Source organism: Stegostoma tigrinum, chromosome 34 (genome assembly GCF_030684315.1).
Source record: "Stegostoma tigrinum isolate sSteTig4 chromosome 34, sSteTig4.hap1, whole genome shotgun sequence".
NCBI lineage: Eukaryota > Metazoa > Chordata > Chondrichthyes > Orectolobiformes > Stegostomatidae > Stegostoma > Stegostoma tigrinum.
This window is the reverse complement of record NC_081387.1, coordinates 20,767,325-21,055,682: the sequence shown is the minus strand read 5'-3', so window position 1 is coordinate 21,055,682 and position 288,358 is coordinate 20,767,325. Positions and strand designations below refer to the sequence as shown.

Below are 288,358 nucleotides of genomic sequence, written 5' to 3'. Positions count from 1 at the left end.
AAGGTGCGGTCTACAATTTCCCATCTGCTGACTCCGCGTTTCAAGAAAGATTCTTTTCCCGCTCACTGCATTTCAAGGTGAACAGCCATTGACTGCATCATTCCTGCATTTTGAAAATCCAATGTCCTATGCACAAGTCAGGACGCCTCAACGCCGCACTCTTTCTAAGTCTCGGAATGCCAGATGTATCCTGACAGTGTCGCAGGTGATCCGGTCTTGCTCCTGAGCTGCCCTGACACACCGCGTTTCATTCCCGTGCAGTGACAGACACAACGAATGCTTCGTGAATTTCTTGCAAAGAAATGAAAGCATTTTTCGAGCACTTCCAGTAATGACTGTTTTCCGGTTGTCTATTTCTTTTCAGTTTGCGGTAATTTGGGAAGATCGGATCGTGTAAATATTGGCACCTTACCATTTACAAAACTGTTCAGGAGCAAGACTAGAACAAGCGGGTAGGATAATGGATGTAGTGTACGTAGACTTTAGTAAGCTTTTAGACATAGTCTCGCATAGGAGACTGGAACAAATGGCTCAGCCCGTCTCATCTTTCATGGAAGGTGGGCATCATTAGGAAGGTCAATATTCGTTGCCTTCCTCTAGTATAGTTTGTAGTTCTGAAAGGATTTGATAGAGTGGATACAGAATTGATTCAACTTGCCAGAGAGAGCATAACTATAGACCATTAATATAAGACCCTATAACTTAAAAGTAGATTTAAAGGAATATAAGAGAAAGGAATGGCCAGTTACAATGAAAGTTTGAGATGACAAATGTGACAGCAGACTTGATTGAAGTATAATAGTGGCAGATACTGGTCATATCAAACAGAGGGTCTTTAAGAAGAATACTAAATGAAGAAAGTGAGAAGGAAAGGGGGACATAAATAACTTCAGAGATTAAGTACCTGGGCAATTGAAGACACCATCGTAAACAGTAGAATGATTAAAATCATGGATGCTCAGGTGACCAGAAGTATGAGTGTGGGTATCTTAGATAATTGTGGTATTGAAATGTTATTTTATTTAGGAGCTTATGTAGCACAGCAATGATCAAGGTAGAAAGTGAGGTTTGACTAACAATGCAGACAGGAATGCCCCATCTTCAGTGCTATGTACATACACTATGGGAAATGTGACTGGGAACTGTCACGTTCCATAATTTTATCTCCAATGTGTAAATATTGCTACTAGAATGGGCTTGTAACATTTACAACCCCTTCTAGCCTCAGAGCTGATTACATCTCAGACTGAAGCTGTGCCCACATGAACCACCATTAGGTTATAGCAGAAGAAGTATTTAACATCACAATCATAGCAAGACACTAAATTTATTTTAACTTTTCTTCCAGCTTCAGCCTCTCTGACTCTGGTCCTGAATCTCTGGCTCATCCTGTCTGAGGACCGGACCAGCATGAAGCTCGGAAACAGGTGACACTCGCAAACACCGTGGAGCGGTTTGGTCACGTTCCATGTGCTTGGAGTAAAGGGGGTTCACTCCAGGGAGATATTACTGGCACTTCCCCTTCATGGACACCCCTTACTTGGAAGATGAAACCCCAGAAGATCAGGATTTTCCTGCACTACGAGAGTGAGCTGGGGTCATTTTACAATGCAGACATGTCCCATCTCCACACTTACATCCACACTTTCACTGAGAAGATCTTTCCCATCTTCAATCCAGGATGGTCTTTTGGCAAGAAAAACTCAGGACCACTAACAATTCTATGAGCTAAAAGTCATGAACAGTGAAGTGTCCCTTTCCTTTAATTCTTCTGGTGGTAACAAATCCAGTCACTGATTCTCTTTGCTGTTTGGTGTCTATGAAGGAGCCTTCATTTTTTTTTTGGTTTTGCTTTATCGCTGCTTTATCTAACAGAAACAGCCCGAACTTCTGATTTGCTTTCCCCCTAGTGCCTGAATAAAGAACTTTTAAAAACTGACCCTATTTGCTCATGATGGGTGTGCAAAAGATATTCCCAGTTTCTGGTGCATTATGTCTGTGTATGAGAAATTTCCAGACACTGGTCTGGAAAAAAAGTCCTGTATCTGATTCTCTGTGCTCCCACTTATTTTTACGATAAGCAGTTTTGTTTCATTCTCTGAACAGAATCCAACTGAAACTTGAAACATTGCCCAACAACAGGTTTCAGTCGCCAGTAATCTACCATTCCCAAGTAGCTCTTTTAAAGCTCTTTATGAGTTTTGAGAAGATTTGTAGCTCAGGTTGAGGTTCTGGATGTGAGTTTGCTCGCTGAGCTGGAAGGTTCGTTTTCAGACGTTTCGTCACCATTCTAGGTAACATCATCAGTGAGCCTCCGACGAAGCTCTTTATGAGGTCACAACCAAAACTATTGTTTTCATTTTTAAAAAAACTGAGATGCTAGAATTCAGAAATAAAAACAGAAATTACTAGAAAAGTTCTGGAGGTCTGGCAGCATCAGTGGAGAGAAAGCAGAGTTAACATTTCAGATCCAGTGACCCTTCAGGATACTGAAAAAGGGTGAGTTGAAAATCTTAGTCGCTGGCTTTCTCTGGCTCTGGTGGTGGTAACAAGTTCTGAATTTAGGCAGTTTGCATAAGGATTTCAATAAATATGATTCAAATTTTGACTTTCCTTATGTGTAGAGTTTTAAGCTTGTATGATGTGTGATGCTGTGCAACTGAGAGCTTATGATCAATTTCAATTTCAGTGTACATTTTGGCATTCTTTTCATCTGAGCATTGTGTGTGTGTGTGTGTGTGTGTGTGTGTGTGTGTGTGTGTGTGTGTGTGTGTTTGTGTGTTGGTGTGTGTGTGTGTTTGTGTGTGAGTGAGAGAGAGAGAGAGAGAGACCAAGGTGCCACAGAGACATATACATACAAATATGTGACCTTCACAACATAGTTACAAAGAAGAATCATTGGAATCGAAATATTTACTCAGTTTCTCACCCCACAGATGCTGCCAAACCAACTGTGTTTTTCTACCACTGTTTATTTTTATTTCAGATCTTCAGTATCCCCAGAATTTTGTTTTCATAAGTGATCCCAGAAAGGATACAGATAGTGTAGATCAACAAAACATGTGCTGAATCTGAGAGGGGGAGAGTGGTCTAACAATGAAAATCTGCTTATTAGCCTTTTCTTGTTCGCATACTGTCTGCTTGACCATCACTCTTAAAGTCAGCTTAAATGTGTTTTTAAGTTAGAGTAATGAACTACCTTCAGGGATTTCAGATTCACCTCTCAGTATTCTAACAGGTTTTGCTTATTCCTTCATCTTGTTTGTTCCCCCCCTAGAAACAGCCCCTCACACTTATCCAGATTGAATTCTATTTGTCACATTTCAGCTCACTGATTTCTTTCTGTAGTCTCCAGCTTTCTTCCTCACTGTCAGCTAAACAACCAATGTTTACATGACCTGAAAATTTGATAATCATGCCCCTTACTTTGACATCTAAACCAATGCTATATTTCACAAATAGAAAGCAATGCAGTGCTGAGCTTTGTTCACTGGAAACAACCTCCCATTCACAGAATAACCTGACAAACAGTGCCCTTCGTTTGCTGTCACTGAACCAGTTTTGGGTCCAGTATATCACTGCCCATTGACCGTGGGTGTTTATTTTTATATCTAATCTTCCATTGGAGCCTTATCAAAGCCTCACTAAAATCTGTGCTGACTACACAGATATGTTACCCTTATCAACTCTCCTTGTTAGATTCACACAAAAGGTTAATCAAGTTGCTTGGACGTGACCTTTCTTCATGAAGTCTATGCTGACATTAATGTTTGCCTTTTGAAAACACAATTTACAGCATCACTCAAATTTCTTTCCAATAATTAATCCACCATCAAAGTCATGTTAGTTGGGTTGTAATGATCAATGTTATTCACAGACTTTTTTTCTTGCATCTGCCTATCAGATCATTTCAAAACTTATAATGATTTCTATCAGATCATTTGTTAGCCTTCTTTTACATGGTAAACAGAGCTTCAGTCCATTTTTTACAATTAGTCACTCAGACTTCTGAATCTGTTTTATATCTGCATCTATGGATACACTTTGTAGACAATGGATATTAAAATTCCGCACAGTTTCCCAAGTGCTCTCTATCCAATGTTCTCTACAAGTTAAATGTTACTGTATTACTTTTCAATTTTAATCATATTAATGTGTATCCTGGTGTTTTATTTGCTACTTTGTTAGTGGGATACATCAATCTTGTTCTATAATTTTAGGTGCTATGGAATGTGCTTTCTCTCTCATTCCTTTAATGCCATACATTCATATACCACACACAACATATCCACCTTTTGGCAAAATAGAAATCTACAGCATTTATTCCAACATTTCATTTGTTTACTCCTAGCTTATGACCTCCCTCAACTCTGAACAAAGAAGAACAAAGAACAAATAAAATTACAGCACAGGAACAGGCCCTTCAGCCCTCCAAGCCTGCACCGATCCAGATCCTCTATCTAAACCTGTTACCTATTGTCCAAGGATCTGTATCCCTCTGTTCCCTGCCCATTCATGTATCTGTCTAGATACTTCTTAAATGACACTATCATGCCCGCCTCTACCACCACTGCTGGAAATGCGTTCCAGGCACCCACCACCCTCTATGTAAAGAACTTCCCATGCACATCTCCCTTAAACTTTTCCCCTCTCACCTTGAAATCATGACACCGAGTAATGGAGTCCCCACTGTGGGAAAAAAGCTTCTTGCTATCCACCCTGTCTATACCTCTCATGATTTTGTAGACCTCAATCAGATACCCCCTCAACCTTCGACTTTGTATTGTCTATAATCCTAATGTACTTAACCTCTCATCATAGCCAGCACCCTCCATGCCAACATCTCCTTGAACCTGCTCTGCACCCTCTCCACATCCTTTTGGTAATGTGTGACCAGAACTGTATGCACTATTCCAAATGCGATCAAACCAAAGTCCTATACAACTGCAACATGTTCTGCCAAATCTTGTACTCAATAGCCCATCCGATGAATGAAAGCATGCTGTATGCTGCCTTGACCACTCTATCAAACTGCGTTGCCACCTTCAGGGTACAATGGACCTTATACCCAGATCTCTCTGGCATCAATTTTCCCCAGGGCTTTTCCATTTACTGTATAGTTCGATCTTGAATTGGATCTTCCAAAATGCATCACCTCACATTTGCCTGGATTGAACTCCATCTGCCATTTCTCTGCAGACTCTCCAATCTATCTGTATTCTACTGCATTTTCCAACAGTCCCTTTCACTATCTGCTACTCCGCCAATCTTACTGTCATCTGCAAACTTGCTAATCAGACCATCTATACCTTCCTTCAGAACATTTATGTATATCACAACAACAGTGGTCCCAATACGGATCCATGTGGAACACCACTGATCACAGTTCTCCATTTTGAGAAACTACCTTCCACGACAACTCTGTTTCCTGTTACCCAGCCAGTTCTCTACCCATCTAGTTTGTACACCCTGGACCCTGTGCGACTTCACTTTCTCCATCAGCCTACCAGGGGGAACCTCATTAAATGCCTTACTGAAGTCCATGTATATGACATCTACAGCCCTTCCCTCATCCATCAACTTTGTCACTTCCTCAAAAAATTCTATCAAGTTGGTCAGACATGACCTTCCCTGCATAAACCATGCTGCCTATCACTAATAAGCCCATTTTCTTTCAAATGTAAAGAGATCCTATCCCTCAGTATCTTTCCCAGCAGATTCCCCACCACTGGTGTCAGGTTGTTACAACTCTGGTTAACAACTCTGGTTGTTCAGATCCACACCATTGCGTGCAGATGGAGTAAGTTTGTTTCAATGCCAGGTTCAGAGATATATCCTCATAAACACTTTATTGTGCTATAGATCCAGCTGTTGTTCTTGTTGAACCTCCTTCAAATCAACCTTATCCAACAAAATCTTAGGCATGCCTTTCAATGTACCGAGGGATAGGGGGCAAAGTGGGTGCAAATTGAATCGAAGTCTAGGTTAACCTTTATCTAAATGGAACAGACTTGAAGGGCTGAATGGCCACTCCTGCTTTTAGTGGTCAAATATACTAAATGTTATGTTTTGGTAGTATTAAAACCTATAAATTTGCAGGTTCTTTTGCTGGCCAATTATTGAGTTGATTGATAAGATATGTAGAAGCTGAACAGGCCATTCAGCTGACTAGGTCTATTCTGCCACTCAATGAGATCACAGCTGATCTGATAATACTCTGATGATGCACTGTCTGATTTTTCCCCCATAATCCTTGATACCCTTACTGACTAAAATTCTGTCTTATCTCAGCCTAGAATATGCTATTGACATCTCTCTGCTGGAAGGAATTCCACAATGCAATTGCTCACTGCATGGAGAAATACCTCATCATCTCTGGCTTAAATGCTTGAACCCTTTATTCAGAGATTATACTGTCTAGTGCTAGACACTCCCATAAGGGGAAGTAGCCATTCCACATCTACCCTGTTAATCCTTTAAGAATTTGTGTGTTTCAATAAGACTCCCTCTCATTTTTTCTGAATTCCAATGAGTACAGGACCACCCTACTCAACATCTCCTCATTAGATAGTCATTCTATACTGGTATCAGCCAAGTGAGCCTTCTCTGACTGCCTTCAGCACTAATATATCTTTCCTTAGATAAATAGCTCAAAACTGTTCACAGTATTCCAACCATGGCCTGACTAGTTCCTTGCATAGTTTTAGCAAGACCTCTGCACTTTTATAAAGTATTCCATTTGAAATAGATGGCAAAATTCTATATGCTTTCGCTATTAATTGCTGGACTTGGTGCCAGTTTTTTTTTGTAAATTAGGACAAGGACTCTGAAAATTCCTCTGTTCCATAGCATTCTGTTGTCTTTCTCTATTTAATTCATATTCAGCTCTCCTATCTCAGCCTTGAAATGTAATTTACCACCAAGCCTCTACAACCCACTATGGTTAAAAAAAACCCTGCAGATTCACCATTCTCTAAGAAAATAAATTCTTCTTCATCTCTGTCCCACATCTGTGACCCCTTATTCTGAGATTATGCCCTCTGTTCATAGACTCTCATACAAGGGGGAAAGAACAATTCTGTATCGACATTGACAAGTACTCCATGTATCTCATGTTTCAATGAGGTTTCTCTCATTTTTTCTGAACCTACTTGTTTTCTGCTCATAAGCCAATCCCTCCATATTTGCTATCAGCCTAATGAGACTTCTATGAACTGTCTCCAATGCTGATATAACTTTCCCCAATAAAAGAGGTAAAACTGTTCACAGTAGCCCAGTCTTGGTCTGAGTAGTAATAGAGTAATGGAGCAGTACAGCATGGAAACAGGCCCTCATTAATTCTAAATTAATCTAGTCCCATTTTCCAGCATTAGCTCATATCCTTCTAAACCCTTCCTATTCATATGTCCATCCAAATGCCTCTTAATTGTTGTAGTTATGTCTTATGAAGCTTGCTTAGCCTATTACTGAACACGTATGCTAGCTTTTTGTGATTTATGTTAAGGTGTCTCAAATCTTTCTGTTCTGTAGCTTTCTACAGACTTTCTCCATTTAAATAATACTCAGCTCCTTTATTTCCCCTGCCAACGTACATATCCTCTCATTTTCCCACATTATATTCCATCTCTCAAGTTTGTCCATTTGCTTAAGCTGTCTAGATGATGCAACAGACAGTAGAATAGCCAATAAATAATAATGCATGAAGCAGGACATTTTATTTAATGAAGATTGTATGGCTACAGAAACCCGAGTCTGATCAAGCAAAAAGAAATCAGATGCCTTTTTTTGTTTCTTCTCCAAAGTCTTCAGCATCTTAGGTGAGCCTTGATTCAAAGTATTTTGTGTTGCTAACATACTGTGCATATTGAAACAGCAAGGGACTGTTCAGGGTGTTCATCAATATTCCCCATGGCTTTAAGATAATAAAATGTGAGGCTGGATGAACACAGCAGGCCAAGCAGCATCTCAGGAGCACAAAAGCTGACGTTTCGGGCCTGGACCCTTCATCAGAGAGGGGGAATGGGGTGAGGGTTCTGGAATAAATAGGGAGAGAGGGGGAGGCGGACCGAAGATGGAGAGAAAAGAAGATAGGTGGAGAGAGTATAGGTGGGGAGATAGGGAGGGGATAGGTCAGTCCAGGGAAGACGGACAGGTCAAGGAGGTGGGATGAGGTTAGTAGGTAGATGGGGGTGCGGCTTGGGGTGGGAGGAAGGGATGGGTTGGAGGAGGAACAGGTTAGGGAGGCAGAGACAGGTTGGACTGGTTTTGGGATGCAGTGGGTGGAGGGGAAGAGCTGGGCTGGTTGTGTGGTGCAGTGGGGGGAGGGGACGAACTGGGCTGGTTTAGGGATGCGGTGGGGGAAGGGGAGATTTTGAAGCTGGTGAAGTCCACATTGATACCATTGGGCTGCAGGGTTCCCAGGCGGAATATGAGTTGCTGTTCCTGCAACCTTCGGGTGGCATCATTGTGGCAGTGCAGGAGGCCCATGATGGACATGTCATCTAAAGAATGGGAGGGGGAGTGGAAATGGTTTGCGACTGGGAGGTGCAGTTGTTTGTTGCGAACTGAGCGGAGGTGTTCTGCAAAGCGGTCCCCAAGCCTCCGCTTGGTTTCCCCAATGTAGAGGAAGCCGCACCGGGTACAGTGGATGCAGTATACCACATTGGCAGATGTGCAGGTGAACCTCTGCTTAATGTGGAATGTCATCTTGGGGCCTGGGATAGGGGTGAGGGAGGAGGTGTGGGGGCAAGTGTAGCATTTCCTGCGGTTGCAGGGGAAGGTGCCGCGTGTGGTGGGGTTGGAGGGCAGTGTGGAGCGAACAAGGGAGTCACGGAGAGAGTGGTCTCTCCGGAAAGCAGACAAGGGTGGGGATGGAAAAATGTCTTGGGTGGTGGGGTCGGATTGTGGATGGCGGAAATGTCGGCGGATGATGCGTTGTATCCGGAGGTTGGTGGGCTGGTGTGTGAGAACGAGGGGGATCCTCTTTGGGCAGTTGTGGTGGGGGCGGGGTGTGAGGGATGTGTTGTGGGAAATACGGGAGACGCAGTCAAGGGCGTTCTCGATCACTGTGGGGGGAAAGTTGCGGTCCTTGAAGAACTTGGACATCTGGGATGTGCGGGAGTGGAATGTCTTATCGTGGGAGCAGATGCGGCGGAGGCGGAGGAATTGGGAATAGGGGATGGAATTTTTGCAGGAGGGTGGGTGGGAGGACGTGTATTCTAGATAGCTGTGGGAGTCGGTGGGCTTGAAATGGACATCAGTTACAAGCTGGTTGCCTGAAATGGAGACTGAGAGATCCAGGAAGGTGAGGGATGTGTTGGAGATGGCTCAGGTGAACTGAAGGTTGGGGTGGAAGGTGTTGGTGAAGTAGATGAACTGTTCGAGCTCCTCTGGGGAGCAAGAGGCGGCGCCGATACAGTCATCAATGTACCGGAGGAAGAGGTGGGGTTTGGGGCCTGTGTAGGTGCGGAAGAGGGACTGTTCCACGTAACCTACAAAGAGGCAGGCATAGCTGGGGCCCATGCGGGTGCCCATGGACTTCCCCATGGCCTTGTTTTGTTAAAAGCAGTTTATTCATTTAAACGTGTGGGTGCAGAATTCTTATTTTTTGAACGTCTATGCACAAACTGCCCATGTGGTGGACTTTTGGCTCTCTGTGCAGTTTAGTAGGAGCATTGCTGCTCCCTCATAATGGAGGAGATTGTGGTGTAGTGGCAGCCTTACCAGACTAGCAACCCAGAGGTCCAAGCCAAATTTCTGGAGAGCTGGGTTTATGTGATAGCTGATGAAATTTCAATTAATGCATCTAGAATTCAAAATTTGTCTCGGTAATCATGATCATGATAACCATAGTCAATTGTTTTAAAAGCCCATCTCGTTCACTTCCACACTTCTGGAACAAATCTGTTATCCTTACTTGTCTTACCACTTTTTCCTAATTCACACATAGGATTTTGGCATCACTAGCTGGGAAAGCACTTTTGCCCATCCCTGGCTGACTTTGGGAAGGTAGTGATAAGCTGCATTCTTGAATGGCTAGTCTGTTTGGTGAAGGCCCAGCCACAGTGCCATTAATGGATGGAGTTTCAACATTTGAACCAGTGACACTGAAGGAACAGCAATAGATTTCTAAACTTGGATGGTGAGGTGCTTGGAGGAGAAATTGCAGGTGGTGTGGGAAGTGTTTAGGAAGCATGGATAAATTTCTCTAATGCATCTTGAGTATGGGCACATTGCTACTAAAGACCTTCAGTGGTGGAGTGAGTGAATGTTTGTAGATGCAGTGCCAATTAAGTGTCTGCTTTGTTCTGGGTGGTTTAACTCTTCTTGAGTGTTGTTGGAACTTATTCAGGCAAATAGGAAGTATTCCATCAAATTCCTGACTTGTGCCCTTGTCAATTTGAGGAGTCAGGTGTTAAGCAACTCACTACAGGTTTCCTAGTCTCTGACCTGTTCTTATATCCATGAGGGTAGAGTGCTGTAGAAATGCAGGTCAAATTCATGTAATCTTTATTATTCTAAAGTTATTTAGAAGATAGAACCTGACTTTTTCTTATTTTACAGGTAAATGTAAGGCATTGCATTCCAGGTCCAATTTGATTGGTCAAACTACTAGAGAGAAAGCAAAACACACTTATTCATCCACTATTATTAAAATACAGTAAAAGAAAGAAGGAATTGGAATAACTTAACTCTATTGGAAAATTTAACAGAACAATAACTATCAGTAATTAACTGTTCCAATACAGCAACATTCCGTAAACGCATCCTTGGCAAAAGGCAAATTCGGAAAATGGATTGTCTCACATGCAGTTCTCCAATTCAAGAGGAAAGAACATCAAAAGACAATTCTGTGAGGGAGAGAGAACGCCAGCTTTCAGCTATAGCAAAGCGAGATTTGGCAGGTTGTTAGCACCTCCAGCAGCTTTTGCTACGAAAGAAGTAAAAATTCTGGTTTTGTGGGTGGGAGCTTGACTGCACCCATTCAGACTGCTTCTATTGTTCCAACTTAAAAAAATACCCAAAGCTTCACACAGAGATAGAAAGAACTGCCGAGGCTGGAGCCAGGGATAGCACAGTGTGGAGCTGGAGGAACGCAACAGGCCAGCTGACATTTCTGAAGAAGGGTCCCGGCCTTCTTTTAGAGAAAGATTGGGCAGCAGGTGACCAGCAGTCTCTAGGAAGATAAAACAACGTGTGAAGCCTTGGATAACACAATGTGGAGCTGGAGGAACACAGCAGGCCAGACAACATGAGAGGAGCAAGAAAGCTGATGTTTCAGGCCGGGACCCTTCTTCAGAAATGTCAGCTGGCCTGTTGCGTTCCTCCAGCTCTACATTGTGTTATCCAAGGCTTCACACGTTCTTTTATCTTCCTAGAGACTGCTGGCCACCTGCTGCCCAATCTTTCTCTAAAAGAAACCAAGACAAAACACATTTCTTAAAGCCACAGTACAGTCACATTACTTAACAAATTTCTTTGAGTTAGACTCACAAAGTGGCTATCCTCACCCACAACATACTATTTCAGTTTTAAGGAGCCCACAAGCACAATTTAATATCTGTTCAACCTGAAACATTAACTCTGCTTTCTCTGCACAGATGCTGCCAGACCAGTTGAATTTTTCTAGCAGTTTATGTTTTTGCATCCTCTGAAAAGACACCAAGACACTCAGTTCAATCACAGTATGGGGTGACAAACAGGTGGTGGTCTTGCCTGAGGCAGCCAATTGCAGAAAGTAGGAAAACAAAAAGGGGACTTGGGACTACAAGCATTTGCCTCCCGTCGGTAGCAGGCAAACATTTTTGTATGAGAACAAAGTGTGAAGCTGGATGAACACAGCAGGCCAAGCAGCATCTGTGCTCCTGAGATGCTGCTTGGCCTGCTGTGTTCATCCAGCTCCACACTTTGTTATCTTGGATTCTCCAGCATCTGCAGTTCCCATTATCACTGAAACATTTTTGTATGGATTTTTAAAAAATTATACCATCCATAGATCTATTTTCTCTAATGCAAATGTTGGATATCTGAAAACAAAGCAGGGAGGGTGAGAGAGATAACGGGAACTGCAGATGCTGGAGAATCCAAGATAACAAAATGTGAGGCTGGATGAACACAACAGGCCAAACAACATCTCAGGAGCACAAAAGCTGACGTTTCAGGCCTAGACCCTTGATCAGAAAAGGGGGATGGAGAGAGGATTCTGAAATAAATAGGGAGAGAGGGGGAGGCGGACTGAAGATGGATAGATGAGAAGATAGGTGGAGAGGAGAGTATGGGTGGGGAGGTGGGGAGGGGTTAGGTCAGTCTGGGGATGATGGACAGGCCAAGGGGGCAGGATGGGGTTAGTAGTTAGGAAATGGAGTTGCGGCTTGAGGTGGGAGGAGGGGATAGGTGAGAGGAAGAACAGGTTAGGGAGGCGGGGACGAGCTGGGCTGGTTTTGGGATGCAGTGGGGGGAGGGGAGATTTTGAAGCTGGTGAAATCCACATTGATACCATTGGGCTGCAGGGTTCCCAAGCGGAATATGAGTTGCTGTTCCTGCAACCTGTGGGTGGCATCATTGTAGCACTGCAGGAGGCCCATGATGGACATGTCGTCTGAGGAATGGGAGGGGGAGTTAAAATGGTTCACAACTGGGAGGTGCAGTTGTTTATTGCGAACCGAGTGGAGGTGTTCTGCAAAGCAGTCCCCAAGCCTCCGCTTGGTTTCCCCAATGTAGAGGAAGCCAAACCGGGTACAGTGGATGCAGTATACCACTTGGCAGGTGAACATCTGCCTGATGTGGAAAGTCAACTTGGGGCCGGGGATGGGGGTGAGGGAGATGGTGTGGGGCAGGTGTAGCACTTCCTGCGGTTGCAGGAGAAAGTGCTGGGTGTGGTGGGGTTGGAGGGGAGTGTGGAGTGGAGATAGTGGTCTCTCCGGAAGGCAGACAAGGGTGAGGATGGAAAAATGTCTTGGTTGGTGGGGTCGGATTGTAAATGGCAGAAGTGTCGGAGGATGATGTGTTGTATCCGGAGGTTGGTGGGGTAGTATGTGAGGACTAGGGGGATTCTTTTTTGGCGGTTATTGTGATGATGGGGTGTGAGGGATGAGGTGTGGGAAATGTGGGAGACACGATCAACGGCATTCTCCACCACTGCTGGAGGGGTGGGGGGGGTGGAAGTTGCAGCCCTTGAAGAACTTGGACATCTGGGATGTGCGGGAGTGGAATGTCTTATCGTGGGAGCAGATGCGGCGGAGGCGGAGGAATTGGGAATAGGGGATGGAATTTTTGCAGGAGGGTGGGTGGGAGGAGGTGTATTCTAGGTAGCTGTGGGAGTCGGTGGGCTTGAAATGGACATCAGTTACAAGCTGGTTGCCTGAGATGGAGACTGAGAGGTCCAGGAAGGTGAGGGATGTGCTGGAGATGGCCCAGGTGAACTGAAGGTTGGGGTGGAAGGTGTTGGTGAAATGGATGAACTGTTTGAGCTCCTCTGGGGAGCAAGAGGTAGCGCCGATACAGTCATCAATGTACCGGAGGAAGAGGTAGGGTTTGGGGCCTGTGTAGGTGCGGAAGAGGGACTGTTCCACGTAGCCTACAAAGAGGCAGGCATAGCTTGGGCCCATGCGGGTGCCCATGGCCACCCCCTTAGTCTGTAGGAAGTGGGAGGAATCTAAAGAGAAGCTGTTGAGGATGAGGACGAGTTCGGCTAGGTGGACGAGGGAGTCGGTGGAGGGGGACTGGTTGAGCCTGTGGGACAGGAAGAAGTGGAGGGCCTTTAGGTCATCTGTATGGAGAATGCAGGTGTATAGGGACTGAACATCCATGGTGAAAATGAGGTGTTGGGGACCAGGGAATTGGAAGTTCTGGAGGCGGTGGAGGGCATGGGTGGTGTCATGGACATAGGTAGGGAGTTCCTGGACCAAGGGGGAGAAAATGGAGTCCAGGTAGGTGGAGATGAGTTTGGTGGGGCAGGGCACATTGGCTGAATGGTTAGCATTCTTGTCTCACAGTGCAAAGAACCAGGGTTTGATCACAGCCTCGGGCGGCTTTCTGTGTGGAGTTTGCACTTTCTCCCCGTGTCTGCGCGGGTTCTGGTCTTATCCCGCCATACCAGTGCAGGTTAGGTAGATTCGCAATTATATCGCGTTCTGAGATGTGTAGACTATGTGGATTAGTTATAGGGATAGAGCAGGGGGTGTGTCTGGGTGAGATGCTCTTCGGAGGGTCGGCGTGGACTCGAAGGGCCGAATGGCCTGCTTCTACACCGCAGGTGTTCTCTGGAAACTGATGGCATGCGTGGAGAGAAAAGAAGATTTCTGACGAAAAGCCATGAACGCGAAACGTATTTTCCTCCGAATGCCTTTTGTTTTTCATATAATTTTCCTTGGGGGAATTCGCTTTTTCTCCAGGGTTTCGATAATTCGCAACCAACCCCCACTCCGCATCCCCGAGGAGAAGAGCCAGCCGGTTGTCCTAATGAGCCACGAAAGTGAAACCGACCGGGAAGCAGAAACTTGCTGAAGATATGGCGGACAGAAAGGAGGCTGAAAATTGGACAGAGGAGGCAGTTTGCTCCATTTGTCTGGATTTCTTCACCGACCCGGTCTCACTGGAGTGTGGGCACAACTTCTGCCGCTCCTGTATCACCCAGAATTGCGAAATCAAGGAGATAAACTCCTGCCCGGAATGTCGACAGGAATTCTCGGAAAGAAACCTCCGAGCCAGCTGGGCCTTAGCGAATCTAGCCGAGAAAGCCAGAAATCTGAAACTGGAGTCGAAGCAGAAGGATAAGAAATTTCATTGCGGGAAACATCGGGAAGAACTGAAGCTGTTCTGTGAAACTGACAAGAAACTGATTTGCTTCATTTGTCGAGATTCGCGGGAACACAAATCTCATGAGTTCCTACCGATAGACGAGGCTGCGGAGATGTATAAGGTAAAAAGGAAGCAATTTGGAGGGTTTCACTTCTGGTTTGTTGCATAATTTTCTTTTTGTCCAAAGCTCTGATTTTTCAATTTGACTCCTCGTTCCAGGATCAGCTGAAGCCACACTTAGAATCGGCGACAAGTCGAAAACTCGCGGTTCAGTACACCGAACGGCGGCAGAAGCGGCTCTTGTCTAAATTTAAGGTGAGGGCTCGCCCATGTGCGGATTTTCAGGGATCCTCTTGCTTTTTTCTCATGGCGGGACGTTAACAATACTTCTCATTTTATTCTGTAGGAACAGGCGAGCAGTCTGCAGACCCACATCATATCCGAGTTCGCCAAAATGCACCAGATTCTCACTGAGAAAGAGCGGCGTTTACTCAGAGATCTCAAAGAGGAGGAGGAGAGGATTATACAAACAATGAAAAAAAATCTCAGTGGGATCCAACAGGAGTTAGATAGCGTTGAACGAGAACTATCAAAGTTGCAGAGTCAGCTGAAGGAACATGACCCACTCAAGTTCCTGAAGGTTAAAAAAATGGTTTTACTGAAGGAAATCCACATTTCAAACGTTGACAACGTTTTCAAAAACCATCACAGCGAAAACTGGAGGAGCAACATCTCATCTTCAAACTAGGCACTTTGAAACCTTCTGGGCTCAATATTGAGTTTAACACCTTCAAATTGTGAGCCCATTCTTCCCTTTCCTCTAGCTTTACCAGTTACATTCTCTGTCACCATGTTTTCTCTCCCCACCCCAGGTCTGTTCTTTCCAGTCTGGCAGTTAGACACACCCAAATCCTGGATTTTTTACATTCTGATCATTTAACTTGAACTATCAATATCTTTTCTCCCCCAGTACTCCAATCTCCCCTGCCCCACCATAACATAAATGGTGCTCCCTCCACACTCCTGGTCTGATAAAGAGTCATATAGACTCGAAATGTTAACCTGCGTTCTCTCCATGGAATCATGCCTGGCTCGCTGTGATCTCCTGCACTTTTTGTTACCATACACGAGATGGCTTCACACTGCCTGATGGCCTTTGGTAAAGCTCAATGAATAACTTGCTTCTCTTGGTCTATACAATAGGTCTAAAAAAAATTTCTACGCAACTGCTGCGCCTTGGGAGAGATATTCAGTTAGGCCCGCATCTTGTTCTCTCCTTGCAAATGTACGCCCTTCAAAAATATATTTTCTCTCCACACATGCTGGTAGACCCACTGAGATTTTCCAGTGATTTCTATTTTTATTTCAAAAATGAGTATACAATTAACTTTAGGAATTAGAACTCTGATTACCGCCAGCTCTTCAGCAATGCATTGCAGCCCAAAACAACTTCTGCTTTAACAAAAGCAAATATTCTTCACATTGCTTTCATTTCTTTTGTGAATAAACTTAAAAACTTATTAGAAATGTTAATAGCAAAGAATGAGACACTTAGCTTTCTCTGGTGCCTGTGTCAGTGGATAAACAAACTACCAACAGCCTCATCCCATTTCCCACCAGAGATGCACATCCATGTGCCATTTACAGGAGTTGAGAATTTATGCCACGACAGATTCTTGACCGGTCTAGGAATCAAGGGTTATGGGGAAATGAAGAAACTGGACATGAGGAATGTCAACCTGCCATGATTCAATGGCAGAGCAGTCTTGAGGAATCACACAACCTCCTCCTGTTTCCATTTCTTATAGTCTATCTCCTTTCTAATCTCTATCAATCACTTTAAATCTATGCCAACTAATCTTGTCATAGAGTCATACAGCATGGAAACAGACTTTCGGTTCAACTAGTCCACACTGACCATGCTCCCAAACCAAACTAATCCAACTTGCCTGCATTTGGCCCACATTCCTCCAAATCTTTTCTATTCAAGTACTTATCCAAATGTCTTTTAAATGTTGCTACTGTATCTGCATCCACCACTTCCTTTGGCAGTTCATTTCACATACAAACCACTTTCTGTAAAAAAAAAAGCCCTTCATATGCTTTTTGAATCGTTCTCCTCTCATCTTAAAAATATGTCCCCTAGTTTTGAACTCCTAGGGAAAAGACCCTTGGTTATTCACCTTATCTATGTCCCTCATGATTTTATGAATTTCAATAAAGGTCACCCCTCAACCTCCCACCCTGTCTGTTCAGGTAGATAGGTTCTGCTCATTCACTCCCTCACCTCAGTTAAGATGCTCTTCAACCTGCTTTGTTACAAGGAAAGCCACTGCAACCTGTTCAATTTTTCCCTCATGGGTACAATTTTTTCAGTCCTGGCACCATTCTCAAATCTCCTTTGCACCTTCTCTAAGTAATTTTAAATCCTTTCTGTAAGGAAGTAACCAGAACTACACACAGTACTCAAGTTATGACCTAACTTAAGTGTCTCTGATGAAGGGTCACTGAAACATTTACTTTGTTTTATAGCTTGCCGCTGCCTGGCTTGCTAAGTATTTCCAGCATTTTCAATTTTTGCTAGCTTAAATTTGTGCCAAGCTCTCTCACATGATGCAGTCATTGTAGGCAATAAAGTGGTCTATATTTATATAATACCTTAAGTAACAAGGCACCTAAAACATTTCACAATGACATTATAAAAAAAGTTGTGGCATCCAACCACGTAAGAAATTATAACCAAAAGTTTGGACAAGGGACAGTGTTTACTGAGGATCCTCAATGAGCAAAGTGAGGTATGGACAAAAACGTTTTGGCAGGGAATTCAGGCATTAAGGACTGCCAACTGAAAGCACAGCCAAGTCTGATGGGGTGAGTAAAATCAGGGATGGTCAAATAGTCAGAAATGGCAAAAAAAACAGATATCTTGGAAAGTTCAGTTGACCCTCAGGCTGACAATTCAGTTGCCAAGGAGTAAGGCCCTGGAGAGATTTGAAAACAAAGACGAAACTTCTTAAATTGATGCATTGCTGTACTGTGTAAGTCTGTGAGCCCAGGAATGGTGCTTAAAGAGACACAGGAAGTGGAGTTTTGAAAGACCTGCAAGTTTATGGAAGTTAGAAGTTGGAAGGTCAGCTAGCAGTATATTAGAAATATTAAAATTTAGAGGTAACAAAGGCATGGATGAGATCTGTAAGTTAGTTAAGAATGTCTTTTCTTTCATATGCTGATGAGAATGCTGGAAAAACTCAGCAGGTCAGGCAAATCTTTGTGTCAAATCGCTAGGTACTGAAATCCAGGGTGAATGAAGTGTGCTGATACTAAGATCAGGTGATTACCTAAAAGCACCACTAAACAACACAGGGAGATGAACAGATTTAACTTCTAAAAGTTTCTGTCTCCAACACATTTAACTAGGCCAATTCTGCGTTTTGCCAGGTGTGTTAACTGACGTTGCAGGAAAAATCGGTCTCAAAATTACAGCATTAAAATGAGGCAATGCATTGCTAATAGAAATAACAAATTCTCATTAATGAATAATAACTGCCTCATTTTCAGTGTTATCTTTGAAAATATACAATATGAGTCTGTGTCAATTAGAAATTTTCCAGAGTAAAATGTTGTCTAACGTTCATTTTATTCTTGACTGATCTGTACAGTCACTTAACAGAGACAAAATATTGATTGGTAATATGTTGGCTGTACCACTAACATTTGATTATCTTCTTAGACGTGTGATTCTCCCATATTTCAAGAGGAGATTTCAAGGGACAAAGGGTATGTGTTCCCTGCCTTTCCAATGAATTTAATTTGGTAATGTCTAAAAGCTGCAATGGTTACACTGAACACTTTATATTCACAGAATTCATGCTCAGGTTGATGCAAAGTCAGTGATACCAGCCTCAGTGTCACTGGGAAGATTCAAAGGGCCTCTACAGTATACCATGTGGAAAGAAATGATAGGGAGTATTCACCCAGGTAACGAGATTCCAGTTTTTCTATTTGAACCCTGCAAAGCTCTTGCAATGAGAATAGAGCAATGTAACATTGCATTTTCCATGTTTTGCACCTAATGGTTAAGTGTTGATGATGAGGGTTGTGAGGCTGGTAATGTGTATATAGACTTCCAAATTCCTTTGTCAAAATATAACATAATAATGCTGTTGGCAAAACTGACAGACTTTAAGATTGAAAGGAAGGAGCAGGATGGATGCAAAGCCAGGAAGTGGTGAAGATGACTCTGATTTAGATGCTGCTCCGGGTAAGTGAATAGAAGCCAAAGATTAAAGTTTTACATCCTGTGTATAAATCATCAGCTATCTTAATTTGAGAATTATTTCTCTTTGAGGGTTGTGACTTTCTTCCATTGGTCTTCATGTGCCTGAACAGGCTAATTCTCAATCCACTGAACTTTGAGCACATGTAGGACAGCCCAGGAGGTAGTGAGATCCAGATTTCAGGATTTGCTTCCTTTACTTCTCTGATCTGGCTCATTGTTATGATGTTGGGAGTTAATCCTGACACAATGTGATGGACAACTTGTCAGCATTCTGAATGATAAAGAAAGAGAATGTAACAATTCTGTAGCATGTTACCCCAATGTGCAACCCCTTCGTTTTGACGCTTTGCTCTACAGAGCACAAGAAATCAGAATCTGCAGCCACGTTCATGACCTGCCATCAAGTAACAGCTTGTACATAGCTCTTCTAACATCCCAAGGTTCTTCACAACAGCCTAATAAAGCTAAATTTGGAATCAAGGATGATAAGACAATATTAAGGGACATGAGATAACACAGCATTGAGCTGGAGGAACACAGCAGGCCAGGCAGAACCAGAGGAGTAGGAAAGTTGACATTTCAGGTTGGGATCTTTCTTCAGATGTGAGTAAGGTTAGTCAAAAAAGTAGGTTTTAAGAACATGTCAGAGGTAGAGAGGCTGGTTCATGAAGATATTTCCAGGGCATCAATCTCAGGAAGCTGAAGACATGACCACGAATGGTGGGAAGGTTTTTAAAAACTACTTAAGTGTATCACTGCCAGCTTCTGCAATGCATCTTGTAAATCTTACACGCTAATGCCTGGTTACAGCAGAACTTCAGAGCTTAGCTCTGATCTCTTGGTCGCGGGATCGCTTAATGCTGCCTATTCCAGGCTGTTTTTGCAGATTGTCATGCACATAGTCTTGTGTTGTAGCTTTACCAGGTTGACAATTCATTTTTAGGTAAGCTTGGTCCAAGCATATCTTCCTACACTCTTTAATGAGCTAAATTTGGCCTCTTGAGCTGATGGTAATGGTACAATGGATATACCAAGCCTTGAAGTTATAGATTTTGGTTGAATACAAATCTACTGCTGTTGATAGTCAATATCACCACGTGGATGCCCAGGTTTGAAATGTTGGGTCTGTTTGAAGTCAGTCCAATTTAACACAATGGTAGTTCTACACAACATGAAAGAGAGTATTCTGAATGTAAAGTCAGCATTTCAACAAGGACTACACAATTCTGGGAAAGGTCACTTGACCCAAAATGTTAACTCTGACCTCTCTCCACAGATGCTACCAGACCTGCTGAGCTTTTCTAGCAATTCTGTTTTTGTTAGGATTATGTAATGGTCACTTGTACTAATGTTATCACACACAGATGTATCTGCAATAGGTAGATTGGTGGAGATGAGGTCAAGTAGACCTTTTCCTTTTGTTCCCTCCCTACTTGGCCCAGACTCCAGCTCAGTCAGTAGTGGTGCTACCAAGCCCCTTTTCGTGATGCACATTGAAGTTCCCTACACAGAATATATTCTGTTCCCTTTGTCATTCTCTTTGCTTCCTCCAAGTGGTGTTGAAAGCAGAGTACTGATTCAGTAGTCAAAAGTTTGGTGGGTGGGCGAGGTTCGTTGAGAGTCGATAATCATCAGAATGTTTCCTCGCCCCGTTTGACATAATGTCATCACCCTTCTTGAGGTCCAGAATCAATGTTGAGAATTCATATCAACTGCATTCCAACATTATGCTACTGTTATATAACCTCTGATGGGTCCGTCCTTCCAATGGAACAGGACATAGCCAGGAACAATTGTGTTGTTTGTGACATTGCCTACAAGGCATGATGCTGTGAGTATGACTGTGTCAGGTTGTAGTTTGATTTGTCTTTGGGACAGCCGTCCCCAGTTTTGGTACAAACATCCAGATGATCGTATGGAGGAATCTGCAATATCAAAGGGTTGTGTTTAAAATTGTTATTTCCAGCACCTAGGTCAATGTTGAGTGGCCCATTTGGTTTTATTCCTTCGTTAGACTTTGCAGTAAATTTGATACAACTGAAGAGCTTACTGGGTCATTTCAGGGGGCATTCAAGAGACAACCACAATGCATGATCTGGTGTCACATGTAGGCCAGACCAGATAAGGATGGCAGGTTTCCTTCCCTCAAGGATATCAGAACACCAGTGAGTTTTTACGACAATCAACAGTAGTTACATAATTGTCATGATCTTCATTTTAAATTTAGATACATACAGAATTCCAATTTCACAATATGCTATGGTGGATTTTAAATTCATGTCCCCACAACTTTAGCCTGGGATTCTCAAATACTAGTCCAGGAACATCAAAGAAGCATTTTATCTTGAAGACTTGTAAAGCTGAAGGAGATTACAGAGATAAAGACGGGCAATGTCTTGGATTTTCTTGAATATACGGAGGATATTTTAACACCATGTAAATTTTACATGAGGGTGGGATGTTTTAAATCAATTGGAGTTTTACTACCACATTGCAAATAATGGTAGCACTGAATATATTATTTCCTTCCAGTTCCAGCATCGCTGACTCTGGATCCAAAAACTGCGCATCCCCAACTCATTCTGTCTGAGGACTGGACCAGTGTGAGGCTCGGAAATAAACAGCAGCCGCTCCATAACACTCCACAGAGGTTTGATTCTTGGGCCTTTGTCCTGGGATTGGAGGGATTTACATCAGGGAGACATTACTGGGAGGTGCAGGTGGGCAATAAGACTGAATGGGGTCTGGGAGTGGCTCGAGAGTCTGCTCAAAGGAAAGGGGAAATCGACCCTAAACCTGAGACTGGATACTGGACAATGGGGCTAGGAAATGAAAATGACTATTTTGCAAGTACCTCTCCCACATGGACCACCCTTAAGCCTAATGGGAAACCCCAGAAGGTTGGGGTTTACCTGGACTATGAGGGTGGACAGGTGTCATTTTACAATGCAGACAATATGTCCCATCTCCACACTTTCACCCATACTTTCACAGAGAGAATCTTTCCCATTTTTGATCCAGGATGGAACTTTAGCAGAAAAAATTCAGGAGCTTTAAAAATTATCCGGATTGCAGATCACTACTAGTTAGTTAGTTTCTATTATTTTGCCTCTGGTTTCAGAAGGGAGTGATAAGCTGTTTTGCTAAACCATTGCCCTTCTGTGGTTAGGTACACCCACACTGCTTATCAGGGTGTTCCAGGATTTTGACTCAGCACAGAGTCTTTGAGGTGTGACCTCACCAGGGGCCTGCATAGTTATCATAAGAGATTGGTACACATATTCTAATTCCTCTGTAACAAAAGCTAATGCCAGATTAGACAGTAAATATCAAGGAGAGCATAAAGAGGTTGGGTGAGTGAATAATATGGCAATGGCATACAATGTAGCAAAGCATATTATCCATCATTGCCACACAAAATGGATACCTATGAAATGATTGCATTTAGAGGAACTTGAGTGCTGGTATGAATCACAGAAAGTTAACCAAAAATTAGGAAAACAATTTTTTTTAATACATTCTGAAGCTCACCACCTTCTTCAAGCCGGATTAGGGATGGGCAATAAACGCTGACTTGCCAGCAATGCACATGAATGAATGCCCAAGTTACATAGATGGACAATGTCACACCAAGAGGCCTTTATATCAAAACATTAACATTTTTAATACATTTTGATAATGAAGATAAATTGTAAAACTAACACAGATAAAAAATTGTCTAGCACATTTGCCAATTCTAGGAGTGTCCCAAATTTCCATTACACTATTATTTCTAAACACTTTCAACTATATGGTCTAAAATTAGACCCCATATTCAACAGAAATGGTTTCTATCTAGCCTTTTTGTAGTCCTTATTTTGTAGGAGATCTTATGGTGGATCTCTGACCAGAAATTTCAGGTACAATTGCAATTATTAAAAACCATGGACACGCTCCTCATCAAGATGTAGCAGTTTCCAGGGTAGGGTCTAAACATGTTTTTGTATAATGGCTGTATCAAGACTTGCCTCTTACATTTCCTCAAAATCCAGAAATAAAAACCAATAATCTATTAGCCTTTCTGGCTATTTTTCAGATGGACTCGTGGCTTTTAAATGATCTGTGCATCTTGACCTCTAATCGTCTTTGAACCTCACTGATTCTAGCTGCTCTCCATTTACCAAGTACCCTGTTCTACCCCTTTCAGTTTCAAAATAGATGACCTCACATTTATCCACACTGAAATCTACTTGTCAGCTTTGCCATTCACTTGGTCTATCAAAATTTCTTTGCAATTTGATACTTCTGCCGAAACTGTTTACAATGCCAGCTATCTTAGATTTGTAATCACCAAATTTGGAAATATGGCTTTCCATTGCAACTGTGTCATTAATAAACTGGGCTATTAATTGAGGCTTCAACCTAGGACAGTACTAATGACATTCTGCAAATTAGAAACACCAGATCATGGTATTTAATCTCAGTCCCCTGCTGTTAAACCAGGTCAGTAATTAACATGTTTTAACTTTTGCTAATTATCTATTATCTTTGACTTTATCAAATAACTCATCTTCTGAAAGCCCATAAAACTTTCTGCAACATTTCCTTGCCCTTCAGTTTACTCACCTCTTCAAATACTGGAACACAAAATGACCTACCACATCAAATCCATGCTCAACCTCTGTGTGCAGCTGAAATCTTTGAGGTGTTCAGTTTCCATAACCCTAACTCTAGTAGAGAATATATCCAGTTACTGCCATCAAAATCAGCACATTGAAAGGGACTATATAATGAAGGGTTGATAAGCATCTTTCTTATTCATTAATGTCATGGTCAAAACAACAATTAGTGAGTTGAAGTTACCTTGTTAATTAGACATTTATCTTGAAGACAAGTTAAATTTTGTCCACATTTTGTAAAGATTGAAATATGTACGTCAGAGTAAAGTGCTCTGATTCAGGGATTGTGATGTTTAATCAGCTTTAATAATATTGGGTAATGCTAATTTACATTTATAGCACTATTTTCTGTATGAATTGATGTTTAGACTTATGATGGTGTTAGATAAAGCATCTGTAATATATCAATAAATGAATCATCCTGGATTTGTGTGTCACAGACATTATATTTATAAAACTGGAGTTAACTGATTAATCTATTCACTTAATCATGGATCATATGGTTTACGCAATTGCTAATGTACTTCAACTGGCTCCCGTGGTATGTGCCACATACCAGCTAGTATCAACTTACTCGCAGATGGCAAACTTTCAACCAGTACTTGAGATGAAAACAAGGTTAAAAATGAAACTGCACCAATAAGTTCTTCAGCCACTGCCTGATTACTAAGACGTGTGATTAGTATGGGACTGCAGCAGTGAGATAAAGGCCAAGTTAGTTACTGAACCAAATTTCTAATCGTAGGCAAAGTGGAAATTCACTGCGAAGGGTGTTTAGGTGTTTTAACTGAAGCGTTCTGCAAGAAGTAAACACTCCAGAGCAAGAAATAAGTGGGAAATGAAAAATGACATATGACATGGATTAAGAGGCCAATTTTCAGTAATACCTGTTGCAGATTGATAGCACAAACCACAGTTTGAAACAATTGAACAGAAAAAATGTTGTTTGGTGAGTAGGATTGGTTAATATTTCCAGGGTTTCAAATAAAAGTGAGGTCTTCAGTCTGCAGTGTTTTTCTTCTTTCTTTTCTAACCAACAAACATTTCTAGCCACTAAATATTAGATTGATGCCAGGCATTTTCTTTAATCCTTAGTTTACAAAAACAATATCAATACAGTGGACAATCTCAAGCAATTAATTTCTAAGATAAATCAAATTCAGTATAGTGATGGCAAGGTCTGCTGCAACATGTAGAAGCAGCTAGATAGCGTCGTATTTCAAAGCAGACACATTTATAGTAAGGATCCCTTTGAAATCTTTCCCCTCTCACCTTAAACCTATGCCATCTAGTTTTGTACACCTCCACCCCAGGAACAGACCTGGCTATTCAACCTATCAATGCCCCTCATCATTTTATAAACTCTATAAGATCACCCTTTAGCCTCCGGCTCTCCAGGAAAAGTAGATGCAGCCTATTCAGCCCCTCCATATTGCTCAAACCCTCCAACCCTGGCAACATCCTTTTAAATCTTTTCGAAACCCTTTCAAGTTTCACAACATTCTTCCTACAGTGGGTACTAAAGGTTGGTTTATGATCATAGAACATAGAACACTACAGCTCAGTACAGGTCCTTCGGCCCTTGATGTTGCGCCAACCTGTGAAACCAAACTGAAGCCCATCTAACCTACACTATTCCATTATTATCCATATGTTTATCCAATGACCATTTAAATGCCCATAAACTTGGCGAGTCTACTACTGTTGCAGGCAGGGCATTCCATGCCCTTACTACTCTGAGTAAAGAACCTACCTCTGACATATGTCCCATATCTATCACCCCTCAATTTAAAGCTATGACCCCTCGTGCTAGCCATCTCCATCCAACGAAAAAGGCTCTCACTGTCCACCCTATCTAATCCTCTGATCATCTTGTATGTCTCTATTAGGTCACCTCTCAACATTCTTCTCTCTAACGAAAACAGCCTCAAGTCCCTCAGCCTTTCCTCGTAAGACCTTCCCTCCATTTCAGTCAACATCCCGGTGAATCTCCTCTGCACCCCTTTCCAATGCTTCCACATCCTTCAGATAATGCGGCGACCAGAACTGTACACAATACTCCAAGTGCAGCCACACCAGAGTTTTGTACAGCTGCAACATGACCTCATGGCTCCAAAACTCAATCTCTCTACCAATAAAATCTAACACACTGTACGCCTTCTTCACAACCCTATCAACCTGGGTGGCAACTTTCAGGGATCTATGTACATGGACACCAAGGTCTCTCTGCTCATCCACACTACCAAGAATCTTACCATTAGCTCAGTACTCTGTATTCCTGTTACTCCCTCCAAAGTGAATCACCTCACACTTTTCTGCATTGAACTCCATTTGCCACCTCTCACTGCATCTCTGCAGCATCCTTCCACACTATCCACAACTCCACTGACTTTAGTGCCATCTGCAAATTTACTAACCCATCCTTCTACGATCTCATCCAGGTCATTCATAAAAATGACAAAACAGCAGTGGCCCCAAAACAGATCCTTGTGGTACACCACTAGTAACTGAACTCCAGGATGAACATTTCCCATCAACCACCACCCTCTGTTTTCTTCCAACTGGTCAATTTCTGATCCAAACCGCCAAATCACTCTTAATCCCATGACTGTGTTTTATGCAATAGCCTACCATGGGGAACCTTATCAAACACTTTACAGAAATCCATATACACCACATCAACGGCTTTACCCTCATCTACCTGTTTGGTCACCTTCTCAAAGAACTCAATACGGTTTGTGAGGCATGACCTACTCTTCACAAAACCGTGTTGACTATCCCTAATCAGATTATTAATCCTATCTCGTACAATCTAGCGTACTCGACCTATAGTGTTTCCAATCAATATTTGGAAAAATTATCATAGACAGAAAGATGTGACTGCAACTAAGACTGGTACAATGATCCAGGGAGCCTTAGCTCTTACAAATGTCCACTGGTTACAAGGCTGTTGCAAGCTCTGCTGAGAAAACAGGGGACTGTAGGGTTGAAGACCAAACTGACCAGAGCAACTTGACACAAAGAGCCATTCAAGTGCAGGAAAGAACTAAAAGTGTACTTGTGGCGCAGAACAGTACAATTAGAGTTAATGGGAACTGCAGATGCTGGAGAATTCCAAGATAATAAAATGTGAGACTGGATGAACACAGCAGGCCAAGCAGCATCTCAGGAGCACAAAAGCTGATGTTTCGGGCCTAGACCCTTCATCAGAGAGGGGGATGGGGAGAGGGAACTGGAATAAATAGGGAGAGAGGGGGAGGCGGACCGAAGATGGAGAGTAAAGAAGATAGGTGGAGAGAGTGTAGGTGGGGAGGTAGGGAGGGGATAGGTCAGTCCAGGGAAGACGGACAGGTCAAGGAGGTGGGATGAGGTTAGTAGGTAGCTGGGGGTGCGGCTTGGGGTGGGAGGAAGGGATGGGTGAGAGGAAGAACCGGTTAGGGAGGCAGAGACAGGTTGGACTGGTTTTGGGATGCAGTGGGTGGGGGGGGAAGAGCTGGGCTGGTTGTGTGGTGCAGTGGGGGGAGGGACGAACTGGGCTGGTTTAGGGATGCAGTAGGGGAAGGGGAGATTTTGAAACTGGTGAAGTCCACATTGATACCATATGGCTGCAGGGTTCCCAGGCGGAATATGAGTTGCTGTTCCTGCAACCTTCGGGTGGCATCATTGTGGCAGTGCAGGAGGCCCATGATGGACATGTCATCTCGAGAATGGGAGGGGGAGTGGAAATGGTTTGCGACTGGGAGGTGCAGTTGTTTGTTGCGAACTGAGCGGAGGTGTTCTGCAAAGCGGTCCCCAAGCCTCCGCTTGGTTTCCCCAATGTAGAGGAAGCCGCACCGGGTACAGTGGATGCAGTATACCACATTCGCAGATGTGCAGGTGAACCTCTGCTTAATGTGGAATGTCATCTTGGGGCCTGGGATGGGGGTGAGGGAGGAGGTGTGGGGACAAGTGTAGCATTTCCTGCGGTTGCAGGGGAAGGTGCCGGGTGTGGTGGGGTTGGAGGGCAATGTGGAGCGAACAAGGGAGTCACGGAGAGAGTGGTCTCTCCGGAAAGCAGACAGGGGAGGGGATGGAAAAATGTCTTGGGTGGTGGGGTCGGATTGTAAATGGCGGAAGTGTCGGCAGATAATGCGTTGTATCCGGAGGTTGGTAGGGTGGTGTGTGAGAACGAGGGGGATCCTCTTGGGGCGGTTGTGGCGGGGGCGGGGTGTGAGGGATGTGTTGCGGGAAATATGGGAGACGCGGTCAAGGGCGTTCTCGATCACTGTGGGGGGAAAGTTGCGGTCCTTAAAGAACTTGGACATCTGGGATGTGCGGGAGTGGAATGTCTTATCGTGGGAGCAGATGCGGCGGAGGCGGAGGAATTGGGAATAGGGGATGGAATTTTTGCAGGAGGGTGGGTGGGAGGAGGTGTATTCTAGGTAGCTGTGGGAGTCGGTGGGCTTGAAATGGACATCAGTTACAAGCTGGTTGCCTGAGATGGAGACTGAGAGGTCCAGGAAGGTGAGGGATGTGCTGGAGATGGCTCAGGTGAACTGAAGGTTGGGGTGGAAGGCGTTGGTGAAGTGGATGAACTATTCGAGCTCCTCTGGGGAGCAAGAGGCGGCGCCGATACAGTCATCAATGTACCGGAGGAAGAGGTGGGGTTTGGGGCCTGTGTAGGTGCGGAAGAGGGACTGTTCCACGTAACCTACAAAGAGGCAGGCATAGCTGGGGCCCATGCGGGTGCCCATGGCCACCCCATTAGTCTGTAGGAAGTGGGAGGAGTCAAAAGAGAAGTTGTTGAGTGTGAGGACGAGTTCAGCTAGGCGGATGAGAGTGTCGATGGAGGGGGACTGGTCGGGCCTGCGGGACAGGAAGAAGCGGAGGGCCTTGAGGCCATCTCCATGCGGAATGCAGGTGTACAGGGACTGGACGTCCATGGTGAATATGAGGTGTTGGGGGCCAGGGAATTGGAAGTCCTGGAGGAGGTGGAGGGCGTGGGTGGTGTCATGGACGTAGGTGGGGAGTTCCTGGACCAAAGGGGAGAAAATGGAGTCCAGATAGGTGGAGATGAGTTCGGTGGGGCAGGAGCAGGCTGAGACGATGGGTCGACCAGGGCAGGCAGGTTTGTGGATTTTGGGAAGGAGATAGAAACGGGCCGTGCAGGGTTGGGGAACAATGAGGTTGGAGGCTGTGGGTGGGAGGTCCCCTGAGGTGATGAGGTCGTGAATGGTGTTGGAGATGATGGTTTGGTGCTCGGGTGTGGGGTCATGATCGAGGAGGCGGTAGGAGGTGGTGTCGGAGAGTTGGCGTCTGGCCTCGGCGATGTAGAGGTCAGTGCGCCATACTACCACTGCGCCACCCTTGTCTGCGGGTTTGATGGTGAGGTTGGGGTTGGAGCGAAGGGAGCGGAGGGCTGCCCGTTCTGCGGGGGAGAGGTTGGAATGGGTGAGAGGGGTGGAGAGGTTGAGGCGGTTAATGTCTCGACGGCAGTTGGAGATGAAGAGGTCGAGGGAGGGTAGGAGGCCTGGGGGTGGTGTCCAGGAGGAGGACTTGTGTTGGAAGCGGGTGAAGGGGTCAGTGGACTCCATTTTCTCCCCTTTGGTCCAGGAACTCCCCACCTACGTCCGTGACACCACCCACGCCCTCCACATCCTCCAGGACTTCCAATTCCCTGGCCCCCAACACCTCATATTCACCATGGACGTCCAGTCCCTGTACACCTGCATTCCGCATGGAGATGGCCTCAAGGCCCTCCGCTTCTTCCTGTCCCGCAGGCCCGACCAGTCCCCCTCCACCGACACTCTCATCCGCCTAGCTGAACTCATCCTCACACTCAACAACTTCTCTTTTGACTCCTCCCACTTCCTACAGACTAAGGGGGTGGCCATGGGCACCCGCATGGGCCCCAGCTATGCCTGCCTCTTTGTAGGTTACGTGGAACAGTCCCTCTTCCGCACCTACACAGGCCCCAAACCCCACCTCTTCCTCCGGTACATTGATGACTGTATCGGCGCCGCCTCTTGCTCCCCAGAGGAGCTCGAACAGTTCATCCACTTCACCAACACCTTCCACCCCAACCTTCAGTTCACCTGGGCCATCTCCAGCACATCCCTCACCTTCCTGGACCTCTCAGTCTCCATCTCAGGCAACCAGCTTGTAACTGATGTCCATTTCAAGCCCACCGACTCCCACAGCTACCTCGAATACACCTCCTCCCACCCACCCTCCTGCAAAAATTCCATCCCCTATTCCCAATTCCTCCGCCTCCGCCGCATCTGCTCCCACGATAAGACATTCCACTCCCGCACATCCCAGATGTCCAAGTTCTTTAAGGACCGCAACTTTCCCCCCACAGTGATCGAGAACGCCCTTGACCGCGACTCCCATATTTCCCGCAACACATCCCTCACACCCCGCCCTCGCCACAACCGCCCCAAGAGGATCCCCCTCGTTCTCACACACCACCCTACCAACCTCCGGATACAACGCATTATCTGCCGACACTTCCGCCATTTACAATCCGACCCCACCACCCAAGACATTTTTCCATCCCCTCCCCTGTCTGCTTTCCGGAGAGACCACTCTCTCTGTGACTCCCTTGTTCGCTCCACACTGCCCTCCAACCCCACCACACCCGGCACCTTCCCCTGCAACCGCAGGAAATGCTACACTTGTCCCCACACCTCCTCCCTCACCCCCATCCCAGGCCCCAAGATGACATTCCACATTAAGCAGAGGTTCACCTGCACATCTGCCAATTTGCTATACTGCATCCACTGTACCCGGTGTGGCTTCCTCTACATTGGGGAAACCAAGCGGAGGCTTGGGGACCGCTTTGCAGAACACCTCCGCTCAGTTCGCAACAAACAACTGCACCTCCCAGTCGCAAACCATTTCCACTCCCCCTCCCATTCTCTAGATGACATGTCCATCATGGGCCTCCTGCACTGCCACAATGATGCCACCCGAAGGTTGCAGGAACAGCAACTCATATTCCGCCTGGGAACCCTGCAGCCATATGGTATCAATGTGGACTTCACCAGTTTCAAAATCTCCCCTTCCCCTACTGCATCCCTAAACCAGCCCAGTTCATCCCCTCCCCCCACTGCACCACACAACCAGCGCAGCTCTTCCGCCCCACCCACTGCATCCCAAAACCAGTCCAACCTGTCTCTGCCTCCCTAACCGGTTCTTCCTCTCACCCATCCCTTCCTCCCACCCCAAGCCGCACCCCCAGCTACCTACTAACCTCATCCCACCTCCTTGACCTGTCCGTCTTCCCTGGACTGACCTATCCCCTCCCTACCTCCCCACCTACACTCTCTCCACCTATCTTCTTTACTCTCCATCTTCGGTCCGCCTCCCCCTCTCTCCCTATTTATTCCAGTTCCCTCTCCCCATCCCCCTCTCTGATGAAGGGTCTAGGCCCAAAACGTCAGCTTTTGTGCTCCTGAGATGCTGCTTGGCCTGCTGTGTTCATCCAGCCTCACATTTTATTATCTCAGTACATTTAGAGTGATAGGTACTGTTCTCTACTGTTAATCATGTGGAGGTGATGGTGTTGAACTGAGGTGGACATGGTCAGAAATCACACGACACCAGGTTTAGTCCAACAGGTTTATTGTAAAACACAAGCTGAGGCTCCAAAATCTTGTGTTTTCAAATAAGCCTGTTGCTCTATAACCTGATGTCATGTGATCCCTGAATCTACTGCGAATGGCAGCTATGAGTGGGGGTTCCAAAGGTTACATTGCCTGCCTAAGTGCACAACTTTTGGGTGGGGGTGGTGGGAAATCTTATAGTAATCGCCCACATTTGTACCATTTACATTGGGAAGGCGAAAAAGGAGGCTCTGCTGAAAAACTTCGAATAACTAACTAAATTAAAAAGCAGAATCTTTAAAGTAATAATCTCTGGATCACTTGGTGGAATGGTTTTCCATTCCACAGGCACCAGCACTGGGGTAAAGGCGCTGTTCTGGTGAATGGGCCTCATTTGAGCTGTGCTGGAGACCAGCGTCCTGGCAAATCAAGTATCAGGGTTGTAGAGAAAGCATTAAACTAATTGAGAGGGGTCGGGTTGTTGGAAGACAGGAAATGTAGGCTTACAAATCAAAACAATATGGTAGCATCAGAGGGTAGCTATTTGGACAACAACATCCAGAATGGGGCTGGAAGAGACAGTGTACAAAAACAGGAAAAAGCAAATATGATCCAAAGGGAAAAGAAAGGTAAAAAGGCAAAGTTAATGGCTCTTTACCTCAATGCATTTAGTGTTTTGAACAAACTAGATAAAGTAATGGCACGAATATAGGTTAATAGATATGATCTTATGTTTACAAGGAAATCAAAGCAGGGAACTAATTTTTAGAAGTATATATTATTTAAAAAGGACAGGAAGGAAGTAAAGAGTGTGGTGGGGTAGCATTGATGATAGGGCATGAAATAAGTATGATAGCAAGAAATGATCATTTATCAGAAGATGTACCCCATATGGGTACAGACAGAAGATAAGAGGAAAGGTGACACTGGCAGGTGTAGTCTCTAGGCCCCTCCCAACAGGAGCTACAGGCTAGATGAGAACAAATCAGGAGATAATAAACGCATATAACAAAGGCAGTACATTAATCATGGGTGACTTCAAATTTCATGCAGATTCGGATAGTCAGATTGACAGAGGAAGCCATGAGGAAGAATTTTGAGTGCATTGTCCTCAAATAATGTGTTATGGATCCAATCAGGAATTAGACTCTGGTGATGAGTAATGAGGCAGGTTTAACAAATATGCTGGATATCCAAAACAGAAATTGCTGGAAAATCTCAGCAGATCTGACAGCATCAGGAGAGAGAAAGCTTTGGGCCCACTCATACTTAAAAAGAAGTAGTGTCAGAGATAGCGGATATTCTGTTAATAATGACATTCTGGAAAGGTCACAGAGGGTTAGAAAACTGAAAAATAAAGACCTTTAGTTAATAAAGCAAAGAGACAAAGAAAAGTAACTATAGGACAGTTGGCTTAATGTCCATTATTCAGAAAATGTTAGCGTCTATTACAAAGGATGCAAGCACAAAGCATTTAGAAATACATAATATGATTAAATAGAGTCAACATAGCTTCACATGGGGAAATCAAGTCTATAACTAGAATTCTTTCAGGGGATAATGATTAAGATAGATAAAGGGAGCAGTGGTTATAACATTTGGATTGGCTGGAGGTATTTGATAAGGTACCACACAATGGGCTACTTAAGAGCCCATGGTATTATGGAGGTAGTATATTAACAAAGGTACAGAATTGGCTCCCTGAAAGGTGGCATACAGTTGGGGTAAGGGGTGCATTTTCAGGATGACAACCTGTAACTAAAGACTTGCAATAGGGTTCAGCGCAGGGGCCATAATTATTTACAATGTACATTAATGACTTGGTTAGGGAAAGCAAATGTACTATAGCCAAGTTTGTAGATGACACAACAGTCTGAAGAGAAATACAAAAAATGTCAAATGGGCAAAAACTTGGCAGATGGAAAATTGTGGGAAAATGTGAAGTTACACATTTTGGCAAAGAAAGAGGAGCTGAGTAATATTTAAATGAAGAAAAACTGTAAAAATCTACAGAACAGAGGAATTTGTACATTATCATCCACGCATCACAAAAAGCTAGCATCCAAGTTCTCAAGTAATAGGAAAGGAAAATGGAATGTCAGACTTCATTTTGAAGGGAAGAGTATGAAATTTAAGAGGTTTAGCAAATGCTATACAAGACACTAGTCAAACCATAGCTGGAGCAGTTTTTGCCCCCTTCACGAAGGAAAGTTCTACTGACATTGGAAGCAGATCAGAGAAGGTTTGACAAGCTGATCCCAAGTATGGAGGAACTGTTAGGAGGTGAAGTTGGGCCTGTACTCACTGAAATTTAGAAGAATGATTGGGACCTTATTGAAACACACAAGATTCTTCAAGGATTCGACAGGGTAGATGTGAAAAGGTTGTTTCTCCTTATGAGACAGTGTAGGACCAGAGGACATAACCTCAGAATAAGGAATCACACGTAGAAAAAAATTCAGCCTTGTCTTTATCTTCAGTCAAGGATACTGAATATATGGAATTCTTTATAATAGAAGACTGTCAGGGATGGGTCATTATGTATATTCAAGGCTGAGATAAGACTAATTTTTAATCAGTAAATGAATCAAGTGTGAAAAAAACAGTGGACTTGAGGATTGTCAAAACTGCATGATCTCATTCAATGCCAGCACGGATTTGATAGCCTACTTCTGCTCTCACATCTTATAAGCTTGCCTTTTTGCAGGTCTATTGTTCTAATCTTTTCTTAGTCTATCCCTTGCATCACACACAGTTGCAGTTTGAGGCAGTGAGTTTTTACATACCAGTCATTTTACAGTTGCATCTTCAGCATTTACATGGTTAATTTCTAACTTGTCCAAGCATATTTGGCACATCTCTCCACCTGTGCTGAGGATGTTCACCTAATATCTACTTCTTGCAATTCTTTCTGGCAGATTTGAGTGTATTTAGTGAGACCGGCTTTCCTGACCCCTCCCTAGCTGTGCTTAAGGTTGTGGTGAAGAATTGTTTTCTTGAACTGCTTTGCAGTGTAGCTGTTTGAACAATGCTACTGTGAACTATCATCTCTACAACTAATTTTCATTTTCTCAATTTGCTTCCTGAAAACACCTGACATATTTCAAGCCTATTCCTGCGTTGCTGACTGTTTTGTACAGCAAGCCTTAAATTTTCCACACACTGTGCTGATGAAAATATAGGTGGCTGGGCCACTGGACTATAAACAGAACATCCAAGCCTGATAGCATAGCAGTGACTTAATACTGCATACCTTTTTATTCAAGGACCTTTTTAGACTTGGGGAGGCAAAAGGTATAGCTCTCATAGCCTTGTGATGCTTCCTTGTCTTACTGCAGGTACAATTTCATCAAACATCAAATCCTACCTATTTTCTCCAATGATTGGGGTGAATGTTGAATCTCTTATCCATAACTTTCATATAGACCCTCCGCACAACTCTGGCTCCATGTGATCACTTTCTACAGCTTCTATGTGATGATTCTTTTATTGTTCTGCTGTAACATTTGTAACTCATTTGTTTATGTGAAGTTAGGAGAAATGTTCGTCATATTCAATCATTTTTCATCCACCTTCACTGAAGAAGAGTGATGAAATTGACAATATCACAGTAACAAAAAGACAGTAATGCAATTGGATAGTTGGAAAATAGATAAAGAGGCGGCTTGTTAAAAGGTCAGAGCTAAGATGGTGTGAAATGCAATACCTGAAAGAGGGGGTAATCGTTGTAAGCAGATTCAATTAAATATATTTTTAAAAGGGATAAAGACTTAAAAAGGGGATATGACATGGGGGGGCTTGCACATCGGATTTAATTGTGCAACATTTTATGTTGTTATGGCTTGAACAGTAACATGCCAAGATATGAGAATTCTGATCAGTCTTCTGGAATATATATATGAAATAGCTGGCCAACTAAAGGTTTCCATCACTAGATGGTGTTGCACCAAAAAGAATAATATTTCAATGTTGTAAGCAACCATGTGCAAAACTCTCACCTGGTTTACAACAGAATCACAGTGTACAATAGCTGCTGACTTGGCTATAATGCTGACAAGAATATGCTCAGTTTGATGACAAAGGTAATTAACTACCTGACAAGACCCCTGTGATCTAAAAGTTCCAGATATTCACAAACAGCTGGGACTCAGAGAGCCAACTCCCTAGGTAGAGTGACAGGGTCAACCTGAATGAGCATATTCTCCAATAGACAAGTAGGTCAAGCAAACTTGTTTTGGCGAGTGCTTTCAGATAACATATACAGCTAGGATATGTTTCACGATCTAAGCAAAAATTTGCCTCAAAGCACACTCAATCACTATTCAGTTGACATCACAATGTTGCAAGTTTAACTCTTGTACTTTATTAACAAGAAATATTCTGATCTATCTGGATTAACATTCATCCACGAAACACCCAACTTTATGGAGATCAATGCACAGGAAATTTAGCAGTTCATTTAAGAGTTTATATTCTACATAAAGGGTACCATAATCTAAAATCCATGTTTTCACATAATTGGAAGCCAGGATCTTGGCAACGTGCAAATTTCGCTCAGACCACAATTAAATTCTGGCAAACTTCAGCAATTACTTAGTGAGTTAATGCAGTCTGCAATGAATGACAGTTCCAGTTAGCAACTCAACCTCATTACAATTCTTCAGGTATCTAGTCTTCCCACAATCAAATCATGACTGATGACATTCATTGTATTCAAAATTATCTGGGTGCATAATAATGAACGTGTTTCAAAGATGCAAAATCAGCTGTCTGGATCTTGTGAAAAAATTCCACTGCATTATAATCCAAAGTATAATACAATAATGAAATACCTGCTGTACATTTTTTTTAGTCAAAAACATGACATTTTCCTGTGGTCAAGTGCTATTCTGACAATGAAACAGAATGTTTTTCTTTCCAATGTATCCTGATGTGTACGTTCTCAGATGAACAGCTTACTCATTGCTTTGCCCATTTTTTCATTTTGAGCCTTGACCTGTTCATTAAGAACTCTAAGTTGCCTTGCAGCAGCAGTGTTTCCCGGTTCGAATTTCAGCACTTGCTTCAAATCACTTTTCGCTTTCTCAAACTCATTAATGGCAGCATAGGCCTGACCCCTTCGGTACAGGCATTTCACAGAGTCTGGCTCAATCTCCAGTGCCTTTGAGCAGTTGTGGATGACATTTCTGTACTGCTTCTGTTTTATCTGACAGGCTGCCAGGTTCGAGTATAAGGTCTTTCTAGCCTGGTCGTACTCCTTGGTTTTCTCAGGAGGCACATCATATTTCAGAGTCACCAGCAGCTTCAGTGATTTTGCATAACATTGTACAGCTCCAAAGAGATTCCCACTTTTAAAATGCTCAGTGGCTTTGCCTTTGTGATGCATAGCCATGTGCCATTTTTCCTCAAATCCCATTTCCCAGGAGTCCTGCTGCAGACTGAACTCCTCCAGCTTCACAAACAATCTCAGTCCTTCTCTGCAGTCTGTGAATGTATTCATCAAGTCTGGAGCAGGGATTACCTCACATTGCTCTCCCAAAAGCATCGTCTCAATACATTTCTCAATCAATTCTACAAACTGCGTATCACTTTCGCCAAGAATCAGCTCAACTGACTCATTGATCCTATTTTGGAAATGGGTCCCTGCATCAAAATGGCTGGAGGGTTTTACTTCTACATAAACACGACACTTTGAACCTTCTTTGGGCTTGTCGAGGCCACTACCTCTCTGTAGAATTTTCTTCACAAAGGAACCATCAGGGCATGACCAAGTGCAGAGGTCAGGATTAGTCTGTTCTTCAGTGGGAGCATTTTCTGGTCTATCACTGTGCGCAGTCGCCACCAAGGTCTCATTCAATTGACTTGCTGCCATTTTTTCACAATTTAAATTATTCCTCCCATCTTACCATTTGTATTTTGAATGAATTTGACAGTACTGATGGCTCCCAAGTCCCATATAGAAATCAACACACTCATGAATGACCGTGGTTTGCTTCTGAAAAATAAAACATCAACAATTACAAGGTGAGCATTTAAAAAAAGTTCACAACCTTTCTTGATGGTGCTGCCTCCTGTTGATGGGTTTTCCAAAAAGGTACCAGAAGTCACGCACACTGCAACAGTTTAAGAAGGTAGCTCACCACCACCTCATGAACGCCAATTATGGATGCGCAATAAATGCTGACCTTGTCAGTGATGTTAACATCCTATAAATAAATAAGAAAATAAAATCCAAGCAACCACTCTTGATGCTCTAAATGGGGTGGTACAGTGGTTCAGTGGTTAGCACTGCAGCCTCACAGCACCAGGGACCCAGGTTCGATTCTAGCCTCAGACAACTGTGTGTGGAGTTTGCACGTTCTCCCTGTGTCTGCATGGGTTTCCTCCCACAGTCCAAAGAAGTGCAGGCTAGGTGGATTGGCCATACTAAATTGCCCATAGGTGTTCAGGGGTGTGGGTGGGTTATAGGGGGATGGGTCTGGGTGGGATTCTTCGAAGAGTGGTGTGGACTTGTTGGGCTAAAGGGCCTGTTTCCACACTGTAGGGAATCTAATCTAATCCAAATGTAGTTTTAAGCATGAGCGCCAACATGGATTTTACCAGGGACATCAAAATGTCTGATGCGTGGCAGTAAAGTGCTGCAGTGTTCCATCAAAACCCTATGCAAACTGGAGGACCAGCATCTCATTTTCTGCTTAGAAAGTTGACAGCCATGAGGACACAACATTGAATTCAATAACTTCCGAGTATTAAAGTGGCCGGTATCTACTTTGATAACACCCTCATCCCATATGTATTTTGACAGCATGGTCTTTTTCTGAGAACTGACCTTTTTTAAAATATTCACACCTATCAATGTCATCTATTTTGCATATATATCTCTCATTTACTATCATTAACAGTTCCTTTGCCTCTCTCTCTGGGCACTTCACTGTCTTTTCCATTCACTCCTCTTTCCCTTGTCAGCAACATACATTATTCTTCATTACTTCTAAAGAAGAAATATTGGAAATGAAATGCTAACTCTGTTTTTCTCTCCTCAGATGCCACCAGACCTGAGTTTCTCCTGAATCTTCTGTTTTATTTGAATCTTCAGCATCTGCAATATTTTGTCTGTGTTTGTCTCACAACCTTTTCAACAATGTCTCCGGCTAACAATCAAGAGTTGGAACCCTGGTTGTCCTTACATTTCTTCAAGGAAAATAGCCATTGCAGCAGCAGCAAATTTTACGGCAACAAAAGTAAACTAAACAACACAACACCACACCATGAAGTGCATGAATAGTCAGAATGTTAAATGAAGAGTCGCAGACTTGAAATGTAAACTCCATTTCATTACCCACAGATGTTAACCGACTTGTGAATATTTCCAGCATTTTCTGCTTTTATGCCTAGCATTCTTGGTATTTCACTTTTGTAACCAGCGTACATGATTGATTCCATATCAGAGGATAACAGGCAGTCGTGATACCCAGCATTCATTCGGAAATGACTGCTTTCTTTTACTGTCAGCACCATTTCAGCAGAAAGAAAAGGAACAACCAATCTTTGGCCTCAATTTGTGTTGGAGTACAAATACGTTGATTTTAAAAGGATGAAATAATGTCTTCTTTTACTTCATGCCTGCAATTACTAACATGGATTGGTTATTTTCTTTCCTAATGAAGTTGTAGATTGGTGGCCTATATTAAACATTGGAAGATTGACCTTGTTATGGACTTTAGAAGTTTTCAAATCTACTTTCAAATCTGAACTGTAACTTTACTATCTATTTCTTGATTTTTGTTTGGCTTGTAAAACATTGTCCTCTTGCACCACGTCAGCATCTTAAACACAATGAACTATTTAGCGATTTAGCTCATGTTTCTAATTATTCCTTTTATTCATTTACAGATCATAAGTTCTGAGTGTAACTCCTGAATGGAAATAAGATCAAATAACTCCCTTATTTCTTAATCTCTATTCATTAGTTGGCAGTTTGGATAATACTAAAAGAAGCTCATTCACATTTTAAATGCTTCAGCCTGCTCTTTGTGAATTCTTAACAAGAATCAGCTTCTGGCTATTTCACTCTTATATCAATTGCAAATAACCAAAATCTGTGCAAAAGCAGTGGGATAGCAATTGTATGAGTGTATCAAATATGCTATTTTAAGGGGGGGGGGGGGGGGGGGGGGGGTAGGCAGTGAATATAATGTTTGTTATCTTGGAGACTGGGATTCAATTCCCTGACATGAGGTGGTACTTTTTATGTGAATCTTACCTCAGCATAACCTCTTGAGTCAGGGGGTCTTGAGTTCAAGTATGATTAATCCTTTGAATCACTCTTGTCTACATGCTGGTGGTTTTGCCCAGTCCCCAGGAGTCTTCAAGCTGAGTTTTGTAATGTCATTACAGCATAAGAAATAGGAAAAGGAACTGGTCACTCAGCCATTTAACCTGCTTCACCATTTAACTAGCTCATGATTAATCTGTTTGTTGCTTTAACATTACGTTCTTCTTTACCACCACCAGTTACCCTAAAACCTTTGATTTCTTTGCCAATCAAAAATCTGTCCAACTCAACCTTAAATATATTTAATAACCCAGCTTCCAGTGCTCTCTGGTGTTCTAAAGGCTAAGGACATTTCAACTTTCGGTACAAAAATCCACATTTCCCAAACATATAAAATAATCAGAGGGTTAGATAGGGTGGATAGGGAGAGCCTTTTTCCTAGGATGGTGACGGTGAGCACAAGGGGGCATAGCTTTAAATTGAGGGGTGAAAGATATAGGACAGATGTCAGAGGTAGTTTCTTTACTCAGAAAGTAGTAAGGGAATGGAATGCTTTGCCTGCAACGGTAGTAGATTCGCCAACTTTAGGTACATTTAAGGCGTCATTGGATAAGCATATGGACGTACATGGAATAGTGTAGGTTAGATGGGCTTGAGATCGGTATGACAGGTCGGCACAACATCGAGGGCCAAAGGGCCTGTACTGTGCTGTTATGTTCTGTGTAATACAGACTTAAGAGCAATTGTAAGAAGAGATGGGGATGTTGGGGGTGGGAAATGAGCAAATGTATTTCAATGTGGCAGGACAAAATGAGAGTATTGACTCAAAATATCTGTATTTTTGTTATGCTAACTTTTAAAAAGCTCTGATTAGACAACAAGAATATTGCGTCCATCTGCTTACTTAACTTTGCTAATAGTGACAGGGTTCTTGTAAGAGTGCAAGCAAGATTCCTAGAATCAATCCAAAAATGAAGGATTTTAGCTACAAGATCGGGTGATCAGCTGTTTATTGTGAATTGGATCGTGGGAGCAGGAGATGAGTCTGGGAAAGGGAGATAGGAAAGAAACTTAAGAAAGACGCTGGATCAGGACAAGTACTGGGAAGCAGTATTAAAACAATTTGGCCAGGCAAGCCAGTGGGAGATAAAGATACAGGCAAAGGCAGCTGATCAGAAGGTATGTATGCATCAAATCTAACAGGTCGAGAAGACCACAAGCCCCGGCTAAGCAGTTACAGCTTAATCTTGTTCAAGACCAGAAACTTGATGCTTATGAACGTGATGGGTTAGGGGGAGGTGATTAATACTTTCAAATGAGTTTGGAAAAGCATTTGGGAGAAATAAATATGTAGGGTTATATGAACAGAACAGAAAAATATGACTGACGACAGAGTTAGCATGGTCTCCACAAGCCAAATGATTTTTTTTTTGGGCTGTTATATTTTGCATCTGACTCCTGTTGTGATCCTGCTGTCAGAAAAAAATGTTCACAGTTTTATACACGAAGTCCAGCTCACTAATGAGAATGGTCAGTAATGTAATAAATATTTATGAGAAGCTATTTCAATATCTACAAGTGATTGAGGCTGGAACTGCTGAATGGCAGAATACCCATTGAACAGAATTGTATTCAGCACATGACGCCATGAAATAAGTTCAATGACATGCTTCAATTTGAGTGTAATCCTATCAAACATCACATTGGCTCTGGCAAGAAAATTTCTAATGCTGTGAAAATGGCACTGTCAGAACACCCTGTACACTTGCTCACTTCGCATTATGCAGGTAAAGCTGAGCTTTTCAGCAAATGCTACTTTAAGCACAAGCTACAGTTAAGAGAAACAGCTGTATACAGAATTGAAACTTTGAAAATTTTCAGCACAGGTGGTGGTAATTTGGTTGTTTGTGCCAGCCAACAGAAAGCTATCCAAACCATTTAACTTTCTAACTCTTTTCCCTGACACTCCGTCACAATTCTGGGCTGTACATTCCATACCCTATCTACTCATCATGTGTGAAAGCTGCTTTCTTAAAGCTCATATCACATTTGCTCCTTTTGCAAAATCACTTTACTTCAATGCCCTCTCATTTTTGTTCCTTTTTTGAGCGGGAACAGTTTCTTCTGCCCATTCTATCCAGGCTACTCAATTTTGAAAACTTCTACCAAATCTCCTGTCAGCCTTGTTCACTCCAAAAATAAGTCACAATGTTTTCAATCTATCCTCATAGCTAAAGTTCTTCATTCCTGGAACCATTCCTGTAAATTGCTTCGGCACTCTTAGCAATACCATAAGACCATAAGACATAGGAGGGCAGAAATTAGGCCTTTCAGCCCATCCAGTCTGCTCTACTATTCAATTATGGCTGACAAGTTTCTTAAACCCTGACAAGTTTCTTAAACCCTATTCTCCTGCTTTCTCCCCAGATCTTTTGATCCCCTTGACCATCAAGAACCGATCTGTCTTCAATGCATTCCTATCCTTTCTACAATACAGCATCCATAACTGTTTGCATACTTTAGCTGAGGTTGAATAAGTATCTTATACAAGTTCAACATTGCTTTTTGCTCTCAAACTCTACACCCCTACAACTAAAGCCAAGGAGACTGTGTGCTTTATGAACTGTTCTCTCCGCTTGTCCTGCCACTTTTTGATCTGCACACCCATATCCCTCAGCTCCTGCACCTCTTTAGATTGATAACTATGATCTAACATGCCTTTCAAAGATTTTCCTAACAAAATGTATGACACTTTTCTGCATTGAATCTCATCAACCATATCTTCGCCCACTCCACCAACATGTCTACATGCTGTTAGTGTTCTACACTATACTCTTCACAGTTTACAATTCTTCAAATTTTGGGCCACTGCAAACTTTGACTTTGTCCCTGCGCACCAAAGCCTAGTCTGCCATTCAAACTAGTTATGTTTCAGAAGTACCAATTCAAAAACCAGCTAAATATTCATATGCTTGCAAAGTGGAATAAAACTATTGATACTTACATAAGTGATAATGAGGGATTGGATTTGTTACTCCTCACGTGATCCACAAATTCACATCCAGGGCAATATACTTGTTCCGAGCAAGTATTTAGCTGCCAAAGCCAATGTAACAGATCAGGAGAATGCAGAAACTCTTAGAAATACATGTTTACATTCATCTAAACAAACAAATAACATTTAGAAGCAATTCACAGGTCATTAAGCATAGTTTTAATTCTTACTTTTAATTAAAAAAATAAAATAAAACTAAAACAGTTACCTTAACAGATTATGCTTTTCACCCTTAAAGATATTTCTCAAGCCCCGATATATTGGTCATCTGTAACATAACTGCCTATTTTGTATAAACAATCCACCTAATAACACCACTTCTTTCCCTACTGGAAATAAACCCATCCCTCCCCCTTCAGGAAACAAAACCCATCTCTGTTTCCTTAGCAAAGTCCATCTCTATCTTCAGTAATAAACTCGCTGTTCAGTTATACTACCTTCCTCCTCAGCAAATATCATACCTCAGTAATAACCACACATCTCGCTCCCTCCTCAGTAATAACTCCACATGTCTCCCCTAATAAAAAGAAATCACAGCATCCCTTATATAACAAGGTGTAGAGCTGCATGAACACAGGAGCCCAAGCAGCAGAGGAGCAGGAAGGCTGACGTTTCGGGCCTCACAGGCCTTCCTGCTCCTCTGATGCTGCTTGGTCTGCTGTGCTTATGCAGCTCTACATCTTGTTATCTCAGATTCTCCAGCATCCGCACTCCTACTATCTCTCACTGCATCCCTACCGTGTGCAAAGAAGTCATTCGGCCCATCGAGTCTGAGCCAGCCCTCCAAGACCATCTCCACCCAATACCCATAACCCTGCATTTCGTGTGGCTAATCCACTTTACCTGCACATCCCTGGGCAGTACGAGGCAATTTTTAGCATGGTCCATCCACCTCACCTGAACATCTTTGGACTGTGGGAGGAAATCCACACAGTCGAAGGGAAGACGTGTAAATCTCCACGCAGACAGTCGCCCAAGGCTCGCAATCGAAACCGAGTCCCCGACGCTGCGAGGCAGCCGTGCAAGCCGCTGACCCACAGTGCCACCCTTAAAATGCCTACGCCGTCAGCAAAAAGATCCTCCTCCCAGCTCCCTGCCCTCAGTATCCAGGCTGTGGGAAGCGTCCATGTGCGGCTTTCTTTCCGCGCCGTACCCAGGTCGCCGGGATGTGCCAGCGGATCATATTCCGGTGAAACCCTCCCCCACACCTCCCGGCGCGCGTGGAGCCGGACAAATGACGGTTCGAGATTCAAAGTCAACCCTCCATCACGAGCTCCCCTTCACCGGTCACCAACCATCAACGGATGCCGACATCCAGGGGTTCGTCGACGTCACTTCCTTAACGACGGGCCGTCGGTTGCCGCGACTACAGTTTTTCCGCCCCCTCCCGGCGGACACACTTCATCGTCACCATGACTGACTTGCCAGTCAGGATTACAACCGAGCAACGAACGGACTCCAGCTCGGGTCTGAAGCAAAGGGAAGGGGCAGCAGTCAAGTTGAAGTGTTGGTCCTGGTGCCAGCTGTGCCCCCGCGTGCCTGCCGCTCGCGGATGGCCTCAGGCGGGCGGCGGGCACAGCCCGGAAAGGGAGGGTAGCTGCCGCGCCGAGCGACCCCCTCCGCCTCGTCCCGCCTGGACCTCTTAGCGGGCGCGTTGGTCAGAGCCAGGCCCGTGGACGTGTGGTTATCTGGCCTGCCCACTCCCTCCGCATCAGGGCCATGTGGACTCAAATCGGGAGTGCGGGGGCCTGAAGTGCAGCCGGGAACTCAGTAGCTACCCCTTCCAATGGCACACCAAAGGAGAGAGAAACGCTGAGGAGGAAGGAGCTCAAGATGTGACGAATCAACTCTCCACACAGCAGCCCTGAAAAATCTGAAGGCAACTGTTCACTTCCCGCATTGTCAACAGGGAGCTTTTGATGTTGCAAAGACACTCGCTGTTATGTTTCAGCGCTGACAAAGATAATATCACGTTTCAACTTATGACTTTACCACGGTCGTGATTTTTGTTTGCATATTTCTTCAGACAGTAAGGACATAGAGAATACTGAAACGTGGAAAAAGATACTGTACATTCAGTCACTTTGGACCGTTGCTGCAGAAGCTGGAAATCTGAAATAAAGGCAGCAAACGAGACAATCACTTAGCAGATCTCGGCAGAATCAATACAGAGATAAACAGAATTAATTTTTCAGGGTGTGACTTTTTATGCCAGAAGATCTTTCTAGGTTGTACTGAAGACTTCATCCAGTTATTTGTATGTAAATCAAATGATGCAAGACTCACTGCCTGTAAGGTGGTAAAGGCAGAAATCCTCATTTCATTTAAGAAGTATCTAATAGTACACTTGCAACATCAAGGTATGCAAGGCTATGGGCCAAGTGCTGGAAAATGAGATTAGAATACTTAGGTAGTTGTTTTTGCCCAGAGCAGACTTGATGGACCAAAGCGTCTTTTTCCATGCTGTAGACCTCTATGACTGTATAGCTGCAGTCTGCCAGAGACTGTACATTCAATTGTCTAAAATTACTTTACATCCAATAAAGTATTCATGACGTGTAAACTTTTGTGCAATATAGAGAAATGCAATATTTAATTTGTCCAAAAACAGAAATGAAATAACGAAAAAGGGTCTAGGCCCGAAACGTCAGCCTTCCTGTTCCTCTGATGCTGCTTGGCCTGCTGTGTTCATCAGCTCTACACCTTGTTATCTCAGATTCTCCAGCATCTGCAGTTCTTACTATCTCTGAGATATTGATTTTTTTAGTTTTTTTCTTTTTTAAAATTTTTATATTTTCTTGGAATGTGGAGTTCGCTGGCTGAGCCAACAATTATTGCCAATTCTTAGCTGGTCTTGAGAAACTGCTTTTTAGAACTGCTGCGGTCCGTTTGGTGTTGGTGCTTCAGAAATGATGGTGATTTAGAAATAAGTGTTAGCCAGCAAGCCATGGAAATTTTTCTGCTTTTCTTCTTGAAATTGAGATTTTTTTGAATCAAATTCTGAAGGCAAATATTGTCTCTGTTTATAAACTCCCTTTTAAAGACACCACCTCCAAAACTGCAATGCTCCCTCAGCTGTGTGAGTGTTATGTGTTATGTGACACATACGATGCTCAAGGTGTTCAGTTTATTTTCAGGAACACTGTCTACTGACTTTCTTGACCTAGTCCATTCCAATTTGCTATATGTGCTTCTATTCAGCAATAAAAGAGCTGCTGTTATTTTCATTCAAAATGATCAAGATAATCCTTTCATAGCATATTGGTGTCATTGGCTAGATGAGCATTTATTATCCTTCCCTACTTGCCCTTGAGAAGATGGTAGTGAGCAGCCTTCTTGAATCACTGTAGTCCATGGGCTGTCTGTTTACTCACAGTGCTGGTAGTAATGGAGATCCAGGATTTAGGTCCAGTCAGAAGGAGAAGATGTTGTTACAGTCACTGCATGATGTCACTTTCAAAATGTAAGTGCTAAAGGGCCACTGGGGACATGATGCACCTCCCAGGAACAGGAAAAAAGGATGTCTCGTTTGAGGGAATTAATGCATGGGTAGCTGATTAGAAGTAAACCTTCCAACTGAACAACTTGTTTTGGTGACGGACAGCTTTTGACATTATGGTCGGTCAACACGTGCATTTCAGCTTTATCAAAATAACAATTTAATTCTAATCCCGTTAATTAATCTAGAAAATTAATCTAAAGAAAAAGAAATCAATCATTAACTCAATCCATGTCAATAGAGAAGAGCTTTACAATCCCTAACCAAAAGTGCATTCAGCAAGCAGTAATTAAATGTGGCTTTTCTCTTCACAATCTTCTTGTCCAAACCCTAACTTACGTTTACTATTTATATTCCAGGAAGGTGTCCACCCCAACCTTAGTCAGTCACCAACTGTTTCCTCATTCAGAGATTATGAGAGGGAAGGGCACTCCAGATTCACAGAATGATGTCTCTTGTTTGGCTATGATCTAAGTGCTCTTGTAATATCTAGGAAGAGAAATGTGCCTGTCTGAATCTTAAATGATAGATTATGTGTTCCCAGATACAGTAGAACAAAATGGAAATGTACAATAGATACACAAGGCTCAGAGTCGCTTGCCTATGGCCTGAACCCTAGATTCACAGATGACCCCTTTATGTACCCCTAGAACTCATCAATACAGGATGCAATGTAACAGACCATGCACTGCAACAGCACAAAGGAGAGGCAGTGCCCTGCAGTTATATCCTGGCCGAGCAAGCCTGATGCCCAGGCTAGTGGTCTGGTGATCTGAGTTTAAACTCATCATGGCAGTTGATGAGAATTAAATTCACTAAAAATCTGGAATTACTAAGCTGAACAAATGGTGACCATATAACCAGTTGACGATTGTTAAAAAAAATCTAATGTCCCTCAGGGAAGGAAATCTGCAGTTCTTACCCGGTCTGTCCTACACATGACACTAGATTATTATTAACTAGGCTCTGGCTCAATCTTGATAAACAGTAAAGGATTGTTACCTCGTGCTTAATAACTACTAAATCACATAGTCTCACAAAAAAAAGTATGATCATAACGTAACAGTAAGTACACAATACTAATAGTTACATAGACTTAGCACTTATGACTGTCTCTGCAAAACTGCTTAAAGACTGGAAACAACTGTCTAACTCCTCCCAGAAATTATCCTGCTGGGCAGAGCTTATCTCATGTTGTTAAATAATCCTTTAAGGTACTCACTGCCCTTTAAAATTTCCACCTGAATCAAACCAACCTGGGTCAAAGTTTGGCATGTAATCTTTGGACTTGATGTTGTGATCTGAAATCTTTGGTGTTGGAACTGGGCACCGATACCTCTGGACCATTATGATATGTAGATCTATGCACACTGATAGACTAGTGATAGAAAGTCCTGCTGTATTAACAACATAAAAGTTTTCAGGTGTCTGCACTGAGGTGAGATTTAAAATGGAAAATGCCAATACATATATGTCGGATCCATTATAAACAATTAGTTTATCATATATGGACTGTACCACACTGTGCCAGTGTTGTGACTACATTTCACCTAAGCAGCATTAAGGATAGATGTTTGCACTTCCACAGGTCTTTGAAATGTAGCTCATGTTGTTCATTCCTTTCAGTGTATGTATGCAAGTAAAGCGTTCAGATTTTCTAACAGCATCTATGTATCAAACTGAATGTACGTAATGCATACCTGGAGTTTGCAAGCTGTTACCTCCTGGATTTTGTTAGCATGCTTGAGTAGCATTGATAGATATTTGAAAACATCTTTGACATTGTTTCTTGGTTGGCTCTGCTTTGTGTGCTGCTATGGAGCATTATGTTGCACTTTTTTCCCATAAACTTGTCCTTCTTGCATACTGCAACCTAATGTACTCTTTTAGAACATAGTATATGTCATGAAATGCTCAATTCTGTTTTGGTGGCTGAGACAACCCATGGTTTGGACATTTTGCTGCTCATGTTGACAGCTACAGTAGTATTTGTAGAGTCAAGTACCTGTAGATATTAACAAAGTGTGGACCTGGATGAACACAGCAGGCCAAGCAGCATCTCAGGAGCACAAAAGCTGACGTTTCAGGCCCGGACCCTTCATCCGCCTCGACCACCTCAACCTCTCCACCCCTCTCACCCACACCAACCTCTCCCCTGCAGAACGGGCAGCCCTCCGCTCCAACCTCAACCTCACCATCAAACCTGCAGACAAGGGTGGCGCAGCGGTAGTATGATGCACCGACCTCTACATCGCCAAAGCCAAACGCCAACTCTCCGACACCTCCTCCTACCGCCCCCTTGATCATGACCCCACCCCGAGCACCAAACCATCATCTCCAACACCATCCATGACCTCATCACCTCAGGGGACCTCCCACCCACAGATTCCAACCTCATTGTTCCCCAACCCCACACAGCCCCTTTCTATCTCCTTCCCAAAATCCACAAACCTGCCTGCCCTGGTCGACCCATTGTCTCAGCCTGTTCCTGCCCCACCGAACTCATCTCCACCTATCTGGACTCAATTTTCTCCCCCTTTGGTCCAGGAACTCCCTACCTATGTCCGTGACGTGACCCATGCCCTCCACCTCCTCCAGGACTTCCAATTCCCTGGCCCCCAACACCTCATTTTCACCATGGACGTCCAGTCCCTATACACCTGTATTCCTCATGCAGATGGCCTCAAGGCCCTCTGCTTCTTCCTGTCCCGCAGGCCTGACCAATCCCCCTCCACCGACACCCTCATTAAAAAGAAAGGATGAAGGGTCTGGGCCTGAAACATCAGCTTTTGTGCTCCTGAGATGCTGCTTGGCCTGCTATGTTCATCCAGTTCCACACTTTGTTATCTTGGATTCTCCAGCATCTGCAGTTCCCATTATCACTTACCTGTAGATGTTGTTGTCTTGCTATAATTGCTTCATATTTGCCATTCTTTGAGCAGTGTATCAATGATATAATCTTTAGTTTTGTCCAAAGTGTGTTTTGGAAAGACTTGATGGGTGTTGAGACAATAATCATTTCCATTAGCATTTCAGCAAAATCACTTCACTGAAATCACATTCTCTATCTTTGCATTGACATTTGGCTATGAATTGGCCCATATTTTCACCTGCTTGTTAGTGGTACGACATAAACTCAAGGCTATGAATCCTGAATTTGACTCTGACCTTAGGGTGATCTCAGGGGCTTGAAAATATTTCGGTAGAGTTTTGTGATTGTCACTTACGATATAGAACATTTAATTATTTTAAATTCTTTGTTCTTTGAAGTGGTAAGTTATATGACAGCCTGTTTCTAATTGTCTGTAATCTGCTGATCCACAAAGTGAAGATTCATTCTTTACGAAACTGGAATTCAGACAGAATGCTGCTGGAATGCCATGGTCAGATGTAGGCTTTACATCATTGCAATGTGTTTTTGTGTTCTTTTAAGTTCCAAATAAACATCTGTGTTGCAGTGCAAAGGTTCTTTTATCCTTGTATTTGTTGGTTTCTCTCTTTTTTTGTCTTCCTATTGCTTTAGGTTTCTGCTTTAACAATTGCAGACTTATGTCAATAGATGGCGTTCACACCCAAAGAAAGACAGGTAGTCACGTTTGAGAAGATTAAATGGTGGACCCAAAAGACTATACAGGTAGGAACGGAAATAAGTCACTGAGACCTCTGAGTCTGTTCTGTCATTGAATGAGGTTATGGCTGATCTAACAATCCTCAACTCCACATTCCTGCCTTTTCCCATAATGCTTGTTTTCTTACTGATTAAAATTCTGTCTATCTCAGTCTTGAATGTCCTTGACAACCAACCTCAGCAGTCCTCTGCTGTAAAAAAAATCCACAGATTCACTACCTGCTGAGAGGGAATTCCTCCACACATCCGTCCTAACTGGTTAAATCCTTACTCTGAGGTTATGCCTTCTGCTCCTACAGTCTTCCATGAGTGGAAACAGCCTTTCCACACCTACCTTGTCAAATTCCTGAGGAATCTTCTATGTTTCATGATCACCGTTCATTTGTCAAAACTCCATTGAGTGCAGTTCCGACCTACTCAACTAGTACCCACTATAGTTTTAGCAAAACTTCCCAATTTTGATACTCCATTATTTTTGAAATAATGGCTAGCATTTCATTTATTTTTCCTATGATCTGCATTTTGTACCAGCTTTTTGTGATTTATTCATGAAGACTCCCAAATCGATCGGTGCTGCAGCTTTACGCAATCTATCTCTATTTAATAGAGGAGCTGCTCTATTCTTCCTGCTAAAGTACACAACCTCTCATTTTCCCGCATTAATATTCTAACTGCTAAGTTTTTTTTTCCCGCTCCCTTAACCTGTCCAAATCTCTCTGTAGACTCTTTGTGCAATCCTCACCATTTTCCTTCGCACCCATTTTGTGTCATCCGCAAACTTGACAATAATACCTTAACATCCCTCATCCAAATCATTTTCTGTACATCCCACCTAGAAACCGATATCCATTTCCAGCCCACTGACTCCCACAGCTACCTGGAATGCACCTCCTCCCACCCACCTTCCTGCAAAAACCACAGCCCAGCTCATCCCTGCCTCCTAAACCTGTTCTTCCTCTCACCTACCTCCTCCTCCCACCTCAAGCCACGCCTCCATTTCCTACCTACTAACCTCATCCCACTCCCTTGAATTGTCCCTCCTTCCCGGACTGACCTATCCCCTCCCTACCTCCCCACCTACACTCCCCTCTACTGGTTCCATCCCCGTCCCTTTAACTTGTCTGTCTCCTCTCCACCTATCTTCTCCTCTATCCATCTTTGATCTGCCTCCCCCTCTCTCCCTATTTATTTCCCCCTCCCCCTTTTCTGATGAAGGGCCTGGCCTGAAATGCCAGCTTTTGTGCTGCTTGGCCTGCTGTGTTCATGCAGCTCCACACTTTGTTATCCCAGTCCATCCAATCTTGCTTCATAGCTGAAATCTCCTATACCAGGCAACATCCTGGTAACCTTTACAGTACCCTCTCCAAAGCATCCACATCCTTCTGGTAATGTGGTGACCAGAACTGTATGCAATATTCCAAGTGTGGCCTAACTAGAACATGGAACATAGAACTGTACAGTGCAGGGAAGGGCCCTTCATGACGTCAAATTAAACTAATCCCTTCTGCCTGCCATGGGTCAATATCCCTCCATTCCTTGCATATTCATGTGCTTATTTAAAAGTCTCTTCAATGTCCTATTGTATCTGCCTCTACCACCACCTCTGTGTAAAAAACTTGCCCTTCAAGTCTCCTTTGAACTTTCCCCCTCTAACCTTAAATCCACACCCCTTAATAGAAGACACTTAAGCTCTGGGAAAAAAATTCTGACTGTTAACCCAATCTATGCATCTCATAATTTTGTAGACCTATCAAGTTTCCCCTCAGCCTCTGCCATTCAAAAGAAAACTTGCCTCTCCTTATAGCTCATATGCAATATTCTAAGTGTGGCCTAATCAAAGTCTTATAAAGCTACCACATGATACCCTCACTCTTGTACCCAATAAAAACAAGCATGCCACATGCCTTTTTTATCCCCCTATCTACTTGCGTTGCTACTTTCAGGGAGCGATGGAGTTCAACTCCAAGATCCTTCAGTACATCAGTGCCACTCAAAGTCCTGCCATTAATGGTATACCTTTCTTTAACAATTGATCTCCCAAAATGCAGCACCTCATACTTACACAGATTAAACTTCCATAAGTTCTAAGCCGAAGCTCTATTAAGCTGCAGCATAACTTTCTATCCTTGTACTCAATTCGCTTTCCAAGGATGCCATAGGCCTTTTTACCATATCTACCTGAGCTGCCACCTTCAGTGATCTGCGGAACTGTACACTCAGGGTCTTTTGCATATCAATACTCCTAAAGCTTCTGCCATTCTTCATCTTGCCATATCCTCTGACAATCCTCTTCACTATCCGCAACTCCACCAATCCTTGTAGCATTCACAAACTTATTAATTAGACCAGCTACGGTTTCCTCCAAATCATTTGTGTCGATCATGAATGGCAGAATTCGCAACTGATCCCAGTGGAACCCCAATAGTCACAGCTCTCCATTTCAAAAAGCATCTTGCACAGCTATCCTCTGTCCCCATGACTAAGCCAGTTCTATATCCATCTTGCCAGCTCATTCCTGACACCATGGGGCTTCTCCTTTTGTACCAGTCTGCCATGAGGGACCTTGTCAAAGGTTTTACAGAAATCCATGCAGACAACATCAACTGCTTTTTTGTCATCAATCATCTTCATCACCTCCTCAAAAAACTCTATCAAGTTAGTGAGGCATAACCTTCCCAGCGCAAAACGGTCCTGCTTATCGCTAATCTGGCCATTTCCTTCTAAATGTTTATAGATCTTGTGCCTGAAAATCTTTTCCAATAATTTCCCTTCCACTAACGTAAGGCATCACAGGCCTGTAATTTCCTGGATTATCTCTGTTACCCTTTTCAAGCAATGGGACATTAGCTATACTCCAGTCATTTGGGACCTCACCTGTAGTCAATGAGGATACTAAGATGTCTGCCAATGATTTAGCAATTTGTTCTCTTGCATTCCTTAATATTCTGAAGGCCACAGAGGCTGAACTGCACCCCCGACAGTGCCAAGTAGATTTCAGCATTGTGTTCAAAAACTGAGACTGTCAACAATTGTATGATGCATCCTGCTCTCATCTGTTGGTATCAATTGGGCTCTATCTGTCTTATAGCACCCAATGCATGTGAGCTCTGTCAAGGACAATGTTTCCAAAGTTCTCATCCTCCTTCTCTGAACACTGCCCCACTTTGACCAGTTCCAGAATCCCATGCATCACCTCTTTGCTGCTCGATTTGTGCAGAGCACATCACATCACATGATGCAGCATACCCTGTCAGAACTATACTTGAGGAACCCCAACCCCCAAGACAGAACAAGCAGCAGATCTGTATCTTAAGAGGCCCTATCATCTGCTCCAATACATCCCTGGTTGAGGCATTGGCAACGTTGTAACTATGTTCCACATCAGTCGAGGTTGTGCAACAATTTAATGAACGATGGTCGCAGTTGGTAGCCCCTATCTCCCAGTGACCAGCCTCATAAGTCCCCTGGATCCTCAAACACAACAGGTATATGAGAGTGCTCAACCTCAGTTTGGCAGTTGCTGGGGTAGTGGGTACATGCAGGCAAAGTGATCATCACTATGATAATAGGCTCAGCTGCCCCCATCCCCTCCAGCCTTGACTCCTACATCTCCCCGCCTCAAGAGAATTTCTACCACAAGTGCTTTGACAATAGTAAACATGCTGGAATAATTTCAAGCTGATAGAATTAGTGGAAGCACAACACTGCTCCTCCTTTCAGCATTTAAGGCTCGGTAGATACTTCTGCTCTTATCGGAAGAGGAAGTTCCTCCTCAGTGAGGTGCCAAAAATCTGATCCCATGAAAGAGTCAACATAAGCCCACTCTGACTGAGCCACTGTGACTAGCCATTTATTATCAATATATTGCCTCACACTGTGCTTTCCCCTTTTACAAAGCACTTAACCATTTTGCACATAGCTGTGTTCAAACGCGAACTGCATACCATGACAAGTGTCCCTGTATTTAACAGTATGGTTTTGTAATTTACGAACCTTCTGTGCATATAGTCAACATCTCAAATGGCCCACATGCTTTTGTCATTGTAGTTTCCAATACCTCAAAGCTACACCATGGGTACATACTAATAGAAGGAGACCATTTAGCTCCTTGAGCCTGTTCTGACACTAGATGAGACCATGTCTGGCTTTCAACCTGACTCCATATAATCACTTCTTCCCCTTTCTTTTAACACCTTTAGATGATAAAAAGTATAAATCTCAGTTGTAATAATAAACACTGCTCCATTGTCATTTGGAAAAGAGATTTTCAAACATCTGCCACTGTTTTTGTGTAGAAGAGTTACCTTGTTTCAATGCTAAAAGGTCTACCTCTTATTTTTAAACTGGCCCAGATTCCCACATGAGCAGAATTAGTTTCTAGCTCTATCCCACCTGTTCAGCCTGATAACTTAAAAGCTTTGATCAAATCACCCCTACCCTTTAATTTAAATTCCACTGAATACAGCCCCATTCCAGTTATTTAACTTCCTCTGGTAGCTTAATCCTTGAAGATATCCATTTCAGAATTGCTTCTGGTCCAATTCTGACGAATCACAACAGAATCACAAATCATGAAAATGCTATTGCACAAAAGGTAAAAACGTAATCTCCATCTGAAATGTTAACTTTGTTTCTCTCCATTGCTATTGCCCCTGCAGCTGAGTGTTTCCAATGATTTTTGGATTTGTTTTTACATCCAGCATCTACAGTATTCCATTTTCTATCTTTTTTTATCTAGCTCAAGGAAATGGCAACACCTTAATGACCACATTCATGTACATTGTCCGAGGTGATTCATTAAATTGTGATAAGAGTTTGATGTAATCGAGACCTATAGAAATGAAATGATTCCATTGATTATAGTTCTAGTGTGTCTTGAAACTGATCTTACATCACTTGTTACCAGAGCAACCCCGACATAAACAACTGGAAGTCAGAAAAAGCATCAGAGGAATAGGAAAGCTGACATTTCGAGCCTACACCTTTCTTCAGAACTAATATTCCTAATATCTCTGGAAGCCAGAGAAAGTTCTCATAGAATAGAATCTCTATAATGTGGGAACAAGCCCAACAAATCCACACTGACCCTCAGAGCATCCTACCCAGATCCATCTCGCATTACCCACCTAATCTACACGTACCTGAAAACTACACGCAATTTAGCATGATCAATCCACTTAGTCTGCACACCTTTGGACTGTGGGAGGAAACTGGAGCCAACACTTGCAGGCACAGGAAGAATGTGCAGACTCCACACAGACAGTCGCCCAAGGCTGGAGTCGAAACTGGGCCCCTGGCACTGTGAAGCAGTAATGCTAGCCTTTGAACCACCGTGCAGCCCACAGGAAGGTGAAACTCCTTTGAGCCAGAATTGGACTGGCAACCTAAAGATGACAGATTTGCAATACATTGCAGTCCGCTGCTCTACCAGCTAACCTTTATGAACTTTGTTGGAAAACTCTTGACTCTGACTCCCATCGCTTCCTCTATCTTTGCCACAAGTAACCAATATCTCAGGGATCAATCCATGGGTAGTCAACACACACACACCTGTTTGTACAGACCAGCCTCCCCACATACACACACTCTGAAGGCACATCTCCAAACCATCTACAATATGCATTGCACCGACATCTTTCATTGCAATCCAGTTGTTAGAACAAATTGTCTTAGGGACTGGCATCCACTTCATGATTTGGATCAGACTTGTTTGCTTTCTGACTGCTAATTCACATTGCGTCTGCACGGATACTCACAGCATCCTGCCTTGCTTTTTAACACTTTCCCCTCTTCAGCCAGAATTAAATGCTCACTATACTACAATATAAGTCAGGCAGCTTGTCTTGCTTGCAGCAGTCATCAGTCAAGAGGTGGACACCCTTCAGTCAACAAGGTACCATCACAACAGTCAAGGACACGCCTTCAATACCAGCCCAGTGACTTGGGTACTGTAAGTCAACCACCTACAGTGATCAGGGTCAAAGTTTCCATGCTTCTACTGTTAGGATGCAGGCCACAGTTAACCCTGTAGATCTAGTGCAACCTGTCCTGGAATTCGTGGGATGTCGGTCAGGGAGTTGTACACTGATCTTGTCAGTCATTTGTCTTGGCTGCCCATCCAAGTCTGTCAAGAAAATGGACCAAGGTCCATTCTGGTGCTCTGTCAGCTAAAGCACAAGGTTGTGGGAAAACTGTTATCCAGGGCCACTGCTATGGGGAACTCAGTTGTGGAGATTCTAGTGAGCAGGCTGGGATGTAGGGATATAACATATGCAAAGGGCGTGGTGACTCAGCAAATAAGGGGGAAGACAATAGTGCTTGGAAGAGAAAAGGGTAATGCTGGAGGGATTTGTTGCCAGTTAACAACTGTCTGACATCAATGAATGTCAGTGCCCTACTATATTTGGCACGTAAACTCGATATGTCTGACCCTGCTGGCATAAAGTAGGGAAATGAACATTTAGATGGATGTCTTGGCTAGGAACAAGATGGCTTTTAAGACCAATACATTGATGCCCTAGGCATTGACAAGGAGAGCTGTCAAGAAGGGAATGTGACCATATTTTACCTTCAGTTCACAAAACTGCTGATTGGAGTTAGATGTAGAATGTAGAATGAAGTTAGTTTTGAATGATTAAGAAATAGGTTACATCAGTGTAAGAGCTTTAGTTGAAAGCTCCAAATCAGAGGCTTTTGGTTAACATTTTGAAAGGGTTATTTGAAGCTGAAACGTCTAAGATCTTATGTTCTTGATCAAGGAAGAGGACATCAAACTCACAAGAATTTGGTCTAACATATAGGTTTGAGAGAGACGGGTGTTTGACCATTGGTGTTGGGTTAGGTGGGATTGAATTTTTACTGTGTTTTGAAATTTTTCAAATTGAGTTTCATGTAAGTAACTTAATATCTTATTTTATTTTAATTTCTTTTGCATAATAAACTTCTGTTTTATTGATAAAACCAAATATGAAGAATGTTACAGTGAAAGACCAACTTGTTTAAATTTTTTAAAAATCTGTCAAGACAATTTCAGTCTGAATAGTCCAGTAATAACAACAGCTGGGAATGTAATGGCATTCACAATAAAGTGTCACCTATACCATCTGTGTGCTTTAAAGGTTCTCCTTTTTTCTTTCCTTTCCATTATGTCAAAGTGTAGTCCTGGGGTCTGCAGCTGGAGTGATGGAACCCTGTCCTGCAGTAGAGAGAGACAGTCGGCGTGAGAGTTATGGTCAGTTTTGGTCTTCTTCCCAGGCTTACTATCAATGATCCATTTGTCTAGCTAAAATTGTGATCAGAGATAATGGGAACTGCAGATGCTGGAGAATCCAAGATAACAAAGTGTGGAGCTGGATGAACACAGCAGGCCAAGCAGCATCTTTGGAGCACAAAAGTCAACTTTTGTGCTCCTAAGATGCTGGTTGGCCTGCTGTGTTCATTCAGCTCCACACTTTGTTATTTTTGTCTAGCTAGGTTTCTTTTTATCCCAAAAGGCTCCATCCCCATCTATCTGCTCACTCCTTTAACAAACATGCCTCCCACATCCCCTGCATTCAGCATGAAAATATCATCTTTTCCTAGTTACTATCCGTTCTGAAGAAGGGTCACTGGACTCATAAAATTAACTCTGCTTTCTCTCTAGATGCTGCCAGACCTGCTGAGTTTCTCCAGCAATTTCTGTTTTTGGTCCATCATCCTGCTGTTGCCCTGTTGTTAGTACTGAGCACCAATGCTGGGACAATGGAATAAAGCTCCAAGCATTTATCCAGCAGATACAGATTGTACTGGATGTGGCTTCCAAAGGCAGCTGCCAACTTGACCATGAAAGCCAAAGGCAGCAGGACACAAATGGCAGTGGAACTATCCTGTAGACTTTGTGTTAGCTTTCCCATTATCTCCAAGAAACCTCACTGCTGCTCCTGTGTCTGCTTTTACATTTCTGTAAAGTTCTGACACCAGGATTTCCTCTGTTATCTGCAACTGAGCAGGACCCTGGCCTCTGGCAGTTCTCTGAGTGCCAGTGGCTTGGAGAATTTTTTTCCCTCATGCAGCTATGGAGAAGTGGCATGAGGGTCCAGTCTGTGAATGAGTACAGTTCTGCTGCTGCTGATTGTTTACATTTACTTACAGATACCCAGTTTTTGAGTTGCTCGATCTGTTTAAAATCTGTCCATTTACCATGGACTTACAACACAATTTTGGGTATCCTAACTGGAAGATAGTACTTTTTCTCCACAATGACCGCTCTGTGGTCACTCGAACCTGTCATTATTGGATGCATATGCAGCAGGTAGATTGGTGAAGGTGGGATCAAGTTTGTTCATCTTTCCTGTTGATTCCTTCACCATTCACGGCAGAACTAGCTGTGTCCTTTAGGATTCGGCCAGCTCAGTCAGAAGTCATTGTTGATAACGGACATTGAAATCTCCCTACCTGGCATATGTTCTGTGTCCTTGCTACCCTCAGCACTTCTTCCAAGTGGTGTTCATCACGGAGGGACACTGATTCAGCAGCTGAGGAGGAGGCGTGCATGGTGGATAGCAATTTGCAGGAAATATCCTTTCCCATATTTGACCTGATGCCGTGAGACTCCATGGGGTTCAGAGTCAATTTTGAGGACTCCAAGAGCAACTCCTTACCAAATATATATCACCATGCTGCCACCTCTGCTGGATCTGCCTTGAGTACTGGCAGTGGTGTTGTCTAGGATACTGCATGTAAGGTATGATTCTGTGAGTATGAGTACATCAGGCTGTTGCTCAACTTGTCTGTGGAATAGCTGTCTATTTGGCACGTCTGGCACAAGCCCCCAGATGTTGGGAAGGAGGACATTTCAGGGTCAACCAGGCAGTGTTTGCCATTTTTATTTTTGCTGTCTCAATTGAAGCCAAGAGATCAATTCCTTTCTAAACACTTTATTGGAGTTTGATACAAATGAGTTGTTTGCTCAGCCACTTCAAAGGGCCGTTAAGAGTCAACCACTTTGATGGAAACACATGTAGGCCAAACCAGGTAAAGGTAGCAGATTTCCTTCCCAAAAGCACATTAGTGAAACAGATCAATTGTTATGACAATCAACAATAGTTACAGGTAGATTTTTCATTCCAGATATTAATTTAATCAAGGTGTGCAGTGGACCTTTCATTTTCATTCCGTATGTTAAGCAAACTTACATTTTTCAACATATTTTAGTTGCTTAAATATTCATAATTGTGCAATCTGTTCGTTATTTTATTGTTTTGATTATTTGTTGCATTTGAACTGTATCAGCAATTTGACAGATCACAATGCTTTCTCAGAGAACAAAATATCCACATATCTACATTCACGTCCTTTCATCCATCGTACAGCCATCCATTCTTCCATCCATCAGTCCTTAACATGAGCTACCAACCTATTTACCATTTCAGCTTGATCCTTCTGTTCCATTTCCTGTGACAATCTTTGGCTCATTGCATTGACCAAAAGAGGTGAACAAGCATGAATCACACACTCTATTATTAGCAGAAGCTAAACAGCTCAATAGCACTGGAGGTACGAGGATGAATATTTTTATGCCACGCTGGTGATAATGGCCTTGAATGTGATGTACCCCAGATGATGAATGAGTTCAAAAGGAATTTTGCCACTTTTGGGAGCAATGAATGTACAGGGCTACAGGGATGGGCGAGGGAATGGGACTAATTGGATTGCTATAAAGGGATCGAGCATAGATTTAATGGACTGAATGGCCTCTTCTGATTCTGTAGTGACTCTAAGATACACGCTGGTGTCTTAAACAATAAAGCACCCTGCAAATGAACAATTTTTACCCAGCTGAACAATTTTAGCTACATTACAGATCCACATGCCTTCTATGCCTTAAAAAAAGAAAGAAGTAATCAGAAGAGATTAAATCAAATGTTAATCCTAATTATATCTGTATTTAAGAAAACTATACATTGCAGTCCACGGGAATGACTAAAGCAGTTCCATTATATTTGAGCCCTAGAGGCAATGAAGCATGATGTAGACTAAATCAGACACAAGGGAGTATTATTCTCTTTACGGTAACCTGAAAGTAAACAGAATTAGAGTCATGCTGAAATGGTGCTTGGAAATACTTGGCACAATAGAATACCAATCAGCCTTACAAGAAAATCTACTCTGTTCATTAAAAAGGTATTTCCATGGCATCACATTCATTACATTGCTGATGAATGCAGCTGATTAAATTCTAAAACAGGACATTCTGGTGCTCATTTAATTTTATAGAAGTAGCATATACAATTACATTTTTGTTCATTCATTCATGGGATATAGCAATTGCTGACAAGGATAGCAAATATTGCCGATCCCTAATGACCTTTGACTTAGCGAGTTGTATCAGTCCGCACTGCTGTTAAAGGAGTTCCAGGATTTTGAATCAATAGCGATGAAGGGATAAATATTATATTTCCAAGTTAGGATTGTGTGTTGCTTAGAGGGGGACCCTGCAGATGCTGTGATCTAAGGCTGCCTTTATAGAAACATAGAAACTTCAAAGATAGAAACAGGAGGAAACCATTCAGCCCTTCGAGTCTGCTCTGCCATTCATCACAATCATAGCTGATTGTCTAACTCAATAGCCTAATCCTACTTTGTCTCCATAACCTTTGATCCCATTCACCCCAAGTGCTTTATCTAGCTGCCTCTTGAATACATTCAATGTTTTTGCATCAACTACTTCCTGTGGTAATGAATTCCACAGGCTCACCACTTTTTGGTGAACAAATATCTCATCTGTGTCCTAAATGGTCTACCCCAAATCCTCAGACTGTGACCCCTGATTCTGGACACACCCACATCCTCCTTGCATCTAACCTGTCAAGTCTGTTAGAACTTAAGTCTCTTAGAGACCCATCTCATTTAGGGGCGGCACGGTGGCTCAGTGGTTAGCACTGCAGCCTCACAGCACCAGGGACCCAGGTTTAATTTCAGCCTCAGGCGACTGTCTGTGTGGAGTTTGCACATTCTCCCTGAGTCTGTGTGGGTTTCCTTCGGGTGCTCCAGTTTTCCCCCACAGTTCAAAGATGCATAGGCTAGGTGGATCAGTCATGCTAAATTGCCCATAGTGTTCAGGGGTGTGTGGGTTATAGGGGGATGGGTCTGGGTGGGATGCTTCAAGGACTGGTGTGGACTTGTTGGGCCGAAGGGCCTGTTTCCACTCTGTAGGGAATCTAATCTAACTTGCCTGAACTCTAGCGAAAGCAATCCTAACCTAGTCAATCTCTCCTCATACGTTTGTCTATCCTCCTAGGTGAGAGATTATGAATTTCTGAAGTGCTATTAAAGAAATTTTGTAAACTTACTGGACCCTAGGGTGTAGATGGTGCAAACTGTCGCTACTGTGCATCTTGCGTAATGTAGTGAATAATTCAAACAGGATGTGTTGTCCCAGATGGTGTGGAGTTTCTTGAGTGTTGTTGATACTGCAGTCACCCAACTCAACATTCCATCACATTCCTGACCTTGGTCTTGTAGAACATAAGAAATAGGAGCAGGAATCAGCCATTCAGCCCATCAAACTGATCCAGTACTAATAAAATCATGCATAGTCTGATTTTGGCTGTAAACCCACTTTCCTGTCTGTTACACTATACCACATGATTCCTTTGTTAATCAAAACTCTAACTCATCCTCTAATATATTCAATGATGTAAACTCCAAAAAGCTCTAAGAGAAGAAATTCTTCCTAATTACTGTCCTAAATGGCAGATCTACTATTTTGAAATTGTGCCCCCAGTTCTAGATTCCACTATTCAGGGGAACATCTCAGCATCTGCAGCTAGAAAGCAGGCAGACTGTATAGAATCAGGAGGTAAGTTATTCAAGGAAGAATTGTCAGTCTTGGACCCGCTGTTGTTACTGTAGCAGTTACATGGGTGGCCCAGTTAATTGCCAATCTATAGAGATTGATTGATTAATTTATTATCATGTGTTCCTAAGTGCAGTGAAAAGCATTGTTTACAAGCAATACATACAAGTCATAGTGTTAGGGAAATGGAGCTGGAGCTGGATGAACTACGGATCATTCGGGAGGCAGAGGGGGTAATTGAGAGGAGTTATCGTGAGTTGGTCACTCCTAAGGCTCAGGACAAGGATAGATGGGTTACAGTTAGGGGGAGGAAAGGGGACAGACAGACAGTGCAGAGATCCCCTGTGGACATTCCCCTCAGCAATAAGTATACCGTTTTGGATACTGCTGGGGGGGATGACCTACCAGAGGAAAGCCATAGTAGTCAGTTCTCTGGCACTGAGCCTGACACTGTGGCAAAGAAGGGAAGGGGGCAGAATAGAAAAGTACTCGTGGTAGGGGACTCGATAGTTAGGGGAATCGACAGGAGATTTTGTGGTCAGGGTCGGGATTCCCGGAAGGTATGTTGCCTCCCTGGTGCGAGGGTCTGGGACGTCTCCGATCGGGTGTATAAGGTTCTAAAAGGGGAGGGCGAACAGCCAGAAATCGTGTTACATATTGGCACTAATGATATAGCCAGAAAAAGGATTGAGGATATAAAAAGTGATTTCAGGGAGTTAGGATGGAAGCTGCAAAGCAGGACGAACAGAGTAGTGTTCTCTAGTTTACTACCGGTGCCACGAGATAGCGAGGCAAGGAACAGGGAGCGGGCGCAGCTTAACACGTGGCTACGCAGCTGGTGTAGGAGGGAGGGCTTCAGATATGTAGATAATTGGGATGCCTTCTGGGGAAGGTGGGACCTGTACAAGAAGGACGGGTTGCATCTGAACTGGAAGGGGACCAATGTCCTGGGTGGAAGGTTTGCTCGAGTAGTTCGAGAGGGTTTAAACTAGTATGGCAGGTGGGTGGGAACCTGAGCTGTATACCGGAGGAGAGGGTTGATGCAGGTGAGGCAGTAGCAAGAGGTAGACCAGCTAGTGGGAAGGAACCAAAGGATTGGTTAAAGTATGTTTGCTTTAACGCAAGGAGTATCAGGAATAAAAGTGATGAACTTAGAGCATGGATCAGTACCTGGTGCTATGATGTTGTGGCCATAACAGAGACATGGGTTTCTCAGGAGCAGGAATGGTTGCTGGATGTTCCAGGGTTTAGAACATTTAAAAAAAATAGTGAGGGGGGATAAAGAGGAGGGGGTGTAGCACTACTAATCAGAGAGGGTACCACAGCTACAGAAGCTTCCATTGTCGAGGAAGATCTGCCTATTGAGTCAGTGTGGGTGGAAATTAGGAACAGCAAGGGAGTAGTCACCTCGTTAGGGGTTTACTACAGGCCCCCCAACAGCAGCAGGGAGATTGAAGAAAGCATAGGTCGGCAGATTTTGGAAAAGTATGGACGTAGTAGGGTTGTTGTAATTGGTGACTTTAACTTTCCCAATATTGATTGGAACCTCCTTCGAGCAGAAGATTTAAATGGAGCTGTTTTTGTAAGGTGTGTTCAGGAGGGTTTCCTAACTCAGTACGTTGACAGGCCGACGAGGGGAGAGGCCATTCTAGACTTGGTGCTCGGAAACGAGCTGGGGCAGGTATCAGATCTTGTGGTGGGAGAGCATTTTGGTGATAGTTATGGAGAAGGAGAGGATTAGGCAAAATGGGAGGATATTTAATTGGGGAAGAGGAAACTATGATGCGATTAGACATGAGTCAGGAAGCATGGACTGGGAGCAATTGTTCCATGGTAAAGGCACTATAGACATGTGGAGACTGTTTAAGGAACAGTTGTTGCGAGTGATGAATAAATATGTCCCTCTGAGACAGGCAAGAAGGGGTAAGATAAAGGAACATTGGAGGACGAGAGCGGTGGAGCTTCTCGTCAAAAGGAAGAAGGTAGCTTACATAAGGTGGAGGAAGCTAGGGTCAAGCTCAGCTCTAGAGGATTACAGGCAGGCGAGGAAGGAGCTCAAAAATGGTCTGAGGAGAGCCAGGAGGGGTCACGAGAAAGGCTTGGCCAAACGGATTAGGGAGAACACAAAGGCATTTTACACTAATGTGAGGAATAAGAGAATGGTCAAAGAAAGAGTAGGGCGGATCAGGGATAGCATAGGGAACTTGTGTGTGGAGTCTGAGGAGGTAGGGGAAGCCCTAAATGAGTTTTTTGCTTCTGTCTTTACGAAAGAAACAAACTTTGTAGTAAATGAAACCTTTGAAGAGCAGGTGTGCATGCTGGAATGGATAGAGATAGAAGAAGCTGATGTGCTGAAAATTTTGTCAAACATTAAGATTGACAAGTCGCCAGGCCCAGACCAGATTTGTCCTCAGCTGCTCTGGGAAACGAGAAATGGAATTGCTTTGCCACTTGCGAAGATCTTTGCATCCTCGCTCTCCACTGCAGTCGTACCTGAGGACTGGAGAGAGGCAAATGTAATTCCTCTCTTCAAGAAAGGAAATAGGGAAATCCCTGGCAATTACAGACCAGTAAGTCTCATGTCTGTGGTCTGCAAGGTGTTAGAAAGGATTCTGAGGGATAGGATTTATGACCATTTGGAAGAGCATGGCTTGATTAAATGCAGTCAGCACGGCTTTGTGAGGGGCAGGTCATGCCTCACAAACCTTATCGAGTTCTTTGAGGATGTGACTAGAAAAGTTGATGAGGTCGAGCTGTGGATGTGGTGTATATGGACTTCAGCAAGGCATTTGATAAGGTTCCCCATGGTAGGCTCATTCAGAAGGTCAGGAGGAATGGGATACAGGGGAACTTAGCTGTCTGGATACGGAATTGGCTGGCCATCAGAAGACAGCGAGTGGTAGTAGAAGGAAAATATTCTGCCTGGAAGTCAGTGGTGAGTGGTGTTCCACAGGGCTCTGTCCTTGGGCCTCTACTGTTTGTAATTTTTATTAATGACTTGGATGAGGGGATTGAAGAATGGGTCAGCAAGTTTGCAGACGACACGAAGGTTGGAGCTGTCATTGACAGTATAGAGGGCTGTTGTAGGCTGCAGCGGGACATTGACAGGATGCAGAGATGGGCTGAGAGGTGGCAGATGGAGTTCAACCTGGATAAGTGCGAGGTGATGCATTTTGGAAGGTCGAATTTGAAAGTTGAGTACAGGATTAAGGATAGGATTCTTGGCAGTGTGGAGGAACAGAGGGATCTTGGTATGCAGATACATAGATCCCTTAAAATGGCCACCCAAGTGGACAGGGTTGTTCAGAAAGCGTATGGTCTTTTGGCTTTCATTAGCAGGGGGATTGAGTTTAAGAGTCGTGAGATCTTGTTGCAGCTCCATAAAACTTTGGTTAGACCACACTTGGAATACTGTGTCCAGTTCTGGTCGCCCTATTATAGGAAAGATGTGGATGCTTTGGAGAGGGTTCAGAGGAGGTTTACCAGGATGCTGCCTGGATTGGAGGCCTTATCTTATGAGGAGAGGTTGACTGAGCTCGGACTTTTTTCATTGGAGAAAAGGAGGAGGAGAGGGGATCTAATTGAGGCATACACGATAATTAGAGGCATAGGTAGAGTTGATAGCCAGAGACTATTTCCCAGGGCAGAGATGGTTATCACGAGGTGTCATAGTTTTAAGCTGGTTGGAGGAAAGTATAGAGGGGATGTCAGAGGTGGGTTCTTTACACAGAGAGTTGTGAGAGCATGGAATGCGTTGCCAGCAGCAGTTGTGGAAGCAAGGTCATTGGGGACATTTAAGAGACTGCTGGACATGCATATGGTCACAGAAATTTGAGGATGCATACATGAGGATCAATGGTCGGCTCAACATCGTGGGCTGAAGGGCCTGTTCTGTGCTGTACTGTTCTATGTTCTATGTTCTATGTTCTAAAGATGTACAGATCAAAACAACTTAGACAGAGGTACAGGTTACACTGCACAGGGCATATTCTAGGCCAGATCATGTTAGCAAGATCTATCATTATTTGAGGCAAGAGAGTCCATTCAATAGTCTAAACGTGGCTAGGAAGAAGCCATTCCTGAACCTGCTTGTGCGTGTGTTCAGGCTTCTGTATCTTCTGTCTAACAGAAGATGTCGTAGGAGAGGTGTGATGGGTCTTTGATGATATTGGTAGCCTTTCTGCATCAGCAAGCCATGTAAATGGAGTCCGAGGGTGGATGGTTGGCTTCTGTGGTGGTCTGGACTATGCCCACCTCCTTCTGTAGTTTCTTACAGTCCTGGGCAGAACAGTTGCCGTACCAGGCCAGTGCACCGCCCAAAGAGGATCCCCCTCGTCCTCACACACCACCCCACCAACCTCCGGATACAACGCATCATCCTCTGACACTTCCGCCATCTACAATCCGACCCCACCACCCAAGACATTTTTCCATCCCCACCCTTGTCTGCTTTCCGGAGAGACCACTCTCTCTGTGACTCCCTTGTTCGCTCCACACTGCCCTCCAACCCCACCATACACGGCACCTTCCCCTGCAACAGCAGGAAGTGCTACACTTGCCCCCACACCTCCTCCCTCACCCCTATCCCAGGCCCCAAGATGACTTTGCATTTTAAGCAGAGGTTCACCTGCACATCTGCCAATGTGGTATACTGCATCCGCTGTACCCGGTGTGGCTTCCTCTACATTGGGGAAATCAAGCGGAGGCTTGGGGAGCGCTTTGCAGAACACCTCTGCTTGGTTCACAATAAACAACTGCACCTCCCAGTCGTGAACCATTTCAACTCCCCCTCCCATTCTTTAGATGACATGTCCATCATGGGCCTCCTACAGTGCCACAATGATGCCACCTGAAGGTTGCAGGAACAGCAACTCATATTCCGCTTGGGAAGCCTGCTGCCCAATGGTATCAATGTGGACTTCACCAGCTTCAAAATCTCCCCTTCCCCCACCGCATCCCAAAACCGGCCCATTTCGTCCCCTCCCCCCACTGCATCACACAACCAGCCCAGCTCATCCCCTCCCCCCACTGCATCCCAAAACCAGCCCAGCCTGTCTCTGCCTCCCTAACGTGTTCTTCCTCTCACCCATCCCTTCCTCCCACCCCAAGCCGCACCTCCATTTCCTACCTACTAACCTCATCCCACCTCCTTGACCTGTCCGTCTTCCCTGGACTAACCTATCCCCTTCCTACCTTCCCACCTATACTCTCCTCTCCACCTATCTTCTTTTCTCTCCATCTTCGGTCCGCCTCCCCCTCTTTCCCTATTTATTCCAGAACACTCACCCCATCCCCCTCTCTGATGAATGGTCTAGGCCCGAAACGTCAGCTTTTGTGCTCCTGAGATGCTGCTTGGCCTGCTGTGTTCATCCAGCCTCACACTTTATTATCTTGCACCCAGACAGTATGCTTTCAATGGTGCATCTGTAGAAGTTGATGAGGTTCCTTATGGACAAGCCCAATTTCCTGAGCCACTTGAGGAAGAAGAGATATTGTTGTGCCTTCTTAACTGTTGCATCTATATGGCCAGTCCAGAACAGGTTGTTGGTTATCATCGCTCTGAGGAACCTGGTGCCTCACCCTCTTAATCTCAGTTCCCTTGATGTAGATGGGGCATGTTCTCCTCCTTTCTTTCCAAAGTCAATGATCAATTCTTTAGTTTTTCCAAGATTGAGAGAGATTTTGCTTACATGCACTAAGTCACTAAGCCCTCTATCTCCCTTCTGTATTTTGATTCGTTTTTCGATATCTGTCCTACCACAGAGGGTGTCATCAGCGAACTTGTAGATGGTATTTGTTTAGAATTTGGCAACACGGTCATGAGTGTACAGGGAGTGCAATAGCGGCTGAGGATCCATCCTTGAGGTCCCTATTGTTGAGTGTTATTGGTAGGAGGTGCAGTTACTCATCTTTGCTGATTGCAGTCTACAGGTCAGAAAGCTGAGGGTCCAGTTGCAGAGGACCATGGTCACAGGGTTTTGACATCAGTCTGGAGGGGATAATGGTGTTGAAGGTCAATGAGCACGAGTCTGACATAAGTGTCTTTGTCATCCAGATATTCTAGTGATGAGTGCAGGGCTAAGGATAATGGCATCTGCTGTAGACCGGTTACATTGGTAGGCAAATTGTAGGAGATCGAGGCAGACTAGGAGACTGGAGTTAATATGGGCCATGACCAGCCTCTCGAAGCCCTTCATGATAATTGACACCTACATGTGACTTTGGGAGATGTGGGGGCAGTTGTTCAGTGATTGTAATGCATTTGGGCACAGAGGAGAGTGGGAGAGATGGTTAGATTCATTCTAGCTAGAGATGGTCATTGCCTGGCAATTCAGTGGCACAGATGTTTTTTGTCACATATCGGCCCAGGAATGAATATTGTCCAGGTGTTTTTATGCATAGCAACATGGATTACTTCAGTGTCTGAAGAAAATCAAGAGTTGCAGAAGAAGTGCAGCACTATGGCACACCACTTGGCACAACTGATTTCTGTTGGCATTGGCTGCACACAGACTGATTCCTGAGATTAAGGGACTGTCTTTTGAAGAGCGATGATGCAGATGTGACTTTTGGAAAAGTAAGAATCAACGTCACCAAAATATATACAAGTGTTTGAGATGTTGAACAGGTAAGAGCCAAGAGGCTGTTTCCCTGGCTGGAGAGTCTCGACTAGAAAATGTTGTTTCCAACTACAGTTTAGCCGTTTAGATGATGTGAGATTTCTTCATCAAGCAAGTTAGAATTCTCTACCTTAGAGCCTGTTGGATCTCACCCTAGTGATTGTATTTCTCATTACAGGGGATTGATAGCTTTTTTCAGATGGTAAGAAAATCAGGGAATGTAGTGATCGGGAGGAAAAGTGGAGTTGAGTTCAAAGATCAGCCATGAGCTTACTGAAGGGGTCATATAGGCTTATTCTGCTGGTGTTTCTCACGTCCCCTTCTCCTCCACTTTGTTTATCCATGTACCCTATCTCAACATCTTCTCATGATTGCAACTTAATGAATGCTAGCCAGTCAGAGATCAGAACATTTTCAAGATCTGTCCCCAGTTTCACTACATCACTTCCTCAAAAGCCCAACAGTGAGAACAACAGTATATATTTTATCAGGAACAATCTTATGCCACCCAAAAATTACCCCTGATTAGTTTTGTCCCCTGAAACATTAGCTCTGTGACTCTCTCTATGGAAGCTGAGCATTTTCCATCCCTAGTCCACACGTCTGGCATCTCCTGCAATTTGCTTTTCATAGAATCATAGAACCCCTACAGTGTGGAAGCAGGCCATTTGGCCCATTGAGTCCACACTGACCCTCTGAAGAGAATCCCACCCAGACACAGACACAGCCCCCTACACTATCCCTGTAACCCTGCACCTACCAAGGCCAATCCATCTAGCATGCACATCTTTGGACTGTGGGAGGAAACTCGAGCCGCCAGAGAAAGCCCACTCAGACACACAGAGAATGTGCAAACTCTACACAGACAGCCACCTGTGCATAGAATCGAGCCTGAATCCCTGGGACTGTGAGGCAGCAGATGTAACCACTGACCCACCGTCCTACGCATGGTGTGTGTCAGTCGACTAATGAAACCTACTGTCCAGCAGCTCCTCCCTCCAAAACATACAAATAGAAGGGGGTGGTAAAGTCAGACAGAAGGCCCCTATGAGTGCACTCTAGGGGACTTACCTCCTGGACATAGCTCAAACTGCACACCCACCTTGAATTTATACTTCGTAAACCCTCTTCCGGCTAGCCAGTGTGTAATGCTCAATACTGTTCTGAGGACAGGTCACTCGACCAGTCTGATGTTCTGGAGGTATGGGCTGAAATCCCATTATGGCAGATGGTGAAATTTAAGCTTAATAAAATCTGAAATAAAGAGCTGGCCTCGCTGGTTCACTAACGTCCCTATTAAGAACAAAAAACAAAGTTGCTGAAAAAGCTCAGCAGGTCTGGCAGCATCCGTGAAGGAAAAAAAGTTAATGTTTCGGGTCCGGTGACCCTTCCTAAGAACTTCCTCCAGGTCTGAGGAAGGGTCACCGGACCCGAAACATTAACTCTTGTTTTTTTTCCTTCACAGATGCTGCCAGACCTGACGAGTTTTTCGAGAAACTTTTGTGTTTGTTCCTGATTTACAACATCCTCAGGCTTTTCGTTTTTTTAACGACCCTATCTGGTCTGGCCTGCATATGACTCCAGACTTAAGGCAACGTAGCTAACCCATAAATGCCCTCTGGGCAATTAGGAATGGGCAATAAAAGACGGTCCCAGCCCAGCGATGCTACATCCTGGGAATAAAACAAAACAGAAACGTGGATGAAAATCTTGAAGGCACAAAGATGAATGCTCATCCAGAGGGATTCCATCTCAGCGATTAAGGAAAGTCTCATTCAGTCCCTCCCCAATGCCTCATTAACTAGGTGAAGCTCCCACTCTGCAGCTGAGGCCTGGCAAGGAAGTCACAAGTTCTATCCCAGCTGGAGAGCGAGAGAGGCTAAGTGTTGAAAATAGATTATCTACTCCATCACCCGCACTCCCATCTCCCCGCCCCAACTCCTTCCGATGCAAGAAATGAGAAGCAGGTAGGTGCCTCAACATTTGACTCACAATGAAAGCAGCAGGGACAGGGGATTGTCCGGCACTGGGACAATGCAGGTACAGAGTCCCCTCAGCGGTACTTAGTCAAGCAAGAAAAGGATTGTTGTGGTCAAAGCTGCGCCTCGCCAAATTGCCCCAGTGACCGAAAAGATTTCGGAAACCGACGTTTGGGTACCACACTGTTTCAGTCAATGAGTCGAAACGTGGAGGGAAACTGTCACTGAATCTCTCCAGCGGCGCAAAGCGGTGTGTTAAGAGGAAATCAGGAGTGGGGGCAGTCTCTCACACTTGAGAGCCCGCTCTTCCTACACTCCCTACACCTCACTCCGGAAAGAGATATCGAATTCTCTGAAGACGGACACTTCATACCTCGAAGACAAAAGGGTGTTGGAGGTGCAGGGGAGGTTCAACGACTCGTGTGCCGAGAGGCGGTGCAGACCTGTTTACTGTACCTCACAACTGAAGAGATCGCCTCCGGCTTAAAAAAAAACAAGCAAATCAATGCTGTGTGTATGTGGGAACCAAAATAGAATTGGTTTTTTTTAGCGATCAGTGGCACGTATCATCGAAAAAAATGCTGGTAAGCTGGGATACGGTGTGGGTGGGGAGGGGGGGGGGGTGCGGGGCTGTAAATACACCTCCCGTCTCTTTGCACTCCCTTAAGAAATGATGTATCAGGTGTAATCTTTGCTGAGGTGCAAATGTGTCCCACAATGCGATTGCTGCGTTGCACGGTTGTCTAGATCACCAGCCGCATCGAATGGGGAATGATTTCCCCGAATCCCTCCTCAGGAGAGTCATGGTGATACAACTGTGTCGGTGAGATGCAACTTTAGATGAAGGGTGAAGTTGGGCTGACTTCACTTGAGTTGTGTTGTTGAGGGTGGGCTGTTGGGGAAGGAGGGGTGATGTGAATGTGGCTGGCGAGAAGTAATCTGCCAGCCTGTAATTTAATCACGCGGTTCAGTCCCTTTCACACAATGGCGTACCTCCAGAGAAACCTACAAACAGGTGACTGGCATTCTGCGTTACCAGTATAGCTGAGGGACAAAAACAGAAATTGCCGGGAAAGCTTAGCACGCCTGGCAGCATCTGCGCAGAGAAATCAGAATTAAAGTTTCGAGTCGAGTGACCCTCCCTCAGTACATCGAGGAACTCAGAGAACTGCAGATGCTGGAGAATCTGAGATAACAAGGTGTGGAGCTGGATGAACACTGCAGGCCAAGCAGCATCAGAGGGGCAGGAAGGCTGATGTTTCGGGCCTAGACCCTTCTTCAGAATTTTTTTTTCTTTTTTTTCAAAATGTGTTCATCCAGCTCTACAACTTGTTATCACAGCGAGGGACTCAAATGATTGGGATCATTGTACAATGGCTAGCAGGAAGAGTGTTTATGAGACGTAAATTCAAGATCGGTGCGCAGTTTGGAATATGTCTAGGAGGTGAGTGGCTTTGAGTCCCCTCAGGCTAGAAACCAATGAAGACGATTGTAAGCAGTCGAACGGATGCTCAAGTAATGGGATCTGGGTGAACTATCCCGATGTTTTGCTGGATTTCAGGAAACGAGTGAAATGCGATTGAGATATTCGACCCAATGGATTTTTGACCTTAGGCTTAAGTGATAACAGTTTGTGATGCAACGGTCGTGTCACTGAACTGGTACTCCATCAGTCTGCGCTATTCACTAAAATCCTTGAGGGAAGAAAATATGTCGTTTTATGCAATCCATAAAAACATAGAAGCAGAAATAGGCCCTTCAGCCCATCATGGCTCCTCCACCAGTCAATGAGATAATAGCTGATGTGAAAACCCTCAACTCCCTCTCCTGCTCCCTCACCCTTGGTTCTCTAACTGAATAAAAATCTCAGCTTTGACAACCCAAACTCTATGGCCTTCTGCGGTAAATAGTTCCACAGGTTCATAACCATCTGAGAGAAGATAGTTCTCCTCATTTCAGCCTTATGATGGTAATTGCCTTGCTCTGAGATTATACCCTCTGGTCCTAGGCTCTTCTGCAAGAGGAAACAAATTTTCTGCATCTATTTTACCAAGCTCTCTAAGAATCTATTATGTTCCATGGAGGTCACCTCTCATTCTTCATTATTCCAAAGAGGACACGCCCAATCTATGCAACCTCTTCTCATAAACTTGTCCCTCCTTACCTTGTGTCAGCCTCGTGAAACTTCCCTGGAGTGCTTCCAATGACAGGATACCTTTCCTTACTGTTTGCAGTATTCCAGCTGCAGTCTGATGAGTTTGTAATTGTACAATTTGAGCAAAACTGCCCTAGTTTTATAGTCCATTCATAGAGTCATAGAACTATACAGTACAGAAACAGACCCTTCAGACCGACTTGTCCGTGCCAACCAGATATCCTAAACTGATCCTGTCCCATTTGTCAGCATTTGGCCCATATCTCTCTAAACCCTTCCTATTCATGTATCCATCCAGATATCTTTTAACATTGTAATTGTTTCCATCTCCACCACCTCCTCTGACAACTCATTCCATACATGCACCACCCTCTGCATGAAAAGGTTGCCCCTCAGGTCCCTTTTAACTCTTTCCCCTCTCACATTAAACCCATACCCTCTATTTTTGGACACTCTTATCCTTGGAGACCTTGGCTATTCTTCCTATCCATGCCCCTCATGATTTTATAAACCCCTGTAAGGTCACTACTCAGCCTACAGTGCTGCAAGAAAGAAAAGACATAACCTATTTCAATCATTTGAAATAAAGGCCAATGTTTCATTTACTTTCCCACTGAATGTGAATATTAGCTGTCTGTGATTAACAAAATCCCTCTGTTCTGTAGCCTTCTGCAGTCTTTCTCCATTTAAATGATATTCAGCTCTTCTATTCTTCCTGCCAAAGGACAGCACATGACTCTAAATGCAGAGCAATGGGACTGATTCTTAAACGGCCTCTAAAATGGCTGAGCAAGGCACTCAAATATATCAAATTGTAACAGTATGAACAGTGACATTTCAAGAACATGGGTCATCATTACCACCTCAGTGGCAGCAAGTTATCAGTGCTGCTCACATCCCATGAATGAACACAAAAATAAAAGTAAAGAGTTGTTCAAAAGGAACGTGCAAACTAATGAATCTGTCACACATTACACACATTGAAATGGAAAAGTTATTTTCTGTCATCACGACTCACTCTCCGTCATGTATAATGTAAGGAGAAGTAGGAGGAGAGAGGATGTAAAGGAGAGTTACCATGCTACCTGGGCTGGAGGGTCTGAGCTATGAGGAAAAATTCATTGCACTGTGTTGTTTTTCTTGGAGCAATGAAGGATGAGAGGTAACCTGATAGTGATGTATAAGATTATGAGGGATATAGATAGGGTGGATTAGAAGGCACTTATTCCATTGGTAGAGAGCACTGTAGGTAAAGGTGATAGATTTAAGAAGCAGAAAGCTAAGAGGAAAGTTGAGGTGCAATTCTTTCACCAAGAGGCTACTTGTTGCCTGAAAGTGTCGTGGAATCAGAAATTATCATTACATTGATGCAGTTTTTTAATATTCACCTGTTTTCCATAACTATCAAGGCAATGGGTCACAAGCTGGAATAAAGGGAATAGTGTAATCAGATCTTTGTTGACTAATGGAGGCATAATAGGCTGAGTGGCTTCCTTCTGTGCTGACAGTATCTATAAGGAAACTATTCAGCCTCTTGAGCCTGCTCCACCATTCAATAAGATGATGGCTGATCTGTTTGTAGTTACAATTCAGCATTTCAATCTGTCTCCTTAATTGCCTTACCAAACATGAATTCATCCAGCTGTACAATCAAAGAATCCCTACCATGTGGAAAGAGGCCATTTGGCCCATGAAGTCAGCATGGATCCTCCAAAGAGAATCCCATCAGACCCTAGCCCCTACCTTATCTGCATAACCCTGCATTCCCTATGGCTATGTCACCTAGAGTGCACATCCCTGAATGCAACAGGGCGACATAACATGGTCTATCCACTAAACGTTCACAACTTTGGACTGTGGGAGGAAACCAGAGCAGTCACACGAAACCCACACAGGCATGAGGAGAACATGCAAACTCCACACAGACAGTCACCCGAGGGTGGAATCAAACCTGGGTTCCTGGCACTATGAGGCAGCAGTGCTATGCTCTGAGCCACTATGCCACCCTAAAAAAATTTAATACGTGCCTCATTCTTAAAAATATTCAATGACTCCACCTTCACTCCCTTCTGAGGCAGAGCATTCTAAAGTCATAGAACCATCAATGAGAGAAAGAAAAGTTCTCATCTCTGTCCTGATAGAGAAACCCTTAAATTGAAACAATGACCTCTAGTTTTGGACTCATCCACAAGAGGAAACATCCATTCTACTTCCAATTCTCACGACCATTTACTTCAATCAAATCATTCCCCACTCATCTAACTTCCAGTGGAAACAAGCCCAGTGTGTCCAGTATAATAAAATGTGAGGCTGGATGAACACAGCAGGCCAAGCAGCATCGCAGGAGCACAAAAGCTGACGTTTCGGGCCTAGACCCTTCATCAGAGAGGGGGATGGGGGGAGGGAACTGGAATAAATAGGGAGAGAGGGGGAGGCGGACCGAAGATGGAGAGTAAAGAAGATAGGTGGAGAGGGTGTAGGTGGGGAGGTAGGGAGGGGATAGGTCAGTCCAGGGAAGACGGACAGGTCAAGGAGGTGGGATGAGGTTAGTAGGTAGCTGGGGGTGCGGCTTGGGGTGGGAGGAAGGGATGGGTGAGAGGAAGAACCGGTTAGGGAGGCAGAGACAGGTTGGACTGGTTTTGGGATGCAGTGGGTGGGGGGGAAGAGCTGGGCTGGTTGTGTGGTGCAGTGGGGGGAGGGGATGAACTGGGCTGGTTTAGGGATGCAGTGGGGGAAGGGGAGATTTTGAAACTGGTGAAGTCCACATTGATACCATATGGCTGCAGGGTGGAAGGCTGAAATGTGGACTGTAGTCCCTTGGGGATGATCTGGTTCCGTAGGCAGGTGCTGAGAAAGGTGATGTGGCTGTGGTACCTGGTTTGCTTCAGGACATGGTCGAGCAGTTTCAAGGCCGAAGAGATTACAAGAGAGTTGCAATGGGAGAGAGATTTCCTGAGGTTGATCTGGAGGGAGGAGGGTAACTTCTTCAGGTTGGGCATCCCTGGAAGAGGCTTCGCAGTGAGGTTAAAATAGTATCAGAGATAATGGGAACTGCAGATGCTGGAGATTCCAAGATAATAAAATGTGAGGCTGGATGAACACAGCAGGCCAAGCAGCATCTCAGGAGCACAAAAGCTGACGTTTCGGGCCTAGACCCTTCATCAGAGAGGGGGATGGGGGGAGGGAACTGGAATAAATAGGGAGAGAGGGGGAGGCGGACCGAAGATGGAGAGTAAAGAAGATAGGTGGAGAGGGTGTAGGTGGGGAGGTAGGGAGGGGATAGGTCAGTCCAGGGAAGACGGACAGGTCAAGGAGGTGGGATGAGGTTAGTAGGTAGCTGGGGGTGCGGCTTGGGGTGGGAGGAAGGGATGGGTGAGAGGAAGAACCGGTTAGGGAGGCAGAGACAGGTTGGACTGGTTTTGGGATGCAGTGGGTGGGGGGGGAAGAGCTGGGCTGGTTGTGTGGTGCAGTGGGGGGAGGGGATGAACTGGGCTGGTTTAGGGATGCAGTGGGGGAAGGGGAGATTTTGAAACTGGTGAAGTCCACATTGATACCATATGGCTGCAGGGTGGAAGGCTGAAATGTGGACTGTAGTCCCTTGGGGGTGATCTGGTTCCGTAGGCAGGTGCTGAGAAAGGTGATGTGGCTGTGGTACCTGGTTTGCTTCAGGACATGGTCGAGCAGTTTCAAGGCCGAAGAGATTACAAGAGAGTTGCAATGGGAGAGAGATTCCCTGAGGTTGGTCCGGAGGGAGGAGGGTAACTTCTTCAGGTTGGGCATCCCTGGAAGAGGCTTCGCAGTGAGGTTAAAATAGTATCAGAGATAATGGGAACTGCAGATGCTGGAGATTCCAAGATAATAAAATGTGAGGCTGGATGAACACAGCAGGCCAAGCAGCATCTCAGGAGCACAAAAGCTAACGTTTCGGGCCTAGACCCTTCATCAGAGAGGGGGATGGGGGGAGGGAACTGGAATAAATAGGGAGAGAGGGGGAGGCGGACCGAAGATGGAGAGTAAAGAAGATAGGTGGAGAGGGTGTAGGTGGGGAGGTAGGGAGGGGATAGGTCAGTCCAGGGAAGACGGACAGGTCAGGGAGGTGGGATGAGGTTAGTAGGTAGCTGGGGGTGCGGCTTGGGGTGGGAGGAAGGGATGGGTGAGAGGAAGAACCGGTTAGGGAGGCAGAGACAGGTTGGACTGGTTTTGGGATGCAGTGGGTGGGGGGGAAGAGCTGGGCTGGTTGTGTGGTGCAGTGGGGGGAGGGGATGAACTGGGCTGGTTTAGGGATGCAGTGGGGGAAGGGGAGATTTTGAAACTGGTGAAGTCCACATTGATACCATATGGCTGCAGGGTGGAAGGCTGAAATGTGGACTGTAGTCCCTTGGGGATGATCTGGTTCCGTAGGCAGGTGCTGAGAAAGGTGATGTGGCTGTGGTACCTGGTTTGCTTCAGGACATGGTCGAGCAGTTTCAAGGCCGAAGAGATTACAAGAGAGTTGCAATGGGAGAGAGATTCCCTGAGGTTGGTCCGGAGGGAGGAGGGTAACTTCTTCAGGTTGGGCATCCCTGGAAGAGGCTTCGCAGTGAGGTTAAAATAGTATCAGAGATAATGGGAACTGCAGATGCTGGAGATTCCAAGATAATAAAATGTGAGGCTGGATGAACACAGCAGGCCAAGCAGCATCTCAGGAGCACAAAAGCTGACGTTTCGGGCCTAGACCCTTCATCAGAGAGGGGGATGGGGGGAGGGAACTGGAATAAATAGGGAGAGAGGGGGAGGCGGACCGAAGATGGAGAGTAAAGAAGATAGGTGGAGAGGGTGTAGGTGGGGAGGTAGGGAGGGGATAGGTCAGTCCAGGGAAGACGGACAGGTCAGGGAGGTGGGATGAGGTTAGTAGGTAGCTGGGGGTGCGGCTTGGGGTGGGAGGAAGGGATGGGTGAGAGGAAGAACCGGTTAGGGAGGCAGAGACAGGTTGGACTGGTTTTGGGATGCAGTGGGTGGGGGGGAAGAGCTGGGCTGGTTGTGTGGTGCAGTGGGGGGAGGGGATGAACTGGGCTGGTTTAGGGATGCAGTGGGGGAAGGGGAGATTTTGAAACTGGTGAAGTCCACATTGATACCATATGGCTGCAGGGTGGAAGGCTGAAATGTGGACTGTAGTCCCTTGGGGATGATCTGGTTCCGTAGGCAGGTGCTGAGAAAGGTGATGTGGCTGTGGTACCTGGTTTGCTTCAGGACATGGTCGAGCAGTTTCAAGGCCGAAGAGATTACAAGAGAGTTGCAATGGGAGAGAGATTTCCTGAGGTTGATCTGGAGGGAGGAGGGTAACTTCTTCAGGTTGGGCATCCCTGGAAGAGGCTTCGCAGTGAGGTTAAAATAGTATCAGAGATAATGGGAACTGCAGATGCTGGAGATTCCAAGATAATAAAATGTGAGGCTGGATGAACACAGCAGGCCAAGCAGCATCTCAGGAGCACAAAAGCTGACGTTTCGGGCCTAGACCCTTCATCAGAGAGGGGGATGGGGGGAGGGAACTGGAATAAATAGGGAGAGAGGGGGAGGCGGACCGAAGATGGAGAGTAAAGAAGATAGGTGGAGAGGGTGTAGGTGGGGAGGTAGGGAGGGGATAGGTCAGTCCAGGGAAGACGGACAGGTCAAGGAGGTGGGATGAGGTTAGTAGGTAGCTGGGGGTGCAGCTTGGGGTGGGAGGAAGGGATGGGTGAGAGGAAGAACCGGTTAGGGAGGCAGAGACAGGTTGGACTGGTTTTGGGATGCAGTGGGTGGGGGGGAAGAGCTGGGCTGGTTGTGTGGTGCAGTGGGGGGAGGGGATGAACTGGGCTGGTTTAGGGATGCAGTGGGGGAAGGGGAGATTTTGAAACTGGTGAAGTCCACATTGATACCATATGGCTGCAGGGTGGAAGGCTGAAATGTGGACTGTAGTCCCTTGGGGATGATCTGGTTCCGTAGGCAGGTGCTGAGAAAGGTGATGTGGCTGTGGTACCTGGTTTGCTTCAGGACATGGTCGAGCAGTTTCAAGGCCGAAGAGATTACAAGAGAGTTGCAATGGGAGAGAGATTCCCTGAGGTTGGTCCAGTGTGTCCAGTCTTGCCTTGTAAGACAACTCACTCAACCAGGCATCAACCTAGTGAACTTTCTCTGTACATCCTCTAATGCATCCAAAGGCTAATTCAATTTAATTCCTTCCTTAAACAGAGTTCTCTAAAAGGTTCACTGGAATTGAAACATTGACTCTGCTTTCTGTTCACAGATGCTGCCAGACCTGCTAACTTTCTCCATTAATTTCTGTTTTTGATCTGGATCTTCAGCATTCACAGTTTTTTGTTTTATTACAAAGTATTCAAGGAGGAACTTTTCAAGTGATCAATCAAGTCCTGCTAGGGCCTCAAATTTGTTACAATTTACATCAATGACTTAGATGAGGGGAGAAAAGGCGTGGCAGCTAAATTTGCAGATGAAACCAAAATTGGCATGCATGTATGTTGTAAGAGGATGTGAGGAAGTTGCAGACCAAATATGGATAGATTGATTGAGTGGGCAAAAATGTGGCAGTTGCAGGATAATGCGTGAAGATGTGAAGTTGTTCATTTTGGCAGGAAGAACAGAAAGCCAGAAAATGATTTCAACAGACAATGACTGCAGAATTCCAAGGGACACAGGGTTATAGAGATAACACAGTGTGGAGCTGAAGGAACACAGCTGCCAGGCATCAGAGGAGCAGGAATGTTGATATTTTTGGTCAAGACCCATTTCTGAAGAAGGGTCCCAACCCAAAAAGTCAACTTTCCTGTTCTTCTGATGCTGCCTGGCCTGTTGTGTTCCTCCAGCTCCAGACTGTGTTATCTCTATGCCCCTGTGTCCCTTGGAATTCTGCAATCATTCTCTATTGAAATAATTTTCTGGCTTTTTATTCTTCCTGCCAAAATGAACAACTTCACATCTTCACACATTATCCTACAACTGCCACATTTGCCCACTCAATCAATCTATCCATATTTGGTCTGCAACTTCCTCACATCCTCTTACAATGTACATGCATGACAATTTTCGTGTCATCTGCAAATTTAGCTACCATGCCTCTTCTCCCCTCATCTAAGTCATTGATGTAAACGACTGGGAGGTGTTGTCATTTATCGTGAACTGAGCATAGGAGCTCCACAAAGCAGTCTCCAAGCCTCCGCTTGGTCTCCCTGCTGTAGAGGAGGCCACATCGGGAACAGCAGATACAATAGACCATATTAACGGATGTGCAGGTGAATATCTGTTTAATGTGGAGGGTTTTTTGGGGCCTGGGATGGATGTGAGGGTTGATGTGTATGGGCAGGTGTAGCACCTCCTGCGGTTGCAGGGGCAAGTGCTGGGCGTGGTGAGGCTATTGGGGAGTGTGGAGCGGACGAGGGAGTCGCAGATGAGCAGTCTGGAAGTCAGATAAAACGATAGACCACATTAGCGGATGTGCAGGTGAACATTAGCTTCAATAGACCACATTAGCAGATGTGCAGACGATAGACTATATTAGTGGATGCGCAGTCCCAGTCGCGAAGCACTTCGCCTCCCCCTCCCACTTGCTGGATGACATGTTCATCCTGGGCCTCTTCCAGTGTCACAATGATGCCACCCAGAAACTGGAGGAACAGCACCTCATATTCCGCCCTGGAACCCTACAACCCGATGGTCTCAATGTGGACTTTACAAGCTTCAAAGTCTCCCCACTCCTGACCTCATCCCAAGATCAACTCCCCCTCTCCGCCTCATCCACGCCTCCTTGATCTGCCTGTCTTCCCTCCCAACTATCCACCCCTCCATCCTCACTGACCAACCACCATCCCAACTTTCTACCTACACTCACCTTCACTAGCTTCGTCCCTGCCTCCTTGACCTGTCCGTCTTCCCTCCCACCTATCTGCTCCACTATGCACTTTCAATCACTGCACCTTTTCTCTAAGTATTTCAGAGCCCCCTTCCCCTCCCCCATTTCTGAAGAAGGATCCAGACCCGAAACGTCAGCTTTTCTGCTCCTCTGATGCTGCCTGGCCTGCTGTGTTCCTCCAGCTCCACAACTTGTTACCTCAGACTCCAGCATCGATAGTTCCTACCATTCCAGAGTTTTCAAATCTTCTATAGGCATATAAATAATAAAAGAATAGCATAAGAAGTGCTGCCAATTAGTGACAAAAGGGGCATTTACACTTGTAGGCAGGCACCACAGTTTTAAATGAATACTTTGCATTTGTTTTTATCAAGACATTTGCAGCTGCTAGCTTAGTTAACTGGACAGCTGGTGAGTGATGATAACAGCGCGGGTTCAGTTCCTGCACTGATTGAATCAACCACAAAGTCTCACCTGCTCAACATCACCACTTACTTGAAAGGTGTGGTGATCTTCTGGTTAAACCATCAACCACCATCTCTCCCTGATGACAGAGCAGTGCTCTGGCCCTCTGGGACTATGAAGAGATTACTTGAAAGAGGATGTAATTGGAATATTTGCCAAGTTTAAAATTGATATGGAGGAGAATTTGCAACTTAAAAGTTGTTTAGAATCCAGGACAAGAAGATAATCATTCAAAAGTACTGAGAGAAGTTTGAGATAAATTTGTGAAGGTGCTGACTGTCTTTCTTAAACACAATGGGATTGTCAAAGAACAGGAAAATTCTCTAGTTATAAACAATAATTCAGGATAAAATTAATCATTTTTTGTTGAGGTTTTTGAAGACATGACAAAGAAGATTGATGAAGACGGAGTGGTAGATATTGTCTGTATAGACTTCACTGAGGTGTTTAACAGGATTCTGCATGGCAGACTGGTTAGATCACATGGAATCCAGGGGAGCTAGCCAACTGGATACAAATTTGACCTTAAGGAAGGAGACAGAGGATGTGGTAGAGGGTTGCTTTGCAGATTGGAGATGGGTGACCAGCAGTGCACCACAAGGATTGATGCTCAGGCCACTGCTTTTTGTCATTTGTATGAATAATTGGATGTGAATATAGGAGGTGTGGATTGCAAGTTTGCAGATGACACTAAAATTGGTGGTGTAGTGGACAGCAAAGAAGGTTATCTCAGCACAAAGGATCTTGATCAGGTGGACCAATGGGCCAAGGAGTGGCAGATAGAGTTTAGTTGAGATAAATGTGAGGTGTTGCACTTTGGTAAGACAAACCAAGGCAGGAGATATACACATGATGGTAGGGCCCTGGGGAGAGTAGCTAAACAAAGAGACCAAGGGTGCAGGTGCATACTTCTTAAAGGTAGAGGTTCACGTAGACAGGGTGGTGAAGAATGCATTTAGCATGCTTGCCTTTATTGATTGGTACATTATATATAGAAGTTGGGATGTCTCGTGCAGCTATAGAAGATATTGATGACGTCACTTTGAGAATACTGTGTTCAATTCAGGTCTCCCTGCCAAAGGAAGGATGTTGTTAAATTAGAAAGGGTACAGAAAAGGTTTAAAAGAAGGTTGCTGGTTTTGGAGGGTTTGAGCTGTAGGGAGATGCTGAATAGGCCGGGGCTTTTGTTCCCTAGAGCATTGGAGGCTGAGATGTGACCTTAAAGCGGTTTATAAAATCATGAGGTGCACGGACAGGGTGAATAGCCAAGGTGTTTTTCCTTGGCCAGGGGAATCCAAAACTAGAGGGCATAGGTTTAAGAGGGGAAAGGCATATAAAGGACCAGAGGGGTAGCTTTCTCACACAGATGGTGGTGTGTGCATGGGACCAGCTGCCAGAGGAACTGGAAGAGGCAGGTACAATTATAACATTTAAAAGACATCTGGATGGGTTCACAAATAGGAAGGGTTTAGGGAGACATGGGCCAAACACTGACAAATGGAACTAGACCATTTTAGGATATTTGGTCAGCACAGGCAAGTTGGACTGATGTATAACACTATGACTCTATGACTCTATTTGGGCAAGTGCAGATCATTAAGGACAGCCAATTTGAGTTTATTAAAGACAAATCGTTTTTAATTGACTTGCTTGGCTTTTTTGATGAGATAATGTGATGAGGGTGATGCTATAGGCGTACAAGAACTATCATGAGGCATTTGATAAAATGCCACACAACAGACATGTAAGAAATTTTGGGGCTCATTGAATAAATGGATTAGATAGGGGCTCTTGTAGTGCAGATGTAGAGTCCATACTCCTGGACCAAAAGGCCTAGATTCAATTCCACACATAGCTGTGGAGATGTGTAATAACATCTCCGAACAGGTTGCTTAGAAAAATAGCTTAAATAAAAACTAAATGGAGCAGCTTCCCCCTCGAGTTCCATTTTGATTTAGGCCATTCACGCTGTCTATACCCCCTCACTTCTGATAGATTGCAATGTCCATAATTGGCTTAATGGGTGATTGCTGGTGGTGGTTGCAGTGATTGGAACAAAGACAGCCGGGCAGATCTCATAGAATATGATTGGTCTGGCTAATCTGGTCCAATCAGAGAACCCTGGCTGACAGATATAAACAGGAGTGTCAGGGGTTCCTCTGAATTGAGGAGCAGGCTTTGTCATAGCTTGGTCAGTGTTGCATCCAATGCATGTGTAAATAAAGGATGACTTGGTGATGGGATACAGGCCTTTAAGGAGATATTTCACTGGTTATTAGTTTACAAAAACAAAATTAGAGTCACGGTGATTTTGGTGGTGGGAAAGTCACTCACTTGTGCATAATATCATTTCCACATACAATGCAAAAATAATAGGAATAGCAGGATACAAAATTGGCTGCATCGTGGAACATCAAATGAATGGTGAATGATCTGTTTCCTTGACTGCAGAAAGGTCTCGAGTGGAGCACTCTGGGGGTTGGTGTTCAGATCCTGCTTACTGATATGATAGTTACTTTGCACAGGGACTAATTTTGACTTTTTGCAGATAACATGAAACTTAGATGCATTGTGAACGTTTGCCAGGATGGCGTAGAATTTCAAAGAAAGGACAGTTTGCTTGCACAGGTGGACAAGAGGCAGATGCAATTTAGAGAGAAGTGTGAAGTAATTAATTTTGTAAAGGAAAATGCCGAAAAACAACATAAAAGGAAACAATGCTAAAGTGGGTACAGAAGCAGTGATAACAGGATGTACATGTACATATATCATTGAACGTTGCAGGATAGGCTGCGAGAGCTGTGAATAAAACATAGAACATCCTGGGCTTTGTTAATACAGTCACAGCAAACAAAAACATAGATATTTATGTTATACATGCATAAAACAATAAATGATTCACCCAAAATGCGAGTATACATCTTGTTCTGTGCAACATCAATTGGTAAGGTTTGAGGGTATTAGAGAAGGAAGAGAAAAGATTCACAAGAAAGGTTCCAGAGGTGGGGAACTTCAGTTAAACAGAAAGATTGAAGAGGTCATAATTGTTCTCCTTAAACAAGAGAAAGTTGAAGGGAGATCTGATAGACATATTCAAAATCATGAGAGATCTTGCAGGATAAAACTGGAGAAACTGTTTCTTTTAGCAGAAGGATTGAGAACCGAAGAACACAATTTAAAATAACTGCCAAAGAAGCAATGGCAACATGAGGAAAAGTTTTCTCACACAGTGAGTAGTGGGGATCAAAGGTACACTACCTGAGAATGCGGCAGAGCCACGGTCAACTGAGGCTTTAAAATGGGATTTACATCATTATCTGAAAAGTTAGAGCTTCCAGGGCGTCAGGATAAAAACAGGGTGTGGCATAAGAGGAATTGTATCTTCAGAGAGCCAACACAGGCACAATGTGCTGAATGGCCTCTTTGACATCTAGAGTTGTAATATGGGATTACTTCCTTTGTCACGTGCTAATGAAGCTAAGAATAGGCAGATAGTTTAGTTAAATGTCTTGCTAAGGAGCTGGTCTAAGAAGGAGGTCTTCAGGTACATGAATCATTGAATAAATTCTGGAGCAGCTGGGAACACTGCAAGAAGGGCATGTTGCACCTAAACTGGAGGGGCATCAATATCCTGGCAGGGATGTTCACTAGTATCAGTCAGAAGAGTTTAAACTAGTGTGGTAGGGGAGTGGGAACCAGAGCATTGGGTCAGCAAGTAAAATGACCTGGGGGAAGTCAAAGATTAAGGCTGGTAAGGCTAAGAGGAAGAACAGATAAGGAGAGATTATTGAACAGAGCAAGGCTGGTGGCTGAGGTGTATTTGCTTTATTGTAAAGAATATGACACGTATGGAAGTTGAACTTAGAACTTGGATTAGTACATATAACTATGATGTTGTAGCTATTACAGAGAGAGGGACAAGAGTGGCATAAATTCCCTCTTTGTCCTTGAGCGGACCTACTCTTTCCCTAGCAATCCCCCTGCTCCTTATTTATGTACAAAATACCTTGGGATTTTTCTTAATCTTGTTACATCAGGCGAGATAGAGAGGGATGTAAAAGACATGGGAGAGTTGCATCACTGATAAGGGAGAATATCACAGTTTTACTAAGGGAGGACAACTTGGCGGCTTCATCTAGCAAGGCCATACGCGTAGATCTCAGGAAATAAAAAGGGTGCAACAACTTTGATGGGATTGTACAACAGGCCTCCCAACAGCCAGCAGGTGATAAAGGAACAAATATTTGGGCAGTTGATGAAAAAGACGAATAAACAACAGGGTTGTTGTGGTGGGTGATTTTAATTTCCCCTACGTTGACCATGACTCCCTTAGTGTCTGTGGCTTGGATGGGAGGGGAGTTTGTTAGGTGTGCTGAGGATGTTTCTTTTGAAATAATATGTAGATAGTCCAACTGGGGAAGGGGTCATACCAGATCGCGTACTGGGGAATGAGCCTGGCCAGGTAATTGGCATTGACAGTGGGGGAGAATTTTGGTAACAGTGACCACAATTCTGTAAGTTTTAAGTTACTTAAAGATCAGGACAAGAGTAAGCCACAGGTGGAAGTATTAAATTGGATCCACAATTTTAGACAAAAACTCGGGAATGTAGATTGGGAACAGCTGTTTGAGGGTAAATCCACATCTGACTTACACGAATCTTCTAAAGACCAATTGATTAGCATTGAGGACCAGCATGTTTCTGTGAAAATCATGGATAAGGATGGCAAAATTCAGGAACCTTGGATGACAAGAGAAATTGAGAGCTTAGCCAAAAGGAAAAAGGAGACATATGTAAGGTTTGGGTAACTGAAGATAGACAAAGCCCTCCAAGAATATAAAGACAACAGGAAGGAACTCCAACAAGGAATTTAGAAGGCTAAAAGTGGCCATAAAATCTTTGGCAAACAAAATTAAGGAAAATCTCAAAGTATTTTGTACATAAATAAGGAGCAGGAGGATTGCTAGGGAAAGGGTAGATCCTCTGAAGGACAAAGGGGGAATTTATATGTAGAGTCAGATGATGTGGGTGAGGTCCTTAATGACTATTTTGCATTGGTATTCACAAAGGAGAGGGACATGATGGGTGGTGAGTCTCGGGAGGGGTATGTTGATGTAAAATAAAAAAGGAGGAAGTGTTGGCTGTATTGAAAAGTATTAGCATAGACAAGTACCCAGGACCTGATGATATCTATCCCAGAATGATGAGGGAGGCAGATGAGGAAGTTGCTGGGGCCTTGTGTGAAATCTTTGTATTCTCTTCAGACACATCACATGAGAGATCTCAGAGGACTGGAGAATAGCTAACGTTGTTGTTTGGTTTAAGTAGAGCAATAGAGATAATCCAGGAAATTACTGGCTGATGAGCCTTATATCAGTGGTAGGAAAATTATTGGAGAAGATTCTTAGGGATAGGGATTATTCACGTTTGGAAAGATATGGACTAGCATCAGTTTAAGTGGGGAAAGTCATGTCTCACAAACTTCATTAAGTGTTTGGAGGAAGTGACTAAGATGATCAATGAGGGCAGCACGGCAAATGTTTCACAAGGCTTTGACAAGGTCCCTCATGACAGGCTGATAGAAAAAGTGACATCACATGGGATCCACAGTGAGCTGTTAAGATGGATACAGAACTGGTTTAGTCATAGGAGACAGAGAGTAGCTACGGAAGGATGTTACTCAGGTTGGAAATCTGTGACCCGTGGTGTCCTAAGGGGATCAGTTTTGGGACCCTTGTTGTTTGTAACACATATACAAATGACTTGGAAGAGAAATAGGTGGCCAGATTAGTACATTTCTAGAAGGCACAAAGACTGCGGGAGCTGTGGATTATGAGGAGGATTGCCAGAGGATACAGCAGGATATAGATAGGCTAGAGACTTGGGCGGAGAAATAGCTGATGGAGTTTAGTCTGAAAAAATGTGAGGTGAAGCATGTAGGGAGATATGATGTACGAGGGAAGTAAATAGCAGGACCGTTAATAGCATTAACATACATAAGGATCTAGGTGTACAATCTTTAGATCCCTGAAAGTGGCAACACAAGTGGATAAAGTGGTCAAGGAGGCAAATGGCATGCTTGCTTTCATTGGTCAGGGCATAGGGTATACAAATTAGCAAGTCATGTTGCAATTGTATAGAACTTAAAATAGGCAACATTTGGTATATTGCGTATCGTTCTGGTTACCTCCCACCAGGATGATGTGGAGGCTTTGGAAAATAGACAGAAATGGTTTACCAAGGCATTACCTTTGTTTTCACTTGAATGTTGAAGGATGTGGAGGTGACCTGATAGAAGTTTACAAAATTATGAGCGGCATGGATAGAATGGATAATCAGTCTTTTACCCCAAGTGGAAATGTCAATTACTAGGGGACATAGATTTAAGGTAAAAGGGGGTAAGTTTAAAGGAGATGTGAAAGGCACGTTTTACACAGAGGGTTGTAAATGCCTGGAATATGCTGCCAGAGGAGGTGGATGCAATAACAACACTTAAGAGGCATCTTGACTGATATATGAGTAGGCAGGGAATAGAGGGATATGGCCAGTGAATAGGCAAAAGGTTTTCAGTTTAGAGAAATGTCCTGTATCAGTGCGGTCTTTGTGGAATGAAGGGCATGTTCCTGTGCGGCACTGTTCTTTCTTCTTTCTTTGTTCTTGTGCATGGGTAATCATTCTTTGGTAATAAATAGGGCATTTGTTACAATGAGGAAGGCAGCAAAAATGAAAAGACAGATATTCCTCGGGAAGCTAAAAAGAACAATGCGGAAGGTAACTATAATTCAAGAGGGACCAACATAACATGTCATTTATAAAAGGCACTTCTGGGAAATTATAAGCATTTGTGGTGTGCATAGCATCACAATGTTGTGTCTTAGCCAACATTTATTGCACAACCATCATCACTAAAGAAATATGCATTATCCGATCATTGCCAATTGCTGTTTGAGGGAACTTTCATGATACAAAGTGGGGCATTCTTGCAGCAGCAATGAAAACTTTACAGTATTTCATTGTCTCAATTGTGATTCAGGGCAATCGTTTCCTATATTCTTTTTTGGTATGTGGGCAACATTGACAATGGTGGCATTGGTTGCCCATCCCCAAGTACCCTTGAACTGACCCACTTGCCAGGTTACTTCAGAAGATAATTCTGAAACAACCATACTGCTGTGGGTCTGGAGTTATACATAGCGTGACCTGTTAAGATGAAATATTTCCTTTCCTAAAGGATGCTGGTGAACTAGATGGGTTCCGATGACAAACAATAATAATTTCATGTTCATCATTACAGCGACTATCTTTCGATTTCAAATTTATTTCTTTATTTTATCCAATACGAATTTAAATTGCATCTGATCTTTTGGTGGGATTTGAATTCATGTTCTTAGAACATTAGAGAGGGCCTCTGGATTATTAATCCAGTGATATGACCATCATATCACCATCTCCCCACTTGAAGTCAATAAAGCCACAACATATAGGAGTGAGTCTTTATTTCCAAAACAAAACTACCCTAGTCCTTCCTATATTTTACAATGCATACGTTGTCCTATTTCAGGAAGTTGTCTATTCAAAACTGTTTGATTATGTCTCTGGAAAATTCAGATTCTTGCCTTGATATTTTATCTGACATTTTCACCTCATTTTCAAGAATTTATCCTCAGCCTCTTTATTTTAAAAGAAAATCTGTCCTTGGGAAAGTGTTAGAGCCTATTATAAAGCAAGTAACAGAAGAGTGTTTAGAAATACATAATATGACTATGCAGAGTCAGCTTACTTCATGTAGGAGAAATCATGCATGTTAAACTTATTACAACTTTTTGAGAAGGTAACCATCAGTATAGATAAAAGGGAAGCAGTAGGCTCACTATATTTGTATTTCCAAATAGTGTTTTTTTAGGGTGACGCACATTAATAAGATAACAGAGATAATGGGAACTGCAGATGCTGGAGACTCCAAGATAATAAAATGTGAGGCTGGATGAACACAGCAGGCCAAGCAGCATCCCAGGAGCACAAAAGCTGACGTTTCGGGCCTAGACCCTTCATCTGATGAAGGGTCTAGGCCCGAAACGTCAGCTTTTGTGCTCCTGGGATGCTGCTTGGCCTGCTGTGTTCATCCAGCCTCACATTTTATTAATAAGATAACAGTTGGGGTGCAGTATATTAGCAGAGAAAGAGGATTTACCAACTGATAGAAGTCAGAGAATTGGGATAAGAGGGGTACTTTCAGAATTGAAACTGTAACAATAGGAGTGCCACAGGAATCAGTGCTGGGGTCACAGTTATTTCCAGTATGTTAATGACTTGGATGAGGGAAGTGAATTTCTACAGCCAAGTTTGTGAATGACACAAAAATAGGTGGGAAAGCAAGTGGTGAGGATGACACAAAGAGTCCGCAGTGGGCTACAGACAGGTTAAGTGAATGGGCAAAAGATGTGGCATGGCAAAATGTGAGATTATGCACTTTGACAAGGTAGATAGAGGAACTGAAAATGATTAAAATGGAGAAAGGTGATAGAAGGTTGCAGCACTGAGGGATTGGGAACCCTTATTATTATATCACAGAAAACTAGAATACAAGTTCGGCAGGTAACAGCACCCTGCTCCTCTGATGCTGCTTGGCCTGCTGTGTTCATCCAGCTCTACACCTTGTTATCTTGTATAGAATGTTAGTCTTTATTTCAAAAGGAATGGAGTATAAAAGTAAGGAAGTCTTGCTAAGACAATGCAAGGCACTAGTTAAACTACAAAGGAGGATCAGAAATTGCCGGAGAAACTCAGCAAGTCTGGCAGCATCTGTGGGGAGAAAATATAGTTAATGTTTCAAGTCTGGTGACACTCCATTAGAACTTCTTCAAAACAGAAATACTGGGATTGGAGACAGTATAGAGAAGGCTCACAAAGATAATCCCAGATATGGATGGATTTTCTTACAATGAGAGGTTGAGTAGTTGGGTCTGTACTCATTGGCACTTAGAAGAACAAGAGGTGAACTTATTGACACATATAAGATTCTTAGGGTTTAATAGGGTAGATGCGTAGAGATTGCTTCCCCTTGTGGGAAAGTCTAGGACCATAGGGCACAATCTCAGAGTAAGGGGTCAACCATTGAACACAGAGATGAGGAGGAATTTATTCTCTGTAAATGTAATGAATCTGAGGAATACTTTACTGCAGAGGACAGTGTCTGTGTAGGTTTTCTTCAGGTGGTCTGGTTTCCTCCAACAGTCCAAAGATGCATAAGTTAGGTGGATAGGCCATGATAAATTGCCCATTCTGTGCCAGGATGTGCAGGCTAAGCGGATTAGCCATGGGAAATTTAGGGTTGGGGGCTGGTTCTAGGTGGGCTGCTGTTCAGAAGGTCAGTGTGGACTTGATAGACTGAATGGTCTGCTTCCACACTGTAGCAATTATTTGAAGCATAGTGAAGAAGGTGAGATGGACAGATTTTTCATTAGTATTGGAAGCAAAGGATATGGGCAAAAGCAGGACAGAGGAATTGTAGAATATTAGATCCGCTCACTGATTGGTAGAGCAGATTCGACGGACTGAATGGTCTATTTCTGCTCCTATTTTTGATCTTAAACTGAGGAGGATAATGAAAATTGACCCTCTGACCAAGGTAAAGCCGTTGCAAAAATGGTCGATAAACACTGTTAATTATGAATGAATCCACTTCAGCTACAAACTGTACTTAAACTAAACATTTTTCTACTTCCAGGTCCGGTTGGATAGCAAACAAATGCTCTTTATTGCTCTGACATGCGCAGCACTCCTGTCTCTGATGTATATTTCTTTTAATTCGCCCAACTTAAAGTAAGTAACATTTGGACCATATTACTTTTTGTGGTTTTTTTGTGTAAACATGACATTGAATAGCGGCCCAGGTCAGATCAACAATCATACAAGTAGTGAACAGCACTGGAACATGGTAAATTCACAAGAGGAGAAAAAGCTTCAGTCCATGCTCAAACAGAGGTCAAACTTACAAAGGGAAATCCAATAATTAATTTAGAGGATATGGGAGAAGTTTGTTTTGGGCAGTGAGGCGTGTGGATTAAACATACACCTTAATTTGCAGAGAAAATAAGACTGATGATAACATACTGTAATCTACAGTGAGATCGGGACAGGACATTCAACTCAATTCACAATAATTTTGTGATCAGAGACAATGGGAACTGCAGATGCTGGAGAATCTGAGATAACAAAGCGTGGAGCTGGATGAACACAGCAGGCCAAGCAGCATCTTAGGAGCACAAAAGCTGACGTTTCGGGCCTACACCCTTCAACCCTAAGATGCTGCTTGGCCTGCTGTGTTCATCCAGCTCCACACTTTGTTATCTCACAATAATTTTGTGACAGGTAACACTCACTTCATTTAAATAATTCTGTGACTCACCTCATCTACAGTCAGTCTGGGCCAGATAACACTCACCTCACCTACAGTGAGACTGGGCCAGGCACCTCACACCTCATTGAGAGTGAGACTGGGTCGGGTAACACACACCCCATCTAGAGTAAGACTGTGAAAGGTAACACACACCTCATCTACAGTGAGACTGTGACAGGTCGCACACACCTCATCTACAGTGAGACTGTGACAGGTCGCACACACCTCATCTACAGTGAGACTGTGACAGGTCGCACACACCTCATCTACAGTGAGACTGTGACAGGTTGCATACACCTCATCTACAGTGAGACTGTGACAGGTCGCACACACCTCATCTACAGTGAGACTGTGACAGGTCGCACACACCTCATCTACAGTGAGACTGTGACAGGTCGCACACACCTCATCTACAGTGAAACTGTGACAGCTCACACACACCTCATCTACAGTGGGACTGGGCCAGTCAACAGTCGCCTCATTCACCTTGAGTCTGTGACAGGTAACACACACTCAGTAGGCATTGGAGCTGGAAATAAATACCTGAGTCATAGTGAGACTGAGACCGATAATACACATGAAAGTCTGCATTAAACCAGGAACAAGAAATACTCGTTTCAGTCCACTGTGAGATTGGACTAAGTAAGCCTCATCTCATATGATCAAACCCGGACAGATAAGACTCGCCTCAGTCCACAGTGAGACTGGGACAAGAAATTCAGGTTCTCCAATCTTCTACATTGGCTTGTCCTCTTCTGCCAGATTGCACTATTATTGCCATCATAAATGACAGAAATCTAGATCCTAACTGAACTTGAAGACAATGTACGGTTCTCAGGAATGTTATTACTCTCAGTCTGCTCCCAATAGTTTATTCTCTATCTGTTACATGTATTCTGAGTTTCAAGCACTTCCATTAACCCTACCCTTGATAGTTCCTGTCAGATTTCAGTGTGTTTATTCAATCACACACTTTCTTTATCTCATCACCTTTTGTCTTCTCACAACCCTTAGAATGCAGGTTGTCAATCAGGAACCACGGTTTATATGGAGCAAAAATGATCACTTTACAACACATGAAGATTGGTTCAATGCTAGGTATGTAATGGTCTCTATTCCTTATTTACTGCCTACTTTCAAACTGTGCCCACCTACAGCATGTGTTTATTCTGGATTTAGCCCATCTGTGAAACACTTTGGTATATTGTAAGTTCATGAAAAGTGACAATATAAATGCAAGTCAAACTGTCTCTTCCTCTGCACTGAAATCCGTCCTCAAATTGCATCAGTTTTACTGGCAGTGAAGATTGGATCTTTCTATAACTGCTTTATGCAGGAATGCCAAATTCAAAATCCATTCCAAGAATGACACCTATTCATTAGAAATCTTATGAGAAATATATACAACTCATTTAGCAATGAAATCCCAGGCTAATAAAGTTGAGGTCTACGTTGGCCTGATCAATAGGTATGGATTTTAAAGCAAATAAATGCGAGACTTTGCATTTTGATAAGATCAAGCTGGGACAGGAGAAATGGTGTGGCCCTGGGTAGTGATGTTAAACAGAGAGATCTAAGGGTGCAAATACATTGTTCCTGGAAAGTGGTGTCATAGGTGGACAAGGTGGTGAAGAAGGCATTTGGCACGCTTATCAGTCAGAGCATTGTGTACAGGAGTTGGAACGTCTTGTTACAGCTGTACAAGACATTGGTAAGGCTACTTTTAGGGTACAACATGCAATTCTGGTTGTGCTGCGATAGGAAGGATGTTATTAAAGTGGAAAGGGTGGAAAATCGATTTACAAGGACAGAGGGTTGCAGTTCTGAGGAGAGGCTAAATAGACTGGGACTTGTTTCCCTTGAGCATCGGCTGCTGATGGGTGACCTTATAGAGGCTTATAAAATCATGACGGGCTTCGGTAAGGTGAATAGCTAAAGTCATTCCCCCGCGTAGGTGGAGGCCAAAACTAGAGGGCATAGTTGAGAGTGGGAAGTTTTAAAAGGGACCTGAGGGCAACTTTTTCACACTCAGTGTGGTGCATATATGAAACAAGCTGCCAGAAGAATTGATAAAGATGGGTACAATTACGGTATTTAAAAGAAGTTTGGACACGTACATAAATAGGAAAGGATTAGAGGGGAATGAGCCAAACACAGGCAGATGGGACCAGTTCAGTTTAGGAAGCCTGGCTGGCATGGACCAGTTGGGCCAAAAGGCCTGTTTCTGTGGTGTATGCTTCTATTACTCTATATGTGTTAGTTAGCATCACGGAACACATGGCCATTGTCACAATCAATAAAAACTGAAAAAACTAGGGATGCAGTATATCAGAAACAAGCCTGAGACACAGATGTTGGCCAGGGAACAAGGTGGTGTGTTAAAATGGCAGACAACTGGAAGCTCAGGGTGTTTTTTTGCAGATGGACATTTGCCATTATCACAGATAATGGGAACTGCAGTTGCTGGAGAATCTGAGATAACAAATTGTGAAGCTGGATGAACGCAGCAGGCCAAGCAGCATCTCAGGAGCACAAAAGCTGACGTTTTGGGCCTTGACACTTCATCAGAGTCTCTGGTGAAGGGTTTAGGCCCGAAACGTCAGCTTTTGTGCTCCTGACGTGCTGCTTGGCCTGCTGTGTTCATCCAGCTTCACACTTTGTTATCTCTGCCATTATCACTCTACTGTGTATCAGATATGCAGAAATTCACCTCTACTACCTTGTCAAAGACATTTGAGGATAAGCAACAAATGCTGAATTGGCCAGCAATGTTCACAATTCCATGAAGGACTACACGAAAAATGCTGGTAGCCGTGTTCCCCATTCTACAGCAAAATGCTTAACTGGCTGTAAAGTGCTTTGAGTTGTCAAAAGTCCTGGAAATCATTTTATTACATACATCGAACGCGCACACAAAAAACAGGCCACTTTCTATAGAAACCTCCTCCAAGTTTTATGATCTGGATCTACTGTAATTATCTACTGCATTCTTTCTCTTCTGTCTGTCTCGCTTCTTCTTAATTGCATCTACACTGGTCACTTAAGTAGGTAGCAAGTTCCACATTATCATCGCTCTTTGGGTAAACAAATTCTTCTGAATTTCCAATTAGGTTTACTGGTGACCATTTTGCATTGATGGCCTCTATCTCCCTACAAGAAGAAACATTCTTCTATAACATTCTATAACAAAAACTTTTGGTCATATGAAACAGCTTTATGATGTCACCCTTCAGTCTCCTTTTTCAAGAAATAATAGACACAGCCTGGCAATTCTTTCTCCTGTTTCTCCATATCCTTTCTATAATATGGTAACCAGATCTGTTCATAAAACTCTAAGTGTGATCTTACCAACATTCATTTTCAAAAGACTTAACATGACATCCCTACTTTTGCAGTAGCTGACTCTAGAAGTAAAGCTTAGTGTTTTGCCATGACCTTGCTAATATATGGTCCAAGTACTGATGATCAACGTGGTTGTATTTTGAGATCAAATAATCAAGTGGCTAAAGATTTGGGGAGTGAAACAAACATAATAAGATCTGATGGGTTGCAATCTAGAATTTTAAAGGAACTAGCTACTGAGATGGTGGCTGCAGTGTAGCAATCTTCCAAATGTCATTAAATTCTGGAAAAGTCCCAGAGAACTGGAAAACTGCCTATGTAACGCCCTTATTAAAAACGGGAGGGAGGGAAAAGAAACACTATAGCCTAGTCAGCTTTACATCTATTATTTTGAAAAATGTTGCCATTATAAAAGATGTAATAACAGAACGTTCAGAAATGAACAACATAATCAAGTGGGGTCAGTATGGCTTTATGAAGGGGAAATCATGCTGACAAATTAGCTTGAGTTCTTTGAGAAAATAACAAGCAGGGAAGATGGAGGGGTGCCAAAAGGCATAATATATTTAGATTTCCAAAAGAAATTGAATATGGTAATATATATATAAAAATCGCTTTGAGATGAGTAAATTCTCATGGTTAGAGGATTGGCTGAAGAATAAAAAAAGGAAGCATTTTCAGGATGGCAACCTGTAACTAATGGAACACCATAGGGATCACTGCTGGGGACATCATTATTTACTATATATTCAACACTTGAATGATGGAAGAAAATGGCCTAAATTTAAGCTTGCTGATTACACAAAAACAGATAGGAAGGCAAGTAGTGAGGATGACATGAAGACTTTATGCAGGGATAGGAGCAGGTTGAGTTAGTGAGTGAAAACTTGGCAGATGAAGTGTAATTTCAGAAAATGTGAGGTTATGCACTTTGGCTGGAAAAATAAATGAGTTGAGTATTATTTAAATAGAGAAAGATTGCAGAAATCAATATTTGCAGGAATAGGGAGTTCTTTTCCATGAACCACGAAAAGCTAGCGTCCAGTTTCTACACTTAAGAACAAAGGCAAATGCACTGTTGCTTTTATTTCAAAGGGAGTGGGAGTAAACATTGGAAGGTCTTACTAAAACTATACAGGGCATTAATCAGACAACACTCAGAATACTGTGAACAGTTCTGATGCCTTTACTTAAGTAAAAATGTACAAGCAGTGGAAGCAATCCAGAGAAGTTTCAGTAGGATGTTTGTGGGTATGGAGAGACTTTCCTATTGGGAGAGGTTGGGTAAGTTGGGCTTGTAGTCATTGGAATTTACAGATTTAATGATAGGACACCCTGTTGCAACATTTAAGATTCTTAGGGGAATGGACATGATAGATATGGAAATAAAATGTGAGGCTGGATGAACACAGCAGGCCAAGCAGCATCTCAGGAGCACAAAAGCTGACGTTTCGGGCCTAGACCCTTCATCAGAGAGGGGGATGGGGAGAGGGAACTGGAATAAATAGGGAGAGAGGGGGAGGCGGACCCAAGACGGAGAGCAAAGAAGACAAGTGGAGAGAGTATAGGTGAGGAGGCAGGCAGGGGACAGGTCAGTCCAGGGAAGATGGACAGGTCAAGGAGGTGGGATGAGGTTAGTAGGTAGCTGGGGGTGCGGCCTGGGGTGGGAGGAAGGGACAGGCGAGAGGAAGAATCGGCCAGGGAGGCAGAGACAGGCCGGACTGGTTTTGGGATGCAGTGGGTGGGGGGGAAGAGCTGGGCTGGTTGTGTGGTGCAGTGGGGGGAGGGGACGAACCAGGCCGGTCCAGGGACGCAGCAGGGGAAGGGGAGACCCCGAAACTGGTGAAGTCCACATCGACACCATATGGCTGCAGGGTTCCCAGACGGAACATGAGTTGCTGTTCCTGCAACCCTCGGGTGGCATCACTGTGGCAGTGCAGGAGGCCCACGATGGACACGTCATCCAGAGAATGGCTTGGGGACCGCTTTGCAGAGCACCTCCGCTCAGTTCGCGGCAAGCAGCTGCGCCTCCCAGTCGCGGACCATTTCCGCTCCCCCTCCCATTCTCTGGATGACGTGTCCATCGTGGGCCTCCTGCACTGCCACAGTGATGCCACCCGAGGGTTGCAGGAACAGCAACTCATGTTCCGCCTGGGAACCCTGCAGCCATATGGTGTCGATGTGGACTTCACCAGTTTCGGGGTCTCCCCTTCCCCTGCTGCGTCCCTGGACCGGCCTGGTTCGTCCCCTCCCCCCACTGCACCACACAACCAGCCCAGCTCTTCCCCCCCACCCACTGCATCCCAAAACCAGTCCGGCCTGTCTCTGCCTCCCTGGCCGGTTCTTCCTCTCACCCGTCCCTTCCTCCCACCCCAGGCCGCACCCCCAGCTACCTACTAACCTCATCCCACCTCCTTGACCTGTCCGTCTTCCCTGGACTGACCTGTCCCCTGCCTGCCTCCCCACCTATACTCTCTCCACTTGTCTTCTTTGCTCTCCGTCTTGGGTCCGCCTCCCCCTCCCTCCCTATTTATTCCAGTTCCGTCTCCCCATCCCCCTCTCTGATGAAGGGTCTAGGCCCGAAACGTCAGCTTTTGTGCTCCTGAGATGCTGCTTGGCCTGCTGTGTTCATCCAGCCTCACATTTTATTATCTTGGAATTCTCCAGCATCTGCAGTTCCCATTATCTCTCATAGATATGGAAAGATTGTTTACTCATGCGGGAGAGTTGAGGACCAGAGTTTGTAATCTCAGAGTGAGAAGTTGCCATTTAAATTGGAGATGAGGAGGAATTTCTTCTCTCACAGGATACTGAACCTTTGGAATTCTTTATGGCAGAGGACTTTCAAGACTGGGTCATTAAATATATTCAAGGCTGAGGTAGGCAGATTAGTTTCGTTCAATAAGGGGATCAAGAGTTACAGGGAAAAGGCAAGACAGTGAAGTTGAGGATTATCAGATCCCATATGATCTCATTGAATGGTTGAAAAGACTCAATGGGTCGAATGGCTTACTTCTGTTAAGAGTCATGGAGTCAGAATCATAGAGCAAAGAAACAGATCCTTCAGTCCAACTCATCCATGCTGATCAATGTTTTCAAACTAAACTAGACCCACTGCCTGCATTTGGCCCACATCCCTCTAAACCTTTCTTATTCTTGTACCAGTCTAAAAGTCATCTAAAAAATGTTGTAACTGTATCTGCATCTACTCCTTCCTCTTCATTCCACGCACGAACCACCCTCTGTGTGAAAACGTTGCCCCTCAGATCCCTTTTAAATCTTTCTCCTCTCACCTTAAAAATATGCTCCCTCTTTTTGAACTCGCCTACCCTCAGGAAACGATCTTTGCTATTCATCTTATCTATGTCTCTCATGATTTTAAAAACCTCTGTAAGGTCACACCTCAACCTCCTACGCTCCAGCAGAAAAGGTCGCAGTCTATGTAGCCTCTCCTTATAACTCAAAACCTCCAATTCTTGCAACAACATTGTAAATCTTTTCTGAATCCTCTTAAATTTAATAATATCCTTCCTATAACAGGAAACCCAGAACTGTATGTGGGCCTCACCAACAACTGCAACATGACGTCCCAACTCCTATACACAATGGTCTGAGCAATCATGGCCAGTATGCTCAACACCTTCCAAACCAACCAGTGTATCTGTGAAGCAACATCCTTCATTTCACCCCCCCTGTTCGACAACAGTCCCCAGTGCCCTCTATTAACTGTATTGCCCCTGCATTTTATCATCTTACCAAAATGCAGCATCTCACACTTATCCAAATTAAGTTCTGCCACGTCAGCCCATTAGCCCAATTGATCAAAATTCCCTTGTAATCTTAGATAACCTTCTCCACTGTACCACCAATTTTGGTGTCATCTGCAAACCATGCTAACCATGCTCCCAAATTGTCTATTTAAAAGATAAACAACAGTGGACCCAGAAACTTACGGTCTTATGGTTAGTTACATCACTGCCCCTCTACAATTTGATGCAATCTTTAAATTGAGAAGTTGCGTTTTTGATTTCAAAGTACAAATCATTCAGGTAAATTGTGAACAGCAACGGTTCCAGAGCTGATCCTTGTGAAGCATCTCAACTCTTTTGACTCTGAATAACTATCCTTCACTCCCACGCTCTGCCTTCTGAGTTAAAATCAGCTGCTAACCACATTCTTCCACATGTCGCCTTAGTCACAGTCACAGATCTCATTTGTTAGTCTCATTTGGAATTGAAGGTCTTTTAGAAATCCAGATGAATTACATTTACTTCCACAAAAAAAAGTAGATAAAGTTGTTCAAACAGGACTTTCCTTTTTGAAATCCAAGCTGACAATTATTATTACACTTCTCCTTTCGAGATGTTCTTTTATTGTCTCCTTTGGGAAGGATTCCATTACTTCCCTACCGGTTATATGAAACTTACTGGTCCATGTTCTGTCACCTTTTGTTAATATTTCATGACATTTGCTATCACCAACCATCTGTTCCTGCACCTATATCCAAAGCATTGTTAGATATGAGCAGTAATGCCTTTATTATCACTTTTCTAGGTTCTACATAAAAATATATGGAATCAATCTACCTGGAACAGGACTTTATCCTCATTGAGTTGTTTAGTTTATTTCATACACCTTCCTTTATCTTAAATTCACTTATCTCATTTCTCATTTTATCACTCAATATTATCTTCAAAAATATTATATCTGCCTGATTAAAAATGGAAGAAAATAATTATTTGATACTTCTGCCACCTCTTTGTTGTATCTATGGAATAATGTGTCTCTCCCTTATGATCCTATTCCCATCACATACTTCCATTTTTCATGACATACTAGAGAAAAAATTCAATATATTACTAAAGAGATTGAATTTAATTGTTTCTATTTGCCTTCCTAATGCTGTTTTCTTTTAGTGGATCATAGAATCTCTACAGTGTGGAAATAGGCCATTTGGCCCAACAAGTCCACACTAACTCTTCAAAGATCATCCCACCCAGGTTCAACCCCGAACCTATTCTTGTAATCCTGAATTTCCCATGGCCAATCCACATCTTTGGCCTGATCAGGTTTTCGTTATCTAATATTATCTTAAAGCATATTATGTTATGGCCACTATTGTTTAAATGATCTTCAGCTTATATTCATACCTGCTTCAGTCATAAGAACTAGGAGCAGGAGTAGGCCATCTGGCCCCTCGAGCGTGCCCTGCCATTTAATAAGATCATGGCTGATCTTTGAGACTCAGTTCCACCTACCCTGCCCACTCACCATAACCCTTAATTCCTTTACTGTTCAAAAATTTATCTTAGCCTTGCCTTAAAAACTTTCAGTAAGGTAACTTAAACCACTTCACTGGGCAGGGAATTCCAAAGATTCACCACCCTTTGGGTGAAGAAGTTCCTCCTGACCTCAGTTCTACATATTTTGAGGCGATGCCCTCTAGTTCTAGATTCACCTGCTAGTGGAAACAACCTCCCTGCCTCCACCTTATCTATTCCCTTCATAATCTTACATGTTTCTATAAGATCTCCCCTCATTCTTCTGAATTCCAATGAGTATAATCCCAGTCTATTCAGTCTCTCATCATATTCCAACCCTCTCAACTCTGGAATCAACCGAGTGAATCTCCCCTGCACTCCCTCCAGTGCCAGTATATGTCTTCTCAAGTAAGGAGACCAAAACTGCACACAGTACTCCAGGTGCAGCCTCACCAGGACCCTATACAGCTGCGGCATAGACTCCCTGTTATTAAACGCCATCCCTCGAGAAATGGCAGACAAAATTCCATTTGCCTTTTTAATTACCTGCTGCACCTGCAATCCCACCTTCAGCGATTCATGCCAAGTCCCTTTGCACAGCAGTGTGCTGCAATTTTTTTACCATTTAAAACATAGTCCATTTTGCTGTTATTCTTACCAAAATGGATGACCTCACACTTATCAACATTGTACTCCATCTGCCAGACCTTCGCCCACTCACTTGGACTATCTATATCTCACAGTAGACTTTGTGTCTTCTGCACACTTTGCTCTACCACTCACCTTAGTGTCATCTGCAAATTTTGACACACCACACTTAGTCCCCAACTCCAAATCATCGCTGTAAATTGTAAACAATTGAGGTCCTAACACTGATCCCTGAGGCACACCACTAGCCACTGACTGCCAATCAGAAAAACGCCCATTTACCCATACTATTTGCTTTCTACTTGTCAACCAATTCTCTATCCATGCCAATACATTACCTGTAACACCATACAACTTTGTCTTATGTAGCAGCCTTTGGTATGGCACCTTGTCAAATGCCTTCTGGAAATCCAGATACACCATATCCACAGGTTCCCCATTGTCCACGATGCAAGTAATGTCCTCAAGGAATTTCACCATTCATCATTACCAGATTCAGTAACAAATCTTCCTTTGTTGGTGTTTTTAAATATTGGTTTTGAAAGAAATATTGCACATTTTGGAGAAATTCCATTTCCTAATTCTCTTTACCTACCTCTTCTATTCAATTGATATCTGGGTAATTGAAATGCCCCATGGAATTGTTATTCGATATTGGATTGTGCCCTAATTTGTCTGCACATTTCTGCCTCCAGTTCATCTTATATTCCCTCACAAGTGGAAGCATTGTCCATGCCTCTGGATTGGTAGTCTAGTGACATTACCACTATACTACTATTCCAGCATCTACTTCTGATAATCATCACAGAAAGCAGCCATATTTAAGAGCAGACAGATTCTAAACCATAATAGTTCACAATTTCTTTGATGCAATTTTAAAGATATGCTCATGGCATGACTTATTTTGAGAAGATGGGCACATCACTGACCCTCACCGCGAACCTTTCTTTGGAATATGTTAGTACCTGGGTTTAAACCATTGGAGGGGGTTAAAAGAAAATATCTTGCGATGAGGACTCCTTGTTGACTATGGCTGTTAACATCTTTGTTCTGTTTGAAGTGCTGTTACCGATCAGCAGACAAAGACCTCATGGGGTGCTCCTATTATGTGGGAAGGGACCTTTAACCCAGTGGAACGTGATGAATTCTACATTCAGAAGAAGGTGGTGATTGGCCTGACAGTTTTTGCAATTGGACGGTAAGGTAGAAAGACTAGCTGTCAGATTTGCATTTCTGATACCCTCTAACTTGTTTAATTAATCGACTAATTTAATATTGATCCAATGTGAAAACTCACCTCACAGATTCATCTCCGACCCGTATCCAAATATCTATCCCAAATTAATTCCACTGCCCCATTGTTTCCCAAGAACCCTGATCAGTGTGAAGTCAATCCTACTGTGCCCTCCCCCATTTCCCACAGCTCTAAATTAGTCCCACTGCTCTCCTATTGCCCAGTAACCTTGTCTCAATCCTCACTTAATTCTGCAGCCGCCATATTCCCCACAACCCTGTGCCAATCCCAAATTAATCCTATTGCCCTGTAGTCCCCATAGTAAGAATCCCAAACTAATCTCACAATTATGTCCTCTCCCCATAGTCATCGAGTCATAGAGTTATACAGCATGGAAAAGTAATGCACCAGTCCACTGCCCTGCTCTCTCGAGATCCTTGTATGATGATTCCTAACTCTTATGAACAAACAAATAAAATGAATTCCAGTGCTACCCTAATCCCTACACATATCCTAATCCTGCAAATATTCACCTAGTTGACTTCTTGATAGGTGAAATGACCTCTCCCACACAGTTCATGCTCACCCATGGAAAAAAATTTGACCTCTGGTCATTCCAAATGACAATTTGAAATTGACTACTTTCTGTCAATGTCAATGAAGCAGGATAAAAAATGTAGCTTTTAGAGGGACCTTTAGGATTGGAAGAATTTTTGACCTTTGTTGTCCTCCCCATCAGATACGTTGACAGGTATCTGAAGGATTTCTTGGAGTCGGCAGAACAGCACTTCATGACAGGATTCCAGGTGACCTACTATGTGATGGTAGACAATGACAGCAAAGTCCCTGCCTTGAAGGTGTCTCCGGGACGGACCATGAACGTGATCAACGTTCCCAAACATTCTCGCTGGCAGGACATCAGCATGATGCGGATGCAGCAAATCAACGACCTTATCCAGGATAAGATCCGTTTCGAGGTCACCTACCTATTCTGCTTTGATGTCGACCAGGTCTTTGTGGGGCGCTTTGGGACGGAAGCTTTGGCAGACTCGATCGCTCAGATCCACTCTGCATTCCTTACTGCCAGCCGCAACCAATTCACCTACGAGCGTAGACCGAACTCAGCGGCTTACATTGCATCAGATGAGGGAGATTTCTATTATCACGCTGCTGTTTTCGGAGGCACACCTGACACGATTCTCAACCTGACTAGGAGCTGCCTCGATGGGATCATCAGAGACAAAAGCAGAGGTGTCGAGGCGATCTGGCATGACGAGAGCCACTTGAACCGTTACTTTCTGGATCACAAACCTGCCAAGCTCTTATCTCCTGAGTATTGCTGGGATCGAAGGCCAGCCAAATATATCAGGTATGTCAGGATGAAATGGATGCCCAAGGACTATAAGAAATTACGTGACAATTGAATGGGAGAGGAGTCTCCTAAACATTTCCTGTTGCTGGGTTATCACCATTTGACTGGGACTGTCTCTTGTCAATCATCAAAGCCGAACAGCAACATAATTTCACATCTTTGAATGAAACAATTCCAGACAAGAATTATGCAGTCTTTAATGCTGATAACAGGGGAAGGGCTGACAGTTTGGGGCCAATTTTTCTATTCAGGAATTTTACGAGTGGAACTAACCTCAGTCATTTCATCTGGGGAGATGAATGTACTTACTCCGACTGTCGCTCAATCAGTTACTCCAATATTGCGCTCAGCATGTGTGTCTGAGGAGCAGCCTCTTTCCCTCAGTGTTGTAAACAGTCTTCTCCTCATCACAAACCTCCTCCCCCCACCACCCAAAAGTAATCCCTCTCAATTACCAAGAAAAAAATGTGGTCAAGCAATCCTGAAGTGGATTCTGGTAAGATGATTAAAAGAGACAGCATTCAAGATTTCAGAAGATGAATTAGAAATTTGTTACAGTGAAGATAATTAGAATGAAGACTCTATTTCATGAACCATATTTGAAGCATAATCCATAACTTCTTTTAAAATTAATCGGTTGGTTTGTTGAAAAGATAATTATTGACAATTGTGGGGAAACAAGCAAAGTAATCAAATTAGGCTTGATTTGTACTGAAAGGTGTGTAAGCTTTAAACATGTTTGCTTTTAAATCAGGACGAGCTTTTCTGTATTATTGCCAGGAGTTTTAAATAAAAATTAATTGTGCCTTTCGATGATCTGAAACCGGTCATGGTAGTGGACTTCACCGATCTAAGTTTTTGCAAAGCTTATACATAATTATATCCTCCCTGCTTTCTGTCAAAATGCAATGCTAATTGTGAAGACATACAGCTTGAAGGGCTTTTTCTTTCTATTCAGTGTCAGGATATAATTTGAACGGATACTTACCAGCTGCATTTCTTCACAGTGACAAATGGCAATCAGTGAATCACAAATAGTGAGCAACAGGTTTACATTGCGCAAGTCACCCATTTTATGGCTGTCCAGGTGAATCAATTCTTTCTTGGTTTTCTGTAAATTTCAAGTGATCACAGTGTCCAGATTTGTGCCAAAGCAGTGGTCATGCCGTACAGACCGTTGCCAAGACCCTAACTTAATGGCCAGTCCTAATTGATTGATTTGATTTATTGTCACACGTACCTAAATACAGAGAAAAACTTTGTGAGCAGTACAGACAGATCATAGTAAGCAAGGACATACAGATCATAGGATGAAAAGATTAGGGCAGACTGAGGCGTGCAGGTTACACTGCACAGGACATGCGGGAAGCCAGAACAACAGTAACAAGATCAACATTATTTGAAGTTACAGAGTCTATTCATCAGTCTAATAATGGCAGAGAAGTTGTTCTTTAACTTGCTGGCACATGTGTTCAAGCTTCTGTATCTTCTGCCTGATGGCAGAGGTTTTGGGAAAGCATTACTGGGATGGGATGAGTCTTCGATGATGTTGGTAGTCTTTCCACAGCAAGGAGACATGTGAATGGTGTCCATGGATGGGAACTTAGTTTCCCTGATGGTCTGGGTTGTGCAAACAACCATCTGTAGCATCTTACAGCCCTGGGCAGATTGCGCTCAGCTCTTTTTCAAAAGAAGCAAGCAAACCTAGCAAGCAAAGGGGTGACAACGCTTAGCAATGCCACTTCATGGCAGCAGGGACCTGGGGTCCAATTCCACCCTTGGTGACTCTATGTGTGGAGCTCGAATGTTCTCCCTGTGTCTGCTTGGGTTTCCTCCAGATGCTCTGATTTCCTCTCATAGTCCAAAGATGTGCAGGTTAGGTGGATTGGCCAGGCTAAATTGCCCATAGTGTCCAGAGTGTGCAGGCTAGATGGATTAGCCATGGGAAACGCAGGGACAGGGTCAGCGAATGGGCTGGGGTAGGATGCTCTTCAGAGGGTCAGTGTAGTTGATGGGCCAAAGGGCCTGTTTCCATGCTGTAGGGATTCTATGAACCTCTGACTAGACTTTGAGTATGCTGGTAAGTCAACTACACGGGCTGCCCAACACCACAAAAACAAAGAGCATAGATATCACTGGGTCTAAGTCAACACTACTAGTAAATCACTGCTTTTAACAAAAAGGTTTTTTCCTATCTACACTCGTCATAATTATATTTATTTCAATCATGACCCTCTCAGTCTCCTACCCTCTAATTAAAACACCTCCAGTTACAGGCTATTAATAAACTACATCTAGTAATTATTCAGATCAGCAATGCAAGTTATCCAGAATTATTTGGTGAAGGATCATTTTGGAGAAAAACATTAATTTGGAGTGTCGAGAGAGGAGATGTAAGCATAAATGTAGCAGAGGATTGGACACTGATAAAGCCATATTTTAAAAGTCTGAAGGGCAGCAGTATCTCACACATTTTGGGAAGGTAAATAATAAAGCAGGCATACAGTAGATCAGTGAGAAACACACAGGGAAGCAATAATATATGAATTATGCGTGTATTGTACTGAGAAGGGGTAAGATTCCGAATACAGGGTACTAACTATCTTGGCTATAACCAACCATAAGACCATAAGACATAGGAGTGGAAGTAAGGCCATTCAGCCCATTGAGGCCACTCCGCCATTTCATCATGGCTGATGGGCAATTCAACTCCACTTCCCTGCACTCTCCCGGTGGCCCTTGATTCCTTGTGAGATCAAGAATTTATCAATCTCTGCCTAGAAGACATTTAATGTCCTGGCCTCTACTACGCTCCGTGGCAATGAATTCCACAGGCCCAACACTCTCTGGCTGAAGAAATGTCTCATTTCCGTTTTAATTTTACCCCCTCTAATTCTAAGGCTGTGCCCACGGGTCCTAGTCTCCCCACCTAACGGAAACAATGTCCCAGCGTCCACTCTTTCTAAGCCATACATTATCTTGTAAGTTTCTATGAGATCTCCCCTCAACCTTCTAAACTCTAATGAATACAATCCCATGATCCTCAGCCGTTCATCGTATGTTAAACCTACCATTCTAGGGATCATCCGTGTTAATCTCCGCTGGACACGCTCCAGGACCAGTATGTCCTTCCTGAGGTGTGGGGCCCAAAATTGGACATAGTATTCTAAATGGGGCCTAACTAGAGCTTTATAAAGCCTCAGAAGCACATCGCTGCTTTTATATTCCAACCCTCTTGAGATAAACGACAACATTACATTCGCATTCTTAATCACGGACTCTACCTGCAAGTTAACCTTTAGAGAATCCTGGACCAACCCTCCCAGATCCCTTTGTACTTCTGCTTTGCAAATTTTCTCACCATTTAGAAAATAGTCCATGCCTGTATTCTTTTTTCCCAAAGTGCAAAACCTCACATTTACTCACATTGAATTTCATCAGCCATTTCCTGGACCACTCTCCTAAACTGTCTAAATCTTTCTGCAGCTTCCCCACCTCCTCAGTACTACCTGCCGGTCCACCTATCTTCATATCATCAGCAAACTTTGCCAGAATGCCCCCAGTCCCTTCATCCAGATCATTAAAATATAAAGTGAACAGCTGCGGCCCCAACATTGAACCTTGCTGGACACCACTTGTCACTGGTTGCCATTCCGAAAAAGAGCCTTTTATCCCAACTCTCTGCCTTCTGTCAGACAGCCAATCCTCAATCCAAGCCAGTAGCTCACCTCGAACACCATGGGCCCTCACCTTACTCAGCAGCCTCCTGTGAGGCACCTTATCAGAGGCCTTTTGGAAGTCTAGATGGATAACATCCACTGGGTTTCCATGGTCTAACCTACTTGTTACCTCTTCAAAGAATTCTAACAGGTTTGGCTGGCACGATCTCCCCTTACTAAATCCATGCTGACTTGTTCTAATCTGACCCTGCAGTTGAAACATTAATGGGCTCGCAAAACAAATGACAGCAGTCAATTACTAAACACATTCAGATATCAGCAGCATAGGCACTGAAAGTGATGCCAAGATCCCACCTACATTAGCCCAATGTAAATACGCCAATAAAGTTTAAAAAATCTTGTAGCTCCTTGGGAACTTTGGCTTCATCTTACCGAAGCCCATCAGCAATTCAACATACTTGTGAATCCCTGATTTGAGTATTGGTACCTATATCGCAAGTGAACTCCATGTAAGGGATTATTATATGCTGCATTAACAGAGTCTGAACTGGATTTTCAGTGTGATCTTTGTGCTCCTCTAATTCTAACCTCTTTCACATCCCTGATTTTCATATTTTCACCATTGCTTACCATGTGCCTTCAGCTGGAAACTTTTAACACTTTGACATTTGTACCAGCCACCGGGCAAGTTTGATCTGTACCAGTTCTCAATGCTGTGCAATCATGTTTGGGATGTAAGTGTCACGAGCCAAGGCCTTGCACTTATTGTCCAACCCTAAGTACATTTGGGAACACTGTAGCGGGATGTTTTCCTGAACTGCTTTAGCCCTTATAGTGTTGATACATCCCAGTACAGTTAGGGAGCTCAAGGTGTTTGATCCAGGAACAGTAAGGGAACAGCGATATCGTTCCAAGTCAGTTGGCTGTGTGGCTTGAAGGAAACTTGCGGATCGCAGTATTCTCATGTGTATGTTACCATGTAGGATGGAGTATGTCGTAGGCATGAAAATTGCTGTCCAAGGTAGAGCGACAAGTTGCTGAAGTACATCTTGTACATGGTACACACTAGTGGTGGAGGGAATAACTATTTCATATTTTGGGAAGGTCCCAATCAAGAGGGATTGCATTGTCCTACACAGCGGCAAGATGCTCAAACGTTAACAGAGCTGCACACATCCAGATAAGCATTAATATTGCCAGCTCAGAGTTTATCCACAGTGGTCATTCCTAAAGCTCAGTTAAAGAGCATCCATAATGCCACTACGGAAAATAGATGCAAAATTGTTGCTTTACCCACAGGGCCCTTACACCACAAACTACACAATCAAGTAGAATATTCAAAGTTATTTTAATAAAAACAAATGATGCGATATTTACAATTGGATTTTTTTTAGGAACTTAAAGCATTCCAAGCAAGGTCCCAAATTTGTAAATGGTTACTTCGTTTTGTGACAATGGCCCTGTTACGTACTGTACGTTTCTTCTGCCAACACAAAGATTAATGGGCGCCTGATGGAATATCTGCCAGTTTTGGTTAAGGGTCGGGGTAAGGATGCTGGCAGGGTATGGAGATAGGAGGGGGCAGTGTGAAACACACAGAATGAGGCTCGATCCCAACCTCCTTCAGCCTCAAGTTCAATCAGACCAGCCTCACCCTCCCAAAGACAAAATTCTTCTTCTCAACCTATACTGGATTGCAGTGATACAGCCAATGCAGTATGTGCCGAGGATGGGATACTAGTTTGCTAGCTGGGCCCCTGAACTAGTCTCATCGTTGCATGCCCCCTCTCGCTACTGAAAAGTATTCTTTCCGAACATTGGTACACCAATTCAGTGAGAAAATGAGTTTCGCACACAAAGCTGCATGAACTCTCAGAATGACTAGCCACAAGAATGGTGGAATCAAACTACCTGAGGAGTAAAAGTCTGCGCATGTGGTCATACAGTTTGACATTTGGATCACCCATTCACCTACTAAAACCACATCTGAAACTCATCCCCTACCTTGACGTGCTCCCTGTATTTACTATCCAGTCATATTTTGCAGGATTCGTAGGCATTAATGCTGCTAGCTCCCCACACTCCTGGCACAGGTGCCACCAACACCAGAACACTCACAGGAAGAACATGCTAGTCCTGGAGGGGGTGCAGCACAAATTCCCCGATTCAACCAATAATTTAACCCCTGTTGGGATCTAGCTATGAGGACAGGTATCCATACGGTTGGACTTGATGACAGAAAATAAAGGAAAGGTTGGCACTGGTGGAATCTCTAAAATACAATTCTCAAAGATGATACCACGACTGAAAGATTAAACTCATCAGGAGAGGCTAAAAGGCGCTCAAAAAGAGCTCATTCCCAATGGCCAAGGTCGACGAACAAGGAGAGGATCGGTAAGCACAAAGAACATTTCCCATACTTGTTAAAGTTGGACTGTAGTGGGTGACAGTGGAACTGACTGGTCAATCAGAGCTGGTCGGGTTTTCAGAAGCGAGGCAGCACTATCCTGCTCTCAAGTCAGATGAAGAAAGAGGATGAAACACGGAGACTGGACATGCAAAGATTGACTCTTAGCATTTGCTACTAGTGTATTTGCTTAGAAAGAGATACGCTGCAAAACATTTTCATCTTACACTCATCAGGCCAGACACAAGAATGCCACATTTTAAAGGGAACAGCAATGTAAATTGCATGAGAAAAGGGTATGAGAAAAACAAACCCTGATTGAGGCGTAGCCATTCAGAATGCACCAGGGAACAGTTACCTTCCAAGCTTCTGTTTAAATTCAATAAAAGCAAGTTCACCCTGTTTGCTTGAGGCATTGCTATTGGAAAGCAGCAGGGAGTCATCGTCTGTCATTGTGTGGTTTAACTGAAATTCCAGTGGCTGATCAGATTTTACTTTGCCTGTAGAAGACAGGGCCTGCTCATGAATCTTTGTAGCTTCTGGCAAGCATTAGTGAGTCACATTGAAAATCTGATTTACATAAACTCAGCACAGGCTGATCAAGTACTCTGGTCTGTATTCTGCCTGTTGTGAGCAGGCTAAATGGGAGTTTGTTATAATCCGTTATTGTTGGGACATATACTACACTTTTTGAACATGCACATTAAGTAGGCCAGATCTCCCAACCGCTGTTGATTGTGTCAAACAACATGTTTTTTCAGCCATTTACTAAAAAGAAGTCCTGACCACACTTAACCAACTGCACCCCCCCGACCCATGCTTGCAAAACTCAGAACACAATATGCAACATTAGGTATTATTCAATGGTAGCATGCCACTTTTTTTGAAGAAACATAAATGTACTGAGAACAGCATTAAGAAGTAACTTAAGATCTTCAGTTGCGTTTACAATTCATTGCACTTGCTTGAAGCTACATATGTTCATAACCAAGTTCCTAACCTCTGCAAACAGAACAAAACAGGTGAGGTTCTGTGTGTTTTTCAATTAAATTAAAGCACGTGGAACAACACTTGCTGGAAGCGTTCCCCATGGCAATGCCTTGACCAATCAGAATTGGCTTGTTTTCATGAAATTTAAAGAAAAACTTGGGGGATAGTCATTCCTGGTGTATTCTCCATAGCAATGCCTGAACCATTCAGAATCAACTGGACAATCTATCAGTATCTTGTTGATTCAGTATAAATTGTTTGTCCTTTGAAACATGGCATTCTAGTATGATTGTCCTGATGAGGGCAAGACAAAAATCTTCAACAGCATTTCTGTTTTCAGCAACACTACTCAAGTTCTGTGCCATATTTAAATGTGACTTTCTTTAAAATATTTTTTGCATAATATTAGCAAAGGTTGGGGCCATACGTAAATAGGGGAGGTGGGTGAGCCGCTTTCTCCCAAGAGATATGGCTTGGAGTTGTTCATTCTTTTCACATTTCTTCTGCTGGGTGCATTCTCCCCATGTTATCTCAGGAAATCCTCATTGTACACCACCTGGCTACGTTTGTCACGGTGTGAACCTTTGGCACTGTTCTGGACCGCTGTGAAAAAAACGAAATGCTTCTGTTAGAGTAGGGTGATTGGGTGATTATCATTTCCATTCTGTCACCACGAACATCCCCAACCCATAACACACTCCAACCCCACTAACTACATTGGCTCCCTGCCTTTCCTGAAGGCCTGTATGCCCCTAAAGCTTAGCTTGGTCCAGTGCTTTCACTCTTGAGACAGAGGAGCATAACAGGCATTCAATTCCCACTAAGGGACACGAGGGTATAATCCAGGTGGTTTAGGCTCAGTGTTGCATTACCAAACGCGCTACTGCTTTTGACCAGCTTTGCTCAACAGAAATGGTTCACCAGCCCAACAGTGATTTTGCCAAATACATTAATTTTCCACATGCTCACATGATACATGTAAATGTAATTCACAGGTGTATACATTTCTTGAACAAGCATCCACTGCCATTCATTGATCAGGGCATTAATACATTCATGTCAATAATAAACAAACAGTCACATTCTGCTCTTTACCTCAGCACATAACAAAAAACATACAGGTTAAACTGCATATCCTCAAGACTACAATGATGTTGTGATTAGGATCCTAATGACAGCTTCTATTGCTCAATTAAATATTTGCATTTGGCCACATCTAAATTCCGTAACGAATGCTGAGGAGTGCTAAACCTACAGATCATATTTCTTTTTGACAGAATGTTGCCTTGAGCAGTTCTGTCTACCTGCCCAAATGGGTTTCTCACATCTAACTGCTTATTTTACCACAGATCAGGTGGGACGGGCAGGGGAGCACAATCTCTCAGGAGCATGGCCCTGTCAAGCCCTAAAGGACATTGCTACTAGGCCGCAACAGGAGGTGAAGGAAATAGCCAGGCCTCACCCTTAACAATCTGTCTGCTGCAGATCTATCTGTCCACAGCAGTATAAGTAAGAGTGATCAATGCACAGGTCTGGTAGGGACAAAGTCCCAACTTCAGACTGAGGAAGCTCTTCACAGTGTTGAAAGGCACTACCACCACACTAAACGGGGTGGGACGGATTTCAAACAGATCTAGCATCTCAAAACTAGGCATCCATGAGGCATTGTGAGTAAATTGACAAGAGCAGAATTGTATTCAAGAGTAATCTATAATTTCAAGGCTCAGCATATGCTCTACCATTACTATCGAGCGTGGAGATTAACTTTATTTCAATAGCGAGTGCAGAAGTGCAAGCAGGAGCAGCACCGTGGATACCCAAATTTGACCAGCCAATAGTGAAGCTATAATACAGGACTAATTATGTGTCAAACAGCACAGACAGGAAATAACAGACAAGTCGAAGTGAGTATGCAACTAATGGATCAGGCCTCAATTCTGCAGTTTGCCACATCCATCTGAAAAAATACACTGCAGAAAGAGACTCCACAAAGATATGCATCTTCAATACTGAGGGTGCTCAGTACACCGGTGCAAAAGATAAGTCGGAGGGACATGTAACAACCTTCAGTTGAAGTGTCAAGTGAATCATCCATGTTGGCTTGTCGATTAATACTGCAGCTAAAAGTAATGAAATAGTTAATATTGTTCATCCACAGGATGCTTTGGTGTTTAAGTAGTCGGGGTACAATTTTGCTCACTGTCCTCTTTAGCCTCTGCAAAAAGGCAGCAAGTGTGTAATAAATGCTCGTTTGCAACAGGCCTAAGGTAGTCAATTAAGTTGGACAGTCAGGTCAGGACGATATGTTTCAAGTTGGCATCTGTGGGCACAATCTCATTTCTAGGCAGGATGGGAGTCTTCTTATTAAAACTGAATGGATTCTAGGAGATTGTGCATAACTAGAGGCCCATAAAGATTGAAGTGTTTGATTTAGAATTGACAGAATGAGGAGCAACGAGGGTGGATGACAATATTGTACAAATTGGTGCCTGATTACTTGGAATTAAATTGTTTATTCTTTTTATAGGACGAAGGCAACACTGGAAAGGCCAGTATTTGTTTCACTTTAATTTAAAGTGCTTTGTTAAGCCCTTCAGGGACCATTTCAGTGTTTCTGTGGATCTAGTCATATTTAGGACGATAGATTTCCTTTGATAAAACGACATTAGTGAATCAGATGGGATTTTACAACAATAGATTTATATTCATGATTTACTCATTGTATTTAAATTCCACCAGTTGTCATAGAGTCTCAGAATGGGAACAGGCCCTTGAACACAAATTGCCCATGTTCTCATGGTGGGTTCTGAGCCCATTTCAATCCATGTCTGCAGAACATTAATCTGGTCCTCTGGATTAGCAGTCTAGTGATATTGCCACTACGCCACCATCTCCACCTCAAATTTTCAAGATATTGAGGACTGCAGATAGGGAAGATAGAGGGAAATTATTCTTGCAGTTGGGAATTCTGAGAGTAGGGATTAAATACCAGAGGCAGATTGCTAGGTAGTGAAATTGGAAACATTTTGGCAAAAAGTAGCAGAATTTTGGAATGCTTCTTCCCCAAATGATAGTAGGTGTTAGATTTTCCTCAACCAGAGGTATTAAGAGACACAGGGCAAAGGCAGGCGTATAACGTTAGATCAGCTACAATCTCACGGAATGGCAAAAGAGGCTAAAGGGGCTCAATGGCCTTCTCCAGGTCCTGTGATCAACTGTGGCTACATCTCCAGCTACGAGTGAAAGGCTTTATAATGATGATAGTTATTCCAAGACAGGCAATGTCTATGCGCCACAACGTACAAAGACTTGGGTGAACACAATAATAGGATCAAGTTGCGAGGCATATTTGACTGTCAACTTTGAACTCTCATTAACAAGGCAACAGTATTTTCAAGGGGAACAACATTTTTGCAAGGTATGAATTACAGACAGCCATCAACCCAAAACACACACTCATTGTTTCACCTCAGTAGCCTGTTACAGAGACATGAACCATGACATCATTAATACAATCACAGACTCTGCCCGGAATGTGAACTTGCAAAGTTCTCCTACCTAGGCTCCCCCAAACCGATTTCCCTGTGGCTGTTTCCAGCATTAGCTGTTTACGGGCAATCATCACCTTCAAGCAAACAGCTCCAACCATGCTGCCATCTAGCTGTAATGGAGAGGAAAAAAAGCAAACCTCAGAAAATGGAATGGATTTGAAGAATAACAGGAATCGTAATGGATCATGAGACACACATACACAGTAACTAACAGACCAAAACATCTCTTACATGTGTATATTCCCATTCAATCACATTTGCAGGAATTGGAGTGAAATGCTACATATGCATAGTAACAGGAATGAACATGAGACATTACACACAAACCCAAATACTCAGGAGCATGGTAGAAGAATCAATTCACACACTAACCTCATTGCATCTCTCTGATCTGTACCTTACCTCTGCAATCGCCTGATCTGCAGACTCCATTGTCTCAAAAGTGACAAATGCACAGCTGTAATAAACAGATGGCTACAGATCAGTATAGCATAGCTGGTGTGCAAAAGCATCAGCAGCATCACAAACCCTAGCAATGTATGGACCAGCTGGATGGGTGCCTTGGGAGCAGGGAATGGGGAGAAGTAGATAAGATGGGCTGGATTCCAAAAGCTAGGCCTCTCAGTCAAACAGGTCACTGCCGAGCAGGACCAGGCAGCAGCCAGGTTGAACATAGGGCTGCTACAGAACACCCAGGTGAGATCATGTAAGAGGTCTGGAGCCCAACTGCACTCTCTGGGCTAACATGCCATCGTAAACTGCTCTGCTGGTTACATGAAAACCACATTATTAGTGATAATGTCTCCAATCTAATCCTTCTTCACTTATGGCTCCAGCTTGTGGTGGAAGGGGGACCTGTGCTCTACAGTACTGAAGAATTACAGGTTGTTGAAAGCTAAGTGTTTCAGATGGGGTCAAATTAACCATCATCTCTTTATCACAGCAATACAGAAGTACAGAGGCTTTTCTACAGCTGTACATGACACTGGCGAACCCAGTTTTGATCTCCTTACTTGTACTGCAGGTAGCATACAAAAGGCTGATGGTTGGGGTGAAGAAAGGTTGAGCTAGTTAGGCCAATATTCCTCATGGGCTCTGAGGAAGAGACACTGGATGCATAATGTTAATTCCGAGTTCTCTCCACAGATGCTGCCAGACCTGCTGAGCTTTTCCAGCAAATTCTGTTTTTGTTTCTGATTTCCAGCATCTGCAATTCTTTTGGGTATTTTGAGTCCATATTCATCGGAGTATAGAAGAATCATAGAATTTCTGCAGTATAGAAGCAGGCCATTCAGCCTACTGAGTGCACAACAAGCCCCCAAAGACCAGTCCATCCAGATGCAGATACACCCCACTTCCACCCTATCCCTGTACTGTCACATTAACTGTGGCTAACCCAACTAGCCTGTACATCCCTGGACACTATGAGCAATTAAGCATGGCCAATCCACCTAACCTGCACATCTTTGGACAGTGGGAGGAACCGGAGCATCCATGCAGATAAGCAGAACATGCAAACTCCACACGGGCAATTGCTTAAGGGTGGAATCGAGCCTGAGTCCCTGTACTGTGAGGCAGCAGTGCTCACCACTGAGCCACTGTGCCATCCCTCAATGGGAAATTTGAGTGAGCTTATTGAAACATGAAGATTCTGACGGGCCTCGTCTGGATGGATGCTGACGGCATATGTGTATGTGTGTGCGTGTGTCGACTAGAATTTGGGAGGATCAAATCACAGTAAGGGCTCTCAATTTAAGACAGATGAGGAGAAATTTCTTCTCTCGGAGGATCATCATTCTTTGGAATTTTCTTCCCTGGTGAGCAGAGCAGGCCAAGGCACTGAAAATATTTGTGGCTGAGCTAAGACAGATTCTTGATTGGTAAGGGAGTTGGGTGGGTGGGGTGAAGAACAGCACAGCAAGATAAAATCAGCACCTCACAAAATCAGCTACAATCATACTGAATAGTAGAACAAACTTGATGAGCTGAATGGCCTACTCCTACTCCTGTTTCTTATGAGAAGGAAGCTACTTGGACAACCAAGTTTAAGTGAACAATTCCTGAGAGCAAAGCAATGAGTCCCACTCACCCTGCTCTTGCCTAGAGCCTTGCAGCTTCTATGTCACATTAGATTAACACAGAAAGGGTGACATGCTTCACAGCATATCAGCAAACAAGCTAAGAACAGGATGAGATGGGTTTTTTTGAAACAGTTTGTGGTACAGCCTACTAGGGAACAGGCAATTCTGATTTTGTGACGTGCAGTGCGGTAGACTCGATTAGGGAGCTGAAGATGAAGGAGTTCCTAGGGGCCAGTGACCATAGACTTCCCCGTGCAGTTTGAGCAGGACAAGCCGGAATCAGATGTAATGGTTTTACAATTAGCAAAGGTAGCTACAAAGACATGAGGGAGGAGTTGGCCAAAGATGACAGAAAGGTAGGTGGAGGGACAAGTAGTGTTGATGAAGCAGGGAGGTCACAGAAGGACTTGTACATGCTAAGCAAGTGGGCAAAGAAGCCTCTGACTGAAGGGAAAAACCATTGAGAACTCAGATGAGGAGGAATCTTTTGAGCCAAAGGGGATTAATGGGTGAATTCACTGCCACAGATGACAAGTGATTGAATGTATTGAAGACAAGAGATAAAAAGGTTCTTGATTAGTAACAGGATCAAGGGTTATAGGGAGAAGATAGGAGAATGGGGTCGAGGATATATATCAGCCATTATCAAACAGTGCAGACTCAATGGGCCAAATGGCCTAATTCTGCTCCTATAAACTAGGATCTTATGGTCTAACCACAAAAAAATCTCCGACTGCTAAAATCTGCTTGGGAAACTAATTGATATACATTCCCAGGGTGAGTCCGGAATGCCAAGGGTAAAACATCCGAATTTCAACCACCATTTTTGGAATCGCTATCATTTAAAACGAAATGGTGTAAAGCACCATAAACGGTTAAATTACTGGAAGAATTGGAGGGCAATAAAAATAAAGGTAGGTTTTTCGACATATGTTTGAAATTGACTGCTGAGCTACTGATTTGTAAAGAGCATATTAAACCATAGTCACAAAGAGCTGGAATATTTGAATAATTACCTTATATTGTAGAGGGATCAAAACCTAGCTAGAATCAGCCTGAACGCGTGGCCACCTACTAACTGAAGGGTTGGGCTGTATACATCAGTTGACTTTCCTTATTTATCACAGCTGAAGTGGCCATTAAAATTAACAATATTTTAACAGAAAGAGGCCATGGTGGTCCCACGGTCAGCACTGCTGCTTCACGGCAGCAGGGAGCTATGTTCAATTCCACTCTCAATGGACTGTGCAGACTTTGCACATTCTCCCCTTGTCTGCGGTCCGGTTTCCTCCCACAGAAGTGCAGGCTAGGTGGATTAGCCAGAGTTACAGGTACAGAGAGGAGAGGTCTGAGGGATGCTCTTCACAGGGTTGGTGTGTACTTGATGGGCCAAATTGAATGGGCTGTTTTCACACCGTAGGGATTCTACAATTTTACAGTCGTCTTTAAGGATTTAGAGTAGATTTGTAGCTCGGGTTGTGGATGTTGTGGTTGGTTGGCTCGGGAATCTGGTTTGTTGTTCTGCAGATGTTTCATTACCTGATGGGTAGCATCATCAGAGCAGCCTCCGATGAAGCGCTGTTGTGTTTTCCTGCCTGTTATTTAAACTCTGATGTCTGTTAAGCTGGGTTACCTCACTTCCAGTTTTCCTTTGCAATGGAGCATATATGAGGTCTAGCCCTGTGTTTTCTCTGTGATGGTTTTCTTAGTGGAGAACCAGGCTTCTAGGGATTCCCTTGCTTGTGTCTGCTTCGCCTATCCCAGGATCCCAGTGTTGTCCCAATTGAAATGGTGGTTTTCCTTATCCATGTGGACGGAGCTGAGTGAGTATTGGTCATGTCTTTTTGTTGCCAGTTGATGTTCATGTACCCTTGTGGTTAATTTCCTTCCTGTCTGTCCAATGTAATGCTTGTTGCAGTCTTTGCAGGGAATCTTGTATATGACACTGGTCCTGTCCATAGTGGGTACAGGGTCTTTGGTTCGGGTTAGCAGTTGGCGTAGGCTTGATGTGGGTTTGTGTGCAAGTCTGATGCTCAGTGGTCCTAGGAGTCTTGTGGTTAGTTCAGATTTGTTCCTGATGTAAGTAAGCATGATGATTGTGTCAGGGCATGCAATATCTACCTGGTGTCGTTCATGTAATAGGCATCTTCTGGCCCAGATTTTCGGGTATCCACTGTCTGAGTACTTGGAGGAGGTACTCTTCTTCTTTTTGATGTAGTTCTGTGTTGCTGCAGTGTGTTGTTGCCCATTTAAATTGTGTTCTCATGCGACTTTGTTTGTGTGTATTAGGGTGGCTGCTACTGAAATTCAGTACTTGCTCAGTTGTGTGTGGCTTTCCTGTGTACCTTTTCTAGGAATTCTGTGTTGGTCCTGAATTTCACCATGACGTCCAGGAATGGGAGCGTATTGTTATTTTCCCCTTCCCTGGTGAATCTGATCCTGGTGAGAGTGTTGTTTATTAGTTTGTGTGTCTCCTCTGGTTTGGTCCTTTTAATGATTACAAAGGTGTTGTCCACATATCGTATCCATAGTTTTGGTTGGATTAGTGGAAGGGCCATGTATTCAAGTCTCTGCCTCACTGCTTCAGCTATTAATCCGGTGATAGGTGATCCCATGGGTGTCCCGTTGATCTATTCATATATTTGGCCATTAAAGGTGAAGTGGGTGGTGAGACACAGGTCCAGTGGCATCAGCAGGTTGTCTGTGGAGATGGTGTCACTAGGATCTTGTTCTTGACGGATCAATAATTTGTATTTACGTGATGCCATGGACACTTTAAAACATCCAAAGGTACTTCACAAGAGTTTTTTTCAGACAAAAGGGCAATTTAGAGTCAACTGCAATCTTGTGGGTCTGGAGTCATATTAAGTTCAGACTAGATAAGGATGAGAGATTTACTTTCCTAAAATGTATTAAATATCCATATAATTTAACATTATAGATTTATATATGAAACATATTAGTGATTTTTACAAGAATCAATTATTGTTTCACAAGCGCCATTACCATTGTGAAATTTAAGTTCTAGATTGACCACTTCAACTTATAGTCCAATAAGTGTCTCGATGGAATCTGAAGCTAAATCATCATAACCTCATGAACAGTACTGGATCCACTTTTGTTTGTCATTTGTACGAACTATTTTATCAGAATTTAGGAGACATGGTTAATATGTATGTGGATGACAAGAAAATTTGTTAATATTATGGACAGTGCAGGAGGTTATCTAAGATTACAAAGAGATCTTGATCAATTGGGTCAAAGGGCTGAGGAGTAGCAGAAGGAATTTAATTTGGATAAATGTGAGGTTTTGCGGTTGGGTAACACAAACAAGAAACTTATATTATTAATGGTAGAGCTCTGGGTAATGTTGTAGAATAGAATGACCCAGAGGTTCAGGTACATAATTCTTTGAAATTTGCATCACATGTAGACAGGATAGTTAAGAAGTTATTTAGCACACTTGCTTTCATTGGTCAGACCTTAGAGTATGGGATCTGAGGTCATGTTGAGGTTTTACAGGATGATGATGATGACACTGCTTCTAGAAGACTATGTACAGTTCCAGCCACTCTGCTACAGGAAGGATATTATTAAACTGTCGAGGGCTTAGAAGAGATTTACCAGGATGTTGATGGGAATAAAAGGTTTGAGTTATGAAGGTTGGCAGGAACTTTTCTCACTGGGCCTTAGGAGGTTGAGAGGTGACCTTATAGAGAATTATAACATCATGAGGAGCATAGATATGGTGAATAGCAAGGGTATCTTCCCTGTGGTAGGGTAGTTCAAAACTAGGAGGTGTATTTTTAAGGCAAGAGGAGAAAGATTTAAAAAGTACATGAGTAGCAACCTTTTTTTACACGGAGAGTGGTTGAGATGTGGAGTGAATGCCAGAGGAAGTAGTGGATGCAGGTACAGTTACAACATTTAAAAGATATTTGTATAAGTACATGAACAGGAAAGGTTTGAATGCAGGCAAGTGGGACCAGTTTGGTTTGGGAACGTGGTTGGCATGGACATGTTGGATAGAAAGATCTGTTTCCACGTTGTGTGACTCTATGACCCTGAATAACTAGTCTATCATTACGTCACTGACTTCCGGTATAGAAGCATTGAGAGAGTTTGCCAAGCACAGAGTTGACTAGATCACCACTCACTTCCTGGGGTTATCCATGGTCAGGTTGACGATGGTCCCAAAATTGGAGAAAGAACTCCTCAGCATTTCCTCAGTCATCCCCATGCCATGCACATAGATGGTGTTTCCTTTCCGGGGTGCACGGAAAGAGTCATATCCTGCGGGAGAAGCAGCATTCCAGTTGAGGCACGAGGTAAAATAATTTTTTCACCCATTCTTCACATTCACGATGACCATCCCCACTGTGCCACCATTTCACAAGATCTTGGCTGATCTGATTGCAACCTCAAATCCATTTTCCCAACTATACTGAAAACTTTTCACCCGCTTGTTAACAAGAATCTCCCCACCTCCAATTTTAAAATATTCAAAGATTCTGCTTACAAAACCTTTTTGAAAGAGAACCAAAAGATCTGCAGATGCTGTAAATCAAGAACACAAACACAAGTTGCTGGAAATGCTCAGCAGGTCTGGCAGCATCTGCGAAGAAAAGAAATCAGAGTTAACGTTTTGGGTGCGATCAGTTCTGAGGAAGGGTCACCAGACCCAAAACATTAACTCTGATTTTTTTTCTTCACCGATGCTGCCAGACCCACTGAGCATTTCCAGCAATTTCGTGTTTTTGCTCTTTTTGAAAGAGAGTTCCACAGATTCATGACTTCCAGAGGAAAAGTTTAGTCTCATCTCAGTTTTAAACACGGGACCCTTATTTTTAAATGGTGACCCCCGAGTTCTCAAAATTCAACCTGTCAAGGTCCCTCAGGATTTAATGTGTTCCAATCAAGCCGCGACTTCCTTTCCTGAATTCTGGTGGATAAAAGTCCAGCCTATCCAACCATTTCTCCGAAGATAATTCACCCATTTTAAGTATCAATCTGGGTAACTCTCAGAACTGCTTCCAATGTATTTACACATTTCCTTAAATAAGGTGATCAATACTGTACAAAGTACTCCAGATGAGGTCTGACGAGTGCTCTGTATAGCTGAAGTCGTATCACCAACATTTTTAATTCAATTCCCTTATAATAAGCATAAACAATCTATTAGCTGTCCTGATTATGTGCTGTACCTTGAAACTAACTTATACTGATTCATGTGCTGACACACCCAGATTTCTATGTATCTTAGTTCTGCAATGTCATATCATTTAGAAAAGTGCTTTTTTGTTTAAATTCTTACTGCCAAAATGGACAATTTCACATTTCCCCATGTTATATTCTATTGCCATAGCTTTGTCCACTCACTGGACCTACACCTTTTTGTATCCTTCATATATCTTCTTCACCACCTACTTTCCTGTCAATCTTTGTGTCACCACAAATTTGGCAACCATGGTCATCACTTTATAAATGATATTATTTTCTTTGAAAGAGTTTCTTATGGCTTGCTGTATCTGTGTACTAACCTTTTGTAATTCATGAACAAGAACACCTCGATCACTCTGCAACTCAGAGCTCTGCAACCTCACATCATTTAGATAAAGCACTTACTTTTCCTGCTAAAATGGATAATTCCACATTTTCTCAAGTTCCACTCCATTTGTCATATCTTTCCTCACTCACTTACCTATATCCCTTTGCCATTTCCACAACTTCGTATCATCAGCAAATTTGGTAACTATACCTCTGTCACTTCATCTAAGTCATTTATAAATATTGTAAACAATACAGGACCTAATACTGATCCCTGTGACATACATTACATCTTGCCAAACCTGAAACAAGCCATTTTGATGGTTTGAAGAGCTTTTTTTTTAAAAACAAAATGCGGTAGGTCTCTATGACGCTATACTACCCTCTGTTTCCTGCAAGGCAACCAATCTACAATCCACGCCAAAAGCCACCTCCTTCAGCATGAACTATATTTCTATCAATAACCATTGGGGTGAACTTTATCAGATTCTTTTTGGAAGTCTGATTCCCAAGTATTGCATGATGGAAATCTGTGGTTATATTCTCTACAGTTCAGAAGAATGAGAGGCACTCTCTTTAAACAGAGAAAATGCTTCAGGGGCTTGACAGGGAAGACGCCAAGAAAACTGGGGAATTTGAAACATGGGGACGCAGTCTCAGAATAAGGGATCAGCCGTTCAGAACTGAGATAGGAGAGCATTTTCACTGAAAGGGCTGTGAATCTTCGGAGTTCTTCACTCTACATGGTTGTCAATGAACCATAATTGGGTATATTCAAAACTGATATTAACAAATTCACGGGCTTTAAGTCTCAACATGTGGGAATCAGGCAAAAAAGTGGAATTGAGGTAGAGATTAACTCTCCCAATTATCTTTGACAGCATGATGAATCTTTGTGAATCAAGAGATGAACAGTAGAGCAGTTCAAGGGGTGTTCAGCCAGCACCTGATCCGATTTCTTATGAATCAGTCCATTAGGAACAGCCTGATAAACAGACAATGCGATTTTTCCCAGGAAGCAGGTGATAGAATGACAAACACTTTCATTAAGCCAGGTCCGGAGAGACTAGTACGCAAACAACTAATTAAAATAAAATCGCACACAGACAACCTGCACAGAATTGAGAGGCATTAGGATAAGACTCCAGTATCCTGCAGATAAAGGTGGGAGTGAGGGGCTTTGTGGGAAAGCAAAGCAAACTGCTCTGGGTTCTCAATCTAACTATGCTTAGGCAAAGCGAACACAGCAATGGGAGAAAGAAACTGCACTTACTTCTGTAAGAGCCATCACGGTCCCGGTCCCGATCCCGATCCCGGTCTCTGTCCCGATCTCGGTCCCTGTCCCTGCCACGGTCTCGATCTCTATCCCTGTCGCGATCCCGATCACGGTCTCGGTCGCGATCCCGGTCACGATCCCGGTCGCGATCTCTATCCCGATCCCGGTCGCGATCCCTATCCCGATCCCGGTCACGATCCCTATCTCTATCTCGGTCCCGCTCTCGGTCCCGATCCCTATCTCGGCCTTTGTCACGATCTCTTCCATGATCGAGATCTCGCTCAATGTCCCTGTAGCTGTCACGATCCAACTCCATTCCTGATTCACGTTCCTCCTCTTGATCTTTCTCACGGTCACTGGAGCTCACAAAGCTGAGAACAAACCATAAAAAGCTTTGTTGATCACTGAAGCTTCTTCATCACCTCCTTAATAGCTGTGCACTGACAAGTGAAGGAAAAAATAACGATTTCAACAGAATCTATACACAACTGAAAGTTTTCAAAACCGTCTCATTTATTTAGCTGTTTTAATAAAACAAACACCCAAGGTGAAGGTAAAGTGAAACTGGACCACGTAAAGAAGTAGTTAGTCATTAGAGATAGTGTCTTAGAGAAGAAAGGTGACATACAGTCAGAGAATTGTAGCAAAACAATCCAGATCGTGGAGCCTCGACAACTGAAAACATGGCTACCAATGATGGAGTCATTATAATTGGGAAACTCATGAGACCAGAATTTGAGAAGCGCATTATCAGGAAGACTGTGAGCCCAGACATGCTTACAGGTATAGGGAGTGCTCAAGCCTTGAGGGATCTGTAAGCAAAGTCACAGCATTGCCTAGCCAGGAGATAAAGCGTTCCATAGAATATTTAACAAGCATCAAAAGATAGGCTGTTTTGTGTAATTGTGGTTTTAGTTGAACAACTTGTGACTGAGAAAGTGTGAGCAGAGCTAAGGGCTCTTACAAGAAAGATGTACAAGACTTTAAAGGGACTTTGATGTTTTAAGCCTAGCATTACAGCAGCTACTTTATTACTGATGCAAAAAATCCTATAAATAAGAAGCAGTAACTGATTTCATGATGAATTCTGCTTAGTCACGGCATAATGTTTCCAAACAAATTCCTAGCCTCAAGCTGACATCAGGGATTTCTAACAGCATTTGTTTACACAGAATGCACATCACAGGAAAAGCCCATTCATATGATCCCTGGCTGTCTTATGAGGAATAGTTGCAGAGACTGTACTTGTTCAAAGTTTACATACTTTAGGGCTGACTTGATTTAAGTACATAAAATCCTGAATTGTCTTGACAAGGTGAACATGGAAAGGATGTGTATCAATCCAGAATGAGGGGATACTATTTCAACATTGGCCGGTTTGCTAACACTCAGAAGCATGTGTAGTAGCAGCAACACATTTCAAATGAATTTAAATAAAAAGTGATAAAACCAAACAAACACATAAAAACAAAAAAAAACAAATGAAAGAGTATACTGATAAAGTGAGAAAGCATTAAACAAAGTAGAATTTTTTACTTTTTAAAAATTGTCAGTCTGAAGAAATTGGAGGTGTGTATGCACAGTCAGCATTCATCATTGGTTCATGGTGTCAGCAGACACAAGATTAAAACTAAGGGTCGCCTTTTTAAGTACAGGAATGAGGAGAATTTATTTTCCTGAGGTAAATTTTGGAACTCTCTTCCATAAAGATGATTTCTTCCTTAAAATCCCTGGATGATTGAACATTTTTAAAAGTGGAGGTGATAGATTCTTGTTCAGCCATGTTATCAAAGGTTAATTAGGGAGGCATGTGATCCTCATTCACATTTGTTCACACGAGGTTCCACCCACCCTTCATCATCTAATCCCATCAGTACACTTCTTTTGTCCTCATGCTTGCCTAGTTTTCCTGTAATATGTCTATACCATTTACCGCCACTTGTCCCTGTGGTAATGAACTCCATATTCTTGTCACTTTCTCTAGTAGATGAACTAGTCACTAACTTACGCATGTAGGCCTTCTCTACATCTACCTAATTGAAACCTGCAATTGTAAAGGCCTCAGTTGTGACTTTTTGAGGAGGATCCCGACCCTGTACCATTTTTCCTGGTGGTTATAACCTCACAGTTATGGTACCAACCTTATTTGCACCATCTGCAGTTCCTCTACATCATAAGAACATAAGGAATAGGAACAGGAGCAGGCCATCTGGCTCATCGAGCCTGCTCCACCATTCAATTAGATCATTTCTGATCCTTTTCACGGATTCAGCTCCACTTACCCAGCCACTCACCATAACCCTTAATTCCCTTACTGCTCAAAAATCTTTCTCTGATAGAGACTGAAATGGACACTGCGCTCAAGGTTTTATATGGCAGCAGATTGCTGTTTTTCATTTCTGGGCAACAAACATTGCTAAAGATGCCACTTGTATTCACGGAATGATTAAAGAGAATTGGCAAAAGAACCAAAAGGTGAGATGATGAGAACAGTTTCTTTTCTGACACAAGGTTTTCCTGGCTGAAATGCGCTGCCTGAAACACGGTAAAAACAAGTACAAGAGTCGCTTTTGGATGTATATAACCCTAAAACTCTCCACCAGATTATGTGTATACAAACAACCCTCAGTGTTACCTCACCACTACCTTTCCTAAACTGTAAGACTTTAAACTATAAGACTGCTTGTCCAACAGCCAGCACTGAATGAGCAGAAACCTTCTCAGAACTAAATGCATGATGGATGAAGCTATGGTCTTTGCCCCCTGATACAAACTCAGTTCTCTCGACACCAATGCCATCCTCTCCCTGGCAACTGTATGAGACCAACTCAGTCTGCTCAGGATTATGGCAATATATCTGACATCAAGTCAGCCTCCAGCCACATATCCACACCATCATCAAGACCACCTATTTTCACTTCTCGAATATCACCTGATTGCGTGTCTCTTCCAACACATCTGTTGCTGAAATTATCATCCCTCATGCTTTTGTGATACTTGAGGACTTGAGTATTGCTCTGCAGTCCTCACTGTTAACTCCCCTTCATCACTGAAAGTGAGCTCATTTGAAATTCTGCTGCCCATGTCCTTACTCATACAAGTGCCATTACCCAATCATCCCTGTGCTCACTGGTCTATGTTAGATTCTGGCTAAGAAATGCCTCAATTTAAAATATTGTCATCCCTGTTTTCAAATCTGTCCACGGCTTCATCCCTCCCAGTCTTTGGAATCTGCTCCAATTCCAAGGCTTCTGAGATCACTGCACTTCTTCAATTCCAGTTTCTTGGCACAATCGATTTTAATGTCCTTGTCATGATGAGCCATGACTTTAGCTACGTGGGCACAGAGCTGTGGAGCTGCCTCACTAAACGTTTTCATTTCTCTTCCTCACTTTCACCTTTTGAGACACTCCTAAAAATCTAGCACTTTGACAAAGCAGTTGATGATCGGCCTTGATATCCCCTTTTGTGGAATGGTACTAAGCTTTCTTTGGTCATGTGTTGGAGCTTTTGGATGAGGTGCTATATAAATACAAGCTGTAGTCATTTGTGGGCTAAAGGGGTACCCAGCAAGTCCTGTGTCAGCAGCTCGTATGGCCTGCAGAAATCATTCTCAGACAGAGAGCAGAAGAGACTTTTGTTTCTCAGTCATTAATCAGTAAAGGGTAAAGCTTTCGTGACCAACAACTCAGATGATTAAATACTCTGAGGATGGAAAAAAAAAGTACCTTTCATAAAGACTCTTCCTCTGTGGACGCTTACAGACCTAGGAGATCAAGATGCACTGATCAGCATTGGAACACAGCAAAAGAAAACACAACATATTGCTATAACAGTAAAAGACCATAAAACAGGGCAACCTGTAAATAAATAAATAATCGGAGACTCAACCAGTCATCTCTCTTTGGGTTGGATGCTTTGGAGCTGAGAATCTTTGAAAAATGGGAAAATCTTGCAAGTTTTGGAAAGTGTAGATGTAGAGGAGGTAGAAGTTGTACTTACATTAGTTCACGAGGATCAACTTCAGCCCTGCAGTGAAATACTTGCACGGACATAAAAAAACTGGATGCTGGGATCCAAGGTAGACAAACAGGAGGCTGGGAGAACACAGGTAGCCAGGCCACGTTTGGAGGAAAGGAGCAGTCAATGTTTAAAGTATTACCTTTCTTCAGGACTGGAGAAGGTTAGTACCTGAAACGTTGACTTCTCCTTTCCTCCAGATGCTGCCTAGCTTGCTGGGTTCCTCCGGCCGCCTGTTTGTCTACATTATATTTGCAGAACCTGATTTATTCATGCTGGAAAGTCTGATAGGCCTATGCAGTTGAGAGATCATGGGCATTACTAGTGGGACACCAGATTCCCTCATCAGCATGTGCAACAGAGCCGGCACACAGCTACTTCCATTTTAACTTCCATTTTAAGTTGGCTGGAATGCTTCACCCACACCACTCCACGTTTTTTTACTTTCATATTTTCCCACTGGGAAATTGATAATGGTGGGAAGATTCATAATTGTTAAGCAAGTTTCCATCCCTGCCAAATTCACCAGGTCATGGCAAGGAGGGATGAAAAATCAAAATCTAATGATGGTTCTTCTTGGAGGCCAGATATCAGAGGTAAACAAACATGCCTCTCACCAAACATATCTCTGACTCTATCACTGGCAGCAGAAATTGCTTATTATTCTGACCAAAAACACCGAAAACAGGGGCAGGAGTTGGTCATTTAATCCATTGTTCTTGCTTTGCTGTTTGATTAGATCATGGCTGATTTTCTAACTCAATGCATCTTCTCATAGCATCCTCATATAATTTGATGTCTCAATGATTGAGTTTTTTGACACAGCTGTATTGGGTAGAGAATTCCAAACATTCACCACTCTCAGAATGAAGAATTCCTATTCACTGAATGCTAAATTGCCTATCGCTTATTCCGTGTTCTAGGTTCCATTTACTCCCCCAATGATGGAGGAAATATCAATTTTCATCAAATCAGTTTCTGAAATAATTTTGTATGCTTCAAATGAGTCTCTCACTCGATCTTCTAAAGTCTTGTGAATATAGATCCAGTGTTGGCTGGTACGTGCCTGCATGGGCATGTGTGTGGAAGAGTAAGCGAGTAAGACAGAAAGATAGCGAGACAGAATGATTTCCAAGATCCTTCACATATTTAAATTCATCAGATCCTCAACCAAGCAATTACTACAATAAACTTCCAAAAAATTTACGTCATAATTGAAGCTACTCATGTATGTGTACACGTTATGATTGCTAATAATTGTACCAAGGGAACCTTCCTGTGATGTATAATCCTCTTTGCCGAAAATAAATCTGATGGCTTAGCTTGAATGTGAACCATTGGACAAGGGCACTGTCTTTCAAGCAATAAGGTGGTTCAGTAAATTCATTCCCAATACAGAGGGAATCTATAATTGTTTACATCATCCCATTTGCAATTAAGTATTTTGTTATAAATTATTTATTTGCAGCAAACTAACATTTACTTCTGTTCCTAATTGCCCTTGAGAAGACGGTTGTGAGCTTGCTTCATGGATCGCTGCAGCACATATGCGTAGATGCACCCCAAAGTGCTGTTAGGATGGGAATTCCAGGATTTTAACACAATGACAGCGGAGGAACACTGATACAGTTCCAAATAATGATGATGTGTGGAGAACTTTTAGATGGTGGTTTTCTCATGTATCTAATGCCTTTTCCCTTTTAGCCTGTCATGGTCACGGGTTTGAAAGGTGTTGTAAAGGATTCTCAGTGATTGGCTGCACAGCATCTCATGGATGGTACCTATTTCTATCCCAATGTTTTGGTGGTGGAGGGGTAAATGTTTAAGTTGTATGTGGTGTTGATCAAACGGGTTGCTATGTCCTGGATACTGCCAAGCTTTATGAGAGTTGTTGAAGCTGCTTTCTTCCAAGCAAGGTCACAGCATTCTATCTCAGCAAATAGGAGAGGAGAATAGGCTTATGGAAACTCTCTCAGCACATGTTCATACAAAAGAGAAAGGTCAGATCAGTCAGTAACATCTTGGCTTCTGCGTCATATGTTCATTTTTTTTAACTCCCTATCGAAGTGTGAGGGTGTAATCTGAGATGACATAAGTCTATCAAATCATATGTAAGTTGATTTTAGTGCCTGCTAATGGCTCAGTAATCTACTGGAGCAGGTCTTTTGTGTAATCCTAATCACTTTCAGTCTAATGATTTCACGGAATGAGAAATAGGCAGGTTTTATCAGGTGCAAACAATTTATTCACTTGAATATTGTCTAGGCAGGACATGTTTAAACATCTATTATTATTTACTGTCATCAACCTCAGGTCCCAGAGGTTACAATGTACCTGCTTCTAACCACTACATCCCCCTAATTAAATACCTCAATTATGAACTGACCTCCAAGTTGTCATCATCAGCAGAGACACTCCGTTGAAAAGGCTGGAATGAAGGGGTTGGTCCTTTCTCAGGATCCTGCAGAGATAAAGCAGCTTGAGTTAGTCAGTCAGTCAGATGTGCTGAGGATTTTGCCATTTTATTCAGTTTTATGGTATTTTTCTTTTCTGTATTCACTCAGAATGTGGGTGTCGCTGTCTAGGCAGTATCTATTGCCCATTGGGCAGATAAGAGTCAACCACGTTGCTGTGGGTCTAGAGTCAGGGGTAGGCCAGACCAGGTAAGGACTCGTCCTCTTATAATACCCCCCTCATTCTTACTGGCATAACTAATCAGTTGTTTGTGAGGCACAGTGAAAACAGCCAGTTCTCGTAGTCCTACATTAGGTATTTTCATTAGACCAGTTTCCTTCCCTAAAAGTCATCAGTGAATCACATTGGTTTTTCTGACAATCGACAATGGATCCATGGTCATCATTAGACTCTTAATTCCAGATTTTTTAAAAATTGAATTCAAATTCTACCATTTACCCTGGCGGGATTCAAACACAGGTTCCCAGAATATTGCCAACCTTAAAAATAGCTGAGAAATAATTGAATTACCCTCTAAAGAAATAGAGTACAGTGACATAACGAGAAGCTGGAAGGTGGGGATGAACTTGTTGGGCCTAATGTGCTTCTGCCTGTCCCCAAATATTTGTAGATATTTAAGTAGTTCTGGGTGACAGGTCAGAGTGAATCAGCAACCCAGTAAACTGAGCAACATATTTTTTACTGTACGTGCTTTGCTACAGCACACAACTGGTTTCACTGTCTGTACTCTCTAGAGCAGTTACAAACGGGATCACCAGTGTCAAAAACACAGATTTACTGAGACTCCCACAAGGATACAAGTACTCAGCCTTCAATAAAACCAGCTTGTTGAATGGGGCACATTGAATAGGCTTCAATGCAATGGCAGATGTTAGCTATTCAAGCCACTGGCATGCTACAATGGTCTACATACTATACAGGTAAGGCACGCTCTACTTCATAGCTGGGCAAAGGCCCCATTTGTGGGGCAAATGTTGCATCAGAGAGGGAAGGGTCCAGCCGTCTATTTGGTGCAAGTGAAAACAAATTGGACCCAGGGCCCCATGAGGGAAACTGGCCTTCATTAGTGGGTCTCTAATCAGGGAATTCTGTTTGGGAAACCAATCCTTAATGGAGAGAATCCTCAACCTTCTCAGGACTGAGGCTAAAGTGGATTGGAATATCTAATGCAAGAGCACAAGAACTGGCGATTATCACCACAGTGACAGACACTGTGCCTCACAAACAGCTGATTAATTATGCCAGTAAGGAAGGTCGGTGGGGGGGGGGTACTATTAGAAGACCAGTCTTTTCTCCTCACCTTTAGTTTCCCTTCCAATGTTCGGGAGCGTTTAAAACCTGAGTTCTTGTTTTCTGCCTTGATTGCACTGATAGCTCCAGATTTCACCAGCATCTTTGCCTGCTCTGTTGCTGTAGCAGTGTCAATTATGGGTTGATCAGAAAGAGCTGCACAAAAGAGATATAAGGCTATAAGTTCCAAGATGTTTCAAAATATGATTTCCCATTCACAAATCCATGCCTATTATGGCCAATCAGATCAGTAATACCCAAATGTTCATTTATCACACCATAAATAATAGCTTCTAGTATTTTCCTAGTGCTGATGTAATATTAACAGATCAGTAGTTTTCTGTTTTCTCTTTTGCTCCTTTCTTAAATTGTGGGGTGACATTTGCTAGCAGGGGTTGATTCAGAATCTACAGAATTTTGGAAGATGATTACCAATGCAGTGACTACCTCTACAGCCATGTTCCTCAGCACTCTGGGAAACAAACTCTCAAGTCCCAGGGACTTGTCAACATTCAGGACCATTAATTTCTCCAGCAAACCCTCACGCTATTATAAATTTCCTTCACTCCTCATTCCTCCAGTCACTCAGACCTCTAGTTCTGGATTCTAATAAGATCTCTTGCATTTCCTCATGGAATCAAAGATAAAGTAATCACTTAGCTTATCTGTTTTTCTCTATTCCCCATTATAAGCTCTCTTGAATCTGTCTGTGATAGATCCACATATAAGTCACAAAAGTTCCTTTTATACAAACCGGCCTTTTGTTGTTTTTTTCAAGGCAACACCTTGGCCAAATAAAGTTGTTTGCCAAGGAAATAACACCATTTTCTCTTATATTATACATTGAAATAATTTGAAATTTTGCATTCTTGCATTTGTGCTGGTGAATGGAAAACAAAATACTTTGAAACATTTCTCCCTCATTGACAAAGAATACTTTTAAATATGTATTTACAAGTATTTTTAAAAAAACAGAAGAACATGAATTTTGTCAGAAGTCACACAACATCAGATTACAGTCCAATAGTTTTATTTGAAATCACAAGCTTTTGGAACATTGCTGTTTCATCAGAGAAAGTCACTTCACCTGACGAAGGAGCAGCACTCTGAAAGCTTGTCATTTCACATAAACCTGTTGGACTATAATCTGGTGTCGTGTGACGTCTGACTTTGTCCACCTAGTCCAACACTGGCACCTCCGCATCAATGGCAACCTGAATTATGAACTCTTTACTTGAATTAGTCCCAATCCCATTTCAACTGTAGATTACACTTGGCCTTAATTATCTCCCTTTGTCAATCTGTCATTGCACTAGTCTGTAAAATGAAAACATCTCGTTTACACTGACCATAGTGAGAGAAGTTGGTGAATCAGAAAGCTTCTGTCAACATTAGATCAACAACTTTGACTGGATGTAAAACAAGTCAAAGCCTTACAACTTTTCCCTCATTATTAAAAAGTCACTCACATGAAAGATTGCTGAGAGGTACAGTAAATAAGTACAGCAGCACCACCATATTGACAAAGGGACCATTAAATCCTAGCCCAGAGAGTTGGCAGGGCAGATGATTAGCCACAGTGGGCAATGCAGTAAGCCAGATGCTTGCCTTGTTGGATGGCCACATCTGGGCATCATAGCACAAAATGCCAATTAAAGGTTACTACTTCCCTCTCTAACCTACAGCTAATTTCATTATGCCACCTCCTGTCACCCATCCTCACAATATCAACCGAGGAAAATGCTCCAGCACACTGGTATACTCACATCGTTTAATTCCACCCTGGTTGGTCTGAGCTGCTGAGCTCTGCTTCTTCAAAGCCATCAATGCCTTTTTCTGCAAGGAAAATCACACAGTTAGAGAGAACTCAGCTCTGGAACAATCAGAGCCAGATATCATAACTGATTCCTTTTCAGTAACATTTAAGGAAACAAAGAAATCATTCATTTTTGGAAGGGAAATGCAAAGGTAATTCACTCTCTCCATCCTTCCATACAATCCACTAGGGCTTGATATAAGATTTGTACTTCTATGGCACCATGCCCAACCTCATTGTATCCCAAAGCATTTGACAGCCAATTACAGTGTTGTCAAACTCTAGCTGAACTTAATCTTGAATATTTGATTATACATGACATTCACACCTTCTAATGGCCTTCCCAGTCAATTCCCCACCACCATGAATTTCCTCTCATTAATACAACGTGAAGGAAAAGGTTGCAAAGAAAACAAATAGAGAATATGTTGTATGGATAGTAGATTTTTGCTTGCAACAGCAACTGAGAGACTAATCTAATAACTCAAAGAGAGTTCAAGATAGTCCTCGACAGTTAGCAACCCAGGACAGGTCAATACAATCCTTCCCTCCCTGATCTGGACTAATGCCATGTTGATCATTGGACCTAGATTGTAAGTAACTAGAAGAAAATAACTGTCTCCCTGGGCCTGCACCATTGCCATGGTGATCACTGGACCTACAGGATAAGTAAATACGAGTCGATAATTGTGCCTCTGGCCTGGACTGTTGCCATGGTGATCACTGAACCTGCAGGATAATGAAACGAGATAATAATTGTCCCTCTGGCCTGCACAGTTGCTATAGTGATCACTGGACCTGCAGGATAATTAATTATAAGATAATTATTGCCATGAAAATCACCGGGCCTCCACTCACCTTCTTTTTGAGTTTGGCATATTTCTTCTGCAAAGCTTCTTCCTCCTCACTGAGGGCGGACGGGAACAGAGTCATTATTCCCTCTTTCGCCCAACAATTCTCCGATTTAAAGCACAAATCCCAACAATTTTCTCCTTTATCCAACGCTGCGCCAAAAAGGGACAAAAATGAAAACAATGGCGCGTGCCAGTGACGTCACGTTTCGATGACGTCAAAGGACGTTCCCCGTTTTCTGCACCATAGACATCTATTTGAAATAAATTTCTATAAATAAAGAAGTTATCTCCCACTGAATCGCTCCAGTATTCCTATAAAAGCTATTTTCTATTTTTATTTTGTGTCAAAAGGAAGGCGACATAAACTAGACCCTTCAAGGGATGCCATGGCTGCACCCTCGGTGCGTGCCGCCATCTTTGATAGTGTCAGGTCACATCGAAAAACCCGATCACTATTGAAAAGACTGGCAGAAAAACCCATCGTCGACCATTTTTGTTAGTGTCGAATGCTGATAATTACATTTCAGGGGAACCTCGTCGGCCATCTTTGTTAGTGACGGCAGATATTAATCAGCACGGCCCCAAGGGGGCGGGGGAAACACGTCCGCCATCTTTGTTAGTGGCAGAAAAATTCCTAGAAAAGTCCGCCTCTTCCCCATCTTTTTACAAACGACATGAATAACATAAATTGCCGCCACTGAAAAGCCGTGATACGAATGTTTGCGACGTTCGCGCTGAAGGGCTGTGGACAAAGGTCATTTGTATTGTGCTGCCGGGTTAAAGGTCAGAGGTCTCGGCTGTTGCCAAGTGGAGATGGAGCAGGAAAGAATTGGTAGGAGTTGGCATGTTAAGCACATAAGAGTTTTTATTGTTTTCATGCACAGTTTCAAAGAGCTTTGGGCAAGTGTGTCTCATTAGATTTGTTGTCGGCTTTTACTGCTATCGGTTAGTTATTGTAACACCGGGGAGCAAAGACAAATGTGTAATTCAGTTTGGGATTCTGTCTGCATCTTCACAGGACAACTTCTAATTTTCATTTGAGTTCCCTCTTAGTGAGCCTTGTGTGGGGTAGGCTCTTGTGGAAAGGCTCCTGAAACAATGCACAGACCTATAGAATGGTTTTGGCACAGGAGGAAGCCGTTGACTTGTTGTGTCTACGGTGGCACTCTGGAAGAGCAGCACCCTATCGTTCTCCCTGTAGTCGTGCTATTTTTTTTCGTCTTTAATGCCTTGATTGAAGCTGCCTCGACCACAGGCTGAGATGGTGTATACCAAATACTAACAGCTCGCTGTGTGGAGAAAGTGTCTCTCCCCCCCCCCCCCCCCCCCCGGCAACTGTTCAAATTTCTCTACTTATTCCAATGGCAATGCTTTCTTTCTATCTACTTTGTCTGGTCTCTTAATCATTTGGAACACCTCTATTCATTTGCTTAGTTCATCAAGCAAAATAGTGTGAGTTTCTCCAAAATGCCACACTGCTGAAACATTCCTGTGAGTCTTTTCTATAACCTCTCTTATGCCTTTTTTTGTGTTCTTTTATGAAATGGTGCCACTCAAGAGGGGAGCTTAATAAATACCAAGTGAAACAAAGCTGCCAATTCAAGATTAAACAACAATTTTTGCAATGAGTGGATATGTTTTTGAAGATGTTTTCTAGTCAACTTGTTCAGAAATGTTATGAAATGACTCTGGAGCAGGTGGGCCTTGTATATTGGTGTCATGGTCCAGAGGTAGGAACACTACCTCTGCACCACAAGAGTCTTGTTGTTTTTTTTTAAAGTATGCATGTCTGTGAGCAGTGAAGACTAATTGGCCTCTATTGCAGAGTCAGTGAGGACTCGGCTGTGCTGAATGAAGGGCTGGTGGCTATTGACTGCCGGGACGCTGATCAGAGGACAGTGCCAACTGGATTCCTAGCTGAATACTGAGTTCCTTTGGGCATGTTGTGCTCACCCTGTGGATCATAAACTTTTTGTGGCAGTAGTTAGTCGTAGCCATAAAGTCGTAAAGCACATCCAGCCACTCCATGTCGAACGTAATCCAAAAATAGACAAGCCTCACCTCCCTGCGCCTGGCCCATATCCCTCCAAACATTTCCTATTCATGTACTTATCTAAATATCTTTTAAATGTTCTAATTGTTCCCAAATTCATTCTGCATGTGTTTCTGTGTTTTTAAAAAATAAATTGCCCCTCATGTGTCTCTCTTTTTTTAAAATCTGTCCTCAAAGTATGCCCCTTAGTCTTGAAATTCCCTGTTCTGGAGAAAGGACAATTACCAGTAACTCTCTCTGTACCGCTCATTATTTTATAAACTTCCATAAGCTCGTCTCTCTATCTCCTGTACTCCAGAGAAAAGAGTCCCAGCCCATCTAGCCGCCTTTAAAACTCCAAACCTTCCATACCCGGCATCATCCTGGTAAACCACTTCTGAATGCTGTCCAGATTAATAATATCCTTCCTATATCAGGGAGACCAAAACTAGATACAGCACTCTAGAAGAGGGCTGACCAGCTGTATATAGAATGTTGGGAGTTGCTGGCCAGGCCAGCATTTTTTTTTAACCCATTCCTAATCATCCTGGAGATGAAGATGATGTTGCACCGACTCCTTGAGCTGCTACATGTCATGTTAGCAGAGTTACATGCTTTCTCGCATCCAATGCAAAAGGCTGTTTGCTTCTGTCTTATGCTTTTAATCTAGGCTGGTACTCCTGTTCTGTACTGAGCATGTGCTGCACTATAGGTGGAATTGTATTTTAGATGAGATGTTAAACCAAGTGTCTCCCCACTGCCTAGTTGGCTAAATGTAAAAAAAAATCCCACAACATTATATTAGAGTAGAAAAATTCTCCCTGTCTGATATTTACCCATCAACCTGTGTTACTAAAATACAGGCTACCACATTGCTATTGTGGGAGCTTGCTGTGTCAATTGGCTACTATGTTTTACGTAGCAACAATGACTATATTTCAGAAGTACTTCATCAGTCATCAAATGCTCTGGGATGTCCGGAGGCTGTAATAGCTGCGATATAAGTACAGCCTGATTTTCCTTTTGGCAGATGTATTTTGATTTGGAGACTGGTTGTGTGATTCTGCTGATACCATAGCTCATGGCCCTTGGGTGCTCTTGTTCTTCTCGATGGGGCAATGCCTGACTTTGTGTCTTCTGATTGTGATGTTAGGCTGGAAGTGGAATGATTGGCCTGGGTGGGCAGGCTAGACTGTTTGGAAGACCAATGTGGAAGGAGGAAGGTATTCACTTGAATGGTTGGAGAGCACAGGAGCTATTGAGTGCTTAACTGTTGTCACTGGGGGAAGCAATACAGTTGGACTGCGGCTGAGCCTTCCTCTGAGCTCCTACAGCTATCACGAGCATCCTTGAGTATGTGGATAACTTTATTTCTTTTCACCAAATCCGTGTTGTGCCTTCAGAAACACAAGGAGGCAGTTCAGACAGTCTTGCATATAATATGGTTAGGATGAGGCACTGGCCGTTTTGAAGAAGCAGATCATTAGTTCCTCCTGCCTCAGTTCTACCACCATAGCCCTGAACGTTTTTCAGTGCATTTCGGATCACAACTCACTGTCTTAAAGAAAAGAATCTGATCTTCCTTCTGATTTTTTCAAGTCACCTTAAATCTGTTGCCTCTGGTTACTAACTCTGCTGGCACTGGAAAGAATTAACCAAGCCCTTCATAACTGTGAACATCTCCCCTAATTGTTGTTTTTCATGTACGTTCTGTAGAAGTGCCTCCAAAGCATCCTGATGACCTTCCGTTGTCCATCTTGGAAGTGGGCTGCTCTGGGAAGTTTGAGTTGATTACAGAGCCTGCGAAAAAGAACGGGTACATCTTTCCCTTAGCAACAGTGAGTATTTGTACTCCTCTCTCTCTTGGTAATATAGCCCATGGGCAAACTTGCACATCCACTTACCAAAACAGTTTGACTTGACCCAGCCTCCTCCAATCCCTGAAGCGCTACTTCTATATGTGCAATACCCTCTATGTGAAAGAGTTGCCCCTTAGGTCCCTTTTTAAATCTTTCTCCTCTCACCTTTAACCTATGCCCTCTAGTTTTGGACTCCCCTACCCTGGGAAAAAGACCTTAGCTATTCACCCTGTACCTGCCCCTCATGATCTAATAAAGCTCTATAAGGATGCCATTCAGCCTCTGATGTTCCAGGGGAAATAGCCCCAGCCTATTTAGCCTCTCCCTATACTTCAAACGTTCCAACCTCGGCAATGTCTTTGGAAAGGGTTTCTGAACCCTTTCAAATTTAACAGCGTCCTTCCTGTGATGGAGACCAGGAATGCACACTGTATTCCAAAAGTGGCCTAACCAATGTCCTGTACAGCTGCCAACTCCTATACGCAATGCACTGATCAAATAAGATGGTTCAAGTCCCATCATAGGGTTTGAGTACATAAGTCTAGGTTGACCTTCCAGTGCAGTACTGAGGGAGAGCTGCACTGTCAGTTTTTTAGTGGGATATTAAATTGAGATCCCCATCCCCGCTCTGCCTGGTTTGGTTGAAGTAAAAGATCCCAGGGTATTTTGAAAAAGTGCTAGGAATTGTCCCAGGCCAACGTCCTATAAAAATCAGATTATCTGGTTCATTATCATGCTGTGGGTGAGGGAGCCCTCTGCGCTTAAATTAGCTGTACTGTTTTTGTACCGTACACACCAAGAACGCTTCAGTAAGTACTTCATTGGTTGTAAGACACACTGACATCTGGTGGTCTGAGACAGTGTAATGAAAACAAGCCTTTCTTTCTTTGGCTATGGAATGAGCCTTTCTTTTCCCCTTGCCCCTTCATTGTCTTTGCCCTGCTAAACTCCTCCCCCAAAAGCCCGGTTAACACCATAACGCTTTTCTCTTCAGCACCTCCCGGATCTTCCTGGGATATCCCTAATCTTCCGCCCACCCTAACCATCGTAGGCTTGGCACCTCTCCGTATGCTCTCATCCTTGCACTATTGGTTGAGATCCTCCTCTCGGCCCATCTTTGCATGGTAGTGCTCCTGCCCTCATCCCCTTCCCCCATAAGGTAGTGACCCTGTCCCTCTGCTTCTGTGGTTAGGGACACTGCCGCTCTCTTGCTCTCGCTCTTCCCCCTCCAGTAGCTGTGAAAATTCAATGACAGTATCTGGGAAGGAATATCTTGTCCACAATTCACCTTCAACCAGCACAAGCACAAATTGAGTCATTGGTTATTTAATATTTGTGGGAGTTTTCTATATACTGTAATATTTATTTGATCATCAGGTGACTACACAGAAAAAGCAATTTGCTTGATGTGAAGGGAGAATTCTGCCATTGATGAGAAGGTCACTGGTTCACAATGTTGGAATTGGCCATGTTCTATTTCTGATGCTCTGGAATTCTAGGATTTTTCAGATGTTTTGGGATTGCATTATGTGGTTGTGGCACGTGGAGCCTGAATGCTGGCAGCATCCAGGGAAACTATGACCTGCCACTTGCTGACTCTTCTCTGTTCTGTTTCACAATCAGCTTCCACATGGCCTGCCACCATTTGCCTTGGACCTCATCACTGAGGCAGAGCAACGCTTTCTGTCTGACCCGTCATTGCTTCCCCTCCATCACTTTGAAAACTCCCAGAAGTAAGTTCCTTTGTCATCTTGCATTGGCATTTATTGCAAGGGTAGTTGGATATCAGAACATTGAAGCTGGAAGTTTTAATTCAGTTGTGCAGGGCATTGGTGAGGCCACCTCTGGAGTGCTGTGTATGGTTTTGATCTCGCTACTCAAAAATTGAAATTATAATTCTGTTGAAAGCAATTCACTCAAGTCATCCCTGCGCTAAGCTTCTTCAGCAGTGCAGGAAAGGTGTCATGCTAGTCTTGTACATTGGTGAAGCTATTGAAATATATGATCCAAGGGAGAATTTAAGGTGCTGGGAGGGTATTACTACTAGGGGACACAATTTGAGGGTTAGAGATACCCCTTGAAGATGGAGACTAGTTTGTTTCCTGAGGATTGTCAGTCAAATTCTCACCCTCCGCAGTTGAAGCTGTGTTGTTGAAATTTTTCAAGGCAAACTTAATTATGTTTTTGAAGATCAGTATGTTAATTTTGGCAAGGGTGGCAGTCGAGGAAATGAGCTTGTGACCATGTGAAAGCTTTGAAACAATTCAATAAAGAAATGGTGGAAGAGCCACATGGCTTAATCCTAATCCTAAATCCTATTTACTGGCTATTGTAAGAAGCAAACATATTTTAAAGTGAGAAAATGAAAGTTTGTACTGGTGTGTTGCAGGGAAAGAACTTTTTCTGACTATTGAAGGCAAGAGTTGTACTGTGTGTTCACTTATTGGTTACAGGAAAGCACATAACTTCTGCTGAAACTGGATTTGATACTTTTGTGAGAATCACTGGCACAAGTGCCTTTGGTTTTGTGTTACAGGAAATTATACTGCCCAGCAACAGTGTTTGGATTGATTTTTAACTTGTAGTTTTGTCACAGAGCTAAGAGAAGAGAACAGGGAAGTTCTCAGACCTCCCAAGAGACTGCAAGCATCCAGATGTGTTTCTCGCCCTCTCTGAAGGGAAGACAAATAACGTTCAAGAAGTAAAGGCTTATAATTCCAGCCTAGGCTCAGTTCAGACTGACCTCCAGCATGACAGCGAAAGATTAATGAAGTGAATTTTTTCGGGATGTCGCGGTCAGCAATTTTATAATGTATGAGAAGAATTTGCTGCCTGGCTTACAAGTGACTCTTGTCAAGGCATTGCCCTGAGGAATGAGCCAAAGAACAACTGTTGTCTATTTTGTCTAGTTGCAATAAACACACAGTTCTTTACCTGCAAACAGCAGGACTCTGTGTATTAGTGTATATGATGATCAGTATTGATTTGGTGAATAAGTATTAATCTAAACTATTCATCTCAATCTCTGCCTTGAATGTGGTAGCAAGTTCCACATCTTCACCATTCTCCAGGCAAGCAAGTTTTGCCTGAATTCTTTATAGAATTTATTAGAGGCTACCTTATACTTACAGCCCCTTGTTCTGGTCTCTGCCACAAGTGGAGACATAGTCTTATTGCTCTGTCAAACCACTGCTTATTAAGTATGTATATAGCCACCACTTGTTCTTATCTAGTGCCTGTCCTGCTCATAATCTGGCTACAGCCTTGCTATGATGCTGTATAAAGTGTCCCTCTATCTCTTTTGTAGCATAGAGGCCAGGTGGCACGGTGGCTCAGTGGTTAGCACTGCAGCCTTTCAGCACCAGGGACCCAGGTTCAATTCCAGCCTCGGGCGACTCTGTGTGGAGTTTGCACATTCTCCCCGTGTCTGCGTAGGTTTCCTCTGGGTGCTCCAGTTTCCTCCCACAGTCCAAAGATGTGCAGGCTAGGTGGATTGGCCATGCTAAATTGCTGGTGGTGTTCAGAAGTGTGTGGGTTACAGGGGGATGGGCCTGGGTGGGATGCTTCAAGCGGTGGTGTGGACTTGTTGGGCCGAAGGGCCTGTTTCCACACTGTAGGGAATCTAATCTAATCTAATCTAACTCTGAAGTATTGTGACTGCAGTCAAACAAAGTTTGATGCAAGTTTAACGTAACTTCTCTGCCTCCGAGTGGGATGTGTACTTTTCAATTATAACTCATTTCTGTCTTTCCCATTCTTTAATCTGAAACATTTTTGTCTTCCTTTTCGTGCTGAAGGGTCTGGCCAAGAGAGGTATGCGTGGATTCTCTGTATCATGTCGATATCACCCCTGTTCATTCAACGCTGAAAGTGGAGAGGAACCAAACCACGGGCGAGTTGCTGGGCTATAAAGAGGTACGGGGCGGAGATGTGACCAGAATATTGGGTGGGGTGGGAGTGGTGAGGAGGAGTTGTCAGGGGAATACCTCCCTTAGGCACAAGTCTTGGGCCTAATCCTTACATCTGAGGAACCAAGCAAAATCGGGTGTAGTACTTCTTCCAGTACAAAGTCAGGGCCTGTACCTATTCCTGTAGCTGTTGCCTATCAGTTTGTCATTGCTCATAATTTAGAGGATGCATTGATAACTACCTCAATTTGGGCTGATTGCTCATTAAAGAACGGGGAGACAGTGGCCTTTTGGTTATGCCATTGGGTTAGTTGTCTAGAGGCTTGGGCTGGAGCTTCAGTGTCGAGGTTCCAGGTGGGGTTTGAAACCTGGTGGAAATTAATTTTAATATTCCTAGAATTGAAAGGTAGTCTGAGTAATGGTGATCAGCTGTTGTCAATTGTTGTCAAAACAATTCTAATTTACAATTGTCCTTTAGAGAAGGAAATCTGATGTTCTTGTACAGAAAGTTCTGTTGTCCATACATGCAACTCTAGAGGCTCAGGGGCGATGTTGCGAGACATGGGGATTTATTTTCAGTTTAATGGAACAACCTTAGCCAGTTCCAATTATAGACATAAGTTGATAGAGCCAACGTAGATGTCTATTAGTCCTGATTTCTTTCAAGACCAATCGTGAATACCCAAAACGGGTATGTTTTTGTAAGTTTCGCAGAATGTATCATGCTTTAGCATGAAGAATGATACTCGATAAAATGCGGTAGCTTTAGTCAACTCAAAATGGAAAATGAGTTTGAAATCTCTGGCTGGCTGGGTACATATTCCTTGTCCTCTTGCCTGAGGTTTTTCTTCGGTTCTTGGTTTGCTTACTTTGACCTGGGCTCCAAAGAAGTATGGTTGTTAATTCTTGCTCACTGCTACTTCACTCTGTACATTAGAGGCATCCTAACCTTTTTTTATTGGCTTGCCCATGCTTGAAAACCATCTCTGATCCGGTAGGTCTTATGTGCCCAATTCCAGATAGGTTTCTTTAAAAGTGATGATCAAAATACTGATAACACTTCCTAATAACCCCTCACCCACACTGACTTGTATTCTTAGATATTGGTCACTCATTGGGTTATCTCTTTTGGCTGCTTGCACTTCTCAGTTTCCTAACATTACAGACTGCGACCAAAATAACAAGGTACTTGTGGAGTAATTAGTGTCAGCTTGAGTGTAGATAGTGGTTAATGTCATCCCAAATATTCCAACTGATAAATTAGTGTTTGGACGAATTCCAAACCTATTAATATTGTTTGGCTGAAAGAACCATTTGTGACTCCACAATCCCTGTTGAAAGGGACAGATGACCAAGACTAGGCCATTCAGCTCCTTGAGCCTGATCAGCCATTCTAGATCCAGCAAATCATCCAACTCCCAGCCTGAAACGAGATAACGAAAGTCACTTTCAACAGACTGTTGCTTTCTTTTCTTCTCCAAAGGAAATGGGAGTTGCGCTATTTAGAGCCAGACATTATCATGATACTAAAGCATGGTAACGTTGAGGGGAAAAATACCACTGCAAGATATAGCAAAATACATCAAGCTCAAAATAACATTCAGCACTGGCACATGTAGGTCTGTTCTATGCTTTTAAGTTACAAAATGTTTATAGAAGTTGATTTTAAAATCATGAGGAGCAAAAATAGCATGAATGGCCACGGTCTTTTCTGTGGGTAACAGAGTCTAAAACTAGGAGCTACAGGTTAAGATGAGAGGAGAAAGATTTAAAAGAAACCTGAGGGGCAACTGGTGCAAATTCAACATTTAAAAGGCATCTGGAAGAGTATATGAATAGGAAGGCTTCTGAGGGCCAGATGCTTGCAATTGGGACTAGATTATTTTCGGATAGCTGGTCAGCATGGATAATTTTGGACTGAAGGGTCTTTTTCCATGCTGTTCAGCTCTATGACTGACTGACTGTCTAAACCAATTTAAATTGTCCTGAAACCCTCAGGTTGTTTAAAATCTGGTTTAGCTTTTAATAGCTTGGGCCACAAATGCGAAGAGCAAATGATTACATGCACATAAAAACAACAGCGTTTTACTGACCATTATTGAACAAAAAATAATTCGTTACTTGCTTGATCGGGTCAAAATTATTGAAAAATAACTCTCAAATTGATTGACACTTAATTGCCCTTGAGGGGGATTTGGGACAGGCAACAAATGCAGGGCTTGCTGGTGACACCCACATCTCATGAAAAAATAAAACAAAAACAGAGGCAGAAAGGATATGAGGGAAGTGATTAACATCACAAAAGACTGTAATGAATTCAAACTGCCTCAAGTGCCTGAAGGATAATTACAGTATTGATTCAAGTTGACTGGCCAAAGAACCAGAGGTGGCAAAAGGAAAGAATATTTCCCACAACAGTGGGACTGACTGGATGAGACTTCAAATGAATTGTTGCAGACTTAAGTACTGAATGGCCTGATTTCTGTGCTCTATCATTCTTTGCTTCTATTCCCACTGAAAGTATAGCATGAGAATGAAGGATCAATAAAGTAAATTTTCATCAATGGTTATGTGCCCAGGGTGGGCTACACAATATTGAAAAGTGTTATCAAATGAAAGTTCTTTGCTTGTTGCCTTTCCTGGCAGGTACTACTGGATGATACAGGATTGTCGATAAAGAACTCCCTTTCTCTACAGCGACCGCCTGGCCCTCCATCACAATCTGTAAGAGGCAGTTCCACCAATTACCCATTTTGGCCAGGTACTGATATTGGCTTTCCCGGTGTTATGCTGATGCTTGTGGCGCCATTGCTCAGTCAAAGACAGTTCTTCCCCCACCGCCGTTCACCATCCTGATCCCCGTTATAACACTACTTCATGCACGTTCATATTCTTTAATCAGTTCACACTCTTTTCGGAGCAAGTGTTAAGTATTTATAGTTATACAGCACAAAAACAGACCCTTCAATCCAACCAGCCGATGCAGAACGTAATCCCAAACTTAACATTCCCACCTGCCTACCCCTGGCCTATATCCCTCTGAATGTTTCCTATTCGTGTACCTATCAAACTTCTTTTTTAAATGTTGTAATTGTATCCACATCCATCACTTCTTCAAGAAGTTCGTTCAACACAATATTCACCCTCTGTTTTTTTAAAAAATTGCATCTCGTGTCTATTTTTTTAAACTTTTTTTTTCTCCTTTCTCCTTAAAAATATGCCCCCTAGTCCCCATCTTAGGGAAAAGACAACTACCGTTATACCCCTCAATATTTTATAAATTTCTTTTTAAGCTCGTTTAAGGTCACAATCTCCTATGCTCCAGTGAAAAAAGCCCCAGCCTACCTTCATGACTCAAACCTTCCATATCTGGCACCATTCTGGTAAATCTAAGCTTTGAGGTATAACACACACTGCTACTCCTATGCCTAATCAAGGTGAAGGTTATCCAAGAGATGTCTGGGGACCTGAAAAGAACTCGTCTACTTGATCCCCATGACAGATCACTAAATACCTCCAGAACAGAACATTGAAAGGGAGCTGAGAGACAATGGGAACTGCAGATGCTGGAGAATCCAAGATAATAAAATGTGAGGCTAGATGAACACAGCAGGCCCAGCAGCATCTCAGGAGCACAAAAGCTGACTTTTCAGGCCTAGACCCTTTCTGATGAAGGGTCTAGACTCGAAACGTCAACTTTTATGCTCCTGAGATGCTGCTTGGCCTGCTGTGTTCATCCAGGCCCACACTTTGTTATATTGAAAGGGAGCTGAGTTTTTTCACCTGGAGGGGGTTCAGAAGAGACGGCCATAATCTCAGACAGTCACTGAGCAACTTCCTGAGGTTGATAAGCTTTCACATGATAAGCTTATTCAGAACGTAAGGGGGCACGGGATTCAGGGAAATTTGGCTGCCTGAATACAAAACTGGCTGTCCAGTAAAGACAGAGGGTGGTAATGTTCAGCCTGGAGTTCAGTCGCCAGTGGTGTTCCGCAGGGATCTGTTCTGGGACCTCTGCTCTTTGTGATCTTTATAAATGACTTGAATGAGGAAGTGGAAGGTGGGTTAGTAAGTTTGCCAATGACATGATGGCTGGTGGAGTTGTGGGCAGCGTGGAGGGCTGTTGTAGGTTGCAATGGGACATTGACAGGATGCAGAGCTGGGCAAAGAAGTGACAAAAGTAATTCAACCCAGAAAAGTGTGAAGTGATTCATTTTGGAAGGTTGAATTTGAATGTAGAATACGGGGTTAATGGCAGGATTCATGGCAGTGTGGAGGAACAGAGGGATCTGGGGCCCACGTCCATAGATCCCTCAAAGTCGCTACCCAAGTTGGTAGGGTTGTAATGAAGGCATATGGCTTTCATTGGTGCGGGAATTGAGTTTAAGAGCCATGAGGTTATGTTACAGGTCTATAAAACTCTGGTTAGACCACACTTGGAATATTGTGTTCAGTTCTGGTCACCTCATTATAGGAAAGATGTGGAAGCTTTAGAGAGAGTGCAGAGGAGATTTACCAGGATGCCACCTGGACTGGAGGCTTTATGAGGAAAGGTTGAGGGAGCTAGGGCTTTTTTCATTGGAGCGAAGAAGGATGAGGGGTGACTTGATCGAGGTGTATACGGTGATGACAGGCATGGACAGGGTGGATAGTCGGACTTTTACCCAGGGTGGAAATGACTATTATGAGTGAGCATAATTTTAAGGTATTGGGGAAATGTCAGAGGCATGTTCTTTCACACAGCGAGTGATGGGCATGTGGAATGTGCTGCCACAGTGGTAGTGGAGCCCGATACTTTAGAGACTTTTAAGCAACTCTTGGGTAGGCACATGGAGGATAGTAACATGTAGGGTATGTGGGTTAGATTGATCTTAGTAGGATAACGTTGTGGGCAAAAGGGCGTGTACTGTTCTATGTTGTACCTCAAAGGTTGTGAAACTGGAGCTGGCTAGCACAGGGCATGATCGAAGTGAGCAGTATGGATACATTTAAGGGGCCCCACCATAGTCGGTTGGATCTCAAACAACAACGAGACAGAGTACAGGAAAGAGAGAGTTTAGGGGCATGGTGTAAAGATGGCAATCTCTCCTTAAATGTCAGCAAAACAAAAGAGCTGACTTCAGGAAGTGGAGTGGAGAACGTGCCCCTATTTGTATCAGAGATGCTGAGGTAGGGATAGTAGAGGGTTTCAAGCCCTAGTAGTAAATATCACCAACAATGTGTCCTGCTCCATCCAAGTCAAAGCTGCAGTCAAGAGAGCACACCAATGCCTCTGCTTACTCAAGGCTAAGGAAATTTGGCATGTCCACAATGACTCTCATTTTTCTAGTCGCACCGTAGAAAGTATTGTATCCAGATGCATCACAGCTTGGTATGGCAACTGCTCTGCCCTGGACCTTAAGAAGTTAGAGTTGTGAACACTGCCCAGTCAATCACGAAAACCAGCCTTCCTTCCATTGACTCTGTCTATACTTTCTGCTGCCTCTGGAAAGCAGCTAATGTTATCAAAGACTCCTCCCACCCCAACTGTACTCTCCCACCCTCTTCCGTTGGGGTAAAATTTTATTAAAGTTTGAGAACACATACTAATTGATTCAAGATCAGCTTCTTCCCTGCTGTTATCAGACATATAAACGGACCTCTTGTATGTTCAAGTTGATCTCTCTTTTCACCTTCTCTGTACCTGTAACAGTATATTCTGTTCTGTTTTCCTGATGCACTCTTTTATAAGGCATGATTTGTCTGGATAGCAGGTGAAAAAATAGTTTTCACTGTATCTCTGTACATGTGAGAATAAATCAAATCAAAATTCTTGCTAAGAACATGAAGGAGAAAGAAATGAAAGGTTATTCTGGAAAATGGGAAGATTGTGTACAGGGCATTAAAACACCAACATCGATCTGTTGAAAGAAGTGATCTGTTTTTTGTGCTGTAAATTCAGTGTATAAAATTAATTCACTCTTCTTTTTCTCTTGTTTTCTTTCTCTCTGTCCACAATTCATCTCCTCCGTTTGTAGGGGGCATGGATGAGCCAAGTTTAGATACAATTAAGTCAAAGGGAGAATTTGAGGAAAGCATTGACTTTGAGAAGGGTAAGTGTTTCTGAGTCAAAGTTTGAATAATGCTCCCTGCTAGTAGTTTTCAAAAATTTTATTATTTCGCAGAATAATATAAATATAAAGCTGGCTAAATTCAAGATTTTGATCCAGCGACGGTGAATGATTGGAACAGCAATGTAGTTCCAAGTTGTGATAGTTTGGAAGGAAATACATATGTGGTGTCTGCTATCCTTGTCCTTCTAAGTGGAATCACTGGTTTGGAAAGGGCTGTCAAAGGAGCTTAGGTGAATTTCTACAGTGCATCTTGTACACACTGCTGCCATTATGCATCAAAAATGAAGCGAGTGCACTTTGAAAACTAGTGGGTAGAGTGCCAGTCAAGTCAACTGTTTTGTCCCAGACTGTGCTGAGCTGCTTTGGTATTGTTGGAGTTACATGTATCCAGCAAAGTGGAGAGTAACTCCAGCACACTCTTGACTTGTGCCTTGTTGATTGCGCAGTGCCTGTACACTATGGGAGGTAAGCTACTTGCCACAGAATTCACAGCTTCTGAACAGTTCTTGTAGCCACGGTATTTATGACTAGTCCAGCTGAGATTTTTGTCTATTATATACCCATTGACAATGGGTTTTTCAGAGGTATCACCGTTGAATGTCAGTGAGCTAGGACTGAAGTCTTTGTCGTTGGAGGTGGTTATTGGCGTTAGTGTGACGCAAACGTTACTTGCCACTTGCCAGCCCAAAGCTGAATGTGATCCAGGTTTTGCTGTATGTGTATTTAGAAAGCTTCAGTATCTGAGGAGTTGGGAATTGTGCTGATTGTAAGAGCATCACTTCTGGCCTTGTGATTTGAGGGAAGATAACTAATGAAGCAGCTGAAAATGCTTGGGCCTCAGGCACTGTCTGAGAATCATAGAATCCCTGTATCATTCCCATGGCCAATCCACCTAACCTGCACATCCTTAGACTGTGGGAGGAAACTGGAGCACCTGGAGGAAACTGAAGGAGACTGTGTGCACTACTGAGCCACTGTGCTACCCCATCTTCCTGAGATGCTGTGGTGTTGGGAGAGTTGACCTCCAACAATCACAACTTCCTTTTCGTATTAAATACGAACAGCAGAGAGTGTTCACTCGATTTCCCCTTGACTTCAAGTTTGCTTGGACTCCTTGTTGCCACAATCAATCAAATGTTGCCTTGATGTCAAGAAGCACTCACTATCCGCTTTCCTCTGGAGTGCAGCTGTTTTGTCCATGCCTGTTCCCTCCTGTGTGAAAGACAAGGAATCAACGTCCACTTCTCTGCTTAAGGACCAGCCACTTACTGGCTCCAGTATCCTGTGCAGATGTAAATAAATTCTGCTTATTTGCTTTTACAGATTTACTCACTGTGCCTCCAGGATGGAAAAGAGGAATGGATTTCCAAGGAAGAGGTAAATGCTTTGAGTTAAGTTGCACTTAATCTGCAGTCATTTCTGAGAGAAAAAGTAAGGGTGGCATTCCCTTTTACACAGTGCAGTCTGATTTGAATGATTTGCTGATTACATCAAACAACATGTTCCTTTGGCTGTGTGCCACAGGCAGTACAAACTGTACTCAACCTGCCTGCGCTTGCAAAAACAAAATAAAATGTGCCCTCACAGCTACCCTAACAGTCAATAAATATTCATTTGATATCACAGAATTTAATGAGAGGCTGAGTAAATTTGGGTTGATGCTGTAATCACAGGAGTACAGAAGAATGAAAGGTGATCACATTGAGACAGAGTAGACTGAGAAGGGGTTTAACGGGGTTAACACAGGTAGTTTCTGCTGCTTGGGTGTCTAGAAGTAGTGGGGACAGTCTCGGTAGAGGGATGATCATTTAGGTCTGAGATATAAATGAGAGTTTCCTCACTTGAGATTATGAATCGTCATAATTCTTTACCTCCAGAGGATTGTGAATGCTCCACTATTGAAAACACTTATGGCTGCAATAGTCAGGTTTTTGGATTTTAGTAGCCAAGGGATTTGGTGAGCAGGTGGGAAAGTGGAGTTCTGGCAGAAGACTAGCTCTGATCATATTGCATCGTGGTGCAGACTCAGTGGGCTGAATGGTCTGCTCCTGCTCGACCTTTTGTGCCTCAATCCTAGTTTGGAACTGGAACCTAGAAACTTCTTGGTCAGGTGAGAATGCAACCCACTATTTATTGCCTGTCCATAACTGCCCTTGCAAAAGTTATGAGCCATGTTCTCAAACTGTTGCGGCCTTTAGAGTGTAGGGACAGCTGCAGTGCTGTTAGGAAGGGAGCTCTAGGATTGTGACCAGTGACATTAAAGAAATGGTGATATAGTTTCAAGCCAGAGGCTGTTTAGCTTGGAGGGAAACTCTGGGGTGAATCCACTGCCCTTCTCCTTCTAGGTGGTAAAGATTATGGGTTTAGAGAGTGCTGTTAAAAGAACCTTGTTGAAGGTGAATTGTTGCACTGAATCTTGTAGATGGTGAACACTGCTTCCAATGTGTGTATGTTGGTGGTGAAAGGAATGAACTTTGAAACTGGTGAACGAATGTGGTGCCAGGGATGTGGGCTCGAAACTGTCAAGACTTTTGAATGGTGGCACTGCACCCGTCTGGATGAGAGAGAGTATTCCATTGCATCCTGACTTGTGTCTTGTTGATGGGCAGGCTTTTGGGAGTCTGAGGCTGAGTTATTGTGCTTCTGAATTCTCGGTCTCCAACAGGAGTATTTACGTGGCTGATCCAATTCAGCTCCGACGTGTGGTCTGAAGATTTTTATTCTTTTCTGCCCTCTCCATCTCAAGCTCTTGTCTTTTTTATTTTCCCTCCTCTGTCTACAGAGCATAAAGTCACCCCTGGCTTATTGAACCTGTCAAACCTTATTGGAGTGATGGATGACTTCAATCTCGGGAGATCCAGCGACGAAGAGGACGAAAAGAAAGCAAAGACAACGGAGACCAAGGGCCCCCTCCACAGAACCAACAGCTTGGAAGATTTGGTGTTACAGGTTAACTTTTTAAAAAAAAACAGATCTGTTTGAATAAGACTGAGCCAAAACCTCAGCTCTAGATTTCTTACCAAGCAGCCAGCTTTAACCAGGCTGAGGAAGTCAATTCCCTCAGCATTTCCAAAAGATTCCACAGTGAGAGTGGCTGCCCTTTGAGACAGTAATTTCATCCCACTCTCCTGGTCTGTTTTCCCCCCCATCTCCGAGTTAATTGTTTACTTTAATGTACTTCTTCCACTTCCTTTTTAAAGCGATGATCAATTGATTGAATCTGCGACACAACGCTTTCAAGCAGCTCATTGCAGATCCCAGCAGGAAGCAGCTGATAGCTTTGGTAGAGAGGGAAATCAGCTCTCTGTGATGTAGACTGAATTTGGGTCTCCTGTTGTGTTTAGGAGCTGAAGGTCACCCCTCAGCCTGAGCAAAATGAGCAGAAAAAGGAAGGGTCTGTACCAGAGAGGGAGCAGTGGGCTGTCCCAGTCGATATCAGCACCCCTGTGGACGATTTCTACAAGCGCATCCCAGATCCAGCTTTCAAGGTAAGAGCTGAGCCTTCAATGCCTTTCCCTTCAACTCTCAGAAATGGAATGGGGCTGGTTACTGGGGTTGTGGGATGAAGCAGTGGAGGAGTGTTGCTTGGGCTGATGGACGTCTGCTCCCTGTGTTTCACCCATTTCAAGAAAGCCTACAGGTCATACCTATTGACGCTCACACTAAAGGGGCATTGTGCTGTCAGATGGTCAGCACTGGAGGGGGGACAATGCAGTTGGGGATGCTTTGCTGTCGGAGGATTGGTGCTGGGGTGACGCCATGCTTTAAGCATAAATTGTAAAGAATTCCATATAAATCGAAGTCTTTTATTAGCATATATCAATGACTGAAGCTTTAAGATCCTCTTCTGTGATCATATTAAGTTGTTCTCATCAACCTCCCCCCCACCCCCCACCCCTTTCCTTTCAGTGGCCCTTTGAGCCGGATGTCTTTCAGAAACAGGCCATCCTTCGTCTTGAGACCCACGATTCCGTGTTTGTGGCGGCCCACACGTCAGCGGGCAAGACTGTCGTCGCTGAATACGCTATTGCGCTTTCACAGAAACACATGACCAGGTGAGGGTCTGCCAACAGTAAAAGCCAGTGAGCATGGTCTTCATTTTCCTCAGCTGCTTGGGCACAGAGGATCCATAGTCACTCAATTCAATGCCAGCTCCTCATCTGAACCTTGATTCACTTGAATAGTACAGCCATCCTCTGGCAAATCCACACTGTGGCAACTTGGAAATAGGGCAATTTGGTGGCTCTAATGCCAGTCCGGAGGGAACGTCACACTGGGTTTCAGCATGTCTGCGTTGTGGTGAGGAGAGGTCGGTGGCTGTTGATGCTGCTATACAGTGGAGTGAGTCAGTCTTTAGGGTCTGCAACCCTCTCAAACACAATTTTTAAACTAAGACCATGTCTGCTTGCTCAGGTGACTAAAATGTTCCATGTCCAATATTTTTGAAGGAGAGCAAGAGAGCTATCTCTTGGACTGTGGGCCATCATCTATCCCTTGATCCAAGCAAGGAAATAGAATATCTGCTCATCTGTCTCATTGATGTTGATGTGGGACCTTGCTGTGTCTTTTTTTTTAAAAAAAAACAAAAAGCTCCCTTGCATTCTAACAAGGACTGCACTTTAGAAAGATATTTAGTTGATTCTGAAGTGCTTTTGGCCATCTTGAAGCGGTGGTGGGCAGTGAAGACCAGAAATGAGGGGTATATCCGGCAATTTTGCAGGGAAAATTGGGACATCGTCCTCCAGTTACAATTGTGGTCATCAATGATTTGTAGTATTGATAAATCTGATCCTCCCAAATTGAAATTGGGCCAAGTGGATATTTGATCCCTCTCAAAGCAGTGACTTACCACCAGTCACTGTCACCTTTAACGTGGGTATCTGAAATTTGTGTACTTGCTGCCTATTGACCTATTTTACTTCAGTATCACAAGATGGACAAAATTACACTTATATTTCAGGTTGGAAGTTGGCACTGGCCTATAAACAAGAGGCTAGCTTCTCTGTCCTGCCTCACAGTCTTACGATAGCACGGATGATAAGAAACGTCATTCAAGGAATGATACTCACCCCCCAGAGGGTGTAGGTGCTCAGTCATTGAGTAGCTGAGATTGATCCTAGAATATGAATGTTGGCATCGATCCTGCTACCTCTCTCACGCTCAGCCTGTGCTCTACCATTTCAAGTACTCCACCCCCGAATAATGTTTGGTCTCGAGGGATATGGGTGGGAAAGTGGAGTCAAGGCTAAAGATCAGCCAATTCTTGAATAGTGGAATGGTCTGATGGGCTGAATGGTCTGCCTCTCCTGTTTGTGGTGTTCTTCAATTTTAACACTGCTTGTAGTCACAGAAGGAATTTTCTCTCTTCTCTGCAACCCTCCCCCATCTTCCCTCAACAGAACCATCTACACATCACCCATTAAGGCCCTGTCCAACCAGAAATTCAGGGATTTCAAAAACACTTTTAAAGATGTTGGCCTTCTGACCGGAGACGTCCAATTACATCCAGAAGCTTCCTGCCTCATAATGACGACTGAAATTCTCAGGTCTGTAACCCTGCCCCTCTCCTTGATCTCAGAGTCCGTTTGTTCTTCTTTTTCTTCTTCCTTTCAATTGTTTTTTTTTTAATTAAACTTGCCTCCTTGCCCATCCGGTTACCAACCCTACACTGAAGACTGAATAGCTTACTGCCTGAGAGCTGCTTTTTTTTTTCTTCAATTTTGTGGGATTGCTTGCAGGACCAGCATTTTTTGCCCTTGAGAAATTGGTGAACAGCTGCAGTCCATCTAGTTTAGTCCCATGGTGCATTTGGGGATCTGGTGCCGAGGTTAATGCTGGGATGCCAGTCATTCATTTTTGTTGTTTTAGCAGTACAATACCATACCATGGCTCATAAGGCCAATTTCAAAGGACAGTTAAAGAATCAATTATGTAGAGTCACGTGTAGATCAGATCTGGTGAGGATGGTAGATATTTTAGAATCATAATGTTTGCATCCTTTAAAGGCTTTGGGCCTCCATACACAGAGCATTTGCAATAAAGTGGATGAACGAATTGCACAAATAGATGTAAACGGGTACGATACAACTGGATTCCAGAGACATTGCTGCTGGGTGACCAGGGATGGGAACTAAATGTCCTAGGGTGTTCAGGAAAGATGTGGAGGCTTTGGAGAGAGTGCAAAGGAGGTGTACCAGGATGCTGCCTGGACTGGAGAGCTTGTCTTACGAGGAGAGGCTGACTGAGCTTGGACTTCTCTCTTTGGAGAGAAGGAGGAAGAGAGGTGACCTGATCGAGGTGTACAAGGTAATGAGAGGCATGGATAGAGTCGATAGCCAGAGACTTTTCCCCAGGGCAGGATTGACTGCCACGAGGGATCATAGTTTTAAGGTGTTAGGAGGAAGGTATAGAGGAGACGTCAGAAGGAGGTTCCTCACCCAAAGAGTTGTGAACGCATGGAATAGTTTGCCAGTGGTAGCCGTGGAAGCAGAGTCATTAGTGACTTTTAAGCGACTGCTAGACATGCACATGGACTGCAGTGAATTGAAGGAAATGTAGGTTAGGTTATTTTATTTTTGGATTAGGATTATTCCATGGCACAACATCGTGGGCCGAAGGGCCTGTACTGTGCTGCACTGTTCTATGTTCTATGTTCAGTATTCAGGAAGGACAGGGAAAAAAGAAAAGGTGGTGGAATGGCATTACTGGTTAACAAGAAAACTATCTCAATAATGAGAAATGATATTAGCTCTGACAATGTGGAGTCTTTCTGGGTAAAGTTGAGACATGCCATGGGGCATTAAACATCTTATGGGTGTCATATATAGACTCCCAAACTGCTGTGGTGATGTTGGGAATGGCATTAAACAGGAAATTAGAGATGCAGGTGATAAGAAAATGTCAGTGATTGAGTGATTTTAATCTTTACATTGGGCAAATCAAATTAGTCGTAATGGCATAAAGGAGGAATTCCTGGAGTGTATGCAAGCTGGTTTTCTTGACCAGTATGTGGACGAAACCACTAGATAGCAGGCCACCTTAGATTTGGTACTATATAATGAGAAGGGAATTGCTAACAGTTTAGCTGTGCGAGACCCTTTGAATGCTGACCATAACATTGTCCATTTTGATTTTAAAAAAAAATTCTGAGATGGTTGACTCGGAGACTAGGGTTCTGAATCTTAATAAAGGAAACTATGAAGATATGATGTATAAGTTTGGCCTTGATAGACTGGGGAGATTTACTTGAAGGGGTGACAGTGGATAGACAATGGCAAACTTTCAGGGAATGATTGGGGGAACTGCAACAACTGTTTATTCGTGTCTGTTACAAAAGCAAAATGGGTAGAAGAGCCATTCCGTGGTTTACAAGGAAATTAAAGATGGCGTCAGATTCGACAGGGGAAAAGCATATAGATTAGGCAAGAAAAATATGTCTAAAGAATTGGGAGCAGTTTAGAATTCAGCAAATGGAAAATACAAAAAAGAATGCTTGCAGGGCACATAGACTGATGCTAAGAGGTTCAGTAGGTATGTGAAGAGAAAGAGATTGGTGAAGACAAATGTAGGTCCCCTACAGACACAAATGAATAAGGGGGGGACAAAGAAATGGCTGAGCAACTGAATACATACTTTGGTTAAGGGGGCGCAAATCAGATACCAGGAAAGTTGGAGAATGCAAGATTTAGTGAGAGGAAAGAATTGAGGGAGATCAATATTAGTACGGAAATGGTGGTGAGACTCGGCTATTCAACTGGATAAGGGAACAAAATGTAACATCTCCAAGTTTGCAGATGATACCAAGTTGAGTGAGAGGGTGAACTTTGAGGATGCAGAGATTCTTCAGCATGATCTGGATAGGTTGGGTGAGTGGGCAAATCAATGGCATATGCAGTGTAACTTGGATAAATGTGAGGTTATTCGCTTTGGAAGTAAAAACAAGGCTGATTGCTACCTGAGCAGCTGTAAATTGAGAGAGGGGAGTGTGCATCAGTTGCTGAATGTAAGCATGCAGGTGCGGCAGGCGGTTTAAAAAGGGCAAGTAATATAAAACGTTTCAAGTACAGGAGTAGTAATATGTTGTAGCAGTTGGACATCAATGTCTTGGTGAAACCACACCTAGAACATTGTGCAGTTTTGGTCTCCTTCTTTGAGGAAGGATGCTCTTGCTCTCGAGGGCGTGCAGTGAGGGTTTACCAGGCTAATTCTGGGAATGGTGGGACTGATCTATGAGGAGAGATTGACCAGGTTAGGATTGTTTTCACTCGAGTTCAGATGAATGAGGCGGGGAGGAATCTCATAGATACTTATAAAATTCTGATGGGACTGGACAAGGTAGATACGGGGAACATGTTGTTGATGGTGGGTGTGTCCAGAACCATGGGTCACAGTCTGAGAATTTGGGGTAGACCATTCAGGATGGAGATGAGGAAGCACTTCTTCACCCAAAGGGTGGTGAGCCTGTGGAATTCATTACCACAGGAAGTAGTTGATGCCAAAACATTGAATGTATTCAAGAGCTGGCTAGATATGGCACCTCGGGCAAACGGGATCAAAGGTTATGGGAGAAGGTGGGATTGGGCTATTGAGTGGATGATCGGCCACAATCACAATGAATGATGGAGCAGGCTCGAAGAGCCAAATGGTGGCATCCTGCTTTTATCTTCTGTGTTTCAGTGTTTTTATCCTTGTCAGTTCGTGAGTGCCCACCCTCAGCAATTAACGGCCCTCTTAGACAGCTTTGCAACCCACTCGGTTCAAGGGCAGCTCAGGATGAGCAGCAGATGCTGCTGTTGCCAGTAACTCCCACATCTTCTGAAAGGATAAGTGAAGATCCTGTGCAGACTGGGACTCTGTAACATTGTGTCTCCCACAGGTCCATGTTGTACAATGGCTCGGACGTTATTCGTGATCTTGAATGGGTGATATTTGATGAGGTCCATTATGTCAACGATGCCGAGGTGAGACAAATCCACGGGCTGCAACTTGAGTTTCCCCAGAACTCTCGGGAAAACGGGAAATCACCCCAACAAATAAGGGTTAAGATTCGTACAGCACAGAAGAAGGCCACTTAATACAGTGTGAATGTGCTGACACTCCGTCAGATCGAAAGATGGCAAATGTAACACTTTTTTATTCAAAGAAAGGAGTCAGAAAACAAGAAACCACAAGCCAGTTAACTTAGCATCTGTCTTAAGGAAATGTTATATGTTATGAATAAAGTAGTACACTTCGATAAAGGCAGTGTATTCACACAGTCAACATGGTTTTGCAAAAAAGAAATCCTGTTTGCACAATGTATTAGAGTTCTTTTGAGCAAGTAACATGCTCTGAATAAAAGAAAATGATTGAATGTACTACACTTAGCTTTCTAGAAGACATTTGACACATCAAAGGTTATTTTGGAAAATAAAACCTCAGTGTAGGTGATAACATTGGTAAGGATAAAAGATTGATTGGCTAATAAGAAGCAAAAAATAGATGTGACGAGAGGTTCGGATGAAAAGGTGGAAGGTATTGTTGCCAATTTTGCTTACAACACAGTAAGGGAGTAAAATCAGTTTGGAAGAGAGTAAATGGGATATCAGTAGGTTAAGTGAGTGGGCAAAGTTGTGGCAAATGAAGGATGATGTGGAGAAATTGTGACATTGCCCGTTTTGGCAGGAAGAATACGTGCTGTGAGGCTGCAGAGGAATCTGGGTGTCTTAGTTCATGAATGGTGAAAAGTTGGTGAGCAGATAGAGCAAGTAGTTTGGAAAATTAGGGAGCATGCTTGGGAAAGAAATGTAATTTGTTTATCACATGGATACTTGATCGCAAAAGTTAGCGAGGGTATGCTTTACTGTGCTTCAGTTGTGCAGAGCACTTAAGAGAATGTCTCTGGAAAACCATGTACTGTACTGCTTAGCTTCCTTAAGGAGGGATGAGGAAGCAGTTCAGCGTTTGCCAGCCTAGTACTTTGGAATAACTGGGTTGCCTTCTGAGGAAAGGTTGGACAGATTAGGCTTGAATCAGTTGGAATTTGGAAGAGTAACAGCAACTTAATTGAAGCATAAAAGCTCATCAGGAATTTTGACAAGATTGATGTGAAATTAATGTTTCCTCTGAGACATCTAGAACTCATTTATAAAATGAGGCGTCACCCATTTAAATTACATTTTTGAGCTTGTCGATCCCGTAGCTCCCCTTTTGCCAAGACCATGCAATAGAGAAAAGAATCAAAACCTTTTTCCTTGTGGGATATATTGTTGAGCTTTTTAAAATTTGGCATTCTTGAATTTGCTCTGATGAGTGCAAGAAAAATAGTTACGGCAACATTGGTTGGCTGAGGAGCACTTCTGAGGTTGTGCAAGGCACTATATAAATGCAGTTTCCTTTCTTTTCTTGCAGAGGGGTGTCGTTTGGGAGGAAGTGCTGATCATGCTCCCAGACCACGTGAATCTCATTCTTTTGAGCGCTACGGTTCCCAATACCCTGGAGTTTGCCGACTGGATCGGGTGAGCTGTTTGCTTCCAAGCCTTAGAATAAAGGAGACTGCCACCCACCCTTCTCCATGCTCTGCGACTCCCCTCAAGGAGCCTTCTGGAGGACGAGGGGTGTGGATAAACCACTGGCTTGAATTTCGACTCTTACATTGCTGATTTAAAAGTAAATTGAACCCAGAATTGAATAACTGTTCTCGCTGCAAGAAAGCAGAGTCCTGATTTTAGCAAAGGCTGGTTGAGCACTTCCAGTAAAGATTTTGATCTGATTTGTGAGTCTGCTCCCTCATTCAGTAAGGTCATGTCTTGTGTTTTTACCTCAACTCCATGCTGTCCCCATATTCTGCAGATCTTTTGCTATCCAAAAATCTAGCAATCTCTTTACACATGGGAAATGACTGAAATTCACATATATTCGTGGAGATTCAAAGATTCACAACCCTTTTAAGAGATGCATGTTCCCCTTTTTTGTTCTGAGACTGGTGCCCTTATATCTTGACTCTCAAACAAGAGGGAATAAGCTCTCAGCATCTGTTTTCAGCGTTCTGGGAACTTTGTTTCAATGAGATCCCCTTCGTTCTTCTGAACTTTGTGAAATATACTTTCTCCCCTCCAAGGGCATTCCACTAATCTCAGAAACTAGCCCAGTGAACCTACGTGGCACTCCCTTACAGCTGCTCCGTCCTTCCCTAGGTAAGGAGAGTAGTCCTGTTGTGCTCTCGTAAAGGCCTGATACAATCTACAGTCATGTAATCCCTGCAGAAGCAGGCTATTCAGCACATCAAGTTCATACTGACCCTCGATAAAGCATCCCATCCACACCCCCACCCCCACCTATCCCTGTAACTACCTATCCTGCACATCCCTGGATACTACGGGGCAATTTAGCGTAGCCAATCCACCTTAACCTGCACATCTTTGGACTGTGGAGGAATTGGAAGGAAACCCGTGCAGACACAGGCGGAACATACCAACTCCATGTAGACAGTCACCTGAGGCTGGAATCAAACCTGGATCCTGTGCTAACCACTGAGCCATCATGGCGCCCATGGTCCGACTTCTTCACTCTTAAACGCCAGACTTCTGACTCCAGAGAACTCGAGACTGAGGTCTAGTACAGGGGCAGTACAGAAAACAGTCCCCTCAAATGCTGCAAGATCGAATAATGTTGGCCAAACAGACTTGAAGTAGGTCAGGAAAATGCCATAGTATGTACAGAAAGTAGGGAGAGAGTTGTTAACTAACTGAAACTGTATTGTTGGTATGCCGTTCTTGGAGTACATTGTTTACCCTGTTCTGTCAGGGCTATCCAGAGCAGAACCTTTCTTAACTTATTTTTGGCCTTGAGACTCTGCATTGCTGGTTTTGCAGTGGCTGAGAAGTTGTGTTTAGGTCTCTTTCCTGTCTCCCAGCCTCCCCCATACTCATAAAAAAAGCTTTCTAGTGACTTCAGAGTTTGCACTCTCCTGCCCTCTCTTTGCCAAGTAGGCAGCCCCTAATCTGGGTCCTTATTCCCATCCACCCTACAGGAGGATAAAGAAGAAGAAGATCTATGTGATCAGCACCATGAAGAGGCCAGTGCCTCTGGAGCATCATCTGTATACGGGTAACAGCCAGAAGACTCAGAATGAACTCTTCCTACTGCTCGACGCTCAGGGGAACTTCCTCACCAAGGCGTGAGTCTGAAGCCTATGTGTGTGCATGTCTGTGGGTCACTGTCAAGGGATGGTCAGTACTGAAGAAATTCTGCACTGTTGGGATGGGTACTGACTAATGAGGGAGTGCCACGTTGTTGAAGATACCGTTTGTTGCTAAAGCAAGGCCCCGTTTCCTCCTCCTCTCGAACCTCATCTCTGTTTTTAAGGGTCTTGCCCCTGTTCTTTCCTTATTTTTAAAAATTCATTTGTGGGATGTGGGCCTTGCTGACTGGGTCATTTACTGTCTGTCGTCAGTTGCTGTTGAGAAAGTGATGTGCTGCCTCTTGAACCACTGCAGTCCATTTGGCTTAGGGAGGCCCTCTAACTGCTGTTACTTTTTACTCCCCTGGTTCTGTGGAACTCTGAGGTCTGTGCGTGGCACCAGATTCAGAAAGCGGGAGCCTATTCATTGGTTGGGGGGGGGGGGAGGAGGAGGAGGAGGAGGAGGAGGAGAAATGCATTGACACCCATGCAGTTGTGGGGGGGGCGGAGGGGATGCATTGACACCCACGCAGTCGTTGGAGGGGGGGGTGGTGGAATTCCCAGATTTGGACCCACTGACAGTGAAGGAGCAAGAGCACGTTTTCAAGTCGAGATTGTGTGTAGAGGGGGAGCTTGGAGGGGAATTTAAAGGCAGTGGTATCCCTCATAAGCTGCTATCCTTGTCCTTTCACAAGGATATGTTTGTTAGTTTTGGAAAGTGTGGTCTTAAAGAGCCTTGCTTGAATTATTACATAGATGATAATATTAGTAAATGTGAGGGTAGCCATTGTATTTACACCCTTCCATATCCCACTTTGTGAACTAGTTCAGTCCAGATATTGCGGTAGGTCTGTCCCCAGTGCAATCACGATTTTGCCCTTCCCTCCCTTGCAGATACTATGCAGCAGTTGAAGCCAAGAAGGAACGTAGCAGTAAGCACTCTCAGTCTTTTGGAGCCAAGCAGCCAGTGTACTACGGAGGGTTGAGCCAGGTGAGGCCATTGTATCTTTGGTGATAAAAATGATGCTCTCAAACACCCCTACCTCTGACAAAGCCTCTTTCTCCTCTTCTGGGAGTGACTTTCTGCACCAGTTGCTGGAAGGAAGTTTGCATGTCCAGTAGGCATTGAAAGAGGCAAATGGTTTTGGGCGTTAATGGTGAGAGGATTCGAGTACAAGAGCAAGTTTGTTGCTGTAATGCCAATTTTGCTCGGAATTAAACTCAATAGTCTGCCCAGCTGGCTGCTGTTGATCCCGAATGGAAGAACTAAATGGGAATCCAAACGGGACAGCCCTTTTTTTTCCCCAAATGTGAATCCTGAATAAATTTGCTTTGCAAACAGTGGGGATTGTGTGAGCAGTCAGTCCACAGCTATATCCAGTTGAGTGTCTTACCACAATCTCAGCCCCAATAAATATCTTTCTGCAATTCACTGGGTGCAGGATAAGAGCGTGTGGTTATCCCTGATTGACATGCTGAGGAAGAAAGACAGCCTTCCCATTGTGGCGTTCACCTTCTCACGGAACCGCTGTGATGAGAATGCCAACATGCTCACCACCGTCGACCTCACCAGCACCGTGGAGAAGAGCGAGATCCACATTTTCTTCCAGAAGTGCATCTCCCGGTTAAAGGGCACGGACAGAGAGCTACCACAGGTATGTGTTGGTGAGGCTGTGTCTTTAAATCTCAGCTCAATGTAGAGTTGAACAGCACCACACCTGTCAGGAGTGATGAGGAATTAAATGAATGCACTGGATCCATCATTACCTCTTTGGGTTTGTGTGGACGGAACGTAAATGCAGAAAAAACCATTCAGCCGCTGAAGCCTGCACTATCGCTGGTCGTCCACCTCATTACCGTTTTTCCACCCTGTCCCCTCATCTCTTTGATAATATTAATATCCAGAAATCTACCCATCTTTGTCTTGAATATACTCAATGACTAGTGCCCGCAGCTTTCTGGAATACTGAATTTTAAAAATTTTCCCTCCTTCTCATCTCAGTCGTTTTTTCTTGTTTTTTTTTTGAGACTCTGCCCTCACCCAAAGGAACCATCCTGCCTGTGTTTGCCATGTTTAGTCCTTTCAGTAGTTTGTGTTTTCAATGAGGATTAGACGGCTTAAGTTATAAGGAGAGGCTGAGTAGGCAGGGGACTGTTTTTCACTGGACTGGAGAAGATGGAGAGGTGACCTTCGAGAGGTTTACAAAATCATGATGGGTATAGATAAGGTGTCTTTTCCCTAGAGCAGGAGATGGAAAGACTTTAGGGCTTATATTTAAGATGAGAGGAATCAGACTTAAAGAATACAAAGGATAGGATTCTTGGCAGTGTGGAAGAACAGCGGGATCTTGGTGTGCAGATACATAGATCCCTTAAAATGGCCACCCAAGTGGACAGGGTTGTTAAGAAAGCATATGGTGTTTTGGCTTTCATTAACAGGGGGATTGAGTTTAAGAGTCGTGAGATCTTGTTGCAGCTCTATAAAACTTTGGTTAGACCGCACTTGGAATACTGCATCCAGTTCTGGTCGCCCTATTATAGGAAAGATGTGGATGCTTTGGAGAGGGTTCAGAGGAGGTTTACCAGGATGCTGCCTGGACTGGAGGGCTTATCTTATGAAGAGAGGTTGACTGAGCTCGGTCTCTTTTCATTGGAGAAAAGGAGGAGGAGAGGGGACCTAATTGAGGTATACAAGATAATGAGAGGCATAGATAGAGTTGATAGCCAGAGACTATTTCCCAGGGCAGAAATGGCTAGCACGAGGGGTCATAGTTTTAAGCTGGATGGAGGAAAGTATAGAGGGGATGTCAGAGGTGGGTTCTTTACACAGAGTTGTGAGAGCATGGAATGCGTTGCCAGCAGCAGTTGTGGAAGCAAGGTCATTGGTGACATTTAAGAGACTGCTGGACATGCATATGGTCACAGAAATTTGAGGGTGCACACATGAGGATCAATGGTCGCCACAACATTGTGGACTGAAGGGCCTGTTCTATGTTCTATGTTCTAATACGTGGGAGTAGTTTTTCTGGCATACAGGGAGTGGTTCATGTGTGGAATGAACTTGCAGAGGAAGTGATAGATGTGGGTATGTTTGCAACGTTTAAAAGCCCTTTTGGTATGTGAATAAGAAATGTTTGGAGGGAGATGGGCCAAGTACAGACAGGTGGGACTAGTTTAATTTGAAATTGCAGTTGGCATGGACGAGACTTTCTAATCCGGGTCCAGTCTCCTCCATCTCTCTTCAGAGGACAGTCTCAGGAAACAGTCTGGTGAATCTTTACTGCATGACTTCTGTGTCAAGTATATCCTTTTCGCGAAGGCTGGTATCCCATCATCAAGGCACCCTTTATTGACATGTGCACAGTACATGATATTGAGCTAGTTCCTGGAGTGAGCAGAACCCTGGCATTCCTATTTATATCTGTCAGCCAGGGATCCATAATTGGGCCAAGTTAACAGCTCCAATCAGGGTACGCTGATTCTGAGGTCTACGTAGCTGACCTTGTTCCAAGCACTACACTGTGAGGATGGAGTCCAATATCCTCTTGCTTAGGGTTACTGATAGTGAGTTGAAGCCTAGTGTTTTTTTTATTTTTGCCTTGAGCTACAAACAGTGAGGAGGGCTTCTATTCTTTTGTGCCTGGGGTTACAGACAGCGAGATGAGATTCAGTATTTTCCCCCTGGGTTACAGACAGACAGGATTTGGTGTGTTCACTGGGATTGTGTCACAAGAAGTGCTTGGCTCCATGCCACCTCCAGAATATGCTGACACTGAAGCATATTATTAGACTGAATGTTCATCATGAGATGTTGATTCCTTTGCCAGATTTGTTGGAGCAATTTTGTTTTTTAAAAGAAAAGTCTCATTTGTGTTTCTTTTGGACAGGTCCTTCAGATGGTGGAGCTTCTGAAGCGGGGAATTGGTGTCCATCACAGTGGAATCCTTCCAATCCTGAAGGAGGTTATTGAGATGCTGTTTACCAGGGGACTTGTAAAGGTATAACATTATACTGTGTGAACAGTAACTCACCCACTTTCCCCAGACTTCCTACTCCTTTAGAGACCTTTTTCTTTTCCTCAAACTTCTGCCTGTGGGAGAGAATTTCAAAGGTTGTCGACCCTCTGAGCAGAGAAATTCCTCCTAGAACTGTGTTCCTTGTTTCTAGCCTTTTTGAAAAGAGGAACACCTTCTCAACATCTACCTTGCCAGGCCCCCCCCTCAGCGTGTTTTACATTTCAGTATAAACGCATCTTGTTCTGAGCTGCAGTGATTGTTGGCCCGACCTTCTCTGCCTTTCCATCTCGGGAGTGAACCTTCTCTGAAGTGCTTTCATTGCCTGCCTAAGAAAGATGACCAAAACCAAACACAGTCTTCTAGGGTCGGTTGTAAAAAGATTCAACCTACTTGTGAAGGGTTTTGGAGATGTTGATGTTGCTCCTCTTTGAATAGAAAAAGTGAAGAGGAGATTTGATAGAGAAATGGTCTGTCATAGCTAAACACACAATAACATCAAAGGGCACAGACTTTAGATAAATTGGTCAAAGGTCCAGAGGCAAGAATCCAAAGACGACCATTCAATGAATAGATGGGGTTTGCAGTGTACTGCTTGAAAAGGTGGTAGAAACAGATACAGTAGAGTTCTTCTGCAAGAAATTGGATCAATACCTGCATTAGGAAAAATATAGTGGGAATATTGGGAAGAGTGCAGATGTGGAACTAAGTGGATTGCTTTTCAAAGAGAACGCACGGCTCCGTTTTGATGCTGTGCTGTCGTATGACTGTAGGATTTGTCTGTATCTTCCTCTGCCTTACACCATAGAGTGAATAATTGAGGTAAGCGGGCCTATGGAAGTATTGATGCACCAATGTAGCATTCAACAATGTGTGTTAGAGTTTATATCACAGGGTAATTTTAATTTTTTTTTGCCATGTGGTACAGATTCTCTTTGCAACTGAGACCTTTGCGATGGGAGTGAATATGCCTGCCAGAACTGTGGTGTTCGACACAATCCGCAAACATGACGGGACAAATTTTCGAGACCTGACACCAGGTAATGCTGTGAAACCCCTTTCCTCCCCTCCCCATACATGACAGGACTTGGTCACATTATGGAGGCAGACCACCAAATAAAAGTGGAGAGGTGTAGTGAGAATAAGGAGACATAGTCCAATCTTGTGGTGGTGGGGGGGAAATGTAATTAGGTGGGGGATGACAAGTAGAGATATGGAGTGAGAGGAAAAATTGAATGGAGTGGTGAGGTCTGGATGCCATTATTTCCCTTAAATATTGGCATTCATTGGTAACACCAGGCCCAATGGGGAATACTAATGACCAGAGAACTCCCCTCATGACTACCCAAAGCCTGTCCACAAGTGGTAACGAGGCAGAAGGATGATGAAATGTACACTACCTGAGTGAGTTGTGATCGAGCATCGCTTGAGAAGCTTGATATCCAGGACAAAGCATATCGCTTAGCAGACACCTCAAATCACCACCTTTTAAACGTTCACTTGCTGGCAACAGCTTGTACAATCTACAAGATTCCTTGTAGCAATTCACCAAGACACCTTTAACAGCACTTACCAAATCATGATCTCTGCCACCTCAAAAGATAGCACCACTAGATGCATGAGACCACCACCATCGCTGCCTTGACCACCACCTTCGAAGTCAGGATGGTGTTTGATTCTAAGTATGTTGCCATTCCTTCACTGTTGCTGGGTTGCAGTATGGGAGCTGTGTCCTAATAGCAGAAGTGGATGAGCGCTGTATAACATGGGTTGCAGCAGTACAAGGAGGTGGCTGAGTAGCTTCACCTTGTGGCAGCTAAGGATGGGGAGTAAACTGAGTTTGTCAATGAATTAAAAATCTCTTGCATGTTTTTTCACTCCCACTGCTACTGTCTCGCATTGCATTTTGCTGTGGCCTCACTTGCTGCATAGAATTGCAGAACAATACAGCACAGAATGAGACTGTTCAGTCCATCTTGCTTGCACTAACTGTTCCAAAGAACAGTTATTTACAGTTCCAACTTTTGTTGTCCATTGCCCTAAACGTACCTCGTAGAATAGTTAGAACAGGGAAGACAGCCACTCAGCCTGTCAAGTCTGTGCTAGCTCTCTGCTATCATGGCATGTCTCACACATCTATTTTGCACCATCCTGTCAAAATTGCAGCATTTACTACAGCTGCTCCAGCATTCAACTGCACTTCAATCAACTCCCCTTTCTGCTGCTGTCCACTTTGTCTTGTGTAAGAGATCCCTGATTTTTCAGCTCTGATGAAGTGGACAAAATCCTAGCATTTTCCTATCTTGCAATTAGTCGCATCTTCATTTGTCTTGCCTTCTACATATGGAAGATTTAGCGTACATCTTAACATCCATGTTTCAACAGTCCCTGTTTTCTTCCATAAATCTTTATCTATAGTCTGAGACGCGGAGGAAAGTGGCTGCCAGGTTGCATCTTTCAAGTTTTTCTTTGTGACGATCTTGAGCTTTCTTGCTAACACTTAATGGGTTAGTGGCAAAGAAAATAGTTCCACCGTCAGCCATGATCAGAATGAGGAGTCATCACTATAGTGGTGACTGATCAATCTGGTATGGCAATTTTGGGAGAGGTGCCTTTACCAGAGACTGGTGAGAATGGGCATTCTACCAGTGCAGGGTGAAGGTGAAGTAATTAGTGCAGATACATCTAACGGTAGAGTGAGTCAACATGAGGGAGAAAGCAATAGTAGGATGTGTGTTGCCGAGTGTCATAGAGATGTACAGCACAGAAAATGACCTGTTCAATCCAATTCGTCCATCAGCTATCCTAAAATAATCTAGACCCATTTGCTAGCATTTGGCCCATATCCCTCTAAACTCTTCGTATTTATATACCCATCCAGATGCCTTTTTTAAATGTCTTAATTGTACTAGACTCCACCACTTCCTCTGGTCACCCCTTTGCTGCCGAGGCTCCAGTGAAAATAGCCCTAGCCTATTGAGCCCCTCTATAGCTCAAACTCTGTAACCCCAGCATTGTGAAATGAAGAGAACTGGAAGCATATATGGAGTATAAGCTCTGACACAGGTTGGCTTGAATCAGTGCAGCTGTTTGGACATTATGTCTGAATGGCCTGGCTCTAACTTTTGACATTATGCCCCTTTGCTTGAAGTTCCCTCCTCAAAGTAAAATGGTTTCGCTCTATTAACAATTCTGTCAGTTCAGTTAAGGACTGGCTAGTTCAGCCAAACCAGCATTAATGACCGAGATAACAAGGTGTGTAGGGCTGGATGAACACGGCAGGCCAAGCAGCATCTTACCTGCTCCTGAGATGCTGCTTGGCCTGCTGTGTTCATCCAGCTCTACACCTTGTTATCTCGGATTTACAGCATCTGCAGTTCCTATTTTCTCTGACTCAGCATTAATAACTGAGTTCAAAGCACACCATGGCAAATAGGGAATTAAAATTCATTCATTTGAAATCTAGAATAAAAGGCTTGCATCAGTAATGTTGTTCAAGATTGACATTTAAAAACCCATTCAAGTTCACTTGAAGGAAATTTGCCAGCCTTCCTTGGGCTGACCTAATGACTCCACACATGCAAACAACATGGTTGACTCTTGAATGCCCTTTTGAAGTGGCCTGGCAAATCTCTGCATTGTATGTTAAGAAGGCTGTTGGTGTGGATAATACTCTGCATGTTCAACAGTGCTTCACATTTGATTAAATGTAAAATGAAAGCTCCTTTCTTACCACTGTTTAATCTTCGGTACTGAAATAAATCGAAACAGAATCTTCAAATCCTGTCCTGACTGCTTAACCCATTTCTAATCCTCCGCCTGTGACACTTTTTGTACTCCTTGCAGGCGAATATATTCAGATGGCTGGGAGGGCAGGAAGGAGAGGACTGGACACAACTGGGATGGTCATTATCCTGTGCAAGTCTGGGGTCCATGAGATGGCTGACCTCCACAAGATGATGTTGGTAAGAAATGCACTTGGAGGGCCTGGGGAGAGCGGTTGCGATGCGATTCAATCTTGGAAACCGGCTAGTTCCGAAAGAGTCTTCATGACCCTTGTGACCTTGTGTGTTGCATGAGAAATGGAGCAGTTTGTCAGTCATTCAGTTCCGTTGTTTGCGTATTTTGCTGTGCAGAATGGTCACCCTGGAATGCTTTTGCCTCAACTCTCCAATTTCTAGCTTTAGTTCAAAACAGCTTAACCTTTTCCTTTGTGTTCTTTCACTCTGTCTTGCCCTTCTCTGCTTCTTTTGCCCTTTTGCTGTTCCTTTTGCTAACTCTTTCCTGTTATCCAGGTTGCTTAGTGCAGGCCTCCAGTGCATGTGTGTATTGTTGCAGGGAAAGCCAACACTGCTGCAGTCACAGTTCCGTCTGACCTACACCATGATCCTGAACCTGCTGCGGGTGGAAGCACTCCGGGTGGAGGACATGATGAAGCGGAGTTTCTCAGAGTTCCACACCAGGAAGGATGCCAAGGTACAGCCACAGACTATCAGAGCCTTTTTAAGGACTTATTTGCTCTCAAGCAGATGTAAATATTACACTTGCCCTATCTGACTTGTAGTTTTTTTTAACATTTGTTCGAGATGTCTTAGCTGGGCCAGCATTTATTCCCAATTGCTAATTACCCTTTAAGGTGCTGGTGAGCTCTGGAACTGCTGCAGTCTGTTTGCTGTCAGTAGACCCACTGGTGTTTGGGAGGGTATTCCAGGATTTTGACTCTGCAGTGCTGTAAGGGACAGCAATATGTTTCCAAGTCAGGTTGATGATTGACTTGGAGGGGAACTTGGATTCGGTGGTATTCCCATGTATCTGCTGCTCTTGTCCTTCCAGGTGGAAGTGCTAGGAGTTTGGAAGGTGCTATCTAAGGTGTCTTGGTGAATTTCTGAACTGCATTTTGCAAATGGTACAGACTGTTGCTGTTGAGCATAGGTAGATGGAATGATTGCCACTCAAGTGAACTGCTTTGTCATGGATGGTGTTGAGTTCCTTGAAGCTGCATTCGTTAAGGCAAATGGGGAGTATTCCATAACACTCCTAACTTGTGCCCTGTAGAGGCTTTGGTAAGTCAGGTGATGAGTTACTGTCTGCAGGATTCCTAGCCTCTGACCTGCTCTTGCCCCCACTGTTTACATGGTTCATCCAGTTCAGTTTCTGACTGGTGACCTTTTGGATATTTTTGTGGGGATGTTATTCCCAGAATGGTATTCCCATTGAATATCAGGGCCAGGAGAGCTGCTGTCATGGTATGTTATGCTTGTTTGTATTGCACCATTCTTGCATGATCAGTGTAGTTCATCTGCACCCGCTCAGCGACATCCATCATTCTGCTTGCCCTAAGTAAACGTTTCTTTCTGCTGCCAATTACTGTAGTTTGTGAGCTCTGACCAAATGGTTGAAATGCTGGCACTTTCTTCCCTGTGTGTCACTTTATGAAGTTATTTTTGCTGTTGCAATTGCAATCACTACTTTTCTCATGTGGCCTATACATAGGTGCATCTTGGCACCCACATTTCAGAAGCCCGTGTTTTCTACCATTCATCTTTATTTATTAGTTTCTAAGGTGTACAGGAAAAGGGTCAGAATGTAGCAATTTGAACTTTTCTGTCTTGTTACAAGCTTGAGTTTTCTCCTTTCTTGAGATATGGCAAGGAAGCGTGATTGTAGTGCAAGAACAGAATAAATAGGAGCAGGGGTAGACCATTTGGCCCTTTTTCATCCTGCTCTACTTTTCAGTAAGGTCATGACTGATTCAATTGTTGCCTGAGCTCCACTTTATTCTTGTTGCACCCTTGTCCCTTAACACCCTAGTTTATCAAAAATCTATCTAGTTCAGTACTGAACGTATCCAGTGACCCTGCCTCCAATCATTTTGAGGAAGAGAATGCCACAGAATGACAACTCTCTGGAAGAAAATCGTTCTCCTTCGTCCAGTCTTAAATGAGAGTTGTTTTTTAGACTATGGCAGTCTGGTTTCCAGACTTTTCAACAAGGGGATTCATCTTTCCAGGATTAACCCTATCAGCTCTCCTCTGGATCTTGTTTCAGTAAGTCCACCCCTCAGCCTTCCACATGTCACAGAGTATATGCCCAACCTGTCTAATCTCTTTTTTTTTTCCAGAAAGCAAAAATTTCATCTCAGAAATGAGGCGAATCAGTTTTCACTGAACTGCCCATGCAGTCATTCAATTCTTGCGTAAAGAGATGAAAACCAAACGCAGTGCTCCAGATATGTTCGGACTAAGCTGCAGTGACATCTTCCTGTGCAGCAACAGTCTCCTTCCTGTGGAAGAGTGAAGCGTGTTTGCGAAGGGCTAAATGACCTCTAGTACTTCCTATTTCTCATGTTGTGCCGTTATGTTTTGCAGATATATGAACAGCAGATTCAGGAGCTCACAAAGAAGCTGTCAAGCATGGATGAGGTGGAGTGCATTGGTCAGCTGAGTGACTTGGAGCACTATTATAATACAGTGCGGGAACTCCTATACACGAGGGATGCTCTGCAGGTAACGTGATGAGACAGAGCATAGACTCTCATTGTTTAAAGAATGGTGAAAGTTTCTGCTCTGCTGGTTTAATACCTCCTCTGTTTCATGTTACAGAAGAGCATCATGGAATCCACAAGTGCAGTCAAGGCACTGTCTGTTGGTAGAGTCCTGGTGGTTAAAAACCAGCGGCACAAGAATGCCCTGGGAGTGATCCTGCAGGTAAAACAGCTGGGGACATGGAGTTTAGCTGAACTGTTTGTGTTTGTTGTATGGAAGCCATCCACCTTAAATGATTGTTTGCTAACACCTTTGCTTTGAAGGTGACAGAAGTGTAGCCTCTGAATGGTTCTGATATGTCACTCGTGATTAGGGATGAAAACAGATTGCTCAATTGATTTCAGACCCACAGCAATGGGGTTGATTTTCAATTATCATCTGGGTAATTAGGGATGGCCCATCAATGCTGGCCTAGCTAGCTATGCCCCCATCCTGTGAATGGATTTAAGAAAAACAATGCTCAAACAGGAACTGTGTCACGAGAGCTTTTGTTTTACTGATTGAAGGAAGGGTTCTACTTCTATTCCCCAAGGGTCAACTTTGGAATGGGTCATAGGAGAGTGGTGAAAACTGATTGCTCAGTTCATTTCAGAACAGTAGTGAGGAACAAGCTGAATTTTATTGCTTCAATGAATATGTGCTGGTGTTGGACTGGGATGCAAAAACTCAGAAGTCACATGACACCAGGTTATAGTTCAACAGGTTTATTTGAAATCACAAGCTCTTTGAGCACTTGGGGATATGGAGGGAAGCACACCAGCACAGAATTTATGTGCAGCGTGATTTAATGGTAAGATGATTACAGGTAATTAAAGTTGTAAAAAGTTGGTACAAATGGTGTGAGTGGAGTGTCGACAAGTGAATAACAAGTCTTTGTTTGACACTTTTGATCACCTGCAATGTGAGTAAAGTCACCAATTAATTAATGCAGATGAGATAATTCCCAAAAAATTAAAAATAAGATGGTACTGGAGGCCAACAAAATAGCTAGCATAACATGATAGGTATCAGTCACATGGCGAGGGTCTAACCAAAGTAACAAGTAATTGACAAGTCTATAGACTAACTAAGGTAATTAGATTAAAGGTCATGCCTCTACCTGTCATTTACTCACACACTGTCTGACACCTTTTGATCACCTGCGAAGACTTGGCATTCATCCTGTCAACACTCCACAAAAACCATATCTTTCAAGCTTCTTTGTTATCTGGAATTATCTTACTATTATATCTCTGCCTATAAATTCTGTGCCTGTAAGCTTCCCTCCACTTCACCTGATGAAGGAGCAGTGCTCAAAAAGCTTGTGCTTTCAAATAAATCTGTTGACCAATAACCTAGTGTGATGTGATTTCTGACTCCATGACTTCATAAGACACTTTCATTCACCATCTCCATCATCACAGTTAAATTAGAAGATAACTTTTCAACGTGCACATAAATTCCTATGACCAAAAATTTAAAAAGTGGGAGAGATCTTTTTTATCAGTCTGCAATTTGGTGGACTGAATGGCCTTGCATATCGTAGCTTATTCTTTGTTCTCTATATTTTGATACAAAGAAAACTGAATTTGGAAGGGCCAATTTAAACACTGAAATTGAAAGTTTTTTTTGTTAAATAAGGAGCTAAAGGAAGTAAATATCATGATCAATGACAATCTGAGCAAATTACAGAAATGGCTTGAGGGGATGAGTGGCTGCCTCCTGTCCCTTTCTGAACGTTGGCTCATCAAATGCTGTCTCATGAACTGCAGGTTTGCACAGATTCCAGCAACCGGTCTTTCACCACTCTGGTCCTCTCGGAATCCAGGCAAGAGGAGACGGGGAAGGATTTTCAGGAATCACCTGTGGCACCTACTCCTGACTACCTCCTTGCCAATAAACTCTTCTTTCCTGAAGGTGAGTTTGTTGTGTAATCTCACATTGCACACCTCCACACTCCGAGCTGGCCGTCGCGAGATTTCAGTGATGCCCTGTCCCACCAGCAACCCGTACAACTAAATCAATGGAGTCATTTTGTAAAGTAACTGTGAGGGTTGATGAGGGCAGTGCTCGTTGGTGTGGCATACATGGACTTCTGCCTGATAAAAGTGCTGCAAATGAGATTTCTGTCAGCAAGGTAATTGCTCGTGTGAAAGCAGTGGTAACAGCTGCTAAAGTAATGTTCTGGGGACTGTGGTTTGAATCCTGTCTTGGTAGATGGTGCAATTTGAATTTAATAAAAATCTGGAATTAAGTGTCTAATGATGATCATGAATCCATCGTCAATTGTCAAGAAAAACTCATCTGATTCATTAATGTCCTTTTTAAGGAAGGGAGCTGCTGTTCTTACCTAGCCTGGCCTGCGTGTGATTTCAGACCCACGGCAATGTGGTTAATTCTCAATTGTCCTCTGTGTAATTAGGGATGGACCATCAATGCTGGTGCCTAGCCAGCTACACCCCCACCCTGTGAATGAATTTAAGAAAAACAATGCTCAAACAGGAACCGTGTCACGTGGGCTTTTGCTTTTCTGATTTAAGGGAAGCTTTCTGTTTCCATTCCCCTAGAGTCAGCTTTGGAATGGGCCATAGGAGAGTAACTACCTGTGGGAGATAATCCTGAGCCTGAACACTTGGAGAGATATACACAAAGTATATTGGGAGGGAGGAATCTGCAAGGGCTGGATTGACCTGTTGTTGATCCCTTCCCACCTGCCCAGGACCCTGTGGCCACGTGGTGGAGAAACTGACTGTCAAAGACATCGGCAGCATCACCGTTAAAACCCTGCGCATCAATGCTGACAAAATCATCGATGACTACAAGAAGAGGCAGATCCCTCGCTTCAGGTCAGTCACCCATCGCTGTCAATGGCATAACATGGAAAACACGTGATGTGCATGGGGGGTGTGGGGGCGGTGAAGTGTGAATTTCCAGTGGAGTAACGGATGGCTCTGGGGAGGGGCGTTGGGTGTGGTCCTCTGAACCCAGTGCCACTGCTTTCGCCCTGTGCCCCTCCCACAACAATACCCCCCCCCCCCCGCTTTCACTGGGACAGAGTCAGTGGCATACCAGAGTGAAGAAGCTGACTGAGTCCTCCCCCAAAAGCTAGCCACATGCCCAGACCACCCTTCCTTGCTCCCCTTTTTTTTCCCCCCCCACCCAACCCCCATTTGTCAGCATGACCTGTACCCCATCACCTGCAAACTTGTCTCCTTCTTGTTTCCCCCGCCCCAAGCATCCTCGCCACTTTTTCCTAATGCCACCATTTGAAGAGAGGGCAGTGCAGAGCGAGCTGTGGTTGCAGTTACCCATCTTGGTGCTGCCCTCTCCATGCCTGGGAATATCTAACAGAGCATCAATCTCTCCTTAGGAATGACCCCCCTGGCCCATCAGTCACCACTGCCACTCAGGAGCTCCTGCGGCTGGTTGAGGCCCACCCAGATGGCATTGCTGGCATGGACCCCATCGGTGACCTGCAGCTGAAGGACCTGGATCTGGTTGACAGCTACACCAGGGCGAGGAGACTCGAAGACTCTCTCAATGCATTTACCTGCATCCACAGCCCCAGGTTCTCCACCGAGGTACAGTTGTTTAGTCCCTTTGTCTCTCCCTGAGCCGTGTGGCTATCCGAGTGTCACCCTCCCATACACTCACCAGGGTGCTGTTTGCTGGGAGACCTTGACGGTAAGCACCAGCTGTTGCCTGACTATACGGGGCAGTGTACGGCAGAGCCTGCCATACTGTCTCCCATTGCTAACCAGTGGGCCAAGGTCCTGCTGCCACTTGATCTCTTGCTTTTCCTTACCCATTGACCCATTGTCTCTGATCTGTTTGCTGTGCTGTGGGCTGACTGCACAACTGCAGTCCCACACTGTAGGTGCCTCCTGATAACCTTGAAGTGGAAGGGCCAACTTCACAACTTGTTATCAGCAAATTTGGCTGCCATGCCTTGAGTTCAGTCATGTTAGACATTTAAGTAAAAATTGTAAGCAATTAAGACCTCAACACTGATCTCTGTGGCGCATCACTTGCTACATATTGCTGACATGATTAAGACCTGTTTATGCCTAATGTCCAATTCCTGTTACCCAACCAATTTTCTAATCATCTTACATGCTAGCTCCATATGCCATCAGTTTTCATTTCCCACAATAACCAAGAATTGGCACTTTTATGAAATGCTTTCTGGAAATCTCAGAATGGTATGTTCACTATCCTTTATCCACAGCCTTGTTGACTCTGCCTGGTTACCTTGAATGAATTAACAAAGTTAAAACAGGATGTTTAGATAGGAGCTTTTAATGGTTTATTTCCCCTGATAACACATGTTAAGCTAATTGACTTACACTTCAGAACCCAAGCAATTTTAATAAATCCAGCAAGTTTCCATCTGAATCTCTCCATACGCAAAGACAGTACTGGAGTGACTAATCCTTAATCGTCCATCTCCCTCTGACAGTGGTGAGATGGACGCTGAACTGGGGTAATCGCTGCTGATTTCTCTTGTCCATAGGGGCTTTCAGGAGCTCAGTTTGAGTATGGGTGTAGAGAGAGAGGAAACGAGGTGTTGGTGAGAAACTGATAGGAGTGAACTGCTGATGATTGGTTAATGTTCCCTGCAGTACACACGGATGCACGAGCGGATGACGATCAAAGATGAGCTGGAGCGACTCCGTTTCCTGGTGTCGGACCGGAGCCTGATGCTGCTTCCAGAGTATGAGCAGAGAGTTAATGTAAGTTAATGTAGGAGCTCGGTGAGATACAGCCAAGGTACAGGATTGGGGATCGGAACTCAGCAAGAGAGACCCAAGGGATTGGAGGGGCTTGAGGGAGTCAGTGAGAGCACGCTGGGGGTGGGATTAAACGAGAGAGGTGGGAGGGATGGTCACTGCATGAGATACAGGGGATTGTGGACAGTCCATAAGAGTAGTGGGAAAGGGATGGGATGGGTGGCAAGGTTAGTGAGAAAGAGCCAGGGGAGGGTGTGGCTGTTAGTAAGAGAGAGCAAGGGCATGGAGTGTGTGGTAGGTGGTCGGCGTGGATTGTCAGTGAGGGGGGCAGGGGATGGAGTTGTTTGGGGGGGTGGGGTGTGGATGGAGGGGGGCTTGGAGAAATGTCATTGTGAGCCAGGGAGATGAGCGGGGGGCAGTGTTTCAGGATTGTTGAGTGTGCGGTGTTGCTTTAAGGAGTGTGAAAGTTGATGGGAGGTGCAGTTGAGCTGTCTGGAATTGCCTCAAATCTGACAATGACTTTTCCTGTTTCCCACTATGCACCACCACCCCTGCCCCGGCCAATTCCAAATCTAATAGGTGCTGAAGGCCCTCAAGTATATCGACGAGAGCTGTGCTGTGCAACTGAAGGGCCGAGTGGCCTGTGAGATCAGTAACCACGAGCTGATTGTGACAGAAATGGTCTTTGAGAACGTGCTGACAGACCTGCAGCCAGAGGAAATTGTCGCTCTTCTATCCTGCCTGGTCTTCCAGCAGAAAACACAAGTGGAGCCTGAACTGAATGGGGTTCTCCGCAAGGTGAGGGCACGACAAGTCCTGGGACAGAGCCAGAATTGAGGGATAGACCCCTGGCATGTGGGTACTCGGTACAGACCCTGTGGGCTGGGAACGTAGATACTGGGGTATTGATCAGGAGTCAGAGGATCATAGAGGCCCACGGAGTCAATCCCACTTTCCCCCTCTGTCATGACTAATGCTGCAAATTTATTTACTTCAAATGCTCATCCAGTTTCCTTTTGAAATCATTCATTGTCTGCATCTTTTGCGAACTTCATGGACAGTAAGTTCACCTCATTACTATAGAACCCCTACAGTGTGGAAACAGGCCATTTGGCCCATCAATTCCACACCAATCCTCAAACAGTGTCCCATCCAGACCCACTTTCTCCTATCCTACCCCTGCATTTCCCACGGCTAACCCACCTAGCCTACACAGTGCTGGACGCTTGTGGCCGATTTAGCATGGCCAGTCCACCTAACATGTACACCTTTTTGGACTGTGGGAGGAAACCCGTGCAGACTCCACACAGATGGGTTGCCTGATGCTGGAATCGAATCCGGGTCTAATGATGCAGCAGGTTGGCCACTGAGCCATTGTGCCACCCTGCTCACTGTGTGAAGTTCCTCCTCTCATGCCATCCTCCCTAACTTTTACCAAAAACTTTAAATCTTTTTCTCCCAGACCTTATGCTTATCATCTTTTCTGTATCCAAACCTGTCAGAATCTTGTGCACTACCATCATGTATCTACCCCCTAGGAACTAGGTGCGGGCGCTCTGCCTGAAGAGCAGCATTGTTAATTAGAGAGACCGGCATCACTGAACTGTCCAGCCTCTCTCATTCAGTCTTTTTTAGTGTGTAATCCCATTGTTTGGATGTCTGCTTCTCCGCAGGGAATCGAGCGGATCCGTGGTGTTGCTGAGAGGATCGCCACCCTGCAGAGGGAGTGCAGCCTGCGTGAGTCGGTCGAGGATTACGTGGAGCAATTTAAGTTTGGCTTGGTGGAAGTGGTGTACGAGTGGGCCCGGGGACTGGTGAGTATCCGCAAGCTGCAGTAGTGTGCTATAAGGTCGCTTCCTAGTTTACCTGTGCCCCAATCTAGTAGAACTGTCAGCTGGGGATGCATGGGTGCTGATGAGGTGCCAGGTGATTATTTTTCTCTTCACCACCCCCCCCCCCCCCCCCCCCCCCCCCCCCGCCCCCAGCACTCCACATTTATTGGAACTTTTCTCTAATTCCTGCCTAACTCTGGCAAAGGTCAATGGAAGCCTGGGGACTGTATGTTCTTCTGTCTGATGTGCAGACAGGAAGGCGGAGAGCAGACGCACCTACTAACAGGTAGTTACATAAATGCACAGGGAGCATATGCCTCTGTGTTCAAGCGAGTTAATTTCCACTAGTAGAAGAGACTAGGACCAAGAGCACAACCTCAGAGTGAAGAAGCAACCCTTCAGAACTGAGATGAGGAATTTCTTCAGCCAGAAGGTGGTGAATCTGTGGAAGGCAGGTCAAGTGTTTAATTGTTGAGGGGATCAAACATTTTTGGGAGAAGGTGGCAGCGCGGGGTTGAGAAACATAACAGCCAGGATTGAATGGCAGAGCAGATTCAATAGACTGGCTGAATTCTGCTCCTTCTCTCATGGTCTTATTGAGTACAACCTCTCGGAAGGATGTTGAGGCTTGAGCAGGGACTGTGTGATGGTGAGAGGTTGGAGAACCTAGGAATATTCTCCACAGAGCAGAGAAAGTTGGGTACATTTAAGAGGCAAAACAGAAATTGTTGGTGGCTGTGGATTGACCATCATTTACAGAAAGATCTAGAGGGGAAGTGAGTAGTTCACACAATAGGAAGTGGTTATGTCTGGAATGTGCCATTTGAAAGGGGAATTGGAATCAGATTCCATAGGAGCTTGCAAAAGACAATTGGATCGTACTTTTTAACTTTCAGGGTACTGAAGAGCAAGCTGAGATACGATGCTCTTAAACAGTTTTTATTTTCCCTGGGCATTGAGTTGGGGGGGGCAAAAGATAGACGGGGTTCCGGACCACTTTATTTTTACACTAGTCGCTTTCCTGTAGTCAAACATAAAGGAAACCAAAGCCTTTGACTTCAGTCGTCACCCCCAACCCCACTCCCTAGTAATGAACACTACCCCCCAAATGATGTTTTTGACCCAGGATGAGGTGCAGGCCACATATCTGTGCCATCAACGAAGTCACTGATTTCCTTCTCCTTAGCTTTGTCCGACATTGTCCTGTCTCAACTCCTCATTGCTGCTGAAGTCCTCATCCATGCTTTAGTCGCTTTCCGCCTCCTGAGTCAAGCTGCTTGTGTGTGAGATCTCCCACATCGCAGGCTCGAAGCTTCAGCTCATCTGAAACTCAGACCACTTTCACACCCTTCGCCCTCGGTGCTTGCTGACTGTCACTATCCCACAGTCTGGCAACAGCACAGTTGTAACATATTTTCAGTGTTGTGTGAAATTGCTCACCTTCCCTATGTAATATCCCAGGCCCCAGTCCTCTAATTGCCCTCCTTCATATCTCCGGCGCACCCCTGATATTAATCGCTCCACTGCAGACCCTAAGCACTTGTATTCCCTTATGCCCAGTTGCTCCTCCTTCGTACCTCACTTTTCCTTCTTTTGAACGCTCCAAAAAACTGTTTGGTTTTTGATCTGTTGACGATGTTCCTGCTCCTTGTGACTTGCTGTCTTTCCTGTTTCTGTGCCCAGCCATTTGCTGAGATCACCAGGCTCACGGATGTCCAGGAGGGCATCATTGTGCGGTGCATCCAGCGGCTGAACGAGACCTGTCGGGATGTACGGAATGCTGCCCGGATCATCGGCGACCCCACCCTCAACGCCAAGATGGAGCAGGCCTCAAACCTCATTAAGAGGGACATAGTGTTCGCCGCCAGCCTGTACACCCAGTGACAGCCGGCCGACTCTCACCGGGACCTCGAGCTTCTGCTGCCTCCTCCTGCCGTATCGATAAACAACAGCCAAGCAAGATCCTACGTCTCCTCGATCCAACCTCCTCCTGCACCTCCTATGTTGTTGGGTCAGCATCACTACAATCGTGGGTCATCTGAAGCAGAGCGCTGGAGGGGCAAGGCATTTTGAGACTTGTTGAACCAGTGTAGCCCTAGCGGACTTGTACTAGCCAGACCAGCTGGCAGCCTCAGTGGACTGGGGAGTTCAACACTCCCAAACTGCTGAAGAGGATGTGGTGGCAGAGAACAGTGTGTGCATGTCGGTGCATCTCTGCTCATGTTCTAGCCCAAAGTGACCATTTCGTCCATTTCAATCTGTGCTGCTCCTGGCCGCTGCTTTTTGCCAGACTTTGAAAGGTGTGATTATAAACATCAATCTGTTTGACTTTGAGCACAGTGCGAACTTTATATAACACAGGACTTCAATGTAATTGCTAATGAAGGTGCTCAAAACCACACGTGGAGGATTCTGCGGCACAGGAGGAGCCCATTCCGTGTATTGTGCCTGTGCCAGCAGCACCCCCCCCCCCCCCCCCCCCCACCCCACTCCCTTCCAACTATTTATCTAATTTCTTTTTGGAGGTCAGAAGGGTGATGCACACAGTTCCAGTGTGATATCTCTCGCTCGTCCCTACCGCCGCCCCCCCGCCCCCCCCCCCCCCCCCCCCGCCCCGCGCGCACGACCGCGCTCAACCTCACTAGTTGCAGTCTTCCACTTCTCCCTCTGCCCCCACCATCTCCACGAAACTGTTAAGCAAAATTTTGTAATCCTACAATGAAATCCCTACCTCGGTGCTCAGGCTGTCTCATCACCTTTTTATTAATCTTTTGTCATTGTTCCTGGTTGGCAACAAATCAGTGCCTCTTTCAGGATAATGAAATCACAGTCTGTGAGATTTGTTTTCTCACCTTTTTTTTTCTCCTTGTACCACCTCCACAAACTCCCATTTTCACCACATAATTACAACTAGCAAAGTAACAGGAACACTGGTACAATGCTGCACTTATCCTACATTTGAGGCTGCCAGCTATTGTTCACAGTTTGGTATGTGCTCAGTGCAATCAACTTACTTCCACTGCAGAAAATAACAAGAGCAAATAAAAACTTTAAATTTGCCAGAACCCATTCATTCCAATCTCAATGGCTGTTTTGCTTTTTCCCCCACTAGACCCCCGTGTGTTAAACGCTGCAAGATAGCTCAAAAAGTAGTAAATGGGATCCTTAAATCCAAGATGAATGGATTCACATCAGAAAGCTCATAAATATTTTATTCAAATTGGTTTTTATTGTTCCTTTTGAAAGGACAATGCTCGTCAACTAAATATCATAATCAATGATCCACATTGGAAGTTGAGAATCTCATCTTGCTGAAATATTCTGAGCGTCTTTATCATTGACTAAAATATCAGAAACATGCTTTACAGAAGGAATAGTTGAGAAATCATGGGTAGCGTGGATACAAAAATCTGCAATTTGTTACAGACTGCACAGCTACAAGAATGGGTGAATTGAATGTCACTGCCAGTTTGAATCAAGCTAGTTGCTTGTTTTAGTACTGCTAGCTGACGCTGACAATGATACACAAACTCTGAGCACATGCAGCACATTTTAAACACTTATTCTGGGCCAATTCTAATCTGCACTGAAATGCATGCACTTACTTTAACAGGTGGGAGACCTCAAGCTGTGACTCTGTAAAGCCACAGAATGGTAATTCTTTCAGAATTTTGCAGAAACGGGAGATTCCTGGACCATGATGGGATCCCAGCCAGTATGGGAAAACTATCATGCTGGGAATTGGTGTGTGTGGTGTAAAATGTGTGTCTATATATATTTATACATATTGACTTGGAACAAGCAGCTCTGAGAAAATCACTGTGACACAAGGTAGGCGAGACTTCTTCAAAAGTGCAGCAGTGATTTCAGTCAGCAGGCTCGAAGAAATGGCACTGGATTCTGCTCAGCTACCTGCAAGGGAAGTGCGACACCTACTGGTCCAGAAATCTGGTGCTGTTGCCCAAGTGCTGCTTTAACCAGTCCAGCACCTTGAACAAATTGATGTGAAAATCTCTGGCGTGGTGTGGCAGATTGGAATATTCACACTTGTTCACGACTCCCCAGCTTACGACTCCCACCTGGGATGGCAGAAATACCACACTTAAAACGTGCCTCTCACAAGACTACTGCAACACTTCTAAGTGGGAAGGGTAGGCTTCAGGCCTGTGGTGAGACGAAATTTTTAACAGTACCAATTATTGAAAACGTGGGACGGGGTGAGAACGCAGTTGATAAAATTGATGGCATCCAGGCCTTTATGAATAGAGGTGTACAATGCAACAGCAAGATAGTTGCAGTGAATTGGGAAGATATTGGTTTGGTGGTAACACCGCTCTACTAGTAAGCCAGAAGCTGAAAGTTTGGGGACAGGGGTTCAAACCTTTATTGGGTCAACTGGTGCAATTTAAATTGAATTAATAGAATTTGAAAGCTGTTCTCAGTAACAGCAGAAGTGAAGCTCCTACCAGTTGTTATAAAATCCCTTCTGATTCTTCGACACACTTTTTAGTGAACACAATCACTGGCCTGACCTGTAGATCCACAACAATGTGGCTGAATCTATACCATTGTTTGAATTGGGCCCGGAAAGTCACTCAGGCCAAGAGGTAATTAGGAATGGGCAACAAATGTTGGCCTTCCAAGTGATGCTCAGGTCCCATGAAAAACTTAAGGGACACAGTTTAAAACAGTCCATGGAATATTAGTTTGACAGTGATGGGAGTAAAGTTCAGTTTCGGAATGATGTGAAGCTGTGAGAAAAGATTCAGTAGTTACGTAGCTGGATTAGAGAAGCTGATACAGAAGGACACAAGCTGGGGTTTGCCAGATCTTTGAATGAGCTTTTCCATTGGCCCACTTCCCTGTTCTTTAGCTCACTTATCATTCATGATTTGATCAGTCCCTTTTGCAAGTTCAACTGAAATCCACTTCCTATCCCTTTCAGCCAATGAATTAAAACAACAATTTATTCCTCATCAAACCTTCTTGCCTAGTCCCTCAAAAATGAGAACTCCTATGTTCAAATCTCTGACCATTAGAAATGCTTACTCCATATGGTGTCCTGCAAAGCCCCCTTATATTTTGGAACATAGAATATGGACTTGATGGACTGACTGGCCTCTGGTTAAACTCCCCTCCATCTTTCCTGCTCTAGGGAGAGCGATTTCCCAGCTTCTGCAGCTTACCACACCACCTAAATATTTCATATCAGCTACCAGTCTGATATGACTTGAACTCTTGGTGGTGAGACTTTGGTAGGATTGATATTGCATGCTATATCTACATTGTTTCAGTATGTACAAACCTGAATATATCGGTATAGTTTCTGAATGTACAAGGGTCCTCCTGAATCTCCTTTTTTATAAACAAGAAAAGATAAAATAGTTAGGTGCTGTCAATTGTACAATATCTCATAACCAGTAACTTCCCTCCCAGTGGTAGCAGGGAGTACACATTGAACGCATCACTGCTGAGATGCTTTTGCAACCCATTAATAAAACCTAGCCTATACTAATAGGTACAGAAAAAAAGTATAAAAGCAGCTAAGTTACACTTAAACCTGTATAATAAGGTCAACCTCAGCTGGAGTATTGTGTACATTTCTGGGCTCCATGCTTTTGTGAAAGATTGAACGCAGTACAAAAGTGCAGAAAATATTCTGATTATTTGCAGGGATGAGAACCTTCAATTACACAGACAAATTTGGGGAGAATGTTCTGGCTGTGGTGGGGCACACTAATGATTTACCTTGCTGATTCTTGAGTTGCACGATTGAGGTGTGAAGAGAGTGAGTTGATTTAGGATTGTATTCACTGCACTTTATAAGAGCAAAGGACAGCGATCTCATAAAAATCTATAAAATTCTAACTGGTCTAGACAGGGTATGTGCAGGAAAGATGTGGCCAATGACTGCAGGGTCCAGAACCAGCAGTCACAGTTTAAGAATATGGAGTAGGCCATTTAGAACTGAGATAAGAAGAGATTTCTTCCACAGAAAGTAGTTGAGGCCGAAACTGATTTTTTTTTTAAAGGAGTTAGACGTAGTTTTTAGGGTAGAGGGACAAAGCAGGAAAAGGAAACTGAGTTGGATGATCAGTTAAGATATTGTTGAATGGTGGAGAAAGCTTGGAAGGGCTGAATGGCCTTGTTCATTTGCATTTCCTGATTTTTCTGTGCCCTGGGGGAAATAAAGGTTGGTAAGAAGACTTGACATTAATGTTCAAAATATTCAGTGATTGCGTGGGCTATACAGAATATATGTGGAACAGCAGTCCCCACTGGTAGGCTTTAAAACAGAAGCACAGAGAACTGGTGGAGGAAGCCATTCAGACGTAGAATGTGTTGACAGAATTTGTGGTGGAGGCAGGTTCAGGCAAGAGAGAAACGGATTCTTATCTGAAAAATCTAACTGCAGCGAGATGGCAGGGTCTGTGTCTGGGCGAATTCATCTGCAGAAGGCTAGAGCACTGGACAACACCAGGACACTTACCTTTACAGCTGATGGCCTCGGGATTCTTTCTACTTCCTCCTGTGCACAGAAAGCGGTCAGTGACTACATCTTTGACATTGCTGACATTGACATATATGGCAGCAGCGGTCGCGTCCTGCTCGCACAAAGCTCTTTCCTGTAAGATATATTGAAAACTTTAAATGAGCATTCACTGAGTTTTGTCTCATGTATTGGCTTGGATTTGGTTGTTAGCCTCTGACTCCTCAAAGCCTGTCTGCCATTGACAACTTGGGAGGGTGCTAGAATACTCTCCACTTGCTTGGATGAGTGCAGCTTGAATAGCAGTCAAGAATCTCAACACCAAGGATGAAGCAGTCCACTCAATTAACACTCCAATCCACTACTTTAAACATTAACTTCCTTCAGCTTGAGCACATTGTGACAGCAGTTACGTGTTCTGCATATAAGATGCGCAACAGCAACTTGCAGTACCACCCCAACACTGAACAGCGTGGCATGTGCAAACTTCAACCTATGGGTTCTTGATCAGAATATATATCTTCTATCATCATTGGGTAAGACACTATTGAGACTTCAAAAAAGCAGCAAACTAGCCCCGAGGCACACTAACTCACCGATGCACCAGTTTTTATCTTCACGTTTTTCAGTTCGTGTTTCTGAATTTTCTGAATAAACTTGGCTTCAACAGTTCCCAAAGTTGGTAGCAGTTCTTTCTCTGTAATAACAACATATCTTCACAAATCCTCATTTTTTTTTGCACTGCGATTATCAACAAGCATTCTTCTGTCAGGTATGTCATGGTAATGTCAGAGGCAGTTCCTCGTCCTACATGAGTTCGGCCCAAAATCTGCCCAATTGCAAGCCAGGACCCCTCCTTGCCATGCAATTTGCCTTCTTAACTGCTTGCTGTACCTACACTCTTAACATTTTGTGTTTCTTGCACAAGAACACTCAGCTCCCTCCCTGTTGCATTTTTTTTTTGGAATTTCTCTCCATTTAAATAACATTCAGCCATTTGATTCTTCCAACAATATATGCAATCTCACATTTTTTCTACATTACACTCCATCTGACAAGTTATTGCACACTGATTCAAGCTATCTATATTCCCTCACAGTTTCCTTAGGCCCTCAACTTGAAGATGTCTATTTTTACTTTTTTTGTAATTTTGGTTCAGGACTGAAGTGGGATAAGAACTGGCTTTAAAAACCACGGATCGATGAAGCATAACTGCATTTTTTAAAAGCAAAATTTCTCAGACTCATTGTGACTGCTGTTTACACAGTTGCTTGTTTGTGTTGAATGCTTTGCCCCAGAACAGCTGAATACAGGGGACCGTATAAAATTGGAGCTTTGGTCAGCAACAGCAGCTGATTGGTCTGTGGACCTGTGATCAGTTATCAATTTCAAAGGTCTGCTGCCTGCTGACAACTATATGAGTGGCTCCTAGTATCTGAACAATTTGTGGGTGTGAATGTTTGAGGGAGATGCTATTGGACCTTAAGAAGGAAAGGGATTGTTTTTTGCTGTGCAGCAAAAGCCTCTCAAGCTGGAAGGTAGCCAGTTTATTTGTATTCCTCAGTTACTGTGAGCTGTGACTTTCCATTAATAAATCAGAGATCTTCATAAATGTGAACCAGTCACCCTGTGCCTCCAGGAAACAAGTGAAAGTATTTAGAGAAGGACAATCATGAAGCAGCCCTCTGATTAAGAAAAACGATTAACTCTGCAAAGCCTGCAGCTAGGGAGCACAGGTCTGCCTTCCCGATCTTTTCTTCCACTTAGACAGACATACAAATAAACAAGATAATAAAATGTGAGGCTGGATGAACACAGCAGGCCCAGCAGCACCCCAGGAGCACAAAAGCTGACGTTTCGGGCCTAGACCCTTCATCAGATGTTACAAGATCTTTCCTCCCATTTACACTTTGCCAATCTGGTATCTTTGCAGTGCCTTCCACGGGAATAGGCAACAAATGCTGGCTCAGTAATTGCAAATCAAGTCACCAGTGTCTGAGAGGACTGCAGGGCAGCACTCTGAGAGGGGTGGTTTAATCTGAGGGTCACGATGCCTCAGGTAAGGGAAGAGTTTGAGAAGAAGGCACCTTCGTGATAACATTAGCCAGTGGGGGAAATTGAACTCAGACCAATGGTATCTCTTTGTGTTACAAACCAATCATCCAGCCAACTGACCTAACCAACCTTCTTCCACAATAAGTGCAGCTTAAAGAACTCACCTTCAACAAGACTGCTACAATTACTTCTTTGCTGAATTACCCCACTGTCTTCTCATTCTATTCGTTCTGTGACATAAATTTGATTTTTAATTAACTATTAACCCTCAGGTTGGGTGGAACTGAAACACAAAGGAGCCACAGATTACCATGTTCAGCGCAGGTTGGTTTGGTCTGAGATATCCTCAAAGCAACACTGGTGCCCACTGTGCATGGCAGGCAAATGGGTCTGAGGAGAGAAAGGAAGTAAGAGTTAGATACTCTTTAAGGAAGGGTCGAAGAAATCTACAAGGAGGAAGTTACATTTACAGAAACATTTAAATTCCAATCAGGAAAATATCTTACAGTCATAAATACTCCTGAAATCTGATCAAACTCCATATATATTCAGATTTATTTGGTGTAATATTAAGATGAACAAAACCTCTAGATATGCATTTTTATAACCAGCCAACCCCTACATCACTGCAATTATACTATCCTCACTGGATGCAGTCGTTCCCACTGAGACTCTGTCTCTGGGAGATTCTCCCTGTGGTGCAACATTTTGTATCATTTCTGTCAGTGTGGTTATAGAGTCATAGTCATACAGTCATCCAGCATGGAAACAGACCCTTTGGTCCAACCAGTCCATGCCAGCTGTAAACACAACTAAAGTAAACCAGTCCCACTTGCCTGCGCTTGGCCCATATCCCTCCAAACATTTCTTCATCATGTACTTAGCTAAATGTCTTTTAAACATTGTAACTGTACCCCCGCATCCATCACTTCCTCTGGAAGTTCATTCCACACACTAACCACTCTCTATGTAAAATAAGATAACAAAGTGTGAAGCTGGATGAACACAGCAGGCCAAGCAGCATCTCAGGAGCACAAAAGCTGATGTTTCGGGCCTAGACCCCTCTCTGATGAAGGGTCTAGGCCCAAAACGTCAGCTTTTGTGCTCCTGAGATGCTGCTTGGCCTGCTGTGTTCATCCAGCTGCACACTTTGTTATCTTGGATTCTCCAGCATCTGCAGTTCCCATTGTCTCTATGTAAAATAAATTGCCTTTCATGTCTCGTCTCGCCTTAACAATGTGCCCGCTGGTCTTGAAATCCCTTAACCCAGGGAAAAGACACCTGCTCTTCACCTTATATGTGCGCTTCATGATTTTGTAAACATCTATAATGTCACCACTCAACTTACTATGCTCTAGTGTAAAAACGCGTCACGGCCTAAACAGCCTTTCCTTATATCTGAAACTGTCCATTCCTGGCAACCTCCTCTTTGAACACTGTCAGCTTAATCATATCCTTCCTATAACAGGGACACCAGAACTGGACACAGTACTCCAGAAGAGGCCTCACCAAAATTCTGTAAAACTTCAATCCAACATCTCAACCCCTATACTCAAAGATCTGAGCAATGAAGGCAAGCACTCTAAATGCCTTCTTACCCATCATGTCTATATGTGATGCAAACTTCAAAGAATTATGTACCTAAACCCCTAAAGAATTAGGTACCCAAACTCTCTGTTCTACACTACGCGAACCCCTAATTTAAATGTATAATTTCTGCATTTTGTTTGTTTTACCAAAATGCAATTCCAAATTAAACTCTATCTGCCACTTTTCAGCCCATTGATCCAATTAATCAAGATCTCTGTACAATCTTAGATAATCTTCTTCACTGTCCACTATGCCACCAATCTTGATGTTATCTGCAAACTTACTAATCATGCTTTCTATATTTTCATCCCCAAATGACAAACAAAAGAGGACCCAGAACTGTTTGTGTGGAATGCCGCTGGTCACAGGCCTCCAGTCCAATAAACAACCCTCCACCATCATTCTCTGTCTCCTTCTGTTAAGCCAATCTTTTATCCAATTGGCGAGCTCATCCTGAATCCCATGCGATCTAACTTTACTAATTTGTCTATCGTGCACAGCCTTATCAAGGACTTCACTAAACTTCAAGTAAACAATGACTCCCACTCTGCCCTCATCAATCTTCTTGGTTACTTCCTCAAAAACTCAACCAATTTTGACAGACATGATTAACACCCAAAAGAACCGCAGATGCTGTAAATCAGGAACAAAAACAGAAATTGCTGGAAAAGCTCATCAGGTCTGCAGTGTCCATAAAGACTAAATCAGAGTAACTTTTGGGCCCCTGGACCTGCAAGATTGACTCTGATTTTGACTTCACAGATGTTGTGAGAGAAAATTGTGACTGTGAGACATGATTTCCCTTGAACAGGATGTGGGAATTTTATTTTTTATTCATTCACAGGAAGAGGGTTTGATGATGACGCAATATTTATTGCCCATCCTTACTGGCCCAGAGGGTGGATAAATGTCAACGACATTGTTGTGGCTCTGGAGCCAGACCAGGTAGGGATGGCAATTTCCTTCCCTGAAGGGCATTACTGAAACAGATAGTGATAATACCATTGGGCCTTTGCGCCCCCAAGAATGTCCCCTGGATTCTGTCTGTATGAGACTGTTGATGCAATTGTAGGACGCTCCCTAAGTGCAATTGGTCACACTGGGGTTGTCGGTGTTATTGAGGTTGGTTGGCTCGCTGAGCTGGTTTGTTATTCTGCAGACAGTCGTCTGTGGAACAACAAACTAGCTCGGCGAGCCAACCAACCTCAACACCCACAGCCCGAGCTACAGATCTACTCCAAATCCTCAGAGTCAGTGTAATTGTGGGACACTGTTCCTGCAATGAATCATGTTGCTTACTCTGGGACCTTTAAACACTGCGTTCCATTGTGATGGATTGCCTCATTTCCAGGTTTCCTCAGTAGTGGAATGCTATTAGTAAACATGGTATTAACGTTCAGAGTGAATTCCATCCAGACAGGTTGGTCAATGTGATTTTAAGAGGCTCCATTAGAAGGGACCACTATATTAAGGTTGTGGGATACACTTGATGTGGATTACGCTCAGACGAGGCAATCGGGATAAGTGTGGAATGGTCCCAAGGCAGAGTTCAACTTGACCAAAGTCATAGCCCCAAATCAACCCTTTGTTCCTCACTCCCACCAGACTTCACACGCAGGCAGGGCGAATTCGGCTCGTTTGGATAATGGCCTAATGCAGCTCCATTTACGGGTTTTGGAGTGGTTGCTGGTGTATTTAAGTGTCTGGTTCATTTGGCTAGTCTCTCTGTAGACACTGGTCTGGAGACCAGTTGTTCTTACGTTCCACCATTACATCTAGGAAGGGTAGTCAGTTATTGTTCTCTTCTTTTGTGAATTTTATTAAGGATGAGGATGTCGTTTATGTGTCGATGGGTTTCTTCTAGTCTTGTGCGTTTGATAATCACAAAGGTCTCATCTAAGTAGCAGACCCAGAGTTTGGATTGGATAGTGGGAGTGCTGCCCTTTCTAACCTTTACATGACTGCTTCTGCTATCACTCCTGATATCAAGGATCCCATTGGTGTTCTGTTGATTCGTTTGTTGAAGGTGAAGTGGGTCGTAAGGCACAGATCCAGCAGTTTCAGGGTGCTGTCCTTGTCGATGCTGTTGGTGGCATGAGGGTGTCTGCCTTCCTAATTCGTCCAGCAGTGTGGCAATTGTCTCTTTGGCTAGGACAATATTTATGGATGATGTTACCTCTGCGACAGACACAAGAAGACACGGCCAGACGCACTAATCACCCGACTGTACAGCAGGGACATATCAGAGATAGCCACAAGGCTAGTCAAACCCGTAGGCATCAGGGTAGCCCACAAACCAACAACCACCCTACGACACCCTACGAACGTAAAGGATCCCATACCCACAACCAATAAAAATAATGTGATGTACAAAATACCTTGCAAGGACTGTGAGAAACATGATATAGGCTAAACTGGAAGACACCTGACGATAAGAATACAAATCTTCTCAAAACTTGATAAGAATACACACATACCAACTAGCCACCAAGAGACACGACCGTTTCTCACTGGTCTCAGTACACACGAGACACAAATTCGGCTGCAACAACACATCCATAATAGCATAAGCCAAACAGAGACATGCCAGGGAACTTCTGAAGGCCTGGCATTCTAACTGGAACTCCATCAACAAACACATTGAACTGGACTCATATACAAACTATGAAAAACAAAACCGGAAGTGATGCCAGCCACCCCAGCAAACCGAGGCATATAAATAACAAGGATAATAAAATGTGAGGCTGGATGAACACAGCAGGCCAAGCAGCATCTCAGGAGCACAAAAGCTGACGTTTCGGGCCTAGACCCTTCATCAGAGAGGGGGATGGGGAGAGGGAACTGGAACAAATAGGGAGAGAGGGGGAGGCGGACCGAAGATGGAGAGAAAAGAAGATAGGTGGAGAGGGTGTAGGTGGGGAGGTAGGGAGGGGATAGGTCAGTCCAGGGAAGACGGACAGGTCAAGGAGGTGGGATGAGGTTAGTATCAGTCCAGGGAAGACGGTCAAGTAGGGCAGAATGCCACTGCTACACCAGAGGCGCACTGACAATGTTACCTAGCAGAGTGATGAAACGCCTGCAATCAAACACACTGACTCAGTGAGCAGGTCTACCGCTAGGGGGCGTATATTTAAAGCGAAAGGAGGAAGATTTAAAAAGAACACGAGGTGCAATTGTTTATTTTACACGGAATGAACTCCCAGAGAAAGTGCTGGATGCAGGTACAGTTACAACATTTAAAAGACATTTAGATATGTAGATGAATGAGAAATGTTTAGAGGGCTATGACTAAGCAAAAGCAGGTGGGACTGGTTCCCATTATCTCTGGGACTGGTTTAGTTTGGGATTACGACCAGCATGAACTGGTTGGACTGAAGGGGTTGTTTCCCTCCCTTGTATGACTCCATGACTCTAATACAGGTTGAGGGGTTGGACAAAATAACAGAGGTAGGGAGGGCAAGGTCCACAGAGGGATTTGCAAACAAGGATGAGAATAAACAGTTGACACAAGGTAAACTCGCTAGTTATAACATGTAACTAATATTTTGTTGGTTACGGGATTCTGTAAGTGGAGATAATCAATAATTTCAGAAGTAAATTGGAATGGGTACTTGAGGGAAATAAATTTGCAGGCCTATGGGGTAATAACATGGATTGGATCGCTCTACAGACAGCTGGAATGAACTTAATGGGCTAAATGCCTCCTTTCAGTGAATTAATTACTCAAATACTAAGAAGGTGCCGCAGATTTATAGGGAGCCAGTGGAGATTCAGTAATGTCACAGGACTCATAATCAGTGCGAAGGAGAAATGTGTGTGTGTATATGTATGTGTGCGTGCGCGCGCATGCACATGAATGCCTGCCTTTCAGATTTCCAGCATCGCAGTATTCAGCATTTATTACTAATCCAGTGCGAAGGAGAAATGTATGTGTGTATACGTATATGTGTGCAAGTGCATGCACATGAATGCCTGCCTTTCAGATTTCTAGCATCGCAGTATTCAGCATTTATTACCATAATCCAGAGGCCCAGATTAATACATGTGAATTCAATAATAAGATGCCCCCATGGTGATTATTGTAATTAACCTATCTGTTTCACTAATGTCTTTAGGGAAGGAAATCTGCCTTCCTTACTTGATCTGGCCTACATATAACTTCACGCCTGCAACAATGTTGATTTTTAACTGCCCTCTAGGCAATTAGGGATTGACAATCAATACTAGTCTAGTCAGTACATTCCATGAATGAATAAATGTTAAAAATTGCCATGGAATGCAATCCTTTTCAGATAGCGAAAGGATTTTTTTTTGCTTTACCTGATATTTGTTGTGAAGCTCAGTTTTGACTTTATCTTTACCAAGGCAATATCATAATCATAAAACTCCCGGATGCCCATCTCCACCTTCCCAGTCAGGTTGTAGTTTGGGTGTTTTATCACTCTGTCTATTTTCAGTTGTACCTTCTTATCAGAAACCCCTGTGTGAAAATCAGAGAAAATGAAGGTTCATTCATTCGCAAGCTCTTTCTTCGAACGTGATACGAAGCTGAAGCCCTCTCTGGCCTCTCATGTGGACGTGAAAGATCCTAAAGCCATTATTCCAAAGAAGATGTTTTTACTGTACCATGTGCTACAATGTATAAGACCATAAGACATGGGGGCAGAAGTCAGCCATTTGACCTATTGCATCTACTCCACCATTCAATGAGACCACAGCTGATCTGATAATCCTCCACTCCACTTTCCTTCCTTTCACCCATAACCCCCAAACCTCTTACTGATTTAAAAAATGCATCAATCTCCGCTTTGAATATTCTCACCAATATCACCATCAGTTAATATTTACCACATTCCTGTTGTATGGGAGCTGCCGTGTTTCCTTATCTCACACCTGTGACAATATTTCAAAAACATTCATACATAAAGCCCTTTGCAAGACTCTAGGGGTTGCTGGACTGAGTGCCAGGGCAGCACAGTGGCTCAGTGGTTAGCACTGCTGCCCTACAGTGCCAAGGACCTGGGTTTGATTCCAGCCTCAGGCGACTGTGTGGGTTTCCTCCAGGTGCTCCAGTTTTCTCCTACAGTGCAGGTTAAGTGGATTGGCCATGCTGAATTACATTAGATTAGATTCCCTACAGTGTGGAAACAGGCCGTTCGGCCCAACAAGTCCACACCGTCCCTTGCAGCATCCCACCCAGACCCATCCCCCTATAACTCACACACCCCTGAACACTATAGACAATTTAGCATGGCCGATCCACCTAGCCTGCACATCTTTGGACCGTGGGAGGAAACTGGAGCACCCGGAGGAAACCCACACAGACACAGGGAGAATGTGCAAAGTCCACACAGACAGTTGCCCGAGGCTGGAATTGAACCCGGGTCCCTGGTGCTGTGAGGCTGCAGTGTTAATGACTGAGCCATATCTGGGGATGTGCAGGCTAGGTGGATTAGCCATAGGAAATGCAGGGTTATAGGGATGGGGTGGGGAGTGGGTCTGGGTGGGATGCTCTTCAGAGGGTAGGTGTGGATTTGATTAGCCGAATGGCCTCTTCCACAATATAGGAATTCTATGATTATCCAATGATGAAAGACTTGTGCCCATTAGAGTCTAGAAGCACAAGGTATGATCAGATTGAAATGTATAAGGTTCTGTCAGGGTTTAATAGGGTGAATGCCAGGACACTGGACCCTAGGGGACACAATTTAAGGGTAAGAAGTCTCCCATTGAAGATTGACGTTAGAAGAATGTGTTTGTCTCAGAGGGTCACTAATTCTCATCCCAGAAAGCAATACATAAATGTATGAATTAGGACCAAGAGTAGGCCACTCTGCCCTCAAAGCTGCTGTGCCATTCAGTAAGATCATGGTTGATCTCATTGTGGCCTCAAGTCCACATTCCTGCCCACCGCCACCTAACCTTCCACACCATCACTCAACAATAATCTATCAAGCTCTGACCTAAAAGTATTCAAGAACTCTGCTTCCACGACATTCTCAGGACCAGCGCTCCAAAAACACATGACATTCCAAGACAAATAAAATCATGCCTTCAATCCCTTTCAGGTTCCCTTTCAGACCCCTTTTGTTTTGAGAAAGATAATGATGACCTTCTAGTTCTAGATTCTCTCATCATGGGGAAACACCCCTCCATTCTCTCAGACCCTTACCTGCTTCAGTCAAATCACTTTCTCCAAGACCTGGAATCTCTTCCACACTAGTCGCTACTATTTGTGTATGTTGGGAGGTTTTGCAGCTTGGAACTCAACCAAGCCATGTTACTAATGTATGTTCCTTGGCCAAAACGTCCTGGAGTGGGACTTGCATCCGGAGATTCTGGCTTTGAGGAAGAGATGCTACCCACTGCTTCACAAGACTTCATCCAAGAGTCAGGCTGTCATTAATAAATGTGATAGGGAATTCAGGAGAAATCTCTTCAACCAGTGAGCAGTGAGAAAGTGGAATTCTCTACCTCAGAGAATGGTTCAGATGAATAGTATAGATACATAGAAACATATAATCCCTACACAGCAGAAGCAGGCCATTCAGCTCATTGAGTCTGCACTGACCCTCCAGAGAGCATTCCACCCAGATCCATCCTCCTTAACATTATTCTATGTGATTTCCCATGGCTAATCCTCTTAGCCTACACCTTCCTGGGGCAATTTAGCATGACCAGCCCATCTAACCTGCAAATCTTTGGACTGTGGGAGGAAACCAGAGCACCCGGAGGAAACCCATGCAGATACGGGGTGAACATGCAAACTCCATGCGGACAGTCACCCGAGGTTGGAATTGAACCTGGGTCCCTGAAGCTGTGAGGCAGCAGTGCTAACCGCTGAGCCACCACACTGCCCCTTGTAAGAGGAAACTGGATAAACAAATGAGGCAGAAAGGGGCAGAGGGATGTGAGGAGGCTGGTTCTAAACCAAAACACCGACATAGAACAATGGGACTGAATAGCCTGTGTCATGAATGAAATGAACTATCAAATGAATGAGTTGTGTTCAATGGAATAAAGGCTGACTGGCCTTGATAATGGGTGGCCTGTTTCCTGTGTCACACTCCCAACCTCGTTCTGCCAAAAACAAAAAGGCATCAAAGAGTTCTTTCCTTACCAACGAAAATGAGTCTGCTGTTAGTGTCTCCCTCGGTCAGATATTCGAAGCAATGGGCTGCTGTTAGGATCCACTCCTCCCCCACAATGGATCCAGAACATCGAAAGTCCTACGGAGGACATGGTTCATTGAAAACTTCCTGATGATCTGCTACCAAGACCTTGCCTTTCGCCCCAGAGTTCAGTCACATCGGTAACACCTTTCCCCCGGCCTCTGCTAGACACAACCAAGCCTTCACCAGATCCCACCCAACCATCTCCCTTTGAGCCAATTGTCCTGCACTGGGTCCCAGCCCTTTTTAAATTTCTAATTCTCACCCACTTGCTTCAATTTTGTCACACTCTCTCCTTTTGATGTGACCTCGGGCTTTGTAATTGCTCCACGCCCTGCTTCATATTCAATGGGACCAATGATGTAACAGGAAAGCCATGTGATACAGTCCTCCCACTGCTTCCCCATCAAGGTGGCTTTCTACTACAATGATGTTTTGGGATTGGAAGGCAGGAGCCTTCATCCTAATTGGGACAGATCTGCTGTCCAAGATCATCTATGAACCATCTCTCTTAACACTCAGTCACACATATTCTCATTCCTTCTTTATCTCCCTCTTTCTACCCTGTTTAAAATTTTTTCCTGCCTCTTTCTCTTTCTTTCCGTAATGAATTATTTCCTATCCTACTCTTCTCTTTTTAGACTTCTCCTTCTCTTTCTTCATCTTACTGTATATCACTTTTATCCTCCCTCTCCCTCTCTCCAATGCTCCCTCTATACTGTGATTGTCTGTCTGTTTCTTTATCTATCTCTCTGCTGAGTTTCTCACACATCCTCTTCCTGTGTGCTTCCCTGTGTGTCTACCTCTGCCTCTCTGTACCTTCCTTGCCCATATCTCACTCTCCTTCTATGCACATGTGGCATACCTCCATCTCTTTCTTTCTCTCCATGTGTGTATATGCTTTGGGTACACTCTCTCTTGCTTTTGACAGTCTCTCCCACTTTGTGTGGAAGAAGATGTTTGGTATATTTGCCATTATTGGTCAGAGCATAGGAATTTGGAGGCCATGCTGTGTCTGTACAAAACATTGGTTAGGCCACTTATGGAATTCTGCATTCAATTCTCGCCTCCCTGCTATAGGAAGAACATTGTGAAACTTGAAAGGGCGCAGAAAAGATTTACAAGGATGTTTCTAGGGTTGGTGGGCTAGGGCTATGGGGAGTGTCTGGAGCTATTTTTCCTGGAGTGTTGGAGGCTGAGGCTTATAGAGGTTTATAAAGTCATGAGGGGCACAGATAGAGTGAATAGCCAATGTCTTTTTCCCAGGACAAGGGAGCCCAAAACTAGAGGCATAGGTTTAACATGAGAGGGAAAAGATTTAAAAGTGACTCTAGGCGCAACTGTTTCACTCAGAGTTTTTTGCGTGTGTAGATTGAACTGCCAGAGGAAATGGTGGAGGCTGAAACAATTAGAATAGTTAAAAGGCACCTGGATGGGTATATGAATTGAAGGTGTTTGGAAGGATATGGGTCAAATGCTGGTAAATGGACCTAGATTAGTTTAGGATGTCAGGTCGATATGGGCAAGTTGGACTGAAGGGCTTGTTTCTGTGCTGTACATCTCTAAGACTCTGTGATTCCATGTGCTTGTGTCTGTGTGCAAGCATTTCTCTCTGACTCTGTCTCTCTGCATAGGTTTTTTTTCCCTTTCAGTGAATATAGCTCTCCATCACAGAACCACAAACATGTCATGTAAACTCACCGGATTGTCATTACTGCGAACTTCTGCGTACCATGGAAAGGAACTCTGGTCGCTTACAGTTAAACTTTTATTGGCAAAACCACACAGGTTTCCAACGGAAGTGAGATCTGTAAAAAGAAATGCATTTTGTTCAACTTTAGTGCTGTGTTACAGAACAAAGCCATTATTGGGAAAAGCAGATAAAAACCGAATGAACTGCGGATGCTGTGAATCAGGAACAAAAACAAAGTTGCTGGAAAAGCTTAGCACGTCTGGCAACAACTGCAAAGGAAAAGTTGGAGTTAACGGGCCCGAAATGTTTACTCTGCTTTATTCCTTCACAGATGTTGGGAAAAGCAGATGTTTGATCAGTTGTCCGAATGTTGCCTGGTAAAGGGGAAGTGAAAGGAGAATTTAAAAAAAAACTCGTTAAATGATGGATAAGGTGTGTGCATTGTTTTCCATGGAAATATATGCACCATAAATTAGCAATCTCGTGACAGATACTACTGTAGTGTCAATGGCGTTGGTTTATAAATGTATCTGAGTGTTGACAACTGATTTGCCCAACTCTTCAGCACTATTGAGAGAGAGGCATGTTGACAAATTTTTAGTCTGGCTCTCATCGGGACCATTGCAAGAATTCCATTGCAAGTTTCAAGCAATCACAATAATTTATTACATCGGAGAAAAGAGTGCTGGTTGGTGGGAAAGTCAACTCTGATTGCCCCAGATGTTACCATGGAAAAGAAAAAGTAGGGAACTAAAGCTCCCAAGCTCCTGTGTGTAATTTAGTAAAAGGCGAAAGGCTTGAACATGTCCCTTCTGTTTGTAGAGAGCGGGTTCCAGCGTATGAAGGTTTGTTGTTCCAGCAAGCCTTAATGAACCATATTATGAACTCAACCAAATTATCCTAAATTGGTCATTAGCATAATTATCGATATAACCAAGGTCATTCAGCAAATGTTGTCGAATCGCCTAATCACACCTTCTTAAGTGTAAATTGACGTGAGCGTTTGAAATTTGGCATCTTGTATTTATCCTCTTGAGTACAAGATGGAAAACTTTGACATCATATTTCTTTCCAGCAATGTTCAAGTCAGAAATCCATAAGATGGAGGGGTAGAGATTGGCTACTCAGTCCATCAAGTCATTTAATGAGATCATGGCTGATCTGATTATCCTCCACCCCATTTTCCTGCCTTTCCACTGTAATCCTTGATTTCCTTACAGATTAAAATCTGTCCATCCAAGCCTAGATTATACTTAATGACCCAGTAATGACAGCACAGCATTCCACAGATTCTTCACCCTCTGGAAGAACAAATTCCTCCTCATTTCTGTCTTATTTCGATGACTCTTACTCTTGAAAATAAATGGTCTGTCTCCTCTCATTTTCCTGAACTCCAATGAGTACAGGTCCAGTCTACACAACCTCTTCACATTGAAAAATCCCTCCATACCTGGAATTGACCAATAAAACCTCTAGTGCCAGCATATTTGTCCCTTAGATAAGGGAACGACAACGATTCACAATATTCTAACTGTAATCCAGATAATTCCCTGTTTGGTTTTAGCAAGACCTCTCTATTTTTATATTCCACTCCCTTTGAAACAAAGGCCAACATTTCATTTGTCTTCCCTATTGCTGGCTGAACTTGGCTGCTAGGTTTTTATGAGTTATGCATAAAGGCACCCAAATCCCTCTGTGCTACAGCTTTCTCCAGTCATTTCCGCATTTAAATAATATTCAGCTCTTTTATTCCTCCTGGCAAAGTACATAATCTCACATTTTCTCACATTATATTCCATCTTCCAAGTTTTGCTTAATTTACCCATACCTCTCTGGAGATAGTTTGTGTCATTTTCATGACTTGACTTCCCGCCTAATTGTGTCATCCACAAACTTGACATTCACTTCTGAGTCATTAATATATATTGTAAGTAATTGTGGCCTCAGCATTGATTCCTGTAGAACTCCACGAGTTATAAGTTTCCATCTTGAAAATGCCCCTTTATCCCAAATTTCAGATTTCAATTAGTTAGCCAAACCTTTCAATACTGGTCTTATTAAATATCCTGACATGTTGCACCTTATCAAATGCTTTTTGTAATTCCAAATATGTTACATCCATTGGCTTCCCTCTATCTATCTTGCTTGTTTCCTCTGTACCATTAAGGTCATAAATATTTGTCCTTCTTAGTATGCACAGGATTATGAAGGAAGGTGACACAACCTTACTTTTTATTTCTTTGGGCAGACAAGCTTGAGGACAAATCTGCTTTCAGTGTTTAAAATGAAGAAAAGAAATAGTGGGGCAAAGGGGAGGCAAGATGTCTCATTATATTTGGAATTCAGGCAAGAAATTAGGAACGACAAATGCTGTAGGGATTTGGGACTCACACCCAAACCCCTTGCCCTCAAAAGAAAGATTACAGTGGACTCGGAGATAATTAAAGATAACAAAGTGTGGGGCTGGATGAACACAGCAGGCCAAGCAGTATCTTCGGAGCACAAAAGCTGACGTTTCGGGCCCAGACCCTTCATCAGAAAAGCGTCTAGGCCCGAAACGTCAGCTTTTGTGCTCCTATGATTGTGCTTGACCTGCTGTGTTCATCGAGCCCCACACGTGGTTATGTTGGATTCTCCAGCATCTGCAGTTCCCATTATCTCAGAGATAATAAAGCCTTGCAAGACTGTGTGTCTGCAAGTCTCCTCCAGGTGTGAAGAAGCAGTTATTCCATTTCCAGGAGAGCAAAGGACATTGCAATTTAATTCTCTCTGTGCTCCTGCATTGCTTCTACACAGGCATGCACAACAACAGGGTGCATTATACAACAACTTTGACATAGTGAAATGTCACAAGGCACCTAACACAATACAAGTAGATAGAATCTGATACCAAGTCACAGAAGGTGATCTTTGGTTGAATGGGTGCATACAAAGAACATCTCAAAGGATGAGAGAGTGAGAGAGGATCAGAGAATTAGAGAGAGAATTCCAGAAATCAAGAGAGACAAAGCACTGTCATCAGAAATGAAGTGATTAAAATCAGGGATTCTCAAAAAGGTGGAATTGTCGCAGGACAGACATCTCAATTGGTTGTAGAACTGAACTAAGGGGTGTAAGGACATGAGGAGATTTGAACACCGAGGTAAGAATTTTAAATTTGCATTATTTTCAATCCCAGAAGCAATAAAGCTTAAGTCACTTCATGTGTCAATCTGAACATTTGTTAAGTGAACTGACATAAAGGATTAGAATCATAGAATCGCTACAGTGTGGAAGCAGACCATTCGGCCCATAGAATCCACATTGATCCTCCGATGAGTATCCCACCCAGCCCCATCCCCTACCCTGTCCCTGAAACCCTGCATTTCCCGCCGCCAGCCCAGTAACCCTCCACATCCCTGGATGCTGTGGGCAGTTTAGCATGGCCAGTCCACCTAACTTGCACATCATTGGCCCGTGGGAGGAAACCGGAGCACCCAGAGGAAACTCAGTGCAAACATGGGGAGAATTTGCAATGTCAATTTCTTGAGGGTATTTTGCTATGTTGAAGGTGCCATACAAATGAAAATTGTTGTTGCTGGAGGAGCGAAGGCGAAGGGAGCAGTCTTCTGGGCATTTTTAATCAATCTGTTCAAGGATTTTATGCCACAGCTATAGAGCAAGTGGATTTGAAGTCAGGCCTCCTGGCTTCTAGGTAAGGAGAAGAGTTTGCTAGACAGTGAAATTTCAGTGATTGAGGTTCAATAACACGGTTATTTTGTTTGGTAAGAATTACCACAATTGACACCAACTCTGGGGTTGTGGAGCCTTCCTTCCTTGGGAGGTTGTTTGTGCTGGGGAATGCTTTGCCACAGTGAGACAGAGACAATACCATCCGCTAAAAGAAGATTAAATATTTAAATCAGGGAAAATCATGCAGATAAAGGGAGAGAGAGTGTGGCAGTGGGTTTAGTTAAGAATGAATATAAAGCAACGTGGAGAGTATGGGGCAGTGAGATTAGTTAGGGAGAAATATCATAGAATCTATACAATAAGGAAACAGGCCATTCAGCCCACTGAGTTCACTCTGACCCTCAAAGAGCATCTCACCCAGACCCAACCAACTACCCAATCCCAGGATTCCTGCTTTTCACATGGCTTAACCCACCTAACTGTCACATACCTAGATGCAATGAGAAATTTAGCATTGACTATCCAGCTAACCTGCACAATTTTGGACTGTGGGAGGAAATTGAGCATGTGGAGGAAACCCATGGAGACACAGGGAGAATGTGCAAAATCCACACAGACAGCCGCCCGAGGGTGGAATCGGATCCTGGTGCTGTGAGGTGGCAGTGCTAACTGCTGAGCCATCATGGCACCCATTACAGAGCAATAGAGAGAGATTTGGGCATTGAGATTGGCGAGGGATTGAGATGGGGCTATATGTAGAGTACGTGCAAGTGTGGGATCAGTTTGGGATCAGTACGTAGTTATGGGGAGAGAGTGGGACAGTGGAATTAATTTATGATCAGTACAGGCTTTGGAAAAGCGTGGGACAATGGGATTACTTGGGGATTGATACCGGGCTATGGGGAAATAGCGGACCAGTGAAATCAATTGAGAATTGATACAGAAGCCAGATCAGGGTTGTGTGATTAGTTTGCAATTGATATATTGGGATTATTCTGGGATTGATATTCTGGGATTGATTGGGGAGAGTGTGAGGAATTGTGATTAGTCTGACATTGTACAGGGCAATGGGGAGAGGGTCAGTGGTGGAATTGGTTCAGAATTGACACAGCAAGATGCCATCACAGGGACAACAGGCCAAATGAACTCTGCATGTTAATCCTCAGCTGTTCTAACTGCAATTTTACTAAGGGAGCTGTACCTTGAAATGGTGAGATAATTCAGCAAACCAACATTTAACACAGGATGTTTTCCAGGATGTTAATGAGACAACAGCCAACCAGGGATGGAGCTGCTGGAAGGGGCTGGTGCCAGGTTGGATCAATGTGTGTAGAGGGAATCCTAAAGGAGGTGCTGAAGCTGAAGGGTAGATGGTGGGGAGCTGAACTGTTGAAAGGTAGCTCCCTGGTGAAAAGCTAATGAAACCCTTCTTACCTAGCATCGCATTGAAGACAGTTGTTAGGTCATCCATCTGAATGAGGAACACATGCTTCTCGTTGTTCTTCTTAGATGCAACTGAGTTCATCTCCTCTCCATCAGCATCATTGCCAAGGCCAAACACGTAGACATCTGAAAGAGAAATCAGCATCACCTGAGCAGGAAAACCCACTCTGACTGCAGGTCACTGTGGGAAGGCGGTGGGGCCGAGACTGCAATGGACACCCAGTTTGTTTGTAATCTATACCCACTGGACATGGCAGTGTGTCCCATTGGTTCCTAAAGCTCTCAGCACTCTTGGTGGGATTTCCTCAATTTGTGTCTGGCTTTCTTCTCAAATAATTGACAAGCGAATGATGCTGTGACTGATCAATAACTTGGGTTATCATTGCAACACAGAACATGAGGGATGGCAGGAAAGCAAAACAGTATTTGGGATGTGGTGGCTAGGTGGGAATGTCATTGAATTAGTAATCCAGAATGTTCCCCCAGTCTAATGCTCTGGGAATATGAGTTCGAATCTCACCATAGCAATGTTGAAATTGGAATTCAATAAAAACCTGGAATAAAAAGCAAGCCCAATAGTGACAATGAAACAACCACCAGTGTTGTTTAAAAGTCCTTTTGGCTCACTACTGTAAACTTCTGCGTGTTGCAGGCTATGACTGGCGAGCCTCCTTGCAGGACAGCAACCAGCCTTATAGCAGCTGCATGGTTTGGGAGCAGGAGTAATGGCCATTAGGCCAAAGAGGTTCAAGGATCCCAAAATCTGATTTAGGATGGTGCTACCCACAGGCTCCAAGCCCAAATTCCAAGCTGGGGCTAGAATTATGATGACAGTTCCTTTCAAACAAACCTTGAAACTTTGATTCACATCAGATATTATAATTTTTGAAAAGTTTATTCACAGGCCAGGGTTTATTGTCAACAGGGCAACTAAATGTCAACCACATTACAGTGGGTCTGGAATCATATTTAGTCCAGGCCAGGTAGGGATGGCAGTTTCCTTTCCTAAAGCACATTGGGTTTTTCCTGTCAATCAACAATGGTTTCATGGACACCTTTAGACTCCTAATTCCAAATATTTATCGAATACAAATTCCACCATCCAGAATGGCAGGTTTCAAACTTTGTCTCCAGAGCGTTACCTAGATCTCTGGATTAATAATCTAGACAATGCCATCACCTCTCCCACAAACATGGAAGATAGGAGTAGGAGTGGGGCCAACAAAGCATGCTCTACCATTCAATATGATCATGGCTGATCATCACGCTCAATATCCTAATCCCACCTTCATCCCAGATCCAAGGGCTATATCTAAAGGGTCCTGAAGAAGGGTCACTGGATACAAAACTTTGACTTGGCTTTCCGTCCCCAGATGTCGGCAGGCCTGCTGAGTATTTCCAGCAATTTCTGATTTTGTTTCTCATTTCCAACAGTACTTTGTTTTTTATTCCACAAGAGCTACATCTACTCCTTCTTGAAAACACGTAATGTTTGCTCCTCAACCACGTCATATGGTAATGAATTCAACAGGCTTAGCACTGTCTGAGTGAAGAAAGTTCTCCACATCTCAATCCTAGGAGATTTTTCCAATATCCTTAAACTAGTACTGGACTCCCTCCCCCCACTCCACCCCCAACCATTGGGAACATATGTCCTACGCCTAAACCTAGGTTCATATTAGATCCCGTCACATTTCTCTGAACTCCAATGAACACAATTCCAACTGACAATCCAGAGAACCAGGTACTGTTCTGAGGACTCTGGTTTGAATCCTGCCACGGCAGATGATGGAATTTGAATTCAATAAAAATCCGGAATTAAGAGTCTAATGATTACTATGAATCCATTGTCGACACTCAGAATAAACCCATCTGGTTTACTAATGTCCTTTAGGGATAGAAATTTGCAATCCTTACTTGGTCTGGCCTACATGTGACTCCAGACCCACATCAATGTGGTTGACTCTTAACTGCCCTCTGGGATGGGCAATAAATGTTGCCTAACCAGTGCTAGGCTCATCCCATAAATGAATAAAAGAATCTCTCATCATAGGTCAATCCCGCCAAGCCAGGAATCAATTTGTCTCCAGTTACTTAACATTAAAATAAAAGACAGCGGAGCTCACAATGACACTCCCCAATAACTCCCTCCACCAGCTCTACTATCCTAGAAGAAATGGTGAAACTGTCAGAGATGCTTTACCAAGAAACTCTTCTCCAACTTTCTCAATGTCCAGGAAGTTCCGAATGCGATCCATCATCGGTTTAGGATTTCCTCCCATGTTATTCCTCCCTGGAAAACAAACAAGGGCCCAAAGATTGTTTGTAAAGTTCATCTACTTGTGACTGTGATTTTTAAAAAGAAAAGAATACTTCCTTATCAGCCTTTACAGTGATATCATTGGAGCAGGTTGAGACTTGAACAGGGCAGGTTCGAGGGGCCGGATGGCCTACTCCTGCTCCTAGTTCTTAAGTTCTTATGTTTGAACACAGGCCTACTAGCCCAGCACTTTTTTTCTAATTTTGCCATTATGCCATGAGGCCTGCTTATTTATATATAGCTTCATGAGTGTTTGATTCGGTTTTCTGTCACCTTTCCTGGCCCGCAACAAACTCTACCACTCAACACCAATGCACAGCATTCTCACGGATTGTAGAGGATCTTTGGAGAGGATTCTAGAGATTGGTCTTCCTGGAGGAAACATTCTCTTCATTTTCTTCATATTCACTCGTGCAATGTGGGATAAGCCAGGAATTTTTTTTCCCATCCCTAGTTGCCCTTGAGAAAGTGGCGTTGAGTTGCCTCTTGAATTGCTGCCTCACAGCACCAGGGACTTGGGTTCGATTCCAGTTTTAGGGGACAGTCAGTGTGGAGCTTGCAGGCTCTCGCCGTATCTGCGTGAGTTTCCTCCAGGTGCTCTAGATTCCTCCCACAGTCCAAAGGTATGCAGCTTAGGTGGATTAGCCATGCTAACTGAGGGGTTATGCGGATATGGAGGGAGGCAGTGGGCCTGGATAAGACACCCTTTGGAAATTTGGGGTTGACTCAATGGGTCAGATGACCGCTACCTGCACTGGAGGCATTCTATTTGCTGTAGTTGACCCACAGCACCGTTAGGGAGGGAATTCTAGGATTTTAACCCAACAGTGAATGAATGGCAATATATTTCCAAGTCAAGATGGTGAGTGGCTTAGAGGGAAACTTGCAGGAGGTAGCGTTCCCATGCATCTCCTGCTCTTGTCCTTCTAGGTTGAAGTGGTCACATGTTTGGAAGGTACTGTCTGAGGATCTTCAGCAAATTTATGCAGTGCATCTTGTAGACTGTATACATCGCATACACTGCTGCTAATGAGCATTGGTGGTGGAGGGAGCAGATGTTTGTGAATTTGGTGCTAATCGGAGGGAAGGTTGAATATATATTGTCGATATTGGAGTTTCGAAGAATAAGAAGGGATTTCGCTGAAACATAAGATTCTGAGAGACTTTACAAGGTAGGTATTGAGAGGATGTTTCTTCTCACTGAGGAATCTAGAATTGGGGGGAGGGGTCCAGTCTCAAAATAAGTTGCAGCAAAGAGAAACTTCTTGCTTCAGAGGATCACGAGCCTTTGGAATTTTCTCTACACTTAACAAAGGGCGCTGAGTCATTGAATATGTTTGATGCTGAGTCTGTAGTGGGTAAAAGGTTATGGCCTGCGCAGAGTGAAAGCTGACAGTAAGTAGAGTCACGGTTAGAAGTAGGGCCACGGTTAGAATCCCAATAGTGTGGAAGCAGGCTGTTCAGCCCAAACTTACCCTCAGAAGCGCATCCCACCCAGACCCAACTCCAGCACCCCACTCAATCCCTGTAACCTTCATTTACCATAGCTAATTCACCTAGCCTATATATCCCTGGACACTATGGGCAATTTCCCAAGGTCAATCCACCTAACCTGCACATCTTTGGACTGTGGAGGAAACCCACAAAGATGTGGGGAGAATGTGCAAATTTCACACAGACACGGGTGCCTGAGAGTGGAATCAAACTCAGGCCCCTGGCAATGTGGGGCAGCAGTGCCAACCAGCGAGCCATCACGCCAACTCAGATTAACTATGATTTGATTGAAGGATGCAGCAGAATCGAGGGGCTGAATAGTCCACTCCTGCTCCTAGTTCCTGTGTTGTCACATTGAACCCAGGGGCTAAGAATTGTTGCGGAAACATTGGCAGAGGTAGCTTTCTCAAACTGAAAGGAAGGTTTGGTTCACTGTTACCTACCATCAGTGAAGATCATGATGGCGTGTCGGACCTCCCTCCATTCTGCTTGTTTGTCCTTCATTGATGCCTTCTTCAGAACCATCATTTCGAAAATCGTTTTCAAAGCTCCAGTCATGTTTGTTCCTGCATCGCTGTACCTTGCGATGTCTAAGGTCAAGAGGGTTAATCAGATAATGTGCTTTCAGGAAGATGCTGAGGCTTCTGATCATGAAATCAAACATCAAAGCTAGGCCCATTCCCTCAGTCACAGGGAGTCCAGAACAAGAGGGCACAGGCTTCACATTAGAATTGGGCCATTGCAGTAGTGTCACTGAGTGGTCCGAGACACTGGCTTAAAGCTCCAGCCCCTGAGGACTTGTGTGTTTATACCCCATTGCTGCTGGAACTTTATTTTCATCTCCTTCGACACACAGCTTGGGTTGGACCAGTGGCAGCTGCAATTTAATGCCAGGAAGTGCGTACCATTTTTGGTAGCTGATGATGGTGTCACGGTATTACCATTGGACTAACCACCTAGTCGCTTCAGCCTTTCCAGGTTCTTAACCGCACCACAGAAAGCTGGTGGAATTTGAACTCAAGCAATAAATCTGGTATGTGAAGTTACACTATCACTAGAGGGGAGGTGATGGCCATCATGTTTTGGTATGACAACTGCTCTGCCCAGGACTGTAAGAAAAAACAGAGGCCAGACCATCACACAAGCCAACTTTCCATCCACTGACTCCATCTATACTTCTCGCTGTCTCAGGAAGGCAGACTCAAAGACCCCTTACACCCCAGTTATAATCTCTTTCAATCTCTTCTCTCAGCTAGAAGATAAAAAAGCTTAAACTTACAAGCCAACAGATTCAAGAACAGCTTCTTCCCCATTGTTATTAGACTTCTGAATGGATCTCTCAAGCTTTAAATTTAATCTTGATCTCGCTCTTTGTGCACCTTCTCTGTAGACTTTTCTGTATTCCTCACTCTGTTCTACTACCCTAAGGTACTTTATATAGTATGATCTGCCTGATTTGGGTATCCAGGATGAAATCCTATCACGTCAGATGATGAGTCTTCTCTGTTGAATTGAATTCAGTTTTAAAAATGGATTTAAGATTCGACTGGCTATGAAACCAGTGCCAACGTCAGGAAAACACATCTGGCTCACTGACATCCTTCAGTGAAGGAAACTGCCATCCTCACTTGGTCTGACTACTTGTGACTCCAGGCCCACACTATACGGTTGAATCTCAACTACCCTCTGAAATGACCTGGCAAGCCACTCATTTCAAGGGTGGCTGAGGATAGGCAACAAATGCTGGCCTGCTAGCGTTGCCCACATCGCTCGAGTGAATTTAAAAAAAAACTAATTGCCATACAAATCCACAGGTTCATAAACGCCACTATGGGCAAGGAGATCCGCCATCCTTACCTGGTTTGGCCTACCTAGATTCCAGACCCACAGCAATGTGGAGGAATCTTAACTGCACCTTGAAATGGCCCAGCAAGTCAATCAGTTCAAGGGTCATTGGGGATAGACAGCAATTTCAGACTTGCCAGTGAGGCCAGAATCCCTTTTTTTCATGAAATAAACAGAATTCAGTTGATGTCACTTCCTAATGCAAAGGCTCATGAGACTGAGGGTCAAGTGGAAAGGTCAAAACTGCAAATAATGATTGTTTTTTGGCCAGGCCAATGGATGAAGTGACACGGAAGCATGGACAGCCGTGATCAATGTCTATACTGATATTGACTCAAGGGGCTGAATGGCTTCCACTGCTCCTGTATTGAGGAATGGCTACTTTGGGAAAAAATATGGGGCTCAGTCAATCTCTCCAGAGGTCAATTTCAAGAGGGCAGCAAGACTTGAAATGAAAAAAGGACAAAAAGAAATGTTTTAAAAATTGTAAATGGCAAGTTACTTCCATGATTGTATTTAATTTCAGCAACAAAGTGTTTTCATATAGCACCCGAAATGTCTCACAGGAGTGTTAAACTTAGGATCCCTACAGTGTGGAAACATGCCCTTTGGCCCAACAAGCCCACAACGACCCTCAAACATTCCTGACAGACCCACCTCCCTATAACCCACCTAATCTACACATCTGTGGACACTGTGGGAAATTCAACATTGCCAATCCACATGTTTGGATCATGGGAGGAAACCGGAGCACCTGCAGGAAACCCACGCAGACACAGGAAGAATGTGCAAACTCCACACAGACAGTCGCTCGAGGCTGGAATCAAACCTGGTTTCCTGGCGCTGTGAGGCTGCAGTGCTAATCACTGAGACACCATGCTGCCCTGACCGTGCTGTCAGGCAAAATATGACACCGAACCACTCGAGGAGAAATTGGACCAGATGAACAAGAATTTGGATCAATCAACCAGCTGTTTTTTTTTAGGAATGTTTTTCAGGAGGAGGGGTTTAGGCAAGGAGTTCTGGGGATTGGAATTGGGATGTGGAAAAGGCAATAGTGGAGCAGTTAAAAATCAAGGAACGGGCAAGAGGTCAGCATTGGTGGAGTACACAGTAATCTAGGGCCTGGAGACAATTACAGAAATAGGAAGGGACAATTCTAGGGAGGGAATTAAAAACAAGTTGAGAACCGTCACTGCTGACATTGGTGATAAGTGATGGGAGGCAATCACCTACCTTCATACTTAAGAGTAGGCAGTATTTGGAGTACAGAATCTGAGTCACTCACGTCACCATGAGCAATATGGACCTCCACACGTGACCGAGAGCCGAACATCACGAGGCCATAATTGACCCCAACTTCAAATTGTTTGATCTGCAGAAACAGAGGAAATAGATTTTGTGTAAAACCCTCAGGAACGAACAACACTCCAAGAGGAAGGAGGATCGGCCACTCGGCCCATCACTCACTCCATCCCATCCAACAGCTGAGAGGTGAGTTGAACCCCACCATAATCTAGGTTGCCTGACAAAAAAAAAATCAAAACTAAGACGGTGCCACAGACGAGGGTTTGTCTCTAGCACAATCTTAGTTTTGATTTTTTGTAATTATCTCTCTGCCTGAATTCATCACATTATAGATCATCCCTTCACTTATTATTTCACTGTTGACACTTCATTCACACTGTTTGATACCTGCAAAAACTCATTATTCAGCCTGTCCACACTCCACTCACACCATTTGTGCTTACCTTTCGACACTCTTAATTACCTCTCCATCTGTAAATTCTGAGCCTGTGCGCTTCCCTCCACTTCGCCTGATGAAGGAACAGCACTCCAAAAGCTTGTGATTTCAAATAAACCTGGTGTGACCTCTGACTTTGCCCTGAGGGTGGCAGTGATAAGCTGCATTCTTAAATCGCTGCAGTCCTTGGAGTGTAGGCACACCCGCACTGCTGATGGGGAGGGAGTTCCAGGGTTTTGACCCAGTGACGCTGAAGGAATGGTGATATAGTTCCAAGTCAGGATGGTTCATGGCCAGCAGCAATGTTCGGTTGTGGTGTACTGCTGCCCTTGCCCTTCTAGATGATAGTGGTTGTGGATTTGGGAAGGTGCTGTCAAAGGAACCTTTGTGAAGTTGCTGCAGTTCATCTTTTAGATGATTCAGTCTGCAACTACTGACCGTTGGTGGCAGAGGGAATGAAAGTTTAAGGTGGCAAGAGTGGTGAATGGTGTCAAGTTTCCTTGAGGTTGTTGGAGGTGCACTCATCCAGGCAAGTGGGGAATATCCCATCACATTCGTGCCTTGTAGATGGTGGGCAGGCTGTTGTTGGGTGCCAACAAGAGGGTGGCACGGTGCCATTCTGGGAAGGGACTGCTTTGAACCAGATAACACACTGAGTCAGTCACTTACCATGGTGATAAAGGTGGTAATGGCTTTAATGGCTTTCTTAAAATCCTCTTTCTGAATGCTTCCAGAAACATCAAGCAGAATGTAAATATGAAGTTTGTGATTTTGCCCCAGTATGAGCTTCCTGCCATGGCTCTCTGAGAAAAACCGGAAACATTTATCAAATATTATTAGATAGTTACAATTATTCTTGATTGCTTGATAGAAACAAATAGATAGCCAGATATGTCACACCAGCAGAACCTGCTCATTGAGTTAATTTGACTATAGAGATTTGTCAAGATAAATCACTTAATTAAGGGCAATGTTGCAATATCTAAGGAGTACTCGTCTCTGAATATCCAACTCATTTCCACTATATTCCACAGTTTTCTAGGCCACCCACTCTCTTCCAAGCCTCTCCTATCCATTCTGTCCACAACTTTTTCAGTCAGCTATATTCAGTTGGTAGCTCTCCTGCCTCTTGGTGGATTCAACTCCCCCTCCCAGTCTTGAGTACAAAAGTCCAAACTGACAAATAGGTACAAGAGCAGGCCAATCAGCCCCTTGAGCTTGCTTGGCTGTTCAATAAGATCATCCTCAACTTCATTTTCCTCCCTGATCCCATAACCCTTGACCCACCCCATGTGAATCAGCGAACTCAGCCTTGAGTTGACTCAATGAGCCAGCATCCACCGTTTACTGCGACAGAGAATTCCAAAGGCCGGCGACTCCCTGAGCAGAGAAACACCTTCACATCTCCAAGGAGACACCTTACCCTTGATTCCCTGCACAGGGGAAGCAAATCAGTCTAGTGTCTACCCTGTCAAGCTGCCTCAGAATTTTGAATGTTTCAATAAGATCATTTCTCATTTTTCAAAACAGCAATGAGCGCAGGAATAACCCACTCAATCTTTGTTGATAAGCTCATCCCAGGAATCAGCTGTGAAACTTCCCTGGACTGCTTCTGATGCAAGAATATCCTACCTCAGGTAAGGTGTCCAAAACTGTACACAATATTCCAGGCATGGTCCTCAAGAAAATCTTTTACATTTGCAGCAAGACTTCCTGACTTATATCCCCCATCCTCTTGCAATGAAGGCTGACGTTCTGTTTAACACAGTAGTTACTTGCTGTACTTGCATGCTGGCTTGCAGTGATTTAGCCACAAGATCCCTGATTCAGCCAGTGCATGACTGAAGCAATGCTACAGGGTCGCAGTACTGCAGTTCAGGTAAGATATTCAGATTGAGGACCGACCTTCCCTCCAAGGTGTAAAATCAAGCCTTTCAATTCCCCTCTCCTGTCTACCTTTCCTAGCCATATATGCTATGCTAACAGTTATTTAAAGTCCTTTAAATAGAAATCTATAACAGCTGCAATTTTATAAATATGCCTGTGGTAAGTTTAATGTGGGTATATAGTTATTCCTATATATTTTTTTCTGCATTATACAAACTTTATACGTATAATATGCACAGTTCGACTGCTTCCGAAAACAACAGCAACTTTTATAGTTAACCTTTAACATTAAAAAAACCCCCAAGATGTTCACAAGAGCATTTATCAAGCAAAGTATGACAGTGGGTTAGGTAAGGCAGTGTTAGGTCAGATGACCAAGAGCTTCATGAAAGACAGTTAGGTTATAAGGAGCATCTTATAGGGTGAAAATGAGGTAGAGAAGGAGAGAAAGGTAAGAAGGGAATTCTGGACCTTTGGACCCAAGCTTCTGAAGCTGCAGCCATCAAAAATGGAGTGGTTATAGGGAAAGTAAAGAGGCCAGATTTAAAAGAATGCAGATATCTCGGAGGGTGTGAGAGTGGAGGAGATTGCAGAGATACAGAGGGATGAGGTCACGGAAAACAAGATGAGAATTTAAATTCAGGCCATTGCTTGAATGCTTGAGGACCCAGTGTTGAAATCAGTGAGCTGGGAGGCAAACAGGCTATGACTGCAAGTTATGACTGGAGCCAGCAGAATTTTGGATTAATTCAATGTCACGGTCATCAGAAGGTGGGAGACAAGACAATGAAATAGTCGAGTTGAAAGGAAACAAAGGAACAGATGAAGGCTTCAGGAGCAGATGCGCTGTGACTGAAGTGCATGTAAATTTTTAAAAATTTTTCAAATCCACTCACAGGTGTAGGCATCTCTGGCTAGGCTAGCATTTATTGCCTATCCTTAACTGCCAAGAGGGAAGTTAAGAGTCAATTATGTTGCTGTGTGTCTGGAGTCACATGTAGTCCAGACCAGGTAAGGATGGCAGTTTCCTTCCCTTAAGGACTTTAGCCAATCATTATTGTTCCAACAACTGAGAAGGGTTTCATGGTCATCCTTAACATATTAATTCCAGATTCTTTAATGAATTCAAATTCCATCTGCTATGGTAGGATTTGAACCCAGGCCCTCAGAACATTAGTTGAGCTACAGGATTAATAGTCTAGCGATAATTCCATCTAAGCCATTGCCTCCCAATGTTTTGTGTGATTGAGAAATGTCTTTGGTTTGTTTGTTGGATCGAGTCAAATGCCAAAGTTTGTTCATTTTCTTCATTCCTTCAAACTACTTTAGTAGCTATGTATGTTTTCTTTGTGTGAATAAAGTATATATTTTGAAAATAAAAAAAAGGCAGGAGTGTTGTCAGGTGATTTTTCCAGAGCAAAGTTCACCACCAGATCAAATCTGACACGAACATTGTGAACAGACTGGCGTTAGTTAGGCCAGTAACAAAAACAAAGTTGCTGGAAGAGTTCAGCAGGTCTGGCAGCAAAACTGAAGGAGCAAACAGAGATAATGGGAACTGCAGATGCTGGAGAATCCGAGACAACAAAGTGTGAAGCTGGATGAACACAGCAGGCCAAGCAGCATCTTAGGAGCACAAGAGCTGATGTTTCGGGCCTAGACCCTTCATCAGGAAAGGGGGATGGGGAGACGATTCTGAAGTAAATAGGGAGAGAGGGGGAGGTGGACTGAGGATGGATAGAGGAGAAGATAGGTAGGGAGGGGATAGGTCAGTCCGGGGAGGACGGACATGTCAAGGGGGCGGGATGAGGTTAGTAGGTGGTAAATGGAGGTGCGGCTTGAGTTGGGAGGAGGTGACAGGTGAGAGGAAGAACAGGTTAGGGAAGTGAGGACGAACTGGGCTGGTTTTGGGATGCGGTGGGGGAAGGGGAGATTTTGAAGGTTGTAAAATCCACATTGATATCATTGGGCTGCAGGGCTCCCAAGCGGAATATGAGTTGCTGTTCATGCCACCTTTGGGTGGCATCATTATGGCACTGCAGGAAGCCCAGGATAGACGTGTCATCTAAGGAATGGGAGGGGGAGTTGAAACAGTTAGTGACTTGAAGGTGCAGTTGTTTATTGCGAACCGAGTGGAGATGTTCTGCAAAGCGGTCCTCAAGCCTCTGCTTGGTTTCCCCAATGTAGAGGAAGCCACAACGGGTACAGCGGAGGCAGTATACCACATTGGTAGATGTGTAGGTGAACCTCTGCTTGATGTGGAAAGTCATCTTGGGGCCTGGGATAGGGCTGAGGGAGGAGGTGTGGGGGCAAGTGTAGCACTTTCTGTGGTTGCAGGGGAAGGTGCCGGGTGTGGTGGGGTTGGAGGGGAGTGTGGAGCGGACAAGGGAGTCACGGAGAGAGTGGTCCCTCTGGAAGGCAGACAAGGGTGGGTTTGGAAAAATGTCTTGGCAGTGGGGTCGGATTGTAGATGGCGAAAGTGTCGGAAGATGATCCGTTGTATCCAAAGGTTGGTGAGGTGGTATGCAGAGTTAACGTTTCGGTTCCGGTGACCCTTCCTCAGAGCACAGTTTCGCCAGTGCCTGGGAATTTTATGGGGCAAAACGCTTTGAGATTGTAGATGGAAGAATCCCATCAACTGGGCAGGACCCTCTCCCAGCAAGGCTTAAAACATGAAAACTCATAAACTTGCTGCGCCAGCAATGAAATAATGAGAACAAAGAGTTGGCTCACTTACCGTCTTTCTCCTTAACCTGAGAGTCAATCTTTGACTCACTCAGAAAGCGTGAAAATGAGGCAGAGAAATAAGAAGCCACTTCCTCTGGCAGGTCAAAGGAATATTTGTCTGAAACGAGAGAGTGAGGGAGAGAGAGTCACCAATTAGGGTTGAGAGAACAAGAGGGACAGGACAGAATTTATATAAAAGTAAAGTAGTGCGGAAACTGGAGGTCTCAAACAAACACATAGAGCACTGGAGAGCTTCAGCACATCTGACAGCATCTGAGGAGAGAGAAACAGAGTTAAAATTCGGAATCTGGTATCCTTACATAGCACCTTTAACATAAAGAGAAAAGCAAAGGTACTTCACAGGAGCATTGACCAAAGTAAAGTATAAGGCTGAGTTGATAAGGAAATGTGAGATCTGGTGAGCTTGCTAAAAGAGATTGGTTTTAGGGAGAATCTTGAAAGATGATAGAAAAGAATAGGGGAAGGGAATTCCCAAGGTGAGGGCCTAAGGCAGCATAAGGCATAGGGTCTGATGTTGGAAAAATTAAAATTGTGGATGCTAAAGAAGAGCACAGACACCTCACTGGTTTGTGGGGGTCTGGAGGAGGTTACAGAAATGGGAGCACGGACTGAGGCCACAGAGTGATTTGAAAACTCTGGTCAGGATTTTAAGGTCACGATATTGCTTGACCGGGAACAACATAAGTCAACATGAAGAGAGCGAGAAGCACTCGGTATTTGTAAAGACATGGGCAGAAAGAGTTTTAGATGTCTTTAAAATTTATCAAAGGTGAAAAGATAGGAGGCAACACAGGAAAGTGTCAGCAAAGCTAAGTCTAAGTGTTAAGAAGGCATGATCATGCGTTGTTGGTATCTTCATTTCACTTGCCTGCCTAGATATCTTTAGACAGCAAGGGAAAACTACTATAGTCTATTCTTGAAGGCTCCAATTAGCCTTCAGCATCACAGCTGTTCTGGAGAGAGAATTACAAATATCCACTATCCTTTATGCAAAGAAATGCCTCTTGATGTCACCGACGTTTGCCATACCTCATTCCCAATTCCTCGACCAAAGCAAAAAGCTCCCCAGTGTCCCTTGAATCAAATCGCTTTTAATGTCTCAAGACCCCGAGTCAGACCATCCCTCAATTTCTTCAGCCAGAGGGCAGTGAATTTATGGAACAAATTTCCACAGAATATTCTGGAGGCCAAGTCAGTGAGAGTATTAAAGACAGAGTTCTTGATTCGTAAGGGAGTCAAGAGTTACAGGGAGAAGGCATGAGTGTGAGGTTGAGAAGGGAATCAGCCATGATCGGATGATGGAGCAGACTCAATAAGCCTAACGGCCTAATTCTGCACCCATACCTTATGGTCTTCAAAATTCAAAGGAGTACAAGCCGAAGGTATGGGACCCGGTCCTCATAATTTAAGCTTTTCTGCCAAGCTGAGGTAGGGTGTGGTATTAGGCCGGATTGTTTTTAGTTATCGGTGCTCCTTCTTATTTTGGTCCTGTCCTACCAGCTTACTCCTAATTCATTTTCAAGCCTTAAAATCCTCTAAAATTAGAAGATTGTCAAAGATCTTTGTAAAATTATCACATTTTTGTGAAACAAAAAAGGGCAGGACTTACACAGTTAAAAATAGGGCCTTGGTAGTATTGCAGAACAGAGAGACCTGTGGGTTCAGGTACAGAATTCATTAAGGCTTGTGTCACATATCGAAAGGGTGGTTAAAGAGGTGTGCTTGCTTTCATTGCTCACACCTTTGCATAATAATTGGGACATTATGTTGAGGTTGTACAAGATGTTGATGAAGCTTCTTCTGGAGTCTCTGACCAGGCCTGGTTGCCATGTTACAAGACATTTACCAGGATGTTGCCGGGAATGGAGGGTTTGAGTTATAATGAGAGGATGGATAAGCTGGGAATTTTTCACTGGAGTATTGGAGGTTGAGGGGTGGCTTTATAGAGGTTTGTAAAATCATGACGGGTATAGATAAGGTAAATGGCGGGTGCCTTTTCCCTACAGGGTGGGGATTTCAAGACGAGGGGACACATTTTTAAGGTGAGAGGAGAAAGATTTTAAAAAGTCATAAAGTGCTTTTTTTTTACAGAGGGTGATTCATGTATGGAATGAACATTCAAAAGAAATTTCAGGAAGTATATGAAAAAGAAATGTTTGGAGGGATATGAGCCAAGTGCAGGCAGGTGCAGCTAGATTAATTTGGGATTATGGTTGGCATGGACTGTTAGGACCAAAGGGTCTATTCCTGTGCTGTGTGACTCCATGACTCTATTCTTCCAGAGCGGGAGAGTGTCACTGGCAATGCGAGCATTTGTTGGTAAACTCAAATTGCCTTTGAACTGAGTGGCTGGCTGGGACCATTTTAGAGGACTGTAAAAGATCAGCTACCTTACTGTAGGTCTGGATTCCACGTAGGCCAGACCAGGTCTAGACAGCGGATTTCCCTTCCTACGGGGAATGACTGAGCCAGGCTGTTTTTAAGACTGGAGTGTCGGAGGCTAAGGGTGGTCTTATAGAAATTTATAAAATCATGACGGGCATGGATAGAGTGAATAGCTTAAGATCTTTTCCCCAGGGTAGGGGAGTCCACAACTAGAGGGCATAGGTTTAAGGTGAGAGGGGAGAGATTTAAAAGGGAAGCAAGGGGCAACATTTTCTTGCAGAGGGTGGTGCGTGTATGCAACGGACTACCAGATGAAGTGGTGGATGCTGGTACAACATTTAAAAGGCATCTGGATGGGTATATTAACAGGAAGAGTTTAGAGGGATATGGGCCAAATGTTGACAACGTGATGAGATTAATTTAGCAAATGAAAACCAAAAGAACTGCAGAAGCTGTAAATCAGGAACGAAAACAAAGTTGCTGGAAACACTCAGTATGTCTGGCAGCATCTGTGAATGAAAACAGAGTCAACCTTTCGGGTCCAGTGACCCTTCCTCAGGTTAATTTAGAACATCTGGTCATCATGGACAAGTTGGGCCAAGGGGTTTGTTTCTGTGCTGTACACCTCCATGACAATTTCAAGCCGCCTTTACTCACAACAGCCTTCAATCGCATGTTCCTTCTTTACTGATTAAATTTTACTTCACTCCTGAGAGACTATGCTCAGGATTTGACCTCAGGGTCAGTCTGGATCATCTAGATTACTGGCCCACTGACACTAAAGTGCATCTGCATCTCCTCAGAAGTGCGCACAAGAGGTTTCGGTCTCATGCCCCCTTGTCCCTTACTGTCGTGCAGGTGGCAATAAAGCTAATTCAATTCAATTCAGGTTTGAGGTTTAATGATCTGGGTGCTCCTGGGAACCCATCTTAAACTTTACCGTACTCCTGCCAAACAGCTGAGGCTGCAGACATACTGAGGACAATTTTAGTGGAGCTTTTGGGTGCCTTTTGTACAGCTGTGTGCCAGCCACTGAGAGCAGTAAGGGGCAGTAAGGATAACATTCAGTCCATGTGACCTGATTCTGTTAAAGTTGATCCCAATGTGCACTCCTTCCTTTACTGTGTTTCCACTTTGAGCCCTTTAATCAGAAAGTTGGTCACAAGTGTCAACTAAATCTGGGTGCTCATTTTCCAAATTTTTATATTCCCATTTAAATGTTCGGTTGCTTTTATTCTGGGTGATGTTTCTGCTGTTTCCATTCACTCACGTTGGCACACAGGCTCCGATCCACTCCATTCGCCAGTCTGCAGGCAGATCCTCTCATTTGAGCCAATCAGAACAAGATCATTGAGGCACAGGTATTTGACCTTATCGTCGAAGCCGTAGTTAGTCCCAGATTTCACGCTTCCTGCCGGAATGCCCGGATTAGGACAGGAATCCACTGAGAACAGAAAACAGGGATGTGCAATCAAATATACACCGCAGAGATACAATAGAAATCAGACGGTTCCAATAATGATCAGTGAGCTTTCAGATGATACGGGAATTGATGTGGTGGCAAATTGTGACAAGATTAGCCTTAGATCACAGGAGGATATCCAAGAGCTGGTCAGACGGGCTGATCAGTGGCAAATGGAATTCAATTCACATAGGCGTGAGGTGATGTACTTGGGCAGGACAAACAAGAGAAGGAAATACATGATGAATGACAGGACCCTGGGAAGCACCAAGAGTCAGAGGGGCTTTGGCATGCATATCTGCCAGTCTGTTAAGATAACAGGACACAGAGAAAAGTGGTTAAGAAGAGTAATGGTTATCTCACCTTTATTAGCTGGACCACAGAGTTTAAGAGCAGCAAGATGATGCTGGAGCTGAATAAACAGCTGGAGTTATTGCAGTTCTGGAATCAACATTATAGAATAGTTGTGATAGCACTGGAAAGGGTGCAGAGGAGATTTATCACAATGTTGCCTGCATTCAGCTATTTTAGTTACAAAGAGAGATTGGACAGACTGGAGTTGCTTTCCTTGAAGCAGAGGAGGCTGAGCAATGGTGCATGCATGCTTGTGTGCGTGTGTGTGTGTGTGTGTGTGTGTGTGTGTGTGTGTGTGTGGTGAGTCAGCGGGGGTGGGTTTGTGAGGGGAGGAGAGGGTTCATGATTGAGATGTGTAAAATTATGATCGTAGACCGGAAGGAATATTTCCCCTGTGTGGAGGGATCAAGGATCAGGAGGTATAAAGATGATGTGAGGAAATATTTGTGCACCCAGAGGGTGATGAGACTCTAGAACTCACTGCCTGTAAGGATTGTAGAGGTGGAAACCCTCATAATATTGAATAAGTATTTAGATGTACACTTACAATGCCAAAGCGTACATTTTGGGGATTAGAGACATTCATGTGCAGTGATCTCCCTGGCATAACACCAGCAGCACTTGCCCCCACCCCAACCACCACCATCATCACTGCCACCAGAGTTAACAGGAAAACTCAGTCTATCAATTTGGCTTCAGCGTTCAGGGCTTACATCCATCCTGGCAGACAGCTGTGGTCCCATTCCATCTTCCATTGATCATGCAGGTTCTACTCTTCGAGCCCCACAGGCTGTATCCATCATCGCACTCGAAGCTGACAGTGTCACCCACGGCATATAATGTGTTGCTGGGAAAGAATGTTCCTTGTTCAATCGAAGGCGGCGGGCACTTGAATGCTGAAAGGAGAATGGTGTGTGAAAAGGACACACTGCGTGGGCATGGTGCTCAGGAGCAGGCCACTTGACTGGACAGGTTCCACTCCAACCTCTGCCCACTCACTTTACCCATTTCCAAACCTCCCCTTAAATAAGGCCCTTAAATAATACCCCACCTCCACCGCGCCACTCAGCTATAAGTCTCACTGCTCACTGTGCAATGAAGTTTCTTCGAGTATTTAGGGACCAAGTCAAACCAGTGACCATTTAGGAACAATGATCTACTTTCAATGACGAATGATGTGCCATCCATTTCCAGGCCTTGATGATGATTATTACTGGTTTGGAAAGCTCTGTTTTATGAGCTTTTGTGAATTGCTGCAGTTTGTGAGGTAGGAACATGGGTCAAAAACAACTTTGTTAAGCTTAAGTAAGCGTAATTATAAAAGGAATGAAAGGTAACCTTATTGAAACATTTAAGATCCTCAGGGGACTTGACAAGAGTAGGTGCGAAAAGATTGATTTCCCTTGTGGGAGAATCTAGGATCAGAAGGTATAATCTCAGAATAGGGGTCACACATGTAAGGCAGAGATGAGGAGAAATTACTACCCACCGAGGCTACTGAATGCGTGAAATTCTTTGGAGAGTTGTTGAGGCTGGATCGTCAAGTACATTCAAGGCTGAGATCGACAGCTTTTAAATCAGCCAGAGAGTCAAGGGTTACAGGGAAAAGGCGGGAAAATGGAGTTGAAATTGTCAGATCAGCCATGATCTCATTAAATGGCAGTGCAGACTGAATGGCCTGCTTCTGTTCCTATGTCAAACCATGCATCTTGTAAATAGTATACACTGCCAGCGCTGTGTTCCTGTGCTGAAGGAATTGAGTATTTTAGTATCGGTGGATGGGGCATATCAATTTGGCTGTTTTACCTTGGGTGGCATCAAGCTTTCTGAGTGATATTGGAGCTGTACTTATTCAGGCAAGTGGACAGTATTTCATTGCATTCCTAATTTAAGGTCAGAAGCCGTTGGACAGGTCCTGGAAGTGACTTACCCACGACAGAACTCACAGCCTTTGATCCGCTGTAGTAGCTACACTATTTGTATGGTAAGTCCAGTTCAGTTTTTGAGCAATGGTAATCCCTAGGACGTTGTTAATTGGGGATTCAGGGATATTCATACCACTGAATGTTAAGGTGGGACGGTGGTCAAATTCTCTGTTATTGGACATGGTCATTGCCTGGAGCGTGCTTGGCAAACATGTTACTTGCTGCTTATCAGTCAAAGCCTGACTGCAGTACAGGTCCATATGGACACAACCTACTTCAGTGTCTGAGGAGTCTTGGATGATATTGAAGATTGTGCAGTCAACATCAAATGGTCTAGCATCTGATTTTAGACCGAGGGAAGAAGTTTCACAAACAGTTGAAGCTGGTTAGGTCTAGCCTGAGGAAATTCTACAGAGACTTGGAGCTGAGATGACCGACCTCCAACATCAGCAATCTTCCCTTGTGCCAAGTATGACTCCCACCCAGTGGAGAGATTCTTCAATAATATTAGCTTCAATTTGCTAAGGCTACATGATACCAAACTCGGTCAAATGTTGCCTCTATGTCAAATGCAGCCACCCTCCCCTCATCTCATTTAATAGTAGAAAACAAATATTCTATATTTTCTATAACATCAGAAGAAAAATAACTATTTTCACCTCTGCATTCTGCCTTCGAAATGATCTGTCCCTGGTCATTTCTCATTAAACTCCATCGTCCATTTCTTCTGCAGATTCGGCTTATTACTGGATAAGGATAAAGCCCGAAGAGACAGTTATACCTTAAGATGCTCCCAACTTCCCCATCTTTGGACAGAGTGACCATCCCATCTCTGATTGTAACATTGGGATTACATGTGATGCCATCATTTTCATTTTCACCTATATCAGAGGGTAGAAATGAGACAGTACATGATATGAGCTCAGAATGCTCACCCATTAATTCTCAATATCCAGAGAATCTGACTTCTGAAAAAAATTTGACTTGTTCTCATCAGGGCATTTTGCAAGAGTACAAAATTCAAGGAAAAACCAACAGTTATATTGCACAAGGTGAGCGTGCTGATTGGTTGACATGTGTACTATGACAGGTGGAGGTATCACCATGGATAGTACACGAGTTGATGACAACTGACAATTAACAGCCAGACTTTGTAACCAGGCAGGTTGAATCTGATTGGTCCAGCTATTTTCCTGAAGGAAAAACCAGCGAATGGACATCATCTGTTTTACAGAGTTGAAAGAGGCGCAGTGCATGTACCTGCTTTCCGACAGGAAATGGAAATATGCAAGGTCACATGCAGATACAACCCCAGGTGCACACAGAAGCATGCACACACAGGAATGCTCATACATGTACACCGATAGGACCACTCCCACAACAGCACGCTCATACACATATACTCCTAAACATACATCTCACCTCCCAATATGTGCCTACACACAAACCTCCACACATAAACACAGGGCTCACATACACCCTCTCACAGCAACACAGGACACAGGGCTGTGCATGATGGGGCATGTGAGTGAACATGGACTGATTCTAAGAGGGATTGAGTGAGGATAGTGAGTGTTGACTGAGGAATCTATTGTGAGTGAATGTGGAGACTGCCTATGCCGTGTGGAGATTATCTACAAAGTGCTATGGATGAAGTGAGGACAGAGAAGGTGCATGGAAGGTGGGAGGTTGGCAAATGTTCATTGAGGGATATTGATAGTGTAAGGGTGCAAAATGTTTACTGGTGGATGTAGAGGGTGCTCAACTGAAAGGTGTTTACCGAGTGACATGGAGGGAAGGAGTGAGGATGAAGGGTTTATGGGATGAGGATTATAGAGGGAAGGATGGGGTGAATAGAGACAGAGGAGTATGGAAAAAGTGAGGATGGAAAGTCTTTACTGAGAGATCAGGAGTGAATAAGGGCAGTGCATCTGCATGAAGGGAGTGAGTCTGGATGAGTTTTGGGCTGGAGGTATACTCTGTTGATTTATTATGAGGAGAGGAACTAGAGAAGGTGTCAAAAAAAGCTCTGACTAAAAGAATATAAATACTGGGAATTTTTGAACAGGCTGGAGCTCTCATTCTGGAAGGGAGAAGATTGAATGGTGACCTAGAGGTCTTTAAATTTAAGAAGTATTTCAACAGTGCAGATCAGAGAGGACTTTCCCACTAGTAGCTGACAGACCAGAGTTCAGAGCCACGAATATTCACAAATAAATCCAAATCAGGAATTCATGAGAAATCTCTTCATCCAGAGAATGACAAAAAGGTGGAACTGTCTCCCACAGGGAGATGTACATTAACTTTCTTTTATTCACTCGTAGATGTGGACATCTCTGGCCAAATCAGCATTTATTGTCCATCCCTAATTGCCCAGAGGGCAGTTAAGAATCAACCACATTGCTGTGCGTCTGGAGTCATATGTAGGCCAGACCAGGTAAGGATGGTAGTTACCTTCCCTAAAGAACATTAGTGAACCAGAATCAACAATGGTTTTATGGTCATCATTACACCTTTAATTCCAGATTCTTTATTGAATTCAAACTCCACCATCTGCCATGGCCTGGGTCCCCAGATCATGAGTTGAGTTTTTGGATAAATAGTCCAGCGATAATATGACAAGGACCTTGCCTCCCCTACAACTCTAATAGAATTGATAGAAGGGAAAGCTGGATTAAAACACAAAGGGGAGATTAAAGGGGTATAGTGTTGGGGTAATGACCTGACCCTTTGCTTGAAAAAGTGGGTCATTTGAGTGACAAGAGGAAGTTTTAACAATAGCACAGTAGGCATCTTTCACAGTCCAGAAACACAACAAGCCTATCCAGCAGATTGCAGGTTCCCTGCTCACTGCCCCTTGTCGAGCCTGGAATGTTGCTGATCAACAAACATTCACCGTCCCGTTGGTTTGAACTGGAGGGTTCACTTACCACTCACAAGAAAGATGAAGAGATTCAAGGCAGCAATCCTGACCAGCTCCATTTCTAACCTCTCCTGTGGGTAGTGCTCCACTCGATGGAACATAGACTGCACTCTCAATGTTGATTAATCAATAACTTCCCAGCAATAGCAGTGTAAATACAGACAGCCTGGTCAATGGGATTATATATTAATTAACATCTACTTCACATCACTGCCATCGATCATGTTACCCCAGATATTAATCAGGCCTCTTGTTTGGCAAGTTGCTTTGCATTAATCTCCCTGCAAATAAAACATGTTAAGCAAATAGAGGTTGACATGGTCCAGGCCCTGTTCTGCTACCTGATTGTGAACAGCCTGAGAATGCCAAAGAAACATGCATCTCTGTCCTGCTGTCTATGCCTTGCTCTATCTGAGGGAAGTCGCTCTGTGAGTGCATCAATATCTATCAGTTTTGAACTCATTGCCCGTTTATGTTGAGTAAAAAGTGCTTCAGTTGTGCCAATGATGCTGGGCACAGGCCTTCCTTTCATCGCCTTATACCATATCTTTGGTGCAAATTGGTACAAGTTGGTTCTTCTTTTAGTCTGACCAATCGTAGTCCAACGGTGCATAGTACAATCGACCTGTAGAGCACGCAAAACAATAGTTTTCGCTGTATCTCAGTACGTGACAATAATAAATCAATAACTCAACATGTTTGGTTTAAAATTTAAACAAAGTCTAACTGTCAAGTATCTTTAACTGGTACAATCTCCATGGCAGTGCCTCTATCAATCAAATGGGTTTCTCACAAGATCCACCTCCACAGAATGCCCCAGTGCACAATTCTAGTTATGGCTAATCTTTATTAGGGGAGGTGGGGATGGTGCTGTGGAATGGGTTGAGAATGGACAGGGTTATCCACTCTGTCCTGGAAAATTCATTGCAGAGTCCAATTGATGATAAACACCGGGAGGAATGCAGCCGCAGAGGCAAGACTGTGTTCTGCTTCCTGTCCTTGAGACAGACTGATTCCAACACTTCAACACAAGTTCTGGAATGTCACTCCAGCTGACGGATTGCTGCACTGTCAGAGCTTCTGTTCTTCAGATGAGATGTTACTCACCCTCTCAGGTAGGGAGATCCCAAAGACACTGTTCAGATGAGCTGGCGAGTTCTTCTGAGATCCCTGAGCGATGTCCGAGGCGGATTTTCTGCTTTGTATTTGGTTTTGCATGCACATATGCAGAGTAGGACCAGGGGTAGGCCATTTGGCCCGTCAGGCATGTTCCACCATTCAATGAGATTAAGCTGATCTTAGTATGGTCTCAAATTCACTTCCCTGTCTCTGCCACATGGCCTTTGACTCCCTTAACAGGTAAGAATCTGCCTCACCTCACCCCTAGTCAGAAATGTCATCCTTTTTTGTGTTACATTTGTGTTATTTCAATGCTCACCTCGCTGGTCATCCAACCTAACTCTCCCATAATTCTCAGCTCAGCAAAATGCAACAATACAGCAAAGGCCCATTCCTCTATTGTCCCCTGTACCACTGGCTCCAATAATTCTTTGTCCAGCAAAGCCTTGTTTTAGAAATCCTCATCCTAGCATCTCTTTATTTCTATAGACCTCTTCCAACCCAAAATCCCGCTCGAACATCCTGCTCTTCAACTTTATGTGCTTGCCCCGTTTTCATTTGTCCACTAATGGTGGCTACACCTTCAGCTGCCTGAGCTCCAAGTGTTGGAATTCCCTCCAACTTACTGCCTCACTTCAATTATATACTTTAAATCCACATCTTTGACAAAACTTATTTCTCAACTGACCCAATTTTCTCCTCATGCCACTCATTGTCTAATTTTATTACATTATGTTCCTGTGAAGCAGCTTGGGATATTTTACAATGTCAAAGTTTTGTAGTGTGTTTTTATGTCAATGTGAGTGAGATACCCTGACAAGTTCAGTGAAACGCAAATCGGTTAGACTGCGGGAATATCAGGTTGGAAAGAAAGTCACTTAGAGTCATTGTCATAGAGTCTACAATGATGCTGTGGTTTTGGGAGCCTTTTTTTGTTCTTTTTTGAAGTGAAGTTGTAAGGCAGGGGTAACAAGCAGCCTGGAGCAATGTAAACAGCTTAAGAGGTCTTGGGGGTTTTGTTTAACAGTCTGAACGGGTGTGCCCAGCTCTCATAGACCCACATTTCTGAGTTTCACATTTTTTGTAGGTAGCATCAGCAGCTATTAGGGTCTCAACAATGAATGTCTACAGGCTGCCACAGTCTCTAAATTATCTCTTAATGTTTTTTTTCCTGGATGGGAGAAATGCACCTGAGAATCTTGTCTCAATTTTCCTTTTAGCCAAGTGGTATTTTTAGGTGATCTTACTATATTGGAACAGTTAATTAATAGTAGTTACTGTATCTATTATTCTGTTAAGTTTTTCAATAGGGTTGTTATTTTAAATTTCCCCTACTTTTGTTTGTATTTTAACTATAGTGTTTAAATAAATTGTTTTTGCTTAACATCATCTGAAACACAGCACTTCACGTTTAAAGTATGAAAATGTTTGGGTCTAGACTACTTTGGTAAAATATTTTGAGGGGGTCTGGCCTGGTCCATAACAAGTCATAAGGTCATACGGCATGGAAACAGACCCTTAGGCCCAACTAGTGCACACCGACCGTAATCCCAAATCAAACCAGTCCTACCTGCCTACACTTGGCCCACGTCCCTCCATGTCTTGCCCATCATGTCTTTTTTAAAATCTTTCACCTATTGCCCCTGAAAGATATGCCCCCTTTCCCTAAGTGCCCACCCGAGGGAAAAGACACTTGTCAATCATCCCATAATTTTATAAACCCCTATAAGGTCACCCTCAACCTCCTATACTCCAGTCAAAAAAGTCCCAGCCTATCCAGGCTCTCCCCATAACTCAAGCCCTTCAATCCTAGCAATATCCTAGGAAATCTCTTCTGAACCCTGTCCAGCTTAATAATATCCTTCCTTTAACATGGTGACCAGAACTGGACATAGTACTCCAGAAGAGGCCTCGCACTATTTCCTGATCAACTTGCTGAAGGTTTTCCTCTTGTACTATTCAGGACAAATGGAAGAATGTTAAATATCAAACAATCACAGCAGTTTATATTTATCGATTTATATACATCTACAAGAAGTAAGAGTGCTGATTGGCTGACAAGCTGACTTGATTGGCTGAGGTGTTCCTGTGGAGAAAACAAAGCAGAATTTCCAGTGTATTACAGAAAAGGTTTACAAATTGAACATATTGTTCCGTTTTCCAGAGAATTGATGCCTGTGTATGATTGTCACTTTTAGAAAATGTCAAAAAGCCAAATTTGAAGGTCAATTCATTATTTTAAATTACTTTGTAGCTCTGGATTGAGAGCAAGTATTCCCTAATCTCAGAATAATAGAGACCCATAGCTGTTTTGTTTTGGATTTTGCCAGTGTGTGTTAGTTGAGTATAGTCTGTACATGTGCTAACCAACCAGCATCCTTTTTCACTGCAATATAAATGGTTGTGATTGTCTGAATTTTGTCATTCTTGTGTTTATCCTTGCAACTGATAGACAAAAACATTTAACAACACCTTTCTTTCTTTTCAACAATATTCAAGTTCTTTAAAGTCAAGTGACCATGTGAATAACAGTTTGGAAATGTTGACCATCAGTGCAAACACTAGGCTGAGATGGTCTAAATGTTCAGGTCATTGACTGATGGGGTAAGGTCCATATCAACTAGAAATTACCGTAACTGACTCTGAGCTGAGCTTCTGACCCAAAATTTCTGTGAAATGGATGCAGCCGAAACTGGAATTTTGTTTGATCAGATAAGGACCCATTAGGTCAAAGAAGGCACCATTAGATCAAAGAATGCAAGAGACGTTGTTATTACTGAGTTTGGAACGCTAAAGACAATGGATACAGCTTCAGTCTCCTTACCTAAGGAGGGATGCAAAGACTGTAAAGTTGAGAGAAGGTTAAATCAGCTGATTACGTAAATGAAAAAATTGTTTTGCTCGGAAAGGTCAAACAGATTGGACTGATACCAATAGAAAAACTTCTTTTAACTCATTCATGACATGGAAGTAGGTTTGGCTGCGCCAGCAATTAATGCCCATCCCTGACATCTTGGAACGGCAGTTAAAATTCAACTGCATCGCTGTTGGTCCGGAGGCAGATGTGAGCCAGACTATGAGAAGATGATAGAGTTCCTTTCTTCAAAGTGAGAAAAATTGGTCAATATTAGTTATTTTCTTTCACTAATTCCAATTTTTACGGAATTAAGATTCCACCAGCTGCCATGATGGGATTCAAACCGACACTTCCAGAATATCGGCCTGGGACCCTGGATTACAACTCCAGCAACATTACCAATATACCACTGTCTTCTCATAAGAACGAGATGTGACCTTGAAGATATGTAGGTCATGTAGATGTTTAGAACTGGAGGCCAAAGTTACACAATAGTTGGTCTACCGCTAAAGATGGAGTTGAAGACGAATTTCTTCTGAGTGTCATTCGTCTTTGGAGTTCTCTTCTAGTGATATCAAGGGATGCAGTTGAATAGACTCAAGGCTGAGGGAATCAAGGGTTGGGCACAAAAGTGAGGCAATTAAATTTGGGGCATGTTCAAGGGATCAGAATGAGAGGAGTGCTTGATTCAGAACAGATTGTGAGGCCGCAGGGCATAATACAGATAAGGAGAGGTGAGGCCATGAAGAGATTCAAAGTCAGGGTTGGGAATTTAAGCAGAAGCTGATGTTGATCAGCAAGCAGAGGGGTGATAGGGAAATGGGACATACTGTGAACTAAGATGCGGTGGCAGAATCTTGGATGATCCTGTGTTCACTGAGGGTGGAAAGTAGGAGACCAGTCAGGAGTAAAGTCAAATAGTTGAAGCTACAGCTAACAAAGTCTTGAATGAGAGTTTCAGCATTAGAATAATAGTGGGCTGAAAGCTCCCCACCCCACCCAACCCCATGGCAACAGCATTCCAACTCTCCCAACTATATGATACCCTCACAGTTCTCCTGAAAATTCATGCTGGCAGTAAATAGCCCTTAAAGTGGTCTTGGCAACTTCAAGCGCCTTATTTACAGTAAGTCCAGGAAGGCAGGTTGACCCAGGACTCTACCATCCCACCTAAAATTCCTTGTGGGAGACCATCAGGAAGGTGATCAGAGGAATTTTAAAGTATCTCCCCTCACAAACCCACTGACAGAGGACTGTAAAACCTGACCTTCTGTTTCCTGTTCTGCTTGCACATTGTCTCTTTACTTACCTGGGAGTCAATATCCATGTCCACTGGGCTGAGCATGTTGATTGTATGCCTGGCACCAGATTCCCAAGGCAACTGCTGTACTCAGAATTGGTTGCAGTCGAAGACTCCCAGGAGGCCAAAGGTACAGTTTAGTCCTCATTGTCCTGATTGCAATCCCGATGAGATACGACTCATGGGAGTCCTTGGCATGTGACCAACTGAAATGGGGAAGGTTCTTCTTCCAGGGCGCTAAACACAGTCGGAGACTTTATTGGTGACAGGCCGAGGCAAAGTCAAGGAGTTGGGGGAAGCGTACTAACCTTCAACGCACTGAGCCAACTCATCAACATCACCTTTCCACGAGGCAAAGTCTCACACGTGATTTACAACCATCTCAGTACCCACAGAACTATAATGGAAACAAATCTTCCTCAATCCAAGGGGACTGCCTAAAGAGAATCTGCAATGTGATTGGAGTTCTGTTATCACAGCTGAAGACATATTGGCTTCACATACACATCCCTACAGCACAAACTTGCAATTTCAGACATTATTTCCAAAGAGTAGGAATACCTGTATCACACACACACATTTTATGTTCTCCCCATGGGAATATTTTGGGTTGATATTACCGTCAAAGACTTATTTCTGACCACTTGCCAACTTCTGGGGCATCTAACATCCTTCTAAAGAAATTTACCTAGCTATTTGGAAGAATTGGAGACGTAGGGAAAGATCTGGGAAATAGGATTCAGGTAGACAGTCATCTCTTAGTGTAAGTGGCTTGGGTAGATTACAGAATGTTTTCTTTCATAATTATGCTCATTCCAACTATGCTCCAGGCTCCCAAATGTGCTGATGGATCATTGTTTACTGGGAAACATTCGCAAACAAGGATATCATGTACTTATAAAGGTTATTTCGACTATATTTTACAAGACAAGCCAAAAGAAACATATACTAGTATATATTTAATTGCTCCAAACTGGTGAAGGAAGGGAAATAAATCAGAAACACCAACAACCACCTATGCTTCTTGTTCATAAATGTGATATTTCCTCAGAAAGGCTCTTAATCTATCACACGTTCAGGTATTTTTACCACATCACTGATAATATGAATGCATAGGTAAGTATTAAGTCAGGGCTTCATAGTAACATGTTTTTTCTCTCTCTCCTTTCATCTCTTTCTCACTGTCAATCACTTGTTTGTCCTCCTCCCTCATTGTACATCCCTACAATGATGACTCAATGGCCCCTTGCATTGCCCTCTGTTCCTTTTGCTGCCAACCAGAAGCAAAATGAGAGAGAGGGAGGCATTAAAAAAAAGCTGCAGCAGAATGGGGTTAAAATTGTTACAGAGATAGTAGGAACTGCTGATGCTGGAGAATCTGAGATAACAGGGAGTAGAGCTGGATGAGCACAGCAGGTTAATGCTGCTTGGCCTGTTGTGTTCATCCAGCTCTACACACTGTTATCTGCAGCACAATGGATATTTTTTAAAAGCATGGAACAGAATAAGTGTGCAGGTGCAGCAAACAATTAAGAAGGCAAATAAAATTTTTATTTCTAGATGGTTGGAGTTTGAAAATAAGGAAGTCTTCTTACAACTTATCGAGGTGTGAGGATGCAGCGGGAGCTCTGGGACAGAATGAATGTGCTGGCATTCGAGGCAGCTTTCTTTGATATTCATGAGACCAATACCTGAATGAAGGGACTGTCTTATTCAGAATGGCTAAACAGGTTGGAACTTTGTGCATTAAGGTTCAGAAGAATGAGGGGTGACCCTATTAAAAGATACAAGAGTCTGAGGAATGTTGACAAAATGAGAAGATGTGGGGAAATCTCACACTAGGGCATGTAGTTTTGAATAAGAAGACACTCATCTGAGATGCAAAGTAATTTCTTTGCCCAGATGGTAGTGAATGCCTGGAATTCCTGATGCAAGATTTGTGGAGACTAGATCACTTTGATTATTTAAAGAGGCTTTTGAAATATCAGGGAATTGAGGGCAATGATGAGCTGACACTGAAGAGGAGTTGAGGCCTGGGCCAGATCAGCCATGAACTTATTGAATGGTGAGCCAGCCTCAAAGGGCCGAGGAGCCTATTTCCTGCTCCTTACGTCCAATACCATAACTGCGTGTTTGTGAAGGCTGTTTGTTGTGATCAGTGAAGTTAAAGTAAAATCTTGCACTTGGCACTATTGACAAGGTGGGCCTTTGCTGTGAGCTTGCTCCATTGGTAGCCACACTCATGTCTAAACTTATCAAATTAAGTACATGATTAAACTGCCCTTCAAATCTGTCAGGAGAAGGAGAGAGAATGAGCATTTGGATCAATACAAACTGATCAGAGTGTCGGCTTGGATTTTGACATGCCAGGTCATAGCTACAGACCCAGTTGAATTTGTGGAAAATTAGGTCTTGCTCTGCAGGAATCCAGAACTAGGGGACAGTTCAAGAGATCTCCCTTTGAAGTTGTGTCGCGGGGAGGGGGGGGTGGTGAGGAGCTGAATTTTTCACCCTTTTCTGTCTCTCTCAAGCCAATGAAATTCAGTTCCACAAAAAGTATGGAGGCGCCATTAAATTTATTCAGGACCAGGTTAGGTAGACTTTTCATAGCCCAGGGCTATGAGGACAGACAGAAAATGTCCACAACCAGATAAGCCATGGACTTATCAAATGACGGAGTGGGACGAAAGGAGAAGGATTAGATTGTTCAATCCTAAGTCACAATGCAACATTCCAACACTTCTTCAGAAAATCCCAGGGATCACTGTTTTTCACCGTGTATATAAACAACCCAGGTGAAAGAATGAAGAAACCATATATGCAAGTGACACCATCTTCGGTAGAATGGTAAATGATGCAGATGGGAGGGGAAAGCTGCAGAGACTGCGTCCAATTTAATGTGGTTGGCAAAACTACGGCAGATGGAGACGTGGAAAAGATCAGAATATTTTCTAAATGGCGAGAAGCAAGGAACTGTGGATGAACGGAGATTTAGAAGGCACAACTACAAAAGATACTTCAAAAATATTCATAAACAGATCCAAATAAAATCTAGAAAGCTAATGGAATGTTGGCCTTTGTCTGAAAGTGAACTCGATTATGAATGAAAGTAACAAATACTGTAGATGCATTAAAACTCAGGATGGACTCCATCTGGAGTAACTGTATTCAGTTGTTCACTGCATCTCAGGAAGGAACTAGTAGCCTTGGCAGAGATGCAGTGCAGATTCACAAGAATTATTTCATAACCTGCAATATTTCATAAACTGGAACATTTCATGAACTGGAATACTTGAACAGAAGAGACGCAGAATGCTGAGGCACAGAGGGACCTCTGTTTTGAAGAAGGGTCATTAGACCCAAGCTGTTAACTCTGATTTCTCTGCACAAATGCTGCCAGACCTGCCTCGTTTTTCCTGCGATTTCTGTTTTTTTTATTAGATTCCTGATTTCCAGAATCGGCAGTTCTTTCACTTTTTGTTGAGAGATCTGTAAGTGTCCTTATAAATGATTAACAAAAAGTCAGCACGCAGGCACAGTAAAATAAAACTAGGAAGGCAAAGGGAATTTTGACTTTTATGCAAGGGTATAATATATAAATGTTGGGAAGTCTTGCTACAACTGTACAAGATGATGGTGACATTTCATCTAGAACACTGTGTACAATATTTATCTCCTTAATTACTGCATTGGAAGCAGTTCAGTACTAGTTCACTGGGCTTGATCCCTGGGGTAAAGGGGATATCTCATAAGGAAACATTGAGCGGGTTGAACCGATACTCATTGGCATTTCGAAAAATAAGAAGTGATCTAATTAAAACATAAATACTTCTGAAGGGGGTTTGCAAGCTAGATGCTGACAGGATGTTTCACCTGGTGGATCCGGGGGGCAGAGTTCCAAACTAAGAAGGAGCAGAGCATTTCAGATGGAGGTACGGAGGAACTTCCCCTCTTGGCGGGTCTGTGGCATTTGGAATTCTCTGCTCCAGAGCAGGTAGATCATTGAATCTGTTTGAGGTCGGGCTAGTCATGTTTTTGATTGATAAGGGAGTTAAGGGTCATGGGGGAACAAGGTTAGTAAAGTTGAGACCATGGTCTTATTTATTGATTAAAGTAGTTCGAATGGTCCACTGCTGATGATATTATACCAGGACTGAAAAGATCTAAACACAAGGAGACATTGCATAGACTAGGTTTTTCATTCCCTTGAGTCAATAATGTTAAGGGCTGATATTTTTGAGATGTTTGAACTGATTAAAGTATTCAGCAGGGTAAATAGAGAACCCAGACCTACTAATGGATCAATCCAGGGCATGAGGGCAATTGGTTTAAAACTACAGCCAGGTCCTCAGGGGAGATGTCACAAAGCACTTGATCATACAAGGGGTAGTGATAAATCTGGAACACTCCCCAGTTCAAGATCGGAACAACTAAGACTGATAGATCTTTCACTAGGTAAGGTTACTGAGACTTGCGGAACTGAGGTGGAGGGATGGCATTAAGGTAGAGATCACCCATTATCCAATTAAGGGGCAGAATGGCCTCCTCCTGTCCCTAATCTATGAATGTCATAAATTTGCCAAGTCTCTCTTTCAACCATGGCAACACTTTGAATAAGTTGAGGTGAAAGTCGCGGGCATGTTTCTTGTCTGGGTTCACAGTATCGCACACATTAATAACTCCCCAACTTACAACGCCCACCTGTAGAATATAGGAAAACACATGTTAGAATTACACACTGAAACTGCATATTATACAAAATCACAGCATGGTTACAGTTTAGGAAGTGGTCATTTGGCCCGTAGTATCAGTACAAGCTCTCCAAGTGAGCAGTTTCCTAAGTGCCATTATCCCCACTTTTCCCATTAGCCCTGTATGTGGTTCTTTTTCAAAAAAAAAGCTAATTCTCTTTGAAAGCCTTGAATGAATGTGCCTCCATCACAATTTCAGAGCACTCCAGATGCCAGTAACCACTCATTGCATCATAAAGTTCCTCTTCATTTCTGGCTTCATTTATTTGCAAATTACCTTAAATCTGTGTTCTACCCTCAAATCTTCTATAAATTGGAGCAGTCTATGTCATCCTGCAGCCATGTCTTTGTAATTGTTACTATGGAGATTGTAACGAGGTCAGCCAGCTGGGCCTCATAGAACATGAGTTCCATGACTGGACTAAATTAACAGCCCCAATCAAGAAGCCCTGGCTGACATAAAAAAGGTCATGCCCTGACCCTGCATGAGGCAGCATTATGGTCAAGGAGTGTACATTTGTAAATAAAGGATGACTTGGTGACAGGATGCTGGCCTCTGTCAAGTTATTTCAGGTACAAGATCATATTTATTTCTTTTTAAGCTCTCAGTTAATCTGTTTTGTTTTGAATGAGTTTATTCAGATATAGAGCTTTTAATACAGTACCTTTCTTAATCCTGCAACATCCAATTTTACCTTTTGATTTAATTTTAGATTTGTCCTCTCTATCCCTTCCTGTTAAGGTCTGTTCATTGTCTTCCATATAAACTACCTTTCTCTCATGCCTTGACTTTACTCTTTGATTTTAAAATCTTCTGAAATTTGATCCATTGCCCTCGCTTATTGCAACACACAAACATATCCCTAAAGGGAAACAAAGAATCTGCAGGAACTGTAAAACACACCTGAATGAATCGTCGTTTTTTCTCCAAAAATAAGGCACCCCCTGAGTCACCTGCAAATCAATATGGCAAGATGTGACTAAACACAGTTTTTTTTTGAAAGAAATTGAAACATTGAATTGAAGACCCTCACAACACTTTTGTACCTGTGCTGGTTCGATGAAAGAGTCATCCAACTTTGCTGTCACTCTCTTGTCTTTCCCTATATCCCTAAAAATTGCCCATTCAAATGTTTACCCAATTCCCCCGTTTGAAAATTGCGTGTGAATCTGCCTGCACTGCCCTTTCGAGCAGCACTTTCCAGATCACAGCTCATAGATAGAAAAACATTCTGTTCAACTTCTCCCCGATTTCTTGCTAATTATTTAAACTTGTATTGTCTGGCTGCCAGTGGAAACAATTTCTTCCTGATGGTTGATCCTTCACACAAATGCACAAGCACCAATACAGAGGTACAGATATAAGCACACTCACAGAAATACATGCAGACACAAGGGTGGCAGTCACACATGCAAGCACATTCACTATGAATACCTAAATGGCCACAACCACAGGGGTATATGCATGCGGGTATATGCATGCAGGCACATGCATACAGACAAACACATAGCAACAGAGACACTCAAAAAGACAGATAGAGATGAGTACACAAATGCACAAAAGTACATGTGCAGATCTACATGCAGAAACAGATAGAGTCACAAACAAACACACAATAAAACAGTCAAAGTGCTGAGGTTAAATTACTGAGCCATATACCTTTGCAGGAAACCTCCTCAGCTGTAGGTTCTTGTCCTCCAGTGCAGAGAAATCTGTCTGTTACCACTTTCTGCACATCTGTAACGCGTTTGTATGCATCAGCATGGAGTGCATTTGCCTCACAGGCCTCTCTCAGCTAAGTGGTGAGGCAAAAACAGTGAAAGTACAAACAAGAACACATCAGCAGAACACCTTGACTGACATTCCCAATTTTTAGACTTGAATAAAAAGCTGTGGCTTCAGTGAGGTGATAATTGCCAGTTTTAAGCATTGTGGATACAAAAATGAAGGAAAGACTGGGAAATGCAGGGTTACAGGGATGGGATAGGTCTGGGTGGGATGCTCTTCGGATGGTCACTGTGGACTCAATGGGCCAAATGGCTTCCATCCACACTGTAGGGATTCTATGATCTATGAGCAAACTCTATAGGTCTGAAAGCTGCTGTGCAGACTGAAACAGCTTTAATGTTTGGAGACCAGCATCGCGCAATTTCAGGTCTTCAAAATCACTTGCTTTTATTTAAGTACCTTAGACCCCTGCATACGGATGTAGACCTCAGCAGAAGACAGTGAGTGTTCGCTGTCAGGCAGGAGGGAATGGCAGGTGGGAACCAATTTGACATCTCAGTTTAGTGACTGCATCCTCCTCCACATATTGGGCTTTATAATGGGCTGTGCCCTTAGCCAGGATCAATAGAGACTGCTGGAATATAGACTTAGCAACTTTACCTTTTACGATCAATCTCCCAACTATTTACAGAATAAGGCTGAGCATGATTCATAGACCCAGAGATCTACAGCACAGCAAAAGGCCCTTCAGCTCATTGACTATGTCCTTGTCAAAAGTACCCATCTAACTATTGTAATCTCATTTTCCAGCTCTTGGTCCATAGACTTGTGTGCCATGGTATTGAAAGTATACACAGAGTCACAGTTATACAGCACAAAACAGACCCTTTGGTCCAAATTGTTCTTGTTGACCAGAAATCCTAAATTGATCTAGTGCCATTTGCCAGCTTTGACCCATAACTCTCTAAACCCACCTTATTCTCTAACCATCCAGAAGCCTTTTAAATGATGTAATTGCACCAGCCTCCACAACTTTGGTCTGGCAATTCATTCCATACACGCACCACCCTCTGTGAGAAAAGTTGCCCCTCAGGTCCCTTTTAAATCTTTCCCTCACCTTAAACTTATGCCCTCTAGTTTCAGACTCCCCACTCTTGGGGGAAAAAAAATTCTGCCTGCTCACCTATTCACATCTGAATATCTTTTAAATGTTATGACAGTTTTTGCCTCTACCACAGTGAGTTCCGGATTCCCTTAACCCTCCGGGCAAAAAACATCGTCCTCACATCCCCTTTAAATCTTGTGCCCCTTATCATATACCTGTGCCCCAGTCAATGATCCTTCCACCTAGGGGACAAACTCCATCCATTCTATCCTACCTATGCCCTTCATAACTTTGTATATCTCAATCATATCTCCTCTGTTGCGAGGAAAACAATCTATCTGTCCAAACTCACGTCATAACAGAAACCCTCCAAACCAGGCATCATCCTCATGTCAATCTCCCATGTACCCTGTTCAGTGCAATCACATCCCTCCTATAATGTGGCTTCCAAAACTGCACATGATACTCTACTCGTGGCACAATGTGTTATAACATTTCCAGCATCATGTGTTCTTAAACTATATGCCCCAGCTAATAAAGGCAAGTATACCATTAGCCTCCTTAACCACTTTATCTACATTTCCTGCTGCTTGAGACTTGACACAGAATCATTTGTCTCTGTCCAGTCTGTTGCTAATCTGTAATCTAATCAAAGATTATCATCTTTGAAGGGTATGTGGGCTACATGCACTGCAGGGCAACATAAGTTTCAATTGACATCATGGTTCACTAGACCTTATGAAAAGACACCTCTTCAAGAGGGGATCCCTAGGAATAGCAAGGTTTCACATTACTAGGGATGATGGAGGTATCACTTACAGCATCAGACGTCTTAATCTTGACCACAGCCTCTGACTCCAACCTGCTCTTGTCGCGTTTCACAAAAATGGCTGGGACTGGCTTGGTTTTCGGTAATAGCTCCCTGTCTGCACAGAAGAAGGTAATTGATTCAGTGTGGCCCAGTCAACAGGCCTGTCAGACCCAGAGGAGTTTGTAAAGTCCTGCTCCTCACTGCCCAACCAGATCACAGCATGGGTCAGTTGTCAGGGTCAGCGAAGACCGTGTTATTGTCTCTCCAGAAGCTAGTCAACTACAGCATTAGTCAGTCACAAAGTGAACCATGCACAGAATGAACAAGTTGTCGGAAAAGTCACTTCAAAAGCAATAAAGTCCCAATCCATTTCTGATGAAGTCGTCTAGGCCCGAAATGTCAGCTTTCCTGCTCAACGCAAGTCAGTTTCAGTTTAAGTCCATTACACTATGCATGAGGTAAGAGTAAAGTCACCATATTCCAGACAACCACAGGGCTGCTCTTTCATCAGAAAGGGATGGCTGACAGTGGTTTAACCTGAGGATCACCATGCCCCAAGCAACTCGTGAGTTGTGAAGGTGGCAGCATCAAGGTAATGTCAGCTGGTGCTGGAATTGAACCCACGCTGTTGGCATCACTGCAGCACAAACCAGCTGTCTGAGCTAACCAGTTATAGTGTTTAAATGGCTCACCATCTAGTGTCTAATTTTGCTTGAACAATTTTCTGCAAGCTTGCCAGAACAATCTTAAGTAGACTGCTTAAGTGAAGGAATCCTTCATCAAACATACTCTGGCACTCAGTCATAAGTTTGACAGTAAGTTACATTGTTCACATGTACCATGATCACGACAGGTTGTTCCTGGGAATGGTCTTCGGATGGCTCTTGTTGTTTCTCTTGTGCATGGTAAACAGATCGATCGACTGAAACAAACAGATTATCATTGAAAGGATTGTTGAATATTCATCAATATCAGGAGAGATTGCTATTGATGATACAAATCGATAAGCAGCTACACTGGAATATTCATGGTTTTAGTTGGAGAATTCCATGCCTGCTCTCGCTCATTTGGTTTATTGGGTCTAGTGAAAGGTATCTCTCACTCTTTCTCCCGCTGTAAACAATGCAAATCAAATTCCTAAAAATGTCATTCTTCCTGGAAAACATTCTCAAATTTAACAAACCAAACTTTTATGTTGAAATACATCTCATCCTTCAATCTTCACAAAAAACAGGTTCAAGAATATGACACTCCTGCAATAAACTTTCAAAAGGAATATTTTACTCTAGCGTGCATGAAGATTCAACACTTGATAATATAGATTTATTTTATGTGATCAAGAAGAATATTCTGATACAGATTGTACATTCTGACTGTTCTATACTTTACACTGGAAAATTGTTAGAAGTAGTGGACATTATTATGGTTGACCTGATTAGACTACTATTTATTCATGTTATGAAATGTGTTTCAGTAAAATTTACATAATTGACCATTATCACAACAAGACTAATTGGGAATAAATAATGTTACTTAGTAATATTTGGTCGCTTGTGGTTTTGAAATATTAATGTAGATATACAAATGTCTAAAACTATTGCATAAACACAATAAGGAATACAATATGAAATTCTGAGCAAGGGTGCAAAATAAACACATAAAAGTCTGTAAGTATGTTGGTACATGTGAATGTACATCAGAAAATCTGGACCTTTCATTCCCACAACTGAAGCCTGTCACTTGTATCATTTTTTGAATTACTGTCAAACAACACAAAACCCATTTCTATTCTAATTCATACATGCATACATTTGTAAATAGGCCATGTGGCTTTTCCAGCCTGCTGTATCATTCAATAAGATCATGGCTATTATATTTGTGTTTCAAATTCCACATTCCCAATCTACCTTTGATTTTCTTGCTGAAAAAAATCAATCTAGCTACTTGTCTGCCTTTGAGCCAGAGAGTTCCAATGTCTCACAACCCTCAAAGAGAAAAATAAATTCTCCCCAATCTGTCCTAAAAAGAAGACTCTTAATTTTTTAAATAGAGCTACCTAATTTTTCATCTCCAACCAAACCAATCGTACACCCTGGTCTCCTGAATCAAGGTCATCTGTAGCTATTGCAACAATGCTCGCATTGCCTAACAGTGCCATCTCTCTACCTTTAACTAGCTTCCCATTCTTCTTGAATGTCAAATATCCATCAATTTTCAGAGCCCAAAACTTCTCATCGTGCAGCCATGTCTCCATAACTAATATCAGATCACATTTACTTGTTTTTCAATGTGCACAATAAATGGATACAATGCACATTCCAGTACAGAGCTTTTAATTCTGTCTTTTTGTTCTCATTATAATGCCTAGTCTTGACCGTTTGTGTATTTTTAGGTTTATTATCTCTGTCTATTCCTGTCATTTCCTGACCTTCATTTTCCATATTATTATTTTTGCTCTCCCTTGATCTTTTACATCAATTCCTTGATCTTCCACCCCATTGTTTAGTTTATACTCCTCTCCATATTCACTAGTTTTATGATATGCTAGAAGACTGTTCCTAGCATGATACAGGTATATTAAATCCCTAAAATAAGGACTCCAGTATTGACTTTAGTGCCACATGAACTGGTACCCATTTCTCCCACATTAGTCACTAAGTTGTTTATTTACTTTGCTAATTTTAAGAGTCCCTCTGCAAATCGGCATACAGCTTGTTACCTTTGAGGTTCTGCTCTTCAATTTGTTGCCTAGCTGCTCACACTGTCAAAGCAGAACATTTCTCGCTGTTTTATGTCTTTGATACTTACATGGGCCAAGATGTCTCCCATTCCTAATTCTTGTCCAGCCCTGAGCAGATGTCCTAAATCCTAGCACTGGGGGGGGCAAGATAAACTTCTGGATGTTAAGAAAACACACTTTCATTCCCAAAAATATATATGTATGAATCAAGGGCACTTGGCTCTTTGAACATGCTGCTCAATTCGGTGTACCTCAACACTGCTTCCCTGCGCTATCCCTATATCTCTAAGTCTCTTGGTGTTGGAAAATTCATTCAATGGAATAAGGGGGAATGAAATCAGGAAAATACTGACTAGACTTTGCGTATTCACTTTAAATCAGCGATATATGAGGGGATCCTTTAAAGTGATAAAAAAGAGTTAGGGGCTTGACAAAGTTAAATGGAGAAGATATATTTCAAACACTGTTCAGGCCCAAGAGAACAGACATCTTGGCTAAGGAGCCAAACTTGGACCCACATCAGGTCAAATCTTTTACACAAAATGTGATCAACATTGGAACGTGTCTGCATATAAGTAATGGAAATCAAAGCATAAGATACTGTCCTAGAGTCTGCTCCATGTGTTAATACAACAACCAAGTGCAGTGAAGGGAGGAGAGTCATAGGTTCTTCTCTGGACAGGAAAATTAAGATGGACTAAATGGCTTCTCCGAATGGCAAATATTCACAGAATAAAGACACAAGTTACCTGCTTGTTTCTGAAAAGTTTATTTTTTTCTTCATTTTAAGCAATGCCACATCATAGTCGTAAAATTGGGAGATTTTCTCATCCAGAAGCCCTGATAGATTGTACTGTGGATGTAGGTACACATCTTCCACACGATTAAGGCGAAATCTATCACCTGCAGATTTGGATCGGGAGAAACATAAACATTCTTCATAAGTGAATATTTTAAGCTTACACCCACTCACTCTCTTGCCCCTCAAGGCATTCCCACCATTTCACAATTTCCAAAGCTCCACTACTGGTATCTTCTGCTTTTGGTGCTGTAAGTTAGAGAGGAACTCCCTCTCAAAATGTCTCCAACATTTCTCCCCCTATAAGTTGCTCAGGAAAAGCTACCTCCTTGATTCAGCTTCTTGTCACCTGTCCCAACATTCCTTCACAAGACGTGGGTGTCAAAGCCATTGCTTCTATGAAGTGCCAAAGGAAATGATGTTGCTCCTGCTGTATAACACCTTAAAAATAAGGTAACTCTACCATGAAACCCCTTCCTCTGAGAACCCCATTGCAAAACTCTCCTCAGAACCCAAGTGTTTGTTAATGCTTTGGTCTGGCCCCTCCTCTTCATCTCTTCTTTCACTTCCTGCTTTAATTGTTTCCCTCTGTCTCTCGCTACCTCGCTCTCGCTCTCTTTGCCACTGCCTTCCAGGTCGAGGGAGTTTTAGGCTAGTGAGAAGCATCTCGAATGCTGTCTTTGCATTCAAGGAGCTACATAAATGCAGATCAAGGAATGTGCGTCTGCTTCATGATGTGATTGCAACTGTCTTGAGTGGGGGAACCTGAAACAGAATCTGTGCAACTCTGGACCAATGTCATTCAGGCAGTGGGCTGCTATTTACAATCTAACTGATGGTAGCTACTCACCTCATCTAAGATGAGCCACCCTTGGGGTTAGTAACACAAAGAAGACGGTCTGTCCTTGAATGTTGCAAAAGTAAAACTCAATGTGGCGAGCACACAGTACTCATGTATCTAGGTAAAGTTTAATACTTTGCTACTTTTCAATTCTATCACTGTAAACATAAAGCCTGGTGTGTGGTTTGCTTTTTTATAACTGCTAATATGTGGTACATTCTGAGTGATTGGTACAGTTGTAATTGGAGGTCTCATTGTCCCTCAAATTCTTGACCCCACCTGGATTTGCATGCAATAAGTGACCTTGCTAATCGTTCTTTCAAAATCTCCTAACTCACATTAAACAGTGTTTAATCCCAAAACCAGTCCAACCTGTCTCTGCCTCCCTAACCGGTTCTTCCTCTCACCCATCCCTTCCTCCCACCCCAAGCCGCACCCCCAGCTACCTACTAACCTCATCCCACCTCCTTGACCTGTCCGTCTTCCCTGGACTGACCTATCCCCTCCCTACCTCCCCACCTACACTCTCTCCACCTATCTTCTTTACTCTCCATCTTCGGTCCGCCTCCCCCTCTCTCCCTATTTATTCCAGTTCCCTCTCCCCATCCCCCTCTCTGATGAAGGGTCTAGGCCCGAAACGTCAGCTTTTGTGCTCCTGAGATGCTGCTTGGCCTGCTGTGTTCATCCAGCCTCACATTTTATTATCTTGGAATTCTCCAGCATCTGCAGTTCCCATTATCTCTTAAACAGTGTTCACATGCTTTTGCTAAATATTTGACTGTTCTCTACCATTATTAAAACCTTCCTGCAATTTGTTGCAGTTCTGCCCTGTGGTAATTAATTTCCCTCCAATTTAGAAATTGTGCTTTTGATTCCAAAATCACAAATCATTGTAAAGAGCAGGTTTTCTGACATTTGAACCTTGTGGAACAACGCTACCCAATTTTCTGTGACACTGAATAACTATTCTTTACTCTCATACTCTGCTTTCTGTCTTGGAGCCAGTTAGGAAGACCAGAGAATGCTCCAAAATTCAAGAATTCTGATTTTGTCTTCCCCCAACAGTCTTATTCTCAACAGCACTGAGGTGGTGTTTTGACCTTTGGGATGGCCTGTGGGTGCATATCCTTAGAATTATAGCCCCAAGCTCTGGACCAAATATGGCTGGACTACCGCTGTGGTCAACCCTTTACATTGGGCAAATTTTCCTTATGTAATATTCAGTCTTGCCCATCAACAAATCTGAGAACTATTAGCAAACATAGTTTATCGCGAAACTAGAAAGATTAAGATTAGTTTTTGGAGATTTGAGAAAGGATGGTAGGACATTAGCAGTGTTTGCTTCTGGGCAGATGGGGTGTCTAGCAGGCAGTTTTGAAGTTACCGTCATAAGGTCACAGAGTTATACTGCACCTAAGAGGTCCTTTACCCATCGAGTCTGTGCCAACCTACCTACACCAATCCCACCTTCCAGCACTTAGTCCATAGCCTTAAAAGTTTTGACATTTCAAGGGATCATCCATGTAGTTTTCATTAAAATTTTGAGGTTTCTCACCTCTGCTGTCCCCCTAGCCAGAGAATTCCAGATTCCCACCTCGCTCTGGGTGAAAAAAATTTTCCTCAAATACCCTCTCAATCTCTTTCCCTTCACTTTAAAACTGCGGCCCTTTTGACTAAGGGAATTTTTTTTTGCCTATCCAGCCTGTCCATGCCCCTCAGTATCTCATACACCTCAATCAGATCTTCCCTCAGCCTTCTCTGCTCCAAAGAAAACATTCTGAGTTTACCAAATCTCTTTTCACGGCAAAAATGCTCCATTCGAAGCAACGTCCTGGTGTATCTTGTCTCTATCAACTTCAGGGCAATCACATCCTTCCCATGGTGAGCAGAATTCCACACAGCACTCTAGCTGTGGCCTAGCTGAAGTGCTCCCTAGTGCATGAACATCTTCACCTTTAAACATTGGAAGGAGGTCATTCAGCTTTTCATGTGGTTGGGTGATGAGAAGTGGAAAGAAAACCCTTACCAACTTGCACTGTAATCTTTTCGATGTCCAACTTAGACTGCACTTCTTTCAAGCAATGAGCAGCTGTCAGGACCCACTGTGGGGACACGATGGCTCCACTGCAACTACCGACGCCCTGCATGGTGAAAAGAGCACCACTCATTACTGGTCCTCATTGGCAAGGTGAAACAATGAGCCTTTGAGATGGACAGGTACAGATGAATGAAAAGGCACAGACAATAGAGGAGTGGATTGCATGAAAGGATGAGGGAGCAGTGAAGAGTACACACAATATTGAGGTGCGGGTCAAGAAGGCAACGGATCACGAGTAGACCATACGCCTGCCCAAGCCTGCTCCATCATCCAAATTGCTCATAGCTGATCTTACATCTTAACTCTAAATTTTCAATCTCCATTAGTTTGTCTAATCTTCAATGGTATGTTGCTTGACCTCGAACTGAGTAGTTATCTAGCATATGTCAGAGGGTCCTTTTGAGTCAACTACATTGTTGCAAGCCAGACCACAGAATGTGAAAGACTTCACCTGAAGAAGTTTCTCTTTACCTTAGTCTTAAAATGACCTGCCTGCTGTCGCATGTCTATAGCCCAGGCTGTGTTGCATTTGAAAAAGGACTGCTTCAGTATCTGAGAGTCAATATACGGTGCTGAACCTCGTGTAATCATCAATTTCCCCACTCTGTTACAATGCCACACAACACTAAGGAAGATGCAATCAGTACAAAGACAGGATTTCAACTCCACAAGGACTGTGCAGTCGTCCTTCTTACCGATACTGTCATGGACAGAGGTATCTAAAGCAGGCGGACTGATGACAATGAGGTCATACTGTATTTGCTCCTCTTGTTGGTTCCCTCAGCACCAATCGCAGACCCAGTCTAGCAGCTATATCCTTTGGGACCCGACCAGCTCGATCATTAGTGGTCCTGCCAGTTGCTCTTGGACATGAACACTGAAGACACCAACTAGAGTACAATTTGTGCCTTTGCTACCCTCAGTGCTTCCTCCAAATGTTGTTCAACATGGAGGAGTACTAATTCATCAGCCTAGGGAAGATGGTGCGGCGTAATCAGCAGCACGTTTCCTTGTCTATGTTTGACCTGATGTCACGTAACTTCTTGGGCCAGGAGTCAATGTTGAGGACTCCGAGGGTAATTCCTTCCCAACAGTATATCACTCTGCCACTATCTCTGCTAGGCCTGTCCTGCAGGTGGGACAGGACATACCTGTCCTCTCTTGGATGTTACCTGTAAGGCATGATTCCAGGAGTATGACTATGTCAGACTGTTGCTCGACTAGTCTGTGGAACAGCTCTCCCAATTTTAACACTAGCCTCCAGATGCTGGAAAGGAAGTTGCTGCAGGGCTATGTTTGCTGTTGTTGCTTTCAGTGCACAAGTCAAGGCTGGGTGGTCAGTCCAATCACATTTCTTTGAGATTTTCTAAGTGTTTGATATTACTGAACGGCTTGCTAGGCCTTTTCAGAAGGTAGTTAAGAGTCAACCACATTAATGTGAGCCTGGAGTCACGTACAGGCTAAGGATGCTACTGAGTTTCTCCAGCACTTTCTGTTTGCCTTAGTAATTCTGTTGTTGCCTCTATATTGCTGGACTGCCCTAAGTTGTCAAATATGGGTAGATTCCCAATATTAACAGGAGTTAGATTTTCAGAAATAATCACGCTTTTGGAAAAGAGGAAGGAAATTTTATTTGTAAAATCCTGGGAAAACATTAATTTCCAGGAGTTTTCATGGCATAAATGGATATTAAAGATTCAACAGTATCCCCATTGTGATGAGCTAGTTGTATTATTGCTAGATTATAATCGAGAGACCCAGGCAATATTCTGGGTGGAATGTGAATTCAATGAATCTCTGGAATCAAGAAACTAATGATGACTATTGTCAATTGATGGAATACTCTCCAGTTTCCTGCACAAGCAAAGCAGCCACTTGAAAAGCACCACGTCCACAAATGTTTACTCACTCCACCACCAGCGCTCAATAGCAGCAATGGACCAAGATGCACCATTACAATCTACAAGGATAAGGGCCGCAGACACTTGAAACACTACCACCTGTTCCTATCATGTTCCTATCATGTTCCCTTCAAGATACATAATGTGTCGATTTTTAAATATATTGCCTTTTCCTTCAATATCACTGGGTCAAAAATCCTGAAACTTCCTCTTTGATGTGCATCAGATGGACTGCATCAGTTCAAGAAGGCAGCTCAGCACTACCTTTTCAAGGACAAATAAATGTTGGCCCAGTCAGTGGCCCCTGCATGACTTTTAAATGATTTTTTAAAAATGCTTTGTCAGGTTAACTTAAACACTTCCTAATACAGGAACAAACCACCCTGCAAGGAGATTGGGACGAGAATATTTCTGCGATAGAGTGATAAAATGTATCAAGACCCTGATAATATCCTAATGTTTCCGTCATTATGTGTAAAACCTACAGGAATTTCCATGAGAACATGCCAGGGGTGTCTCTTCCTGAAGGAATTCTCGGAATTTTCATCAGCAACTCCACACAAATCGCCAATTTGGGTAAGGTCTGCAGAAGTACAGAGATGCAGCACATGTTATTACAGCAATCACCAAAGCAAGATTAATAAAGATGCTTAAGAGGTGTCACAAACCAAACTGTCACAGAAGTCAGTAAATATCACTACATACAATTGTAATTACTACTCAATCACTCACATACTCAGCAGCAATCAGTATTCAACCATTCATGCACCCAATATTCAACTATAACCATGTCCACTAGTAACTAGGACACAACCATTCCCACACTCCACAGTAAAAGTACTCAGCTACTCCTAAACTTAACAGTAACATGTTCTCATCTACTTCTGTTCTCAATAGTAATTACTATTCGACCATTTCTGCAACAATAACTGGAACAACAACACCCAGGCTTTGGCTTCTAAGTGACAAGTAACATTTGTGCCACCCATTTGCCAGGCAATAACAATGACAATCTCCAGCAGAGAACCTAACCATTGCCCATTGACATTTCATAGTCTCACTGTTGCTGAATCCCCCATTATCAACATTCTGGGGACTAGAACAAACCAGAAATTGAACTGAAGCAGCCATGTAAATGCTGTGGTTTCAGGCAAGGTTCAGAGGGGAGGAATTCTGCATCAAGTAGCTTTCTTCTGTTCTGCAATGCCTGTCCACCATCTGCAAAGCACAAGTCAGAAGTGTGATGGCACACTCCCCACTCGCCCAGACGGCGTGGCTCCAAAAACACTCCAAAAGCTGGATACAATAAAGAACAAAGCAGGCTGCGTGGCTCACCACCAATCACCAGCCAAACTATTCACTCCTTTTATCCCTAGTGGTACGCATGTTTATCAATACACGATACATTATTGATACATATTTATACACGATATACTGCAGTAACTCACCAGTTACTCCTTCAACAGGAACTCCGGAAACAGTACCTCGACAGACGTGGACAACAAATGCATTGGGACTTCCTGGAAGCCCACTCCTAAAATCACACATGATCCTGACTTGTAACTACATCTCTATACGTTCACTATTGCTGGATCAAAATCCTGGAAGTCCCATCCTAACAGCATTACTAAGGTGCCCTTTCACCTCAAGGACTGCAATGGTTCAAGGAGGCAGCTTACAACCACCTTCCCCGGGTCAATTAAGGCTGAGCAATAACTGCTGGCCTAACCAGAGATACCCACATCCCATGAATGAACAAAGAGACATCCCATACATAATAATAACTGGAACTCAATCATTCTTTAGTCAAACAGTAATCATTTATGTTGTCATTCCCACTCAATAATAACTAATACTCTACTACTCCTGAACCAAACAGTAATCAGCACTCAATCATGCTCATATCCAAGAAAACTAGCATCCAAACTACGATGAACCTAACTAGTATTCTAGCATTCTTTATACAATAGTAACTAATTCCCAATCATTCCTGTACCTAATATTAAAAATACATAACTATCACCTACAAAACCCTGGTGAGACCACACTTGGAATATTGTGTCCAGTTCTGGTCGCCCTATTAGAGGAAAGATGTGGAGGTTTTGGAGAGGGTGCAAAGGAGGTTTACCAGGATGCTGCCTGGACTGGAGGGCTTGTCTTACGAGGAGAGGTTGACTGAGCTTGGACTTTTCTCACTGGAGAGGAGGAGGAAGAGAGGTGACCTGATCGAGGTGTACCAGGTAATGAGAGGCATGGGTAGAGTCGATAGCCAGAGACTTTTCCCCAGGGCAGCATTGACTAATTAGGGTTGAATTATCCTTCAATTTCATTACAAATTAAGGAATGTTATAGAATCATAGAAAGGTTATAGCATAGAAGGAGGCCGTTTGACCCATCGAGTCCATGCTAGCTCTCTGCAAGTCTAATTAATGCAGCCCCACTCCTGTCTACTTTCTTGTAGCACTGCAAATGTTTTCTCTTTACACTGTGTATCTAATTATGTTTGACAGCTGTCACCACCACACTCATATGGTGCGGTGAAATGCAGCTCTCAAACACTTGCCATTTTGGAAAAGGTATTCCTTAGTCAACTCCACTTTTGTTTTCACCAATCACCTTGAATCTGTGCTCTCTTGTTCTTGATCCTTTCATCAATAAGAACAGATTTCGCCGAATCTATTCTATCTAGATCCCTCATGACTCTGAATATTTCTAACAAAACTGTTCACTCTTCTCCAAGGAGAACAACCCCATTTACTGCAAATAACGGAAATCCCTCTCCACTGGAACCATTCTCATGAATTGTTTCTGTACCCTCTCCAGTGCCTTCACATAATTCTTAGAGGATTGTACCCACAACTGGATGTCCTGCTCCTGTTGAGAGTGACCCAGTATTTTACTCAGGCTTAAGATGTAGTGATTGTAAAGAGGTCAGCCAGACCTCTTGGAATATGAAGATAATAAAATGTGAGGCTGGATGAACACAGCAGGCCAAGCAGCATCTCAGGAGCACAAAAGCTGACGTTTCGGGCCTAGACCCTTCATCAGAGAGGGGGATGGGGAGAGGGAACTGGAATAAATAGGGAGAGAGGGGGAGGCGGACCGAAGATGGAGAGTAAAGAAGATAGGTGGAGAGAGTATAGGTGGGGATGTAGGGAGGGGATAGGTCAGAGTTCGCAACAAACAACTGCACCTCCCAGTCGCAAACCATTTCCACTCTCTCTCCCATTCTCGAGATGACATGTCCATCATGGGCCTCCTGCACTGCCACAATGATGCCACCCGAAGGTTGCAGGAACAGCAACTCATATTCCGCCTGGGAACCCTGCAGCCATATGGTATCAATGTGGACTTCACCAGTTTCAAAATCTCCCCTTCCCCCACTGCATCCCTAAATCAGTCCAGTTCGTCCCCTCCCCCCACTGCACCACACAACCAGCCCAGCTCTTCCCCCCCACCCACTGCATCCCAAAACCAGTCCAACCTGTCTCTGCCTCCCTAACCGGTTCTTCCTCTCACCCATCCCTTCCTCCCACCCCAAGCCGCACCCCCATCTACCTACTAACCTCATCCCACCTCCTTGACCTGTCCGTCTTCCCTGGACTGACCTATCCCCTCCCTACCTCCCCACCTATACTCTCTCCACCTATCTTCTTTACTCTCCATCTTCGGTCCGCCTCCCCCTCTCTCCCTATTTATTCCAGTTCCCTCTCCCCATCCCCCTCTCTGATGAAGGGTCTAGGCCCGAAACGTCAGCTTTTGTGCTCCTGAGATGCTGCTTGGCCTGCTGTGTTCATCCAGCCTCACATTTTATTATCTTGGAATTCTCCAGCATCTGCAGTTCCCATTATCTCTTGGAATATGAGTTCCCCGACTGGGGCTGTTAATCTGGACCAATCAGGGAGCTCTAGCTGACAGACAAGAACAGGAGTGTCAGACATCCTGTTCACTCTGAGAAATGGCTCTGAGGGAAGGGGATCAGTGTAAAGGGCTTTCTATGTGCAAATAAAAGGTGACCTTTGATGGGATACTGGCCTCTGTGATGTTATTTCAGTGATAACAGTAACAAAGAGGATTGATGAGGACAGATCAGTGGATGTGATCTATATGGACTTCAGTAAGGCATTTGAAAAGGTTCATCATCATAGACTGGTTAGCAAGGTTAGATCATATGAAATACAGGGAGAACGAGCCATTAAGATACAGAAAATGCTCGAAAATAGAAGGCGGTGGTAGAGGTTGATTTTCAGACTTGAGACCTGTGACCAGTGGTGTGCCACAAGGATCAGTGCTGGATCCACTGCTTTTCATTATTTATATAAATGAATTGGATGTGAACACAGGAAGTATGGTTACTAAAAGTTGGCAGATGACACCAAAATTGGAGGTGTAGTGGACAGCAAAGAAGTTTACATCAGAGTACAACAGGATCTTGATTAGATGGGCCAATGGGCTGAGGAGTGGCAGATGGAGTTTAATTTAGATAAACATGAGGTGCTGCAATTTGGAAAGGCAAATCAGGGCAATTCTTATATACTTAATGGTAAGGTCCTGGGGAACGTTGATGAACAGAGTGCTTGGAGTGCAGGTTCATAGTTCCCTGATGGTGGAGTTGCAGGTAGATGGGATAGTGAAGAAGACATTTGGCATGCTTGCATTTATTAATCAGTGCATTGAGTATAGGAGTTGGGAGGGCATGTAGTGGCTGTATAGGACATTGGTTAGGCCATTACTGGAATGCTGCATGCAATTTTGGTCTCCCTGCTCTAGGAAGGATGTTGTGAAACTTGAAAGAGTTCAGAAAAGATTTACAAGGATGTTGCCCGGGTTGAGATCTTGGAAGTGACTGAATAGACAGGGTTATTTTCCCTGGAATGTCAGAGGCTGAGGGGTGATCTCATAGAGAATTATAAAATCACAAGTGACATGGATAGAGGAAGTATCAAAAGTCTTTTCCCTGGGATGGGGGAGTCGAAAACTAGACGGCATAGGTTTAACGTGAGAGGGGCAAGATTTAAAAGGGACCTAAGGGGCAACTTTTCCTGCAGAGGGCGGTGCATATATGGAATGAGCTGCTAGAGGAAGTGTTGGAAGCCGGTACAATTACAACATTTGGAAGGCATCTGGATGGTCACATGAGTAGTAAGGGTTTTGAGGGATATTGGCCAAATGCTGGCAAATGGGAGAGTTGGAATGGATGAGTTGGACGGAAGGGTTTGTTTCCATCCTGTACATCTCTATGATACTAAATACTTCCCTACATTCATTTACTTACCATGTCAAGCAGATATCCTAAATTAATTTGGTCCCACTTGGCAGCATTTGGCCAATATTCCTCTAAACCCTTCCTATTCATATACCCATCCAGATGCCTTCTAAATATTGTAATCGTACTCATCTCCACCACTTCCTCTGGTAGCTCATTCCATACACACACCACCCTCTGCATGAAAAGGTTTAGCCTTAAGTCCCTTTTATAACTTTCCCTTCTCACCTTAAACCTGTGCTATCTAGTTTTCCCTAGCCTGGGAAAAAGGTCATGGCCGTTCACCTGATCCACACCCCTCATGATTTTAAAAACCTTTATAATGACATGCCTCAGTCACTAATGCTCCAATTTGAAACACTGATGCAAGATACTCAATTAGTATCTCCCCCACCTCCTGCCGTTCCACACATAGATCGCCTTGCTGATCTTTAAGGAGCCCTATACTTGCCCTAGTTATCCTTCTGTCCTTTGAGATTTTGTAGGCTCCCTTTGGATTTTCCTTTAACCAATTTACCAAAGCTATCTTATGTCCCTTTTTTGCCCTCCTGATTTCCCTGTTACATATATTCCTACTATCTTTGTACACGTCTTGGGAATCACTTGATCTTTGCTGTCTGTACATGACATATGCTTCGTTCTTATTCTTAACCAAAATCTCAATTTCTCTAGTCATCCGGCATTTCCTACACCTACCAGCCTTGCCCTTCACCCTAACAGGAATGCACTGTCTCTGGATTCTCATTATCTCATTTTTCAAGGCTTTCCATTTTCCAGTTATCCCTTTACCTACGAACATCCACCCCCAATCAACTTTTGAAAGTTCTTGCCTAATACCATTGAAACTGGCCTTCCTCTAATTTAGAACTTTAACTTCTAGATCCAATCTATCCTTTTCCATTACTATTTTAGAACTAATAGAATTATGGTCACTGGCCCCAAAGTGCTCCCTCCACCGACACCTCAGTCACCTGCCCTGCCTTATTTCCCAAGAGTAGGTAAAGTTTTACACCTTCTGTAGTGAGTACTTCCAAATAATGAATCAGAAAATGCTCTTGTACACACTTAAATTCCTCTCCTTCCAAGCCCTTAACACTATCGCAGTCCCAATCTATGTTTGGGAAGTTAAAATCCCTTACCATAACCACCCTATTATTCTTCCAGACAACAGAGATCTCCTTACAAATTTGTTTCTCAATATCCCACTGCCTATTTGGGATGGGGGGATAGGTCTATCTTATAATCCTAATAAAGTGATCATTCCTTTCTTATTTCTCTCTAAAGAGGGTTGGAAAATTCTGGCCAGTACCATTTATTTCATTCCACTCTTACTTCCTTATCTTTGGACAAGACCCCATCTGGTCCTGGGATCTTATCTTCTTTCAGTAATGCTAACCCCTCTAACACCATTGCTTCTTTGGTAGTGTAGCTACTGTTGACTGAATTGTGAGATATTAAGATGATCAAATCTAGCAGCCTGGATATTGCACGCTGCCAACTCCAAACTAGGATAAGAGCACCTTCAGTCAGAATTAAACTGTTTCATGAGCCTTAATTAAGGGAACACTGTCAAAGAAACTGAAATGCATACCTAATATATCATCAAAAGCTTTTATCAGATCCAACGTGTTCTTAACAATAAAGCAATGTTTTTCGTCAGGTTTTTGAGATGATAGTGCATTCAGTTCCAGCATATTGGCATCATCTGACACCCCAAAAGAGTACATGTCTGCAAAGCAAGAATTAGATGATGAAATATTGACACTGGAGCAGAGGACGAACAATACGTTTATGCAATTCAATATCCCTGGATGTAAAACCAGCCCGAACAAACTTCCTCACAAGTCTAACGTGAAAACATTTCTCATTGACAGACACTTTTCACTGACAATGTAACAGCAAGCATCTGATCATTGGTCTACTGTTTTGTTGTCTTAATAACAATATTTGCGGATACACACAATGCAAGCAAACCCACACGCACGTCCATTGGGTGAACACACAGTTCTAACGCCAGCACGTTATTTTGCACGTGGCATCACACATTGATGTGCAAGCTTAGTGGGGCACATGCAATTTTGTTTTGAACTTGAGAACCCTGCCACTGGGAATAAGAAATAGTCCATGGACCTTCCTTATTGCCTCAAATATCCCAACCCCATTCCTTCCCAGATCCCAATATCCCCCTCATGATTTCTCCTTCCCCTCCCACTCCAGGCGCTGTTCCCTGAAATTTGAACGCACTTAATACAAAGCCATGAATGCCGTGCGTATGTCTGTGTCAGCAAAACATAGCCTTAATGCCCTAGAACCAGATTGGGGCCATTCAGCCCATCATGCCTGCCTGCTTCAGCTCTCTGAATGGGCAATTTGTCTGTGTTCCTGCAGTTTCTTCCTTAAGAATGCATTGATTGAGTCTGCGTCCAGCTCATTCTCAAGCAATTCATTCCAGGCTCTTAACTACATGCCAAATGAAAAGGTTTGCTCTTGTCTTGTTCCTGCTTCTTTTGTGAATTGTTGTAAATCTATGTCCATTCATTCTCTATTGTTTCATGAGTGAGAATAGCTACTCTCTGTCTATCTGTCTAGAACTGTCATGATTTCAAAAATCACTGTCAAGTCTCACTCGTTAGTAGTTTTTGCTCCAAGGAAAACCATCCCACTCCCAACTTCTCCACAAAGGAAAGCCTTAATTCCTGGAGTAATTCTCATGAATTGTTTCTGATCCTCTCTAACATCTTCACATCTTTCCTAAGGTTAATTAAAAGCTGGCATTGATTTATTTTGCGAAAATTATGCTGAACCAAATTGCTGGAGTTTTTTGATGAAGTAAAGAGGAGCGCCAATGAGGGTAAGGCTGTTCACGTATTATACATGGACTTTCGAAACAGGTTTCGAAACAGTCCAAGCAGTGCTCAGGACTGGATACCATACTCCACCTGAGGTAAACGCAGTGTTTTATATAAGTTCAGTATAACCGCTTGCTCTTGACTGTACTCCAAGATCCTGCAAATAAAGCCCAGGATACTGTATGCCTTGTTAACCTCAACAACATGTCCTGCCACCTCCATTTTTGAAAGCTTCCCGTTCTCCAATTGTCCCTTTACATGCAAATATCCACCCCAATCAACTTTTGAAAGTTCCTTGCCTAATCCTATCAAAATTGGCCTTCCTCCAATTTAGAACTGTAATGTTTAGATCCAATCCATCCTTTCCATCATTATTTTAAAACTAATAGAATTATGGTCACTCGCCCCAAAGTGCTCCCCCCACTGCCACCTCGGACAGCTACCCTGCCTTACTTCCTCAGAGTAGGTCAAGTTTTACATCTTCTCTAGTATGTAACTCAACACACTGAATCAGAAAATTTTCTTGCACACGCTTAAATTCCTCTCCATGCAAGCCCTTAACACTTTGGCAGTCTCTACTTCATCAATTTGTCCTTTTGATGTTCAACTCTCCTCCTCTCAGTTGCCAATGCTTTCAAGTTTTGTAGCATTCAACAATGTTGAAACTACAGCCTCTACCTCAAGCTTCAGGGTATTAATGTACATCAGGGTCTTGAAAAACATCAGGAGCAAAATCTTCAGCTGGAAAATCATCCATCCATCATGCCCTCAGTTTCCTGTCACTCAGCCAATTCTGTGCTCATGTTGCTGCTGGCTCTTTTATTTCATGTGCCAAAACTTTGTTCACAGGTCTAGTGGCATTGTATCAAACCTGTTTTGAAAGTCCATGTATAATACGTGAACAGCCTTACCCTTATTGACGCTCCTCTTTACTTCATCAAAAAAACTCCAGCAATTTGGTTCAGCATAATTTTTGCAAAAAAAATCAATGCCTGCTTTTAATTAACCTGCACGCGTTCATGAGACAATTAATTTTGCCCTGAATTACTGTTTCTAGAAGTTTCATGCCCACTATAGTTAAATTGACTGGTATACAGTTGCAGGGTTTAGTTTTACAACTGCTTTAAAAAATTGAACAAGTGCAACTCGCTGGTCCCTCTGGAATCACCCATGAATGTAAGAAGGCTGAAAAAGTATCTGTTTCCAGAGATAAAAAGCAATTTCATTGCAATGACGTCTTCCTTTCCTATCTATCATGAATTGTTGACAGATGGACAGCAGAGAAGAGGAAGCTTTGAGTGCAATAGGTGTAAGCATCTATCCTAGAAATGATCCTCTGAACAGCCTTTTTAATGGCAGGTTAATTATATTTCCAAGATACACCAGTAGAGGCATTGCTTAATTAAGTGCCTCAAGCACTTACAAGTAGGGACTGCTAATAGGTAGGATGCAGACAGATGAAATGCTACACATTAATTCTATTAGAAAATGTTTGGCGTGTAGCTTCAGACCTCAGTTTGGCTTGGGATCAAATGAAAATACTGGCATGGGGAATACTCACCAAGATAATCAATCAGTGATTTATTTTGTGCAAGAACAAAGTCCTTTATTTCTCTAACTGCTGTCCTGGGGTCCCCTCCCATGTTCGATTTTCCTGTAACACCAAAGAAGGTCTCAGTAATGTACAATTCACCATTGAGCAGCACCTGATTGAGGGTATCCCAAAATATGTCGCAGCTCCCTCAATCAATTTCTTTTATTCATCCGTGAATGCCACCAGCAAGGTCAGCATTTATTGCCCATCCCTCATTGCCCCGAAGCAGATGGTAATGAGCCATGTTTACAAACCACTACAGTCCATCTAGTCCATTGCAGCTATACTCATGGAGGACTTGGGAAGGGTGCTGCAGCAACGATTCAGGAACAGTCAAAATACTTCCAAGTTTGATTGGTGTGCAGTTTGGAAGGGAGGGGATGGTGTTCTCATTCATCTGTTGCCCTTGCCTTTCCAGATAGTGGAGACTGCAGGTTTGCAAAGTGTGCTGGCAGGGGCTTTGGTGAGTTGCTGCAATGCACCTTGTAGATGATGCACACACATAGTGCTGCCAGTGTGCATTGGTGGTGGCAGGAAGGGATATTTAAGATGATCTGCATGATATTACAGCTATAGTGCTCACTAAGTGATAGTTGAGGGTGGTGGTGGTGGGGAAGGGTGGGTAGAGGAGAGAAAACAGATGAGGGGAGGATGTTGAATATTGGTAACATGGGCATATCCAAGCCAGCAGACTGCTGTAACCGGGAGGCCATAGGCAATTATGACTGCAAACATTCAGGGTCAGTATGGTGTAGTTCAATTACACTTCAGTCAGGTTAATCTGCCCCATCCCTTGCCTTCCACCCACACCCTGGGTACTTTACCCTAGTATCCTAATGTACTCACCATCTGTAAATAATATGGTGACGAATCTTGTCTCCTCCCAGGAATGCTTATAAATGATCTTTGAGAGGACCATCATTTCCATCACCTTCTTGAATGCTGCATGAATGTTGGTGCCTCTCTTGTCAGCATGAACTACAAACATAAGAATAAATGACAAGAATTGATTTTTTTAATGAAGTGGTGTAGTAAGTTTCAGTGGTGGTGAGGAAAGGGGGAGAGAGAGAAAACAGGAGGCCGTTGAACATGTTCTACCTTTCAATTAGACAGTGGGAAATCCAGTCTTTACTCCATCCACTAACTTCCACAGCACTTACACGACAAAAATCTATTGATCTCAGTTTACATAATTTACACCTCACATCGCTGGCCATTCAATGTGATCCTGGCTGATCATCCAATTCAGTATCTTGTTTCTACTTTCTCCTCATACCCTCTGATCCATTTAAAGCTGAGAACGACATCTGATGCCTTCTTCAATATATTTTGTAGCCAGGAATTCCACAGGCTCACCACTTTGTGTGAAAACATTACTTCTCGTCTCAGTCCTAAACGACAAAACTTATATCGCCAGATGGTGATCCCTGGTGCTGGACTTCCCAGTCATCAGGAACATTCTTTCTATAGTTACCCTGTCCAGTCCTGTTCTGTTGAATAAGAGCTAGAGCCTTCTAAGGCCAATTTATTCTCTGTTGGAAATATAAGTAGAAGCAGAAGTAGATCGTGAAGACTGGTTCCACTATTGAGTATGACCATAAATCAGAACTCCTTTTGCCAGCCCACTGCCTGTATCCCTAGATTCCCTGAAATATTCAAAAACCTGTACATTACAGACTTAAATATACTCAAATGGTGGGGCATCCACATACTGCAGAATTGGAGGATTACAAAGATTCACAACCCTTTAAGTGAAGAACCTTCTCCTTATTTCAATCCTAAGTAATCGCCCATTATCCTGATGCCTTGTTCTATGTTCCCCAGTCAGATGGGAGAATAGCATCTATTGTGTGGTGTGATACCCATAGCAAAATACAGGTGGGGGTTTTATGTTTTACATTTTATAAAGACCAAAAGAGTTGCAGATGCTGTAAATCAGAAGTGAAAACTGGAAAAGCTCAGCCCATCTGGCCGCATCGGTGCAGTGAAATCAGAGTTAATGTTTCAGAAGGACCTTCAAGACGAAGTGTCATCGGACCCGAAACGTTAACTCTCTGATTTCTCTTCACAGATGCTGCCAGACCTGCAGACCTTTTCCATCAACTTCTGCTTTTGCTTCTACATTTTATAATGGGATAAAGAAGACCTTGAGGTCCATAGTTTCACAGCAGGTAATTTGTACACTAACTCTAACCCAATGTAGGCCCAACAGTTGCTTCCCCCAGGCACCTCCGTGACGCCAAGTTTGTGTTGTCACTATTTAGAGGAGACAATTCTTGTGAAAATGCTGTCATTTTAAGAAGTTATTTTGTCTTTATTTTCTGGAGACGAGGTTATAAGGCAGAGGTACTGAGCTGTCTCTAAGAAAACAAACAATTTGTAGGCCTTGGAGTTTTTTTTAAAAGTGGAAACAATAGAAGCAGCCTGGGTGGGGCCCTGACAAACCAGGCTCCCTACTTGTTTTAGTTATTTGGGTTAGTTTTGAGCAGAGTCCTTTGGGGTCTCAAAAGACTTGGAAGCTTCAGTAAGTGCATCCTAGCTGCTATCTTCTCTGAATCTTCTCTTGATGCTTTTTCCTCCTAGATTTTAAATATACTGTTTGAATAAATTGTGTTTTGCTTAACATCGAGTAGTTTGACCATTCACATTGCATCTGGAGCACAGCACTTCACATTTACCTCTAGGCTGTGTTCTTAAGATATATTGAAGAGGTCCAGTCTGGTCTGGTCCGGTCTGGTCCATAACTCTCTTCAGTGGCCAACAGAATCTAATGGAGGGTAAGTTGTGCATCTGCACCTCGCCATTTCACCCCGAGTGGGTCAGGTTAAAAATCTGGGGCGTTTGTGCACTTGTCTCTCAACTTAAGCAAGGAGTAGGCTATTCACACCAGAACCACACTCCTCCCGCCCCCACCCCCGAGCCTGCGATGCTATCCAACTTGCTCATCTGGGAGTCAGGGGCTACCATTAATAAAGGAAACACTGGAGCATCCAAGCCCTGTTCTTTTCAGTGAAGGGAAGGTTGAGAAGAGAATTGATAACAGTGATCACAGTCACGATGGGTGTGAACAGGTACAAATTGTTCCCATTGGTGGAAGAATTGTGAACCAGAGGCTCCATGTCTAAGGTGAGTGGCAAAAGAAGGAAGCATGGGCACTGGTGAGGCCAATTTTGGAATACTGTCTACAATTCTGGTCACCCTTCCATAGGAAGAATGTTGTTAAATGTGAGATGGTGCAGAAAATATTTACAAGCATGTTTCTGGGACTGGGCCATTTGAGCTACAGGGCTAGGTTGAATGGGCTAGGGCTTTTTCCCTGGGGCATCGCAGAGTGATGGGTAATCTCATAGAGATTTATAAAATACTGAGGGGCATGGATAGGATGAATAGCCAAGGTCTTTTTCCTAGGATGGAGGAGTGCAAAACTAGAGATCATAAGTTTAAGGAGAAAGATTTAAAAGAACTGAGGGGTGGCTTTTTCACGCAGAGGGTGGTGCATGTATGGAACCAGCTGCAAAAAGAAGTGGTGGAGACAGTGCAATTACATTTAAAAGGCATCAGGATGGGTATACGAATGGGAAGGGTTTAGAGGGATATGGGCCAAATGATGGCAAATGGGACTAGATCAGATTGGAATGCCTGGATGCTGCGGATGAGTTGGACCAAAGGATCTGTTTCTGTGCTGTATGGCAATATGTGAAATGGAGGCGAGTGGGGGGAGGATATCTTTATGGCCCAATGACTGATTAGGACAATTAATAAAAGCAAAATATGCCAGTTATAGGAGATTAGATGATAGAAACAGAAGGAGTTATGGAAACTCAGCAGGACTGGCGCCATCTGTGGAGAGAGAACCAAATTTAATGTTTGTATTGGTCTGACTGTACTTCAGATTGCACTCGAAGTATTAACTTGATTTTTTTCTCTGCACAGATTCTGCCAGACCTGCTGCGTTTTCTGTTTTCATTTGGTCAGGACTTTTAATGCATTGCCCGAGAGTGCCATGGAGGCAGATCCAATTGCAGTTTTCAGAAGAGAATACGATCATTTTCTGGAAAGGAAAATTTTGCAGGGCAATGATACAGGGGTGGAGAGCTGACATGGACACAGTGAGACAAACAGACCTTTTCTATGCTGTACCAATTGTACAATTCTGAATATTGCATTTCCTAACTCCTTGCCTAGACAAGTTGGCTCCGATTCCAGGTTAGTTGCCATTGTTCTGGCCTTAGCCATCAGTGGAAAAGGTTCATTCCTGATCAATTTTTGTTCCAGGGCCTGGGTTTCAATTGAATCATCTGATTAACAACAATATTCCTACCAAATACCAGCCAGTTACAATAACATTTTCCTCAAGATCCTCAACAGGACCAGTATTGTTCCAGTAAATCTGAGCTCCACTCCTTTCCACTTTTTTTTAAATTTAGGGGACGTGAGTGTCATTGGCCAGGCCAATATTTATTACCCAGAGGGTGGTTAAGAGGCAATACATTGCAGTGGGTCTGAGGTCTTACATAGCCTAGACTGGGTATGGATGGCAAATTTCCTGCATTATAAAAGATTAATGAACCAGATGGGTTTTTTTTAAAACAACAATTGACAGATTGTTGTCACTATTCAACCAAAATTTTTATTCCAGACTTGTATTACATTGAAGTTTCACCATTTGCCATGGTGCGTTTTGAACCCATCTCCCCAGAACGTTAGAATGGAGATCTGGATCACTAGTCCAGTGAATTTACTGCTATGCCTCCTTGCATCCTTTAATAAAAACAGAGGAAAGAAAAACTGCAGAAAATGCTCAGTATCTGTGAAGAGAGAAACAATTCATGTTTCAGCTCAGGATGACCGACAATCAGAAAATCCTTTCAATACAGAACTGAACACTTTACTCTAGACGTGACCAAAATAGGCCTTCATTCGTCTGTAGTAAAACTTGCATCTCGGGGTTGAGGGGTGGCGATATTGGCTAGAGCAGAGCAGCAGCGATGTGTCGCATCTCTGCAGGTTGACGAATGCAGAGGGGGCGAGTAGCTAGTGACCGACAGCTGTCAGGAGAAGAAGAGACAGAGGGGAGAGTAACTCTGGGGGACCCAGGCCTCAGGACAATGTTGAGAAGCATAGGCAGGGAGTGGGGACAGGGAGACAGAGAACTGGTTTTATCCCAGTTTATGTTGAATGAGCGAAATTAGAATGGCACCCCACAAGTTTGTGGTGGAATGGGAGTTGGCCCTCTGATTTTTCCGTGATGCAACCTCTGATCTTGCTTGTTTCTGTCAAGTGCAGACTAGATTAGGCGAATGATTTACAGAGCATCTTTTTGGACACCAAGAGAACTGAAAGCCATGAGCATCATGCAGGATGTAAAGCTGATTTAGAACAGCAGAGCATGCTCAAGGGGCTGAATGCCCTACATCTGCTCCTATTTCTTACATTATTAGGCCATTAATTGATGAGCAATTGCATTCCAACCCTTAACTCACCTTCATACTTTGCCTCTTCTGCATTTTCTAACAGATAAATGACCTCATCAGCGTTGGCTGTCTCTTGTTCATTGATGTTAGAGATTGTTATTGGTTCCGATGCATACGATACAACTCCAAATTTGGGTCGAACGTCAAAACTTGCAATCTATGAGGTAAAATAAAAATAAATCACAATGCAAGGGTATAATAAAGATAATAAAAATCACCTCTTTTTTTATGTGAGCCTTGCTGAGAAAGTTTGTCGACCAACCTTAACTGCCGCTGAGAAGGTGGTGGTGAGCTGCCTTCTTGAATCACATGGTGCATGTACACTCAGTGCAATGTGGAAGGGAGTTCGAGGATTTTGTTCCAGAGGCAGTGAAGGAACAGCAATATATTTCCAAACCAGGATTGAGGGTGGCCTGGAAGGGGATTTGCAGGTGATGATGGCACCATGCATCTGCCGACCTCGTCTCTCTGGATTGCAGAGGTCCAGATTTGGAAGGTGGTGTCTAAGGAGCCTTGGTGAATTTCTGCAGAGCATCTTGTAGATTGTGCACAGTGCCGCTATTGAGTGTTCGTGGTCAAGGCAGTTGGAAAGGTTTAAAGCAGTAGGTAGGGTTCAAGTGAGGCTGCTTAATCCTGAGGTAATAATGTCCCAAGTATTGCAGAACAGGAAATAAAACCATGAAACCCTTGCTTTTCTGTTTAAAACTACACTGAAGGCCATTTTGAAACTTTATGGTAGTAATTTGTTCCATTACCTTGTCAATGAGGTTCTTTATGACATTTTTGGCTTTCTCGAAGTTGGCCTCACCAACACTTTCGGAAGCATCTAGAAGCATGTATATATGAAGCGGTGTATCCTTTGCAAGGATAATTCTGCGGGCGGTGGATGCTGTGGAGGAAGAGACAGTTAAAGTTAGAACGATAGGGGTTACATTGGTGCTCACTGGAAGTGGGAGGGTTCCATAGATTAGAAGATACCCACCCAAATCCAAGGGAGATTGAGTTTTCCAAGGCCTATGCCCCTCTGGTGCCCTCTGCATCTCCCACCACACCATTTACATTATTGAGGTAAATCTGTCAGCATTTCTCTGCTGCACAGTGGCAAAGGTCAAAGATCATATCCGTCCCCCACCAGTGTCCATCTGCCTTTGGATGAAGGCAGGCGATAGGACCCCAGTGGGGTTCTCAACCATCTGTTGTTATCCAGTCTTTAACCATTGAAAAGAAAATCTCGCTAGTCGCGACTGTGAGCAAAGCTCAGGAGAACAATGGCTGAGGCCCTAAAACAAGCTTGATGTTTTACTTTCAATCTATTTTCTTTAAATAGTTTTGTTGGTTAGTGATATTTGCTTTCTTTATTCCTTCATGGATGTGGACATTGCTGACAAGACCCAGCCTTTGTTGGCCGTTCCTATTTGCCCCTGAATTGAGAGGTTTACTTGGCTATCTTGGAGGGCAGTTAAGAGTCAGCCACATTGCACTTGTCTGGAGTCACACTGGACGGGGTGAGGTGGTTGGACATCAAAGGTCATATGATGCAATTACCAGGGAGAAGTCCAATCAGAATTTGCTACCCCTAGCCCCAGGCCCACATACAAGTCAGGGTTAAGTTGACCAAACCCATTCCAATTCAAGTAAGTGAACAGCAAGAACCCCTCGAACTTAATGGAATATTGACTTTGACGCCCACTGATGTGGTGAAAGGCCACACAAAAACAAGCGGAAACCTGGAACACTCTCCGTGAAAGAGCTATTCATGTAGACTGAGGGTTGGCAGGAAAATCTCAAAACTGAGTGGGATTGATGTTGTCTAACAAAAATGGTAATTGCTGGAGAAACTCAGCAGGTCTGGCAGCATCTGTGGACAAAGCAGAGTCACCGTTTCAAGTCCGGTGAGCCTGCTTCAGAAACTTGTATTAGATCTTCAGTACCCACAGTTCTTTGTTCTCTGATAGGGATAGATGTTTTATTGAGTAAGGATATATGGGTTCGAGGGGCCTTGGTGATTGGATGGAGTTTAGTTATACTGCATCCATGATCCAACTGATTGATAGTCCAGTCTGTTCCTGCTCCTCAGCTCCCAGTGAGCTCAATGTGCACTGTTTCTGTGATAGATTGTGGTTCAAATAGGAACAAATAAAATATTCGAAAGTAGGAGCATTTTGATCATTGGAGCAGTCAGAAAGGGATTGCACAATCCAGGAGAAAACTTAGAGAAAACATAAAGAACTTGGAGCAAGAGTAGACCATTTAGCCCACTGAGTTTGCTCCACCATTCAATATGATCATGGCTGATCCAATATCTCAATACCAGACTGCCATGCTCTCCCCAATCTCATTGACATATTTCACTTCTAAAAATCTGAATATTACATTACAGAAAATATTTAAACATTTGTTCTGTTTTAGCTCCTTAAACAGTTTTATTTTAGTTGTTTGCTCATGGGTCTCTTGTTTAATATGGAGATGAGGAGAATCATCTGGGGATCATCAGTCTTTGAATTGTTTTTCCTCAGAGTGGGCAGTCTGGGCCATTGAATCCATTTAAGGTTGTGTTTAGACAGATTGTGAATACATAGATTCCACACATTAGAATACACGTATATTAATGGACTACAAGAAAGTAGAATAAGGAACTGTTTGGACATTTCTTGGTTGAAGAGGCTTTATCATGATTCTTGGAAAAGGTCAAAGTGAACTGTGGATCATCTTCTGTTTACGCTAAAAGCAGATCAATTTGGGAGAACAAGTCCAATAAAGATTTGAGAGAGATGTAAAACATAAAGTTTATGGTTTACAACTGTTGGTCAGGCAGACTTAAAAAAAAGTCTAGGATCCGTGCTGTTTGTTGCTAGGAACAGTTTCTAGTGTCACGTGCTATGTGTTTTCACAGATCTAAGGTGTGAGTAGTTGACGGAACTTGCAGGAGAGAACGACTTTCTCTGCTTTAGTCAGTAAGAGACAAACCTTAAAGCAAAAAACATTCACTCTCTGTCAATGGAGTAGTTTGAAAATCTCATGAATTTTTAAATATCAGGGCTTTTAACTGTTTCTCATCAGAATCTGAAATTGGGTTTGAAGACCTTCAATTATTCTGTAACTTTCCGTAATTAGGTCTCATCAACAGCAAATCAAAAGAACTGTGAAAAGTCAACATATTCATACCATTGACTTATTTGCTGTTCTTCAGATTTATTTCCCCAAACATGTATCCGTAGTCCTGCGTTGTTTTATCTTACCCGTGTATGAATGTGTGTACAAAAACAAAGTTGCTGGAAAAGCCCAGCAGGTCTGGCAGCATCTGTGATGGAAAAAACAGAGATAATGTTTCGGGTCAGGTGACCCCTCCTCAGAACTGATGGTGGCTTTTACATACTACCTTGTTCCCAGGTCAACATCTCTGTCTCTGGCTCGCTGCAGCGTTCCAGCCAAGCCCAACATGAGCTGGAGGAACACACCTCATTTTCGGCTTGGGGACCCTACTGCCCTCCAGACTCAATGTTGAGTTCAATAATTTTAGGGCCTAAACTCTCCCATGTCCCAGCCCCTTACCCCACACACCAGGCCTTGTTAACACAGAGCCTGCCATTACACATCCCCTGTTGTTGGTCACTGATACTCCCCATTTACAACTATTCACCACCCTCCCCAACATGATTGTTTTCTACTCCTTCGTCTGTCCAACTGTCTTTGGGCTCTATCCTATTTTTTACTCCCTACCCTATCCCTATCCCTATTTTCTGCATATAAACCAATGTACTCCCAGCCACCATCAGTTCTGAGGAAGGGTCACTGGACCAGAAACATGAACTCTGGTCTTGCTTCACAGATGCTGCCAGACCTGCTGAGCTTTTCCAGCAACTTTGGTTTTGTTCCTGATTTACAGCAACCACAGTTCTTTCGTTTTTTATGAATGTGTGTATTTGGGTTTAAGGATTAATTCTATGTGGTAGCTTGGCTGCTAATCAGTTCGCCCTCATCTAAAGAATATTTGTTTGTGTTAAGCGAGTTGTTTTGAGTCTAATGAAGAAACCTAGTGAAAATATCTCTTGCTCTAAATAATTATAACAGGGTCAAATTGGCTATCTTGGGATTAAATGAAACACTTAGACTTCGGGAGATTGACTACCACAGCACTCTTCCCCTTGATGTTAGAACAGCAGATTTACAGGAATGTGGCGGGGAGGGGGGTGCATGCAGACAGAAAAGTAAAGACCACAATCATATCCCTCGTGATTTTGTTCCATGTGCAGCAGGTTGCTAGGAGTAGAATGGCCTATTCTGGTTTCTTATATTTCTCCCACAAACAAGAAAGAGAAACTGCAACTTTTGGTTAAGATCTTGCCCTATTCCTTTAAAACTAAAATTCTAGCTGGGTCAAAGTGGGGACTAGTAATGTAGAAGGGCAACAGATGACGTACCCGACTGCTTCGATTCTCCAGTTTGAGTTAGACCCAGCATGCTGGTAAAAGAGGCTGTGAAAGCCGATGCTACATCTTCTGGACTGTCAAAGGAGCTTTTGTCTGCAGTGGAAATAAAAATACGGATTTACGGAGATCCACTTTCTCAAATTGCTTCACGTGTGTCCAAATTGGGACTGTACCATTTTTGTCTGTCAACCTTTCTAAATGGAACTTTGTTCTTCCACATACCCCCAACAACTTCACCACTAACTAAACACATCTCTCAACGTCTTACATAATGTTTGAACCTGAACGGATTCTTTCAAATTTGGTACTAATGGCAGATGTAGGAAAATTGGGTAGTTGAGAGAGCATGGGCAATGTCCTTAATCCACTGCCTACATTGTGTTTTCCTCATCACGTAATCTCATTGAGACCCTAAGTAATGTTTAACCTCGATAAAGCGCTATTGCCATTACTCCATTTTGAAGAAACGGAAGGGAGTTCTCCTCTCAATCCTGGGTTGATTTTAATCGCTTAAAGCAGATTGATGGTTCTATATTTTTCATTAACAGGATGTGGGGATCCTGGCAAGACCTGAATTTACTGCCCACCTATTGCTGCCCATGAGATGGCGGTACTGAGATGTCTTCTCCAATGTAATGGAATGCTTGTTAGGTCATTCCAATGGACAATCAAGCGTCAAGCTGAGATTCCAGAGTCACATGAAAGCTTGACTGGATAAGGATGCCACCATCCACAAGTCAGGAGTATGATGAAAATACTCCCCACTTGCTTGGATGGGTGCAGCTCCAACAACACTCAAGAAGCTTGACACCATTCAAGACAAAACAGTCCACTTGATTGGCGCTACATCTACATATCCACTTTCTCTACCACCATTGTTCAGTAGCAGCAGAGAGTACCATCTACACTTTGCACAGCAGAAATTCACTGAGGCTCCTTAGTCTGCATCTTCCAGACCCATGACCGCAACCTTCTGGAAGGACAAAGGCAGCAGAATACATGAGAACACCATGACCTGCATGCTCTCCTAAAAGCCACTAACCATCCTGACTTGAAAAAAAATCCCCTGTCCTTTCACTGTCACTGGGTGAAAATCCTGGAACTCCCTACCTAAGGGCATTTGGATGCACCCACAGGACTGGGGCTCAGCATCTTTCACAATACCATGAATGCATCTTTCCTGGCCATTGAGACCTCGGGTGGCATTCAGACTAAGGAGCAGTTTCCAGCTTAAAAGCAATGACTTCATCTGTTTCCTCCACAAGATCTCTTTCAGTTCATTCATAATTTTTAAAAACGAAATACCGTGTTCCGACTTTCTCCCTGTATCCTTTGATCCCTTTAGTCCTAAGAACTATATTTAACTCCATCTTACAGCATTACTGTGGCAGAGAATTCCATAGGCTCACCACTATCTGAGTGAAGACATTCTTCCTCATCTCAGTCCTAAATGGCCTACTCTGAATCCTTGCACTGAGATCATACCGAAAACAAAAAATGCTGGAGATCACAGCAGGTCAGGCATCTATCTCAAAATGTTAGCTTGCTTTGTCTCCATAGATGCTGCCTGATGTGCTGTAATCTCCAGCATTTGTTGCTTCCGGTACAGATTCCAGCAGCTGGGGTAATTTGCTCCTAGACTAAGATGCTTGGTTCCGGACTCCCCAGTCAGGAACATCTTCCCTACATTTACCCTGTCTAGTCCTGTTAGAATTATATAGGTTTCTATAAAATCTACATCAATGGAGCTGAGGTGGAGACGGTCAAAGGTTTCTAGGAGTGACGATACTCAGCAATCTTGCCTGGACCTCTCACATTGATGCGACGATCTAGATGGCACAATAATGACTCTGCTTCCTCGGGCAGGCTGAGGAAATTCAACATGTCCATCAGGGCCCTCTCCAACTTTTACAGATGTACTATAGAAAGCAGCCTATCTGGGTGCATAACAGCTTGGTATGGCAACGGCTCTGCCCAATTCCATAAGAAATTACAGAAAGTTGTGTATACAGCTCAGACCATCACGAAAGCCATCCTCCCATCCATGGGCTCAATCAACACTTCTTGTTGCTCTGGAAAGGTTGTCAACATAATGACAGGCCCCTCCCACCCTGGTAATACACTCCTCCAACTTCTGCCATCAGGCAGAATGCAGAAATGTAAACACACATACCAACAGGTTCAAGTACAGCTTCTTCCCTGCTGTTATTTATTAGACCAGTGAATGGGCCTCTCTAACTTCAAATCTAATGTTCACCTTGCTTTTGTGCACTTCCTGTGCAGTTGTAACCTTATATGCCTGGCTGTGTCCGAACATTCTACGATCTGTGTATCCTGTATGTTCTGATCTGCCTGTACTGCTCGCAAAACAAAACTTTTTATTGTTCTGAAGTACATGTGACAACAATAAATCAAATCAAATCGCCACCTCATTCTTCGCAAATTCTGGCACAGAGCAGATGGGTCAAATGGCCAATTCCTGTGCATGTAAATGCTTTGGGACTCCATGCAAAGTGTCATTCCATTTGCACCGACAGGCAGTAGAAAGAGGCAGTGAGCTGACGCTCCTGCCTGCCTACTCTAATGATTGAGGTGGATGTTAACAATCCCATTGAATGAACCTAAAGAACAGATGAAGAGGAAGACTTACGCTGGCAGCTGGGTTCTCTGCCGCTCCACTCTCTTGACTCTAGGCATTGCCTTATGTTCGATCCTACCAACACCAGGCCATCATTGCAATTGTACTCCACCTTGCTGCCAATCAAGTAAGTCGATCCGGATTTCCTGCCTCCAGCCGGGATCCCGGGATGAGGGCAGTATTGTGCTTTGAGAGTTTGGAGACATCATTAAAGGCGAGAAGCAACTCGGCGGCAGCAGCAGCAGCTAGCTATCAGCTATTTCAAACCCGCGGCAGCAAACATGCAAGGGAAAAAGCTTCACCCTCCTACCCAGTCACCCTCACTGCTTGCACACTTCCCATTCGCCAATTTCTAAAACAGCACAATTCACATATGTTAACTCCTAACTCAGCCTGTGAAAGAAAATGGCACTGGAATTCTTGGTTGACTCAAGTGCTTCTGCGAAAGCTTGTTCAATCTAAGTCCACAATTGTTTGAAGGATCGGAGGATAACGTTGAAAGCAACATTCATTGAGAAGTGCCAAGAGGCCATTCAGCCCCTCGACCTCATTCCTAGAACACTGTGAACAGTTCTGGGCACTACATCTCAGGCTAGATATACTGGCCTTGGAGTTAATGGGTCAGAGCTCACTAGGATTATACCTGGAGTTATGTAATGAGGAGGCATAATGCAAACAAATGTTGTATTTCCTGAAATTTACAATGTTAAGGGGCGATTAGGTCAAATACTTCCAGACATTAAGGTAGATGCAATGAGGGAGCTACAACAGGGAAGTCAGGAAGATGGAATGTGATAGGGGGAGGAAGGGGTGTGAGAGAGAGTGAGAATGGAGAAAAGTGAGGGTGGGTGAGAGGAGGAGGGGGGAAGGGCTGGGACTGTTGAGGGTGAGGAGAGTGAAGCTGAGACAATGATTGAGGGCAGAGGGAATGCCGTTGGGAGGATTGGGGAAAGCTAAACTGGGGGGATTGAGGGCTGGTGAGAAGGAAGATTTGAAGACTGAGGGCAGGGAGAGTTAGTTGGGAGGGGTTGGGGACATTGAGATTAGGATGAATAGGCATGGAAAGACTGCTGGCAGGAGAAATGAGAAAAGAGAGCGAAATCTGGCTACAGGAGTGGGGCTGAACAGGGTGAGCGTTGGAGGGGTTGAGTGTGAAGTGGATAGGGTGGGGGACATGGAGATGGAAGAGGAGCAGGATGGGGGATGGAAATCCTGGGAGTGGAATAACTGTTTCTGCTTGTTGAGGTATCCAGGTTGGCAGGATGGAAACTAAAAATGAGAATTTGACCATCGAGCAGTGAAAGTAGGAAATATTTCACACAAAAGGGTAGACTAAATATTTGGCACTCGCTTCTGAAAACAGCAAAGCAAACACATCGAGCAATAGCCTAGGTTGGGGACTCACATCTGGAATTACAGCTGGTCATTGTTCCATTCCATCGCCCATTCTTCATACAGGTCCTGCTAACTGAGCCTTGAAGCATATACCCATCATAGCATTCGAATGTAACAGTTTCTCCGATAGCATAGGAAATATTCCGGGGTCTGAACATTCCATCTTCCAGTACAGGTGTTGGACATCGAAACTCTAGAGAGATAGAAACAGATTATAAGGACAGAATTCTGTGGCGTTGGCTTCAGGGATTGAGGAGAATAGCGATGCCAAGGGGTTTTAAAATACTTGAGGATCAGCAAGTGAGCGAAGGAGATCAGAGAGTCGTAGAACAGAAGGAGGCTATTCAGTCTGACGTGATTATCCTGGTTCTCCACAAGAGCAACACAGCCAGCCCTACTTCCTCTTCGGGAGGTTTCTAGGGAGGTGCAATCTTTGCCTTCATTCTTCGCAGGACAAGCGATAATAACATATGACTTCAGAATCTACCACAATTTCAATTCAGGTAAATCTGGAACGGCAGAGTTAGTCTCAGAAATTGAACTCGACTTTGATGTTCTCAAAGCCAATTAGAGAAGGGGTGGGCAACAATTATTGCCCTCAGGCCATGAAAGAGTAAAATAGAAAGAGGAAGGAGAGAGCGGAGAGGAAGGGAACAAGGAAGCTGTCTCACCTTTGCACATGGGTTTGTGGCGTCTATCATAGGACCTGAACCAATGCCCGCTCCTCATGCACTTTGTTTGTGACACTGGGAATGGGTAGGTTGATTCTGGACAGTGGAACTTCAGAACGCTGTCCAATGCATTACCATTCGATTTTGTCAGCGTGCCCCCGATAATGTGGACGTTGGGATCACAGGTTATATTCTCTTCATCATCTCCTGTAATGAGATTTGTGAATGCAATTCAATCCTTTCACAAATGGGAAGGACTTCTCATGACTAATGCCGTCCAGACTCCTCAGGATTTGAAACGCCTTCGTCAGATCTATACTCAACATTCTCTAAGGACATCAAGTCTAAATCCTGTAATTTCTCTGGATAAATTAAGTTTCTCATCTCTAGAATGATATTAGTGTATCTTTTCTGTACTACTTCTCTCCCCAAATGTGATGACTACACAATGTTTAGCATTTTCGTGATTCCCAAGACACTGAACCTATCCATGTCCAAATGCAACAAGACCTGGACAGTATCCACGTTTGGGCTAACAAGCAGCAAACAGTAAGACAGCAAGTCATGAAGCCATTGGCAGAAAATTCTCAGGCCTCTCCGAGCACAGCACTGGTCCCAGGTGTTTGAAGGATATGCAATATGACACCGCTGTTTAAGAAAGAGGAAAAGACGAGAAGAAAGAGGAAACTACAGACTTGTCAGTTTGACATCAGCAACGGGAAAGATCATGGAGTACTTAATATGGGACCGGGTAAATATACACTCAGAGAGTAACAAGTTAATACTTAACAGTCAGCATGTCTTTTCAAGGGCAGATCAGGTCTAACAAATTTAATTGAGTTCTCTGATGAGTTGACACATACAGTGGATGAGGTTGGTGCTTTGGATGTTGTATATATTTGGAATTTCAGAAAGTATTTGATATGGTGTCACTTGGCGGGTTGGTTAGCAAAATAGAAATGTTTGGGACCGGTGGGTTAGAAGTTGGTTAAAAGATTGGTAATAGGGTAGGTATTTTTTAGATTGGAGTTGAATTGAAAATGATGTTCCCCAGGGATTGTTGTTGTGAGACTCGACCCTTTCTGATTTATACAAATGATTTAAGAGATGGGTGTTGAGGCAAAACTCTAAAGTTTGTAAATGATACTAAGCTAGGGAGAACAGTGAATTGTAAGCATGATGCTGAGTGACTTTGAGGGAAATTGTCAAGTTGGCCAAATGGGCAGACATCTGTCACTTGAATGTCAATGCAGAGAAATGTGAAGTAATGCATTTTGGTAGAAACAACATGAAGACACAATGCAGACTTGATGGTATAGCTTTGAGGGTAATATAGGCGTGGTGGGACCTCAAGAGTTCATGTGCATGAATCTCTGAAGGTGGCCAGGCAAGTTGAAACAGTTAAGAAGGCATAAGGATCCTTGGGTTTATAACTAGGGGGTCACAATTTCAAGATTGCCAGCAAGAGAGCTCAGAATGAGTTGAGGAACAATTCAGAGAGTTGCTGGGATTTGGAATGCGCTGCATTGGAGAGTGGTGGAGGTGGATTCCACAGGAGTTATCAATAAAGAAAAACTAAATAGGTATTTGGAAGTGATGGATTTAGAGTTATGGAGATAGGGATGGAGAATGAGACTAGCTGGGTACCTCTTTGGGTGCCAGTTCTGCTATGTTTCCCCAGTGCTTTCTGTTTTCAATGGCCATAGAGTGCATGCACTCAATGACACCATTCCTGCATGTACAATGTTCGTGTCAGAGCTTATAACTATAATGAGAGTTGCTTTGAAGTACAACTCTGCTTTTCCATTGCCAAATAATGAATTGTTTTTGCAAGCTGGCGTGTTGTAACTGTCTCTTTTTCAACAAGACAATTCAATGGGAAGAAAATTGCAGCTACTCAGAGCACAGTAATAGTGTCTCTGGAATTCAAGAGTCATACAGTATAGCAGTGGTGTTTCAGTCCGTCAAATTTGTACAGACATAAAGAACAAAAACAATGATCAAACATCATAAAAGCCCGTATTTTCTAATATCCGTTAGAGAGGGAAATCTCCCATCTTTACCTTATCTGGCTGACATTGACTTCAGATCCATACTAATCAGTGCTTCCGAGTTCAATGGCATTGCAGATTGGCCACAAAGGGGGCCTTTTAAGCAATTCACTAATCCCGTGTAAAGGAACAAGATAAAAACAAAGAAACAAAAAAAATCTCAACAAGTTGTATGACACCTGAGTCACCTTACCCTGGTTTTCTTCAAATAGAATCATCACACTTTTGAGAGGGCATATGGAGCCTTGATTTAGGGTTACATTAGGTGCATGTACCCAATTGTTCTGACTTACTGATAATATCACGCATTAGCTCAGAGCTTCTGTGGTAGCATTGCTGCCTCTGAACTAGAAGGTTCGGGGATCAAACCCTATCTACACAACAGTGTATATGAACATCTCTGAACAAGTTCATTAGGAAACAAAAAAACAGCCTTTAAGTCCATTGCTAAAGTACTCACCAGAATTGTATTCCAGTTGTTATTCCTGCCATACAAATTAGGAAGATTTAATGGGGATTTAAGCTACACAGGAGAAGCAATGCACTGGATGTTGAATGACTCTTCCTTACCTTAGACAGTGGTGAGCAACTAATTGGGAAAGTGTATTATGTTGGAATATTAGCTCTTATAGGCAAGGGGAGTGGAGTTTACTAATAAAAAGTCTTACAACCACTATAAAGAAGCGATGAAACAACACCTAAAATACTGTGGACTTTTTGTTCTCCTTATACGAAAGAGGGACATTACTGGTATTGAAAACAGTTCAGAGAAGGGTCAGTCAACAGGTTCCTGGAATGGACGGGCTGTTTGATGAAGAAAGGTTGAACAGGTTGGGCCTATAACCATCGCAGTTTGGCAGAATGAGAAGTAATCTTACTGAAACGTATAAGATTCTGAGGAGACTTGACAGAATGGATTTTTGAGGGGGAGTTTTCTCTCATGAGGAAATCAAGAATGAAGGAGGCACAGTTTCAAAATAAGACAGAGATAAGGGGCTGAAGAGATTCTCTCAAAGAGTTGTTAGAGTTGGAATTCTTTTCCTGCTATGAGCAATGGAGGCTAGCTGAGTTGGACAGCATTTTCGATGAGTGAGGCTTTATGCCTTATGGGGGAAAGGCAGGAAAGTGGAGTTAGGACATCACTCAGATCAACTAGGATCCCATTAAATGATGAGAAAGGTTCAAGGGACAGAATGGCCACTCCTCCTACTTCTTATTAGCCTCCAGAAGGCCTTGCTCAGTGGCTCAAGAAAGTCATCAACAGCAACTTAATTTTCAGTGACAGAATTTAATCCTCATGATCTCCTGACAAAAGACAATGCAATGAAGTTTCCACAGCATTATTTCCCTTATTAACACAACATATTACATAGCCCAAGTGTAACAGTATGAGGAAGTAGGGAGGGAACATAGAACATAACAGCACAGTACAGGCCCTTCGGCCCTCAATGTTGTGCCCATCTAACCTACACTATTCCATGTACGTCCATATGCTTGTCCAATGACGACTTAAATGTACCTAAAGTTGGTGAATTTACTACCGTTGCAGGCAAAGTGTTCCATTCCCTTACTACTCTCTGAGTAAAGAAACTACCTCTGACATCTGTCCTATATCTTTCACCCCTCAATTTAAAGCTATGCCCCCTCATGCTCGCCGTCACCATCCTAGGAAAAAGGCTCTCCCTATCAACCCTATCTAACCCTCTGATTATTTTATGTTTCAATTAAGTCACCTCTCAACCTTCTTCTCTCTAATTTAAACAGCCTCAAGTCCCTCATAAGATCTTCCCTCCATACCAGGCAACATCCTAGTAAATCTCCACTGCACCCTTTCCAAAGCTTCCACATCCTTCTTATAATGCGGTGACCAGAACTGTACACAATACTCCAAGTGCGGCCGCACCAGAGTTTTGTACAGCTTCACCATAACCTCTTGTTTCCGGAACTCGATCCCTCTATTAATAAAAGCTAAAACACTGTATGCCTTTTTAACAGCCCTGTCAACCTGGGTGGCAACTTTCAAGCATCTGTGTACATGGACACCGAAGGAGGGAGGGAGGGGAGACTGAGGAAGAGTGGGAGAGAGAGAGAAAAATGAAGGGCAGAGAGTGAAGGGGATTAAGAGGTAAAGGACAGGTAAGGAACATGGAAAAATAAAAGTGGGGAAGGAGGGGGGTGGGGACAAAGATAAAGGAGGAGAGAGGGAGAAAAGAAGGGAAAAGGGGATGGAGATAGAGGAAGTGGGATGGGGTGAGAGGGAGGGTGAAAGCACAAGGGAGAGACAAGGAGAAGCGAGCAAGGGAGAAGAGAGAAGGGAAGACAGTGAATGAAGGAAAGAGAGTGGAACAGAAAGGGCAAGGTGGGGGGGCAGGGTTAAAGACATCTCTCTGTCTCTCATTCTGTGAATTCACTGCAGGTCTGAAATACTTTCTTTTAAAAGGCTCAGGCTCTGGGTTAAGGAATGTCTTGCTAAACTGACTTTACTTAGCTTGCTCCTTAGAGGGTCCAGTGTAATTCATTGGGTAGCACTCTCACTTCAAAAATTTCTTCTCTGACGATAATAAATCTGTGGAATTATTTACCCCAGAGGACTGTAGAGATTGGCTCGTTGAATTCATTCAAGTCTGAGATAGACATTTTAATCAGTGAGGGAACCAAGAGTTATGAGGAAAAAGTAAGAGAGTTGAGGATTATCAGATCAGCTATGATTTTATTGAAGTGAAACAGGCTGGATAAGCTGGATGGCCATCCCCTACTCCTACATCATGATCTTGCAGAGATCAAAAGGCTGGAATTGCCAGTCCCCCTTCAGAAACATGAACGCATAATCAAGGCTGACAGTCCAATGCAGTGCTAAGAGTGCTACACTGTCAGCGTAACTATTATACATTAATCCAAGGCACCAGGTACCCCCTCCAATGGACCTGAAATGTCCCATAGCTCGATTTTGAAGAAAACTAGTAGTGGTCTCCCCCAATCTTCTAACACTTCGCTTAACCACAAAATAACTGCAAAATACTGTGGATGCTGGAAGTTAGAAATAAAATTGGAAAGTGAAGAAATTCAGCAGGTCTGGCAGCATCTGTGCTGAGAGAAAAAGAGTTAATATTTGGAATCCAGTATGACTTATTCTGTCATATTAGACTATAGGTTAACTCTGTCTCTCTCTCCACAGATATGGCCAGACCTGTTGACTTTCTCCAACACTTGTGTTTTATTTATTCTCTTTAATCATTAAGACAGGTGATGTGGTCATTCACTTCATTTCTGTTTATGGGAGCTTACTATGCACATTTTGATGACCTGACATCTGAAGTAACTGTGAAGGTGCCTGAGGTCACAGAAGGGGGTAGATAAATCCAAGCCTCTCTTTTCGATGAAGCAGTGATAGCTTAAAATTGAAATAGACCCATCAGGTCGATTCCAAACATAAATGTCACCTCCCTACAATATCAATGCACTGTGAAACAAGAAAAGTAGAATCCTCCAGTTGCTAACTGCAGCCAGGCTCTATGGTAGCCCCTCACTTACCTTGAGCACCTGCCAGAAATGCAAGGCAGAAGATGAAGAACCCAGACAGTTTCATTCCTAAATCCTGAGGAAGATGAAAATGCTCTTTAGCTTCTTTGGGTCCACCTGACACTGAATCCCGTTTCCAAGAATAAGTGCCAGTGACCAGCTATCCAAGTTCGAGGCTGTTCATTAACTGCAGTATAAACAAGGAATTGAAACAAAGTTGGAGATGCCATGCCCTTATTTTTTTGAGGATATGTTTCTGAGCTAAAGTCCATTCTTTATCTTCCTCCGCAACATCAACCCTGCTGATTTCCCATCAAATCATTGGTGTCAGTGAACATTCACTGTTTGTCATTCATTGATTCATGAGGTAAATGTCCCCGAGTGTATGGATCACTGTTTTGTCCTGATTTACCCAGTGTACATAAAGCAAAAATGATTGGAGTTACAGGACAGTGTGCCATTTCCCAATCACTGATTTCACAAGGCAGGCAATGGATACCAATTCTTTCTTTCTTAATGTTCACTTGGGTTTGGTGATGTAGTGCAATGAGAACAACTTTTCTCTCAACTTTGGCAAAACTAAGGAACTGATCATTGACTTCAGAAAGAAAGGAGGAGAGCACACCTCCATCTACATCAATGGAGCTGAGGTTGAGAGGGTAGAGAGCATCAAGTTCCTAGGAACGACGATAACTGACAAACTGTCCTGGACTTCACACGTTGATACAACAGTGAAGAAGGCAAAACAACGCCTCCTTCCTCAGATGGCTTAGGAAATTTGGCATGTCTATAAGGACCCTCATAAACTTATTCGGATGAAAGCCTTCCATCCAGCTGCATAACAGCGTGGAATGGCAACTAGCCAAGACCTTAAGAAACTACAGAAGGTTGTGTGCACAGTCCAGACAAGCACAGAAGTCACCTTTCCATCCATGAGCTCCATTTACATGGCTTGTTGCTACAGGAAAGCTACTAACATCATCAAAGACCCATTGCACCCTGGTAATGCTCTCCGACTTCTTCTATCAGGCAAAAGGTACAGAAGCTTGGACACACACACCAGCAGTTTCAGGAAGTTTCTTCCCGACCGTTATTAGACTAATGAATGGATTCTCTAACTTCAAATAATGCTGATCTTACTAATGTTGATCCTGCTTAGTGGCCTGCGCATTGTAACCTGTATACCTCTTAAGTTTTTCTTTCACCCAATGATCTATATGTCCTTGCTTACTATGATCTGCCTGTACAGCTCATAAAAATGTTTTTCACTGTACTTAGGTACACGTGACAATAAATGAATCAAATCAAAAGGATTTGGGAATTGCTGATAATGCTGGCATTCATGGACGCCCCGAGAAAGAAACAAACTGAGTGGCTTTTTGCAACCATTTAAGTGAGAACCCACATGCATCTGGTGTCACGAGTAGGTCACCCTGGAACAAGATGAGATTCCCTTTCTTTTGGGACATTGATGAATGGATAGCATTTTTAAACAAAGTAGCTTGATGATCATCAAGCCGATACCAGCTTTATATTTGCTATTTATTTAACTAACCTCTCCAACTGTCCTGATGAAATGTACTTGAAACCTCAAGTCACAACTCGATCTCCATTACTAAATCAATATCATAACCATCATAAATGACATCAGACTTGCAACACCACCTTCTTTACACAACACTTTGCATTACAATTCATCATTACAGCCTCAACCTCCAGTACATACTCTCCATTACAACCGCTCTGGTTATTACCACTTCTCCTTTCATTGCAATCTGAAAATTACAATATTTTCTGCCCTCAAAGTCGCTCCTACTCATTACAGGTATGAAGTGCTTGAATGTTTACTTGATAAGAGGTGGATTGAGAGAGTCAGTATTTTTAACAGTGGATATGTCCTTCTAATCAAGTAGAATTTAAGAGCTAATAGGAAAATAGAAATGTAGGATAACGAATAGGTCATTAGGATCCTTCAGCCTGATCCTCTGTTCAACCAGATCAAGGCTGATCTTCAACCTCAATGCATTTTTTGCACTATCCCCATAATCCTTGGTATCTTTTGCAATCTGTCCATTCGGTCTTTAAAATACTCAATGACTAAGCATTCAGAGTCCTCTGGAATGGAAAATTCACCACCCTGAGTGAAGAAATTCCTCTTCAACTCAAGTCATATAGAGAACATAAAACAAGGAGTAAATGTTTTTGCCCCAAGAGTCTGCTCCTCTATTCAATAGGATAATGGTTGATCCAATATTCCTCATGTCAATTTTCCTGGCTTTTCCCCATAACCCTTGATTCCCCTACTGATCAAGAATCTGTATATCTAAGCCTTATATATACACAAGGACACTGCTCCCAGAGTTCACTGCAGCAAAGAGTTCCAAAGACTCATAATCCTGACAGAAAAAAAGCTCTTCCTATTTCAGCCTTAAATTTTTATCCCTTTATTCTGACACTATGCCTTCTTGTCGTAGACTCTCCCATGAGAAGAAACATCCCAAGAGTATTTAGCTTGTCAAAACCTTAAGAATCCCATATGTTTCAATGAAATCCTCTCTCATTCTTCTACATTCTAATGAGTCTCAACCTGTTTAACAGTCCATCTCTTCTAAGACTGCCCTCCAATGGTTCCTGACTTCCCAAACAAGGGAGATATCCTTGTATCTTTTTACATGTATCAATGTGATCACCTCACATTCTTCTAAATATAAACTCAGGGTACCTAATCACCACTCATATAACAGTCCCACCAACCTAGGAATCAGATCAGTAATAGGGTAGATAATATTATGAATGCTGTGGATGACTTCCAGAGTGCATTCACAAACATATCACTCTGGGATCATTTGGGGAAATTACAGGATACAGAGAATAAGCAATTGACAGGATGTGGCAACTGGTGTCCCTAGTGTTGTGTGTTGGGACGCAAACCATATCGGTATATTTAATAATGGGTGGGAAAAGGAATAGAGTGTTGCATCATGGAAGGGTTACAGCACATTCATCCTGTTGTGGCTGTGCTGGCTCTCTGCAAGAGAAAACCACCAAGTCCCTCTCTTCCATTCTTCTTCCTGACCCTATATATTGTTTTCCTATTCAAATATTTAAATACTTATTTTAAAAGCCATTATTGAATCTGCCTCCATCACACTCTTCTTGCATTCTAGATCCTAATAATTTGCTGTGCATAAAAAAGTTGTTTCTCATGTCACTGTGGATCTTTTGCTAATTACCTTAAATCTGTGCCCTCTGGATGTATGTCCTTCCATCTATAGTTTTTCCAAATACTTCATGATTTTGAACACCTCTGTCAAATCTCCCCTCAATCTTCTCTCCCCTAAAAGAAAATCCAAACGTTTCAACATAACCAAAGTCCTATCTCTGAAACTATTCTTATGAATGTCTTGCACATTCTCTCTGATATCTTCACAACTTTTCCAAAAGGTTGATGGCCCTAAGCTGGATAATAGACTTCATGTTGCTGCACATTCTGGTTACTGGTGGATTACAGTAATTTGGGAACGAGTGAGCAGTGCACACGAGGTCAGAAATTCCCAAAGGCAAACAAGCAGACCAAGTGAGCAGGGACATCTGTGGGCAGTAGAGTTCAAGAATTCAAGGCAAAGTGGGGAGCCACCCACTTCAGACCAAAGAAAGTTACATCAATGTACTCTTAACACTCCCTCAAAACCTTTCAGCTTCAAGATTGGACTGGCTGTACTTCTGGTCAGATACTTTGACCAGTGGTCCACCTGGTGGGGTCATGTTACTTGCAGACCAGGAAAGAATACAGAAGTAGTCCATTCAGCCCTTCAAGCCTAGTCTGTAATTTGATAAGATCTTGGCAGATCTGTTTGTTTCTATTTCCACATTCCCATCTACCCCCACAACTCTTGCTTTGCCTAACAAGAATCTAACGACCTCTGAATATTTTTAAGACAATGACAGCTTCCTGAGGCAGAGAATTCCAAAGTTGCACAACCCTCTGAGAGAGGTTTCTCCTCATCTCTGCCTTGATGAGCAAACCTAATTTTCGAATAGTGTCCACTGGTTCTGGGCTCACCCACAAGAAGAAACATCTCATTTTTTTATGTCCACCTAGTTAAAACTGTTCAGAATCTTATACACTTCAACCAAGTGACCCCTCACTCTTCTAAACTCAAATAGAAACAAGTCCTGTTCAAACTTTTCTCATAACTTGTTCATTCAAGATACCAATCTATATATCTCCTCTGCATATCCTACCTGCTGCAGTTTCTAGCCAAATTGCTGCATTAATTTTAATTGAACAAATGCTTTTTAAAAAAAAATGCATGACACATTCTAAAAAGTCTGATATTCGGAAAACTCCAGTTTAAAGACAACAGCTTCTGAGAGATTACACATAGTCTCAAAGGATTTTGAAATTCAATAGATGGATCATTTACATCCAGCAGATGGATACTAAAAATGATCAGAACAAATCAAAAGCTAATAGATGGCATGAGAGAGGAAGAAATGATACTTCAGCCTTGGTTAGATACCCACCTATAGCATCTGAATTTGTCTTTTTTTAAATTCCCTATTGGACGTGGGAGCTGTTGGTTTATTCCCTATGATGGTGAAAAGCTGGAAACAATGTGGATCTGAAGAGACTTGAAAGCCTAGGTCGGAAGCTCATTAGAATGTCATGAACAAGTACAGAAAACAATCAAACCAAAAGCTAAAGAAGGCAGGCCTTTTATATCTGGAGGACAGGAATACAAAAAGTTGGAAGTCTTACTTCAGCGATAGAAGACCCCGGTTAGGGCACACCAAGAGTAACAGTGAGGAGTTCAGGATATCACACTTTTAGAGGTTTACAATGGGAGTGCAGGGTAGCTTCAACAGAATGATAGCTGGACTCTGAAAGTTGAATCCCATCAGATTTTACAACAACTAAAGATGTTTTCCCTGGAATTCAGAGGGATACCGCTGAATTGATTGAAGTTTTCACAATGTTAAGGGCAACAGGTCAGGTAGATAAGAGAAAAAAAAGACTATTTCTGCTGGGTGGGGAGTCAAAAATGAAGGGCCACTATTTAAAAATTAAGAGTTAAACCTTTCACAAGCAAAATTAGGAAATACATCTAGGTACATAGGTCGCAGTAGGTATCCTCATCCGTAAATGGCAATTGATGCTCAATAATTTACTCATCTTAAATCTGAGAGCTATATGTTTTAGTTAGATATCAAAGGATAAAGGGTAAAGGCACATGTTTGGAGTTGGGCGTAGAATTAGTCACAATCTTATCAAATGAGATTGTCATGGTGGCACAATGATTAGCAATGCTATCCCTCAGTTCCAGGGTCAATCCCAGCATTGGGTGACTGTGTGGAGTTTGCATATTCTCCCCAGTCTTTGCATGGGTTTCCTCCCACAGCGACAATGTGCAGGATAGGTGGATTGGCCTTGCTAAAATTGCCCTGTAAACATTCAAAGATGTGCAGGTTAGGTGGATTAGCCATGAGGTTAAAAACCCATGCATTGTTCTGAGGTTGGGGTTGGGGCATTTCTGGGTGGGATGCTCTTCAGAGGGGCAGTGTAGACTCCGTGGGCTGAATTACCATATCTGCACTGTAGGCATTATGTGGAAAAGCAAGACACGGTCTAGGGGCTGAATGGCCTCCATCTGTTTCATGACGTCCAGGGGAGTGGTGACCTTGAATCTCTCTACCCCCTCAAAAACTCAAACAGCAGTCAGTGGCTCTTCAATATTGATTGCAATGCTGTGAACAAAATCTGATTGCAAAAGCTATAACAGTGACAGCAGCAACCCCGACAACTTAATGTACAGGCTGCACGATTTGGAAACTGTGCTTATGATGGAGTGTTAGATTGCGTGGCAACTACCTGCCCTGATAACTGAAAAGACCACCATAAAAGCCCTCAGTGAAATAAATCCCACTGGGAGGAACAATGCCCTACGTTCCCTAACAAATTAACAACTCGCGCAACAGGAGGTTTTAAAAAGAAATGATTTCTGCTTTTCTTTCCAAAATCACAAATTATTATTTTTTTTGCAATAAAAATATAGATTACACAAAAGAGGTGTTTCCTGTCACGGAGACATACAAAATAAAACAAACCGGGCAACGGTGAGGTTAGGCCGGTCGGTTAAAAAAACTCAGACAGACAAGAGCAGAAGGTGGACAAAGAATTTGGTGGCGAGTCCATTGATTGGAATAGGCCAACCGGGACAAAACTGTGTGCTGTTAATCGGGTTGGCTGCACTGCGAAGTTGTCTTAAAAAAAGGGGGTGCTTCTTTTTCGGCAGGAGGCCATTCGGGTCAGATAGGGAGGGAAGTTGAATGGGGTATAGGGTGGGGAAGGATGGAGATTCAGACTTGATAGAGTGAAGATTGTAGTGGAGGGGAGGATTGGGGGGGGGTGGAACTGGGTTAGTAGAGGTTTGGGTGGGTAAAAGCAATTGCTAAGGCACCACCAGGCTGATTTCGGCAGGCTTGTTCTCTATGTTGCGTGTGGTGGTCTTGCCGTGCTGGTCCCGGAGGTGGACCCGCAGGGTGCTGTAGTGGGTGAAGCGCATGTCGCAGTAGTTGCAGCAGTGCGGTGAGTCTCCGTTGTGCACATTCATGTGGTCCTTGAGCGAGCGCTTCTGCGTGAAGGTGCGGCCGCAGATGGCGCAGCAGTACGGCTTGAAGCCGGTGTGCACGTTGATGTGCTGTGCCAGCCGCGCGTTCTTCTTGAACACCTTGCCACACAGCAGGCACATGTAGAGCTTGTGGACCACCATGTGGGCGGCCAGGTGCTCACGGTGCTCGAACGGTGCGCCACACTCTGAGCACAGGCCGGGACTGCGTGCTGACTCCCCTTCCTTGGCGCCCAGTCCCGCCAGCGCGGCAGTGGGAGGCGGTGGCGGCGGCTGCTGCTGCGCTGCCAGCGGCGGGTGATCCTCTCCCGGCCGATAATAGTTGCCGGCGAAGCCGCTGCTGCGGCACTCCTCGCTGGCCGAGCTCTCATAGTCCTCCTCCTGGAACTCATCCGAGATCATCACCTCCGACATGTCGTAAGGGGGGCCGCCAGCGTCCGGGTAGCCGCCTGCCGTTGAGTGGATGCCCGGATCGGGCTCCAGGCCGTTGGCGGCCTCAGGGCCCCGCACTTTTCCCTCCGGATCTGGGCAACCCTCCATGCAGTCGGCCAGCGACTCCACCTTGTGGATGCAGATGTCCTCGGTGCCGCCGAAATCCGAGCGCTGCTCTGACTCCAGCTTCACGACATCATCGGCTGGCGTCCGCCTTGGCACTTTCTCTTCTGGCCCCGCCGCAGCCTCCCAGGCAGCCGTCCTGTCGGCGTCCGGTGCCCGCTCCGACGAGCTGGCGATCTGCGGCGTGCCGGGCCCCTCCTCGACGCCCTCGGACGGGGTCACGCGGGGCCCGATGCGTGGCGACAGCGATTGGCGGCACTTCTCGACCACGTGCTCCATCTGCAGGCAGCTCGCGGCCGTCAGGTAGTCGAGGATGTCGTTGAAGGGGAACTCGAGGCGGCCGGTGTAGCACGAGAGCAGCAGGCGCAGCACAATCTGGGCGCCGGTCATGGGGAAGACCTGCACCTCCTGCGACGGGTTCATGTGGAACTGGTCACGCAGGAACGGCGAGCATGCGGCCAGCACCACCCGGTGACCCGGGAACCGCAGCTGGTCCGCCACGATGGTCACGTCGCAGAAACGCTCCTCCAGCCGCAGCTGGTTCATCTTCTTCAGGATGGTCACCTCATGGCTCGGGAACTGAAACCTCACCATGTCGTCGGACGCCATAGCTGGGCAGAGGGATCTAAGGAGGGAGAAGGAGAAAGAAATAACAGGGAAAGGTGCTTCAGACAACATCCTCCAATTGCTAACTGGCGCGGGGAGGAGAAATAACAGGGAAGCGTGTATCAGACAACATCTTCAGGTGGACCAGGGTATACCCAATGTTGCTAACGCGTACAGGAAGGGTGCAGGGGGAATCCTTCCTTTCACCTGGAAATTTGGCTCTTCTCTGCCAGATTACGGTTGTAAACTTGTATCGTTATTTCCCATCTGCCCAGGATAACCGTCAACTCCCTCATACAGATCAAGCCACCACCTACAAGGACCCCTGAAAGACACTCACCATCCTCACTTAGAAATATATTGCCGTCCTTTCACTGGGTCAAAATTCTTGGCATTCCTTCCCGAATGGCAATGTGGATCAACCTACAGCAAGTGGGCTGCAGCGGTTCAAGGTCGCAGTTCACCACCATCTTGTCAGGCAGTTAGGGACAGGCAATAAAATTCTGGCCAGGCAGCGAAGCCAACATCCCACGACTAAATAACAAAAATTGTTCGACTCAGCCATGAATGAATGTCCCAGTTCAACCTCTGCTGCTTCCAGAGATTTTTGGTGCTCCTGTTTTAAAATTCATTCACAGGATGTGTGGACATCGCAGGCCAGGCCAACATTTATTTCCCATATCTAGCTGCAGAGGGCAGTTGAGAGTCAACCACATTGCTGTAAATCTTCAGTCAATTGTAGCCATGTAAGGATGGCAGTTTCCTTCTGTAAAGGGCATCAGTAAACCAGATGGGTTTTTTCCCTAACAATGGATTCATGGTCATCCTTAGACCAGGTTTTAATTTCAGGTTTTTACTGGATTCAAATTCCACCACGGTGGGATTTGAACCAGAGTCCCCAGGACATTGCCTGGGTCGCTGAGTTAACAATCCAGAGATGATACCACTAGGCTGTTTCCTTAACTCAATCTTAAATTAGAAACCCTTTCTACTTCTGTTCCCCCAGAAAGAGAAACATCTCAGCATCTTGCCTTTCAAGATCACTCAGAATATTATACGCTTCAATAAGGTTACTTCTCTTTTTTCTGAACTCTAATGAATGTAGGCCTAAAATAGAATGTATAAAATCAGTGGCAGCAGGTCAATCGCCCGTTCAAGCTGTTCAGCCTCGACTACTCAACAAGATCTCGGCTGATTTATGTTTTAAATTCCACATTCCTAACTATCCAAAAGTTTATTGATTTCCTTGCCTAATAAGAATCTGGTTTCCTGCATTTAAAAAAATTAAATGATCAGGCTTCCACCTTATAGTCACAGCATATTTACAATACAAAAGGAGGCCTTTTATCCCACATGGTCCATGCCGGTCGTTAAACATTCACCTAATGTAATCTAATCCTATTTTCAATGACTTTACCTGTAACCTCGTTTAACTGTTCATCTACATAATTTCGAAATGCCTTGAAGCTTTCTGCCTCTACCAGCCTTTTAAGGAGTGAGTTCCAGATAAATGCAACCTTTTGGGTCGGAAACAATTTCCTCATATCCCCTGTAAACCACTTGCTTTTTATCTTAAGATTTTGCTCCTGGTTACTGACCCCTCAACTAAGAGGGAAAATTTCTCCCGGACTATGAACTCAGAACTTTGTACACCTCTGTTTGAAATTTGGATGGAGGAAAGGCAGAAGAAATTTTAATCCAGACAAGTGCTTTTTTATAATTTAATTAAAGGATGTGAGTGTCACTGGCTAGGTAAGCATTTATTGCCAATCCCTCATTGTCCAGAGAGCTGTTAACAGCCGACCACATTGCTGTGGGTCTGGACTCCCGTGTAGACCATATCCTGTAAGGATGGCAGTCTCCCTCCCAAAAGACATTAATGAACCAGATTTATTTTTTGGACTACCAGCAATGGATTTGTGATCATCAATCGACTCTTAATTACAGATTTATTTTTAAAACTTGTATTCAAATTCCATCAAATGTCATGGATATATTCAAACCCATTTCCCTGGGCTTTACCTGGGTGTCTGGATTAAGAGTCCAGCAATACCACTAACCCCTCACCTCCCCTTAAGTGTAACATGATGCAGTTTGGGAGATCAAATGCAAAAAAAAAGTATCCAGGAAACGGCAAAAGCGTGAGGAGCACCAATGTACAGAGGGATCCCAGGATGCAAGTCCATATCTCCCTGAAAATAGCAACACAAATGGATGAGGTGGTAAAAAAGGGGTATAGCATGGTTGCCTTCATCAGTTAGAACATTGAGCATACAAACTGATAAGTCATATTGCAGCTGTATATAACTTTGGTTAAACCACAGTTCGAGTATTGGGTGTAGTTCTGGTCGTTACACTATTGGAAGGATATGGAGGTTTTAAGGATGCAAAACAGGCTCACCGGGATGTTGCCTGGAGTATATTACCTATAAGGAGAGGTTAGACAAACTTGGATCAGAGATAAATGGAACTGCAGATGCTGGAGAATCCGACATAACAAAGTGCGGAGCTGGATGAACACAGCAGGCCAAGCAGGATCTTAGGAGCACAAAAGCTGACGTTTCGGGCCTAGCTTTTCTGATGAAGGGTCTAGGCCCGAAACGTCAGCTTTAGGGCTCCTAAGATGCTGCTTGGCCTGCTGTGTTCATCCAGCTCCACACTTTGTTATCTTAGACAAAATTGAATTGTTTTCAGTGAAGAGTCAGAGACTGAGGTGTGACCTGACAGAAGTATATAAAATTATGAGAGTCATGGATAGGTTGGGCAGTCAGAGTCTTTGTCCCAAGGTGGAAATGCCAAATACTACAGGACATTGATTTGAAGTGAGAGGGGAAAAGTTTAAAGGAGATATCCAAGGCAAGTTTTTTTTTGATGTAGAGGGCAGTAGATGCCCAGAACATAGAAGCAAAGATAGCAACATTTAACAGGCACTTAGACAGATATATCAACACACAGAGAGAATAGAGGAATACAGACCATGTGCAGGCAGATAGGATTAGTTTAGAATGGCACCATGGTCAACACAAATGTGGTGGGCCGAAGGGCCTGTTCCTGCGCGACACTGCTCTATGTTCTAATCAGATCCCTCCTCAGCCTTCTCTCACCGAAGGTAAACAACCGCAACTTGTCTGGTCTCTCTTCACAGCGGAATTACTACAGCCAGGCAACATCTGCACTCTCTCTAGGGCGATCGCATCCGAACTGTTATATGCCAATCAACGCTATCACATCCTTCCTGTAGCCTTCTGAGGCAGCGTTCCAAAGTCCCACGCTCTGGGAGAAAAACTTTCTCCCATATCCATCCTAAAAGGACAACACTGAATTTTAAAATTCTGAGAAAGAATCATATTGGAGGCAAAGTGTTAAGTCTATCTGACTCCACAGAAGCTGCCAGACCTGCTGAGCTTCTCTCAGATTTTCAGTTTTTATTTGACATTTCTAGCATCCATAGGACTTTGCTTTTCCTCCCCCAGTTCTTAAAGCTTCCCATATGGACTGGGTGGTTAAAAAGGCATTTAGCACTCTTGCCTTCATTGCTCAGTCCTTTAGGTATAGGAGTTAGGAAGTCATGTCCAAGTTGTACAGGACATTGGTGAAGCCTCTTCTAGAATACTGTCTCCACTTCTGATCAGTCACTTATAGGAAAGATATTATTAAGCTGGTGAAGGTTCAGAAGAGATTTACCAGAATGTTGCTGGAATGGAAGGTATGAGTTATAAAGAAAAGTCGGATAGGCTGGAAGTATATAAAATACGGAGGGGTACAGATAGAGTTAATGGTAGTTGTCTTTTCCCAAGGATGGCGGGGGGGGTTCAAAACTAGGCTGCACATTTTAAGGTTGGAGGAAAGATCTAAAAAAGACGTGGGAGGCAAATGTTTTTACACAGAAGGTGGTTCGCGTGTGAAATGAACTTCGTGAGGAAGTACTGGATCTGGAGTTATAATTACAACATGTATAAGACATCTGGATAAGTACGTGAATGGGAAATATATCTGGAACCACAACTGGAACAGAGCACCTTATACTTGCCTTCTAAAAAAGTTTAAAGGTTAGGGTTGAGGCTATCTCCATAATATACTCTGGGAGGGAGTCTGGTCTGGTATATACTATGTTGTGTTGAGGTAGATGATCAGCCATGATCTAGAATGGTGGAACAGACGAGAAGGGCTGAATGGCCTAATCCTGTTCCTATATTCCCTGTTTCACCAAGGATGAAGGATTCCTGAGACCAGAGAAACTGGGATGACTCTAATCATGGCAAAGGAAGTTAAGGAATGGTTTAGCAGGGATGTTCAAAATTACAAAAGGCTTTGACAGAACAGACACAGAGAAATTGCTTGCACCGGCAGTGGGTCAGTAACCAAAGGATATAGATTGACGATAATGGTAAACAATCAGAGGGAGATATGAGCAAATAAAAAATTCAAAAAGCAAAATTTGCAGAAAGAGTAGAAAACTGCAGCTGACTGGATAATTCTACCAATGGGCCCTAGATCTTGTGACAGAGTGAGCAGCCTCCCTGCCTCTGAACTCCAGGTTTGAGTCCCATCCCAGAGTCCAATGGCCATGTAAGGAACATTTGTAACACAAGCTAAGTAAATCCCTTCAACATGTTCCAATATCAGGCAGCAAGAGCAAGTGCTGGGGTACCAAGTGATGGAAAGAACAATGGAGCTTCTACCATCATTATCCATAGCTCTTAACCTCTGCATGCAAAAGTGACCATCCAAGTGAACCGTCACATGTCAAAACGAAGAGGCTGAATGGCGTCCTCCTGTGCTGCTGGATTCTGTGCATGAACCAATTAAGCTGCATTGAAGTATTCAACAATGAGAATATAGAAAGGATAATTAGTAAGCTTGTAGATGACACCAAAATTGGTGGTGTAGTGGATAGTGAAGAAGGTTATCTGAGATTACAAAGAAATCTTGAGCAATGGGGTCAATGGACTGAGGAGTGAGAGATGGACTTTAATTTAGATACATGCAAAACAAACAAGGCAGGACTTCTACAGTTAAAAGTAGGGGCTCGGGTAGTGTGGTAGAACAGGGACACCTAGGGTTCAAGTACATAGCTCTTTGAAATTTGCGTTATGCGTAGACAGATGATTAAGACGACGTTTAGCATGCTTGCCTTCATTGCTTAGACCTATGAGTACAGGAGTTGGGATGTCCTGTTGAGATTGTATAAGATGTTAGTGAGGCCTCTTCTCGAGTACTGTGTCCAGTTCTGGTTGCCCTGTTATAGGAAGGAGCCTAAAGAGGGTTCAAAGAGATTTAGTAGGATATTGCTGGGAATGGAATTTTTGAGTTATAAGGAGAGGCTGGATAGGCTGGGGCTTTATTCACTGAGTATAGGAGGTTAAGAGTTGACTTTACAGAGGTTTATAAAATCATGAGGGGAATAGATAAGGTGAATGGCAGGTTCCCCAAGGAGAGGGATTTCAAGACTAGGGGACATATTTTAAGGTGAGAGGAGAAAGGTCTTAAAAAGACACGAGGGGCTTCTTTTTAAACAGTGGTTCATGTGTGGAATAAACTTCCAGTGAAAGTGGTGGATGAGGGTAAAGCTACAAAGTTTAAAAGACATTGGGATAAGTGCATAAGAAATGTTTGGAGGAATAAGGGCCAAGTGCAGGCAGATGGAGCTAGTTTAGTTTGGGATGTGGTCAACATGGACTGTTTGGACCAAAGGATCTGTTTCCATGATGTTTGACTCTAATCAAGTCATGAAAATGAGCCGCTTTTCATATCAGCACACACAACTGGAAAGTCACTTTCCATCCAAGCTTGAAAAATCCAGTTTCTGTCTGCTTTCTACTCGCCACTTTCTACTCTCCCACTCCCCAGCATTCCCCTTCCAAACCACACCCCACTCCCCCACCACCATTGGCCTTTAACCCCCTCTTCTTGTATTGTCATAGGTCCAATCCCAGTCTGATTCATCCCATTTGAAATAAACCTGAAGTGCTGGGGAACCTCAGGTCTGGCAGGAACAGGGTCAATGTTTCAAATCCAGTGTGATGTTTCTTGAAAACTGAATCCATTCCACCCGTGCAGCTTCCTAGCCTGTTGGTCTTTTGGCTAACAATGTTGGCAGTGAGGGAGCCAGCAATTTGACCCAATGACAGTGATACAGTCCCAAGACAAGAAATCTGTTAATTCCCTGCCCCTATTGTATGTTATTGGCTCAAAGTTTCATAACCTCCAAAGCTTTCTCAATGAGGGAGTTATTGTTTCTAAGTACCTTAACAGAGAACTGCACAACAGGGAGGTGGAGAGATGTACAGAGGGAATTCCTTTAGGATGGTCAGTGCAGGGTTTTGGTGCTAGGCATTTTGGGCTAGGGTTAAGGTTTCAAGGAGTTAGTATTTTTGGGTCAGGGCTTGAGGGGACGGTTAAGGATTTTGAATGGCTGTATTTGCATTAGGTTTTGGAGGGACCAAAACAAATTGCTGGAAAATCTCAGGTGGTCTGATAGCAACTTCAGAGAGAAAACAGGATTAACATTTTGGGTTCACTGACTCTTCATCAGAACTATTTGTCGCTAATTAAGATTGGTATATTTGCTTAAAATGGGGTGGGGGGTGGAAAATACCAACATAGATATACTAGACTTTTCCAAGGTACAATCAGTTCTGAAGACAGGTAACTGGTCTAAAATTGTGAACTCTGTATTCTCTCCACACATGCTGCCAGACCCGCTGAATTTTTCAACCATCTTTTGTTTTAGTTTCTCATTTCCAGTATCTGCTGTCCTTTGGTTTATTTTTAATTCAGGTTTAAGACTGGTCAGCTGGGGTTTTAATTTTGGGTTAGGACGTGTAAGGTAAGGTTTTGAATGGTTAGGTTAGGATGAAGTTTTTTGGCGGTGGGGGGTAGTTAGTGTTTTTGGGCTGAGGCTTTTGGGTAGTTAGGTTAGGTGGGGATTTGGTGGTTAAATTTCTATGGGTGTTAAGGGTTTTCGGCTTTTCAGGTGATGGTTTTATGTACACAGTTTGGAAATTGGGTTTTGAATTTGAAGAGGGTTTGAGATAAAATTTAGATTTTGGATTTAAACAGTACTGGAGGTGGGGTTTAGGTGAAAGGTTTGTAAAGGGCAGTTGGAGATGAGGAAGGGGCTTGGATGTCAGGTTTAGAGAACGATTGGAGAGTGAGTATTCAGTTTCGTGTCTGGAGGAGTTGGAAGTGGAGTTTTGGGTGAGAGATTTGGAGGTGTGGGTTTAAAATGGAAATTAGAAATAAAGGCTTTGCTGCCAGGTTGGAATTCAGAGGTGGGGGGGGCGCGTTGGAATTCA

The 288,358-nt window shown here is 43.5% G+C and overlaps 8 protein-coding genes across 13 annotated transcripts; 3 read left to right on the top strand and 5 right to left on the bottom strand.

The window, feature by feature from the left end:
* The first annotated feature begins 14,346 nt into the window (after positions 1-14,346).
* LOC125467658 (zinc-binding protein A33-like) lies at positions 14,347-24,152 on the top strand. The gene is made up of 6 exons (XM_048563796.1): positions 14,347-14,920; positions 15,019-15,114; positions 15,206-15,439; positions 18,530-18,576; positions 18,662-18,777; positions 21,611-24,152. Exons 1-6 carry the CDS (start codon positions 14,510-14,512, stop codon positions 22,162-22,164), a joined length of 1,458 nt encoding a protein of 485 aa, XP_048419753.1. The 5' UTR covers positions 14,347-14,509; the 3' UTR covers positions 22,165-24,152.
* An 11,510-nt stretch (positions 24,153-35,662) lies between these two features.
* LOC125446653 (FK506-binding protein-like) lies at positions 35,663-44,307 on the bottom strand. 2 transcript variants are annotated; one of them, XM_059639524.1, is made up of 4 exons: positions 43,550-44,307; positions 42,602-42,693; positions 39,586-39,695; positions 35,663-37,317 (listed from the first exon to the last, which is right to left on the bottom strand). In XM_059639524.1, exon 4 carries the CDS (start codon positions 37,192-37,194, stop codon positions 36,265-36,267), a length of 930 nt encoding a protein of 309 aa, XP_059495507.1. In that variant the 5' UTR covers positions 37,195-37,317; positions 39,586-39,695; positions 42,602-42,693; positions 43,550-44,307; the 3' UTR covers positions 35,663-36,264. The 2 variants fall into 2 exon arrangements, with proteins under 2 accessions (XP_059495507.1, XP_048376336.1); XM_048520379.2 differs by lacking the exon at positions 39,586-39,695.
* A 25,795-nt stretch (positions 44,308-70,102) lies between these two features.
* On the top strand, positions 70,103-103,773 carry LOC125446562 (N-acetyllactosaminide alpha-1,3-galactosyltransferase-like). 3 transcript variants are annotated; one of them, XM_048520240.2, is made up of 5 exons: positions 70,103-70,202; positions 90,444-90,538; positions 92,130-92,213; positions 101,427-101,564; positions 102,340-103,773. In XM_048520240.2, exons 2-5 carry the CDS (start codon positions 90,465-90,467, stop codon positions 103,022-103,024), a joined length of 981 nt encoding a protein of 326 aa, XP_048376197.1. In that variant the 5' UTR covers positions 70,103-70,202; positions 90,444-90,464; the 3' UTR covers positions 103,025-103,773. The 3 variants fall into 3 exon arrangements, with proteins under 3 accessions (XP_048376197.1, XP_048376196.1, XP_048376198.1); XM_048520239.2 differs by having other exon boundaries at positions 70,119-70,798; XM_048520241.2 differs by lacking the exon at positions 70,103-70,202 and adding an exon at positions 70,987-71,037.
* Positions 103,774-107,981: 4,208 nt separating this feature from the next.
* On the bottom strand, positions 107,982-133,495 carry nelfe (negative elongation factor complex member E). The gene is made up of 10 exons (XM_048520147.2): positions 132,964-133,495; positions 132,056-132,125; positions 130,300-130,445; positions 128,911-128,985; positions 126,233-126,270; positions 122,502-122,875; positions 119,839-119,974; positions 114,003-114,057; positions 113,608-113,710; positions 107,982-110,652 (listed from the first exon to the last, which is right to left on the bottom strand). The coding sequence occupies exons 1-10, from the start codon at positions 133,036-133,038 to the stop codon at positions 110,576-110,578; spliced, it is 1,149 nt and encodes a 382-aa protein (XP_048376104.1). The 5' UTR covers positions 133,039-133,495; the 3' UTR covers positions 107,982-110,575.
* Positions 133,496-133,697: 202 nt separating this feature from the next.
* Positions 133,698-178,609, top strand: skic2 (SKI2 subunit of superkiller complex). The gene is made up of 29 exons (XM_048520086.2): positions 133,698-133,791; positions 136,708-136,829; positions 138,474-138,583; positions 140,648-140,765; positions 143,405-143,519; positions 146,776-146,850; positions 148,195-148,248; positions 149,654-149,820; positions 150,216-150,359; positions 150,781-150,926; positions 152,271-152,417; positions 155,747-155,831; positions 157,261-157,367; positions 158,882-159,028; positions 159,926-160,022; positions 160,474-160,686; positions 162,919-163,029; positions 163,973-164,084; positions 166,891-167,009; positions 167,383-167,520; positions 169,413-169,550; positions 169,647-169,751; positions 171,341-171,485; positions 172,288-172,414; positions 172,939-173,149; positions 174,191-174,301; positions 174,878-175,096; positions 175,972-176,112; positions 177,814-178,609. The coding sequence occupies exons 1-29, from the start codon at positions 133,773-133,775 to the stop codon at positions 178,012-178,014; spliced, it is 3,744 nt and encodes a 1,247-aa protein (XP_048376043.1). The 5' UTR covers positions 133,698-133,772; the 3' UTR covers positions 178,015-178,609.
* A 727-nt stretch (positions 178,610-179,336) lies between these two features.
* On the bottom strand, positions 179,337-223,549 carry LOC125446476 (complement factor B-like). Its single transcript, XM_048520085.2, has 18 exons — positions 221,340-223,549; positions 219,069-219,290; positions 217,198-217,380; positions 215,939-216,112; positions 212,273-212,380; positions 208,318-208,451; positions 207,141-207,279; positions 204,503-204,649; positions 202,449-202,538; positions 200,237-200,371; positions 195,139-195,245; positions 193,386-193,494; positions 190,586-190,745; positions 184,986-185,065; positions 183,217-183,317; positions 182,621-182,756; positions 181,436-181,485; positions 179,337-180,209 (listed from the first exon to the last, which is right to left on the bottom strand). Exons 1-18 carry the CDS (start codon positions 221,431-221,433, stop codon positions 180,063-180,065), a joined length of 2,316 nt encoding a protein of 771 aa, XP_048376042.1. The 5' UTR covers positions 221,434-223,549; the 3' UTR covers positions 179,337-180,062.
* A 6,617-nt stretch (positions 223,550-230,166) lies between these two features.
* LOC125446489 (complement factor B-like) lies at positions 230,167-273,450 on the bottom strand. 2 transcript variants are annotated; one of them, XM_048520098.2, is made up of 18 exons: positions 273,283-273,450; positions 267,701-267,907; positions 267,040-267,222; positions 265,647-265,820; positions 262,988-263,089; positions 259,322-259,455; positions 258,576-258,723; positions 253,939-254,070; positions 253,060-253,152; positions 250,241-250,378; positions 243,869-243,966; positions 241,411-241,525; positions 238,494-238,647; positions 235,844-235,926; positions 235,013-235,119; positions 233,020-233,155; positions 232,264-232,313; positions 230,167-231,309 (listed from the first exon to the last, which is right to left on the bottom strand). In XM_048520098.2, exons 1-18 carry the CDS (start codon positions 273,335-273,337, stop codon positions 231,163-231,165), a joined length of 2,256 nt encoding a protein of 751 aa, XP_048376055.2. In that variant the 5' UTR covers positions 273,338-273,450; the 3' UTR covers positions 230,167-231,162. The 2 variants fall into 2 exon arrangements, with proteins under 2 accessions (XP_048376055.2, XP_048376056.1); XM_048520099.2 differs by lacking the exon at positions 267,701-267,907.
* A 118-nt stretch (positions 273,451-273,568) lies between these two features.
* On the bottom strand, positions 273,569-284,359 carry LOC125446490 (zinc finger and BTB domain-containing protein 12-like). Of its 2 annotated transcripts, none has more exons than XM_059639712.1 (2): positions 284,165-284,359; positions 273,569-281,079 (listed from the first exon to the last, which is right to left on the bottom strand). In XM_059639712.1, exon 2 carries the CDS (start codon positions 281,061-281,063, stop codon positions 279,723-279,725), a length of 1,341 nt encoding a protein of 446 aa, XP_059495695.1. In that variant the 5' UTR covers positions 281,064-281,079; positions 284,165-284,359; the 3' UTR covers positions 273,569-279,722. The 2 variants fall into 2 exon arrangements, with proteins under 2 accessions (XP_059495695.1, XP_059495696.1); XM_059639713.1 differs by lacking the exon at positions 284,165-284,359 and adding an exon at positions 284,037-284,153.
* Positions 284,360-288,358: the final 3,999 nt, after the last annotated feature.

Excerpts from the sequence above, each read along its gene's own strand:
- skic2 (XM_048520086.2), top strand. Across the intron at positions 148,249-149,653 it reads AATGGATTTCCAAGGAAGAG|AGCATAAAGTCACCCCTGGC; the intron begins GTAAATGCTTTG and ends CTCTGTCTACAG. Across the intron at positions 176,113-177,813 it reads ACGAGTGGGCCCGGGGACTG|CCATTTGCTGAGATCACCAG; the intron begins GTGAGTATCCGC and ends TTCTGTGCCCAG.
- LOC125446562 (XM_048520239.2), top strand. Across the intron at positions 90,539-92,129 it reads TTTAATTCGCCCAACTTAAA|AATGCAGGTTGTCAATCAGG; the intron begins GTAAGTAACATT and ends CACAACCCTTAG. Across the intron at positions 101,565-102,339 it reads ACAGTTTTTGCAATTGGACG|ATACGTTGACAGGTATCTGA; the intron begins GTAAGGTAGAAA and ends CCTCCCCATCAG.
- LOC125446489 (XM_048520098.2), bottom strand. The coding sequence starts at position 273,337 with ATGAAACTGTCTGGGTTCTTCATCTTCTGCCTTGCATTTCTGGCAGGT. Across the intron at positions 267,908-273,282 it reads ATTTCTGGCAGGTGCTCAAG|GAGATGATGAAGAGAATATA; the intron begins GTAAGTGAGGGG and ends ATCTCATTACAG. Across the intron at positions 233,156-235,012 it reads AGATTAAGACGTCTGATGCT|CTGAGAGAGGCCTGTGAGGC; the intron begins GTAAGTGATACC and ends CTCACCACTTAG.
- LOC125446476 (XM_048520085.2), bottom strand. The coding sequence starts at position 221,433 with ATGTTCCATCGAGTGGAGCACTACCCACAGGAGAGGTTAGAAATGGAG. Across the intron at positions 185,066-190,585 it reads AGCTTCACAACAAATATCAG|ACCCATTTGCCTGCCATGCA; the intron begins GTAAAGCAAAAA and ends TTCTCTCCTCAG. Across the intron at positions 182,757-183,216 it reads AGATAAAAACTGGTGCATCG|GAAAGAGCTTTGTGCGAGCA; the intron begins GTGAGTTAGTGT and ends TATATCTTACAG.
- LOC125446490 (XM_059639712.1), bottom strand. The coding sequence starts at position 281,063 with ATGGCGTCCGACGACATGGTGAGGTTTCAGTTCCCGAGCCATGAGGTG.
- nelfe (XM_048520147.2), bottom strand. The coding sequence starts at position 133,038 with ATGACTCTGTTCCCGTCCGCCCTCAGTGAGGAGGAAGAAGCTTTGCAG. Across the intron at positions 130,446-132,055 it reads CCAGGGTGGAATTAAACGAT|CTCTTTCTGATCAACCCATA; the intron begins GTGAGTATACCA and ends TCTTTTGTGCAG. Across the intron at positions 113,711-114,002 it reads CAGATCAGGCGATTGCAGAG|CTAGATGGCAGCATGGTTGG; the intron begins GTAAGGTACAGA and ends TCTCCATTACAG.
- LOC125446653 (XM_059639524.1), bottom strand. The coding sequence starts at position 37,194 with ATGGCAGCAAGTCAATTGAATGAGACCTTGGTGGCGACTGCGCACAGT.
- LOC125467658 (XM_048563796.1), top strand. The coding sequence starts at position 14,510 with ATGGCGGACAGAAAGGAGGCTGAAAATTGGACAGAGGAGGCAGTTTGC. Across the intron at positions 14,921-15,018 it reads AGGCTGCGGAGATGTATAAG|GATCAGCTGAAGCCACACTT; the intron begins GTAAAAAGGAAG and ends TCCTCGTTCCAG. Across the intron at positions 15,440-18,529 it reads ACCCACTCAAGTTCCTGAAG|ACGTGTGATTCTCCCATATT; the intron begins GTTAAAAAAATG and ends TTATCTTCTTAG.